The 261609-nt window shown below is 40.6% G+C and overlaps 1 protein-coding gene across 1 annotated transcript; it reads left to right on the top strand.

Moving 5' to 3' along the window:
- The first annotated feature begins 18228 nt into the window (after nt 1-18228).
- LOC122811894 lies at nt 18229-237611 on the top strand. Its single transcript, XM_044084041.1, has 3 exons — nt 18229-18623; nt 176810-176938; nt 233712-237611. The coding sequence occupies exons 1-3, from the start codon at nt 18443-18445 to the stop codon at nt 236384-236386; spliced, it is 2985 nt and encodes a 994-aa protein (XP_043939976.1). The 5' UTR covers nt 18229-18442; the 3' UTR covers nt 236387-237611.
- Nucleotides 237612-261609: the final 23998 nt, after the last annotated feature.

The following is a 261609-nucleotide window of genomic DNA, read 5'->3' as shown; positions in this document are numbered from 1 at the left end:
GTGGCTTGTTTTTTAAGCTTGTCATGCTCTTATTTTTGGGCATGTTCTACTGCCTCTATGCAGTCATATATATGGCTGTACATGGACTTTGTGAATGACACTGCATAGGCAGCGGTGCTCCCTGGGTTTGGATGGGCCTGAATTTTTGCCAGGATATCACTTAAAAGCAGGGTGTTTGCCTTAGAAAAATTCCTAAAACTTCCACTGCTAGGTGATGTCCCAAAATGTATTTTTATTTTGAAGGAGACAGCATAGTGGTCAGATCTGACCAGTAAGAACATTATAGTCTGGCGGTGCAACATTCCCTCATTTTCGTGAAAACCAGGTCAAGGATGCTTGTACCTCTAGTGGATGTATGGACTAGATGGTCCAGGGTGTTCATGTTGATAATGTCCAGGAATATTTGGGCCTGCATGTTTGGAGTTTGTATCTTTCACAGTTTATGGAAGGGTAGTTGAAATCAACCTTAAGTATGGTATCGAGTAGAACTGAAAGTGACATCAGTTCATTTAAAAAAGCTGTGCAAATTTTAATAGTCATAGCAGGGGTCCTGTAGCTCGCAAGAATATGATATAGTACTTTGTTATTACTGAGTCACATGTGATGAAGCTCAGAGGCATCATAGTGATTGACCAACCTTGAGGTGCGATTGATTTTGATATAAATCGAGACTCCTGTACCTTTTGTCCCACTTTGTGTTGTAGAAGGTCTAAGTGTGTAGAAGACATTACAGCACTGTACTTCCATGGTGCTCTTTGCTGCTTTAAACCATGTGTCATTAAATGTTCTGACATCTACATTCTCCAGGGTGAGGAGAACTTGCAAAACATACTGTATGTATCCATATGTTATAGTTATCTGTTTTTCTGTCATTTTAAGTTAGTATAATGTTTCCTACTGACTTCAACAGGATATGGTAACCACCTAAGTGTCTACTGAACAGGTCCTATGGTGGATTATGTTTGCAAGGTTGACATGTTTTTTTATATCTTTGAACTCTAGTTCTTAGATGAACTGTAACTTTTTGAGATGACAGTTAATTTATTTGATGTATTTTAATAGTTTAGAGAGAGTTGTATTAGTATGTGTTAGCTTTGTTGTTTAGCTATACTTTATTTTAGTTTTAGACTGTTTAAATAGATAAGAGGGTCCTTTTTGCTGGTAATGCTATCTTCCAATTGGCTGGTTGTGGCTTTTGTTTTATTTAATTTTTTTAATTATTATATTTTTTAGTCAAACAATAATGGTGTCAGTTTCCATGATACTGATTTAGGTATGCAGTGCAGTTTTTAGAGGGCTGTCTGCGCTTTGGTTAATGGCATGATCCACATTTATGATATGTACTACATACAGATAAATATCTGACTGAACTAATTGTCCTCCTGAATATGTGATATAGAATATAGGCTTTTTAACAAATGAGGCAAAACATATACTGGAAATGATGTAGTGCTGTCACCAGTACAACATACCATGCTTTTTCTCATCACAGGTTCGCCTACCAAATGTCACAGTGATAACTGGTGTTTTAAAAAAAATGTTAGATTCCTTCTGAATGCTCCCAGAAGCCACCATCACTGACTTACATTAAATGAAGCCAGACTGATCCCTATCTTACTAAGATTAACACATATAGTGTGGTGTATGACAAGTGCTTGCATGATAGAAGCTCAAAATATACTTGTTAACTGCAACTTGTTGTTAATAGCAAGTACCTCAACTCCCACTATCCTGATCCCACATAGTTACTTAGCCCTCCCCACTACTCAACTCTACTGAATTGCATAACCTTAGCAGACCCCTATCCGTAACCAATAATCTTCCACTTGGCCCCTAACTGTAGCCTAAATCCTCAGTCTGTAATCCTAAACACAATTTTCCACTCCATCTTCCCAACCTTAATTGCTCCCTAAAAAACCTAAATCACTGCACCTCCCTAACCCTAAGGTCCCTTATTGCTCTCTAAACTTAAAATGCCACTACCCCATCCTTAAACCTAAAATCCTCATTCACTTTTTAAACCTGAAAGTTCACAGCCATTCCCTGACTCTAAACTCTCTCCTGTTCCCTAACCTTAAAACTACCCCTCTGTTCCTTAAGTCTAAATTTCTTTCCTGATTACTGTCTGAAATGCTGAGCCACACCCCACCTCCTCACACTTCCCTCCCACAGTTGCTTCACTTACCATGCTCAAATTTGGTTATGTGTTTGGCAGCTTCACTCTCTCCGCATGGTTGCTACACCTTACCCAAATATGCAGTTGAGTTTGAGAGAGACCTGTACAAGCTACTAGACTCCTGAGTCCCTGGCTCACAGACATAGTCTTCTTGCACCTGGGACTCTGGTGCTTGCAGTAGACCCCATAAAATACCATAATAAGTAATTAAACTGCTAAATATAAAACACTGTTGCATGACAGTTTTCCTGTTAAAGCTGAATTCCTTTATGCAAACTTTTTGCACATTCACATCCCCCTACACACACATACACACACACACACACACACACACACACACACACACACACACACACACACACACACACACACACACACACCATACCTTAGTAACCTCCTTGTAATGCAGAACTCTGGCTTTTTCTGTCCCAAAGTTTACTGTGCAAATGAACTTCTCTGTAGATGCTTCTGTATCCAAGATTAAGGAGGTAGATTAGGTACTAACTCAGTTACATAAATCATGTCTATGAAGATAATTTTCTGTCAGCCATGGCAAATGTTCCTTATAAGACTAATATCATTGTCATTCCTAAGTGTGTGTTCATATTTGTATTAATGTACATGTAAGAAATAATGCAGCTAATGGTGTAGAAAACTTGTCATAATTATAGAAATACATACATACTTGACATGTATGCTGCCTTTTTGAATGCCCAGACCATATTCTTCATATGCATGTTTACCTGAAGTATCTGAGATACATGTAGTAGCGGCACTTTATGGTTAAAGAAATAAGTTCTAGTGGAGTAACATGTCAGTGGCACATAAACTTTTTTAAGCACAATGCATTTTTACTTCATGTGCGCCTAACTTTATGAGCATGTGTACGCTATACATTAACTTTATGCACACTTTATTAGTGCTTAGATGTGCAATATGGAAACAAATGTGCATGATTCCAAAACAAGCATTTAGGTGCAGTTTTGTACACTGTTAGCAGGTGCATATCAAGAGGTGCACAGTAATGAATCATTATGGAGCTTTAGTTTATGGGTTTAGTGACTCAGCAGTAGTTAAACATTATCCAATTGAAAAAAGAACAGTAGTTTGGTGACTTGAAATATGCTTTTTAGGCATGTAAATCTAGCATTCAAGGATGTAAGCTGAGATTTGAAAAAGTCAGATGAAGAAAAAACATGAGTACAGAGTAAAGATGAAGGTAGCAACATCTGTGGCTTATTTGAGTCATTATTTATTTATATCTCTGTCTTGTTTATTTTGTATTCAACCACACTTGTTTTTGTTCATGTACTAATGGTTAACCACCGTTTTTATATGTGGCCTTTTATGTTTCAACTTGCACAGTTATATCCCTGTCCTTGACTAAAAACATTCCTCTTTACTGTGGTTCTGAGTGCAGTTGCAAAGCAGTTAATTGAAAGCATTGGTCAAGGGTACTTTCAGTGACTTGACCCTTTTACCCTGTGAACATGTACATCCTACTTGGGCTAAATTATGTGATGTCTCCAGCAAGTATACCAAAAATTTAAATAAATCATAACAGTAACGTAATTATCCATAAATAAGACACAAAACAAGTGTAGGTAGATCAGAAGCCAGTAGTGATGCCGTCAGTGACTGCTGAGTTTTTTCACTGAGTGGTGCTACACTAGAAGCCATGCTGCTGTGGACTTTTCAGTGACATTTTGTACATGGCAGTGCTTACACTGTTACAGGTTGAAATTTGGAGTCCTAAGCTCATGCTATGTGCTCTAAAGTTTCCCAGAGCACTGCACTGACATTGAGAAGTATGCTAATTACAAAGAAAAAGCTGCAGGATAGTGAATGGGACCTATTAAAGCTCCCACTGAGGTCACCAGGCTTCTATAAAGCTCTATGTAAGCCACCCACAATTGAGTGCAGAGCAAATAAAGTCAGAAATATGCATAGAAATTTATGTTACTTATACTATATCATGAACAAATAAGATGCGCTAAAAACTCATGATGTATTCTTCCTCTTGTATAACACAGTCACATAGACAAAAATAGGATATTTACTTTGTTATGGAGTCTACTCTGGGAAAAACATAATAACAGTGGCGCAGGGAACTAATGGCTCTGCTGGACAGTGGCACAGGGAACTGATGGCTCTGCTGGACAGAGGCACAGGGAACTAATCTAAGGGGGTGGCGAAAGCCAACACATTCTGGCTAGGCTTATAAATGCCCTTGGGCAGATAGCCTAGTACTTACCTATGAACCTAAGAAATCACAGACTACTACATATATCATTAAATGGCTTCAAACACCTGCATTAGTTTAGCAGACATACATGGTATTTTACATATTTTCTCTCAATCATCATAGCAATAGAGTGATCTGATATTAACACATAATGCAATGAGAGCTAAATTCCTTTTTTATGCACTCACTGTTGGAGTTGGTAGACTTTGTCAAACACGTAAGTGTTTTCATAGTTAAAGGTATCAGACTGAGAACAACTAGATGAATGAGCTGGGTTTCTGAAGGTATCACTTTTAGTAAGGCTGCATTCCCATCTAATATTGCGATTGTGTAGCAGAACAAGGGATATTAGAAGTACTGTTTTTGAACAAGCCAAAAGGACTCAGTGCCCTTTCTCTATATGATGGATCAAAACATTGATGGATGTATGGATAGATGGATGGCTGAATGTTGCTGCCTTTTAGATGTTCACTGCAGCCCTTGCTTTAACTAAAATGCATGGTTTGTTAGAGATTAGATTATTATTTTTCCAGCAAACAACTTTACTTGATATAAATATTAATTTAAGTACCCACAGTAGGTCTTCCATGTACTTTCTGTCATGCTACTGGCTTAAGTTATTACACCAGTAGGAAACACTGTATTACAGTGACCTACAAAAAATGCAGGGGTATAATAACAAAAAATTTCAGACTTGTTCACCAAACTTCCATGTTCCGTTCCAACACAGTACGACTGCCCTTTGTTCTGTGATGCATACTCAATATGTAATTATTTAATGATGTTGTACTAAATTCCCTCCACCATAAGCCTTTAACTGGACAGTGAGTAATATAACAAGCATATAAATTGTTAGATGTGGCTATCTCTTTACTAGGCCACTTGCATACTTTTTGTTTAATTTAAGTGTTTGAAGGTCAAGTGCTACTGAAAATGAGCTAAGTAATCACTGCCTGTCAAAGATGAATTTATAAACTATGATTTACATGGCATATTCCTGCCTACATGTCCGTTGTGAACAAAAGACATTACAATAGTTTAATTTTGTATGCAATACCATGTTATTTCAAAGGAGGAATAAGTCACCATGCTATATGAGAATCATACTGATATTATTACAGCAAACAAAGACTAATCTTAAATTTAAAATACTGTGATTTCAGTTATTGTTTTTTTTCTTCTTGGGTACAGAGATGGCATGTTCTGTTTCATTACTCTATCCATTATCCCATGGATTTACATCATTAATTTTCAGATTATTACTGTTGGTCTCACATTCACTGTATCAGGTGTAAACATGTACTCATTCACTATTATGAGAGAAAAATTGTTTCATTTCAACACTGAATTTCAACACTTTTTTTGACTTTGCTGTAAAAGTAAGTCATAGTTCATAGTTCTGTTTCCCCTTTGATCTTCTGAATTAAAGTAAAAGGAAACTTTTTTTGTCATACAGATCAACACAGAGGAAAAAGTATCACTGCACAAAATTTCGATACTCAGGCTTGTACCAAAAGAATTAGTTTGCCATACCTGTCAACACCTTAGTGCAAGGAATCTGGACAAAGCCTGACATAATGGGGGGATAAATGTCCAAAAATAGGGACACATTTTAAATATTGCTCTTATAAACTTAAGACAGTTTCTAGAAAAGCAGGACTTGTGTTAGCATGCATTTTCTGAATGATATGAAGTCTGAAACTCAAATGCATGTCATTATTTAGTGACTTTAATCCTTAGATCATCTCAGTGATTTGTCAAAAAAACACAATTTTCATGAGGAACAAACTACAAATATGAGGCAAAAATCTAGACATTCTGCGGAAATCTGTACAGTTGAAAGGTATGCTTTACAGAAGGAAGATAGATCAAATGAATAATAATTTAAAAAATACTAAAAATAGAAATCAAAATGAGATACTAAAAGCAAATACAGTAAAAAAACTGAAAGCGTTTTACAACAGAAACAAAAACAAATACAACAACAACAGGAACAGACTTAGGAGAAATATAAGGATATATAACAAACAGTACTATAAATAAATAAAAAGTCACACATGTAAAAAACTTACCCACCACCAATATATGCCATAAAGTTAGTTTACAGTTTTCATAGTGCAGATAGAGATGTGTAAAGTGATCTATGTAGAGAGTTATGTAAATAACAGTGACATATTGCATATAAATAAGCATGTGGGAAGAAGCTGTTATGGAATCTGAATGTCCTGCATCTAATGCTTCTATAGCGCTTCCTTGTTGGCAGGAGTTTGAACAGTCCATAAGCCAGATGGTGTAAGACTCTACCATAGCATCTGTTTGAATATATGTCCTGTAGGGATTGAAGCTTAGAGCCAATGATCTTTATGGCCCGTTTAATGATCTTATCCAGTGTCTTCTGATCAGCTTGAGAGTAATTTCCATACCACACAATGATGTTTGTCAGTACGCTCTCAATTGTGGCTCTGTATAAGTAGGACTTGTGGGGGGAGGTTAGCTCTAAGAAGTCTCCTAAGGAAGTGGAGACGTTTTTGGGCTCTCTGTAAGGTAGGAAGTGTTTGTGGCCCAACTTAGCTCTTGTGAGATATGTACCCCTAGCAATTTGGTGCTATTTACACTCTCCACTGCAACACCATTGATGATCATAGGGGTGTTGGCTTATTTTCCCTCCTATAACTGATGAGTTCCTTGATTTTCCCAACATTTAGTACTAAGTTGTTGTCAGTGCACCAATGAACAAGTTGGTTCACCTCCTCCCTGTAGGCTCCCTCATCATCCTTTTTGATAAGGCCAATTACTGTCGTGTCATCTGCAAGCTTAATGATTCTGTTTGACTGATGTGTAGCTGTGCAGTCATGTGCTAGAATTGTGAAAAGAAGTGCACTGAGTATGCAACCTTGTGGGACCCCAGTGCTTAGGGTGATGCTGTTTGAGCAATGTTTTCCAGCTCACGCTATTTGTGGCCTTTCACTCAGGAAGTTGAGGATCCAGTTGCATATTTTGTTTTCTATGCCTAGATTACTCACCTTAGACAGTAGTTGCTGTGGAATTACCATACTGAAGGCAGAGCTGAAGTCTATGAACAGCATGCGTACATAACCATCATTATTTTCCAGGTGGTCTAAGGTGTGATGAAGTGTTAAGGCATCCACAGTAGAACAATTTGGCCTGTATGCAACTTATAAAGGATCAAATATAGCAGGTAGGCAGGATGTTATGTGATCCCTGACCATTTTTTTCAAAACACTTCATCACTATTGAGCTAACTGCAACTGGCTGGTAATCATTTAATGATGATGGAGATGGTTTCTTGGGCAGAGGGATGATGTTGGTGGTCTTGAAGCATTTTGGCACTTTTTCCTGGCTGAGAGATATATTGAAAATGTCTGTGAAGACTGGTGTCAGCTGATTAGCACAGTTTTTAAGTAGCCTCCCTGGGATCATATCCGGACCAGCTGCTTTGCCCGGGTGAACCCTATGCAGGTTCCTGCGTACCTCTTCCAAGTTGAGGCATAGTTATGTAGCATCTGCATTGGTAGGTAGTCTCTTTTTGAGGTTCTATTTGATTCCTTAAATCTGCTGAAGTAGATGTTTAGCTTATTTAAAAAGTCTGGGTTATCATCACAATGCTTGGATAATGGCTTATAGTCTGTGATGTTTTGGATCCCTCTCTGCAGCTCTCTGGGATCTTTCTGGTTAGTGAAGTGTCTCTGTATTTTCAGACTGTAGGGCCGTTTTGCTACTCTCACACCTTTGTTCAAGTTGGCCTTGGCCTTTTTCAAAGCATGTTTCCTTGTGCTCAGCACTTGTTCAAAACTTTTTGCAAACACTAAGTAATCTACAAATTACTGCAGCACTCAACTTTCCTCATTTGTTAGGAGGAAAACAGTTTTTAGTACTTAAATTAATAAGCACCTATCCAGTCATGTCTAAGGGTCAGCTCCCGGTATTTTCCCCTGTCCACCTGATGAATCTGGGCATCGTGGGGCAACATATCAATTGCCTCATGTACACTGACAACCCTGTCCTCCTATCATCCAACACTACAACCTGTGAAAGATGCACTTACATATTCTAACTGGAAGCCAAGCTCTCTCCAGCCAAGACTGTACTAGACAGTCAAGAGGAGAAGGTAAACACCTGCACCACACCACACTCAACATATAGTCCATCAAAACCTACACCACCTAAATCCACACATAGTAACACAAAACACACACCTACATTTGCAGAGGCTCTCAATAAAAATATGCCCAAAAAACAGAGATCTCCAAAGCTGAAACGCAAGCAACCACCACCCCCCAACACTACCGAAATGACACATAGCCCACAAAATCAGTGTGCCACTCAACCTCAGCCCATAAGGGAAAATAACGTACTCAACACACTAGTCATAGGCGACTCTATAGTCAGGCACACTGATGTCCCACTCACCAGGCTAAACAAGGAGAAAGTTGCTGTCAGCTGCCTGTTGGGTGCCAGGATCTGCCACATAATGCAAGCACTCAGATCACTCCACAACAAGTACAAATATGACCCAGTCATTGTCATGTTGGAGTGAATGACCTGAGATGTACCTCCCTGGACTACATGAAAAGAGACATGGAGGAGCTCTTGGCTCATGTAGCCCAGGCAGGTATGACCCTAGCCCTAAGTAGCATCCTGCCATCGCCCAAAATGATACCGCAATACAAGGACAAAATGATTGACTTCAACAATTGGCTAAGCTTCTGGTGTCATTGTAAGGGGATCCAGTGTCTGTCTGCCTGGGACGACATGATCGACAGACCATGATGCTTTGCCAGAGATGGCCTACACCTGTCGCCCCTGGGATTCCGGCTACTGGCTAAGGCTCTTGCCATCCCTATAGTGCCTTTTTTAGGCAAGGTTCAAACAACAAACTCACCACTGTACCAGGTATAAGCAAGCAAAATCTGAGGGTAATGCTACTCAATGCTAGAAGTCTAAACCTCAAAATGCACTCACTCGAGGCACTCCTTAAAATGGAGAATATCGACATCTGTGCAGTGATGGAGACCTGGTTTAAGGCTCCAGAGAGCACCCCTGCATTGCCAGGCTATAACTCATACCAAACATTTTGGCTACCTAACCTGGACCTAAACACTAAAGAAAGAGGCACGTCCATACTCATTAAGAATATCCACATCTCCAGGCTACTTGCTCAACATAATGCATCCGAAATTATCCAAGTGCAACTAACACTGGGTAAGACTGCAATCCAGGTTGTAGCTTGTTACAGATCCCGCACCATGCCCCAGGATGCCCACTCCACATTTCTTGATATACTGGTTAATATTAAGGTACAACCCGATACCCTAATACTTGGCGATTTCAACTACCCCACCATCATCTGGGAAAACTACTCATGTACTAACTCATTTGCTCAATGCTTTCTGGAATTCATAAATTCCAATGCCCTGGATCAGCTTGTCCATACCCCTACCAGGGGCAGTAATATCCTGGACCTGGTCATTTCCAATATGGGCAACCAATGTTTCATGCCAGAGGTTAAATCCTCACTGGTCAGATTTGACCACAAGCTAATCACCCTAGACATCAATATCCCGTCCCCACCCACCATTAAGGAAACTACCATAAAAAACTTCTACAAAGCCAACTTTATGCTTCTTAAGACAGAAGTGGCAAGCTTCACGACACCCATACAGACAGAAAATAGAGGTACAACTGCTGAATCTTATACAAATGCACTGTATAAGCACATAGACAAGGCATGGATCATGCCATCCCCAACAGAACCAAGACACTATCCTCCAAAAAAAGAAGCCAATCTGGTGGTCCCCTGCCATAAACAAACTCTATAACAGAAGGAAGAAGCTGTTGCAAAAAAGAGTAAAAATCCCCTGATTGCAGGAACTCCCTGGTCAGCCTCAGAAAGAAGATGAGATCCCTCATAAAATCCTCCAAAGCTAGTTATGAAAATAAAATCATCACTGATTCTAAAGACAACCACAAAGCATTCTACAGCTATGTCAAGAATCTCAATGGTGACAGTCAGATCTGCTCTGAGCTACAGCACAATGGCACTAGATATACAGAACCAACTGATATTGCCAACATCCTGGCAGATAGGTTCAGTGCTAACTTTATCCCCCTCTCATCCCCTAAAGGAAGAAGGTAAAGTTCCTGTAATCACGGCTGCACAGGTAAAAAACACACTCTCCAAAGCCAAGAACACAGCATCCATGGGATCTGACAACATCCCAGGCTGCGTTCTGCATGGACTACAGAACAAATTGGCACCCCACCTAAGTGCCATGTTCAGTCATAGCCTCACTTCAGGCTTTGTGCCTACTGAATGGCGCACAATGACAGTTATCCCACTCCACAAAGGAAGCGCCACCACGAACCCCAGGAGCTACTGCCCCATTAGCCTGACAAGCCTGGTCCGCAAGGCCATGGAACATATCATCTTGAAGCTTATAAACAAGGACATAGATAACCGCCAAACTCTGGACCTCACTCAGTTTGGGTTTGTAAAAGGTAGGTCATGTCTCCTAAACCTGACTGACTTCTTTGAAGCAGTCACCAGAGCCATGGACAAGGGTAAGGTGATGCACACAGCCTATCTTGACCTCGCCAAGGCTTCTGACACCATCCCCCACTCTGGAATTATAGATAAACTCACTAAAATGGTATAAATCCCTATGTCACAAGATGGATGGCCAAATAGCTCACTGACAGAACCCACACAGTGAAAATAGCCGACTTCAAATCCAACTTCAGACCTGTGACAAGTGGAGTACCACAGGGCTCTGTCCTGAGTCCTCTCCTGTTTGGCATCTACTTCTCAGAAGTCCAGGCTAATACAGCAGGCCTTTGGCTAATGAAGTTCGCAGACAACTGCAAACTAGGTGCCATAATGGAATCACCTAATGATGTGGACATTGTACAAAGGGGCCTCACTGAGACTGATGCTTGGTGTCAAAGTCATGGCCTCAAGCTCAATGCCAAGAAGTGCATTGTCATCCCCTTTGGGAAAAACACTGTACCCATGAACTACCACATAGGTGGTAGCCTACTCTTCTTCTTCTTTCGGCTTTTTCCCAGTCAGGGGTCGCCACAGCGGATCACCTTGTGAATGGCAGGAGTTTTACGGTGTTCGAGCTGCCAGCCCGGCCCCACCTTTCACAGAAAGGCACACACCACACGCTAGCCCAAATTTAGACGGTGTCGAGTTGCCAGCCCGGCCACCAACCTTCCAGAAGGCACACACACACACACACCTAGGGCCAATTTATATCCAATCCACCTGCAGCATGTCTTTGGGAGAGAACCTCTTGCTGTGAGGCGGCAATGCTAACCACTGCACCACCGTGGCCGCCCCACATAGGTGGTAGCCTACTAAACACAGAAAATGTGATAAGAGACCTTGGGACACAGGTGGACAGTAGTCAGAAAATCCTTCTATGTAGCACACCTCATCACAAAGTGGTTCACTCCAGAAAAAAGGAGGTCATTGTTCCTCTATACTCATCATTCATCAGACCCATTAGAGAGTACAATGCCCCATTTGCCATGTACCTCGCAAGACATCTACAAAAACTAGAAAGGCCACAGAAATACCTCACTAAGATGATTACCGGCCTTAAACAGATGCCATACGCAGACCATCTCAAAAAACTCCAGCTCTACTCTATCGCTTATCGCCTACTCAGAGGCGACCTCTGCCTAACATACAGAGCCATGTCAAGCCCAGATCTGTTGGAAATGCTACACTTAAAGAAACCCCAATCCCTCCGAGCCATGTGCTCCAGGGACCTAATATTGCTACCACAATAAACAGAACATGCTGGAGGGATACATTCCTGTCCCAGAGACTTCCCATGCTCTGGAACGGGTTCCTATCAGATGACCGAAGACGCATTCTTTTGAATGCGTCTTGGTCAAACTTGAAAAGACGAAAAGACAAAATGATGAAGTGGCATATAAGTGAATTCTTTCCCTGCAAAGAAATCGCTTGGCCGTGTCAGTTACTTTGCCATTTTTTCCACTGTAGTGTGATCTTGGAGTTGGTATATTTAAGTAGGGGTGTGTGGGGGTCACAACCCCCCACTTTATGTTATGTTTTAAGTGGTTTTTTTTTTTTTGGAATAGCGATTTTTTTCCCTTGGAAAAAAATTGCTGTTCTAAGCGTTCGAGTTTGTAAGCTTTCGCTTACATGGGGTCGATAAATCATTGTTTGCTTTTCTAAGTGTTTGATGATTTAATATAGACCCTCTGGAACAGACTACCCATTCATGTCAAGCAAAGCTCCTCATTAGCCCTCTTTAAGAAAAATATCAACAATTGGATAGGAAATAGGAAATTCACCCCGGGGATCACTTCTTTGGCTCTGCTAGACAGGGGCGCAGGAAAATAGCTTTCTTGGGTGGCGAAAGCCAGGGAACTTTTTTGGCTAGGCTTATACAGGCCCCAGGGCTGATAGCCTAGTACCTACCTATGAACCTATGCACCTGTCTCTGTCTCCAGCCTTAAAGGCAGAATTACACACTCTCAGTAATTTGTATACCTCACTGCTGAGCCAGGGTTTTTGGTTGGCTCTGATGGTTACATCTTTCAGGCTGGTAACATCTTCAACACATTTTGTGATGTATCCCACAACCGTTTCAGTATACTCATCCAAGTTAATACATTGATTTGTAGTGGCAGGCTCTTTCAATAGATCTAGTCAGTGCACTGAAAGCAGTCTTTCAGAGCTGAGACAGCTGTTTCAGTTGGTCTACCTCACTTTATCGAATATTGAAAATGTCGAACGGCAATAATATCGCAAATGCCATACATCAAACGTGTTGTTGCGGGATCGTGGTACAGTGAGGATCAGGAAATTTGCCCTTTCCTCACTGTAGTGCGATCTCGGTGTTGGTATATATAATTAGCAGGGGGTGTGGGGGGCACAGCCCCCCACAAGAACAATTTCGATGTCTGGCATTTACAATCATATTGCCGTTCGACATTTTAGTCTTTTGACAAGATGATATAGACGCATTTCAGGCTAGATCCTTGCTTGCTTCTTGAAAGGTTTTTCCCTTGCTAGCACTGGTTTGTAGGTGGGGATAAGCAGGATGGAAATGTGATCTAAGCTATCAAGATGGGGGTGGGGGACTGCTTTGAATGCCTGTTTGATATCTGAGTACACATGATCAATTGTGTTACCACCTCTTGTAGAGTTTCCACAGCTGCAAGTTTTATCCATTTGTCAGGTCAAACCTTAAGGAATACTTCCAGCTTTAATATCTCCAAACAATTAGTGGTTTAATGGCATGGTAAGAATACACCCTCAACTCCATTGTCTGGGCATAATTAATAGTCATATTTTTTTTCTGCTACAGTCTTTGAGGTTTACCAACACTGTACTGTTTAATACCCACAAGATACTTAAATGAATATTTTAACAGGGATAACAAAATGGAAGTGGGATCTTTAGAAAAGGGAAGGCACAAATTACATAGATATAAAGGGGAATTGTGGGAATAATACATGCAGAATAATGTTTTTTAGGGGGTGTGAGGTTTATGGGAAGCCAGGAATTAATCAATTTATGTAATGTTGGACTGACAACAGTTATTAAAAGAAATAAATATGATATATGATATATGTAAATGGAAAACATTAATATGGTTTGTTTTCTTTCATATTAATGTATGTGTATCTGTCTTATGCAATAATTTAATAAAGGTATTATAAAATAGCATCCTTCTGTAATTTGCATGAGATTACCTGAACTGACGCTATATTAAAGGCTACATAGGTTTTCTTAATACATTAAGATCACTTCACATGAGCTCAGTCAAAATTCAGAAATGACAACTTGAACTGCCATATGCTTGTAGTAATACACATACTAGAGTTGGTCACATCAAGAGCTAATGCAACACAGAAACAAATCTTTTTTTTCTTTTTGACTGGAAGCAACACCCATCCAATGTGGCAGACTTTGCACTACTTTATTTACTGATTTAGTCACTTGCTTATTAATTTGTTCATTCATTTACTTGCTTATTAATTTGTTATTGCTGCTCTCTCTGTCTCTGCTTTATTTACTTATTTACTTGCTTGCTTATTAATTGATGTGTTATTGGCTTACTTATTAAATTGCTGTTGCTTCTCTCTCTGTCTCCACCTCCCACCCCAAAAATGGATGGTCTGTCATTCCCATCTCTTCCCAGCAAACTTCTACAGTGCCAGTACAGCTACTTGATCTAGGGCCATCTGTGGTTTGTTCCCCTACACCACACAGCATGCATATTTAGCTTATTTTTGCTTTTTCACAATATTAATTGTGAACAATTAGTTTGTTTTATGTTAGCTCTAAGGTACTGTCCATCATACCTGTCAGCCTGCAGATACTGAAAATATGTACAAAGGCTCCTGAAAAATAGGTCTGATTTGCCAAAAATCTGGGCCCTTACTTAGCATAAAAGTTGAATATCAAATACCACACTAGTCTTCCCACTTCCATTGGAATTGTGGAATACTACTCAGAAGCATCTATTGAACAAAATGAAAGTGACGCAAATGACGCAAAAATGAAAGCATATTATCAAAGACTGAAAAATCTAGAGTCTAATGAAAGATATTGCAAAAATCTGCTTCACAAAGTCAATTATTTTTGTTTCGGGAAAAAAGGAAATGCAACATGTGGACCCTCTTTCTATAAGTTATTGGTGCTGCCAGTATACTAGACAATTAATCTGGGGTCATGTGTAACAAACAACTCCAAACTGATTTGTGATAGCTGGGGAAATTAAAACCATGTGACGCTATTAAGCAAACATGAAAATAGGCATATGGGTACATCATGTGAAAGGGAAACTCAAGTCTGAAAATAGGTATGTATGTTAGAGTTGAGAAGTCTGCTAAGCAGTTAAGTATTGCTGAATTACTGGCCTGGGTGCTGAAGGAGCCTGCAGGACAGAAGGAGAATGATGAGTGGTGGATTATAATAGGGGAGAAATGGATGGCTGCCTAGGGGCCCACAACTATGGGGGGGCATAGTCAGCTAAGAAGCTAACAGTTTTTCATTTGTACCTACAGTGTGATAAAAATGGATTTGCAGAAAATGAGCTGTACAACCACGAATGTAGAGGAAGTGTGACTAAAACTGCACAGTTCACTTGCAGTGCTTTTTTATTTACTGAATGGAGAAATTGGCTGGGTCTGGTGGACAATCCAGTGTGTGTGTGTGTGTGTGTGTGTGTGTGTGTGTGTTTGCGTGTAATCTAGATGGTAAAGTTTTAATGTCAGTAGATGTTAAAACCACCAATAAAGAACATGTAATTTATTTCTTTAAAACAATAAGGGGTCAATACAGTCAAAAACGTGACTATAAATCTAGTGGGATGGTGCTTTCTGTGGATGAAAGTACCTTATCCTCATCATCATTTTTAAATGGTCTTTAAATTGGCTTTGAAGGGACTAGTGTGCTTTTATGTGAGTGAGTTAAGTTGGAATGCTTTCTTACTGCTGCTGTGTGTTTGTATGAAACAAATTTAATTTATTTTTTTTGGTCATTATTACTTTTATTAATATTTGACAAAGACATATGGGAAGGCTGCAGCAACAAAGTATAACTGCTGGGTTTGAGGAATGTTTCTGGATAAAAATGACTGACCCTGTTGAGTTGATAAAGGTAAAAAGAAGCTAATCTCTCTCTAAAGGACGTGTGCATTTTTGTAAAGCAAACTGGAATACTTTACTGTGGTTATTTTTATCACAATCAGAGATATAATGTGCACACATTCAATAAAGTGGCTGTGAATGATAAGCATGGATAATAGTAGAGTATAGTGATAGCTGTTTGAGTGGCCTTTAATGGCTGAAATGTTTTGAAATGAGCACTTTTATCATTATTGGTTATTACATTATGTTTCACTGCATGCTGGGCAAATGTTCAAAACTGCAAATTTAAAGCATACTCTAAATGTTGCTGTATTACACAAAAATATAATTTAAAAAAATCAGGAAGGTAGATCTAAATGAACACATGTATTTATGCATGGCCCTAAAAATGTGTGCAGGTGCCAATGGTTTGAAAATAGCCAGGGGCCCAAGGTACACTAAATTTGCCATTGCCCCAGAGGAATGGGGATGGAGCAGATGTGAGGGAGTAAATTATTAGCTGTACCTCACACCAGGGCCGAATAAGTGTATTTGGTTACAGGGAAACCTCTCTGCTGAGACTTACATCACTCAGAAAGGCAGTGAAAGCCCTCACATTAGTCAGTGGCACCACTAATGCTTTTGACTTTGAAGAGATGATGCATGATCCCCCCATGTGGATACTGGGATTATGGCTGCATTACAACTATGGTGGCAGTCCATACAACAGGCAAAATAGACCAAAAAAAAATCTTTATTTAATATTGATGTGAAGTCTTCATTTGGAGGGCCATGTCCACTGTATTGCTTGCTGTTACAATGCATATTTCAGCTGAAAAACTTTGCACTATCCTGCATATCACCCCAGCATGAGAATCACAGACTGTAGGCAGGACAGGCACAACAATGCTGTTAAGGTGTTAATTTTTGTATGGTAACTGTATTCCATACTATAAAATATTGTTTCCTAATAGAAATACTTTTGTAGTGAACAAAAGCAGCACCCTAATGTGTAAATATATGTTTGTAAGTTATGAGATACTCCATTAATTCACTTGACCATTTTTTTTGCTTCCCTTATTTGTTTTCCAGCACATAAAAGTAGTTTTAGTTAGTTAGTTATTTGGGTAATACTTGGTCAATCAGGAAGGCATCTCAAATGTGGATACACAGTACACACACATATTCTGTATCTAAAATTTACTGCTCTGATCATGCATCCTCAACCCCTTTTCTCATTTTTACACATGGGGTCGGGGTGTCACTTGAACAGTGACAATCATCTTGAGTCAAGGTTTACACCGCCAGGTGGCTAGCCCTGCCGCAGGCATGTCTTCCTTTAATCTAGGAACTGTAGAGCAGGTGCCCTCTTTCCATTTTCTAGTGCTGGTGCACATGTGAGAGGGCGCAAGCAGGACATCTAGTGAGCGTACATAAAGTCATACTTCTCAACCTTGTAGTACAAGAAATTTGGATAAAGCCAACATTAATGGGGGGACAAAAGCCCTAAACTTGGGACAATTTTTAAATATTGCTTGTCTAATCTTAGAAAGTTGCTAGAATAAAATGTTTTCTGTTACCATGCATTTTCTGAAGGATGTGAAGACTGAAACTTAAATAGCTGCCATTATTTAGTGAAGTCAGTCCTCACCGATTTGCCAGAAAGCCACTAGTTTTATGAGGAACAGACCTAAAATCTGGACGGTTGAGAGCTATGCATGAAGTATATATGTATATATATATATATATATATATATGTGTGTGTGTGTGTGTGTGTGTGTGTGTGTGTGTGTGTGTAGCAGGGGTGCACCTCTCAACTAATATGGTCAGATATGTCAGAGTAATATCCGATCACAAACTGGTACCAGTCAGATACTTCTTGTGAGAAAAACAGTTGATGGGTTATACTGACTGCTGGCAGTCATTCTTGGAGCAAAACTTTTACCTAGGGCAGTTCGAATACGTGTTCAACTGAAAAATAGCTTGTCTAATTTCTGGATCACATATGATTTTACAGTTCTACATCATTTCACAGTCTTTGTAATTAATTTTTGACACATATCGTTTTTCTATAACATTATTTTTATGTAATAAAATGCAAACAAAAAATAACCGATTTGCAAGACGCCTTCCTTTTTTAACTCCTGCAACGATCCTCTTAGCTATACTCAGCCCCCATGTCACTGAGATGAAACAGGACTGCTAGTTGCACACTTGGGTTTCCTCTTAAACTTCCTCAAAACGGGTCTGAGTAATGAAATACTATCAACAAGGGACAGTAACCTAGCAGCGAAATCAGTTGTTCTGTGTTGGTCTGCTTCCTGCACTGCCCTCAAAGGCCCGCTCAGCGTGCAGCAAGTGGGGACGGCATTTCACTCCCTACTATGGATCACGACAGGTTCCCCTTCCTTAACTCCACTAATGCCACCGAGGAGCTGCCGGGCCACCTCTACCGGATGTCTCCTGTGGAATTTGGGGAGACGGGCCTGCGAGACAACGGATCTCATACACAGGACCAAATAGCAACCCAAGGCAATGAACTGGACACAAACGAATGGCGGTTAGGTAAGACAATCTACCGTTTTCTTTTTTCCTCTGTCTGTTAACGGTCCACATAGATGAGTACGTTACAAGCGTTCTTCTAAAGTGAAACAAACGGGACATCTGCAAGCTCAAGAGGTAACTTCTCGTAATAAGCGGACGGCTGATGAATATACAGATTTAGTGTTTACGAATTCTTTCTTTCTTTCGTCTGCTTTAACTGTGGAGTCACTTCCCTACACCTTTTACTGTGCGTTCCCTTTATATACACATGGAGTGCTGCAAGAATGCTTAGAAATAAAAAGAAAAAATAGCATTAGAAGTAGGCAGCACCAAGCCTTAAGCCCTTTGCACCCTTGCTGTAGCTGTAAATTGGGCTTGATTTTTCAGAGTGTCTAATTTTGCCCTGTCCCTCATAAAAAAGTTCAATTTTCTAGAAAGTCACTGAGGAGTACAGCCAGCCAGTATCTCTCATTGATTATAAAATACATTTTAATGCAAAACTTGTTCTCTCTACTTTTGCAGTGAAATAAATTGTCCCTAATATTGGGCTTTTGTCCTTCATTACAATTATTTTTAATATCAATTTGGTCTTCTTTGGGACATCATTTAACCAGACCAGTGCCCCGTGTCCACACTGCATCAGCCAGCTTATCTCCTATCCCCCCCCCACACTTACTGCATTATTGTTGGGGAAGTGTTTCATATCCTAAAAGCTCAAGTTCTGTGCTTCTATCTGGGGGGGGTTATATGCCCAACTCACTGCCTGCCCCATCTCCCACACATGTCATTGATTGGGTCTACTTATAAAACTCGAATGCCCAGAATACCGAACCTGGAAATATTGAGACAGAAATACCAAAGTCTCAAAATCCTGAAAACCAACAACACCGAATGCCGAAATCTCGAAACCTAAAAACCATAAAGAACCTACAGTTAACATTCAGCAATTTTGCAAGGTGGCTATGCCTCCTGCACCCCCACACCCCCTGCAAATTTAATATACCAATTCTGAGATCGCACTATGTTGAGTACAAAAGAACAATATAGCAATCGCGACACACGATACCAGCATTCCTTAATGCCTGCTTCCTACAGCAAGACTTTTCAGCAAACTGCAAAGTGTACTACTCTACCTTTCCAACATTAAGTATTCTGGCAGTTTTAAAAGTAGACCCCATTGATTATGCCCAAGGGCAACTCCCCTCTTTGGTCTACAACTCCACCAAGGAAGCATCATTAACGAACTCCCTTCTACCTGGACGGGCACTTCCAATATTCTCTACTATTCCATCAGTTGCCCAAGCTCACTAATCAATCCTGGGTTGACTGGGCTGTAGTCAGGGCTGTATCCCCCTATGACACTGGCGTGGCTGTGTTCCTCATTATTGTCTTTGCCCCCCTAACTTTTGAGTAAAGAAGTTGTCAGGCAAGTCCCCAGATTACTGTCTTGTCACCTCACAGCAAGAGGTTCTCTGGTTTGATTCTCGGCTGAGGTGTCCTCTGTGCGGAGTTTGCATGTCCTCCCTGTGTTCGTGTCGGTTTCCTCCAGCTGCTTCAGTTTCCTCTCACATTACAAAGACATGCGTCTGGAGCGTTTCTCCCCGAGCCTCTACTGAAAATTTTTGTGTTCTAAGTGAGACTTTCCCCATAAACAAATGTTAAATAAATAAAACATACTTTGCTCAAGAATAGGCGACAAAGTCAGAAATAATGGTAAAAATCATTGACAGTTTTTAAGTATAACTCTAATTCAAAATGAAAAAACAAGATGATACCTATAATGCACTGGATACCTTTGCTTAAACACAAAAAAGTATAAAACAAGCAAAGCAACATCAAAGGTCTGGCCCCAAATAATCCAACCAGCATGAATATTCAAAGGACATCCAATAATGTTGAGCAGCTCTATTTTATTCAGTACAAGCGCTTTCACAATAGCTTCATCAAGTGCATATAAATGAAAGATGTAAAAGACACCTTATATAGTCATTAATATCACATGACACCAATTAAAATTTAAAACTATTTTTTAAAAATACAGAGTCAATATAGAAACCTTAATATAACATAATACTAAAATAAAAACAGTTATAAACACAACATATATAGACAATTATAATACATCCCTGTTTTATCTACGTAAGGGTCTCTTTTGTAAAATAGGTTTTAGTGGTACATATTCATTGAGACCATGGCCAAAATTGGCTCTAAGTCTAACTATCCACTGTGCCTCTATCTCTTCAGTTCTGGCTCTAATGTCACCACCCCTAATGTTGGTATAATTTCTACCTAACACTGTAAACTTAAAAATGTGGTGTGCATCTGTATTACTAACATGTTTTGCTAAAGCATTCGTGATACTAGATTTCTTTATATTATAAAGATAGTCTCTTATCCTTTCTCTAAGGTTGTGATCCGTTTTGCCTACATAGAATTTACTACACACACAGCATGTAGCTAAATAAACCACATGACAAGTATCACAGGAGGCTTGAACCCTAATGTTGAAGGACTCACCAGTGTCCGAATGTTTAAAGATACTGTCACTCCAAATATACCTGCAATATTTGCATTGTCCACATGGTTTTGTGCCGCCTGCTGATTGCAAATTGCTGTCTTGTTTACCAGCGCAGAGTCTATTTTTCAGTGATCTTTTATTTCTAAAAGAAAACTGTGGTCTGTTACCCACTATGTCTCTAATCTGTTTATCTGTTATTAAAATATCCCAGTGGTCATTTATGACGTTCGTGTATAAAGAGACATCTCTAGTGTAACTAAAAGACAGTCTAAGTTCATTATCGCTTCTATGTTTTGTTCTAAACAATGGACTTGAGAAATAGGGTTTAGCTGTGGTATCCCATAGCTGCCTAACCATTATTGAGTTTCTGTTTATCAAATTTGTCTCATAACCTCTTTCTACTAATTCAAGTTCAGTTGTCATCATTTGCCTTTCATAATCTTCACTCTTTACATTCAGCCTAGAAGCCCTAAAAAATTGGTTTCTAGCAACATTTGTAAAAATAAACTCAGGGTGCATACTTTCCCTGTTTAACAACTGGTTAACATGAGACTCCTTTCTAAATAACTTAGTAGAGATATTACCATGTTCATCCTTATCAACATATACATCTAAAAATGTATACCAATCACTGAGACATTCAGGGTAAATTTTAAAAAATCACTAGATCTATTAACATATAATATAAAATCATCCAACTGTGATATTGACCCCTTCCAGAGAAGGAAGAGGTCATCCACAAACCTCCTGTAAAACAAAATAAAATGGCTAAATGGACCTTTTAATAAGTGTTCAGTCTCCCATACTGACATGACCGCATTGGCATAGCTGTTAGAGCAGGAACTACCCATAGCCACCCCATGTTTTTGTCTAAAAATCTTGTTGTCCAACGTAAAGATGTTATTATTAAGGACCAGACTCAATAATGTCATAATTAGACTAACATTTGCTTCCGTAAACTCACCATTATTGCTGAAGAGTTTTATTACATATTCCAAACCTACATCATTAGGAATCACTGTAAATAAGGAGACTACGTCTAACGTGACAAACAGAAATTCTTCACAATAATTGTTAACATTCACGTCACAATGTAAATCACATAAAAATGTTCAGTGTCTCTCAAAATTATTGGAGACATATTTATCAATTTCCTAAGATGTTTCTGTAAATAAATAGAAATAGATTCAGTACTCCAATTGTGACCCGCTACTATGGGTCTTAAAGGAGGTTTGGTGGGGTGCTTATGAATTTTAGGGAGACCTTGAATGATAGATATAGAGGGAAATGGTGTATTAAAATACTTAGACAAATTACTGTTAATAAGACAAGCCATTTATAAATACTTAATGGTTTTAGAGATATAAACAATAGTATCTACTTGAGAACAAGTAATATTCTCATAGAACTTAGTGTCACGTAGCATATCCAACATTGCTTTATTATAATCACTTTTATCCATAACTACTACTTGACCGCCTTTATCCGCTGGTCTGATGACCAACTGATTATTACTTTCAAGTGCTCGTAGGGCATTAAACTCTGCTCTGCTTAAGTTATGCCACTCATTATACCTTCTATAATGTATATCAGCAAAAAAAAAAATCCAGATGTCTGATATACAAATTTGCTCAAAAGCATTGACTAATACATTTTGTCTTGGTATAAATGTGCTGGGTCTTTTAAAGCACATATCCAATGGATTCTGTCCATCAACAAACATCATTTTTAAAGTCAAATTGCGTGTAAACATCTTTACATCAAAAATGGCATCAGTTATAGACATATCAGTAGCAGGTATAAATGTTAGTCCCTTTTCCAGGACCTTACATTCAAATTCTGAAAGACAATAACTGGATAAATTGAAAACTAATGTCTTACTTGTTGTGCATGTTGGAATGCACTTTTGATGTTGTATGAACTGTCCATTTCCTCGTTCATTTTCCGTTTGTTCTGTGTAGTATTCTTGCCCCTTTGTTGAGACTGTGGTTGTCTCCCTCTTTTGTTGCTGATAGATCTTTCCCTCATTGGCAAGGGAAACTGTAGACCCAGTTCGTTTACATCCCTTAAAAAAGGATTGATAGAATGATTAGAGTCAAGGCACGTCGTAATGTCCTGAGACGCTTTATGCACATCACCCGTAACGATAATAGTTTTCTTCCTTGCTCCTAGAATAGTATCACTCCGGTTTATTGGAGTGTTCTGTGTCTCTAGAGACACATCAGATGTTTCAATAGTTGCGACAGTTGGAGACTCCACAATTAAGCCATTGACTTCTGTAGATACAGCATTCACATCTGCTGTTACTTCCGTTCGCTCTCGACGATCGTTAGTTGCAGAGATCACTCGTGTGGGTGGGTCTGATGAAGATATACGTGTGTGGTTTTCAAAATCACGTGGCCAGGTGTAGATATTACCGGCTGTAAAATCTTTACGATCCCTTTGGAGTTTATTAAATTTAATTTAATAAATATAGAAGAATAGAGGCACAGTGGATAGTTAGAGCCAATTTTGGCCATGGTCTCAATGAATATGTACCACTAAAACCTATTTTACAAAAGAGACCCTTACGTAGATAAAACAGGGATGTATTATAATTGTCTATATATGTTGTGTTTATAACTCTTTTTATTTTAGTATTATGTTATATTAAGGTTTCTATATTGACTCTGCATTTTTAAAAAAAGTTTTAAATTTTAATTGGTGTCATGTGATATTAATGACTATATAAGGTGTGTCTTTTACATCTTTCATTTATATGCACCTGATGAAGCTATTGTGAAAGCACTTGTGCTGAATAAAATAGAGCTGCTCAATATTATTGGATGCCCTTTGAATATTCATGCTGGTTGGATTATTTGGGGCCAGACCTTTGCTGTTGTTTTGCTTGTTTTATAACTCTAATTCACTTAAAATGTTAGAAAAACATGCTTTGTATCAACATGCATTTTCTGAACAATTAGAATAGTTTTCCTACTAGTCAGTAAATTGAATAGCTGAGGTACACTGTCCAACATGGTTCAGTCAAGGAAATTATGGTAAACTGAGCTACACAAATAGGAGGAGAAGGTTCCAAATTAAATGAGGAAGGGGGATGTCTTAAGGAGGAGGAGCGGGTGTCATTGAATGGGAGAATGAGAAAAAGAAGTGAAACAAAGAAGAAAAATAGCAGTCTTTGATATGGCACTTCACCACAACAGGAGTTCTGGGAGTTATCCAATCATAGAACAGCTGTGCAAGGTGCTGTATACAGGCACTCCTCAGAACCCAGTGGTAATTAAATGCCTCTCAGGGATAAGATATGTGCCTTAAAACATCACTTCTGGTGGCACAACCTCTTTTAGGGAACTGAGCTGGAACCTGATTTGTCCTGTAGTGAATGTATGCTGCAGACATCACCATTTGCCTGTAACTTGCAGAGTAGATTAACTGGTGAGTCATACGTGGAACCAGTAAGAAGGATGAAACTTTAATATATAGCATTATTGGTTGACTTTAATCCTCAGTGGTTTACTGTAAAGTCAAATGTTTAATTAAGGGCAGGGCAAAAATATGCGACAAAGTTAGGGATGTTCTTCAAAATCAACAATGGTTTATCTGTTTGCCTGTGTGTTTTTTTCTAGGTATTCCAGTTTCCTCCTAAAATTTGCTCATTGACTACTCAAAAATGTCCTGATGTATTGCATTTACTTGCCCTTGTGGGTCCAGTGGTGATTGAAAATGGTCAGGGATAAACTAGTTCATTTAACTGGTTAGCAAAAGCACAAAGTAAAATAGTAAAAAGGGAAAAAAATCTATGTATATGAAGAGATTACATTACAGAAAAAACGTTTGACAGCATCCCACATTCATGGATAAAGGAATGCTTATCTATTTATAACCGAGCCCTTACATTACAGTGACCCTGAAACAGTAGCAAATCACTTTGCAGTTCAGCCATGACAAATGGAAATTATTATTGCAGTGATAAAAATTCAAAGGGGGACATTCCAGAGAGAGTCTTTGTCAAGTCTGCTGTTTTGTCTTGCCCTTAACCTGTAAAGCAGTTTATGTAATGGATTTGATTTTGGTTACAATTTGATTACCAGAAACCAACTTTGTTAAAAAACTTCTGGTCTCCTCTTTGTGAGTGACTTAAAACTGTGCAGTTCATAAGATAATGGATTGAAAGCACAACACAATTGGTTAAAAAACTTCATAAGATGGTATGACATTTAAAACAAAAACAACAGCACCAAGAAAATATCAGGCTCAGATAGGAATGTAATATAAAGGAACTTGAAAAGGAGGGAGTGTAGAAGTATTTGAGAATAGGTGAATAAAAAAGAAACAAATGAGAATAAAACTCAGTAAGGCATACTTCAGAGGATGAAAACAACTGCCTTCATATCTAGGAATAAAGTTGTTTCTCTTGTTCTAGATTACAGTTTTGTGGTGATTCACTTTCCCCAAAAAGTGTTGGATCATTTGAATAATAAAACGAGAAAAATGCTTCACACTTATCAAATAATATATAAAAATAAAGCTTTGCCAAGATTATATATTCCTCACTCTGAAGGAGGTATGGGCGTCCTTGAAAGTGATTACATGTAAAGATCTGTAATTGCGGGACTGCATAAAATGACTGTACCAGATTCAAAGGTAATGAAAGGAACAGGCAATGTTGATTTTACTCGAATACGGCCACCCAAGACTGAATTTAAACATATATAATATGAGGTATTCAAACCGCCATAGGTGAGATGTAATTATCATCCATAAAGTCACAAAAGTTATAATTATGCTGTCGTAACGAACCACACAGTTCCGATAAACATGCCCACTCAATTGTTGTAACAAAACCCCAAAACATCACAAATCCATCAGAAGAAAAAATCTGGATGTAAGGAAGAGTACTCCCAAAGGCACAATGGTAGAGAAACAAGCCGTATCCATCCCAAGTCAACAAAATGTCCGGAACGTGATCCAAAATAAAATTAATAATGTTCCACAACGCTGCACCGATTAATCCAACCCTAAGAGTACCTTGATAACAAAAACAGTTGTTGAATCTATACGTAACAAAAGTTAAGGCACCTATGGGGAGGAAAACCCACCAAAAGCAGGCGTTCTAGCCAAACAAACAGATCCATTCTCAATAAATCCAACCCATGACCGTATCCAGAAACCCAACCGAGCACATTCGAACCAAAGACTGCTGCTAAAGCAACGATCACTGGAACTCCGCTCCATCAGATAAAGGGCCAAAAATGGTGCCCTGAGGCAGCGTTTGATTCAAAATCCTTCAAAATTGGAACCAATAGTAACAAGCACATTAATCACTAAAGATAAAATTCAAAAGGTCATAAAAAAAGACCATATCAGCCACAAAATAATAATTGGATAAAAACAAAGTCCAAAATAATTCAGTAACCATATGCCACAGGCCAACAGCAGAGAAGAGAAGCAATCCACAGTAGAACACAATCTCTGCAGGTACGGCAACTGCAAGGTTTCAAGAAAAATGTATATCAAAGGCCAAATGATGAAACCAGCAGACTGTGGCAGATAAACAATATTTAATATATTTTTTTTTAGCACCACAGGAAAACCTCGTACACTCGAGCGCCAATCAAGTGTTGAACCAGAACAAATATGTCAAAGTCCTTATTCGAAAAACAGGTTTAATGGTTTATTTTAAGTGCGAAACTTCACGTACACTTTTCGTCAGGGCTCCTGCCCCAACTTCCTCAGAAAAAACAATTCTGTTAATCACAAATTGACAATTTATATACAATTAAAATATAATAATTAATTAATCAATTAAAACATTTAAAGAGGCAACGTACTAAAATCACTGAATGTCTCACACAAATAGTGACTAGCTACAGTGTCAAAAATGAATGTAAAACATTAATGTGAAACATTAATAAGAACACTGTACTCGTGTTATTTCTTATAGTGGAGACCTTTAACACTTTTAAAAAATGTAATTCTAACACTTTTTATTTCTTTTTTGAATTTCCTTTTTGAATACTTTTAAAAACTCCTCTAGACCTATTCTACATAAATTACGTTGGGTAAATACAGACCTTTTAAAATATTTAATTAATCTTATTTGATTAATTTTATTTGATGTTTTGTGTATTCCATAAATAAATATGTAATAAATGATAAAATATGGCAAATATATATATATAAACACTATATGTTTTCTATTATGTTTGTATTTATCACGTGGAAAACACTCAAGAACACCCGTCCATGCTAAATATACATTTTATGTGTTTGTATGTCCTTTCCATAAACTCAAATTCTTTCTCCCTCTTTTGAAATTATAAAGTTGTAAGTGTTCTAACACTGCCCTATCTATTCGTTTCCATGGGCCACTCTATCCAACCTTTTACAAGTGTATTTGCGTAAGAATTCACTATGAACTAATTTAAATATGAGCATGTTGATGTAAACCTACCAGTGAAATATGTAAATAACTGTTATCTGTGCATTACCTTCCTAACAGTGTTAACGTCATTCAACTTTTATATTGTAGAATTAAAGTTAAACTTCAATTTAATTACTCGAAGTAAAACACTTATAATACAGTTGTTTACCACAGATAAACTGTTCTGGCAGTCAACGGACTCAAACCATCTAAATATAACCAAGCAGATATGAAACTTCATTGTCTATAAGTAAATGTAATTAATTTCTGGTTTACAATTGGAACTACATTTAGAACTTTAATGCTGAAACTAAAACTAATACCACTTGTTTTAAGTTTATTAAATTATTTTATTAATTATATTCTAGAAACCATATCATCTTTCTAGATTTTTAAGCCTCAAAATACATTTAATTGAGCACATTTCGTTGATACCTGGGGGTCTGCAAGAGTTTGTCCTTAACTGCCATATTAATTCTCTTTTCTCTAATTCAAGACTCTCGTTGCCTCCTCTACCATCAGATATCACTTGGTCAATTACTCTAAACTTAAAATAGTGGTCAGGGTACTCAACAATGTGTCTGGCTAATGCATTCTCCATTCGCTTTGAATTAATATTATAAATGTGTTCGCTAATTCTAGCTACTAACTTCCTATCTGTTTTTCCAATGTAGAATGCTTGACATTGGCCACAATTAGCTAAATAAACCACCTGATTACTATTACAGTTATACTTAGATGTGGAACGATAACTTTTGCTGTTAATCACAAATTGAGTTCCTTCCTCTATGTGTTTACAATACTTGCACATTAGACACTTATACATGCCTATTTTGGTCGTGTAGGGATGTCTTCTACTTTGCAATATTTCTTTTAAATTCTTACCCCTTCTATATGTGATTTTTGGTTTTGTTGGTAGAAGGTCTTTAAATAAATTGTCATTTATTAAATATTCCCAATTTTGTAACTATATTAGTTATTAGTATAGAATCTAAATTATATGTGCAAATGAAGCTACACTCGTAACTCTCATCTGTTACTCCTCTATTATTCGAATTTAAGTCTTTGTTTGTTTCCGTTAAGGCTCTTTGTGTATTCAGTCCTAAAATTGGTATATATGTGCCTTCACTTCTTTTTATTTTGACTTCATTCAAAATGTCATTTAAAAAACTTAATGGATAACCTCTTTGTGTGAAAAAATTCAAAATTATTTCACATTCCCTTTCGAATTCACTCTCTATAGAGGTCATTCGAGCTGCCCTCACAAGTTGCCCTTTAACAACAGATTTTTTCTGGTGTTTCGGGTGGCAACTTGTGAAGTGTAGATACATATTTGAATGTGTCTCTTTCCTATGTATTTTAGACACATAAATTTTCTTTTCATAGTCTTTCCTTAGAGCTACATCAAGGTATTCTATACTATTTACGTCATACTTGAATGTGAAACTAAGGAACTGTGTTGAACTGTTAAACATTTCTAAACAATCTTTTATTTGATCTTCTGACCCCTGGAACAACATAAATATGTCGTCCAAGAATCGTGTGTAAAATACTATATTAGACTTGAACTCATTGTTACTCAATACAAATGACCTTTCCCAAAAGGCCATAACCAAATTGGCTATGGCAGCCCCACATGGTGACCCCATAGCCACGCCGATTTTTTGATGGTAGATGTCCTTGTTAAATTTAAGGTAATTGTATGACAAAACTGTGTCAATTAGTTCTTCAACCAATTTCACTTCATTAGTTGGTGCACTTAATAGTCGCAGCATATCTGCGACCCATTCAATTCCTTCCCTATGAGGAATACAAGAATATAAATCTTTAACATCTACCGTCACAAAAAAGGCTGAAGGAAAGAAATCCAATCTATTAATGGATTTCAAAAAAGACCATGAGTCTTTAGTAATCTGATGTTCTTCTACTATGTATTTCTTCAGAATATTGTCTAACAATTTTGCACAGGTAAATGTAGCACTTTTCCTTCCGTCTACTAAAGGTCTCATTGGGGGATTTTCTAGATTCTTGTGAATCTTTGGTATTCCAAATAAATACGGGTTCTTGGGAATGACTGTTGTAAGTATAAGTAGGTTTCCCTATCTATCCTGGCTTCGATATATAACTCTTCAATGAAAGCTTTAATTTTCATCTGTGCACTATTCATTTCATTAATTGAAGCTCTACAGTATGTTTCGCTATCCAAGATTTTACTCATCCTAAGATCATAATCATCAAGTGACATTACTACCAGTCCCCCTCCTTTATCTGGTTTCATGATCCGTATGGGGGCCTGGCACAAATACTCTAAGGAATCCCTATCTTCTTTAGTTATGTTAAAGTTATGGTTTTTCCTATAAATGTCAGCTTTCTCTAGATTTCTAAGATCCATCTCAATGGCGTTCTCGAACAGAGACACTAATGGGTGTAATGGGGGATTGTACACACTACATACGTACAATTCTGAACTTTCATGATTATTTTTGCCCATTAAAGCTGTTAGGTTAATTTTTCTCACAAACAGTTTTAAGTCCAACAGTAAGTTCGCTAAATCAAAGGGTCGGGACGGGACGAATGTGTAACCTTTAGATAACAAGTCCACTATTTCGGGACTAATGTCAATGTCTGAATAGTTGTATATTTTAAAGTCACCAGTCGAGTTCATCAATATTTTATATTCAACTTGGTTGTTAGATGTTAAATTTAAATCTTCTAGACTAAGGTCACTTAATGTTGGACTGAAAGTGACTACCATTTCTTCCTCTTGTTCCTCGACCCTTTGTAATTCTGTTTCGCTTGTTGAAATTTCCCATTCGGAAAATTTTGTTGATGTTGACCCCGCCCATTACTTTCTACCATGTCAGGGTTTCTTGTATTATTCCGTATGTCCTTATTTCTTTGATTGAGCCTTTCACTCCGTCTAGGCTCATTCCCAGTACTTGATGTACCTTCATTTGCTTCATTATCATCCATTATGTCTTGTAACACTGGTTGATTCCCCACTCTGATGTCACCTGAGGCTATATCAGCAGTCGCTACAGAAACTGTTAATATTCCTTGAATGAGTGGTGGTTTAGGGTAGGCCTTTCCCTCCCTATAATCTTTAGTGTCCCGAGCTATTTTCTTAGCTTTAGTACTTTTAATTTTCAGCATATGGTTGTCAATACTCGAAAAACACCGGTCATAATCAAACCGGTATCTTACAAAATTCACATCATTCTTTATAGTTTGATTTAATTCCTCTAGCTCCAACAAAAGACTGTCCACTAGAATTTGATAATGAATGCACAATAAGTCTAATAGCTCTAGCCCGTGTTTATCAAATAAATTTGTTAAGGCTTCGTAGAACGGAGTCCCTTCTTTTAAACCAGAAGGGAACTGCCAATGCCTCAGGCCCTTAGGAACCAGCTTGAGGTTAATGCATTCGCGAAAATACGCGATTTCGAGCTGTAATTTACGTACTTTAAATAATTTAGCATCGAACTCATTTAGTTTTGATGATAAGTCAATGCTTACCTCATGTTGTGAAACGTTCGAAGTACTTTGGGAGCCGTTTTCAAAAAAGAAAAAGGGTCTATTAATCCAGTCACTGAAATTTGCCGGTGCTGTTTGGCTTGGCAATGCCTCAATACGATTCCCGTTGTTGATATTGTTTCCGGTAATATTGGGCGTTTCATCCGTTTGATTTGGACCAGTTTGGTTCGCCACACACTCTCCACCTTGTGTGCTTTGTTGTCCTTGTCTCATGTTCGAATCAAACGCCCCATTTTCAGTGTCGCTTGTAGCGTTGTTTGTTAGGAAATTGCCTCTCACGTTACTGGTGTGCTGCAGTCGCGTCTGAGAACTAGCAACTGCTTCCACTTTCTGAGATAGTGCCTCGACCTTCTGGGTCAGTAGATTTATCAATACAGTCAGATTCCCGTCATTAGTGGACCGTTCCAAAGACGGAGTTGGACTACTCGATAGTACAGGTTCCATCACACACAACGAACAAACTTAGAAGATGAACGAAAACTTCTTTAGCACCACAGGAAAACCTCGTACACTCGAGCGCCAATCAAGTGTTGAACCAGAACAAATATGTCAAAGTCCTTATTCGAAAAACAGGTTTAATGGTTTATTTTAAGTGCGAAACTTCACGTACACTTTTCGTCAGGGCTCCTGCCCCAACTTCCTCAGAAAAAACAATTCTGTTAATCACAAATTGACAATTTATATACAATTAAAATATAATTAATTAATCAATTAAAACATTTAAAGAGGCAACGTACTAAAATCACTGAATGTCTCACACAAATAGTGACTAGCTACAGTGTCAAAAATGAATGTAAAACATTAATGTGAAACATTAATAAGAACACTGTACTCGTGTTATTTCTTATAGTGGAGACCTTTAACACTTTTAAAAAATGTAATTCTAACACTTTTTATTTCTTTTTTGAATTTCCTTTTTGAATACTTTTAAAAACTCCTCTAGACCTATTCTACATAAATTACGTTGGGTAAATACAGACCTTTTAAAATATTTAATTAATATTATTTGATTAATATTATTTGATGTTTTGTGTATTCCATAAATAAATATGTAATATTTGATAAAATATGGCAAATGTATATATATAAACACTCTATAACTGTATGTTTTCTGTTATGTTTGTATTTGTCACGTGAAAGACACTCAAGAACACCCGTCCACGCTGAATATGCATTTTATGTGTTTATATGTCCTTTCCATACAACTCAAATTCTTTCTCCCTCTTTTTGAAATTATAAAGTTGTAAGTGTTCTAACACTGCCCTGTCTATTCGTTTCCATGGCCCACTCTATCCAACCTTTTACAAGTGTATTTGCGTAAGAATTCACTATGAACTAATTTAAATATGAGCATGTTGATGTAAACCTACCAGTGAAATATGTAACTGTTATCTGTGCATTACCTTCCTAACAGTGTTAACGTCATTCAACTTTTATATTGTAGAATTAAAGTTAAACTTCAATTTAATTACTCGAAGTAAAACACTTATAATACAGTTGTTTACCACAGATAAACTGTTCTGGCAGACAACGGACTCAAACCATCTAAATATAACTAAGCAGATATGAAACTTCATTGTCTATAAGTAAATGTAATTAATTTGTGGTTTACAATTGGAACTACATTTAGAACTTTAATGCTGAAACTAAAACTAATACCACTTGTTTTAAGTTTATTAAATTATTTTATTAATTATATTCTAGAAACCATATCATCTTTCTAGATTTTTAAGCCTCAAAATACATTTAATTGATAGATAGGGAAACCTACTTATACTTACAACAGTCATTCCCAAGAACCCCGTATTTATTTGGAATACCAAAGATTCACAAGAATCTAGAAAATCCCCCAATGAGACCTTTAGTAGACGGAAGGAAAAGTGCTACATTTACCTGTGCAAAATTGTTAGACAATATTCTGAAGAAATACATAGTAGAAGAACATCAGATTACTAAAGACTCATGGTCTTTTTTGAAATCCATTAATAGATTGGATTTCTTTCCTTCAGCCTTTTTTGTGACGGTAGATGTTAAAGATTTATATTCTTGTATTCCTCATAGGGAAGGAATTGAATGGGTCGCAGATATGCTGCGACTATTAAGTGCACCAACTAATGAAGTGAAATTGGTTGAAGAACTAATTGACACAGTTTTGTCATACAATTACCTTAAATTTAACAAGGACATCTACCATCAAAAAATCGGCGTGGCTATGGGGTCACCATGTGGGGCCGCCATAGCCAACTTGGTTATGGCCTTTTGGGAAAGGTCATTTGTATTGAGTAACAATGAGTTCAAGTCTAATATAGTATTTTACACACGATTCTTAGACGACATATTTATGTTGTTCCAGGGGTCAGAAGATCAAATAAAAGATTGTTTAGAAATGTTTAACAGTTCAACACAGTTCCTTAGTTTTACATTCGAGTATGACGTAAATAGTATAGAATACCTTGATGTAGCTCTAAGGAAAGACTATGAAAAGAAAATTTATGTGAAAAATACATAGGAAAGAGACACATTCAAATATGTATCTACACTTCACAAGTTGCCACCCGAAACACCAGAAAAAATCTGTTGTTAAAGGGCAACTTGTGAGGGCAGCTCGAATGACCTCTATAGAGAGTGAATTCGAAAGGGAATGTGAAATAATTTTGAATTTTTTCACACAAAGAGGTTATCCATTAAGTTTTTTAAATGACATTTTGAATGAAGTCAAAATAAAAAGAAGTGAAGGCACATATACACCAATTTTAGGACTGAACACACAAAGAGCCTTAATGGAAACAAACAATGACTTAAATTCGAATAATAGAGGAGTAACAGATGAGAGTTACGAGTGTAGCTTCATTTGCACATATAATTTAGATTCTACACTAATAACTAATATAGTTACAAAAAATTGGGAATACTTATCAAATGACAATTTATTTAAAGACCTTCTCCCAAAAAAACCAAAAATCACATATAGAAGGGGTAAGAATTTAAAAGAAATATTGCAAAGTAGAAGACATCCCTACACAACCAAAATAGGCATGTATAAGTGTCTAATGTGCAAGTATTGTAAACACATAGAGGAAGGAACTCAATTTGTGATTAACAGCAAAAGTTATCGTTCCACATCTAAGTATAACTGTAATAGTAATCAGGTGGTTTATTTAGCTAATTGTGGCCAATGTCAAGCATTCTACATTGGAAAAACAGATAGGAAGTTAGTAGCTAGAATTAGCGAACACATTTATAATATTAATTCAAAGTGAATGGAGAATGCATTAGCCAGACACATTGTTGAGTACCCTGACCACTATTTTAAGTTTAGAGTAATTGACCAAGTGATATCTGATGGTAGAGGAGGCAACGAGAGTCTTGAATTAGAGAAAAGAGAATTAATATGGCAGTTAAGGACAAACTCTTGCAGACCCCCAGGTATCAATGAAATGTGCTCAATTAAATGTATTTTGAGGCTTAAAAATTTAGAAAGATGAAATGGTTTCTAGAATATAATTACTAAAATAATTTAATAAACTTAAAATAAGTGGTATTAGTTTTAGTTTCAGCATTAAAGTTCTAAATGTAGTTCCAATTGTAAACCACAAATTAATTACATTTACTTATAGACAATGAAGTTTCATATCTACTTAGTTATATTTAGATGGTTTGAGTCCGTAGTCTGCCAGAACAGTTTATCTGTGGTAAATAACTGTATTATAAGTGTTTTACTTCGAGAAATATAAAAGTTGAATGATGTTAACACTGTTAGGAAGGTAATGCACAGAAAACAGGTATTTACATATTTTACTGGTAGGTTTACATTAACATGCTCATATTTTAATTCTAGTTCATAGTGAATTCTTACGCAAATATATTTGTAAAAGGTTGGATAGAGTGGCCCATGGAAACGAATAGATAGGGCAGTGTTAGAACACTTACAATTTTATAATTTTTAAAAAGAGGGAGAAAGAAGTTGAGTTTATGGAAAGGACACATAAAATGTATATTTAGCATGGACGGGTGTTCTTGAGTGTTTTCCACGTGATAAATACAAACATAATAGAAAACATATAGTGTTTATATATATATATTTGCCATATTTTATCAATTATTACACATTTATTTATGGAATACACAAAACATCAAATAAAATTAATCAAATAAGATTAATTAAATATTTTAAAAGGTCTGTATTTATCCAACGAAATTCATGTAGAATAGGTCTAGAGGAGTTTTTTAAAAGTATTCAAAAAGGAAATACAAAAAAGAAATAAAAAGTGTTAGAATTACATTTTTTTAAAAAGTGTTAAAGGTCTCCACTATAAGAAAAAACACGAGCACAGTGTTCTTATTAATGTTTTACATTAATGTTTTACATTCATTTTTGACACTGTAGCTAGTTACTATTTGTGTGAGACATTCAGTGGTTTTAGTATGTTGCCTCTTTAAATGTTTTAATTGATTAATTAATTATTATATTTTAATTGTATATAAATGGTTAATTTGTGATTAACAGAATTGTATTTTCTGAGGAAGTTGGGGCAGGAGCCCTGACGAAAAGTGTACGTGAAGTTTCGCACTTAAAGTATATCATTAAACCTGTTTTTCGAATAAGGACTTTGACATATTTGTTCTGGTTCAACACTTGATTGGCGCTCGAGTGTACGAGGTTTTCCTGTGGTGCTAAAGAAGTTTTCGTTCATCTTCTGAGTTTGTTCGTTGTGTGTGATGGAACCTGTACTATCGAGTAGTCCAACGCCGTCTTTGGAACGGTCCACTAATGACGGGAATCTGACTGTATTGATAAATCTACTGACCCAGAAGGTCGAGGCACTATCCCAGAAAGTGGAAGCAGTTGCTAGTTCTCAGACGCGACTGCAGCACAGCAGTAACGTGAGAGGCAATTTCCTAACAAACAACCCTACAAGCGACACTGAAAATGGGGCGTTTGATTCGAACATGAGACAAGGACAACAAAGCACACAAGGTGGAGAGTGTGTGGTGAACCAAACTGGTCCAAATCAAACGGATGAAACGCCAAATATTACCGGAAACAACATCAATAACGGGAATCATATTGAGGCATTGCCAAGCCAAACAGCACCGGCAAATTTCAGTGACTGGATTAATAGACCCTTTTTCTTTTTTGAAAACGGCTCCCAAAGTACTCCGAACGTTTCACAACATGAGGTAAGCATTGACTTATCATCAAAACTAAATGAGTTCGATGCTAAATTATTTAAAGTACGTAAATTACAGCTCGAAATCGCGTATTTTCGCGAATGCATTAACCTTAAGCTGGTTCCTAAGGGCCTGAGGCATTGGCAGTTCCCTTCTGGTTTAAAAGAAGGGACTCCGTTCTACGAAGCCTTAACAAATTTATTTGATAAACACGGGCTAGAGCTATTAGACTTATTGTGCATTCATTATCAAATTCTAGTGGACAGTCTTTTGTTGGAGCTAGAGGAATTAAATCAAACTATAAAGAATGACGTGAATTTTGTAAGATACCGGTTTGATTATGACCGGTGTTTTTCGAGTATTGACAACCATATGCTGAAAATCAAAAGTACTAAAGCTAAGAAAATAGCCCGGGACACTAAAGATTATAGGGAGGGGAAGGCCTACCCTAAGCCACCACCGATTCAAGGAATATTAACAGTTTCTGTAGTAACCACTGACATAGCCTCAGGCGACATGAGAATGGGGAATCAACCAGTGTCGCAAGACATAGTGGATGATAACGAAGTAAATGAAGGTACATCAAGTTTTGGGAATGAGCCTAGACGGAGTGAAAGGCTCAATCAAAGAAATAAGGACATACGGAATAATACAAGAAATCCTGACATGGTAGAAAATAATGGGGGGGGTCAATACCAACAAAATTTTCCGAATGGGAAATCCCAACAAGTCAAACAGAATTACAAGGGGTCGAGGAACAAGAGGAAGAAATGGTAGTTCCTACCAGTTCAACATCAAGTGACCTTAGTCTAGAAGATTTAAATTTAACATCTAACAACCAAGTTGAATATAAAATATTGATGAACTCGACTGGTGACTTTAAAATATACAACTATTCAGACATTGACATTAGTCCCGAAATAGTGGACTTGTTATCTAAAGGTTACACATTCGTCCCGTCCCGACCCTTTGATTTAGCGAACTTACTGTTGGACTTAAAACTGTTTGTGAGAAAAATTAACCTAACAGCTTTAATGGGCAAAAATAATCATGAAAGTTCAGAATTGTACGTATGTAGTGTGTACAATCCCCCATTACACCCATTAGTGTCTCTGTTCGAGAACGCCATTGAGATGGATCTTAGAAATCTAGAGAAAGCTGACATTTATAGGAAAAACCATAACTTTAACATAACTAAAGAAGATAGGGATTCCTTAGAGTATTTGTGCCAGGCCCCCATACGGATCATGAAACCAGATAAAGGAGGGGGACTGGTAGTAATGTCACTTGATGATTATGATCTTAGGATGAGTAAAATCTTGGATAGCGAAACATACTGTAGAGCTTCAATTAATGAAATGAATAGTGCACAGATGAAAATTAAAGCTTTCATTGAAGAGTTATATATCGAAGCCAGGATAGATAGGGAAACCTACTTATACTTACAACAGTCATTCCCAAGAACCCCGTATTTATTTGGAATACCAAAGATTCACAAGAATCTAGAAAATCCCCCAATGAGACCTTTAGTAGACGGAAGGAAAAGTGCTACATTTACCTGTGCAAAATTGTTAGACAATATTCTGAAGAAATACATAGTAGAAGAACATCAGATTACTAAAGACTCATGGTCTTTTTTGAAATCCATTAATAGATTGGATTTCTTTCCTTCAGCCTTTTTTGTGACAGTAGATGTTAAAGATTTATATTCTTGTATTCCTCATAGGGAAGGAATTGAATGGGTCGCAGATATGCTGCGACTATTAAGTGCACCAACTAATGAAGTGAAATTGGTTGAAGAACTAATTGACACAGTTTTGTCATACAATTACCTTAAATTTAACAAGGACTTCTACCATCAAAAAATCGGCGTGGCTATGGGGTCACCATGTGGGGCGCCATAGCCAACTTGGTTATGGCCTTTTGGGAAAGGTCATTTGTATTGAGTAACAATGAGTTCAAGTCTAATATAGTATTTTACACACGATTCTTAGACGACATATTTATGTTGTTCCAGGGGTCAGAAGATCAAATAAAAGATTGTTTAGAAATGTTTAACAGTTCAACACAGTTCCTTAGTTTTACATTTGAGTATGACGTAAATAGTATAGAATACCTTGATGTAGCTCTAAGGAAAGACTATGAAAAGAAAATTTATGTGTCTAAAATACATAGGAAAGAGACACATTCAAATATGTATCTACACTTCACAAGTTACACCAAACACCAGAAAAAATCTGTTGTTAAAGGGCAACTTGTGAGGGCAGCTCGAATGACCTCTATAGAGAGTGAATTCGAAAGGGAATGTGAAATAATTTTGAATTTTTTCACACAAAGAGGTTATCCATTAAGTTTTTTAAATGACATTTTGAATGAAGTCAAAATAAAAAGAAGTGAAGGCACATATACACCAATTTTAGGACTGAACACACAAAGAGCCTTAATGGAAACAAACAATGACTTAAATTCGAATAATAGAGGAGTAACAGATGAGAGTTACGAGTGTAGCTTCATTTGCACATATAATTTAGATTCTACACTAATAACTAATATAGTTACAAAAAATTGGGAATACTTATCAAATGACAATTTATTTAAAGACCTTCTCCCAAAAAAAACAAAAATCACATATAGAAGGGGTAAGAATTTAAAAGAAATATTGCAAAGTAGAAGACATCCCTACACGACCAAAATAGGCATGTATAAGTGTCTAATGTGCAAGTATTGTAAACACATAGAGGAAGGAACTCAATTTGTGATTAACAGCAAAAGTTATCGTTCCACATCTAAGTATAACTGTAATAGTAATCAGGTGGTTTATTTAGCTAATTGTGGCCAATGTCAAGCATTCTACATTGGAAAAACAGATAGGAAGTTAGTAGCTAGAATTAGCGAACACATTTATAATATTAATTCAAAGCGAATGGAGAATGCATTAGCCAGACACATTGTTGAGTACCCTGACCACTATTTGAAGTTTAGAGTAATTGACCAAGTGATATCTGATGGTAGAGGAGGCAACGAGAGTCTTGAATTAGAGAAAAGAGAATTAATATGGCAGTTAAGGACAAACTCTTGCAGACCCCCAGGTATCAACGAAATGTGCTCAATTAAATGTATTTTGCGGCTTAAAAATCTAGAAAGATGATATGGTTTCTAGAATATAATTAATAAAATAATTTAATAAACTTAAAACAAGTGGTATTAGTTTTAGTTTCAGCATTAAAGTTCTAAATGTAGTTCCAATTGTAAACCACAAATTAATTACATTTACTTATAGACAATGAAGTTTCATATCTGCTTAGTTATATTTAGATGGTTTGAGTCCATAGTCTGCCAGAACAGTTTATCTGTGGTAAATAACTGTATTATAAGTGTTTTACTTCGAGAAATATATAAAAGTTGAATGATGTTAACACTGTTAGGAAGGTAGAGCACAGAAAACAGTTATTTACATAATTTACTGGTAGGTTTACATTAACATGCTAATACTTTAATTCTAGTTCATAGTGAATTCTTACGCAAATATATTTGTAAAAGGTTGGATAGAGGGGCCCATGGAAACGAATAGATAGGGCAGTGTTAGAACATTTACAACTTTATAATTTTTTTAAAAAAGAGGGAGAAAGAATTTGAGTTTATGGAAAGGACATACAAACACATAAAATGTACATTTAGCGTGGACAGGTGTTCTCGAGTGTTTTCCATGTGACTAATACAAACAGAATAGAAAACATATATTGTTTATATATACTATATATTTTATCAAATATTACACATTTATTTATGGAATACACAAAACATCAAATAAAATTAATCAAATAAGATTAATTAAATATTTTAAAAGGTCTGTATTTACCCAACGAAATTCATGTAGAATAGGTCTAGAGGAGTTTTTAAAAGCATTCAAAAAGGAAACACAAAAAAGAAATAAAAAGTGTTAGAATTACATTTTTTAAAAAGTGTTAAAGGTCTCCACTATAAGAAATAACACGAGCACAGGGTTCTTATTAATGTTTTACATTAATGTTTTACATTCAGCTTTGACACTGTAGCTAGTTACTATTCGTGTGAGACATTCAGTGGTTTTAGTTTGTTGCCTCTTTAAATGTTTTAATTGATTAATTAATTATTATATTTTAATTGTATATAAATGGTTAATTTTTGATTAACAGAATTGTATTTTCTGAGGAAGTTGGGGCAGGAGCCCTGACGAAAAGTGTACGTGAAGTTTCGCACTTAAAGTAAATCATTAAACCTGCTTTTCGAATAAGGACTTTGACATATTTGTTCTGGTTCAACACTTGATTGGCGCTCGAGTGTACGAGGTTTTCCTGTGGTGGTAAAGAAGTTTTTGTTCATCTTCTAAATATTTAATATATATTGCTTAAAAGCATATATTGATACAGAATCAGTTGGCCTGATGTGATGTCATTCCTTAGCCAGCACCAAACTTGTATTTAGATGGTAGTGAGAGATGTGACAGTGACACTCAGCACTCTGTTTTTGGGAACCCAACAACAAAAACACTCATTCACTTCATCTTGCCTTGCTTTAGTAAGTAACCAGGGAATAGTAATTCTTCAGTCAGAAAAATATAGTGACATTAGTTAAATATTGTTTTTCTGTATCTGAGTCTTCCCTTCTGTGTTATTTTTTTATATTTCCTGTGAACTGAAACTCTGGTGTTTATTGTAAGTAGATATTCAGTAGTTTCATGTTTTCTATGTTCTTATTTATTATTAAATATATGTATGTATATATATATATATATATATATATATATATATATATATATATATTTTTTTTTTTTTTTTTTTTCATTGTGGCTGGTCTTTTAGAAAATATTTTAACCCTTGATAGTAATTGCATTTATTTGGAGGCACTGTGGCTTCATACTCATAAATATCTTGCAGCTTGGCTACTATTATTATTTGTATAAGTATTCATTTTACTGGGAGTAATTGGGTACCCTGGTAAGCGCCTTAAAGTAGCTGGCCGGTGGCAGTGAATCTACCTTATAATTTGGGTAGAGGTGGCATAGTGAGTAAAACTGTGCCAGCCTTTCCCAGGTATGTGTGTATGCGTGTCTGTGTGTATGCGTGTGGGAGGGGGGCACACTCCCTGTATCCTCTTAAGGGAAGCTGTGCTTGGTGCAGAGAGCTGCATCTGAAAATGCTGTGTATATCCATTTTTGTTCTAAATGAAAATTTCTCACTGGTGTTAGTGGTGAGGATTGAGGTTACTTGATTACTGGCCCAGAGGAGGGACGTCAGACCCACTGTATCTATTTAGTTAACTATATTAACAACACAGTCACATTGCTTCCTTGTTATTAAACACTAAATGCTGTTTCCCTTCTGAAAAAATGCATAGCAATAAGTTTCAGTTCAGCTCAGGTTAAAGTCTGCTTCAGTTGCTAGAAAGTACTTTTATCAATATTTGTGAAAGCAGTGTAAATGACTTTCTTTTTAAGAGCAAAATAGTGTGGGTTGCTTTCTCAGTATAGTTTGTTTTTCACATTCACTGCTGCAGTATTCTTAACTATATGGAAGGTCATAGTACAGTTGCGTAAAATCTTATCATAGCGGTAGATGCCCTTGCCTTCACTGCTGATGTATTCACTCTCTCCCTCCACCCCCCCCCCCAGTTCTTTACCTTCCTGGATGTACACGTTACCTCTTGGGTTCCTTGGACTGGCGTTCCTCCCGGGGTAATCAGTTCTGTTTTTGGTAATCCTGAATGTCACCCTTATGCCCTATGTTACGCAGGGTGAGCATGGTGATGTTTGGCATATGTTTTTAAATTCAGAAGTCTTTGGAAGAGTGGCTGCACATTGGGCTTCCACGGCAGGGAATTCCATATAGTTAAGAATACTGCAGCAGCGAAGGCAAGGGCATCTACCTTTACGGTAAGATTTTACACAACTGTACTTTTTTTAGTTTTGACTCTGCATTTATATATAATATGAACTATAGTGGTTGATGATCACTTCTTCTTAAATGACCATGAGTTTCTGAATATGATACACTCCACATTCATCCCTTTTTCAAGTCTAAAATGTCTTGCTTTTGATTGGTTCCATGGCTAGAGGTATTGCCATTTGCATTTTGAAAAGCATTTAGATTAATCATACATTTGCATGTGATTGCAGTAAATATATTGCAATCTTAGAGTGATTTTTCTATTTCTATTGGGTCTACTTCTAATGGCCGACTGCCACATCACTGACTTTCAAAACCCCGAGACAAAAATCACAAAATGTCAGAAACCCGAACACTGACTGTTTACTATCTTAAGTAAACACTTGGCCAACATGCCCTGTTCTCCACTGTAGTGCAATCCTGGAGTTGGTATGTTTAGTTAGGGGGTGTGGGAGCATAGCCCCCTACCTAGGTAGGTTTTTACTTAACTTACTTAACTCTGCGTGAGTTTCATTGCCAGTTGGCCACGTATTTATTTACCCTGATAAAAATCGCCGTTCGGGTTTCTGAAGTTTCGCAATTTTTTTCTCAGAATTTTGGAAGTCAGTGATGTGGCAGTCAGCCTTTAGAAGTAGACCCTTTCTATTACATCATGGCATTTGATGAATCCAGTGCTGTGGTGCATTTTCTTTATGTATTAGGGGTGTTTTTTTTTAAATAAAAAAAGCTTTATAATCTTTTATTAAACTGCAGCCCCAATACATTTAGTCTTTCCTACCATCACATTACCTTGGAGTAGCACATGGTATCTCCACACACTTTAGTGAGCATCATTGTTCATGTACAGCGGTGCTACCATTGAAGACTGTGGATGCAGCACAAGCTTTTACTGCATTGACACCACTAAGGTTAGTTCTTTGTTTCTCTTTGGCGATGTCAGTGTATGGAAAACATTTTTAAAAGTATTTTTCTCATAGAAAAAGGAACTGAAAGTTTCCCTAATGGGTAGAGGATATGCTGAGCAGTTTATGCACCACATCATGGTGCAGGTGTAAAGTTCAAAGCATCAGAAAGTCACTGTTAACTGCGATTCCATTAATTTCCCCACTTACTAAGCAAGAAGCATATCACATTTGTTCAGACTGTATTACATTTTCAAGTTTAATGATGACCCACACTGTCCAAAGTCCTTTCCTCACAATGTATTACTTGATTCTGTAGCTGCAGACCTTTCCATTTTAGACAGCTTTTCTTCTCAATTTTATTTCATTTCTTTCCCCTTATGTACCATGAAATTGAGTTGGCAGCAGACCTGATTCTTTCTGTACTATGTATTCTGTCTCAGTCTAGTATTAATTATTAGCTTACTCTGAATTTCAGGTGGGAATCATTTTTCTCTGGATAACCTTCTAATGTAGCAAGCCTGCTGTGCCTTGGTTTTGACAGATTCAATTGCCTGCCTAATTTCATACATTAAGAGGCAATGTATTATATATATATATATATATATATATATATATATATATATATATATATATATATATATATATATTGTGTGTGTGTGTGTGTGTGTGTGTATATGTATATATATATATATATATATATATATATATATATATATATATATATATATATATATATATATATGTGTATTTATATATATATATATATATATATATATATATATATATATATATATATATATATATATATATATATATAATGTGTGTGTGCCCTTATCTGGTGAAGGTTAGAACAGTTGTGAAGGAATTAGGAAAGCACACATCTTGCGGAGTATTCAGTCTGTTTTCTAGAGCTTCCCTCTCCTGATAGAGGTGTGTCTGACTTTTTGCCCTGTCATGTGGTTTTCCTGCCAGGAATTAAAATTGTTTCCTTTCCTGCTGATGTTTTGTAATCTCACTTTTGCAAAATTCTGCGCTATGTTTCACATGCATGTTCTAGCTTGTAGTGATTTTTGTTTCAGTTAGAATTTAGCATCATGTAAAATGTGTTAGGTCACCGAAAAGTAACAGTTTTTCATAATGGGAGAATGTGTGATTTTGTTTGTTTGACACAATTGTTTTACCTTTTGCAAAACAAGTCATTAGTAGTTGCTCAGTATGCATATTGTTTATCTTTGCCTTTTTGCTAAGCCTGGTATAGTTGTTTCAGTAATAAACTAAAATTATAAGCAGCTAACATAATGCTTTTATGTAAAAGAATATATATATTACTGCTACTTTTCAAAAATTTATAAAATTACTATAGGGTTAGAAAAACAGTCTTACATCTGCAAAGATTCAGTCTCCCAACACCTAGGAAGTGTAAAGCGGAAACAGTCTTTAGAAATTAGTGCCTGTGCTCCTATGATTACCTATAGGGAAAGCAAATTTTAGAAGTCAGTGTTCACTCTCACAAATCAAGTCTGCAGGGAGTTATCCAGGCTGTATATGAATGTAGATCCACAGTGCAGAAAAAAGGTACAGCTGCGTAAGTAAACTTACCACAACAGAAGATGTTTGAATGATCACTGTTGCAATAGCTTTAGATATGGATTATATTCTGCATAGGATGTAACAGCTGGCCAGCTTCCAAGCCAAAAGGCTCCTTCCACATGCCAAAACGGCTATCAGAGTGGTTAGATCTGAAGAAAACCAACCCTGTTGAGAGTCAATCCCTTCAGAGCTTTCCTGCCAACAGAGAAAGGGAGGCTAGAGCCCTGAAAGAGGTCAAAGCGAGGAAAATAAAAATGTAAGTTCTGACCCTGGACAGCAAAACCATATAAAGATAAGGGGAATTGAGTGAGAAAGAGTGGCTACTGCAGCAACGATAATTTGAACATCTAATGTTATGGAAAGCTGACTTACACAACTGCACTATTTTCAACATTTGATCACTGCTGAAATTACTATAGCCATATGGATAGTCAATCTTAGCTTAAACTGACTTTAAGGAGGAAGGATGAGAGCCCAGGTTTCCTTTGGAGAATTGTTGTAGAAAAGCCTGCTTTAGATCCAGAGAAGTTATCTAGTTTGTAGTGCTTTGTGAAGGAAGGTACAGAGGACCAGGCTGCTGCTTCTAGAATAATTCTGGAATTCACCTTTTTCCAAAAAGTCACAAATCATCCAAGGCCCTGGAATAATGAGGCTTGATGCTGCCTGGAATTGCCGTAATGTTGTGAAGTGCATCATTTTTAATTTAGGCACAATCACAGACAGGTTTAGGAAAGAAAAATCCAGAACTGGCCTCCAAGCATTTTCTTTGTCAGTAAAATCATCACTGAATAAAACCGCTTTTCCACCTGGGAACGGCAAACTGGTTCTGTCACTCTCTAAGAGAACAGGTTATGAAGGACAGGTGGAAACAAAAGAGTCTAGTCTGAAGGATAAGAATTACCCCCAGAAAGAGGGAATTTTTTTCCCATTGCCATCAGTAACCTTAATGGATTATTAGAATCCATTTGTCTGAAACTATATTTTGCCAAAAAGTGGAGATTCAGCGTTCTGGAAGGAAAAAAAAGTATGCCAGAGTTGGGGGAGGAGGGGGGCAAATCTCTTCAATACTCATTCTGACTTATTAGACTGTCCTTGGCTTGGGAAGTTTCCAGAATTCTTCTTGGAACCCCCTTGCCATTTCGTCTTAAATGTCTAACTATTTTGTTGAGACCGTTTATAATTGGATGAGGAGTTTAATGAATCACTTGGAAAAGGAGGGCTGAAAATGTTAGAGATTCCTTATATCAGAATACCCCCTTCATCACATTTTTGATCACTTCTGCAGCATAGGGGCTAAAACAGAGTCTCTGTTCAAATGAGAATTTAAAACATTATTTTTAACACCATCTTGGAGGTTCTGAGAATACAGCCATTCAAACCTCCTCAAAACAGTACCAGTGGCTATAGCCCTTCAAGACGTATCTTCAGAGTCATAAACACTGTAAACAATGAGTAATGATTTGAACAACTGAAGAAATTAAATTATTTAAAGCAGAGTTTTCCTCATAAGAAGAACCTGATGATAAAACAGTCCTCATTCTTTCACAATTAGTCAGAAGAAACCTCATCATATGAACCTGACAATTCAAAATTGTGAAATTCAGAGTTAAATAAGTATTCACTTTTTCCCATAATTATCAATAATCTTCGTATCCTTATCCGAAAGAGTAAGATTGGACTTAACTAAGTATTTAGCAGCAGAATAATTAATTAAAGCTATAGCTCCTAGATCTGGTTTGCGAAGGGTATATAAGAAAAGAGTGACAACATTTACATGTCCTATCTGCAGGGGCAACTGGCTGTCAGAAAGATTGCAAGCAATAATGTATGGAATGGGGTGTGGAGGTTGAAATCTATGGTGAAACACTTGCAAAGTGTTATTTTTGTGGATGATCATAGAGGGACATTTAAAATATGCTAACCAGCTTAAATTGTGTTTCTTTTAAAACGCTTGTGAAAAGGTACAGTGTAACCAGTGTGGGGAGATGGGACATACAGTAAGATAATGTGTGCCCGAATGTAGTTTACATAAAAAAATACTTTTGGATGGATTGTAAAGAACAAACAGTAAATAATGAAAAAGAAGGGGAAAGGGAAGAAAACATATACAAGGAAGGACAACAGGAGGCTGGGGGAGAGGGTGAAGAAGAAACAGTAGAAGAAGAAAAAATGTGGAGGGAAAAATGAGAGAGAGTGCATGCAGGAAGAGGGGACAAGAAAATGGACTGATACTAATATTTTTTTGAAATTCTATCTAGTAAAAAATGTGATTCTGAGGATCAAGGATTATTTGTACATAAACCCAGGAAAAATATTAAGTTGGGGAAAGAGTACAAATACAAAAAAATACAGATAAGGAAAAGCAACAATTTTAAGATTACTTTTGGTAAATGCGAACAGTGTTATTAACACCGGTGTGCTAAATGTGAAGTGAATATTTATTTATTTTTATTTATTTATTTATTTATTTATATTTGTTGACCAGGAGTGTCCGACTGGACGTAGGTCCATTTTCAGCGGAGGCCCAGGGAGAAAAGCTCCACAGTTAAAATAAACAGACAGTAGTTACATTGGATTACATAGCGATTAACAATTTACATAGCAATTACTTACAACATATTTACAGATGAAGAACATAGTACATCAGTAGACAACTAGAATCTTTATCTGTGAAGTACATAACAGACATTAACAAATGTTACAATAAGAAGTTCCTGCTGTATAATAAGTACTAGGCTTATGAGCATCTGAGCTTGCTATAATCAAGGTAGTTAGTGGATTGGAAAGAAAGGTAGTGGTTGGATGGGGTGGGTGATATTAGAGTGGGAGTTGCAAGGGCATAGCCAGCATGTTTTTAGGTGCGCTTTTAGTAAAGTTTTGAAGTGGGTGCATGATGGTACAGAGGTAATTGTGGGTGGGAGGGAGTTCCATAATTTGGCTGTGGTGCACCAGATCATTAAATCCAATAACTCTGCAAGTGATTTTTGTTGCTGGATCTTAGTGGTCTGGTGGTGTGATAGAGTTGGAATAGATTCTGGAGGGAAGGGACATTTAGTGGATGGTTTACTAGTTTGTGGGTGAGTGAGAGTTGATACCATTGAAGGAGGTGAGGGAGTTCAAGCCAGCCCAGTTCAGCAAGTGAGAGACATTGGTGACTACGGTAGGATGCCCCTGTGGTGAATTTGGCGATTTTGTTGTAGCAGGTCTCTAGCTTGTTTAGACCGCAATAGGAAAGGGCATAAAAGGGAATAAAAATAACAAATGAGAAGTTATGGGATGAAATTTGAGAGTGGGAAGCATTGCAGTTATGGAATAATCATATAACCATAAAGGACGTATATAAAAATTGAGTTGAATGATGGACTGAATTTAAAAAAAAAGTATAAAACTTTTTTTTTCCAATGGCAGGATGATGTAAGAAAGGAAGAGAAATTAAAGTATGTGACAATGTACAGAAATGTTGGAGCTTTTAGAGAATAATACAAGAGAGTGTTATGATATGGAAAAAGAAATATGTAAGACAATCAAGAATAAAATAACTCCAGGATTCAATAAAATAATTGCAGGATTCAATAAACTCTGTGCAGGAATAGTGAACCGTGTCCGTTTCCCCTTAGCTTTAACAGCAGCATGCCTTCCATATTCATGAAGGCGCACTACTACTAAGGTGAAGCGGACACAAGCACTACTGAGCTCAGCGGGAGTGTTTAAGTAGTGTATGCACATCTAACACGCCCCCTACACTCTCTTCAAATGCTTTTCAGTGTCCGTGGACACTGAAATGAAATGAAATACTAAGCTTTTCAGTGTCCACGGACACTGAAATGAAATAAAATAGCAAAACAGTGTCCGTGGACACCGAACTAGATAGGGGATCAAGAAAGTAATGCAGGGGGTGTGTGACAGGTTCTGTCCACCCCCCTGCATTGTCAAAGTGCCGTACTGCACTTTGCAAGTGCTTTCAGTGTCCACAGACACTGAAAGCAGATATCCCAGTAGGAAGCAATGACCCCCCTGCATTGCAAAAGAACCGTAGAGCTATACCGCTCAGCTGTACAGGTATTCGCAGAATGCCCAGATACCTGCTTCACATACCTCTCAACCTTCTAGAGCAAGAAATCTGTACAAAGCCATACATAATGGGGGAACAAAGGAACAAGAATAGGGACACTTTTTAAATATTGCACTTACAAACCTGGAAAGTTGATAGAATAGAACAGCAGGTTTGGCATTAGCACGGATTTTCTGAAGGGTATGAAGTCTGAAACTCAAATGTCTGTCAGTATGTTCTGACTCAAACCCTGAGTGATTCGCCGATGATTTGCTAGAAAACCACAGTCATATGAGAAATGGACCACAAATATGAGGCAATAAACTGGACATTCTGCAAATATCTACACAGTTGAATAAATTAAAAATAAATTAGAAAGTGGTTTTATTAATATCCTTTTTTTTCATTCTGAGGTATGTTTAAGTGTGGCTGAGCAAGTTTGTGCTTTATGGCCGTGTGCTCAGCATTGCTTTAACATACCATAGGAGATAAATAAAAATATACAGCTAAAATCCTAACAACGAGATAGCATAATGGTTATTGTCCTGGCTTTGCATGCAGGAGTTCATGGTTCGAGTACCAAGACAGGCACTATATTTTTACATGGGAAAGCATTGTTAAAATTTTTGTTTGTTTAAATTATGTAGCAATTGATATTTGTTAACCAGGGTAGTGTAGCTGGCTCAAAATATAAGTGTGAGTGAACTACCATGTGAAATCATCCATGTATACACAAGTGTCCCATACAGTCTAGTCACACCCCAAGGTAATGTAATGAAAGTACATAGAGGGATTTCATGTAAAGTAAATGATATACACTTAATATGTCAGTAATGATAACCAAAGTCATAATTCTGATATGTTTTTAAAATGAAAAGTGGGCAATGGTTAGCAGTGGTCAGCTCTGCTTAGCTGGTTTAAACATTGCTTAGACGTAAATACTAAGTAGCTGTCAACTCGGCTAAGCGAATTTGTGCACTGTTAAGCAGTAATCAGGAATTACACCTTTAAGCACTGTTCAACTCAGCTTAGCAGATTTGCGCACTGCTTAGCTGAGCTTAGCATTTTCAAAATGGTCCAATGACTGGGCTCCTCATATCAAACCATGACGACAGACAGCTGCAGGGCCACTACCAAGGCTCACAGTATAAAGCGGAGGCCTGCGACCGTCTGGCACGTGACCTCACCAGTGCCACTGGTATTCACCAAACTGATGAGCGGGTACGGCATCACTATGCCGACCTAAAGCGGAGGAAGGGGGCTCTCTTGGGCCAATGGATCCAAGATGCTCATGACAGCAGTTTGTAAGTATCACAGATATAGGTGTACCAGAGTATGTGATAGACAGGTATGCATAATGTTTGTTTCTCATCCATACAGCTGCAGCGGAGAGGGCTAGTAACATTGAGGCCCATGCAGACTGACACTGATGTGTCAATAGGCTGGTGAGTACAGATCTAACTTGCTGTGTGCAGTGGCATAAAGTAGAATGAGAACATTGTTTACTACCAATAGGAATATTGTGTACTGGGTCTAATGAATAAATAATATTTGTCACAGTAATATTGATCCACAGGATAGCCATTAATAAAAGTATCATTTCACTGTGATAAAGCTGTATAACAGAAACTGTTGTGTTTACTCTGGTATGTTGTACAAATAGAATGTGTACAGGTTCATCACATCAAATATGGAGTTGACAGCATAAAGTAACTGAGGCTGTTCAGAGAACCAGCTAGTATGCAAAACAGTAAAATGTGGAGCTGTAAACCAAGATGTAAAGGAAATATGAAATACTGTATGTACTAAGTTCTGAGCCCAAATAGTAATGTCTACAGTATTATACTGTGTCCCCTGCAGCATTGCATTCTTGTGTTAACCTTTGCTTTCCAGATCGTATAATTTCAAAGGATTAATGTACAGTACAATAACTATCTGCCATGCATGAATGTCAGGATTACAAGGTCAGACTGTCTAACCCAGAGAATATTAGTCAGAAATCAGTCAGGCGAGATACATCAGATTCCCAGTAGTTCAGTGTGATGGACAGCCCTGTTGTTGATTTTAGCACACTCAGTCATGGTTCGAATCTAGGGAGTAGTATTGAGATGTGTGCATACATACTCTAAAGAAATCCTGAATATTTGTAGAAACAGAAAGTGTTAACAGATATTTTCTCTACAGGTCTTGTAGGTAAAGAAATGTGTGTAGTAGCTGTATGAATGGCATACTACTACACCGTGTACAACTGTTCCACTGTCCAAACGCATATGCCTGCAAATGACAGCAGGACAGGTACATACACCATGCACTCTCTCCAATACATGTTCCTCCAGTGTCACAGTTTAACAGCTAGTGGTCACTGCTGCCAATAATCTTGGACACAGATAGGAATCCAGGGAAGTATTCCAGTAGCAGACTCATGCTACATCAGTGCAGGGTACCCCTTCCCCTTCAACTATGTAACCCTGACATGTACAAGCCCCCTCCAGTAATGTAGCCATTGTCCTCCCAGTTTGCTCTACAACATTACAGATTGACAGTCTTATGGGTATGTATGTGCTACAGAAGCTGTGGGCCATAGGTAGATGTAATGTGAGGGCAGTCCTGTAGAGTATTGAGTAGTACAGTTGTAAAAAAGCCTATATAGTTGTTAATGGACTTTTTTCTCTCCACCCACCCTTCATTTGTATCAATAATTATTATTCATATACCACGGATATGTTGTTCTCAAAACCTGTTGTTGGGACGTGTTCTGTTATTCATATATTTAATTGGTTGCGTATTAATATACCTTGTTCAAATACTACAACTGGCATGCTGTTAAAATGCTTACTGTTGTTCCATTTATGCATGGTTCTGTTTGCTGTGCAACTGTTTCAAATCTGCTGGTTTGGGTTAATTGGAACACCTATGCATACTGTTATAACTAACTTTGAAATAGTTTGCTCATGACTAACCAATATATCTTGGATAACCTCAACACCATAGCACATTTGGGAAGTCAGATCCTGGCGGATCCACTTGTCCCACCCCATCTGGCTGTGGCACCACAGCACGTCTGGGACCCAACCTGGAACTTCCTCATCTGCTGGTCCTGCACCACCTTTGGATAGAACTGCCTCAGAGGACGGGGCTCACCCCCCCAGGCACTGTCACTGAGAGGAGCCTGTCACTTTCCGCAAGTTCCAGGGTATGATGTGCAGTGTCATCTGCTCCAAGTTGGATGGACGTCTGTGCCAGATGTGGGGGGGCACCTGATGCACCTGGAGGGGCAGGCTGCCCTTGTTTTCCAGCCCCCAGCACAGCCACCTTTGGGGGCGTGAAGGTGCAGTGGTGACTGCCCATGGGTGGGGACCTCAGTCCCACTGTATCCAATTGGGGGCTCATGGACCTCCTCCCTGTCCAAGGTGTTTACCCCCCCTTGTGCCACATACCACCCCTGTCTGCTGTCTCGTGTGTCATGTCTGTCAGTGAATGCAACCTATCCTTCCCAACCTACCTCCCCAAATATACCTACAGCCCTTCCCCAAGCTCCCACTCTCACCTTAATAAAAAAAAAGGGCATCTGTCCCACAAAAAAAAATATTGCCCCATACATAGCTCTACATTTCGCCCCATGTACAATGAAATTAATCAGTCTACCCACAAATTAGTCTCCAAATGTCTGTCGCCAACACCCCTCCCTGTGTGGTGTGAGGCTGTTGCTGCAGAAGAAATGTAGAGCTATGGTCCTTTCCTACAGCTGTCTTGTACATCCCTAGCTGATTTACCTAATGTATTACCCCCTGCTTGCCCCAATTTCACCACTTTCCTGTCACCCTTTTTTCTTTTTTTTTAATTAAAATTAGCAGAGGTGTAAGCGGGAGTAAGCACAGATAAGTGAAGCTAACTGGACTTAACCATCTGTTAGTATCGCTTAGCTTCGTGCAAAACCATGCAAACCCGCTTAAAAGTGCTTTAATTACTGTGTCTCCATCAGCCCTTGTTCTACCCAGCAATAAAATAATCAACCCTGCCAAGTGTCAATCCCAGGACCCTGTACACTACACTGTAGTCAGAGCAAAGTACCACTACACCATTTGAGCTGTGGGAATTTCTGATGCTTTTTCATACATATCATGCAGTAGAGTCATTCAAATGTAGGGAAAAACTCTGTGGAATCAGTCAGGTTTTGTAAATATATATGTATATCTATATATATATATATATATATATATATATATATATATATATATATACATATATATATATGTATGTATCTATATATAAATGAAAATACATATATATGAAAACTAGATATCTATATATATATATATATATATATATATATATATATATATATATATATATGTATGTGTGTGTGTGTGTGTGTGTGTGTGTTTTTGTTGTTTGTCTTTCAGCTTTTCCCGGTTAGGGGTCGCCACAGTGGAACTCAGGTCCACTAATGATTGGTAGTAGATTTTCACGAACGCCGAGGTGCCAGCTTGATGTCCAACCTTCAACGAAGGCACGCCCATTTACGCATGTCTTTCGAACGCCCACTCAACCGTGGGGAGGACATGTAGACTCCACACATATGTGTGTGTGTGTGTGTGTGTGTGTGTGTGTGTGTGTGTGTGTGTGTGTGTGCATTTATATATATATATATATATATATATATATATATATATATATATATATATATATATATATATATGGGTCCCCTTGACTTCATCGTCACGCCGAAACACCGATGCTAAGAAGACCGACGAGACAGATGATCGACAATGTGAAATCCCAACAGCCGAAATACCGACATGGGCAACGTGTGAGCGCGAGTTGGTAAGTGTGCGATAGTGAGGGATTTAGCATTAGGGAGCGGACAGGTAAGTGTGCGATAGTGAGGGATTTAGCATTAGGGAGCGGACAGGTAAGTGTGAGATAGTGTGGGATTTAGGGTTAGGGTATGGGAAAGGTGAGTGTGCGGTAGTGACGGACTTTAGGTGTAGTGGCAGGTTAAGTGAGTTAGGGTTGCGGGCTAAGTGAGTTAGGGTTAGGGTGCGGGTAGGGTAAGTGTGCGATAGTGACAGAATGTAGGTTTAGTGGCGGGTTAAGTGAGTTAGGGTTAGGGTGCGGGTAGGGTAAGTGTGCGGTAGTGTCGGGCCTTATGGTTAGGGTTTGGGTTAGTGCATGTATAGTTGTGTGTAATGTGTAGTTTACGTTTTGTGTGTCGGTGTTTTGGGTGTCGGTGTTATGGTGTTGGGTTTTGTGAGTTGTCGGTTTTGTGCGTTTTCGGTGTTTTGGTGTTGTTGTTTTGAGTGTCGGGTTTGTGGCGTGTCGGTGTTGTGATAGGGATCTATATATATATATATATATATATATATATATATATATATATATATATATATCTATATATATAAACATGTAGTGCAGTCATACCTCAGAATCATACCTCTCAACCTCTTAGTGCAAGAAATCTGGACAAAGGCTGTCAAAATGGGGGGGACAATGGGCCAAAAATAGGGACATATTTTAAATCTCGCCCTTATAAATTTAGAAAGTTGCTAGAGTAACAGGGTTTGTTGCAGCATACATTTTCCGAAAGATATGAGGTCTGAAACTGAAATGTATGTCATTATTTACTGACATAAATCCTCAGATCATCACAGGGATTTAACAGAAAAATACAAATAATAATTTGTGGAACGAACAAATATATGAGCCAAAAACTGGACATTCTGCGACAATCCGGGCATGTGAGAGGTATGCTCAGAACCCCTTAGTGCACCAAATCTGGAAAAAGCCTGACAAAGTGGGGAGACAAAGGCTTGAAAATAAGGCCATATCTGTAATACTTGAGTAGATAACATGAGAAAGTTGCTGCAGGAACACCATCTGTATTATATATTGCCTGAAATATCACAAGTCCGGGACTCAGTTGCTTCTCATTAGTTAGTGAATTCACTCTGCACATCATCACACTGATTTCTCAGAAATAAACAACAGTTACGGGGACCAGACCAAAGATATGAGCTAGACAACTGGACATCCTCTGAATATCTGAACATAACATAACATTAGGGAAACTATGCTGATTTGTCAGAAATAAACAACAGTTATGGGGACCAGACCAAAGATATGAGCCAGACAACTGGACATCCTATGAATATCTGGACATAACATAACATTAGGGAAACTATGCTGTGCTGCCAAGCATGTCACCAAGCCCTGTCCAAACTTCTGTCAGACTGGCACAACACTACCCCAAATCAGCTATGGGGAATTACACATGCATTTGCAAATATATCAGGCACTACAGGGATGTAACAGTAGCGAAAAACAGACACTGGTGTTAAAGTGCATACCCACACCAACGGTACCACAGTCACAGCAACATACCAGTAAGCCAACTGAACACTAGAGTATAACAACTGTGTAAACAAATATATCCTGTTTGCCAACTCACACACTATCCCTACTTATACTGCTCCAAGTCACAGTTTAGTAGGAATCCTGAGGTAGTACGTGACATGCCTCAGTCTGCCCCTACAAACATATACAGCTGATAGACCACCATAAATTAGAGAAGCATGCACAGTCAGATAAAAGAGGACCCATGGCATTCACATCTACCCCCTCCCTACACAGCCCAAGTAACATTTACACACTACACTGCTACACAATCCTGACAGTCTGTTAACAATGGCTAAACATATACAGACCTCTCAACTGTACAGATTCACACAGAATGTCCAGGCCTTGGCCTCATATATATGGTCTCTTCCTCATAACATGTCTGGCATTCTGCTACATCACTGGGATGATATCAGGAATGAAGGCACTAAATAATGATGTACCATACCTATCATCCTCTTAGTGCATGACATCTGGACAAAGTCTGACATAATTGGGGGACAGAGGCCCAAAAACAGGGGCATATTTGAAATGTTGCTGTTACAGAGAAAGTTGCTGGTGTTACAGGGTTTCTTGTAGCATATCTTATCTGAGGAATATGTAGTCAGAAATACAAATGGATGTTAGCATTTACTGACTGCAATCCCCACAGTATCCTACTGATTTGTCAAGGACAAAAACTGTCTGAGGAATAGACCAAACATAAGAATCAAACCTCTTGCCATTCTGAGGATAACCTTACAGTTGAGAGTTATGTCATTCACGTAACACTGTCAGATTTGAAATCATGCAGAAGATGCATGTCCAGACAAACCCTGTTAATGTAGCATTATTCCAGCTGTATAACAGCAATACTTGCATTCTGTCCCTAAGTCTGGAACATTCTCCCCCATTTTGTTGGGCTGTCTCCATATATCTTGTTGTAAGAGGTATTTCCACCTACCCTCTCTGGTGCTGTAGTTCACACATCTCCGTGATGTCCTCCTCACAGGCAAGGAAAAGGGGCAACACCCACATGAAGTACTCAATTATAGGAGCGTGTTGGCTATTGGAATAACAACACAGCTGTTCTGCATCTAAATAGCAAGCACGGGACACCAGTTGGTGCACAGGCCATCACCTGCTCATGAGCATTACCTACTAAAGGCAAGCTGCTGCCTATGCAAAACAGGTCTTTCTCTCTACATGTGTAGACAGAGAGAGAGAGAGAGAGAAACAAAATACAAGAATATTTGGGAAAAAGATATGCTAAACGTGTAAGCATGTAATGGAATGCAGTAGGGGGTATGCAATAATGGGAAATAGGAAGTTAAACAAATATGTCTCAGCAAGACTTGCTATTGATATATTGCTGAACAACACCTATGGCCATAGCATTTGGCTGTGTCTGCAGTGACATACATCACAGCTCAGGCCCCTGAGTCACCCCAAAAACGGAAGGCTCATATATGACTACTGCTGGAGTGTCTGTTGAAAAATACTGAATGTGACACTGTTAGGCCAGCTATTGGGCTGCTGTAAATAGCCATATGTTACTTGTGAATACAACTATGATACACATTTGTCTTTCAAATCTAAGAGACCTATACAGGGTATGTGCATAATAAACTACTGTCGCAGAAGTGTGTGTTGAACTGCATGTGATATACTGAGCTCATCCTATTCAATTGTCCAGTGTTCTGCACACTGACCACATGTGTGCCTCATATTTGTAGTCATTTCCTCATAGAGTTGTCTTATGTTTGGCAAATCATTGGGCAATCTGTGAAGACTGACATCCGAACATGATAGCATACATATGAATGTTGGACATCCTCCAGGGTATTTTTGTGAATGCAAAGCCTACTGTGCTATCACCTGACTTAAATGTGTTATAGCAATATTAATAAGGTGTCACTAATTTTGGGCCATTGCCCCCCATTTCTGTGTGCTGTTGTCCAGATGTCCTGCTCTAACAGGTTGAGAGGTATGACTGAGCAGCAAGTGTGTAAATACAGTGTGCCATACTGACATAGAACAGAAATGTATATCAGGTATTACCTGTGCACATGTATGTATGAGTAGGTGTAGCTGGAAGCCTCAAAACAACAGACATGAGATGCAAAACATCAGGTAAATAAGCTGTACATGTTGTACACATGTGTAATCACAGTTTCAGTGCATTCAGCAGACATAAATGTCTACAGCTACTGGTTGTTGCATTGTCCTGACACAGAAATGGGTATTAGAATAAGTATGATTATCAGGTTGAAATTGGAGGAGTGTCCAACTGTGTTATGACAGGTATATGTGCACCTACATAGCTGTGTGGACTCAGCAATACCTGACTCATACAACCTGTCTCCTCCAAGGTAGAGTAATCCCCTTTAGTGGACAGCAGCAATACACAAACCACATGATAGGTCACTATATTGGCTGTACAGGGCCAAGTAGGAGCAGGTACCAACAACTATGAGTACAAATTGGACACATCCACCAAGGCCTATCACAAGGCCATCTTCACATATGTCTTCAGTCTTAGAGGCAACTACCCAACCCACCCTGTACTAATGGGCAATCACACCACATACACATGCGCCATAGCTATAGCCAACCCACTGCAGACAGGTTAAGTGAAAACATCCCCCTCCCCCCATCAGTATAGGTAGGTATGCACAGCACCTACACCCCTCCCCTTATTAGGGAGCAGGTCCATAATGCCCTCTCAAAGGCAACAAAATTAAGTGTCCATGGGACCTGATAACATCCCTGTCTGCATTCTACATGAACTAGGGCATGTGCTCCCAGCTCCATTACACACTGTAGTCAAACAAACCCTGAGCACCATCGACATCCCATCTGCATGAAAGTAAATGATGAATGGAAGAGTATGCAATTTACTGGCCCTCGCTGGGTGGAGCATGACACATCAAGACCAGGAGTGCAATGCAAGCTCATACTGTGCTGATAGATGATAGGGGTATGATGTGGTCGTAAGTGGTGGCTAGTGCTAGTCAGTGTTGATGTGCAGGTTCTGTAAATAAAATTGACCAATGTATGAGGTCCTGTAATGCATTTCCCTGTTTATGTCTTCCAGGTGAAATGCAGTGTGCAAGACAGCCGTTATACATGGATGCTGAGACATTCACAATCATTGACACCATAGTCCAGCACCATGGGGTGATGTTTGGCTGTAGCCAACAGCATCTGCAAGAGCAGACCGCCCTGTGGGACTACCTTGTCCACAGGGTAAATGATGGTCAGCACGCACGAACATGCGAATAATTCAGTCATTGTGTGACTGACCTCATCAGCCATACCTGGCGAAGGGCTGCTGCCATGGCCAGGGACCGCACAGGGTCCTGCTATGCATGCCCCACTTACACCTGTGGAGGAGCTCCTTGCCAGCCTTGGGGTACTCACCACACAATAACAGCAAAGTCAAGACACCCACATTGTGGAGGTGGGTGGCACCCAGACAACAAGTGAGGAACTTGCAGATAAGGACCCAGTGGACATCACTCTAGTACTGTAGCAGCCATACTAGCATCTGTAGAGTATCTAGATGCATATGTCAGGTCAAAACGCAGTTGTGGATGGGGTTTTGTAATGCACAGAAGTGCATATCTGTGGTGAAGGACAACAAATTGTGTAGTATCGGAGCTTGTACTGTACATATGCAAGCAGCATCCATCTTGTACCAATGCCACATGTGAGTTTGCTGACAATACCTCTCTCCCACATCTACATAGGTCCCTCTGGTATTGATGTGGGATAGCAGCCTGAAGCCGGTGAGCATGGAATTGTCCTGTTGTGGCTCACCAATACCCCAGACATGTTAAGGGCATGCATTTTACCATGCACACAACTATCACTCTTAGCCATATTGAGATATGTGCATGTTCACTTGTGGTAGTGTTAACTGCATTGCATCACAGTGGTCATCACAGCGGCTTATTTGCAGTAGATGTAACATATCTGTAGCATACCTCACAACCTGTCAGTGAAAGAAATCTGGACGCTCATTTCCTCTCTGCTTTCACTGGCTTGTGTGAGTAAGCACAAAATTATCATTTTATGAAGTCACTCCCCTTCAACTATTTAAATTTTTTGGCCATTCTACTGTATTCCATAGTACCGGAATACAAAAGTGATCAACCCCTTTCAATCTATCTTGCTGTTTTAAATAGTGACTCTGCACTAAAACTTAACTTTTTAGACAGGTAAAACTTAAGTTACCTACTTTCACATCTAACTTCTGTAGTGCACACTGCAGTGTTTAGGATAAACCATTTTTTTTTCATCTTACCTTTAAGCATCCCTGTGACTAGCACTTGCTCTAGTACTGGAAAGCACTAGGAAGCCTTAAACTGATACAAGCACTCAATTCTCCTTATTAATAAGGAGAAATTAATCATAGGCACTAAACAGCCTATAATTGCAAAATACCTTGCTGAGGTAAGGGAAAACAGCTCCTGTACTTAAAAAAAAAAAAAAAAAAGCACTAAACCAGGCTAGTCCAATGGTCAGCTTCCATTGATTTCTCCTGTCCACCTGGTGAATCTGGGCATACTGGGGCAATGCAGCAGTTACCTCATGTACACAGACAACCATCTCCTCCTACCACCCAACACTACAACCTGTGAGAGATGCAGTTACATAGCCAAACTGGAAGCAAAGCTCTCTCCACCCAAGATTGTGCTAGACAGTCAAGAGGAGAAGGTTAACACCCGCCCTACACCTCAAGAAACACATAGCCCTTCTAAACTCACACAACCAACACCCACACATAGCAACACTAAATCCACATATGTGGAGACCCTTAACTGTAACCTGCCCAAGCAACAAGGACCTTCGAAGTTGAAATGCAAACAAACACCAATTACAACCCGCACTATACCTCAAGCAACACATAGCCCTTCTAAATTCACACCACCAACACCCACACATAGCAACACTAAATCCACATATGCGGAGGACATTAACTATAGCCTGCCCAAGCAACAAGGACCTCTTAAGCTGAAATGCAAACAAACACCAATCACAACCAAAGTGTCACATAGCTCATGACGCCAGTGTGCCACCCAGCAACAGCCCCTAAGGCAAAACAACATACCTAACACTTTAGTCATAGGTGATTCTATAGTCAGGCACACTGTTGTCCCACTCACCAGGCTGAACAAGGAGAAAATTACAGTGAGCTGCCTAGGTGCCAGGACCTGCCACATAACTCCTGCACTCAAGTCACTCCACAACAAGTACAACTATGACTCTGTCATTGTCCATGTTGGAGTGATTGATTTGAGACGTATCTCCCTGGACTACATGAAAAGAGACATGGAAGAGCTCTTGGATCATGTTGCCCAAGCAGGTATGACCCTAGCCCTGAGTAGCATCCTGCCTTCGCCCAGAATGATACCACAGTATAAGGACAAAATGATTGACTTCAACAATTGGCTAAGCTTCTGGTGTCATTCAAAGGGGATTCAGTATCTGTTTGCCTGGGATGACATGATCGACAGACCACGATGCTTTGCCAGAGATGGTCTGCACCTGTCGCCCCTGGGAATTCAGGTTACTGGCTAAGGCTCTTGCAACCCCTATAATGCCTTTTTTAGGCAAAGTTCAAAGGATAAAACCACCACCGTAACAGGTACAAACATGCAAAATCTGAAGGTAATGCTACTCAGTGCTAGAAGTCTAAACTTCAAAATGCATTCTCTCGAGGCACTCCTAAAAATGGAGAATATCGATATCTGTGCAGTAACCAAGACCTGGTTCAAGGCTCCAGAGAGTACCCCTGCAATACCAGGCTACAACTCTTACCACACTTTTTGGCCACCAAACCAGGATCGAAACACTAAAGGTGGAGGAGTGTCCATATTCACCAAGGGTATTCACACCACCAGGTTAGTTGCCCAACACAATGCGTCTGAAATTCTCCGGGTGCAATTAACACTGGGTAAGACTGCAATCCAAATTGTAGCGTACTACAGATCCCCCAACATGCCCCAAGATTCTCACTACACCTTTGTAAACATCCTGGAAAATAATAATATACAACCAAACACCCTAATACCTGGTGATTTCAGCTACCCTGCCATTAACTGGTAAAACTACTCATGTACCAACACCTTTGCCCAACAGTTCTTGGAATTCGTAAATTCCAATGCCCTGGATCAACTAATCCATAGTCCCACCAGGGGTTCCAATATCCTAGACCTGGTCATTACGAACATGGGAAATCGATGTCCACACCTTTGGTCACCCCCTCGTTGGTCAGGTCAGACCATAAGCTAATCACCCTTAACATCCACATCCCAACCCCACCCCCCAGTAAGGAAACCTCCATAAAAAACTTCTCCAAAGCCAACGTCATGCTACTCAAGTCAGAAGTTGCAAACTTCATGACATCCATGCAGATGGGAACTGAAAGTTTGACTGGTGAGACCTACACTAAGGCATTGTATGAGCACATCCACTCATGCATGAATCGTGCCATCCCAAATAGAACCAAGATGCTCTCCTCTAAAAAAAGGAAGCCAATCTGGTGGTCCCCTGCCATAAACAAACTTTACAACAAAAGGAAGAAACTGTTGTAGAAAAGAGGAAAATCCCAGGATGCAAAATACTCCCTTACCAGCCTCAGTAAGAAGCTGAGATCCCGCATAAAATCCTCCAAAGCTAGTTACGAAAATAAAATTGCCAAAGATTACAAAGATATCCACAAGGCATTCTATAACTATGTCAAGAATCTGAATGGCAATGCTCAGTTCTGCTCTGAGCTACAACAGAATGGCATTAAATATATTGATCCCAAGGATATTGCCAATATCCTGGCAGATGGATTCAGTGCCAACTTCACCCCCCTCTCACCCCCTAAATGGCCCATCTCAATACCGGAAGATTGTCAAATTCCGGTAATAACGGTCACACAGGTAAAAAACACACTCTCCAAAGCTAAGAATACAGCATCCACGGGACCAGATGACATCCCGGGCTGTGTACTACATGAACTACAAAATGAAACCTCACCTAAGTGTCATGTTTAATCATACTCTCACCTCAGTCTTTGTGCCCACTGAATGGCGCACAGCTACAGTTATCCCACTCCACAAAGGGGGATCCTCCTTGGATCCCGGGAACTACAGCCCTGTCAGTCTGATGAGCCTGATCTGCAAGGCCATGGAACCTATTATCATGGAACTTATAAACAAAGACATTGGCAACCTTAAAACACTGGACTCCACCCAGTTTGGGTTTGTGAAGGGCCGATCTTGTCTCCTGAACCTGACTGACTTCTTCGAATCAGTCTCCAGAGCCGTGGACGAGGGTAAGGAAGTCCACACAGCCTATCTGGACCTCGCCAAGGGCTTTGACACCATCCCCCACTCTGGAATCATAGATAAGCTTACTAAGTTGGGCATTAATCCTTACATCACTCAATGGATTGCCAACTGGCATACTGACAGAACCCACACTGTTAAAGTAGCTGATTCCAAATCCATCTCTAGACAAGCGACAAGTGGAGTACCTCAGGGTTCAGTCCTAGGACCGCTCTTGTTTGGCATCTACTTCTCTGAGGTACAGGCCAACACTAATGGACTCTGGCTAGCAAAGTTCGCAGATGACTGCAAACTGGGAGCCATTATTGAATCCCCAAATGATGTGGATACTCTACAAAAGGGCCTTACAGAAACAGATGCTTGGTGCCAGAGCCATCAGCTCAAGCTCAATGCCAAGAACTGTATAGTTATCCCCTATGGGAAAAAAACATGTACCCGTGAATTACCACATAGGTGGCAGTACACTAAATACTTTTGATAAGAGACTTGGGGACACAGGTGGACAGTGGTCTCACCTTCAATAACCACATTGCCACAACAGTCAGGAAATCCTTCTATGTAGCACACCTCATCACTAAGGGCTTTTCATCAAGAAAAAAGGAGGTCATTGTCCCACTGTACTCATCCCTCATTAGACCCATTATAGAATCCAACGTCCTATTTGGTATGTACCTCTCAAGACATCTGCAACAACTGGAAAGGCCACAGAAATTCCTCACTAAATGAATCACAGGCCTAAAGCAGATGCCTTATGCTGACCTCTTTAAAAAGCTCCAGCTATACTCTGTCACATATTGTCTACTCAGAGGCAATCTCTGCTTAACATACATGGCCTTGTCAAACCCAGAGCTGTTGGACATGCTACACTTAAAGAAATCCCAATCCCTCAGAGCCACACACTCCAGGGATCTAAACCTTGTCATCACAATAAACAAAATATGCTGGAGGGATAGTTTCCTGACCCAGAGACTCTCCAGACTCTGGAATAAACTACCCATACATGTCAAGCAGAGAGCCTCTTTGGCCCTCTTCAAAAGGAACCTTGATGATTGGATGGGAGAAAGGAAATTCACCCCTGGGATCATGTCAGGTGCCCTGCTAGACAGGGGTCCAGAAAAGTAAATAGTGTGGGAAGAAATAACCAGGGAATTGTTATGGCTAGGCTTGTATAGGCCCTAGGGCCAATAGCCTAATACCAACCTATGAACCTATGAACAAAGCGATAAAATGGGTAGACAAAGGCCCAAAACTAGGGACATATTTTAAATATTACTGTTAATACAATGGGTAGAAAAGGTGTACACACCCCTGTTAAAATGGCAGGTTTTTGTGATATACAAAAATGGGAACACAATAAATCATTTCAAAACTCTTCCCACCTTTAACTCATTCACTCCAGTGGAGCTCAGGAAGTTTGCAGTGTAACTTCCAGTGGGTGGTGCCTAAGCCTTTTGGCAGAATCAAATTATATCTTCACATTTCAAACACATGTTCATATTTCTGGAACCATAGAGGTTATGAAAGAAGTATAAATGACAAACCCTTCTGCACAAACTATTTTTATAGTGGTAGTATTCTTTAGATTCTAGGTCTTAAACTGAATTTTATAAGTTACAGTAAATACTAACTATTACTTTTGTAATGTTTTGTAAACCGTTTGCAATATCGCAGCAATGACTCCTGTTGCACATATACTATCCGCAGCATTTTATTTCTCTAGCTGACAGCTTTCATATGAGACTAAGGAGTTCTATCTGTTACTTGGTTGTTGAGATATTTAGAAAAATGTGAAAAGTGTATCTATATAAATTAATATCATAAAAATAACAGTTAATATTACGTTTCTTGCAGTAGACAGAGGTGAGATATTAATGCACTTGAATTTGCCATTGTGTAAATTTTAAGAAAGAATCTTTTAAAGCCTTGTACATAGCATTGTTTTGGAATTATTGATGTAAATATGGACAAGCATTATTTGATGCCTAGAGGCATCAGTGGGAGATAACTGCAGATTCACCTGGAGGTGTCACTCAGATGTAATGGGTTAATGTGACCAATAACCTGTACAATTCAATTGAAAAACAAACAAATCTGTTAGGGGAACAAATATGAAAAATAAAAAAAACATACAATAAGCTAGATGCGTAAGTGTGCATAGCCTTAAAGTAATACTTTGTTGAAGCACCTTTTAATCTAATTACAACATTCAGTCTTCTTTGGTACACCCCCGCCATCAATTAAAGATACCCTGATTAACACTAAATAACAGTCAGCTGTCCTAGTATGATTTCCCTGACATTTACTCAGTTGCCTGTTGCAGCAAAAACCATGGTTAGCAGAGAGCTTGCAAAGCATCAAAGGGATCTTATTGTTCAAAGGTATCAGCCAGGAGAAGGATACAAAAACATTCCCACAGCATTGCATATACCATGGAACACAGTGAAGACAGTCATCAGAAAGGGGAGAAAATATGGGACAACAGTGACGTTGTGAAGAACTGGACGTCCCTCCAAATCTGATGAAAAGACAAGACAAAAACTGGTCAGGGAGTCTGCCAGGGGACCTACAGCAACACTGCAGGAGCTGCAGGAATCTCTGGCAAGCACTGGTTGTGTACGACATGTGACAACATTCTCCCGTATTCTTCATATGTCAGGCCTGTGGTGTAGGGTTGGAAGATGGAAGCCTTTGCTCACACAGAACAACATCCAGGTGTGGCAAAAATGTGAAAACAATACGTCAAGTCCCCCAAAAGCATGTGGGAAAATGTGTTATGGTCTAATGAGACCAAGGCTGAACTTTTTGGCCACAGTTCTAAAAGGTACGTTTGGCGCAAAAACAACACTTCTCATCACCAAAAGAACACCATCCCCACAGTGAAGCATGGTGGTTGCAGTGTCCTGCTTTGGGGTTGCAGTTCATAACCTGGAACTTGGGCTTTAGTCAAGGTGGAGGGAATTATGAACAGTTCCAAATACCAGTGACTTCTGGCCCAAAATCTTCAGGCTTCTACTAGAAAGCTGAAGATGATGACGACCTTCACCTGCCAACACGACAATGACCCGAAGCATACATCCAAATCAACAAATGAGTTGCTTCACCAGAAGACAATCAAACTTTTGGAATGACCCAGCCAGAGCTCAGACCTAAATCCAATAGGAAATCTGTGGGGTGACCTAAAGAGGGCTGTGCACAAGAGATGCTCTTGCAATCTGACAGAGTTGGAAGGCTTTAGCAGGGAAGAGTGGGCAAATATTGCCAAGTCAAGATTTGCCATGCTGATAGACTCCTTTCCATGAAGACTGAATGCTGTAATTAAATCAAAAAGGTGCTTCAACAAAGTATTAGTTTAAGGGTGTGCACACTTAGGCAACCAGCCTATTGTACATATTTCATTTTCTGTATTTTACCCCTAAAAGATTTGCTTATTTTTCAATTGGATTGCACAGGCTACAGGTCACATTAAAGGTGGGAAAGGTTTTGAAATGATTTATTGTGGTCTCATTTTATATGTCACAAAAACCTGGCATGTTAACAGTAGTGTGTATACTTATTATTTCCAAAGTAGACTTAGAAAGTTGTTAGAGTAACCAGATTTGTTTTAACATACATTTACTGTAGGCTTTGAAGTCTGGAACTCAGATGTATGTCATTAATTAGTGATGTCAGTCCTCACATCATCCCAGTAATGTGTCAGACAAACACAGGATGTATGAGGAACAGACCACAAATATGAGCAAGACAGCTAAACATTCTATGAAAGTCTGTACAGTTGAGAGGTATGTTCTGTAGGAGTTGCCACTGTGCTATACAGGTGAACAGCAATAATGTGTACATGGGTGCAGTGTGTGCTAGGTGGAGGCCCATCACCTACTAATACTACTCAAGTATCCCAGAGGTGTGTATGAGTAGTAACATTAAGTGGAAATGGCTGCACTGCATGATGTTGAGGGCCTGTCTAGAGTGTGTATGTTGTGGTCTGTGTGTCGTGCAGGTCACCATTTGGATATTGCGAGGTCTATGTAATGCCTTTGTGCTACATCACCTGTGTGTGTGTGTGTGTGTGTGTGTGTGTGTGTGTGTGTGTGTGTGTGTGTGTGTGTGTCTGTGTGTGTACCAAAAACCCATATAGTGCAGGTATTATTTTACATATGTTGTCTTCCCCTCACAGGTGGACATGGGGGTTGTGGTCCCTCCCGCTCAGAACCTAATGTCAGTGTCTTTGTGGACTCTGATGATGATTGTAGTCATAGTGAGGCACAGGTGGGGTTGACAGGGGCTGAATCTATGCCATCAGTTGACATCCCACTGTCGTCCACAGCGTCTCTGCACACAGTCACAGTGCCCACACATACCCCATCCCTAGCAGCCACAGATAATGTACAGTTAGCGGGTGGTGGCATGGAACAGGCTAGTGTGGTAACTATGGCAAGTGTGAATGTAGACACTAGCCATAGCCAGATTCAGGCGAGATCCCACACAGGCGGATGGATAGGGGTGATCGAAGAATGACTGCTGCCCGTCAAGCCCCTGTCACAGGTGCCACAGCAGGTGCCACCAGACACATGTTTCGGGCCATCATGGAGGCACAGGCACATACTGAACGCAACACCAGACAAATATGCAGGGTCTTGGATGCAGCCCTTCCTACATTACCTTGTGGAGGCCACATGTCACAATACTGAGTGAGGTCATGAATAGACGGTGGGGTGAGACCTTGGCAATCCTCGACTGTGGAAAGTTTGTGCTGGAGCATGTGGTGGGAGATGGACATCAGTCATGTGGATGTAGGTCAGCACCAAGATCAGGGCCATGCACCTTCACACTCCCGTAGTGGCAGTACCATCAGCACTACCGAAGGGGGAGTGCTGTCCACACCACATCAGAGCAGGCCATGGGCACATGGTTCTGGCCTGTCCCTTCAGGAACATGGATCCAGCAGACAGGAGTCACCATCGGGGAGTAGTACTGCATCTGGCCTTGAGCCTGGTGGTGCCAGTGATACCCCTGGCAGGACCAGTTCCCATATCCATGGTCAGAGACAGTGAAATTTACACCCTATCATGTACAGTCCACAGCTCTCCAACATACCCCTGTGTAGGGCAACTACTTGGTGTGACTTTGTGCTTACAAACACACACACACACACACACACACACACACACACACACACACACACAGACACACATATCTGTATCACATGCAGGTCACCTCCAGACACACATACAGCATCTCTGCAGAGCCCATTTCTAAAACACTCTTCCAGACACACACACATGATGTCAACCGTATGGCCCAGCCTAGGCCTCTGGCAAACCCACACCACACCCTGTGCATATGATGATACCTGTGCCACATCCCTGTCATCCATACCATCGATGCAGGGACATGCTAATATGGGTTTGATGCACCGGATGAATATAGTACAGTGTAGGTATGTAATGCTGTTTAAGGTGCTGTCTGTTTGCATTTGTTATGGGTACACATCAAAGTGTATGTACTTTATTAGCCATGATGCCTTATTGGTGTTAGTACCACTGACTGAATGTAGTCTGATATGCTGTATTCTGTTTGTGTTCCAGGTGTCTGTTTGTCTGCAGGCTATGACCCTGCAGACATTACCAACATGGAGTATGACAGAATGGAAACACATTGACCATTTCATAGCCAAGGTACAGCTGTATATGTACATGTTTACCAGGTGTGTTTACATGCAACAGTGTGTGAGGGGCCATTGTGGCAGACAGTGCGACCTTGCATGCATACTCTTGACACAGCCACCTAGCCTTCATGCATGTCACCTGGGTGTTCTGTAGGACCACAGGCTCACACATACAGAGAAGGTTACTTGAGTACTGGCACTAGGTCCCTCACAAGCTTAGCCATTACTTTAACTGCAACAGATTCAGCTATCAGCACCTTTTGCCCCTGCCATTTTTGTCCCATCCACTCACAAGTCATGCAGTTGATGAGGGTATGCCTGGTACTGTGTATGACAGGCTTGGGGTATGTATTCCTGACACAGGTCAGCCTGTGTTAGTCTAACCTGACAATCACCAGCATGTGTGTCTGCTGTCCCATATGCATGTCTGGCCTCTTATTCTGGTAGTGCACACAGAGTCATAGTCCTGTACATGAGGCAGCTGATGAAGAGCTGAGCACAGCCCCTACCTGCACAGTCTTACGAATTATAGCGCTAGATACACAACACAAATAACACAGGGGTACTGTAGTGTGGCAGTGTCTGCCACTACTATTAAAGTGGGTGACAATTGCAGGGGCTGTTAGGATTGCCGGTGGTGGGTTCAGTGGCCCTTAACATGTTAGAGCCATCTGACATGCACACTCATGCACACCTCTGCATGGGGACATGCATTGAAACACACGTGCACATGGAGGTGACACTTATCAGAGTAGATGACCTACCCATCTGTTAATGTACAGTACACAGTGATACGACCATTGCATGCACCACAGTGGCTTGGTGTTAGAAACTATGTAACTGTGCTTGTATGGTGGAAGACATCTGTATGGGCTGATACTAGGTTGGTAATGGGGAAGTTCACAGGGTGGGAAAGGCACACAAAATGGTATAGCCATCACATGCACACACTAAAGATAGCCACAGGTGCTGTGCATACTTAAACACATACTCAGGTGCCAGTAGACATATTAGTAACCCTACGTATCCACTTGTGTGTGCTATAGTGCTGCATACACATGACATGCTCCACATAGATTATATGCCTGGGACGTAACATGCAACCTCTTACAACAGGTAATCTTGCGAATGCCTTCAAGGATGGTGGGATAACCCACCAGACAGAATGATTGGTCTCATCTACTGCTCCTATAAACCTGCACAAGTGATACAGTGACAGACTTTGTATCAGCATGATGTGTCAGCCAGGTACGATGTCTGATGCTGGCATGTGTGTCACTACAGTAACTGTGACATATTTGGCAATGATATTACAGGAATGCTCATTGTTAGGGGACAAAGACCACATATGGGGTTTCAAATATGTGTATATTCCATGTACATCTCTACAGATGACTGGTATGGGCTGTATAGTGTTACTTGGTGCATGTGAGACAGATGCCATTAATAGGCTCTTTAAAGTAATGTCATGGGTAGGGGGTCAACATGCCTTAAAATGGTATAACTTACACACACAACAACCACAGGGGATATGCTTCACATACACTACTAGTCAGTATTGAGATATGAACCTCTACCTATCTAATTATTTCCACTATAGTATTATGCTGTTATTGCACATGGCAGAGAGCTTAGAGGGCTGAGAAATGCATACAGGTACATCTAAGGTGAATGACACCAGAAAGCATTGTAAAGTAGGGCAATGGGATGTTTACTGGGATTTACACACCTCAGAATCGTATAACCCACACTCCAGAGGATATGATTCTCACACTCTCTCTCTCTCTCACACACACACACACACACACACACACACACACACACACACACTTGCCACAACTGAGTGTAGAACCCCTGCCAATCTAGTTATCTGTATGTACTATACTGTTACTTAGTTATTACATGTGCAGTGGAGCTTATAGGGTTAACTGCTGTCCAAAGGTACTTCTGAGGGCAGTGACAGCAGGACTGCTAAAGTAGTGCACTGAGAAGTGTTGTGGGTGGGAAGGTCCTCAAAATACTTCATCCTACAAACATTCACACAAACTCTTGCACATACACTTGCACACACACATGTGCCCGACTTGAGAATAGAACCCCTGCCTATCTAGGTATTTGTACTATACTGTTGCATAGTTATTACATGCACCACTGAGCTTATATGGCTGAGGCTGTCCAAAGGGGGTCTATATTACAAGATCGAAGCTGTAGTTAATCGAATAACTAAAGCTTGATCTTGTAATATCGAAACTGTAAAATGTCGAACGTCCGAGTCAACCCAGGGAAGTGCTTCCCTTGGCTATGTGGATTATGCCCTTTTCTCCAATTTGGATTGATCTCAGAGTTGGTATATTTAGTTAGGGGGGGGTGTAGGGGGCACAGATCCCCCACTTGATTTTGGGTCTAAAGTTTTTTTTTTTTGAAGCAGCCAAGGGAAGTGTTTCCCTGGGTTGAAACGGACTTCTACATTTTCCGGTTTCGATATTACAAGATCAAGCTTTAATTATTAGATTAACTAAAACTTCGATGTTGTAATATAGATGCATCCAAAGGTACTTCTGAGGGGAATGACATCAGCAGGACTGCTAAAGTAGGGCACTAAGGAGTGTAGTGGCTGGGAATGGACTAAAACTGTTTCACGTATGAAGACACACACACACACATTTGCCAGGACTGGGATTAGAACCCCTACCTATCTAGTTATTTGTACTATAGTGTTATACAGTTATTGCACGCACTACAGACCTTATAAGGATGACAAGTGCCCAAAAGTGCTTCTAAGGTAAATGACAGTAGGACTGCTAGTGTGGGGCACTGGGATGTGTACTGGGTGGGAATATCCTCAGAATCCTTCATCCTACAAACATACACACTTGCACACAGTTGTGTATATACACACACACACACACACACACACACACACACACACACACACACACACACACACACACACATATATTTGCCAGAACTGGGAATAATACCCCTGCCTATCTAGCTATTTGTACTGTAGTGTTACACAGCTATCGCATGCACTACAGAGCTTATATGGCTAACAAATTTACAGAGGTACTTCTAAGGGGAATGACATCAGCAGGACTGCTAAAGTAGGGCACTGGGGTGTTATGGGGGTGGGTAAGTCCTCAAAATACTTCAGTCTACAAACATACAAACACACACACACACACACACACACACACACACACACACACACATTTGCCAGAATGGGGAATAGAACCCCCTGCCTATCTAGTTATTTGTACTATATTGTTACATAGTTATTGCACGCGCTACAGAGCTTATAGGGCTGGGGCTGTGCAAAGGTACTTCTAAGGGGAATGACATCAGCTCCATCTGCTAAAGTAGGGCACTGGGAAGTGTTGTGGGTGACAATGTCCTCAAAATACTTCATCCTATAAACATATACACACACACACACACACACACACACACACACACACACACACACACACACATACATACACACACACACACACACACACACACACACACACACACACACACATGCAGGTGATGTGATATTATAACCCCCACCTTAGTACTATTACACAGTGGAGCTTGCCTTCATGCTGGCACGTGCAACTGTTTACGACCAGTATGCCACTGTCCGTAGCAGGATATCACTTTCTGCCATTCAGGTTATCCGTGTGTATGACTCACTCTCTGTGTGTCCCCTGTGTGTGTGTCTCTCTCTCTATCACTGTCTCTCTCTTCCCCATGTCTGTGTGTGTGTGTGTGTGTGTGTGTGTGTGTGTGTGTGTGTGTGTGTGTATGCTTGACCTATTGTTATTTGTTGCCCATATATATGTCTGTGTATTACATGCAGCAGATGCAGATATATCACATATGTGCAACCTGGAGCTAGCTGAGGGCAATCCTGTCTGATGGGTGTGTGTAGGGACAGTTAAGGTGTATGTAGCTTTCTGTATGCAAAGATATATGCATAATACTGTTATATAGTCCAATGTGAGTTACAACACGGCTTGTGAGTCTCTAAGTGTAGGAGCATGCCCAGTATGACCTTCTATAGTGAGAGTGGGACTCCATTACAGAGATAGTTGTACTCCTGTCTGGAGTTTTGTGTGCTACAGCCATACCTCTCAAAAGTAAACAGGACTTTCCTAGAGCTACTGGGTTTGTTTTAGCATATATTTTCTGACATATCTGAAGTCTGACACTGCAATGTATTGTGTCATTACCTAGTGACTAACATCCTCAGATCATCACAGTGCTTTTCCAGAGGAATACTAGATGTATGATGCACAGACAAATGTTATGAGCCCGACTATATACATTCTTGCCCAAAAAGGCCAGTTGTGAGGTGTGGCTACAGTCGGCTTACTGCTGAAGCTGTGTAAACAGTCCAGCAACTTGGTGATATACCGGCTGGGGATCTCCTGCTTGTGTGGCATTCTTCTTACCTGCAAAGTCATATCCTGGTGTAGCCATACCTCTCAACTGTACATTTTTTGGCAGATTTTCCAGGTGTTTGTCTAGAAGTTTCATCCAGTGTACGTAAACTTGTGTTTTTATGGCAAGTTAGTTGCATATAATTTAAGACTGACATTACAAAATAATGACAGACATTAGTGTTTCAGACTTCATAACCTCCAGACAATTCTTGCTAATGCAAAACGCGTTATTCTACCAACTTTCTCAGTATGTAAGGGCAGTATTTACAACACGTGCCTATCATTGTGCCTTTGTCCCACTTTTATTTATGACCTTGTCTGGATGTCTTGCTGTCAGAGGTTGGAAGGTATGACTGTGGATACAGAGTGCATTCTACTGTGCAGAAATGTCCATTATATGTGTAGTATATTCCACATAGCACTGTGACTTCCAGGTATGTCAGTGGCAGAGCAGTACAGTGTAATGTGGTGAACCACTGACAGACAGTTGTGTGTAGTTTGATAGGTTGCTATGACTTTAGTAGGGTATTGGCCCCAATGCCCTTATAACCCATGCAGACAAGAGTGTAGCCCATGTTACAACATGCCAGCACACAGAGCCCCTGTCCAGTAGGTTCACAGGTGGGATCACAGGACTGTATTTTGTGTTTCCTGTGCACTTATACAGGGAGCGCATCACTAGGTGTATTGAGGCACTTGGCTAGCTGTTGATAGGGAGTGTATTCCACAGATGGGGGAGGGGTACACGTATCTGTCACACCAACAAGCTGTATTGCTATCACACCCCAGGTTGATGCTGCACCTACAGGTTGATGGAGTGGGCCTTGAGTTCCAGATGTGCAACAGTCCCATCAAGGCAGGGTCTGTTTTGCTTTGTATGCCAGACAGGGGTTACCTCAGCAGAGTCTGTATGGAACAGGGTAGAGGGACAGTGCTGTTAGTCTATCTGTGTAGAGTAGGTGTTTGGGTTAAGGTCTTAGTGTTTGCAAGACCCTGATGTGTGGAGTCTGCATGGTCTGTGGTGTGTTGGTTTGTGGAGTTCTCATGTGATTTTGCCTCTGAGGTGTCCATTGTTTGGGTTTTGTTTTGTTGCGGACCTCCACTTACATGGGTGTGTGTTGTATATTTGCAGGCCATGTTTACTGACTCTTTATACTGCATGGCACCTATGTTACTGCACAATCTGTTCTGGTGTACACATTCTCCATTTGTATGGCCTAGTGGTTCCCCTTCCCCTTATGTGTGTCTCTTTGTCCTTCTGTAGACCAGTCATATGTTTTGACCACAGTGACTGCTGTTATGTATTTGTAATGCTGATGTGGTTGGAGTACATGTCATTACATCACACACAATGTTGTGGACTTTACACCTCTGAATGTAGCTATTTAGCAGGTTGTCCATCACTGTACCACTCCATTTGCTGCGGTTCTTAGATGGTTTGTGTTGCTATATGTTGTTATGAGGCTGTATGTGGGCCTAGCTGTCATATTATCACAGACTGACATCTGGACAAGCCCAGATATGACAGTCAGACAAAGGCTCACACATGGGGACAGGGTGTTAATAATGTTCTGCCAAACAGAGACAGTTGGTAGACCAGTTTGGTAATTGCTTGTTTGCTCTTATGGGTATGACATCTGCATCCCCACTGTCTGCCATTGCTGTTTTGACATGAACCTTTCTTGTTTTGCAAATAATTGACAGGCAAATGCAATGTTGGGACAAGCAGAACAGATATACAAGGCATACTTGTGCTCCTTCTGTGACAACCTGTGTCATTCCAGGGGTGTGGCTGCTGGCCAGTGACATGTCATTGCTGACACAGAAAGGTGGTAGCCTTTTGTACACTAGCAGTGTCCTACTAGGCACCATACATCTTGATGTCTGTGAGCCAGACATCTGGACACAGCCATAAGTAATTGGGGGACAGAGGCCTAAATACAGTTACCATTTTTAAGTATTGGCCTTGCAAACCTAGAAAGGTGATTCAATAACAGGTTTTGCATTAGCATGCCTATTTCTATAGGGTATGAAGTCTGACTGTACAGTCTGTCATTATTTTCTGACCTTTGTCTTACGAGATTTGCTAAAGAATTTCCAGAAAGTCACTATTTCATGATATACAGACCACAAATATGATGCAAACCTCTAGACATTCTGTAACAGGTCTATACAGTTAAGAGGTATGGTAGGCACTGTGTAGTTTACTCCAAGCTGTGTACTGTCCATATGTGTGGCCCCCTGTCCATGACCTGTATAGCTTTCCTGCATTAACCAATATTGATATCAGGACAGTGTGTACAACTTCTACCATAGGTGTAGCCGACATGCAGAATAGTTGGCACTGCAGTTCTCGGAACATGACCCTGGGTCAACCACAGTACGGTACCTAGGCCAGTACAACACAACAGCTGAGAGTAAGTGCTGGCCACATCCTGACAGTGTTAATCACACATATACATAGCTCATTGACTCCTGCATATTGTGGACATGCAACAAGTTCTCATGTGATTGGGATAGCCCTGGCAATGTGTGCTCTGCTGCTATTTCCCTATAAACATACATGTTACTACATTTCTATGGGAATATGGGTGTCGGGGGACACCTGTCAACAGTACACATTTGCACAGACTGTGCTATTTGCTTTACATTTTGGTTCCATTAGCATAGTATTGTGCCCTGTCTTGGAGACTAGTGGCATATCACTTAAGACCACAGGTCAGATTGTTATGGTATACATTTGAGTTTCAGACTTGTTACCCTTCAGAGCCTTACTGCAACTACATGACCTGCTGTGCTATCCCTGTGTTAGTCTGTAGGGGATATTTCATCATTGTCAGCATTTGTGGGCCTTTGCCAGACATTTCTTTATGGTTTTCTATGGCTGACTTGCTGGGTGAGGCTGACAGGTGAGTATGGGAACCCCACACTGATATCATTGCCTGTGACCTAAGACCCCCCCCCCCATTTAATTGGCCCCCACATATCTGCAGTGGGATTTGTCACCTTGGATACTACTACATAGTGTGAGGAAGCCTGTATTAGGCAAACATTTCCTTGTGTCCCACGTAGCTGTCACTTGTCTGCTGCTATCCCAGTAGGCCACACCATTCCCTTGCATGCTTGCAGCGATACCAGAGATATGCTTCCAAAACATACAACTCCATTCATTTATTGTTAAGAAGACTGACTTACTTTGTACCTACAGCAGTTATGAGGATGGTGCTTAGGGCTGCCTATGTCAGATGCACGCATCTCACTGCCTATACATGGTAAGGTAGTATGATGTGTGTGGCATCCATTTTACTGTGTGTCTGAGTCGGAGAGAGGTGTCAGTTTCTGGGTCCCTACAGTGTCAGTGCATGTACTATGCGTTGCCTCTTTGCCAAGGCCAGGGCATAGTGGGCATGCCTTCATCTGCCTACAGGAGCTGGCTCATGGTTTTCCTCCTCTGAGTCCCTCTGTGGCTGTGGGGACCTTGGCAATGGTAGGTGGCTGTGTGGTCCTTCCCCGTGCTGTTCCTTTAGCAGCTGTTTCCACGGGATCATATTGTGTAACATGGCACATACTATGAACATGTGTGCATATGTGGCTGGAGAGTATTACAGGGCTCCACCAGATATTTCAAGGCAGTGGAACCATGACTTGAGCATCCCAAACGCATGCTCTGTAATGATCCTGGTTTGTGAGTATGCCTCATTATGGCGTTCTTGAGTGGGTGTGCATTTCTGATGGGTGTCATCATCCACAGCTCCATTGCATAGGCAGCATCCCTCACCAGATGGCCTTATGGGATATTCCCCCTGGCAAATCCCCTGGTGCAGCTGTGAGGAATGCCAGATGTGGGAATCGTAATAGCTTCCAGGGTGCCAGCACACACATTAATGATAATGCCCTGGGCATTGCACATGACCTGGCAGTTGATGGAGTGAAAGCCTTTGTGGTTTACGTAGACCCTACCCTGTTCACCAGATGGTGCTTCAGTGTGGATGTGCGTGCAGTCTATGGCACCCAGTACCTTCGGGTAGTCTGCTGTATGGTGGAAGAGGAACATATTGCTGGTCCTCTCCTCGCGGGTGCTGGGAAAGTAATTGTGCTCACTGGCATGTGGTAGCATGGCTTTTAGGAACTGGTGGAGTACCCTGGTTGCAGGTGCCTGTGAGACCCCCATGATGTCCCGAGTAGGTCTTTGGAATGTATCTGTAGCCTATATTCTTAAGGCTACACATACCTTGGTATCCACTGGGATGGGTTTCCCCTCTGTTGGCTCTGGGTCTGAGTTGAGGCCGGCACAGCTTGATGCTTGATGGGTTGCTGAAGTATGTCCCTGTCCACCCTGTAACGCTCTAGTATCTTCAGATCATGTAGCCCCTGGTAGGTTACTCTGGATCTGAACACTCTTCTCCTCCTCCTCAGTCAGGGGATGTTGTCAGCATTATCCTCCTCACTGCCCTCAGCCTCTAGCACATACTGACGTGTCAAAGCAACAGCAGCCCCTAACATTTTGTTGGTTAAAATTCCCCCGAGTGTGTACACAAGTGATGCAGAGTTTGTGGGAAAAAAACAGACTGAAAGGTGTTTGTGCAGTTTATACTGTTGTGCTGCAGATGTTGCCTGTATGGCTGACTATGATACATTCCACTTGCCAGCTATATTATTTGTTCTTGACTGCTTTTATTCTGCTATTTCCTGTTTTTTTCCCCTTCCCATTTCTGCCCCTTTTAAGCCCTGTGGCACACAGCACAAACCCGCTGCCCAAACGTAAACAATTCTGCTATTTCCGTTTTTTTTTTTTTTTTTTTGTTTAAGAGTTGGTGCATGCTGCGCAAACCTGTTTAGCTAAAGTAAACACTTTTAAGCAGAAATGGCCCTCCCCTGGACATGAACATGTTCCCCATTTCATGGAGTAAGTACATACAGCCTCAGACATACCCTCTTGCTTAGTTGTGCTTAGCTAAGCTCAAGTGGAAGCCGTGGAGCTCCAATGTGCTTACACCAAGCATGACACACCCCCTTTTCATGTCTGCTGCTGCTCTTGCTTACACCACTGCTTTATAGCTCCTACATGGTTAGGTGCATCCAGACAGTGTTCTCCCATGTTAGTATTCATTAAAATTGGCTTATTTGCATACCCCACCACCTTAGTCTCTTGTTACACCACTACATGAGAGCCTTTCTCTTTAGCAACCAGTGTTACCTGTTATTGTTTTGATTCTGCATGCTATACACTGTAATGGCAAAATGCAGATTTCACTTAAAATTGTCTTTTTACAATTTTTTTTTATTTTCTCATTTCTGCACCACTGTGCTATGCTTAAGTGGCTGAAATCGCCCAAAAATCAACTTTGATTTTTATAACTCTTTTCTATGCCAATGGCCATATTTTTGGCCATTGACATGCATAATGATCATAATACATGTTTTTCTTTGAGCTGTCATGCCCCTGTTCTGATTTTTGCAGAAATATGCACGGTCAGTAACCAAATACATTTCTGCAGCTGACACTGTTCTGGCATGGATGCCTGTCTGCTTACTGAATCGCTAATTCACCTCATTTGCATGGTTTTCACCAGCAAATGAGGTAATTAGCATTATTCAGTGGTGTCCATGCCAGAATAGTGCTGGCAGGCTTGTGCACGTCCCCAGCCTTGTTTACTGAATCACTCGGTGGCCATATTCCATGCAGAAGCTGCTGCACTATTTTGGCACAGAAGAAACGCTTTATTAAATCCCAGGGAAAGGCATTACTGTTTAGGCAGAGATATTTACAAGGGAGATGAGAGGCAGTATCTGCATATTTGAGTAAAATAGTAAAGGTGTAATGAGGGAATTGAAAAATGTTAGTGTAATGAGGAACTGAAAAATGTAAAAGGAGAGGTTAAAAGAACACGAGCAACTTGTAAGCTGTGTAGTACACCATATGGAAAATATGTGTAAGAGTAAAAACAAGGAAATTAAAAAAGAATAGAAAGCAAAAAATCCAGAATGAGTTAAAGAAGAATTTGAAAAAGGAACTACTATTAATGAATTGGATGAAGTACTTAGAAAATTAAGCGTTGATTCAGTATCAGATCCAGATGGTATAGGGTATGGATTGTAAAAATTAATAGCTTGGCAAAGAATACTTTGTAAATGTATTAAATGAATGGGTGACAGAGGGATTTGTTTATGAAGAGTTAATGTAGTAAGATATTAAAATATATATGGAAGAAAGATGAGAAGAAATACATAAACAATTGGAAATCTGTCACATTAACTAGCAAAGATTATAACAATTTTATAACAATAATTCAGAGAAGAATAAAAGAAAAGAAGAAGAAATTATGGAAGAAAGTATTTATGGTATAATAGGGAAGGAATATCAAGAATTGTTAATGGGTGTGAGAGAAACTGTAGATTTTATTATAGATAAACAAGAGGATGTGAAACTTATGGTAGGTGACATTAGCAAGGCATTTGATAAATTAGGACATGATGCTTTGTAGGATGTTATGGAGAAGTATGGAATAGGTAATAGAATTAGGAGTGTGTGTATGTCAGCATATCAAAATAATAGGATGAGAGTGTTAGTAAATGGGTGGCTGAGTAAAGAAATATGCATGAAGTGTTGTATAAGTCAGGGATGCCCCAAGAGTAGAATATTGTTTGCATTGGTAATAAATGGAATAGTGAGTGAAGTAGCTTACAAAATAAATATGTTAGATGTGATTCAAAAGGAAATATTAATTCTAGTAGTTTTGACATACGCAGGCAATATAGCTATAGTTGCTAAGAACAAAATATAGATGAGAGGTGTTGCTTTGTCTGAATGGGTGTTTAAAGGAAATGGGAATGACTGTGAATTAAGATAAAAAGAAGGGGTTGGGTGATGTGAAAACTGCGGTTGTATATTTTACAATGAATGAAGTGTGTATTTGCTAGTGATAAAGTTTGTGAAAAATGATATCGTTATGATGCGATGGGAGGGTTTGATAAAATAGTGAATCGAATGTGCGTTCTGTTAAAAATGTATATATTAACATTTGTGAAAAAGAAAAATAGCATATATAACAAATATTTTATGTTCCCATAAAATATGGAAAGAAAATTAAGCAGTTGGTGTTCCCTTTCATATGGGGTGCAAGATTATACCCAGTGAAAGAGGTGTGTTGTATATGTGTGAAGATGAAGGGGGACTGGGTTTACTAAATTCAGTTCTCCTTTTTTAAACTAGTGTAGAGTATTAAAGTTAGTGAAGGAAGATAATGAGGAATTAATAGTGAGCATGTTTAAACATAAGTATAAAATATTCGGAGAGATATTGAGAGGAAGGAAAAATATATAGATGAAGAAATTAAAAATTATATAGAGAAAACTATTAACACCTAAAATAAAAGAATGATGATATTAAGAAAGATAGAATGATAAGATATAATGTGTTAAAACAATATTATTATGTATCTACATGGGACATTTTACCAGAAGAAGTAATTAAAGCCATTAAAGTAAGGAAAAAGTAGTGTACCAACAGAGAAAAGTGTCAGGATTTCTTGTAGACACTGGTGATAGATAAATACATTAACTGTAAAGGTAATATACCATATAAAAGAACGTTGAAAGAGTGTGTTTATTTCCTGGGGAGGAAGAGACAACAGAGCATGTTTTTTACATAAAAAAAAAAGTGGTGAAACTCTGGAAAAAGTTGTGTGAGGATTTTTTTGAGAATATTAATGACATAAAAAATATAGATATGAATATGATTATGTATGGATATTATAAGAACAAGAAAAAAGGATATGTGAGAAGGGTGGCTAAGAATATTTTATGTAATATGGGTTATTTGGAATAAAAGATTGAATTAAATTTTGTCAATGTGAAATGGATTTTGCCAGATATATTGGAACAAAAATTTGATTATGGTTGTGCAAGAAGGAGTCGGGGTCAGGTGTGAAAGAATAACATTGAGGATGTTATATATGTGCCTCTAAATATGGGCACATTATAATGTTTTTGTGTTGTGTTAAATTAGGAATCCCTCTTTTTGATAGGTGCCATGGGATCTTTTACATCCACCTGAGCTGCCTCTTACCCATGCAGATGGGATGTCAGTTTAGTGTCTCATCTGAAGGAGACACACTTAGAGTGCAGCATCCCCCTAATGCTTCACTGCACTATCAGCAATCCATTTACTTAGTGTAGGAATAGAACCGCCAGCCTTCTGCACCAAAGGCGAGAGTGCTATCTGTTACATCACTGACAGTGTTTAGTTAGTTTACTCTCTGTCTTCAACCAGACAATCTTGAAATACACAATCATGGGACCATAAATTCAAAGATCAAAATGCTAAAGATCACAGTGATAAACAATCTTGAATACCAAATATTCCCAATGTAAACTTGGGAATGAGTGTTAACATGGATTCTTCACAGGGGTGTACCCAAGAACACATACTGACATGGGTCCTGCAAGGGTCTTGATGCAGGGGAAAGTTCAGAAGTTAAATATTGTGGTCTTCAGCATTATGATCATTGATACTATCGTCCCAGGGTTGTACATTTCAAAATTGTATGGTTTAAGGTTGTGATAGTAAACATGTTGGTCAGTATCAGGCATTATCAGGCACAGAGGTTAAGTGCATCATTTTTGACAAATACCTCCCCATAAACAGCATACAGTAGACAATAGTTCTACCTATAATCCTGCAGCACTTGTTGCTGTATTCCAGTCTCCAAGACCAATGAAAAGACAAAAAACTGGTACAAGTAGTAGAAAGAAGAGCACCAAATGCACAGCTATGCATTTGGGTCTCTTCTTTCTACAACTTGTTCCAGTTTGCTGTATTCCAGTGTCTCGTATATGGAGTAGTTTCCTCCTGAAAGCAGTCACTCTTTCTTAAGTCATCTAGAATAGCCCCATTTTAGTAGCTATGAAACCTGATGGGACTTTCAGTTTCTTAACGTCATTGCAAAATCTTAGTGTGCCTAAATTTGATTACTTACAAGTGCCTAAAGTAGATGAACTAGTTGAAAAACAGGTGGAAATCTTGGCTTCTGCCCAGTTGAAAAGCAGGTGAAAAGGTTGGCTTCTGCCCACTCCTGACTTGACCAAGGGTTGCTGGCAAGTCCCATTAACTTTAGAGGCCAAGGAGAAAACAGCATTTTTGATACTGGGTGGACTTTTTCAAATAAGGTCATGCCATTTGGCCTTCATGCAGCCCAAGCAATTTTTTAACAGGATTATGGACTGGACACAGAAGCTTCAAACAAGTTAGGGTATGGCTTGCCTTGTTAATGCAATTTTTTTTTCCAAAGGACTTATTAAGGTTCACGGTATTATAGACAGTTTATATCAAGCAGGATTAGCAGTCAAATCAGCTAAATAAATGCAAGATAGGTGTGGCCAAAGTCTGTTACTTAGGCTATATGATAGGAAGAGAGAGATAAAATCACAAGCAGAGAAGGTAGAGGCCACATGAAAATGGCCCATACACATTAACAAAAAAAAAAAATTAGGGTGACTAATTACTACTACAAGTTCATCACTTTGCTATGATAATGTCCCCTCTGATGGACTTGACTAAGGGGAAGACCCCATTAAACTTCAGATGGACAGGGATGACAAATGTGGCATTCTGGAAGTTGAAATTCATGCTGTGCCCATCTTACTAGCTCCTGATTTATCTAACCAGGTTATGATTTCTATAAATATCTCTGACGTAGGCATTGGCACACAAAAACATAGGAGGAAACCAAACAATCTATATGCTTTTTAAGCATAAACCCAAGTAATGTTAAATGAAAGTACTCAGTGATTGAAATGGAATGTTTAACCATTCATTGAGATTGTTCACTTTTATTATCAGCTAAGAAAAGAGTTCTTGATACATCTTCAGTGGCTGTATATGCAAAGAGATCATAATAATTCCAAGCTAGCCAGATGTGCCTTATTCCAACAGCTCTTTAATTTCAAAATTTTGTACTATCAAGGTCACTACTGTATGAATGTAGATGGGTTGTTACTGACCTAAACCACATCTGAGGTCACAGGAAATGAGCTCTATGCTAGGGTAGTCATATAATGTATTGACTGTTAAGCTGGTGCTAAAAACTAGGAGGAATATGGGAGAAGAAAGGCATACCACTGCTGATCCTAGAGTGTCCAGTAGGGGGAAATGTGACATAAGGCAGATGCAGAAATTTTCGACAGGAATCAGGGACTGAAGCTAATGATGGGCAGCTATTCCAGTCTGTATGTTAGGGTTATTCTAGACTAATGGAATGAAATTTGCTTGCCTCTAATCCTAGAGGAAATACTGAGTCTGAAGGACTCTGTGTAGGTGGAGATGACAGTCTCAGAGTGTGGAAGAAAAACTTGTTCTATTGAAGAAGAAACTGTAGCCTGAATAAAATTGAGTTAGTATACCTACAATATGGCTAAAGGAATACTGCAGATCTTTTGCTGTATGTTCTTCATTGCCTTCTGTATCTCAGCTTCCCCAAAATCCCTTCTACATATACCAGTACTACTATATTTATTTTTTTTATTTTATATTCCTTTGTGTTAGCTGGGTTAGTTCCACTAGGCTAGTGACTTCTATTCAAGGAGACCTGAGGAGGTATTTATACTACCAGTATAATTTGATTAGGGCTTCAGAGAACTTTCCATGTACTTTTCCTTGGGAGGACTAAGAAATGAGGTAGTTGAGGCTATAAAGAAAAGAAGGTTAAGATTTTGGTGTGCTAAGATTTGGCAGGACTTCTTTATGGAGACCATCAGATAAATTACTTGTAAAAGAAACAATGAAATATAAGAGAATATATGGTAGGCTGTGTATAAACTGTAATCAAACAGAAACATCAGAACTTTTTTTTAGGATGTGTAAGGATAAAAATGTCTGGGACTTGATATGTAAAGAAAATATTCTTATAAGCATAAAGTAGCAGACATTGTGTACATGAACACGATTTTGTATGTGTATTATGGGAAAGAATATGATGGCATGAGGGAAAGAATTGATAAAAGTGTTTTTGATGACATGAGAAGTCTGGAATGAAAGATTAAACAAAGATTTGTTTAATAAAAATGGAGTCATGCAGAAATTTTAGACAGGTAAGATTTTGGCTGTGGAATTCGGGTGAGAGGGTAATGATGAATTAAATTTTGTATTTTGGTGCATTGAGAAGCGGTTATATAATTGTACATATATATTGTACATATTCAAAATATTATAAATATTGTAAATATTATACATGTCATATGCAAATATTTAAATTGTAAAATAGTGTAAAGTTATATAAATAGTATCGGTGGTTTATACAAATAAAAAATATACTGCTTTTGATAGATACTGTGGGATCTTTAACATCCACCTGAGCTATCACCAACTCTGCCAGATGGGCCACTGGTTTAACATCTCATCCAAAGGAAGGTATACTCAGGAGTGCAGCACCCCCTTGATGCTGCATTGTAGTGATAACACTGGAAATGGTCCAATGAACCTGGAATGGGAATGCAACCCACAGTCTTCTAATCTTGCAGCACCAAAGACACGTGCTACTTGTTGTGCCATTGGCTAATATTTGATATCTCTACTTATCCCCATCCTCCTCCTACAATCAAACATTTTCTTATATAATTTAAAGACCATCTCTTTCCATTTCATAATATTTTAATTATTCTTGGAGACTCTATTTTTAAAAACATTTTTATTAATTTAACATATTTACAATAGATACACAGAAAGGAAGAAATTCAACTTCACATGTTATTATGCATTGATAAGCTGCAATTGACACCTTAAGAATATTGGTGTTTCAATAGCAACATTTCAAGGTTATCCCAACCACTAAAGGTTTTACTTTGCTGTATAGATCTTATTCTGGTCACTTTTTATGTTTTACATAGTATTTTGTTAAATTTAAAAATCATTTGAATGTAGGAGCCAAGTTTGATTTCCATTTTTTTTGTGATATTTTTTCAAGCAACTGCCAACAGAGCCCAAAAGAGTCTTTTCTCTTTGGTTATTACAGATATGGGAAGTGGAACATTCACCAGCATTATTGATCTAGTTAAATAACAATTATCATAACCCCATAAAAATGCACTTATCTCTTCCCAATATACATTTAATGTTTCACACTATATAAGCATGTGCGTCCAGTCAGCTTTTACATCTTTACTACATCTCCAACAAACTGAAGAAGTCATTTTACTAAACTCAGAGATTTTGTATGGAGGAACAAACATTGTGTGTATATATTTCTACATAAAAACTTTCCTGTATAAACTTGAAGACGTCTGACCAACTGACTTAAGTATCAAAGCTTTGTTCTTGCCATCTAATGAGTCACTCAATCCACCACTATCTAGAAAGTTCCAGAATTTTTCATCAAAATTATTATTATTTATAATTAACTTGTATAGCTTGGATAAGCTTCCTTTGTAGGTAAATTGACCTTCAGTAATAGCATTCATATATTCATATAATGGAGTAATAATGTTCTGTTCCTCTTCATTTATATTATCCACAAACTCATTCAATTTCTTACTGATGGTTAATATTAACTGGTTAGCAGAGTCATCCAGCTTTTATCCCCTCATTAAATATTGTGAAGACTTAGCTTTTCCTTTTTCAAAGCAATCACACCATAATTGTAATCCATTCCTTTTTAGTATATTCATTTTTCCATTGTTCTGAGTTTCCTTAAATCTAGAGGTATGTGCAATAGGAAAATACAAACATTTCCATTTTAATATTAATGGAGTTTTATTGATTTCATATATGCAGAGTCTAAAGACTGAAATGAATTTCCTTCTAGATAAATTTTGTTAACCAGATGAAAGGATTAGTACATATTTCTAATTTATCATCTTTAACAAACTTGTAAGAATTTAGTATAATCTGCTCCTGGATGGTTTCCATCGACTAGTGTAGGTTGAGTCGATCTAGATTATATTAGAGTTAAAGCTTGCAGCAATAGAATAAGATTCTACATCTGGAAAGCAAATACCACCATACTCCCATAACCGTATATGATTTCTGTAAGCAATCATTTGATTTTTAGGATACTATAATGAAGTTAACATGTTTACATTTTCTTTTAAAAGTTTTATATTCACATATTAAATCTGTTAACTGCAATATATATATATATATATATATATATATATATATATATATATATATATATATATATTTATATATATATAAAATCTTGAGTAATATAATCATTTTAAGTAGCACTAATATATCCTCAAAAGTAAAAAAAAAATCCATTCCATTGTTTAATAAGAAGTAACGCTTCTTCAATTACTTTTTCAAAGTTATTATTAATAATCTTACTCACATCTGGATAGATTTTTATTCCTAAATATTTTATTTTCATATATATATATATATATATATATATATCTATATATCTATATATATATATATATATATATATCTATAAATTTATCCTTACAAACTTACAATCTACTAATTGATGTAATGCTAAGGTTTCAGTTTTATTGGTATTACATTTCAGCAGTGATACTTCTTGAAACTTGTCAGTTTCTTCATTCGTTTCTTTAAAGAATTTAGATCTCCCACAGTTATTAAAGTGACCTTTAGACACTCTTGCACCTATTCAAGGAATCCAGTAAAATTCACTAATATATAGAGTTTGCCATTATATTTAATTATTACAAATGTATACATTATTTTAGTATCATGAAAGGATTCTATGACCTTAGACATTACAGTGGATTTTCCCCAAGGTACAGCAGTTCTTCTCTTCTTTTTGATAGAAAAAGCAGTTGATAACACGTCATAACCTGTTATTTAAATATTGTATATCTTTATCAAGTGAGTCCCTTACAAGAATATAATGTCTCTTCTATTTAATTTTAGGTATCTTGTTAATGATTTCCTTTTGTTGCCATTATTTAATCCGTTTACATTTGTAGATAATACATTAAAACTATCCATGCTCTGAATTAAAAAAAAATCTTTAAAAAGATAATTTAATTATATGTAAGGCTCTAATGTATTCCTCTGACACTATCTTGCATTCCAGATTTTTTTAATTCTTCCTTTCTACAAACTGAACTACTAAAATTCAAAAATATCAGAAACAATGAGAAGTCTGTAACTATAACTGTATATTAAAATAATAATAAAGCACAACCCACCATGGAAACAAAGTTCCTAGTCTATTGAATAGTCGAACTACTAAACTATCGCTGTCTCTAGCAACAGCTAAAAATGCATATAACAAATATCCAAAGGCTGTTATGACTTTATAAATAATTAATGCAACAGTACATATAAGTGAAAATAACTATTAATATATTTTGCCATTTAAAACGATTCCCCATTACTACATACAAGTGTAATAGTCCTCTTCTGTTAATCATAGACATTAATCTAATAAATAGTATACTATACACATATTTATATATATTCTAAAGTATTCATTCATTCAACATTATTATAAGTAGATCTCTAAATAAATAGGTATAACATAATGGGACCCAAAGAGATGAAGACATCTGTAAACTTATAGTAAACAAGTAATCTTATCATACTAAACTATAATACAAACGAGAGAACAATGTACATGTATATTTATCATGTCAAGACACACATGCATCTTATAGCTATAACAAAAAGCTCTGAATTCATTTTTAAAGTACAAGTGCCTATCTTTCAAATTTCTGCAATACTCAACACATCAAATATCATAATATTTAAAAAAAATTAGCTTATTAAACTACTTCATAAAATATGGACATTACTGGGGTCAAATAGAATGTCTTACTATTTTTATGGAGTAAAAAAAAGGATTGCAGTCTATACTGTATTAAAAAGTTACAAAGTGTTCAATTTACACCCCATTCCCCCTTCCTGAATTCAAACATATTGAAAATTTTGCTTTACTTGATCAAAATTAATGTACTGATTCAGCAATAAATCACCCATGTTTCAACTTTGACTTATGAAATTAGTTATTTCAGGTAATATTAATGAATCTAATAACATTTGGTATGTAAAAAGCTTGAAAGTTTACATGACCAAGCTTCAAATTTCAGCTTTCATATTATTTTGAAGTATTTTATGAGTTTCTGTGTAAAGTATATGAGACCTTGTACAGTCACATTTCTGTCATATGCAGGTATATGCAATAGACATCTTTCTTAAAAAGCAGTTTGTTATTTAATTATATCTTTATCTTATTTTCCCACCAGTATTCTACCTTATTCTATATATCTTGTATTTCTGAAATCTCCCGTCAAACAGCTATTTGATCAATGGTTCTTAATTTAAATATTATAGTATGTGTACATATTCTTAATTTACTGATACTGCTTTTTTATTAATCTTACTTAGTAAATATTGCATTCCTTATGTATATGCATATTCATAAGATGCTTATGCTTACTAATTCCAATATTATAAGCAATCTTGGATATATATATAAAATAATTCCTGCTTATTTAATTTGAATGCATTGGTTTGGCCATTGTGAACTGCTCTTCTGATCTATGCTTTACATGCTGATATCAGAATCTGGGTACAGCATGTGGAAATGACAACTCATAGCAATCAGAAGCTGCTGATTTCCACTTTACTTCCTTCAGTTAATATGTACAGTTAATATGCAAGCAATAATGCCCTCCAGGCTGTTTGTTAATGTGTAATTAACTCCCGACCATGGGGTGTTATGAGGCCTCACCCCTAGAAGGGCGTTAATTACACATTAACACACACTCTGGAGGGCATTATTGGGGTTAAACAATGGGCTCACTGTAAAATTGTTGTGTTTTACTTGCTTATTTATTTTTTAAGTACTATTATTATTTTTTAATATATTTTTAATGTAAAATAGTGCCCTCCTACTGTTTCAAACTTGCTGTAGTATATGTTAATGGTGTTGGAGGAAGCATTTTACATCAAATATATATAAAAATAATGTAGTGCTAAAAAAATAAGGAAGTGAAACACAACAATTTTACATACAGCCTATTCTCTCTCCCATGCACACATATGCAGTCTCTTCTCCTTCAACATGCATACATATACACACAGAGTCTCCTCTGCTTTCATACACACATTCACTCTCACAAGATCTGTCTCACCCGCTTTCACAATCTCTCAGTCTCCAGCTGCTTTCATACACACATTCAGTCTCATCAATCTCTCTGACAAGCAGTTTTTTCTGCTTACATGCATGCATTCATTCACACATCACTCTCACTTTCTCTCTCTCACTCTCTCTATCCATCTCTCTCTCTCTCTCTCTCACATGACCAGATACACACAGTCTCTCTGCTTTCATGCACCCATTAACATCACACATGCAGACAGAAGCACATACACAATCGCTCTCTCTCTCTCTCTCTTTCACTTACATACATGCATACACTCTCACTCAGGGTCCCTGTTATATACTCGGAGTTATTTCATCGTACCCCTCTTCATCGACCATTAAATAACGGAAACACAAAACAGCGAATGGCCATATAAGCAATTTCTTTCCCTGAGAAAGAAATCTCTTGGCCACCTCTGTTACTTTGCCGTTTTCCCCACAGTAGTGTGATGTCGGAGTTAGTATATTTAGTTAGGAGGGTGTGGGGAGCACAGCCCTCCACGTTGGGGGGTGTGGGGGTGAAGCCCCCCACTTTGTATTGTTCGTAGTGATGTGTTTTTTGTTTAGGGTAAGTGATTTATTTCCCAATGAAAGAAATCGCATATATGGACATTCACTGTTTTGTGTTTTCTTGGTTTACGAGTTGATGAAGAGGCGTTCAATGAAATGCCTCTTCGAGTATCTAATGTAGACCCTCTCACACACACGCTGCATTTTCTTTTTGTATATGTGTGTGTGTGTGTGTGTGTGTGTGTGTGTGTGTGTGTGTTTTGAGTGTGTAGATATACATTTCTTGGTTTACTGAAATTAGTCAAAACACCCAAGTATCGATATTCACAGTATCAGCCAGAAACTGTTGATATTGCAAATATTGACATGCTACTAGTCATGCTTAGAGCAACATCCTCAGCACATGTAAAAATAATGTAAAACAAACAAAATTAAAACATCGTTCAGCATCATTGAAGCATAGTTGTTGGGCAGTACATATAACATATCTGGACCTGTCCAAGGATTTGCTTCTGTTCCCCTGGTAGATGCTAACAGATATATAAGTCTGAATATAAATGTGTTTAGTGTGCAGTAGATAGCTAACTGGTTGGATGATGGAACAGGTACCAATTCTTAAAGCAAAATATATATATGTATGTGTGTGTGTATATATATATATATATATATATATATATATATATATCTATGTTACATATATATATATATATATATATATATATATGTTTGTGTGTGAGTGTTGTGTGTGTGTGTGTGTGTGTGTGTGTGTGTGTGTGTGTGTGTGTGTGTGTGTGTGTGTTGTGTACATACATTGGTTTACTGAAAAAATTAGTAGTCAAAAAGTCAAAGTCACAGTATCACAGTATCACACAGATGTTATATGTATGTGTGTGTATGTATATATATATATATATATATATATATATATATATATATATATATATATATATATGTTTGTGTGTGAGTGTGTGTGTGTGTGTGTGTGTGTGTGTGTGTGTGTGTGTGTGTGTGTGTGTGTGTAAGTGTTGTATCACAGAGCTCACCTTGGGGCCCTCTCCTCTTTAGGATTTATTTCTTATATCTTCAAGCCAACATTTCCAGTTATGATTATCTAAGTTTGTGACTTGGTTGCTTCAACATGGATTAGACATTAACATTTGGTGTAAGGACAATGGTCTCATATTAAATATGAAAAAATATGGTGTAGTTCATTTTGATAATCAAATATTTCCACATCATACCATATAAATGATACACCTCTACAATCAAATACTTTTCTAAGAGGTCTAGGTATTTGTTCTTTCCACCATCATGTTTCCATAGTTGTTCAGAAACCCTTCCTTCTGATTTAAATAATTTTTAAAGGCATTTCCTGTAGATCCAGGGAAGTCTTAACTTCCCTTTACAAATCTCTTAAAAGATCCATTATTGACACTAAGGTCCATTTTGACATGCATTTTTGAAACATACCACACAACCTGAGTGACTTCAGAGATTCTCCAAAGATTGATAACCTCAGGATCGTCAGTTATATGAACAGGCTGGCAGCCCTGTCACATATTTCACCCACTATAGACTCCTCTATGTTGATGTTTGTGTAGCCTTTTAAGATATCAAAGTCCTGACCATCCTTGACCTCCTATTCCTTCACAGAACAAATATTTACCCAAATACTAAGTTAAAGGACCAAAGCTTTCATCAACAGCCAAGTTAGACATGTTATCATGATAGATTCATATCCCATTGTATTCCCTTTCACTGGAACACATTTCCTATACATGTCAAACCAAGAAGCACCCTTGCCACTTTACATAACATAGATAATTGGATGGGCATCCTCAAAACCTCCCTGGGATAACTTATTTTGCCCTCATTTTGGCTGAAGGGGACTTTTAATTGAGGTTTATTGGCTAGGCTTGTAATGGTCTGTAAACTGATTTTGTACTACTTTCCTATGAACTTAAGATCTGATCAGAAGTCTGAAGGCATTAGATACTGTTAGCTGTGATTGTTAACTTGTCTTTTCAATTTTGTGCAAAACTTGGGGAGAGTACCTCTGGACTGGCAAAATGGGATTATAGTCTCTACTTTCAAAAATGGTATACAGGGAGTGCTGCTCCATTTTTACAGGCTTCATACTGTTCAGCCCTCTTGGGAATACTTGCATCAGAGCAATTATTGTCTGAAATGAAATTTTTAGTATTGGATGAAAAATGTAGCTCCCTTTTCACCTTGTAACAGTGATTCACCTATTTGCCTTTGTATGCAAGTGCATTAGAGTTTTCTTGAGAATTTTCCAGTAGTCTTTACCTGCATTTTATGGACTTAAAGAAAGCACACACAATGTGTTGTGGGATCTGTTTCAACAGAATGGACTCCTGTGGCCATTGATTAGTGCCATTTAGTCCCTTTGTTAAAAAATATGATATAACTGGTGTGGTACTCAAAAATTAGCCTTATTTGCAGATGATATTATTTTGTACTTGATAAATCCAGAAAAAGACATTTCAGTATTATGAAACATTTAAAGACAGTACAAGAATTTTCTGGATACAAGACTAATGAAGATAAAATGAAGTATATACTATTTACTCACACATGAATTGGTTCAGCAGTGCCCATATGTATGGGGTTATGATAAGATGAAGTAATTAGGCATATGAATTAAAAGATTTCTATTATGGCAGCTAAGAATATGTAGAAAGAGATTAATGATAATACAAAAACGAAAAAAACTGGCAGGTCTTGATTATCACTATGGATAGCAAAATACAAGCATGAAAATGATTTACTCCATTTAGTTTTATGTACAAGTCAGAAATTATCAATGGCAGTTAATAACGAATTATACAGTTAAAGCTTAAAAACATAACACAAGCAGAAGGTTATATATTAAAGAAGAAGTGGATGATGATGAAATGGTGGAGAGGGGGAGTTCAAGAAATGAGACAGTAAGAGTTTTGCTGCAAGTCCTTAAAGGTAATAACAACCATATGTAACTTTATATTCATAAAGTAGCAGAATGTATTCTAAGATCTAAGGCAACATGTGAATGCAGAAAGGAGAGTTTGCCAGTAGAGATGACTGCATGTCAGAGTACAGAAAATAGGCAATAGGGAAATGGAATTCACTGGAGAAAATTAACCAAGGAACCAAGATATTGGGAGCAAATGACTAGGGAGGGAAATTAACTGAGTGGGATGAGGCCAAGTTTACACTGCAAGTTAAAGACTGCCTAAAACACCAAGGAATTATAAGGTAAGGGATGGAGGAGTGCTAAGTGAAACAGCAGCTGTGGTTGAGTTTTTAGTTGCATGTGAAATTGAAGCAGCCATTAAAAAGGGGGATAATTAGTAGGGTATGTGATGCCCCACCACTGGACCAATAATCAAGGAGCCTTAGTCCTCACCACTGGCACTAGTGGGGGATGTACATTGAGAGGATGACAAGGTGCACACACAGTATTTCCAGATGCATCTCTCTCCATCAAGTGCATTTTCCTTTAAGAGCACACAGAGACTGCATTTAGTCTGGGGCTGATTTCTCCCTCTTTCTCCAAATCCCCAGTAAGACTCCCCACTGGCACAACTATACAGTTGAAATCTCAGCTGAGTGGCCAAGCCAAGACCTCCAGCATCCTCTCTGTCCAGCCAGTGCTTTGTGTCCCTGCCCAAGTAGCTGACACACTGTCTGTTTGAAGTTTGATTTCCACACACACACACACACACACACACACACACACACACACACACACACACACACACCTGGGAAAGGCTGGCTCAGTATTACTAGCTATGCCTTCTTTTGCCCATACTGTAAGATAGTTATCACTGCCACCAGCCAACTCCTTAGCACCTACTTTAAGAACCTTAACAAAAGGTGTCCAATCCTACCGTGTAATGTTACTATTAAAATAACTCGTAGTTTGATCAAGAGCAAGACTATTAGGAGTGGCCCATACAGTATCACCAAATAAATATGCAAGTACTCGCAAAATGTAAATGGCTTTACAAAGATCAACCACAATGAAAGGTATGAAAAATTTATGTATATTTAATAATAAATAATAAAAGAACAAGACAATACTAAATATATATTTGCAGTGACAGAGTTCAAAACCACAGGAAATATTTAAAACGGCACTGCAGGACAGTCTCAAATAAATAAATAAAGAAAAGTATCTAAACAAAGCTTTGTTATATACCTGACAATATCTAAGAGAATTCTATTGTGAATGGATCTTTTAGTTATCAGGTCAAAGACAGAATACAGAATGCTGTGTCTGTCTAAGAGACTTCTCAAATTAATATCTCAAATATTAGTGCTGGGATAGCTTGCAGAATGACATCATTGTTTGTCATCTGATTCCTAGTTCCCAGGCCCAAAACAGCCATTGATGGCAGGTGGTAGCATTTAGCATCTACCTGTGAAAATAGGTTTACTATCATATTTGCGAACATCATTTAGATGAACGCAACGATTTCTGACAAATATTATCGGAAATCGAAACACCAAGCAACCGAAATATCGAACAGAGCATTTCAGCACTGTTGAATATTGACTTTGCTGAAATGCTCACATCTGCCAACAACTAACAGTAACATTTGCAGGGGGGGCAAGTCCCCCTGCACCCCCACACCCTCCTACTTATATATACAAACTCAGAGATCTCACTACATTGAGGGTAAGGGTACATTTCCCGATCCCCACTATAGTGCGATCTGCACCACAATGTTGAAGCTGACAATAGCAGCTGTTCGCTCATGTCAGCTTTGACATTGTGGTGATCAAACTCTCAGTTTGAGAAAATGATTTTCACACATATTCGATCATCTAAATGACAATTGAATATGTGATAGTTAACCGTGAAAATATATAGACCTTAGATCCTAGGCAGATGGTGGAAGTCATAAAACCATTGCATCCCTTCACATTTCAAAACTAGTAATTATTTCACCTTAAAGACAATAGAGAAAGCTCCTTAGTATAGAAATTGTGTCTGTTGCTCCACTGAAACTAAAAGATAACATTTGCCACAAAGTAATTTAATTTATTTTTCTGTATTCCATTTTTCACTGTTAAAATATATACATTTGAACATTTACAATAGTGCATGTACATTTCTGTTCTATTCCAGTAAGGCACGCTGTGGTTACATTTTTAAGCCCAAACACTTTATAAAATATATTTTCAAAACATGTCTGTATAAACCTAGTTTGGCATACACATGATATACAGTTCTAATACATTTGCAACACGAGCATCCTACACAAATGACATATAATTATTTACAGAATTCCAGATAGCTGTGCTGGCAGTATCTCCCTTCATCACATGGTAAAGTATATAAAATATTGCATTACAACTATAATGATAAATCAGAGGCAGTTAAAACAGATTGAGAAGAGAGGCTAGAAGAACAGTTTACTGAGGAAGTATGGAAACACATCTGTATGGCTCACAAGTATGCAACAGAGTTCAGGAGGTTTAGGATTTTTGTTTGAAATTATTTGCATAGTTTTTTCTTATACTCCAAGCAGACTTAAGAACTTTTTCTTAGGTAAATAGCAAAAACTAGATATGTAATGAGAAAGATAATTGTTCTTAAGTAGATAGCAAATACTGGGTATGCAATGAGAAAGAGAGAGGTCATTAGGAACACATGTTTTGGGAATATAATGAAGTAGCAGATTTTATAAATTCCCTATTGAGTGCTAAGTCAGAAATGTTGGGGGAGCAAATTGTATCTAAGGAAATATTTTTTTTTGAGCTGGAACTTAAGTTCTCCATTGCCTAGGCATAGTAACTACTGGCTGTCAAAATGCAATTAATACAGAATGGAAATCAAAATCTAAACCACCCGTAAGTGAAGTACCAAATATTGTAAAGGAGATAAAAGAAAAAGAAGCAGCATCCCAAGAAAAAGAAAAGAGCAGATTACACAGAAGTAAATGGAATCTGTGGGTTCAGTATGTGCAGAATAATATTCAGAAGGAAAAACTAGTTTTTAAGGGAAGGAAAAAACTGAACAGCTTATATAATGTTGAAGTAAATAGTAAATGTCAAATACAAAATATGTGTAGTGCATGAAAAAATGTTATAGCAGTTTATTTTCTTTTATATTAATGTATATGTGTGTCTGTTTATTTATTTTACACTTGTTTACAGGGAAAGTCCGACTAGACACAGGTCCTTTTTCAGTGGAGACCTGAGGAGAAAAGCTCCAGCAGTGTGTCTGTGTCATTGTTTTAGTTGAGACTTAAAATGTTTATAAAAGCTGTAGCTGTGATCTCCAGTGTGCAGTGGAATGAGTGATTGTAAGTGCAAGGCATTTGAAATGAAATCTGCATACTAAATTCATGGGTCATGTCACTCTCTTGCAAAGGATTGGATTAATGATCTCTGCTGTTGACTATGGAACAGCTACCTGAAATTAAGAAGCCTTATTTTCTTCTGGTTTTATTAACAAGTTAAGGCAGAGGAGACAGGGTGACTGACCTGCAGATTTTTGCAGTAGTGGTAGTGGTAGTGTTACATTGTACTGGACTGTGGTGAAGCAAGAAATGAGTCATAGGATGATTTTTTCAACTTATAATCAGTCCTGTGTCCCTTTACTTAGCTGTAGCCATTCATGAGCTTTGGATTGTGACTTAAAGAATGACATTGTGGATACAGGTGGCAGAAATAAGGTTTCTTCACACAGCTGTAGAACACATGCAGCTTAATAGAGGATGGAGCTTGACATTAAGCGTAATTTCAAAGTATAGTCACTGCTCTTTGCTCCTCTGAGATAGGAGTAGCCAGTTACGGCTGTTGTATAGCAGATGATGATGCCCTCAGAGCAACTTCCTTCGTAAGAGTTCCAGGTGTGGCCAATAGGGAAGAGAACATGGAATAGACCCAAAACTGCAGTTGATAGATTATATCTCAGCTTCTCTGAGATATACAGTAATCCCACAGTATGAACTGGGGAATGTTGCTCAGAGCAGGAAAGTCTGTTTTGCTGTGCTGCTTACTGCAACAGTGACATCACTTGCATAAATTGCTTGGGAAATGGATGGCTGGACAAAAAGGTTGATATGATAATGGCTATACCTTTAATGGTTTAGGTAAAATAAATATGAGCCTTGAGATTCACCATAGACTTGAAGGAATGGGTATGTATGTTTTCTTTGTTTTTAAAATAGATTACACATGAAAATAGGTTTCGGGCAGTTCTGTCACCTCCACAATATACATCTTCCACTAAGACCACTTTTTCTTTGTCACATTATCATCTATTCCACACAAGTAATCTCGACATATACTTGAGAAGAGGCTATTACGCATTGCAAGACTGACCAGTTTGCAAATTAATTTTAGAAAAGTATTGAAGTTCTCCTTCTAAAGCTTCTGTACACAGCTGCAAGTCTCCCATGTATTGCACAGTTACCAACTAGCAGGTACTGCATCTCGTATATTTGACAGTTGTATAAAAAGTGTTTCTTTTACATTTACTGAATGGAGAAAAATATATATCAAAACAATCAGCAACTTACTTGTCAGTTTTTACTGTGTAATTACTTAGATAATTAAAAATAAAAGTTAGTATGTCATAATTTTTAATAAAGTCCTATCTGCAACCTTGACAAATGGAAATGCAAGAATTCAAATTCAATTCAATTTGATTCCATTTATTCATACCTGTGGGTAAATTCTTTTTGCAGTCACAAGAATAGCCTTGGTCCAGACACAATATTCAACATTCACATAAATACAATAAAAATAGAAAAAGATAACCAAAAACATTTATTATACATAAAAAAGAAAAATCAGCCTCCAAAACTGTCATAAATGCTACCATTTCCCCCCATCCAATATTGCACCCGATTTAAACCAAAAAGTGCAAAGGTGCTGAAATTGAAGCTATATTGAGTTTAAAACATCTCTTAAGATGTAATATTCTTATTATTAATATGTGCATATGCTGTTGGATCAAAACTAAACTATTCCTATAACCTTTTGTTTTACATCTTGGGAACATATACCTCTTTGCAGTACACCAACGGCAATCAGGATGACAAAACAGCAGATTTATTAAAATAAGCACAACTTTATCAGAAAATATTAGCACCTTTCATCTTACAATTAAGACTTCTTCAGATATATGCAACAGAACAAATAGCTTAAAAAGGCCAGTAAAGTCACATGATATAGACAATACAATGAACTACTAAGAATGAAAGGAGAAGCAAAGCAGTTTAAAGTGACAGGCAGTAATTGCAAAAGAATTACACAGGATACCTGCACAAACCATAGAACTAACACAACGTATAGCAAAACTGAAATAAAAATACTTAAAATAATTCTTGTAAAATTATAAAAAAAAACAAATATTCAAGATTAATCAATAACATTTCAGAATATATTTCTATCTAATGCTCTCCTTTTTAGAGAGCACTTAATGTTAATAATGTCATTCAAACCTGGTGGCACAGATGCATTTAAAAATATCTGCCACCACAGCTCCCTCTCGTCCAACAGTAAAGACAAAGGAACACCCCTGGGGCCTGGTCTCACCTGTTTAAAGAGAAATTTATGCTCTGGAAATAATATATTATGCCTAAAAAGGGCATTCTTTTCCTTAAGTTTCTTGATATCATAAAGATGCTCATAGATGAGTTGTTTTAACTTTCTCTTGGTCTTGCCAACATAAACAGCAGGGCGAGACCCACATCTTGCAATGTAGATCACACCACTTGACTGGCAATGAAATGTCCGTATGATAGATAAAGTTTTATCATTGATCTGAATACAGTCACTGACCAATATGTGACTGCATTGGCTACATGTACCACATTTAAACATATTGCTAGACATAGACTTACACCTGCTGTTATTAGAACACTCAAGATAGTTTTTAAAAGTATGTCCTCTCTTGTAAACAATCTTCAGCCAGGCCCCCAATTTCTCCAACAATTCCTGATACTGTGCATTGTAAGTCCAGTTTTCATGAACAGTAGACTCAATATATTTACTGTCACTGTTGAAACTGGTGACCAAAGGATGACTAAACTTGAACAAATCATCTTTCTCAGGTAAGCCATCCACCAACATGTCCCCACATGGGTAGAGTAGCCTAGAATTGTTTTCAGTGTGGGGGAACCACATACAACATAATAAGGCATCAAAAGGGGGGATATAAAACCCTTGCCATCTCTTGTCCATCTCTTTGGCCATGAGAGAATCAATAAGATCCATGGGGTATCCCCTGTTGACAAACATGTCTTTTAACATTTTACATTCTTCCACAAACTCACTCCATAAGGTGACCATCCTGGCTGCTCTAACCAATTGGCCCTTAACCACTCCACATTTCTGGTGATAGGGGTGGTTGCTGGTAAAATGTAGTATGCTGTTGGAATAGGTACGTTTACGATAAATTTTAGAAGAAATAGAAAGCCCCTCAAGGTCAAAGGTTAAAGAGACGTCAAGTTAATTAATCTTACCAAAACCCACAATGTGAGTAAAAACTAAAAAGGATGTAGTATGGTTAATGTACCTCATAAAAATAATCAATAAGGGGCACAGGATTTGCCCAAACAGTAAAAAGATCGTCAAGGTAGTGGGTGTACATGTATATATGTTGAGTAGAGCAGCATTGCTCAAGAAACTGAGTGTTCCATACTGCCATAACAGTATTTGGAAATAAAGGGGCACATGTTGCACCCATGGCAACCCCCTTTGTCTATTTGAAGTAATGACCTTCAAAATAAAGTTATTTTCCAAAACAGCCTGCATAAGGGTGGACACCATGTTGGTCAACCCTTGATCCATTTTCAGGTGAAAAGTGAGATATTCCTTGAACTAAGCCATGTCAGTCTCATGTGGGATACATGTAAATAAACCCTTGACATTGATGGTAATAAAACTAAGGAAATAGAGCCAAATTATTACACCTTGCCAAAGAATCCCAAGAGTCTTGGCATAGCTGTGGTATACCTGAGACTTAGTCTTTCAGTAAATGGTCAATCAATTTTGCAATAAAATATGTCTTTGAGTGAACAGCATTAACAGTGTGTCTAAGAGATGGCTCCAGGAGGTCATTGTGCACCTTAGGCAGTCCAAAAATACTTTAGGGAAATCAGCACTCATGTACATGTATTGTTCAGGGGAAATTTCACCCTGCATAAGCATATCGTAAAACAAGCTGTCAATCCTCCTGTAAGAAATGTTGATTTCATTCAGTGAAACTTCAGAGTATGAAACATCATATAAAAGATTGAACATTCTTTGTTGGTAGTCCAACTGTTCCATCACCACTCCCCTCCCTTCTCTGGCTGCATCACTCTAAGATTGTCACAACCAGTAATTTCCTTTAACATTACCCACTGATATCTACTCAGGTTAAAAGGTTTACTACCAGTCCTAGCATTTAAATGCTGTTGAATATCCACCTCACAAGCTTTTTCCAACTGTAACAAAAGTGGATGTAAGTTGCATTTCTTCCTTCCTTGTGTCTGGAATCTCCAGTGAGGATTGGGGTAGGAGCTGTAATGATCCACTTGTTTTTTGCGAATTCACTCCGACCGCCGAGGCTCGGTCTGTCCTAAAGGGGGATTGTGACTGTTGAAAGGGGCATCCATTTCACCTGGGCTCTCATTTGATGAATCCTGTTGGTTGCTTGGTCCCTTATCCTGGACTCTTTGTTGGCTCTGTGGTAGTGGGGGTACGCAGTCCCCTTAAGATAATCTCTTTTTATCCCTCTCGAGCTTCCTCAACTTTTGGTGTTTTATGGAGTCACATATTTTTAGTGACATTGACAAGAAGTGACCAGAATGATACCACAGTACAAGGTCAAAATGATTGACTTCAACAATTGGCTAAGCTTCTGGTGTCATTCTAAAGGGATCCAGTATCTGTCTGGTTGGGATAACATGGTTGACAGACCATGATGCTTTGCCAGAGATGGCCTGCACCTGCCACCCCTGGGATTCCGAATACTGGCTAAGGTTCTTGCCACCCCCTATAGTACCTTTTTTAGGCAAGGTTCAAATGACAAATTCACCACCATAACAGGAACAGGCAAGCAAAAACTGAGGGTGATGCTACTCAGTGCTAGAAGTCTAAATCTCAAAATGCACTCACTCGAGGCACTCCTTAAAATGGAGAACATTGATATCTGTGCAGTGACTGAGACCTGGTTTAAGGCTCCAGAGAGTACCCCTGCACTACCAGGCTATAACTCATACCACACTTTTCGGCCATGTAACTTGGACCGGAACACCAGAGACAGAGGTGTGTCCATATTCATTAAGGATATCCACACCTTCAGGCTAGTTGCTCAGCATAATACAGCCGAGGTTATCTAAGTGCAACTAACTCTAGGCAAAACTGCAATCCAAATTGTAGCTTGCTACAGATCACCCACCATGCCCCAGGATTCCCACTCCTCTTTTCTTGATGTACTGGAAAATATTAGGGTTCAACCAAACACCCTAATAATGGGCGATTTCAACTAGCCCACCATTAACTGGGAAAACTACTCATGTACCAACTCCTTCGCTCAACGCTTTCTGGAATTCATTAACTCCAATGCCCTGGATCAACTTATCCACACCCCCACCAGGGGCAACAGTATCCTAAATCTAGTCATTACCAACATGAGTGACCAGTGTTCCACACCTGAAGTCAACGCCTCATTGGTCCGATTGGCCATAAGCTAATTACCCTAGATATCCACATCCTGCCCCCACCCCCCATTAAGGAAACCATGGCAAAAAACTTTCTCCAAAGCCAACTTCATGCTTCTTAAGGCAGAAGTGGTGAACTTCATGACACCCATGCAGATGGACAATACAGTTACGACTACTGAATCCTACACAACTGCACTTTATAAGCACTTATACGAGTGCATGGATTGTGCTATTCCAAACAGAACCAAGACGCTATCCTCCAAAAAAGAAAGTCAATCTAGTAGTCCCCTGCCATAAACAAACTGTACAACAGAAGGAAGAAACTGTTGCAAACGAGAGTAAAATCCCATGAGTGGAGGAGCTCCTTGGTCAGCCTCAGTAAGAAGCTGTGATCCCTGATAAAATCCTCCAAAGCAAGTTATGAAAACAAAATCACCACTAATTCTAAAGACAATCACAAAGCATTCTGTAGCTATGTCAAGAATCTCAATGGCAACACTCAGATCTGCTCTGAGTTACAGCACAATGGCACTAAATATACAGACCCAACTGATATTGCCAACATCCTGGCAGATAGGTTCAGTGCTAACTTTACCTCCTAAAGAGCCCATCTCTATACTGGAAGAATGCAAAGTTCCTATAATCATGGCTGCACAGGTAAAAACTACACTCTCCAAAGCCAAGAACACAGCATCCATGGGACCAGACAACATCCCAGGCTGTGCTCTACACGAATTACAGAACGAACTGGAACTCCACCTAAGTACCATGTTCAATCATAGCCTCACTTCAGGCTTTATGCCCGCTGAATGGCACACAGTGACGGTTATCCCACTCCACAAAGGGGGAGCCACCACGGAGCCCGGGAACTACTGCCCCATTAGTCTGATGAGCCTGGTGTGCAAGGCCATGGAATGTATCATCATGGAGCTTAGAAACAAGACATTGGTAATCTCCAAACTCTGGACCCCACCCAGTTCGGGTTTGTAAAAGGCAGATCATGTATTTTAAACATGATAGACTTCTTTGAAGCAGTCACCAAAGCTGTAGACGAGGGTAAGGTTGTTCACACAGCCTATCTAGATCTTGCCAAGGCTTTTGACACCATCACCCACTCTGGAATTATAGACAAATCACTAAACTAGGTATAAATCCCAATGTCACAAGATGGGTTGCCAACTGGCTCACTAAAAGAACCCACACTGTGAAAGTAGCAGACTTCAAATCCAACTTCAGTCCAGTGACAAGTGGAGTACCACATGGTTCAGTCCTGGGTCCTCTCCTGTTTGGTATCTACTTCTCTGAAGTACAGACTAACACAGAAGGTCTTTGGCTAACAAAGTTCACAGATGACTGCAAACTAGGAGCCATAATCGAAACTCCTAACAATGTGGACATCCTACAAAAGGGCCTCACTGAGACAGATGCCTGGTGTCAAAGCCATGGCCTCAAGCTCAATGCCAAAAAGTGCATTGTTATCCCCTTTGGTAAAAACTCTGTACCCATGAACTACAACATAGGCGGTAGTATACTTAACACCGAAAGTGTGATGAGACCTTGGGACACAGGTGGCTAGTAGTCTCTCCTTTGAAAGAAATACATAAGGTGATTAAGCACTTTTAGGCAGTTTTAAGCGGGTTTGAATGGTGCGCTGCACTGCTTAGCTCCATTTAAACCTGCGCTAATTATAAAAAAAAAAGAAAAAGGGGGTGATGGGAAAGTGGTGAAATGGGGGCAAGTAGGGGGAAAAAACATACTGAAAGGCAGGTAGGAATGTGCAGGACGGGTGTAGGATAGGACCATAGCTCTCCATTCCTTGCATAGCAACAGCTATGCAGGTCGTAGAGAATGTAGAATTTGGAGCGTCACACCCCAAAGAGAGGGGTGAGGGCAAGATAACTGTGTTGATTGTTTCATGCAATAATTGTGTCCAGTAGACACAGGTGCAAAATGGAGAGTTATGTATGGGGCAGTATTTTTTTGTGGACAGGTGCCCTTTTTTTTAGGTGAGAGTGGAATGTTGGGGAAGGGGTATAGGTATGTGTGGAGAGGTAAGTTGGGTAGAAGAGTTTGCATTTGCAGACAGACAATACAAGCAAGATTGCATACAGGTGTGATGTGTGTGACACATGGGGTAAACACCTTGGACGGGGAGGGTTTTGTGGAATCAGAGATCCATGTGCCCCCAGATGGCAGCAGTGTGACTGAGTTCCCTACCCATGGGCAGTCTGCCCTCAATCTGGCGCTGGCTTTTGTCATAGCCATGATGGACTGTCCTGCGCACCATTGCCTGTAGCTGATCCTGGGTGACAGCCACCTCTCACATTTGATCGCACATAGGGGGGACTGGCCCTGTCCCCTGAGGGGGTTCACCCATAGATGGTGCAGGGCCAGCAGAGGAGGCACCACTGGCTTGGGTCCCACAGTGCCACGTCCGGCTGAGGTAGGGTAGGTGGATCGCCAGGAACCGGCCTACCCAGTCGAGCTATGGTGTTGAGGTATTTCAAAGTGTATAGGTTAGTAATCAACATAACATTTAATTATAACTGCATGCCAGAACGTTGCAAATAACCCAGTAACATAACATTGCATAGTATATGAAACACAGCAAGTGAGATAACAGTTAGTATAGTAACAACATGCCAGTAACAGTTACGGTATAAAGGCAACAACATAGGTAATTCAACAAGATGTGTTAGTATTCCACCATTGTAATGCATAACAATAATAAAACACAAGGCCAAACATAACATTTTGAGAATAACATATGTTAATAGTAAACCATAACTGATGTATAACAATGATAAATTATGATGAAGATAAGGGGTGGGGGAGAGGGAAATACAGTCCATTAATACCAGTATAGGCTATATAGTTTGCAACAGTACTCTTATATACTATACAGGTCTGCCCTTCCTTTATGTGTACAAGTGCCATATAGCTTCTGTAGCATGTACATACCTGTCTGCATGGGACAGTATGGGCCAAGCTGTAGCACCTACAGGTACTCAACTACAGAGGACTATTACATTTCAGGGGAACATATATGATTAACAAGGTGCACTGTGGACTGATGTAGTGTGAATGTGCTATTGACATAAATCATGTTGATGACAGAGCTGCGGCAGAGGGATTAGGCAACAGTGATCACAGTCTGTGACAGTATGGCACTTGAGAGACATGTATCGTGCACATTACAGAGAGTTTACGACTATCATGCCGTCCTTGGCAGGCATGGGATTAGACCATCAGCACACATTCACAGACACACCGGACATACAGCCATACCAAGGTTACACTTTTTATTTATTGTATTAAGTTTTATTAGTATTGTACGTGTTGCCTTTATTTTCTGAAGTCTTATCACATTCCTGAGCAATGCTTTTAACACTCTGTTACATCTGAACACACAAATTATTAACCCATACTAAAGGCTTTTGCAGCCATTTACCAGTAATTCCTGTGGGGAGAAGAACGTTAATGCATAACTGATTCAATAATATGTAGTAGTACTTGACACTGGATTCGAACCCTCGTCTGTGTGTGACAAAATGTACATCAGATCTAGCATTTATCAGACTGAGCTACTGAGCCACTGCTGCATATTGATTGACTGATATTTGCCTAGAGCTCACCTTGTAACAAAATATAACCTGGTAATAGAAGTAGAGTGTTATACAAGACTGCAGTGACACATGGACACACATGCATGAGAGTCATGCATGACAGAGATACTAGGTGAACTGTACATTGATACATAGAATGCAAGTGTAGGCAATAAACCCCTAGTTGGTGGAAATGTCTGTGATGTGTACAAACCATACTGGAGTGCTGGGTTGGCTACCTGACCCATATACAGTTGAAGATGGTATATTTGCAGTCTACAGCTTTTACAGTTTCATACTTGCCTGCGGCACTGTACCTCGGAGCAGGAATGCACATAGCTAAAATGCAATGGTTAACACAAGACAATCCTGATATACACAATATACCTTGGGTGTTCCTATTATTGCTTCAGATCTTAGTGAAGAGCAAATATAATGCATATCTCTTGTAGTACAGCTCTAAATTTGCAGTTCAGTAGAACACTCTTTCTTAGTTACCCTTGAGTCACTTAGTGGTATCCTTTGTGTTTTCAGTTCACAGCAGATGTAATACTTGATTTCATGAACAGCAACCCAAAAACACACACACATTGCACAACACAGCTTTATTAGGCATGACTTCATATAGTTATTAGTATATTTTCAAGTCTTTATTGCAGAACAGGTCATATAATGTAAGGGTTGCAATAAGCTGTAATTCCACAATTAATGCAGTAGAAACTTTTGCACTGATGAAATTGCATTCCAGCCAGTTCCAGGCCTCCGACTTGTACTGTGATCCCTGGTACTGGCTGTGCAGCAGCCGGAAGTCATGGTCTTTCACAAGGAGACCAGCCATGACCCTGGACTCCAGAATGTCCCACCACTGCACCCGGAAGCACACCCCTTCTCCAGCACCTGCCATAGTTTCTGCCAAGTTCAAACTCTAACTAGTTCTGCCATATTCCCACCTGTTGCAGTTAAATAAGCCTGTTTTCCTGCCCTTTACCATCATTGGGTAATTTTTATAAATGGGTTGCGTCGCTTAGCACCGTGCAAAGATGTTGAGCTCAGCTTAGCAGTGTGCAGACATGCTCAGCAGAGCTCAATGGAGCTTAAACCTGCACAGCTTAGCAGCGCAAAAGCAAGCTAAGCAGAACTGTGTGGTGCTAAGTAGTGCTAAAACGTCTCTTGTTTAAGTAGTGCTTGGCATGGCTTAGCAGTGCTTAGTGGAGCTTAGCTGAGCACAGCAAAGTACAATTTAAAAATGTTGTTTGTCTTTTCGGCTTTTCCCGGTTAGGGGTCACCACAGCGAAAGTCCGGTCCACTAATGATTGGCAGTAGATTTTTATGGTGCCGAGTTGGCAGCCTGATGCCCAACCTTCGGCGAAGGCACGCCCATTCATGCATGTCTTTTGGAGGCCACTCGATCACGGGGAGGACATGCAGACTACACACAGAAGGCACTCCAGCCGAGTATAGAACAGGAGAACCTCTTGCTGTGAGGCAACAACATTATCACTGCACCACCGCAGATATAAAAGTACAATTTAAAAATAATTAGCCTAATTTTTATTTGCAACATAAAAACTTAATAACCCTTCCCTGTATTCAAACCCTGCACCTCTTACACATGTGGCTGTCACTCTGTTTGGCTATGTGAACATGTACAATGCTGCTGTACTTTTACATTTACATGTTATGTATGTTTAAACACCACTGAGCACCGTGGAGCGCCACACAAGCCTGCTCAGCTATGCTTAAACTTGTCGTTTCCATTCATAGTTAAATGTATCCGGTTTCTATTTTTAGATGTCTGGCACATGTCCATCGCTGCACCCCACATTGTGCAAACACACACACACATACACACACAAAGTAATAAAACTTTATTACGTTTGTATACATTGATATCCGGCACTTTGGTAGTGCAGGGGGTGTGTTACTCATCTCCAAACACAGTAAAACATTCCCTACACTGATTCAATAACTGTATTACATGGCTGTCCCTCAGTAACGCTCCTTCATTAATATGCTTGGTGTGCTACCGAAGGGATACAGCATACACGGACACGCTACCTTCCATGTAGGCTTTACACTATGCCTACATGGATTTTATTACATCCCTAGGATTGTGTATTTTCTACAATCAAGTGTATGGCAAATTTAATGTGTTTTTATTTTAATACAAATTTTTTCAGAATGTGAAGCCAGCTTTTTTAAGTACTTCGTTTCAGTATTATTTATTTATTTACTGATATATTGAAAAGCTAAAATAATGAGACACAAGATACATAAAGACTTTGGTCATCTTCTCCTGCATAGCCTTCTGAATATTTCTGTTGCTGAGTTCTCATGGCAAAGTACCTAAATGTTATTTTTGACCAGTCTTTTTCCGTAAGTATCATACAATTTCGAAAAAAATTGTTTACAAACTAAAGCTCTGTTGCAAAAAAAAAAATACTGACTTGCACATTCCTGATGCAAGAAGGGCTGTAGTAATGAATGTATTTATTCTCAAACTTGAGAATTCCTTTCCTGTCGTTTCATGTATTTGTTTGTTTATTTATGTATATACGTATGTACGTATGTATGTTTTGATTATTGTGATGCTCATCTTTGCTGTATCCTAATTTCAGTGGAGAAAAGCTCCAGAAACAGAACTGTGCAATATAATGAAATAATACCTGTTATACATTAGAGTAACATTATAATAATACATATGTAACAAGAAAACATAGCATAATACAGCAACTTTACATAAATAGGACAACATAAGCAGATATGAGGATAATGCATTTGCAGTGCACATGGTTCATCTTAAAATATAGCTCACTTTCAGAAGGCTGCCAGTTTATTATCCTTGCAGACTTTAGGCTAGTATGTTGTGTGCTGTTCCAGAAGGTAAACTGGCTTTTGATTAATGGTACATCTAGATTCCACACAGCCCTCATCATATTTAAGTTCCTTAAGATGAAATGGCAATACTACCTGTGACCGCCACTCTACCTTGGGCCAATAATCAAGGAGCCTCAATCCTCAGCACTGACAGCAGTGAGAAATGGTCGCTAAAACAGAAATGAATTTTCACGGTATTTTCAGGTGCAGCTCTCTGCATGAAGCACAGTTTCCCCCAAGAGAACACAGAGGACATGCTCCAGACTTGGGACTGGACTTTCTGTCTGTCCAGATCTCAAAGAAGACTCACTTTGGAATACTGTGTCACAGTTCCGAGTAGCTGACAGACTTACACTTGGGTGTTTGATTTTCACATACACACACACACACACACACACACACACACACACACACACACACACACACACACACACACCTGGAAAAGGCTGGTACAGATTTACTTAGCTGTACCCCTTCTGCCCAGACTATAAGGTAACCAAGCTCCCACCAGTCAACTACTCTCAGGCTGTTACCAGCGTATCCAATTATATTGAGTAAAATCAATACCAATATAAATGGTAGAGCGTAACACGTAGCAAGTTTTTGTGGAGTGGCTCCGGCATCACTAGAATAAGCACAAGTACTCTTAAAATGTTAAAAGTATTCTCTAAAAGACCAGCCACAATGAAAGCTATACAATATTTAATAATAAATAAAACAGAAAATATGAGAATACTAAATATCTAAGTACAACAAACACCAGAGTTTAATCACAGGAGAAGTAAAAATAACACAGTTGGGCAGATTCAAACAGATGCGGAAAAACAATACTTAACTAATCTCACTGTATTTCCTGACTGTCTAAAGAATAACTGTTCACTAGGTAACTTAAATAATACAGCAAGGCAAGATTAGATGTTCAACTGCTTACTTCCACCAGACAAGGTGTCATCACACTGCCAGCTAAAATACCTATTATAAAAAAAATTAACTTCTCACTCTGGTCACATGAGCAAGTATCCTTATCCATACTGAGGCCTTATTTTGTGCTTGTAGTGGGTGAAAAGGCATTGCCCTAGATTGCTTCAATATCCTGGAAATATGATACTTGCTGAAATTGCAAATGAGCCAAACATATTAAATTACAAAACGAGCTGAAGGATCATCTAAATGTAATTTAGAAATGTAAATGTTTCAGGGAGAATTGCTAAACTGTTAACAACTTCTGGTCTTTCTACTGCATGCTTCAGATTAACTTACTAAATGGACTTAGCTTGGTTGTTAACCTTTTTTTTTTGCTTACTTACTATCCGTTTTATGTATCCTGTTATTTTCATTGTCATCCCTTCTTATAACAGTAGTTCTTCATTCTGACTTAAGGCAGCAGTGATGTGATTATTTATTATTATTCTGTTTTAGTGATTAAGCTGCATTAATTTGCTGTTGCATATGATTCTGTATTATTCTTCACTGTAATCTTAGCTTGTGTCTCTGTACATCTGAGCCTTTGGCTAAGTTTGTGGCTCAAATGGGTTGAAGGGTCACTTTACTTACCAAGTTAACAAACAAGACAGTCTGAGGGATGTGTAGACAAGATAGCTAACTAGCTAGCAAGCTCAATGGACAGACAAATAGATTATAAAATGTTTACCTGCAAATAGGGTCATGTTTCTGATAAGCATTCAGTGATTTGGAAAATAAATAAATAGATAAATAGATAGGTGGATAGATCAACCAACCAACCAAATAATAGATTAAACTTAACACAGGGATCTTGTTGCTGGAACAGTTAAAAGATGAGCAAGAAGAAATGTTAAAATTGGGGTGTTTTCATATATGCTGTTGACCGTCTTATATATATATATATATAAATATATATGAATAAAAATAAATAAATAAACATGGTTTTGGCATGTAGCATTAGCAAATTATGTATCTGCCAATATGCTAAATCACCTTGACCCAGAAACATTAATCACAGACATCCCCAACACTCAGTATAATTTTTACCTTGCATTTGTAGCTACTTCTTTGCTTTAACTTCCTTGTTTGACTGTCTGATTTTAGTGTATGTGTTGTTTTATGTAAGAGCATGCATAATGCTTAAGAATGTACTACCTACTTATGTGGAACAACAGCTCTTTTAAATTTCCCTCCAAGTTCCAACAGCCAGAGACAGAGCCAGGCAAACAACCATGAATGGCAATGCGGGAAAGGGCATGCAAGCAACTGAGCGAACATGGAAATTAAGTTGCTCAGCCGCAAACGTTCTTTTCTTTTTTAAGCAGAAAATTCAGTTATATTTTCCCTACAGCAAGGCAGGAGGCAAACAGTCATCATAATGCAAAGGTGGGGGCCCCCTCGCCCTACAGTTCTGTTGCTCTTTGTGTAAAAGTTGACAATTAAACTTTTTTCTTTTTTTTTTGTTTTTGAGAAAGTTGCAGGGCTGTATTTCTTACATTTTCATTTTGCTCTTCCGTTCTAGTGCCTGCCAGATGTTAGCCCCCACTACAAATAAACTATACAGAAATGCATACAGTGCATATGCTTCTCAACATCCTTGTTTATCAGCACTGATAATTACCAACATCAAAGAGGTAATGTCATGTCAGATCCCTATGTCAGAAGACCATATGAATGATTACCACCCAGCAGAACAGAGAGCATATGTAGAGGTGACACTGTATCCTTAGAAATGTAATTCAGATATTATTGTCCCAAACCGTATGAGGATTTCACAGTAGAGTATGTGTAAAAATAGTGAGCATCTGACACATGGCCCAGTCTCACTATAATATTTCACACCTAGCTGTTTTTTGAAAGAATCATACCCAAGTTGTCTGCTAGGCAATTTTTGTGCTTTAAGTTGTGCAAATGCAGCTGACAAGATTGTCTGTCATTGTACACAGGCAGGAACTTGTTAGATCTGAACTGGGCACCAGTTCACTGCTATATTTCTAGGTGTCCTTCAGAAGATATGGCAGGTGAAGGTGAGAGTGTTGCTCAGTTTAGAGCCCAAAGGAGGAGTCAAGAGGAGTCCAGGATCTCTGTGGCACTCCTCATAAAGCGATACAGCCATAGACTTCTGCAGGAGGACTGTATTGGGTCTCAGTATAAGTCTGAGACATGGAATGGCTTTTCCAAGGCTGTCTCCAGTGCAAATGGCAATCCCCTCACTAGGGAACAATGTCATCAGCATTACAGTGACATGAAGGGGCACAAGCCACACCTCCTGCACTAATGAAAGGCAGAATTTAGAACTGCTGACACCCTTGAGTTGTGTAAATATAGTGGGCCATCACCAATGAGTAATATAGTATGGATTGGCCAGGCAATTCACTTACTTTTTATGCTTCTGTTTTCTGTTCTGTACAGCTTCTGAGGACATTTCTAAGAACAAGGAGGCACAACAGAAATGACTGGCATGCCTCAAAGAGGCATGGGATATGTACGGCTCAAGTATAAATGCAAATAACATCATGATACGTCTGTAATTTACTTAACCGTACCAAATTTCAGGGCATAAGTCTATATAAGCTACAGGCAGCACAACTTGAGTAGGCATAGTAAACCTACATATCAAGCGTATAACATGCCTTTTCTAATAGCTCATGAGCACTACATTAGGCAATGAATAAAATCAATTTAGCTGTGTGGGGATTCAATTCCAGGCAGCAGTTAACATTTATTATAGGACAGTACATAACAATTATTTACTGTAATGTTAATTAACATTAAACATTTCCTCCATTTTTGTAAATGGACGTATTTACTTGGAATGCATATATCAGATATTCCCTAGTCACGTGTTTCCATATTACTTATATACCAGTGAGACTGATGAATTTTTTATGATACATTATTGTCTTATCATTATCTGGATGTAGCAAAGTTATGGGTCATATTTGCTTAAATATTAATCTAATAATAGCATTGATGTGCTAGCCACAAAGTTTGAGAAATAATTTTATGCTCAACTCCTGAGAGACTTGCTTGGCTACAAACACTGCCATTACAAGCTGAAGCTAAGTGAAACTTGCAGTAGTGAATTTTAGTTTTCTGTTAAGTACAAACTTGCAGTTTTAAAAGTACTGTATTTTCATTTTTTTCTGTTTCTTAATTGTGTTTCTGAACAGTGTGCTGTGTGTCTGTCTGCAGTTAGTTCCCCACCCTCCCTTCCTGTTCCAATGTTGGTATTAGTGTTGGTGGCTCTGTTAATGCCCGCCCCTCCTGTAAGTCTGTATTAGAACACTCCTCCTGGGTCCATCTCATTTTCTCACTTAACCAAGTCCAGTTAGATCATATTCTGAGTCTAGTGTTCACTCTATTTAATACAGAGAAAATATTTGAGAAGGCCAGCCCACTTAGGTTCTTCTTTCCTCTCTTCTTGCACTTAGAAAAAAAATTGCACTTTATTCATTTGCTTTTACTGTATTTGTGCTTCCTCCTACTTTATTTTACTTTTCTTAAAAGTACTCAATTTTATTTATTTTGCTGCATTTATTACTGCTTGGTCAAAGCCTGATTAAATTGTAACTGTTATTCTAAGTCTTTTGGTTTAAGCACTTGGGCTTCATGCAGGCTGTTTTACATTAAGAAGATTTGTGGTCTGCACTGTTGTGGCAGGACAGGTAGCTTACATCCATCTAAGCTGGCAATTGCTGATTGAAGGCCCAGTGTCTGCTATTGTAAAAGTGTATTAGTTCTGGCTTAAGCACTTGGGCTTCAGGCCAGTTATTCTACATTAAGAAGGTTTGTGGTCTGCACTCTTGTGGGAGGAGAGGCTGGATTCTGCCCTTCTGAGCTGAGAATTTCTGGTCACAGGCTTATTGTGACTGATTATTTGAACTGCTTCTTTCTGAAATTGGTGTGCCTTGTTGCTGTAGCATAGACCAGATTCAGGCCTGCTGAATCTAGCTTTGTTTGTATAACTTGAACACTGATCCAAGCTATATTTTTTTTTGGAGAAGGTTCCCCTGCACCCTAGTAAGCAGGGGTGTGCAGTTAGAACTTGTCTGATTGAAGACTGCTGGAACAGGGCTCAGTTTTGAGCTTTTTTCTGGTTAATTGGTTAACTTGTTTAAGTCAGTTTGTTCGTTTTTCTATTGTTTTATATATATGTATATATATATATATATATATATATATATATATATATATATATATTGCACTTTATTCATCTGCTTTCACTGTATTTGTGTCTCTTCCTACTTTATTACTGGGGGCATTGACTACAACTCTGATCTGTTATATATAATGTTAAGTATCCTTTTCTGTGCTTTTAAACTGTTTTTTAAGTGTATCTGCTTGTTTTTTTTTTTCAGAAAATAAACAAAAAAAAAAAAAATATATATATATATATATACTTGCTTCCCGCCTTTCTAAGCTAGTATAGTCCAGTTTTCAGGTTAGTGCTGAATTCAGGGCTGTGTTACAAATCTCTGTGTTTGCCCATACCTTACTTGGATAGAAGGAAGTTTCTCTGTTCACCTGTGAGACAGGGGAGCTTTGAGCAGCCTATCTGTCCCAGTAGGAGTGGTTTGAGCCCAGAAATTAGTAGCTTTTGGCCATTTTGGGCTAATTTTTATCTCTTTCATTTCCCTGCTATAAATACCGTATTTGCCCGGTTTTGCATGCCGGGTAGTGCCGGTTAGCTAGGGTGAAAGTATTCCCGGCTCCACAAAGTCTCCTCTTCAATTTTACCCTTGGAACTAGACAAACTTTCAACTTAAGCACTCAAGCCATTCATTTCTCAACCCGGCACTTGCTCAAAACTTATAGCAAGCACTTATAAACCCTAGCACTAGACCCTCCTGTACTGTACAGAAGGACAAGGCTCTTTATTCGACCTTACCAGCCATCCAATAAAACAGTTCACTGTACCTATCCAGGCATGTCCAAAGGGCAGTTTCAGGTGTACTCTCCAGTCCAACTGGTGAATCTGGGCATTTTGAGGCAATGTTACAACTGCCTCATGTATACAGACAACCGCCTCCTCCTACCACCAAACACTAATACATGCGAGAGATGCAGTTATACAGCCAAACTAGAGGCTAATCTCTCTCTCAACCCAAGACTGGAACAGACAGTCAAGAGGAGAAGGTAAATACTTGCATCACACCACCAGTCTTACACAGACCCGTTAAACCAGCACTGGCAAAAAACACACATAAATACATGAAAACATACTCGGAGGCTGTAAATAAAAATCTGCAAAACCAACAGAGCCCTCCAAAGCAAACATCCAAGCAACCTCTACCCCTCAACACAAACCATGAAACACATACTTCACAAAACCAGTGTGCCATGCAATCACAGCCCTTAAGGCAAAATAACATACCCAACATACTAGTAATAGGTGACTCTATAGTCAGGTACACTGACGTCCCACTCAGTAGGCTGAATAAGGAGAAAGTTACTGTTAGCTGCCTGTCGGGTGCCAGGATCCACCACATAACACAAGCACTCAGGTCACTCCAGAACAAGTACAAATATGACTCTGTCATTGTCCATGTTGGTGTGAATGACCTGAGCTGTACCTCCCTGGACTACATGAAAAGAGACATGGAAGAGCTTTCTGATCACATAGCCCAGGCCAGTATGACCCTGACTAGCATCCTGCCCTCACCAAGAATGATACCACGGTATAAAAAAAATTTCTCGATTTCAACAATTGGCCAAGTTTCTGGTGTCATTCAAGGGGGATCCAGTCTCTGTCTGCCTGGGATGACATGCTCGACAAGCCACGCTGCTTCACTAGAGATGGCTTGCACCTGTCACCATTAGGCTTTCGAATACTGGCCAAGGCTCTTGCCACCCCCATAGTGCCTTTTTTAGGCAAGGCTCAAAAGACAAACCCACCGCCGTAAATAGCACAAGTAACAAAAAACTGAGGGTAATGCTACTCAATGCCAGAAGTCTAAACCTCAAAATACAAGCACTCGAGGCACTCCTAAGTATAGAGAAAATTGATATATGTGCAGTAACAGAAACCTGGTTTAAGGTTCCAGAGAGCACCCCAGCACTACCAGGCTACAACTCATACCATACATTTCGGCCACAGAACCCAAACCGAAATACAAAAGGCGGGGTCGTATCCATATTCATCAAGGATACCCACACCTCTAGGTTAGTGGCACAGCACAATGTTTCAGAGATCATCCACGTGCAACTAACAGTGGGCAAAACTGCAATTCAAATTGTAGCTTGCTACAGATCACCCACCATGTCCCAGGACCCCCATTCCGCATTTCTGGAAACACTGGGAAACATAAAGGTCCTACCAAACACCCTAATATTGGGTGATTTCAATTACCCAAACATTAACTGGGAGAACTACTCAAGTACTAATTCCCTTGCCCAACTTTTCCTAGAATTTATAAACTCAAATGCCCTGGTACAACTGGTCAACACTCCCACCAGAGGTGACAACATATTGGACCGGTGGCAACATATTGGACCTGGTCATCACCAACATGGGCGACCGGTGTTCCACACCAGAGGTCAACCCCTTGCTGGTTAGATCTGACCATAAACAAATCACTTTGGATATCCATATTCCGCCCCCACTCTTGGACAAAAAAACCACCATGAATTTTCAAAAGCAAACTTCACGTTACTTAAGACCGAGGTGGAAAGTTTCAAAGCCCCCATGCTGAAGGATAACACTGTCCAAGCTGAAAAATCCTTTACTAATGCATTCTATGGGCAGCTACAAGAATGCATGGCTTGTGCCATCCCAAGCAAAACCAAGACTCACTCCTCCAAGAAAAGGAAACCAGTCTGGTGGACTCCTGCCATAAACAAGCTATACAATAGAAGGAGGAAACTAGTACAGAAAAGAGTAAAATCCCAAGAAGGGAAGACATCCCTGATCAGTATCAGCAAGAAACTACGATCCCTCATAAAATCCTCCAAGGCTAGCTTTGAAAAAAAAATTGCCAAGGACTCCAAAGATAACCACAAGGCATTCTTTAGCTTTGTCAAGGATCTAAGTGGCAATGTTCGGATCTGCTCGGAGTTAGTGCAGAATGGCACACAATACACTGAACTGACTGATATCACCAACATCCTGGCAGACAGGTTCAGCGCAAACTTCACTCTCCTCTCACCCCCAAAAGGGCCCATAACCATACCAGAAGAATGTAGAGTCCCTGAAATCACAGACACTCAGGTTAAAACAACCCTCTCCAAAGCCAAAAACACAGCATCAATGGGACCGGACGGTGACCCAGGCTGCGTCCTACACGAACTCAAAGATTAACTAACCCCTCACCTAAACACATTTTCAAACTCAGCCTCTCCACAGGCTACATACCCATAGAGTGGAGAACAGCAGTGGTTATTCTGCTGCACAAAGGTGGAGCCACAACAGACACTGGGAACTGTTGCCCTATAAGCCTGACTAGCTTGGTCTGCAAGGCTATGGAGCGCATCATAATGGAACTCATTAAAACAGATATTGGGAACCTCCAAACATTGGACCCTACCCAGTTCGGCTTTGTTAAGGGGAGATCATGCCTCTTAAACCTGGTGGACTTCTTTAAGACAGTTACCAAGGCTATAGACAAGGGAACGGTGGTACACACAGCCTACCTAGACTTCACTAAGGCCTTCAACACCATTTCCCATTCTGGTATTATAGACAAGCTCGCCAACCTGAACATAAACCCCTACGTCACAAGATGGGTTGCCAACTGGCTCACGGACAGAACCCACATGATGAGAGTTGCGGGAGCTAGGTTCGACTATAAACCAGTTACAAGTGGCGTTGCCCAGAGCTTAGTCCTAGGACCCCTCCTGTTCGGCATATATTTCTCAGAGGTACAGGCAAGCATAAGAGGACTATGGCTGACCAAGTTCGCATACGACTGTAAACTAAGTGCTATAATTGACTCTCCGGCTGCCACAGACATCTTCCAAAAGGGTCTCACTGAGACGGATACCTGGTGTCAAAGTCATGGTCTCAAGCTAAATGCCAAAAAGTGCATAGTCATCCCCTTTGGAAAAAACAAAGTAACCACAAACTACCACATAGGTGGTAGTCCTCTAAATACGGAAGACATAATAAGGGATCTGGGGACCCAAGTAGATAGTAATCTCTCCTTTGATAATCACAATTTCAAAGTGGTTAGAAAATCTTTCTACGTGGCCCACCTAATCACAAAAGGGTTCACATCCAGATCAAAAGAGGTCATTGTGCCCCTCTACTCATCACTCATCAGACCCATTATAGAGTACAACGCCCCATTTGGGATGTACCTTGCAAGACACCTGCAACAGCTGGAAAGACCACAGAAGTACCTCACCAAGAGGATCACTGGCCTCAAACAGATGCCCGATGCAGCTCGACTGAAGAAACTCCAGTTGTACTCGGGCACATACCTCCTACTCAGAGGTGATCTCTGCCTGACATACAAGGCCATGTCCAACCCAGAATTGATGGACCTGCTCCACCTAAAGAAAACCTTATCCCCTTGAGCCACACGCCCTGGGGATCTAAACCTCACCACAACAATAAATAGGACATGCTGGAGGGATAGATTCCTATCCCAGAGACTTCCCATGCTTTGGAACAAGATCCCAATCTACATTAGGCAGAGCTCCTCACTAACACTCTTCAGAAGAAACCTTGGCGAGTGGATGGGAAACAGAAAGTTTACCTCGGGGATCACTTCAGTGGCTCTGTTGGACAGAGGCACAGGGAACTAATCTAAGGGGGTGGCGAAAGCCAAAACATTCTGGCTAGGCTTATAAATACCTTCGGGCTGATAGCCTAGTACCAACCTATGAACCTATGTCATATATTTTTCTCTCACCACCCTATATCTCTTTTTTTCCCCATGTGGAAGCATTGTTGCTGCAACACAATTAACCATCACTTGGGAAATGGCCCACCATACCTACACAGGTGGCTGTAGTAGCAACACCACAGGCAGCACAAACACCCAATACATCAGGATCCCAACCTGTCATACTTGTCTCTGCAACTCCTACACCACTTCCCAGGTGTAAGGCAGGAGCAGAGCCAAGAATTAGGTGACATTTGAGGAGTAATTTGAACTGTAAGTGATTTGTTGTGTTAAATATGTTTTGGGAGACTGGGCTCCATGTTCCAGCAATGCAGTGGAAGTAAAGAGAATTGCCAGAAAAGTTGTTAGCTTCTGAGACTTGTAAGAGGAATTTTCAGAAGATTCAAGTAGTCTTTTATTGGATTGGGGTTGAAGTAGGTTGCGGAGTACAGTACACCTGTCTGGGAGGTAAAGTATACCGTGAACCATAGTAAGTTTGGGTGTATGTGAGGTAATTGGGAAGCTCCAGCCAGTTTAGTTGGCATAGGGCAGTACAGTGATAGGATCTATGAGGAGAGTTGGTGGTGAATCTGGAAATTTTGTTGTAGCAGGCATCTAGTTTTGTCAGGTCTGTTTTGTACAGGTTGCTGAAAATGGGTGAGGCAAAAAGAAGAGTAGAGATTAGTTGTGTCCTGTCAATAGATTGTCTTGTGGAGTCAGTGAAGAAGAGTTTGACTCTGTAGTGAGAGCCTAATTTAATCTGAATGTTTTGTAGTTAGGGAATGTGTTTGTCAAATCTCATCTTGTTATTGATTGTAACACCAAGAAGCTTGGTGTGAGAAATGGGTTCTATTTTTGTTATTAGAAGAATGTATCAGGAAGAGGAATTGGTGGTCAGATGGCTTGTTGTGTGACAAAATCATGAGTTTAGTTTTACTGGGATTGAGGATTAACTGAACACCAGAGAGCCAATATTGTACCTCTGTGAAGAATTTTTGAGTTATTTCTTGAAGTTTGGAAAGAGAGGGGTCAGCACATATGAGTGTGAAGTCATCATCATATTGTTTGGTATTGGCCTGATGGGTGGCAGTGTGAAGCTTGTTGGTGAAGATGGAAAATAGGAGAGGAGCTAGAATGGATCCTTGTGTGATGTCTAATGGGACAGGAAGTAGAGAGGAGAGTTCTTGTTGCCATTTTACAGGTTGCTGATGGTCAGATAAGTAATTGTGGAACCATGTAAGGGCAGAGTGGCTTACTTTAAGGAATGAAAGTTTATTGATGAGTTTCTGAGGAGAGATGATATTGAATGCTTTGGACATGTCAAGGAAAATGGAGGAGACTAGATGGCCATTGTTTCTGAAATGATTGATAGAGTTTGTGAAGCTTAAAAGAGCTGTAGTGGTACTGTAGTTGGGTCTAAAGCCATGTTGGGAATTAGCTAGAAGGTTATTGTAAATTAAGGCTTGAGTTGGGAATCTATACATTTCTCTGGGATTTTAGATAGTGCAGATAAGATGGTAATAGGCCTGTAATTGGAGGAGTCTGTAGAGGTACTGTATTTATGTAATGAGCGATGTAGGAAACTTTCCAAATCTTGGGAATGTACTGTTCTGTTATGGAGTAAATATGTTATTAACCTTCCATTATCCTATGTAAGATGACTAGAAATTGCTTATAAGCAATTTTTTTTCTGTCTGTCTGTCCAAATCTCCCAATCTCTCAATCTTTCTTTTGTTTTCTCATTCTTTGTCCCCAGTATTTTTGCGATGTCTGAAACTAAACAGCAACTGTCCCTCACAGTAAATGGGAGTTTATGTCTTACTGAAAAACTATTGAATTTTTGCCTTCAGCTGCATTAATGTGCTGCCTCTCATGCTACTATGCTTATCCTTATTAGATAGCTGCTATATGAAGAGTCAGTTGCAATCCATATGTTGAACAGGCTGCAGAGTACAATGTACACCATATGGTATATTTCATTTGTATATACTGTCATGAATTATGCTACACACAAACTTCATTACTTCATAATCCTTCGACAGTTCCTTAAAATGTCTGTGTTTTAGCACTTGACATTTGCCTTTCTTAATAGTGTGATTAGTTATTGCTCATGTCTATAGATGCTATATGAATTGTCAGGTGTCTAAATCAAGCATAAGCTCTACAGTTATTGAAAATTATAATTTGTCATTAATTGTCAGTATATGGATTCATGCATACATCTGGGATTCCACAAGCATTAACATATGTGTGTCATAATCAGCACACAAATGCTCATATATTCCCAGGAATAAATGCAAGACATTTGGTACAATCAAGGCTGTATGAGTTAACAAGAATAGTCCACTTGCCACTATGCACACATTGTGATAGGATGAATTAATTTGTATTTCAGTGTATTTTCTGAAGATTTTTTAATCATGACACCTACATGTATGTTATCAGGTAGTGAATACAGAATGCAGTACCAGATGTGAGAGATAAGTATATACATGTGTTATCCATGTATTAAGTACTTTACTGTAATTGTCATGACAAATGTCTAAATCATGACACACAAAACTTTAGCATAACACAAATGTATTCTGAACTGGAACTGAATCAGAACTGCTTCTATGTGTATAGTCCTTATTTGCACAAAGGTTGGCATGGAGCAGCATAGCCTACTACAAATTTCCATTCTAATTTCAAAACCTCAAAATATAATCCCATTTTCCATCACTCGCACAAATGAGCTTGTCAATGGTGCACTTCAGGAACTGATTTTTGGCAAAAAGAAAGTAATGTGAGTGGTTTCTATTACCCGTGTATGTTGTAATGGACTGTTGTACTCAGTATATGATGAGTTAGCTGTGATGCTTTCTAAACATTTCATTATGTTAAGTATATGTTTGCACTCTAGAACATTAGACTTGCAAAGAATGTTCAGTGGTGTGGGAGCTTTGCACACATACTTGCTGGATGATAATAGGTAGTGTGCTTTCATATATTTGACCTGTTTGTAATTTACTCTGCATATTGCCCAAGCATAAAGAACTATTTAAATGACACAAGACATTATTAGTACTTACATAGAATTTTCCTGAGCTGAACACCCAAGAATGCTTTGTTATGAATTTATTTCATAATTGTGATTGATAACAATACACCATACTTTAAAACAGCTACGTCACTCACACTACCATAATGTACATGAGTAACAGAATAGATAAGTGATCTTGGCAGTATGCCATTACTTATGGTCAATATGTTGCTGTTATTACTGCTTGTCAATGTGTATTTACTTAAACCCAAACCTGGGATGCATTATCCTATATTTAAAGTTACACTTTTCCTGTACCACTTGCAGTTGACACAATTAACTCAAGATTGTGTGCTTAGGCAGGTGTTTGAATAGAGTAGTGACTGACTATCATGTGTTCATGTGTTTATGTATGTGTCTGTAGTGCTAGGCAGGACTGTCTTCACCCAGGCATCTGATACGTACACTTCCTCTCAGGAAGAAATATTCAAAATGGGAGAAAAGTCCCCATCAGTTTCTTCAAGTTTTAGGCAAAACATCTTCTCTGCAACACACTGATGATGTCATCCTTGCAAATGTGCCCTGCCTTAAAGTTAAAGTCAGACTTTTGTTGTGTCACTTGTGGTTAATACTGTGCTCTATAGATTGTGTACATTAATAGGTAGGAGGATCAAATCCAATAGTGATGAACTAGTGTGTGTCGGTCTGTAGTATCAGGTAGGTATGAATTCAGCAACAGATCTGCTGTGTAAACATCCACTGAAAATAAGTATTTACACTGAGAGGGGGCTCCATCATCAGTTTATTACACCTGACACTAACATTTGTTCTGCTACACACTGATGAGGTCACTATTTCAGTGTTATAATCAGTTAAAAAGACTTCTCTTGTGGTGCTTTTTGTTGATACTGTATACTCTAGATTGTGCAATTAGGTTGTTTTGGCCTCAGAGAAAAAGATCTGTTGTATACATTTCCACTTACATGTATACAAGACACATTTACACTAGGAGAGGGCTCCCCCATCAGTTTCTTCAAATTTTAAGCAAAACATCTTCTCTGAAACACACTAATGAGGTTATCCTTTCAACTGTGCACTATGCCACTGTGCGAATCATACTTCGGCCGTGGTACTTGCAGCTGATACTGAGTACTGCAGATTGTCTAACTCGATTGATAGGTAGGTTGTTCAAATCCAACAGTTTAGAAGTACTATGAGTGTGTGTTTCTGCTGTTAGGTAAGTATGGTTCAACAACAGATCTAATGTATACACTTCTACTCAGAATAAACATTTACACTGGGAGAGGGCTGTCTCATCAATTTCTTTCAGTATTAGGTAAAACATTTCTGGACAACGATGAGGCCATCCTTTTAAATTGGCACCATCTCACTGTTGTAGTCAGACTTTCCTGTGGCACCTACAGTCGATACTGTGTACTCTAGATTGTGTAACTAGGTAGGGTGGTGGTTTGAATCCAACAGTGTAGAACTAGTATGACTTTGTGTGTGTCTCTGCTTTTAGGTAGATATGGTTTCAGCAACATATCCAATGTGTACACTTCCACTCAGGATAAACATTTACACTGGGAGAGGACTCCTCATCAATTTCTTCCAGTCATAGGTAAAACATGTTCTCTGCAATACAGTGATGAGGTAATGAGGTGATTGTTCCAAATGTGCACTACCTCTGTGATGTAATCAGACTCCTGTGGTACTTTTGATTGATACTGTGTATTATAGATAGTGTAATTAGCATGAGTGTGTGTCTCTCTCATGTTAAGCAGTAATGGCTTCAACCACAGATGTCATGTGTAGCTTTACAGTGGCAGTGGGCTTTCCCACCACTTTCAGTCCCTTTCAGTACACACATCACCCTAGCAAACCAATGGTAATGCCATCCTTTCAAATATGTATTGTTATACTTGTAAACAAATATCTTGTGTGGTGTGCTTGTGACTAATGTAATGTCGTCTAGCTTGGTGATCTTAGGTAGTCAGTTTGAACCTAGACACTAATCCATTGACTCAGTTGTGTCAGTGTCTGTCAGTGTGAGTGTGTGTGTGTGTGTGTGTGTGTGTGTGTGTGTGTGTGTGTGTGTGTGTGCGTGTGCGTGTCCGTGTGTGTGTGTGTGTGTGTGTGTGTGTGTGTGTGTGTGTGTGTGTGTGTGTGAGAGAGAGAGAGAAATAATGTCCTTGCAGGTTAAAATGATGTCACTAACATATCTCATATGTAGATGTTTAGGCAGAGAGGGCTGTTTCATTACTTTCTGCCCATTTTACACAGACAAATGCTTTGTTAAACACTGATGGACCTATTTGTTGAAATGTAATTTATGTCAATTCTGTAGTAACCCTTCTCCTCTGGTGTCAGGAAGTAATACAGTGTTCTGTAGCTTATGGGCTTAGTAAGCCTTCAGTTTGAATCCAGCATTATCTATGCATTGTACATGTGGGTGCCTCTGTAGTTACATGGATGACTGCATTATGCAACATGTGTGCTTGGGTATACCTGCCATGATGCAAGATTTTGTGATAGACAGATCACACCACTTTTTCAAACATTTTAAAGGCACACATATGCTTTGCAGTACTATCATGATATAATGCCTTCAAACAGAACCAGTCACACATTTGTAGTAAACCTTCTTTCATAGCATGTGTAGTCAAGACAACATGCTCTAGCTTATGCAGTTAGATAGTTATGTCTTTATAACCTGCAGTGACCGAGTAGTATGAGTATATGTGACTTTTAAACCAAATAACTAACTTGTACCACAATAATGATGTCATAATGCCTTCAAATATATTCTTTCTCAAAGCTGCGGCAATAATTCTCTTGTAGCATGCAGTTAATACACATTTCTGCAGATTATAGACTTGCATAATGTGAGTGTAGTGCTGTCACATACAACACTGCTGAAAATTTTTTTCTGTCTGTAATAAAGACCTTTCATCACACTGAGCATTTCATGCCAGTCAAGTAGGTGTTCTTTGATGCTTGTAATGAGAGCTGTCATGCCATGCATTTAGTTAATTATGAGATGTTAAGTTGTCAATCTCGCCTTCATTCTTGCTGGATGGGTTCGGAGCCGATCCTCGGCTCTGACTCGGCACTTGCTAAGCTCGAGAGCTAATTTTACCAGCTCGAGGCAACCCTATATCCTATGATGCAAGGCGGAGACTACCCAGATCTCGTTTGCCGCTTCGCTAACGAGGTGCCTTTTTTTACCAGCTCCAGGTAAGTTTCTGAATAATAAGACTTTAGTCTCACCCCTTTAATTTTCATAACTATAGTTGTTTTTTGTTAACCTTAACGCTTATTTTAACCCTATTCCCGTTAGTGTTCCCTTTTTCTTTTTTTTTTTCGGGTTATTTATCCCCTTTCCCTAGGTTAGGCCTTAGGCCTTCCCCTTCCTAAATTTTTCCTGTCAGGGATTTTTTGTGTCTGACTGTGTTGTATCCCTGTTTAGTTTAGATTTTTGGATTGGGTGTTTTTTGTGTGTGTGTGTGTGTGTTGGTGTTTTTTTATTGACAACTTGTGTTTCCTCGACACAGCTATGTCGAAGGACACAAAGGTCTCAGGCTTCAAGAAGTGTGACTCGTGCTGTCAGAAGATGTCTCTGACAGACAGTCACACTTGTTGTGTTTACTGCCTGGGACCTCTGCACCTGCAGGACTCTTGTGCTATCTGTCATGCCTTCAGCCCAAGATATTGAGGAGCTTATTAAAGCCTGAGAGCTCCCCGACTAAGTCGGCGCCGGGGAAGCCCTCTAAACCTATCAAGCCTTCGGCTGCAAGTCCCAAGCCGTCGGCTACTGGTTTAACTTCTCCAGTGTCGAGATCGGCTCTGGCCGGAACCGATCCTTCCATCCTAGCAGTCACAGTATCGGCTCCATCCGGCGCCGATACTGCCAAATCTGGACATTCAGTGTCGGCTCCGGCTGGAGCCGGCGTATCCTCGGCTCCTTCGGCTCCATCGATCTCTAAAAAGGGATCTCGATCCCCCTCATTAGAATCGATATGTTCAGCTCCGAGATCACCCTTGCTCTCGGAGCGGAGCCATCGGAGCCGTTCTTCTCGGTCGTCCAGGCTGTCTGATCACGACCTCGAAAGAGTGGTGAGTAGACTATTAAAGTCTCAGGCATTGGCCCAAACGCTCCATAGCCCATCTCAACAGACGGTAGCTATTTCACATCCACCAAACATTCCTCCTTCCACTCTCTTACAGAGCTAGGAGCCGGAGCTCCTTGGAACTGTGACCATTGTAGCTTCGGAGCCGATACCACCCCTTTCGACTCCGTCGTCCTCGGCTCCGTTTTCCTCCTTGAGGCCTTCATTGGAGGGATCCGGGCGTCTGGTCTCTCTCGTCGGCTCCGAGGGGGCGAGTGGCATCGGACCCTTGTAAGACCCCGTTCTCCCTCTCGGGGCTTCGGCGTTGGTGAGCTCAGCCTTGACATCTGCCTCGGAGCCTTCCCTCTCGGTGAGGCCTGGAGTTCCTATCTCTTCGGAGCGGGAACCTTCTGGTCTCTCTGATGGGGGTGCCTTCGAGGTGATGAGGAGTATACTAGCCCCTGGGCTTAGTCAACGGACAGTTCCATCAGCTCCTCCCACTACAGTGCCTGCTGACGTCTCTTCCCACTCTCTTGCTCACGGACCCAGAGATCCAACGCCTCAGGTTTCCCCATTGGGAATATCTTCCTCTTCCGAGGCTTCTCCTGATCCGTCAGGTGAACCTCCGCGTAAGAGGACATGTAAGAGGAAACATCTAGACTCCCCCGAGTCTATTACATCTGATACTGACTTGGATGAGTCGGAGGGATCCCCAAGGTCCTCCTCTGAGGATGTCTCTTTCTCAGACATCCTTGAACTCCTTAAGCAGAGGGGGAACTGGCCCTCCCTTAATCCTTCCGAGGACGAGTCAGTATACCTGGAGGCATTCGGATCTCGACCCTCCACCTCCTGGGTATCTCCGCCTTTCGACCCTCTTATGGATGTAGTGGCTCGGAAGGCGTGGATGGCTCCGGATTCGGTGGAACCTATTCCTAGGAGGCCTTCTAAATTCATTACGGCCCCACCAGATAGACAATATTTGACAAAGGGTGTCCCAGTTGATGCCATGGTGGTGGCTGCTGCCACCAAGAAGGAACTAGCTGATCCTTCAGTACCTGTCCATCCTCCTAACAAGGATTCTAGGACTATGGACAGGTAAGGCAAGCGGATTTTTTCTTCAGCGACTTTTGCCATGAGATCCCTGAACTACTTGTGCCACTTCACCCGCCTTCAAAGAGATGTTCTTAAAGAGTTGGGAGAAGTTTTACAGGATCCGTCAGCTGCTGGGTCTCAGGATAAGATTAGCTCACAGCTAGGAATCCTTAACTCCATTGTTAACTCCTCTATGCGGCTCATTTCTTATGCAGCCGATGGAGCGAGTAGGGCCGCAGGCACAGGAGTGGCTTTAAGACGTCAGTCCTGGATGCAGCTTTGTAATTTTGCAGACCCCTTCAAGGCATCCTTCACAAACTCCCCTTTTGATGGTTCGACCTTGTTCGGACCTCAAGTGAAAGACACTTTGACTAGATGCGAACAAGATGGCAAGACTCTTTCTGCCGTAGGAGTTCGTTTCTCCACCCCTTCAAGACCTTACCCCAAAGGACAGAAGGGAGGGAAAATGTGGTTCCGCAAATCTCAAGGAGTCACGCCTGACGCACGAAGTCAGTTTACCCCCAGAGGCAGAAGGGGTAGCAATAATAGATGCCACCCTAGGGGCAGAGGGGGTCCGCAGAATCAGGGTAGCAGAGAGCCTCTTTCTGACAAACCCTTCCAGCATCCCTGAGATGTTGCCCGATTGTCCACCTTCGGAGACAGTCGGGGGAAGATTATCGCTGTACCCAATAGCCTGGCTTTCCCTTTCTCAAGACAAATGGGTACAGTCGATTATATCCGAGGGTTACAAAATTCCCTTTATTCAAACCCCAATTCAGCAAAAGGGAACCCCTTCCAGACGTTCCACCTGGTCTAAGGGAACTAGCAGTACTAGAAATATCAAAACTGCTAGCAAAAATAGCCATCCAGCCAGTCCCAGCGGACCAAATATGATCCGGAATCTACTCAAAGTTCTTTTTAGTTCCAAAAAAGACAGGGGACTGGAGACCAATATTACATCTCAGCAAACTAAACAAGTTTGTAAAGAAATCAAGATTTCAGATGGTCACGCTTCAGTCCATTCTACCCTTTCTGGGCAAGGACAATTGGATGTGCTCGATAGATCTTCAGGATGTGTACTATCACATAAAAATTCACAGGCGCTCCAGAAGATTTCTCTGCTTTCGGCTGGGGACCAGTCACTTCCAATTCAGGGCCCTGCCCTTTGGACTCACTACAGCCCCCAGAGTGTTCACCAAATGTATGGCAGCGGTTACGGCTCACCTGAGACGTCAAGGATTCCAGGTGTTTCCATATCTAGATGACTGGCTCCTCACTGCCACCACCAGGCATCAACTTCTCCAAGCCAGAGATTACACCATTCACATTTGCAGAGGGCTAGGGATTTCTATAAATTTCGAAAAATCTGCCTTGTCGCCTTGTCAATCTATTACTTTTATAGGCGCAAAATTGGACACCGTACAACTTTCAGCAAAGTTAACAGACCAAAGGATCTTGGACATTCAAAGTCACGTCCAGGTGATTCTTCTCAGCAACAAAATTCAGGCCAGATTTGCTCTGAAAGTATTGGGTCTTATGGCGGCTGCCATAACACTTCTTCCCATTGCCCGCTCTTACATGCGTCTTCTACAATGGATGCTATTCGCCCAATGGTCCTTTCAACAGCTTCCCATGCGTCACAAGATCACAATAACTCCAACTTGCAAAAGGCATCTGACCTGGTGGATATCGTCCCCTCAAGTCCATCAGGGCAGACCCTTTGTTCTTCCTGCCCCGGTCGCCATGGTTACATCGGACACCTCCCTGATCGGGTGGGGGGGGGCATTATCAGGGCAGGATGGTCCATGGCACTTGGCAACCTTTCGAATACCATCTGCACATAAATGTCCTAGAGATGAGAGCAGTGCTTTTAACGTTGCAAGCCCTCAACGACTCTCTTCCCCTGGGAACTATTGCAGTCCTAACGGACAATATGTCCGTAGTGTGGTATATCAATAAACAGGGCGGAACCAAGTCCTATCCACTGTGTCAAGAGGCTCTCAGACTTTGGCAGTGGGCAATCTCTTCTCAGCGGTTTCTGATAGCAACGCATATCCCCGGGAAATCCAACATCATAGCAGACAGATTGAGCAGAGCTATTCTCATGCCTCACGAGTGGTCTCTCAAACAATCAGTGACGGAAGAGATTTTTCAGAAGTGGGGCCTTCCTTGCTGCGACCTTTTCACTACACCTCAAAACAGCAAATGCCCAGACTTCTTCTCTCTCTTCCCCCTTCTAGGCCATCCCCCCAGAGACGCTCTAACCCAAGATTGGCCCCGGGGACTTCTTTATGCCTATCCCCCCTTTCCGCTGATACCTCAACTAATTCAGAAAGCAACCACCTTGAGAGCCAAGTTGATTCTCATTGCCCCTTATTGGCCTCGACAGATATGGTTTCCGTTCCTACATCGTTATCTCTTGGTACAGCCATGGCATCTGGACCCGGTTCCAGATCTTCTGACCTACCAGTCGGGGCAACTGCAGCAATCCATACCTTCTCTCAACCTCACTGCTTGGTTGCTCCACTTCCATCCTTAGCCAGGCTTCCTATGATTTCTAATCCCGTCCGGGATATCATAGTAGCTTCCCTAAAATCTTCTACCAGAAGGATTTACACTAGTAAATGGCGATGTTTCTCCTTCTGGGCAAAAGCTAGGAACATAGACCCCTATACTGCTCCGCTTCATTCGGTCTTGGACTTCCTAGCTGAGATTTTTCATTCAGGATCCTCTTCCTCTGCAGTAAAAGTTCAGCTGGCAGCCATTTTGAATTTTCATATAGGCCTTTTGGACCACAACATTATGTCACATAAACTTTGCAAGGCATTCCTTCGAGGTATCTTTTTACTTAAACCTCCGATTAGGGACCCACCACCACAGTGGGATCTAAATTTAATTTTAACATCCTTAATTCTTCCCCCTTTCGAACCTGTGGCTGCCTGTTCTTTGAAATTTCTTTCTTGGAAGACACTCTTTCTAATCGCCATTACTTCTGCCAGGAGAGTATCTGAGCTTCATGCTCTCTGCATTCGTCCTCCCTACTTAATCTTCCACAAAGACAGGGTATCTCTAAGGACTAATCCGTCTTTCTTACCAAAAGTGGCATTGCAGACGAACTTAAATCAATCCATTGATCTTCCAGTGTTTTTCCCGAATTATTCTGATAGAGCGGAACAAAAATTACATTGTCTTGATGTTCACCGCCAGCTCAGATATTATCTGGACAAAACTAAACTTTTTAGGAAATCTGATCAACTGTTTCTATCCTATGCAGAGAACAGGAAAGGCCTTCCAGTTTCCAAGGTGACTTTATCTAGATGGCTGTCTTCTGTGATTACTTACATTTATCAGCTCAGAGGCAAAGAGTTGATTTCTAAGCCAAAAGCCCATTCTACCAGAGCTCTAGCTACATCGACAGCTTTTCAAGCTAGACTTCCAATAGACACTATTTGTGCAGCAGCCACATGGGCCTCTCCTCATACCTTTGTTTCACATTACAAATTAGACTTGGCCTCCAGAGACAGAGCGAATTTTGGTTCCACCGTTCTCAAGAGTCTGTTCCATTGAGCCACTCAGGATAGAGGTGCTAGGGACGCGGTCCCATCCAGCAAGAATGAAGGCGAGATTGACAACTTAACATTAAGAAGTTATGTACCTACCATAACGTTCCATGTTAGTTGTCTTCTCTCGCCTTCTTTCTTGCGTCCCGCCCTCCATCCCCCTAGCCTGGTCAGACCGAGAAGATTATGCCTCTTCTATTAAGAGATTTTATCCCTTTTCTAGCTAATCAGCTTCTAGTGTCACTAGATTAGGTTGATCCTTTCTACAGGATTATGATGTTTATGATTGTCATTTAGTATTGTTACTTTTTCTTCCTTCTCTACAGTTGGAAGAATATATTCCTAATTTCCTTAGCTACCAAACGAGATCTGGGTAGTCTCCGCCTTGCATCATAGGATATAGGGTTGCCTCGAGCTGGTAAAATTAGCTCTCGAGCTTAGCAAGTGCTGAGTCGGAGCCGAGGATCGGCTCCGAACCCATCCAGCAAGAAAGAAGGCGAGAGAAGACAACTAACATGGAACGTTATGGTAGGTACATAACTTCTTATTCTGTGACGTAAATATCCCAGCACTGCCAAACAATAAATATGTGATGACCCACTACTGGACCAGTAGTCAAGGAGCCTCAGTCCACACCACTGGCACTAGTGGGGCACGTTCATTCAGAGGATAACAGGTACACACACAGTATTTCCAGATGCAGCTCTCTGCATTAAGTGCAGTTTCCATTCAGAGCACACAGAGACCAAAGTCAGTCTGAGGCTGGTTTCTCCCTCTTTGTCCAAATCCCCAGTAAGACTCCCGACTGGCACAGTTATAGAGTTGAGATCTCAGCTGAGTGTCCAAGCCAAGGCCTCCAGCACACTCTGTGGCCAACCAGTGCTTCATGTCCCAGCTCAAGTATCTGAAATACGCACTCTTTCAGATTTGGTTTACACACACACCTGAGAAAGGCTGGCACAGGTTTACTAGCCATGCCCCCTTCTGCCCAGACTATGATGTAGTTATGTTTGCCACCAGACACTCCTGCTAGCTACCTTTAAGGCTGTTCCAAGGGTACCCAATATACTGAGTGAAATTAATATTAATACAAATGGTAGTTTGACCAAGAGCAAGACTTTCAGGAGTGGCCCACACAGTGTCACCAAGTAAATATGCAAGTACTCTCAGAAGTTAAATATCACTACAAAGATCAGCCACAATGAAAGGTTTAAACATATTTAATAATAAATAAAAGAACAAGTAAATACTAAGTATATATTCGTAGTTTCATAGTGACATCAGAGTTAAAAAACACTGGAACTGTTTAAAATAGTGTTGCAGGACAGGCTCAGACAAATAAAAACAATGTCTAAACTAAGCTTCACTATATTCCTGACTGTATTTAAGAGAGTTACTATACCCTAATAACTTACATAACAGAGCAAGGGAGATGCTATGGTGAGTGGTCCTTCTTGCTGTTGTCAGGCCCAAGAGAGAATACAGAACGCTCTGTCTTTCTGAGAGACTTCTTCATAGGTAGGTACTAGGCTATTGGCCTTATGGCATATATAAGACTAGCCAAAAAGGTACCCTGGCTTTCACCACCTAAGAAAATTATTTTCCTGTGCCCCTGTCGAGCAGAACCGCATAACTGATCCCTGGGGTGAATTTCCTATTTTCCATCCAATCATCAAGATTTTTCTTGAAGAGTGCTAATGAGGAGCATTTTTATAGATAGGTAGTTTGTTTCAAAGTAAGGGAAGTCTCTGGGACAGGAATCTATCCCTCCAGCATGTTCTGTTTATTGTGGTAACAAGGTTTAGGTACCTAGAGTGTGTAGCTCTGAGGGATTGGGATTTCTTTAAGTGGAGCATGCCCAACAGCTCTGGGTTTGACATAGCTTTGTATGTTAGGCGGAGATCGCCTCTGAGTAGGTGGTATGCAGGAGTAAAGCTGGAGTTTTTTTAGACGGTCTGCGTAGGGCATCTTTTGAGGGCGGTAATCCTCTTTGTGAGGTATTTCTGCGGCCTTCCCAGTTGTTGTAGATGTCTTGTGAGGTACATACCAAAAGGGGTGTTGTACTCTATAATATGTCTAATGAGTGCCAAGTAGGTGGGGAACAATCACCTCTTTTTTCCTGGATGAGAAACCTTTTGTGATGAGGTGTGCCACATAGAAGGATTTCCTGACTACTGTGGCAATGTGATTATCAAAGGAGAGACTACTGTCCACCTGTGTCCCAAGGTCTCTTATCACACTTTCGGTGTTTAGACTACCGCCTATGTGGTAGTTCATGGGTATAGAGTTTTTACCACAGGGGATGACAATGCACTTTTTGGCATTGAGCCTGAGGCCATGGGTTTGACACTAGGCATCTCTCTCAGTGAGGCCCTTTTGTAGGATTTCCACATCGTTAGGAGTTTTGATTATAGCTCCTAGTTTGCAGTCATCTGCAGACTTCGTTAACCAAAGACCTTCCGTGTTAGCCTATGCATCAGAGAAGTAGATACCAAACAGGAGAGGACCCAGGACTAAACCCTGTGGTACTACACTTGTCACTGGTCTGAAGTCGGATTTGGAGTCTGCTACTTTCACAGTGTGGGTGCTGTCAGTGAGCCAGTTGGCAACCCATCTTGTGATATAGGGATTTATACCTAGTTTAGTGAGTTTATCTATAATTCTAGAGTGGGGATAGTGTCAAAAGCCATGGTGAGATCTAGATAGGCTGTGTGAACCACCTTATCCTTGTCTATGGCTTTGGTGACTGCTTCAAAGAAGTCTATCAGGTTTAGGAGACATGAGCTCCCGTTTACAAACCCGAACTGGGTATGGTCCAGAGTTTGGAGATTACCAGTGTATTTGTTTATAAGTTCCATGATGATACGTTCCATGACCTTGCAAACCAGGCTTGTCAGGCTAATGGGGCGGTAGTTCCCGGGGTCATTGGTGGCTCCCTCTTTGTGGAGTTGGATAACCGTCGCTGTGTGTCATTCAGTGGGCACAAAGCCTGAGGTGAGGCTATGATTGAACATGGTACTTAGGTGGGCTGCCAGTTCGTTCTGCAGTTTGTGTAGAACACAGCCTGGGATGTTGTCATGTCCCATGGATGCTGTGTTCTTGGCCTTGGAGAGTGTGGTTTTTACGTATGCAGCCGTGATTACAGGAACTTTGCATTCTTCTGGCATAGACATGGGCCCTTTAGGGGGTGAGAGGGGGCTAAAGTTAACACTGAACTTATCTGCCAGGATGTTGGCAATATCAGTTGGCTCTGTGTATTTAGTGCCATTGTGCTGTAACTCAGAGCAGATCTGAGTGTTGCCATTGAGATTCTTGACATAGCTATAGAATGCTTTGTGGTTGTCTTTAGAATCAGTGGCAGTTTTGTTTTCGTAACTAGCTTTGGAGGATTTTATGAGGGATCTCAGCTTCTTACTGAGGCTGACCAGGGAGTTCCTCCAATCATAGGATTTTACTGTTTTTTGCAACAGTTTCTTTCTTCTGTTGTAGAGTTTGTTTATGGCAGGGGACTACCAGATTGGCTTCCTTTTTTTGAAGGATAGCATCTTGGTTCTGTTAGGAATAGCACGATCCATGCACTTGTGTAAGTGCTTATAAAGTGCATTTGTGTAGGACTCAGCAGTTGTACCTCTATTGTCCGTCTGCATGGATATCATGAAGTTTGCCACTTCTGTCTTAAAAAGTGTGAAGTTGGCTTTGGAGAAATTTTTTACGGTGGTTTCCCTAATGGGGGGTGGGGGGTGGGGGGGAGGGATGTGAATGTCTAGGGTGATTAGCTTGTGGTCAGATCTAACCAATGAGGAATTGATCTCTGGTGTGGAATACCAGTTGACCACGTTGGTAATGACCAGGTGTAGGATATTGCTGATCCTGGTGAGGGTGTGGATAAGTTGATCCAAGGCATTGGAATTTCTGAATTCCAGAAAACGCTGAGCAAAAGAGTTGGTACGAGTAGTTTTCCCAATTATTGGTGGGGTAGTTGAAATTGCCCATTATTAGGATGTTGGGTTGTACCCTAATATTTTCCAGTGTATCAAGAATTGAGGAGTGGGAATCCTGGGGCATGGTGGGGGATCTGTAGCAAGCTACAATTTGGATTGCGGTCTTGCCCAGAGTTATTTGCACTTGGATAATCACAGATGCATTTTGCTGAGCAGCTAGCCTGGAGGTGTGGATATCCTTAATGTATATGGACACGCCGCCATCTTTAGTCTTTCGGTCCAGGTTAGGTGGCCAAAAGGTGTGTTATGAATTATAGCTTGGTAATGCAGGGGTGCTGTCTGGAGGCTTGAACCAGATCTCTGTCACTGCACAGATGTCGATGTTCTCCATTTTAAGGAGTGCCTTGAGTGATTGCATTTTGAGGTTTAGACTTCTAGCATTGAGTAGCATTACCCTCAGATTTTGCTTGCTTGTACCTGTTACTGTGGTGAATTTGTCATTTGAACCTTTCCTAAAAAAGGCACTATGGGGGTGGCAAGAGCCGTAGCCAGTATCCGGAATCCCAAGTGCGACAGGTGCAGGCATCTCTGGCAAAGCATCATGGTCTGTCGATCATGTCATCCCAGGCAGACAGATACTGGATCCCCTTAGAATGACAACAGAAGCTTAGCCAGTTGTTGAAGTCAATCATTTTGTTCTTGTACTGTGGCATCATTCTGGGTGATGGCAGGATGCTATTCAGGGCTAGGGTCATACCTGCCTGGGCTACAAGATTGGAGAGCTCCTCCATGTCTCTTTTCATGTAGTCCAGAGAGGTATGTCTCAAAATAATATCTGAAATATTACTGCTCAGATAGCTTGCAGAATGACATAATTTCTGGTCATCTGACTTCTAGTTCTGCAAACTAGCAGCTGGCTGTATTTAGCACATACCCTTGAAAATACATACACAAGGGCTTTTGCTCACACCTTCGGCAGGTGCTGTAAGTCGTAAAACAATTGCATACCTCCACACTTCCAGAGTGTAATTAGTTCACCCTAAAGACAATAGAGAAAGCTTCCTAGTACAGACTTTGTGAGGCTGGCTGCATTGAAACCTGTGAGATAGCATATTTATGGCCTAGCCTATAAAGTGATTTAATTTCAGATATTTTTCTAAAGTTTGCTGGACTGGGATTGACCTTCTAGTTTCCTCTGTTAAAACATATACGGTCAGAGTTACAGTAGTGCATGTACATTTCTGTTCTCTATCCGGTAGTGTACACTGTCTCTCCATTTCACACAGAATCACTTTGTAAATACCTTTTCAACACAATTGTCTGTACAAATAAGTTTGATGTACACATCACATACAGTTCTAGTACATTACACCAGCATCTTGTATGAATCAGTCTGATATTCACAAATAACATATAGTTATTTACAAAATTCCAGCTAGCTTTGCTTGCATTACCTCCTTTCGTCACACATTTTACAGCAGGTTTACACAAGTAGTCATTGGTTCAAATCATGGAATGTGTATCTGCAAAACAATATGGATGAACAAAAGTGGCTTATGCAACTAGCAGTGATATGGCTAAATCACATTTGTGTGATCAGTAACATAGATACGTCTTTTTCATCCCTCAGACTATGTTGTATTGGATAAATGAACATCAAAAGCCTTTCTTAATTCACATGTTGAATGTTCTTTGTGACAGTTATCATTGCTATCTCCTGTGGCCACAAAGTTAATACACAACTCTGAAAAGTGTGGAGTATGATGGGCAGGTGTTTGAATCTAGTAAGGTATGCCTGTCAAAAGTTTTGTGATAGACAGGAGTGGCTTAGCCAAAGCCAGGAGATATGGCACAGTAAGGGCCAGCTTTTTTAATACTCAGACTCCATATTCAGGGAGCCATAACCATTCCGATAGGATATTGATGTTAACCCATTCAAATGTGTTATTTGTGACAGATCAGATATGCTTCTTTTTGTGGCATTAATGTTTGATGCACCTCTTGTTGAAGTCTGACCTCTGCCATGTGTTTGAGCCTGGAAGAAGTAACTGCTGAATATGTTAGTGAATGGCCACAGGCATTATTTACTTCCAAAAATAATGATCTGTGTTGCATGATTTAATGCACACATTTACATAAGCATTTTATTGTTTTGTTCACGGTATAGGCTTTTATTTATTTATTTACTTACCATTTGTTCACTAAGTGGACTGGTCTTTTGATCTTTTTCAGGCATGACATGAGCTCAAAGAGTATAGAGTACATCACGGTCATTCTGACAACAACATTATATATTAAATGAGTACATTGCATAATTCAGAACGTAGTATGACTGACTGTAGATAGAGTAACATTAAAAAATCCAGTTAGAGTACATTAAAAAACAAGATATGTACAAAATACAAGCTAAGATGTGCAAAAAACACAGTGCAAACATACATGTAATACATAAACTCCTACATACATGTGAAATATTTGCATATAATATGCCACATTAAGAGGATGATAATTATTTAATTAAATGTATTTTAGCATTAATGATATGGAACGGTAAGTTACCTAACCATTGTCATGGTAGCAGTTGCAGGTAGATTCATTAAAGAGATGCTGTTTAAGTGCATCTTTGAAGCTTTTAATGATTTTCGATGTCTTTAAGCAAGTGATTCTAGATAACAGGTCCCAGCTAAGAGAAGGATCTCTCATCTGTAGCAGTTTTAAATGGAGGGCGTACTAGGGTAAAGCTGTCATCCTGTGTACTTCTGAGCATGTAAAGGTTATTTTGTAATCTTAGTTCACTCTTAAAGGGGAGCAGTGACCGTGTTCTTGTACCTGGTAAAAAGAGTATGTAGAAGAAAACTGGCCATGTGAAGGACTGAAAGTCATTTGGAATTTTTTTAGCAAATTGTTATGGTGTATATAGGATTCTTCTAATAGAACAAATCTACTGGTTTTATTTTCATAAGTTTGTATTTTATGAGTGTTGTGGGCTGAATACATAACAAGAAAAAGAAGACCATATTCAAGCTTGAGTATTAAAATATTTAATATCAGTGGTTCTGCGAGCAACAGGTGAAATGAGGTGACTGATCTTGTAACATAGTTTTAACTGCACAAAGACTTTTTGTGTGTGGTAAAGGAAAGGGTAGGGTCCAGTATTAGGCATAGGTACCTCTATTCAGTGACATTAGCTATTCTGTTCCCATTAAGATCTGTTAAGAGAAACGGGAGGAATAGTGGATAATTTCTTGGCTGAGACAAAGACCATGACATTGGTTTTCTTGGGGTTAATTAGTGGTTTGTTAGTAGTGAACCAGGTGTGTAACTGAGTGAAATTGTCTTGTAATTTGGTTTGCAGGTCAGAGTGTCAATTACTGGATTGTAGGAGCAGCATGTCATCTGCATACATTATTAATTTAAAATTTGGCAATTCTAGGGGACAATCATTAACAAAGAGACAAAAGAAAAGAAGACCCAGCACAGACCCTATTGTTATATCTGTTTTAAGTTTACCACCAGACAAAATGAGACATTGCAATTGATATGGAAGACTCTGTCTTTTTGATTGTTGTGAAACCAACAGATAATGTTATCTTCAAAATTGAGTCTTTTGAGTTTGTTGAAGAGAAGGATATGGTTGGTAATTTCAGAAGCCTTTGTCATGTCAACAAAGAGACCTACAGCAACAAGTCCACAAGTCCCTCATTCGGGTTTCAATAACTGGTATCAGTGGCCATTACCAGGGTAGGAAAAGTAATGAAGGCATTGCAAAAGCCAATTTGTGCATGACAAAAAAAACTGATCTGAAGTAGGTACTTCATTTGTCAGCAACCTTTGGGTCTTGTATCCGATCTCAGATCCGAGCCGGCAACTTATTTCATAGCTTTAAGATCTGAGCTCCTAGCTCCTCCCCTTACCCATAATCCCCTGCCAACCCTGACTGACCTCAGATCTAGTTTGCCGCTCTTAGTGAAAGCTGCTAGATTCAGAGCTCCTAGTTCGGTCAGATAAGTCAGTTTAATTTTCTATAACTTTTGATATATTTCTTGTTAAAAGGTTGAGTGTGGTTAGGTTCCCCTTATTTTAGTCCTAAAATCTTATAGTTTTTAGTGTAATTTCCTCCCCTTCCTTCGCTGGTGTGTAATGTGTGTGTGGGTCGCTGTGTGTTTGGGGCCTAGAGTGAGTGAGTTTGCTTTTTTTTGTGTGTACTGGTATCATGTCAGAGGCCCCAAAACCGATCTTTTCCAAATGCACCGAGTGTGGCTATAAGATTTCACCAGCGGATGGCCACACTCGGTGTGTTCGGTGCCTTGGGGTTGAACACCTCTCCTCTGGGTGTACTATCTGCGCGGCGTTCAACCCCAGGGCACTGAAAGACCGGAGGTCCAAGTTGATCCTGGCAGGACTTTTGCCCCCAGATTCGGCTTCGGCCTCCGATACTCCTGTGGCCCCACCCCAGTCCTCGGTGCGGCCACTCCTGCCCCCCTCCCCCCGGCTGGGACTCAAACTCCCACTGCGGCGCCAGAGGAGAGGGAGGCCAGGAGGGAGAAAAGGAGGGAGAAGCACCACAAGTGGCGGGCCGAGGCCTCCACTTCGGCCCCCCGGCTAAGCGGGCTTCTCCCTGCACGGCTTCCAGGTCCCCTCCTCCTCGGCTCCGATCCCCGTGCTTCTCTCCAGGACCTGAGGAGGAGGAGACCCGATCTCCGTCGAGGTCATCGAGGCGGCACTCCTGGCCCACCTCAGTGGCCTCATCGAGATCCACTTATAGCCTGTCGGATGCGGACTTGGACCAGATGATGCGAAGGTTCATCCAGGCCCAGCTGCAGATGGGAGTGCTCCTGCCCCCCCCCTTTGGGGGGGAACTCAACACCTTTTTTTGCCCTGATAGCTCCTTCTCCAACCCGCTTCCCGGGTTCGGAGCTTTGGAGCCAAGGGTGGGTCGGCACCGACAGTACTTCGGCTCCGACTTTGCCCTCGAGTTTGTTGGGTCCATCCTTCTCAGATCTGAGCTATCGGACCCGTGGGCCGAGCTTCGGATCCGAGGAATTCAGTGTGCCTTCGGCTCCATCCAGGTCAGAGCACACGGGTCCTTTGGATCCGATGGTCTCGGCGCCGGTTCCGATCCCCCCATCGGATCTGAGTGGGAGTCGGCTCTCGGATCTCAGAGAGAGTGACTCTCCCTTGGCCTTCGATGTGGTGGAGATGGCTCTGTTGAGTGCATCCGGACCCCCGGCCCTTGCCTCGGCCCCCATCCTACACTCCCTCTTGGCTGAGTCAGGCTTCCATCACCTGGCCACAGGGTCAGCCTCCTTCGATGTCTCAGGTCGTTCCTCTGAAACAAGACGTTGCTGGTGAGACTTCCTTGGACAGCCCCGCCGAGGATATTCCTCATAAACGGAAGTGTAAGAGGAGGCACGTGGACTCCCCCGAGTCCTTAACAGAAGACACGGACTTGGATGAAGGGGAAGGCTCCCCAAGGTCACCCCCTGAGGATGTCTCCTTCGGAGACATCATGGAAATGCCCAGGATTAGGGGGGGGGTCTGCCCCCAAGGCTTCCTCTGACGAGTCCGTGTTCCTGGAGGCATTCGAAGCAGGCCCATCTACCTCTTGGGTGTCCCCTCCGGCCGACCCCCTGGTGGACCTTATTACCACCAGGGCGTGGAAGGAGCCGGACACTGTGGAGCCAGTTCCCAAGCACCCCGATAGGATTCTGAGCCCCCCTTCAGAGAGATCCCACTGGAGCAAGGGTCCCCCCGTAGATGCCATATTGGTGGCGGCAGCCACCAAGAGGGAATTAGCTCAAGAGTGCCCCTCGGTCCATCCACCGAGCAAAGAGTCCCGCTCGATGGATCGCCTAGGGAAGCGGGTCTTTAGTTCAGCGACCTTCTCAGTAAGGTCCCTAAACTACATGGCACACATTATTAGGATGCAGCGAGACTTTATCAAAGAGTACGCTGCTTCCCTGCTCGATGGATCGCCTAGAGAAGCGGGTCTTTAGTTCAGCGACCTTCTCAGTAAGGTCCCTAAACTACATGGCACACATTATTAGGATGCAGCGAGACTTTATCAAAGAGTACGCTGCTTCCCCCCCCGGAGTCCATGTCGGCGGAGGACAAACAATTGTACTCCACTCGCATGGCCACTCTAAGATCTATATCAAATACCTGTATGCGGCTTTTGTCCCATGCCACAGAGGGAGCCGCTAGAGCCAGCAGAGCAGGCCTAGTCATGAGATGCCAGGCCTGGCTCCGACATTGTGACTTCGCGGAACCCTTCAAGGCGTCATTTGCGAATGCCCCCTTTGATGGTTCTGCCTTATTTGGCAAGACCGTTCGCGAGACTTTAGTCCAGAGCAAAAAGGACGGGAAGACGTTGTCTGCCGTTGGAATCCGCTTCTCTGCTCCCCAGAGATCCTTCTCCAAGAACCAAAAGGGACAGAAGAAGATGTGGTTCTGGAAATCGCAACATTCCCAGCCTGCTCCGGACAACCAGTCCTTCCGTGGAGGACAGGGTGGACGCCGCCCTAGAGGCAGAGGGGGCCCGAAGAATTTTGGGTCCAGAGAAACCTTCTCTGATCAGCCCACGTAGCAACCCTGAGGGGTTGCCCGACTGCTCCACTCTGGAGGCAGTCGGGGGGCATTTCTCGAGGCACCTGGCAGCTTGGGAGTCCATCACATCAGATCGCTGGGTGCTTCGTATCATATCCAGAGGTTACCAAATTCCCCTGTACCATGTCCCCAAAGTCAGAAACCTCCCCGATGTACCACCCGATCAGAGGAAGGTAGCAGCTGCAGAGATTCAGCAGCTACTAGAAAAAAGAGCCATCCAGCCCGTCCCCCCAGACCAGCTCGGATTAGGTTTTTACTCCAGGTTCTTTCTGGTGCCGAAAAAGATGGGGGACTTAAGGCCAATCCTCCACCTCTCCTTTTTGAACCTGTCTGTAACCAAAGAAAAATTCCGGATGGTCACTCTTCAATCCATCCTCCCCCTATTACGGGAGAACGACTGGATGTGCTCAATAGACCTCAAGGATGCGTACTACCACATCCTAATGGACAGATGATCCAGGAGGTTTCTCCGCTTCTGGCTGGGAGCCAGTCACTACCAGTTCAGGGTCCTTCCCTTTGGTCTCACCACAGCCCCCAGGATGTTTACCAAAGTATTAGCAGTGATAGTGGCCCACCTGAGACTCTAGGGAATGCAGGTTTTTCCATACCTGGACGACTGTCTCCTGACCGCCCCGACAAGGCATCTACTCTGCTCAGCCAGGGACTACTTCCTCCGGCTTGCTCCCCAGCTGGGCATCATGATCAACATGGACAAATCCTCTCTTGCTCTGACTCAGGTGATAGAGTTTATAGGGGCCAAGTTAGATACAAGAAAACTTCTAGCATTCCTGACTACGGAACGACTTCAAAACCTGAGGCTTCATGTGCAGGCCATCCTCCAATCAGAAGCTCCACCGGCGGAATTGGTCCTGAGGGCTCTAGGCTGCATGGCGGTGGCAATCACTCATTTGCCATTGGCTCTTCTGAATATGAGGGTCCTGCAATGGAACCTTCAAGTCCAATGGTCCTTTCAACATTACTCCCTAAGCCATCCTGTTTCCATCAGCAGGACATGCAGGAGGGCTCTCTTATGGTGGCTCCAATCTCCGGACCTCCATCCCTTCTCCACGCCTCCTCCCCTCGCCATGGTGACCACGGACACCTCTCGCCTTGGGTGGGGGGTGGGGCATTGCTCAGGCAGGACGGTCCAAGGCACGTGGAATGACACAGAGACCTCTTTGCATATCAATGTCCTGGAGATGAGGGTGGTGCTGTTGGCGTTGCAAGCACTGCAGAACATTCTTCCTGTAGGAACTATTGCGATACAGACGGACAACATGTCAGTTGTCTGGTACATCAACAAACAGGGGGGAACCAGGTCCTATCCTCTCTGTCGAGAGGCCATGAGAGTGTGAGAATGGGCGATCTCTACCAATCGCTTTCTTGTTGCAGCGCACATTCTGGGATGGTCCAACATACTGGCGGACAGACTCAGCCGCACCATCCTTTCTCCTTACGAGTGGTCTCTCAATCCCCAGGTAGCAAAGTGGATTTTTGCCGTATGGGGGCAACCCTGTTGCGATCTCTTCACCTCTCCCTCAAATACGAAATGCAACAGCTACTTTTCTCTAATTCCCCCCTTCGGGGAATCCCCGAGAGATGCTCTGGTGCATGCTTGGCCCCCCAGTCTACTTTCTGCCTACCCTCCTCTACCCCTGATGCTGAAACTCATACAGAAAGCCAGTCGGTTGGGGAGCAGAATGATCCTCATTGCCCCATTCTGGCCTTGTCAAACGTGGTTCCCATACCTGTGGTCTCATCTGGTAAATCCTCCTTGGATTCTGGATCCCCTTCCGGATCTAATATCTCACCCCCTAGGTCTCCCGATCCCTGGACAACCTCAAGCTGACAGCTTGGCTGCTCCAGTTCCACTCCTAGTCAGGACTCCCGGAATCTCTTCCCCAGTTATAGCCATCCTAGTAGCAGCACATAAACCTTCCATTAGAACAGTCTATCGCAGTAAGTGGAAGCGCTTCTCCATCTGGGCAGAACATCATAACTTAGATCCCTTCACAGCTCCGTTGCCGTCTGTGTTGGATTTCCTTACAGGTCTATTTCATCAGGGGGCTAGTTGCTGTATGTTCAAGGTTCAACTGGCAGCTATTTCTCATTACCATGTGGGACGTCAGGCCCTTTGATTACAGCAAAATTGTGTAAAACCTTCCTCAAGGGTACTTTCCTGCTCAGACCTCCTGTCAAGGAAGTTGTACCCCCTTGGGATTTATCACTAGTCCTACAGGCCTTGACAGCTCCCCCTTTTGAACCTGCTGCTTCAGTCGATCTTAAATACCTCTCTTGGAAAACGGCATTCCTTGTTGCTATTACTTCAGTGAAAAGAGTTTCCGAGCTTCAGGCCCTTTGTGTAAAACCCCTGTACTTGGCCTTTCACCAGGATAGAATGTACCTCAGGACCAATCCCTCATTTCTTCCCAAGGTGGCTTCAGAGGCTAATATCAATCAGTCCATTAACTTGCCAGTCTTCTTCCCTAAGTATCAGAACAAAGGAGAATACAAACTGCATTCGTTAGATGTGCATAGACAACTGCGCTTCTACATTCACAGGACTGCTGGTCATAGACAATCTGACCAGTTGTTCATCTCCTTTACCAAATTTAACTTAGGTAAATCTGTCTCTAAGGTCACTTTATCACGATGGATCTCACAGTGTATTCTTTTGGCATATGAAAGTTCTGGGAGGCCCGCACCTCAGGGAGTTCAAGCGCATTCTACTCGCTCTATATCTACCTCTGCTGCCTTTAGGTCTAGAGTGTCTTTAGATGATATTTGTTCCGCTGCCACTTGGGCCTCATCTCATACCTTTATCAACCATTATAAGCTGGACATTATCTCCAGAGGGAGAGCATCCTTTGGCTCCACAATGCTCTGGAACATCCTTCCATGATGGCCACCCAAGATCTAGGTAGCTGGGGACTCTGTCCCAAAGGTTGCTGACAAATGAAGTACCTACTTCAGATTAAGAAGTTATGTACTCACCATAACATTCCATCTGAGTAGGTAACTTCATTTGTCTGCAACCATCCCCCCCTCCTTCCCCCCGGCCTTCAGAATTTTAGTTCCTGTATGTCCTTCTTTTAGTCCCCTTCGGGACACATTTAGCTTTTAGCTGATTGTATAGGGCAAACTTGATCTGAGGTCAGTCAGGGTTGGCAGGGGATTATGGGTAAGGGGAGGAGCTAGGAGCTCGGATCTTAAAGCTATGAAATAAGTTGCCGGCTCGGATCCGAGATCGGATCCAAGACCCAAAGGTTGCAGACAACTGAAGTTACCTAGTCAGATGGAACGTTATGGTGAGTACATAACTTCTTATTAATGTGTATATGCAGTTGCTTGTATAAAAGTTTTTCAGATATTTTGGTAATATAGCATAGGGTGGAAATAGTTCTGTAATCCTTCAGCAAATTAGAAATGACTTTAGGTAGAGGGATAATAAGTAGGTGCTTGAATGCTGGTGGGAAAGTGCCTAAGGTGAAAGAGAGGTTAAAAGTAGGAGTAAGAGGTTTAGCGTTTTTTTTTTTTTTTTTTTCCAGCTGCAAACCTTAGGAAGGTGGGGTGAAGACTGCTGGATTTATATCCTGAATTGCTGAATTTGAAAAGTATGACCTTGGTCTGTTTTACTGAAATTCCAGAGAAGTGAAATGTTGCTGCATAACAGGCTAGAGGTTACAGGTCAGGGGCTGAAGGTTCTTGTCCTTCATTGGTGGAGGAGTAAATTGTTGGAAAGGCTTTAGTTATATCAGTTATGGTGGACTGCAAAAAGTGAGCATAATAATTTGCAAAGGTGGAATGATTCAATGTTAAGGGTTCATTGATGGTGGTTGAAGAGTTATTTAATGCCACTGTTAAGCATTTTGTTTCTTTCCAAAACAGACTGGATCTTGAGCAGTTTGCTTCCTGTTTCTGTCTAAGGTATAGGGCTATTGCAGTATTTGTTACAATTTTTGTTTCTTTCCTTAAACTCAGAAAAAGTTTGGTGCAGCTCAGTGTTGTTGGGGTTCCTTTTCCAGTTCTTCCAAGCTGAATTTCTGGTTTTAATTTTGTTTTCAATAGTGATTGAAAACCATGGGCAACACCGTGTCCTAAGCCTCCTTTTTGTATGGGGGTACAGTGTATCCTGAATTGTTGTCAGTTTTGTGTTGAAAAATTGTAAAGCAGAGGTGGGTTCAGACATATAGTGGGGGGAGGGGTCCACTGTATAACACTGAGTAGGGTGTTGAGATGTGGTAGCGTATTACTAGGTGAAGATCTTCCCTCAGTTATTTGACAAGGTTTTTCCTATGTTCTAAATGACCAAATGGATTTACTGGGTGAGTGGTGACTCAGAGCTTTGGGAGTTACTTCACTGTGAATGCACCTATTTTGTATGTTGGCTATTATTAGGTCAAGTGTGGAGCTAGTGACAGTTCTCGTATTGGTTTGAATAGGAGGCTGTATTATTTTGGCCAGGAAACAATGTTCCAACATGTTGTTGTTCAAAAGTAAAATGTCCTACCCAGTAGCATTGAATCATTGAAATCACCAATAATTATTGTGTTGTTATGTAAGCCTTTAGTGATCATATGTTGAAGAGTTTTATGTAAAAGAGAGAGGGGGGGGTGGAAGTAAACTGCAGCAGTCCATGTTTGAGTATGCCCTCCTAATGTGATGGGAGAGAGTACCCATGTGGGACTCTGGCATGTGTGGTATGAGAATTCATGTAATCCACAACTGAAACTGAGGTATTCCTTTTGATTATAATTGAAGCACCACCACCAAATCTTGGGCCTGGTCTGTTGTCATTATGTATATTGTAGTTGTCCTGTATAAAGGTGGAGAGGTAGCAATCACCCTTTAGCCATGTTTCTCATAGAGCAAGAAAATTGGGATTTTCTGTTACCACCCATGCTTCAAGATTGGTCCATTTATTATTAAGGCAAGTAATTTTAAGGTCTTTATGTCTGATATGATAGGCAATTGGGTTCTGTAATTAAGAGTTGAATTGAAGTGGTCTTGGGTATGAGTGACTATCTCCTGAATGTATAAGTCTGAGTAGGAGAGAGTGCAGTTTTGAGAGAAAATCTGTTATTTTTTTGGATGGGGATTGGTGACCTCTGTGGGAGTATGGACTGCAATAGAAATTGATTCCTAGTAGCATAAATAAGTTTATTGCCAGTGTCAGTCAGCAGATTGTATATTGTTATTTGCCAGTAGTGAGCCTGAGTTTTGGACATGGATAAGAAAAAATGCAAACTATCTGTAATGAATGGAGTGAAGGATAAAGTAACAGACAAAATAGTAAGACAACATAATAAGGAAAGTGTCGAGAGGTTAATAACTGACATTATATGTCTGCAAGATAGTTGGAGTTATAACTTGTGACAACAGAGAGAACATGGATGTGGCTTGGATGAGGAAATGTAAGCAGTGTATTAGATAATATATCAGAATACCTGGAGGATGAGAGGGATGGAAATGAGGCCTTATTCATAATTTCTTGATGTGTGCCATGCTGTAAAATCATCAGAAAGACTAAGTGGACTTAAGTTATGACACTTTTGTGTGGTTTTGTGAAGCTGTAGTCCTCGGTGTACTTCCTTTTGAGCATGCCCAGTAAAGTGCTGTATCAGATATGTGCCATTTAGCACAAAGCATGTAAAGGAAACAATGCTATGAAGGCTGGCTTTGCCATTGTCCATGCAATGGGGTTATTGACCTACATGTTGAGGAATACAACCATTTGTCACAGGATGGTGTATAGCTGGTGTATGTGAAATGTAAGTTATCACCAGGTCACTTAGTAATACATGTTAATATTCCACCTAGGTGTGACTTATGTTACTGTGCCATACAGGTATTATTAATGTGATTAACAAGGATTGCTTTAGGGAAAAATATCAGATACAGCAAGGTGCTGTACCACAGTCATACATTGATAGACTTATTTGAACATGCATGGTGTAGCACTCCAGTAGGAAGGACACGCATTATGTCATTAATTACAGTATCTCAAGTACATCATACTCAGTCATAGCCTGGCATTTGATACATTTCCCCAGAAGCTCATGTCATTACAGCATAATGCTGACATACAATTTTGTCTTGCCTAAGTCTTCCCTGAGCTACTGATCCATTAGTGTTATATACTTATACATCCTCTGCTGAGAATATAGATAAATTACATTCCTGCACACACACAAACCATTTGTCAGGGAACTGAGTACACGAGTTATACTATAATTTATGTGCATTTCTTATCCCTCCTTTTGCACATACATACTTTTCTCATATCTACTATAGTTAGACAACTGTTAGTATTTATATCAGATCATTATTCTGTTGACATCCTGGTCATAGTGACATTTCTGTGCGTGTCATATCCTTCAGGATTTTATTACATACATACACAGCAGATATGAACACTCGCAAGCTTCCTTCCATTCAGAACATGAACATTGTTGCCACAAATGATGTTTTCATGAATTAATACTATTACTGCAATGACTGCACAAGACACAGGTGTGGTTGTTCTCAGTATCTCCATATTGTCACAGGTGTGTACATTGTCATAACAACTTCATTTTTGTTTTCTTCGTACACGTAAGTCACTGAAAGGCTTACAATTCTTTGACTTGTATATATGCTCTAATATCAGTCTTGTGGGTGTAATTTATTACTCTGGATTACTTGGTTAGTGTAAATTACAATGGCAGAGTAGTTCCATATACCTGCAACACAGGTGTCGCTAGGCATTCTCAATATAATCATGTGAGCACAACACTTTTCTGAGCAAGTTTCAGTAAATGGATAGTGGAAAACATACAATATATTTTATAACAAACTATTGTATAATTTACATTAATATACGACACATGGTTTACACAGCTTTACTTTACAATAGCCTTTCCAGTGCCAAAAAATGACAATAACAAGTCCCTTCATGAAGTGCATAGAGCAAATGTTTTAGGGTTTAGTTAAATTGTTTTACATTTCAGGTGGGGATTGCAGCATAATGTGGGTTACAACATATAACTTTATGGATATACAACTGATGTGCATTACATGCAGTATGTGCAATATCTCCTAATGTAACTATTGTCCTTGCTATTATCTCAACTCTGCAATTTAAATTTATTTTACATGTTTCACACCTACTCCTGTTGTTGCACTGTAGCTGTGTCCCTCTAACATCCTTTTGTCAATATTTCCTTTTTATTATGTACATATGTAGACCAAGGAGACCCAAACCGGGAACCGAAATACACAAAGAATCATGAACTACAACTCCAGAAAACTCCTTCACAACCAGAACTGCAAGCCGCTCGCAATATCAGCATAAACACCAGCAATAAAGAATCAAACAGACGTTTGGAACTCAGTAAAGAAGAATGGTACTACAGCTAAAATTAAGCATCTGTTTAATGACAAATTTTAAGCGCTTTTATCCCAATAAATTTTGATGGGACTTCGTCAGAGATTTTATTTCTTTTAATTGAAATCTATACGTTATGGTGCTTAATTTGTTGTATTTATGTGTTTTCTGTTTTTTTTTTCATTTTAAATATTCAGTTGAGAAATGGTTGTTGTGCCACAAATAATATTGAGGTGCATTTGTATTTTCCTGCATATTAAAGTTTATTTTATAATTGAATTATAATTATATGGCAGTGCACTTTAAATGTTTGTAAAGTTCAATGAAGTTCAGCACTTCCTGTCTCAAGTTTATAAACGGAAGTGATGATGTTAAGTTGTCTATCTCACCTTCGTTCTTGCTGGTTGGGATCGGAGCCGAGGGACTCGGTCATCTTCAATAGCTCGAGAGCTGTTTACTGGCTCGAGGCTACCCCTTATCCCATAATGCCCAGCAATAGCTACCCAGATGTCATTTGCCGCTTCAGCTGTGAAGTTTCGTTTTTTTGGCTCAGGCTTGTATAGAGTTTTTTGTGTAACTTTTTCACTAGAATTTAACTTTTCTAGTATCGTATTATTAGTGATAGTTTTGTTTCTGTGATAGATATTTTTTATCTTATAGTATCCCTCCTTTTGTAGAACTCATTTAACTTAGAGAGTTCTCCCCCACCCCTCCCCCCTCCTCTTCTTGTCAGGTTAGCCATTCAAGTTAGAGGCTTTCCTTCTGCCTTTTTTTTTTTTTTTTTTTTATAGGCTAGCCATTTAAAAAAAAAAAAAAAAAAAACTTTAGCTATAGTCTTTCTAGAAGGTGTGTTTTGGTAGACTGTATATTGCTTATTGTTATTGTTGTCATAATTGGTTTTCTTTCTACTGTATAGGATGTCAAAGGAATCCAGGGTTTCTAGGTTCAAGAAGTGTGACTCATGCTGTCAAAAAATGTCTCTGACAGATGTGCACACTTCTTGCGTCTATTGTTTAGGCGCTGTGCACCTGCAGGACTCTTGTTCTATTTGCCATGCCTTTAGTCCAAGAGTCCTGCAGAAGCATAAGAATAAGCTGATTCTTAGGGGTCTTTTAAAACCCCAGGATTCACCAGCAAGAGCTTACAGCCAGTGAAATCCCCTAAGTTCGGAGCTGTCTTCGGTTCAGGATTTACCTTCTATTTCAGTTCAAGACAAGACAATCTCCTGTGACATTACATGGATTACAACCATTTGTCACAGGATGGTGTATAGCTGGTGTATGTGAAATGTAAGTTATCACCAGGTCACTTAGTAATACATGTTAATATTCCACCTAGGTGTGACTTATGTTACTGTGCCATACAGGTATTATTAATGTGATTAACAAGGATTGCTTTAGGGAAAAATATCAGATACAGCAAGGTGCTGTACCACAGTCATACATTGATAGACTTATTTGAACATGCATGGTGTAGCACTCCAGTAGGAAGGACACGCATTATGTCATTAATTACAGTATCTCAAGTACATCATACTCAGTCATAGCCTGGCATTTGATACATTTCCCCAGAAGCTCATGTCATTACAGCATAATGCTGACATAAAATTTTGTCTTGCCTAAGTCTTCCCTGAGCTACTGATCCATTAGTGTTATATACTTATACATCCTCTGCTGAGAATATAGATAAATTACATTCCTGCACACACAAACCATTTGTCAGGGAACTGAGTACACGAGTTATACTATAATTTATGTGCATTTCTTATCCCTCCTTTTGCACATACATACTTTTCTCATATCTACTATAGTTAGACAACTGTTAGTATTTATATCAGATCATTATTCTGTTGACATCCTGGTCATAGTGACATTTCTGTGCGTGTCATATCCTTCAGGATTTTATTACATACATACACAGCAGATATGAACACTCATAAGCTTCCTTCCATTCAGAACATGAACATTGTTGCCACAAATGATGTTTTCATGAATTAATACTATTACTGCAATGACTGCACAAGACACAGGTGTGGTTGTTCTCAGTATCTCCATATTGTCACAGGTGTGTACATTGTCATAACAACTTCATTTTGTTTTCTTCGTACACGTAAGTCACTGAAAGGCTTACAATTCTTTGACTTGTATATATGCTCTAATATCAGTCTTGTGGGTGTAATTTATTACTCTGGATTACTTGGTTAGTGTAAATTACAATGGCAGAGTAGTTCCATATACCTGCAACACAGGTGTCGCTAGGCATTCTCAATATAATCATGTGAGCACAACACTTTTCTGAGCAAGTTTCAGTAAATGGATAGTGGAAAACATACAATATATTTTATAACAAACTATTGTATAATTTACATTAATATCGACACATGGTTTACACAGCTTTACTTTACAATAGCCTTTCCAGTGCCAAAAAATGACAATAACAAGTCCCTTCATGAAGTGCATAGAGCAAATGTTTTAGGGTTTAGTTAAATTGTTTTACATTTCAGGTGGGGATTGCAGCATAATGTGGGTTACAACATATAACTTTATGGATATACAACTGATGTGCATTACATGCAGTATGTGCAATATCTCCTAATGTAACTATTGTCCTTGCTATTATCTCAACTCTGCAATTTAAATTTATTTTACATGTTTCACACCTACTCCTGTTGTTGCACTGTAGCTGTGTCCCTCTAACATCCTTTTGTCAATATTTCCTTTTTATTATGTACATATGTAGACCAAGGAGACCCAAACCGGGAACCGAAATACACAAAGAATCATGAACTACAACTCCAGAAAACTCCTTCACAACCAGAACTGCAAGCCGCTCGCAATATCAGCATAAACACCAGCAATAAAGAATCAAACAGACGTTTGGAACTCAGTAAAGAAGAATGGTACTACAGCTAAAATTAAGCATCTGTTTAATGACAAATTTTAAGCGCTTTTATCCCAATAAATTTTGATGGGACTTCGTCAGAGATTTTATTTCTTTTAATTGAAATCTATACGTTATGGTGCTTAATTTGTTGTATTTATGTGTTTTCTGTTTTTTTTTTCATTTTAAATATTCAGTTGAGAAATGGTTGTTGTGCCACAAATAATATTGAGGTGCATTTGTATTTTCCTGCATATTAAAGTTTATTTTATAATTGAATTATAATTATATGGCAGTGCACTTTAAATGTTTGTAAAGTTCAATGAAGTTCAGCACTTCCTGTCTCAAGTTTATAAACGGAAGTGATGATGTTAAGTTGTCTATCTCACCTTCGTTCTTGCTGGTTGGGATCGGAGCCGAGGGACTCGGTCATCTTCAATAGCTCGAGCTGTTTACTGGCTCGAGGCTACCCCTTATCCCATAATGCCCAGCAATAGCTACCCAGATGTCATTTGCCGCTTCAGCTGTGAAGTTTCGTTTTTTTGGCTCAGGCTTGTATAGAGTTTTTTGTGTAACTTTTTCACTAGAATTTAACTTTTCTAGTATCGTATTATTAGTGATAGTTTTGTTTCTGTGATAGATATTTTTTATCTTATAGTATCCCTCCTTTTGTAGAACTCATTTAACTTAGAGAGTTCTCCCCCACCCCTCCCCCCTCCTCTTCTTGTCAGGTTAGCCATTCAAGTTAGAGGCTTTCCTTCTGCCTTTTTTTTTTTTTTTTTTTATAGGCTAGCCATTTAAAAAAAAAAAAAAAAAAACTTTAGCTATAGTCTTTCTAGAAGGTGTGTTTTGGTAGACTGTATATTGCTTATTGTTATTGTTGTCATAATTGGTTTTCTTTCTACTGTATAGGATGTCAAAGGAATCCAGGGTTTCTAGGTTCAAGAAGTGTGACTCATGCTGTCAAAAAATGTCTCTGACAGATGTGCACACTTCTTGCGTCTATTGTTTAGGCGCTGTGCACCTGCAGGACTCTTGTTCTATTTGCCATGCCTTTAGTCCAAGAGTCCTGCAGAAGCATAAGAATAAGCTGATTCTTAGGGGTCTTTTAAAACCCCAGGATTCACCAGCAAGAGCTTACAGCCAGTGAAATCCCCTAAGTTCGGAGCTGTCTTCGGTTCAGGATTTACCTTCTATTTCAGTTCAAGACAAGACAATCTCCCCATCGGCTCCATCAGAGGCTTCGGAGCCGTCGCGGAGCCAGAAGAGGCTGAGGTCCCCTTTACTAGAGTTGGTGAATTCGGCTCCTCGGTCTCCTTTACTTCAGTGCGAGCGTAGTCACCGATCCTCTCACTCCTCTCGAGCCTCTAGACTGTCGGATCATGATGCGGAGAGAGTGGTCAGTAGGCTGCTAAAGTCGCAGGCGCTAGCTAAATTGTTGTCCAGCCCTCCTCAACAGGTATCGTCTCCGTCCACTTCTCTCGATGTTCCTCCTCCGACTCCAGTGAGTTCAGAGCTGGAGTTCGTTGGGGTTCGAGTAACTCTGTCTCCTTCAGTTCCGATGTCTGCTCCGATTCCCTCGGTGGTACTGTCTATCGATGCATCTGGGCGACGGGGCTCCCTCATCGGCTCAGAGGGGGCGAGTGGCATAGGACCCTTGTCCGACTCCATTCTCCCTCTCGGAGCTTCGGCGCAGGTGAGCTCGGCTCCAACATCGGCCTCGGAGCCGTCCCCCTCGGTGCGGAGAAAGATTCTATTCTTCAGATCCGGAGCTTCCTCTGCATCGTGGAAGGGATGCCTTCGATGTCATGCGGAGTGTGCTGTTCCCTGAGTCAGCTCCACTATCAGCCCCACCGGTTCCATCCCCTGTAGTGCCTGAGCCAACCTCTGCTCCTCCTCCAGACCCTAAGCGTAGGGAACCGATGCTCCAGGACACCCCATTGGGTGTTTCCTCCTCTTCTGAGGCCTCTCATGATCACTCAGAAGAGCCCCCTCTGAAGAAAAAGTGTAAGAGGAAGCACATTGACTCCCCCGAGTCTCTCACTTCTGATACAGACTTAGATGATTCGGAAGGGTCCCCGAGATCCCCCTCTGAAGATGTCTCCTTCTCGGACATCCTAAAAATGCTTAAGCAGAGGGGGAACTGGAATCCCTAGCCCCTTCTGAGGATGAGTCTGTATTTCTGGATGCCTTCGGTTCCCGACCTTCCACCTCATGGGTGTCTCCTCCTTTCGATCCACTTATGACAGTGGTGGCTCGAAAGGCTTGGTCAGCTCCGGATACAGTGGAACCATCTCCGAGGAGACCTAGTAAATTCATTACAGCACCCCAGGATAAGCAGTTCCTTTTGAAAGGTATCCCTGTTGATGCTATGGTGGTAGCAGCAGCCACCAAAAAAGAGTTAGTGTAGCCTCTTCGTCTGTCCATCCCCCTAACAAGGAGAATAGGACGATGGACAGATACGGGAAGCAAATGTTTGCTTCAGCGACCTTCTCTATGATGTCACTGAACTACCTGTGTCATTTTAACCGACTTCAAAGGGATCTCCTTAAAGAGCTCGGAGATACCCTCCAAGATCCAACAGCTGAGGGAGCACAAGTCAAGGTAGCTTCCCAGCTAGTGACGCTTAATTCTGTTGTTAACTCCTCCATGAGGCTCATTTCCTATGCAGCCGATGGGGCGAGTAGAGCCGCAGGTACCGGGGTGGCCCTTAGGAGGCATGCATTGATGCGGCTGTGTAACTTTGCGGAACCCCTTCGAGCGTCCTTCACCAGCACTCCCTTTGATGGTTCCTTTCTTTTTTGACCACAGGTGAAAGACACTTTGACTAGGTGTGAGCAAGAAGGCAAGATTCTCTATGTCCGTTTTTCCACTCCCTCTAGACCTTACCCAAGGGTCAGAAGAGTGGGAAGATGTGGTTCTGTAAATCTCAGGGAGCCTTGCCTGACACATGTAGTGATTTGTCCTCCAGAGGCAGAGGGGGAAACAATAATAATATATGCCGCACTCGTGGCAGAGAGGGTCTGCAGAACCAGGGCAACAGAGAATCCTTCTCTGATAAGCCCTTCCAGCATCCCTGAAGGGTTGCCGGGCTGCTCAATTCTGAAGGCTGTCGGGGGAAGACTTTTGCTGTACCCAAAAGCCTGGCAAAGTTTAACACGAGACGGATGGGTACGGTCCGTCATATCCAGAGGTTACAAGATTCCCTTCCATCAACCGCCTTTACAGTCAAGGAAGACCCTTCCAGATGTTCCACCCAATCTGAAGAAGCAAGCAGTTATAGAAGTTTCAAAACTGCTAGAAAAAAGAGCCATCCAGGAAGTCCCGACAGACCAGCACGGATCCGGAACTTACTCAAGGTTCTTTTTAGTACCAAAAAAGACAGGGGACTGGAGACCTATTCTGGATCTCAGCAAACTAAACAGGTCTGTGCAAAGAACAAAATTTCAGATGGTCATGCTACAGTCTATTCTGTTCCAAAAAAGCCAACAAATTGTTGGAATACACACGGCAAAACAACACTTTAATACAAAATAGTAAAAATATAAAACATGTGAGCGCTTTCACAGAGTCCTCTCTGCGTCCTCAGACATACTACAATAACTGCTGCTCTTGTTTAAATAATGATACATCTAGGTCATATCCAATCAGTTAACAGCATCTTGATTGAATAAATAAAAAGCATACACTATACAAACACTATATAAACAATCATATAAATAGTGAACTAAAAATATATGTAAACAACTGTAAAAACATGCTCTATAAAATTAGATAGTGATAAAACTGTAAAATATATATACAAATATTAGAAGATGTGACCAAACATAATAATCAATGTTTTAAAGCTCTGTTCCTAAGAAAAGGTTTCAGTGAAACCTTGCTATTTAGTCCAGGTGGTCTGTCAGCCTGAAGGCTAATTATCCATTCTTGTTCTGAGGCTTCGGTCTTGTTGTTCATGTTCCCACCTCTTTTATTATCTTGTATGATATGTAACACTAGAGACTTGAAGGTGTGTGTGGCTCCCTCCTTTATAACATGCATCGCTAATGCACTAGTCTCTTTTTTATTTTTAATGTCCCTTACATGTTCTAGGACTCTATCTTTGAGTAGCCGATTAGTTTTGCCTACATAGTAGGCTGGGCATTTTGTACAGAAACCAAAGTACACACCCGACTAGAAAGTTTAGCATTGATACACACTTTTATACAGACTGTTATAGTAAGAATGTTGTGTACTTTGGTTTCTGTACAAAATGCCCAGCCTACTGTGTAGGCAAAACTAATCGGCTACTCAAAGATAGAGTCCTAGAACATGCAAGGGACATTAAAAATAAAAAAGAGACAAGTGCGTTAGCGATGCATGTTATAAAGGAGGGAGCCACACATACCTTCAAGTCTCTAGTGTTACATATCATACAAGATAATAAAAGAGGCGGGAACATGAACAACAAGACCGAAGCCTCACAACAAGAATGGATAATTAGGCTTCAGGCTGACAGACCACCTGAACTAAAATAGGTTTCACTGAAACCTTTTAGGAACAGGGCTTTGAAACATTGATTATTATGTTTGGTCACATCTTCTAATATTTGTACATATATTTTACAGTTTTACCACTATCTAATTTTATAGAGCATGTTTTTACAGTTTTTTACATATATTTTTAGTTCATTATTTATATGATTGATTGTTTATATAGTGTTTGTATAGTGTATGCCTTTTACTTTTATTTATTCAATCAAGATGCTGTTAACTGACTGGATATGACCTAGATGTATCATTATTTAAACAAGAGCAGCAGTTACTGTAGTATGTCTGAGGAAGCAGAGAGGACTCTGTGAAAGCGCTCACATGTTTTATATTTTTACTATTTTGTATTAAAGTGTTGTTTTGCCGTGTGTATTCCAACGAGTTGTTGGCTTTTTTGGAATATTATACTTTTATTGTTGGTTACTTTATCCAGATTCAGGAGATCTGTGTCTGATAGTATAGTCCATTCTACCCTTTCTGGGTCAGGACAATTGGATGTGCAAGATAGATCTTCAGGACGTGTACTACCATATAAAGATGGACAGGCGCTCCAGGAGATATCTTCGCTTCTGGCTGGGGGCCAGTCATTATCAGTTCAGAGCTCTGCCCTTTGGTCTCACCACAGCCTCCAGGGTGTTCACCAAATGTATGGCAGTGGTCACGGCTCACTTGAGGCATCAAGGATTCCAGGTGTTTCCATATCTAGACGACTGGCTCCTTACTGCTACCACCAGGCATCAACTCATACAAGCACGGGACTACACAATCACAATCTGCTCCCAGCTCGGCATCACAATACATTTAGAAAAGTCTGCCTTGTTACCCTGTCAGTCTATCACTTACATAGGAGCAGACTTAGACACAAGGGATATGTTTGCAAGGCTACCACTAGAAAGGGTATCCACAGTCTGTCAGCAGGTACAGGTTCTGATGCAGAGCAAAAGGATCCAATTCAGGTACGTCCTTCAAACTCTGGGTTCCATGGCAGCAGCCATTCTCCTAATTCCACTGGTGCGCTTTCATATGAGAATTCTTCAGAGGCTTCTGTTTACGCAGTGCTCCTTCCAAGAGCTACCCATGACTTACATGATCACGATCACGGATGCATGCAAAAGACATCTTTCTTGGTGGATGGTCTCTCAGTTACTCAGGGCAGACCCCTCATACAACCCCCTCCGGTAGCTACAGTGACGACAGACGCCTCCCTGATAGGCTGGGGGGGTGTTGCAGTCCAAGGCACATGGCAACCTTACGAGTACCATCTGCACATAAATGTCATGGAAATGAGAGCTGTGTTCCTGGCGTTGCAAGCCCTTCAAGACTCTCTTCCTTCTGGGGCCATTGCTATTCAAACGGACAACATGTCAGTGGTGTGATACATAAACAAGCAGGGTGGAACCAGATCCTACCCCCTGTGTCGAGAAGCAATCAGACTTTGGCAGTGAGCGATTTCCTCGTAACGTTTTCTGATTGCAACGTACATCCTGGGAGATCCAATGTCATAGTGGACAGGCTTAGCAGAGTTATCCTCATGCCTCACGAGTGGTCTCTGAATCAGGAAGTTGCGAATCTTGTTTTCCGCAAATGGGCACAGCCTTGCTGCAATCTCTTTGCCACCCCCTTCAACAGCAAATGCAGCAACTACTTCTCCCTTCTTCCGCTTCGGGGTCACATACCCAGAGATGCTCTAGTCCACGATTGGCCCCAGGGACTTCTTTATGCCTTTTCTCCTTTCCCCCTGATACCCAAACTTATACAGAAAGCAATATCGTTGGGTTGCAAAATGATCCTCATTGCTCCCTACTGGCCTCGACAGATATGGTTCCCGTTCCTGCACCGTTACCTTCTCAATCAACCCTGGACTCTGGAACCAATTCCAGACCTCCTGCTTCATCAGTCAGGTGGGTTGCATCAATCCCTCAAAACTCTCCAGTTCACGGCTTGGTTGCTCCACTTCCAACCTTAGCCAGGCTTCCCAGCATTTCCCCAGCAGTCCGTGACATTATCATCTCCTCTCACAAGTCTACAACGAGAAAAGTTTATGCTAGCAAATGGAAATGTTTTTCTTGTTGGGCAAAGGCTAGGAATGTGGATCCCTTTTCAGCCCCAGTTCACGAAATCCTGGAATTCCTGGCACAACTCTTTCACTCCGGGTCCGCTTCTGCTATGATCAGGGTACAAATGGTGGCCATTTTTAACTTTCATATTGGTTTTTCGAACTCTAACATTATGTCTCATAATCAGTATAAAGCTTTTTTGAGAGGGACAACTCTTCTTAGGCTTGCAGTGAGAGATCCCTCTCCTCCTTGGGACCTTAGTTTAGTCCTAACCTCCTTAATTCTGCCCCCTTTTGAACCGGCAGCGTCCTGCTCTATCAAGTTTCTGTCTTGGAAGACACTCTTTCTGGTCACTATTACTTCAGCCAGATGCATCTCCAAACTTCAGGCTCTATGTGTTCGTCCTCCATACTTGGTTTTTCATAAGGACAGGGTTGCTCTGAGGACTAATCCTTCGTTTCTCCCTAAAGTCTACTCAGAAAATAATTTAAATCAATCTATAGATCATCCTCTGTTTTTCCCTAATCTTACCAACAAGGCAGAGTACAAACTACACCAATTGGATGTTCATAGGCAATTGCGTTTTTACCTGCACAGAACTAAAGAAGTAAGGAAGTTGGACCAACTATTCTTTTCTTATGCCTTGGGCAAACAAGTTTTCCCAGTTTCCAAGGTAACCTTGCCAGATGGTTGTCACACACTATTTCTTTCATTTATCAGTTAAGGAACAAAGAGTTACCTATTAAACCGAAAGGTCATTCTACTAGGGCTTTGGCCACCTCTGTAGCCTTCCAGTCTAGGTTGCCTATCGATTCCATCTGTGCAGCTGCCACGTGGGCAAACTCTCATACCTTTATTCCTCATTACAAGTTGGATATGTTCTCCAGGAACAGAGCTGACTTTGGTTCCACTGTTCTGAAGAGTCTGTTCCACTGAGCCACCCAGGATTTTAGGTGCTAGGGACGCTGTCCCAACAAGCAAGAACGAAGGCGAGATAGACAACTTAACATAAAGAAGTTATGTACCTACCAATAACATTCCATGTTAGCTGTCTTCATCTTGCCTTCCTTCTTGCGTCCCACCCTCCGTCCCCCTGTCCTAGTGGACCAAGAGGAGTTTTTCTGTTTCACTGGCCATGTGTTCTCTTGCTTCCTCTATTGACTTAGAGAATATGGCAAGTATAGTCAACTGATTTTTTGACTGGTTTATTCTTTTATGTCTGGCGTTAGCTATTTCAAACGAGATCTGGGTAACTATTGCTAGGCATTATGGGATCAGGGGTAGCCTCGAGACAGTAAACAGCTCTCGAGCTGTTGAAGATGGCCGAGTCGGAGCCAAGGATCAGCTCCGATCCCAACCAGCAAGAAGGAAGGTGAGATGAAGACAACTAACATGGAACGTTATGGTAGGTACATAACTTCTTTTTTTATCCATTTTTTTTATTTCTGATGACGTCATGTCAAAATTTATTGGGATGAAAGCACTTAGAATTTTTCATTAAACAGTTGTTTGATTTTAGTTGTACCATTTTTCTTTTCTGAGTTCCAGGTGTCTGTTTTATGGTGTGTATGCTGATATTGCAAGCGGCTTGCAGTCCTGGTTGCAAGGCATTTTTCTGGAGTTGTGATTATGTACATGTGCCTCTAAGTGGACATAATTGCTTGTATAGTTTAAAAACTAATTTAGTTACTGTTGTTTGCAGACTAATCTACTGATATCTACTCTTTCCTTGTAAATATTCCCGTCTCTTATTTATGTAATTCAAGTTGCTCTTGCCTTGTATTATGCTTCCTGTGTGTGCTCAATTACCAGGGTTGCCTGTATATCAAATCTGATGTTTATATTGTGTGCTTCAGCCTCTGTGAACCTATTCATAGCTACTAGCAGGTGGTCTGGCCATGAGTAAGTGCTTCTCATCATGTAGCCATGCTTAGCAGCTTGCATATTTAGTGAACACTGTTGCTTATAGTGCTAACTTGAATGAAGCATGTAGACTTAGTGCGACGTGTACACACACATATTAATGAAACCCCAGACAGCCATATAGTCCACACTCTGAAGGGTTATGTTGTGTGTATAACAAGGAAAACATGATTGGGCATGTCTTCATAGAATGAGAAAGAATACAACATTTGGACAGGAATTAGAGATGACTGGAATATTGAAAAAATGAATATGCAAAAGACTGTATGGGCTAAGGAGTTGAAAAAAGATAAATATGATACAATGGATAAAGAGTTGTTTGCATATATTGGCATATTTGGCTGGATGAAATGACATTGTATAATAAAAAAAAGGATGAAAATGAAATAAGAAGCAAGGCAAAAACATAGTTATGGATGAAAGGAAGGGAGGATAAGGAAACAAAGATATTACTGAGTTTGTATTTGATATTACATGTGTTTACAAGTATTAAGGAAAATGGAAAAGGAACATTGAAAATGTTTATTTTAAATTGGGGACTTTTTGTTTTGGTTGATGTCACTATGAGTGTTTAAATAAAGAACCCGTACTCTATGGTAAGTGCTGTAGGATCTTTTGCATACACCTGTGTTACCACCAATCCAGGTAGATGGGGCCTCAGTTTAACATCTCATTTGAAAGCTAATACATCCAGGAGTTCAGCAGCATCATCATCTCTTACGCTGCACTGTAGTATCTGTGTTGGAAATTTAATCCAAGCAGCAGGGGTGGGAATAGAGCACACAGCCTTCTGATCTTATTTTATTAGATTAAAACTTTTATTGTCCAGCCTTAGTCATGACTATTAGTACGAGTTTGTTTCATAGCATTTGACAGAGAGTAGCAGTAAGAAGGGCTTAATCACTGCAGAATTAATTTTGGAATTCTTTCATCTCTGTCTGATAATTAGCCTGGATTCAGAAAGTCTTATCTAGATTACACAGGCAATATATTTTTAATGAAATGGCAGTGCGGAATCTTATATAGAGCTTTATCAATTGTATACTGAATCTACATAGTTATCCAAGAGCATCAGTAAAATTAGTCCTTTTATTAGGATTGTTTTCGATTGTTTGGGGCACAAATTAAACATTTACACTGACACATTGCGATAGCGTTGTCGCCTCACAGTAAGACGTCCCGTTCGATTCTCAGCTAGAGCGTCTTCTGTGTGGAGATACGGGTGAATGGGCATACCTTCGTTGAAGGTTGTGCGTCAGAGCTGGCAACTCGGCACATAAAAATCTGCTGCCAATCATTAGCGGACCAGAGTTCCACTGTGGCGACCCCTAACTGGGAAAAGCCGAAAGACACAACAGCAAGAACAACACTGACACATACATACTCTGTATTTACACAAGAATCTCTTAGCCAGATGAACACAATATAGAATAACCTTCAAAGATTTTTGCATCTACAGAGCCATCAGCAAGGCTGTTCTGCACATGCAGGACCATCAACAAGGCTACTAACTGAAGATATTTTACTCTAAGATTTCTAGAAGAGTTTTTTTTTTGAGATTGAAACAGTATTTTGTCTTTTTCAGTTTTAAGTCTCAAACTCTCAAGACTTGGTAATCAGTTTTAAAATATATTAATGCATTTGCAGTGCAGGGAACACCAAGATTACTCTCTGATATTGGGAAAACTAAACATGGTATGAGCCCTTGTAGTGTAAGACTCTTTGGGGAGTGCTTAACAAAAGTTTAAGCACCCCCTAAGCATTACTTATGCTAGGGACATTTGGACCCACAAAGAACAGTGGAAGAAAGTAAAACGGCTTTCAAAAAAAGCTGTTAGAACTTCACAGCCTTTAAAGCTCTTTGTGTTTTATAGGGACACAATTTCTGCCTACTGACTATTTGCCAAAGTATTTTTATCTTCCTGACATGGATGCCAAGATTCATCTGAGCTTTAATGCCAACGTGAATTGTTTGTCATCCATATTTTGAGCACATAGTACACTAGTTATGATTGAGACCTGTTCATAATCCTCTATATAATGTCGGCAAGCATAATTGGGATGTCTGAACTGTAATGTATTGGAGAGTGCATTTCATGGAGTATAAGCAACTCAGCACATAGCAGTTAGGGGATTATAACTAATCAAATTTCCTGGTCATTAATCCACATGAATTCATTGTTTACTCCATTCTGGTGGAGTCTGTCAATAATTAAAATGACCATTATTTCCAAATTCCTTACGCTGTTTTTGTATCTGCTATAGAGACATCTATCCTCTGCAAGCCTACTAAGAAAATATCTTCCAAATGGTAACATATAAGCAGTCATTTTGCACAAATATTAGGATATCTGAAGGGTATACAAATCATTATGATCTTATTACATGCACAACCTAGAAGCATGAATTTGTTATACAGCTTAATTTTAAAGTTGTAACTTTCTGATATCCAGTACCTTTTGTTCAAAGATTTGCTTTTAACAGTAATGGATCGGGAGTGCATTTGGGGTAAAACTTCTCTTAAATGTGCACATTTACTCATAGGACACTGTAAATTTTATTTTGTTTATGATGTCTTCTCCAATATGGTCCTACGAAATATGGAATTATGGCATTGTTTAATTATGTAACTGTTGACTAGAAAGGTAACAGAAGGCTTGAATAGTTTTCTGAATTATTTGAATAATATTCTAGCTGATATAGACAGTGATATGCAGCTAAGTTTACCATGACTCTCAGTTTTGTATATGAAAGCAATTAAAACATAAAGATTATTCTTTGAATACTTGACCTGTTTTGCAAGCCTACTAAGAAAATATCTTCATAATGGGTAACCATCTACTCAGAAATCTGTCCGAGCAAACAGTGGTTGCAAGGCTAAAAACAAACTGGAACTGCACAAGTTATCATTTGAACTTTTTTCAAATTATTGTGGGCTTCCAAACTGGGTTGGGGTCCTGGGCAGCTGCCTAGTTTGTACTCCATATTTCTGGTCTTGACCTTTTTTTTTGCAACTGAATTACAGTGGATAACCTATAAAAATTGCTGTGAATTACTGATGTGGAGGTTTGTTATAGGGAATAAGAGGGTACAATATTTTTTAAAAAGAAGCTGCTATGTTAAAAGGGACTACAACCACCATTCATTATCAGACAAATGAGATAAACATAGGTGCTGCAGACCCCAATTAGTTCTTTATGCAACATGTATTAAGGAAGCAGAGAAAATTAGTGTAGTACTTAAAAAAGGGTCTTTATCACTTTTAAACGTTTGAACATCATATGGTCGACACCATATGATCAACTTTTAAAAAGTTTAAATGTTTCAATGGTATCTCTGTACAGTGCGGAATAGGAATATTTCCCTTCCTGCACTGTAGTGTGATCACGGAGTTGATATATTTAAAGAGCAGGGGGTGTGGGGGGGGGTGCAGCGAGACTTGCCCCCCTGCTTAAACTGTTCAGGTAGGTTTTTTCTTTGGTTTATTTTTTATTACATTTTCAAACTTTTAAAAGTTTGATCATATGGTGTCGACTGTATGATCTTTGAACTTTTAAAAGTTTGATTATGTAATATAGACGCCTTAAAGAATCACAGCTTCATATTAAAATACAGATTTTGTGAAATATTTAGAACAGGCTATATGTGCATTAACTGTAGTAAAATTTGATGGAACTGGTATTTTTTTAGGATATCCTCAACTATTAACCACATGGCTTCTTCATAACAGTTATCATATCTTGAGTGGGTGATCTTTTTTTGCACTGCTGACTGGGGGAGATGTCAAATTTTTTTTTTAAATTAGATGAGCTAAGTTTATCAACAGATGATTTTACATGGCCTGTCTAAGAATTACTTGAATGAGTACTCCTAAAGTAATGTTTATGCCCAGCTGTTATCTTTTGAACCATCATCTGCACCTGCTGTATTTTAGCGGATGATGGAGTAAGGTTGTTATAAGTTATTTCAGATGTCTTTATTTGTCATAACTTATAAGTCCGTTATAAGTCATTTCATATGTTTTAATTTGTCTGGATGATATCCTTGTTGCTGGGATCTTATTAAAAAGAACAATTACGGAATTTAAAGGAAGTACACAGAAGATCTGAAGGGTGGCACAGCGGATAACGTTTTTGTCTCATAGCAAAAGTTTCCCCTGTTCAGTTGTTGGCTGAGGTGCTGTCTGTTTGGAGTCTGCCTGTCCTCCCTGTGTTTGTGTGGGGTTCCTCCAGGTCCACTGGTTTCCTCCCACATTCTAGAGACATGTAGTAGGTGGACTGGACACTCTAAATTGGCTATACATGTGAGTGCGAGTATGTGGTGTGGAATAGCTACCTCAGCAGGACTAGCCACCTCGTAGTGTAAAACTAGGGTTACCATCTGTCCCACTTTGCAAGGGACAGTCCCTCTTTGGGCAGTTGTATCCTGCAAAAAATTGTAAAAATGGAAAATGTCCTGAGATTTTAGGGCAACATTATTTCCTATATTTTAGGTAATAGTTGCATAAAACAGTTATTCTATATCTGAAACAACTAAATGTTATAAGAAACAGAATAATCAACTAAAATGTTACAAGAATAAGCTTTTATTTAGGCAAACAAGTGAAGTTCTGTCCTTTGTACTGGCCATGGGTATGTTTTGGCCTGCAAAATATGACATTTGTACCAAAAATGTCCCACTTTGGACATTTGAAAAGGTGGCAACCCTATGTAAAACTTGGCTCTAGATGATTGTCACTGTTGAATGACACCCTGACCTCATTAGCAGAAATAGGAAAAATGAGTTGTGGATGGATGAATGGAATAAAAAGATCTATAATTGTGATTTTTATCTTAAAAGAAAAAAAATATGCATGTTTTGTAACAGACCTTTTATCACATCAATATGCTTACTCTTGTCTCCTAAAGATGTTACTGACAAGAAACCATATTTGAGTTTACTTAATTCTAAAGTAGGAACTATGGGGACGATCTTTTATTTAATGTAAAAAAAAAAAAGGAAATTGTGGGGAGAGCCATTTGTCACTTCTGAATGATAATATTTTCTCTGTTTCAAATACCCATTTGAGTGCTGTGTTCAGTTAATGTCACTCCTGCATACAGCACACACAGTTTTGCAGAAGTTGTCCCTCTCTTTACTATTTCCTCTATTGTGGTGGTTTAAGGGGCTTCCCCATAGAAATCCTGATAACTTTTAGGAAGTAATGGCAAGGTCATTTGGAACCAGTAACCTGCTTCTGGACTGGAACGTTCTCTGTGGCTGCGAGCAGGTTTATAATTGTACTAATGCTGTATTTATGAAATAGTCTTATATTGTAGCCCAGCCATTTCTGCCAAATTCATGAATTTACCTTTGCTTGTTAGGAATAAGCTTACACAGTCCCTACAGTCTGTTTAAAAGTATTGATTTTATGTTTTCCCAGTTTAGCTAGTTCTCATTTCTAGTATTTATTATAATAAAAGACATGGTTTCAAATGCCTTTTGTAGCATGCTTTTAGATTCTTCACTGTTTATGTTTTTTTTCTCACATTTTTGGGTACTTTTCTGTTAACGGGGCAACAGTTACTTTGGCCTCGTTAACGGTTTTCTCATAAGGAAACTTGTCGTTAGTTCTCAATATTTACATATGTATGCAATATCAAAAATATCCAAATAAGTGAAATCTCCCTCTTCTGAAAGGGAATTATGAATCAAAGTGCTGGAATTCATCGTGCCTCTTTTCTTGTGTTTAATATGTGTAAAGGAGTGCATTGTAAGGAGATGACTCCACCGGCAAGGAATTTAATTGCTACTTTTAAAAGCAGTGAGTTGTGTTTAACTCTGTTTCTATGATGATCATGAGTCTGCATTGATTTTCCCTCTGTAGCAATGTATAACTAACCAAGCAGACATTGCCCGATGACTTCAAGGAGAAGTCCTTAAAATAACGATTTCCGTTTTGTTTTGCTTCACATATATCGATCTTAAAACAGACCAGGCACTTTCATGGTTGTATAAGTATTCACTGCAGCTTCTTTTCATTTGTGTCATTAGTACTATCATTTACTATTACTCAAAACAAAGTCGTAAAGAAACATACGCAAGTACTAACAGTAAAATGAGGCCAAAAAAGTGTTGCCCTGTAAACGGAGTAGTACATGCCACACATCTGGAAGTGTCTGGTCTGTTTTATACTCCATATTCAGCCTCACACATGAAGTAAATACAACCAGGTTGATCAGCTGCATGACAAGGGAAACCTTAAAACATGGCCAGAAGAGCTGTTGCCCCATTAATGGAAAAGTACCCATTTTTGTAATCACATTCTCTGAAAGCAACTATTTGTACTTGAACACTTTTATACAATTGTCTTAAGCTGTTTTTCTTGGTAGAGAGTTCCATTATTTTACTTAAGACTGTATTGTGCAATGTTTATATGATAATGTTATTGTGTTAATGTTCATTTGAGTGCCACATATGTAGGCCCCTAATCCCTACTAAGCACAGAGTATAAAATACAGTCAGCTCCTCTTTAAGATATTTGGTGCTTGAAAAACATGACAGTTATTTGATTTTAACTAGCTCATTAGGTCGTTTTGAGGATATTAATATGGGAAATTATACTACTTATTGTAATAACTGCGGTGGTGGTGCTGCGGTAGCTTTGTCCCCTCACAGTAAGTCGTTGTCCTCTGTTCAATTCTCAGCTAGAGCGTCTTCTGTGTAGAGACATGCATGAATGGGCGTACCTTCATTGAAGCTTGTGCGTCAGGGCTGGCAACTCGGCACGTAAAAATCCACTGCAAATCATTAGCGGTCCGGAGTTCCGCTGTGGCGACCCCTAACCGGGAAAAGCCGAAAGACACAACAACATACTACTTATTGCAATGACATCTGTATGGAGAGTGTCTGAGTTATAAGCTTTTATAGGTTCATAGGTTCATAGGTTTATACTAGGCTATCTGCCCTAAGGCATTTATAAGCCTAGCCCAAATTTTTGTGGCTTACGCCACCCCTTATATGAAAAAATACTGTGCCCATTAGTTTGTTGTGCCTCTGTCCAGCAGTAACACAGAGATGATTCCCGGGGTAAACCTACGATCTCCCATCCACAGGTCTAGATTTCTCTTGAACAGAGTCAGCGAGGTGCTCTGCCTCACATGGACCGGGATTTTATTCCACAGCATAGGGAGTCTCTGAGTGATAAATCTATCCCTCCAGCACGTCCTATTTATATCCGTGCTAAGGTTTAAGTCACTTGCTCTAGTGGTTTTGGTGGATTTGGATATTTTGAGGTGGAGCATGTCCATTAATTCCGGGTTGGACATGGCCTTGTATGTCAGGCACATGTCACCTCTGAGCAGACGGTATGCGACTGAATAGAGCTGGAGTTTCTTCAATCTGGCAGCATATGACAGATTTTGGAGTCCTTTATCCTTTTGGTGAGGAACTTTGGGGTCTCTCCAATTGCTGCAGATGTCTGGTGAGATACATCCCGAATGGGGCATTGTACTCGATCATTGGTCTGATAAGTGAAGAGTACAGGGAACAATGACCTCACTAGATCTGGATGTGAATCCCTTCATGATCAGGTGAGCAATGTAGAAGGTCTTTCTAACCACTTTAGCAACGTGAGTGTCAAAAGAAAGGCCACTGTCAACCTGGGTCCCCAGGTCCCTGATAACCTCTTCTGTGCTTAGTGGATTGCCACCTATATGGTAGCTTGGGGTTACCTTGTTTTTCCCAAGGGTATGACTATACATTTTTTGGCGTTTAACTTCAGGCCATGGCTCTGGCACCAGCTATCTGTTTCCGTGAGTCCCTTCTGAAGGATATCCGTGTCCGATGCACTTTCCACTATGGCAGTTTGCAGTCGCCTGCAAACTTTGTCAGCCAAAGTCCTCCCATGTTGGCCTGTACTTCTGAGAAGTAGATGCCAAACAATAGGGGGCCAAGGACCGAGCCCTGTGGGACACCACTTGTGACCGGCTTGGAGTCTGACACAGTGCCAGCAACTCTAACCCTGTGGATTCTGTCCTTAAGCCAGTTAGCAACCCATCTTGTGACATATGGGTTTACATTTAAGCTGGTAAGTTTTTCTACAATACCCGAGTGGGGTATTGTGTCGAAAGCCTTTGCAAGGTCAAGGTAGGCTGTATGGACTGCCTTTCCCTCATCAATGGCCTTGGTGACTGTTTCGAAGAAGTCGACCAAGTTCAAAAGGCATGATCTTCCCTTGACAAAGCCAAACTGGGTCGGGTCCAATGTCTGCAAGTCCCCTATATCTTTGTTTATGAGCTCCATTATGATCCTCTCCATAGCTTTGCAGACTAGACTTGTTAAGCTTATGGGGCGGTAATTACCAGGGTCCGTAGAGGCCTCCAAAGCAGACACCCAAACAACTGCTACCTCAAGACACCCCACAAGCAACACATAAACCACAAAAGCAGTGTGCAAAGCAGTCACAGCCCTTAAGGCCAAATACAACACCAAACATTCTTGTCATAGGTGACTCCATAGTCAGACACACTGACATCCCACTCACCAGGCTGAACAAGGAGAGGGTCACAGTAAGCTGCCTATCGGGCGCTAGAATCCGCCACATAACACAAGCACTCGGGTCACTCCACGGCAAGTACAAATATGACACAGTCATTGTCCATGCTGGTGTGAACGACCTGAGACGCCTCCCTGGACTACATGAAAAGAGACATAGAGGAGCTCTCTGATTATGTAGCCCAGGCAGGTATGACCCTAACCCTGAGCAGTATCCTTCCTTCACCAAGAATGATGCCACAATATAGAGACAAGATGATCAGCTTTAACAATTGGCTTAATGTCTGGTGTCATTCAAAGGGATCCAGTGTCTGTCTGCCTGGGATGACATGCTTGACAAGCCACGCTGCTTCAAGGGACGGCTTGCACCTGTCACCCTGGGATTCCGGATATTGGCTAAGGCTCTTGCCACCCCATAGTGCCTTTTTAGGCAAGGCTCAAATTCTAAACCTACCACCCTAGAAAACAAAATGGGAAGAAACTGAGGGTAATGCTGCTCAATGCCAGAAGTCTAAATCTCAAAATGCACGCACTGAGGCCCTTCTCAGTATGGAGAACATCGATGTCTGTGCTGTAATTGAAACCTGGTTCAAGGCTCCTGAGAGCACCCGCACTATTAGGTTTTACCTCATATCATGCCCGCCCCAAAACCCGGACCACACCACAAAAGGAGGGTGTATCCATATTCATAAAGGATACCCACACCTCCAGGTTGGTGGCAATGCACAAGCTCGAAACCATCCAGGTGCAACTAACCATAGGCAAAACTGCTCTACAAATTGTAGCATGCTACAGGCCACCCTCTCAAACTCAGGAACCCCACACAGCCTTCCTGAAGACACTGGAGGGTATAAATGTATCTCCAAACACCATCATATTGGGTGACTTCAACTACCCGAATATAGACTGGGAACATTACTCAAGCCCTAACTTTCTAGCCCAACGGTTCCTGGAGTTCATAAATTCAAATGCCATGGAACAGCTAGTCACTGTTCCCACGAGAGGAGAAAATATACTAGATCTCATTGTCACAAACATGGGGACAAAATGCTCCACACCGAAGTATATCCCTCATTGGTGAGATCTGATCATAAACTAATCTCACTGGAAATCCACATCCCGCACCCCAAACAAAAGACCATAGTGAAGAACTTCTCTAAAGCAAACTTCACACTACTCAAGACTGGTGTGGTATCCTTCAAGGCCCCTGAGCCAGAGGAAACCACAACCCAAGCTGGAAGCCCTTACAAATGCCTTCTATGAACACCTCCAGGACTGCATGGATCAGGCAATCCCAAATAAAACCAAGACTCTTTCCACAAAGGGCAAACGTCCAGTCTGGTGGACCCCAGCCATTAACAAACTTTACAATAAGAGGAGAAAGCTATTACATGATAGAACAAAATCCATAAAAGGGAAGTCACCCCTGATCATTATTAGTAAAAAAATACGAGCACTTGTAAAATCAACTAAGGCCAATTTTGAGAGAAAAATTGCCATGGATTCAAAGGACAATCATAAGGCCTTTTTCAGCTATGTTAGGAACCTGGGTGGAAACTCCCAGATATGCTCAGAATTAGTCCATAATGATACAAAAATCACTGAACCCACAGACATTGCCAACATACTGGCAGACAGGTTCAGTGCAAACTTCACCCCCCTCTCCCCCCCTAAAGGAGAGATAACTATCCCAGCCGAGTGTAGCCTCCCGGACATCTCAAATGCGCAGGTGAGTCAGTCATAGGTTCAATAAGGACAGAGTTTCTTTGAGAGCCAATTATTCCTCTGTGCCCAGTGGTTTCAGAGTATTAATCTCACTATACTCTTCCCAGTAACTAAACTAAAAGGAGAAAGAATTCTTCTTACTCTGGATGTCTACTTGGATAGAACTCTGTGCATCAAGAAAGCCGGCCTGCTGTTTGCCTTCTAGGAATGCAAGAAAAAGGAATAACCTGTGTCAAAGCAGACTATTCCAGATGGTTTTCTCATGACTTTTCTTTATGGTGTGCTCACCACATCAAGCCCCAGGCAGATTAAGGCCCATCCTGCCAGGGCTTTGGCTTCTTGTTTTCTACTGCCTGTAGAATACACCATAAATATTCTAGAGACAATAAGTTGGTCCTCACTGCATACTTTCACAAAGCATTACAAACTAGATTCTTTTCCAGGTCAAGTACAGACTTTGCTAGAACCTTTCTACATGATATCCTGGATGTCTGAATTCCTTCCTCCTCCTCATATGTTGATAAGCTATGTTAATTTACCTATGTAGCTTAGGCTACTGCAACAGTGATCTAAATGTAAAACATATTACAATTATGTAAATGAACTTGCCATAACAGTAGATGCTCTAATTGATCATTTTTGCAGTAACTGTTCTCTTTCCAGCCCCGTTTTGTTTTTTTGTACATACTACCAGGATAAGGATGTATATACCTCTCTGTATATATTTACATTGGATACTGTTTCCTAGTATTTATTCCTTTCAGTGCTGCACCCTCATTTCTTGGGGCAAGAAATATCTGAAGTTTTTCACTCTCCAGCTGACTTTTATATGGAGGTTTGCTCAAGCTCCAGGCAGTAAAGGCAAGTGGAATGTTCTGTTATGCTTTGAAAAGCTGGCCAGTTAGTGACATCCTTGGAAGGCTATAACCCATATGTATTAGTCTACTGCAGACTTGATCAATTAGAATTTATATAACTGTACTTTCCTTTTATTATTGTAGTTTTGCCTTAAAAGGATGATAGTAACTGTCTGAAGTACATTTTATAGCAACAGTCTGAACAAGTGATGTTAAGTTGTCAATCTCGCCTTCATTCTTGCTGGATGGGTTCGGAGCCGATCCTCGGCTCCGACTCGGCCAATACTAAAGCTCGAGAGCTAATTCCACCGGCTCGAGGCTCCCCTATATCCCACAATGCTAGGCGGTAACTACTCAGATCTCGTTTGCCGCTATAGCTGACGAGGTGCTTTTTTACCGGCTCAGGCAGGTGAGTTAGACTTTTACCTTATTAGGTACTTCTTAAACCCCCTTTTTTGTTGTGATTCCATAACTTTTTAGTTTAATTAAATATTTACATAAATCGACCCCTGTTTGTCGACTCTTTTTTCCCTTTCTATCCCTTATCTTGTAGGCCTTCGGCCCCTACCCTTCCCCCAGTCCATTAGTGACTAAACTAGTTCTTTTCTGTTAAGGGCTTGTGTGTGTGTGTTTGTGGCTTGCTTTAGCCTTAATAATTTAATTTAATAATTTTTTCTGTAAAGGGTGTGTCTGTAGTGTGTTTGTGTGTGTCAGGCACTCCTTTTTTTGCAATGTCAAAAGACAAGGTCTCAGGCTTCAAGAAGTGTGACTCGTGCTGTCAGAAAATGTCTCTGACAGACGGTCACACTTCTTGTGTGTATTGCCTGGGGCCTTTGCACCTGCAGGACTCTTGTGCTGTTTGTCATGGGTTTAGCCCTAGAGTCCTGCAGGAACGCAAGAATAAACTGATCTTGTGGGGCTTATTAAAGCCTGAAGGCCCCCCGACTCAGTCTGTGTCGGGGAAGCCTTCCAAAACTTCCAAACAGTCGGCTCCGGTTCCAGAGTCGACTGCTGGAAAGACTAAGTCGGCTTCGACATCGGCTCCGGCTGGAGCCGATGTTTCTAAGCCTCATACTGTTACCTCGGTTCCGGCTGGAGCCGAGGCTGATAAAACTCCATTGGCTCCGATACTTTTATTGGAGCCACAATCTAGGAAGAGGTCCAGATCCCCCTCTATCGGCTCCGTGCAGTCGGTGCCAGGATCCCCTCTTCTTTCGGAACGAAGCCACAAAACTCATTCCTCACGGTCTTCCAGGTTATCTGACCATGATTTGCAAAGGGTAGTGAGTAGACTTCTCAAGTCCGAGGCACTGGTCCAAATGCTGCATAGCCCGACTCACCAGTCAGTGGCTATTTCCGTTCCCCCAATACATTCCTCCTCCGACTCCTTTGAGTTTGGAGCCAGGGCTTGTCGGAGCCATGACTGTCAGTGCGTCAGATCCGATACCTTCCATTTCGACTCCGTCGTCTGCTCCGATCTCCTCCTTGGAGGGATCTCGGCGCCGGGCTTCCCTCATCGGCTCCGAGGGGGCGAGTGGCATCGGACCCTTGTCCGACCCCGCTCTCCCTCTCGGGGCTTCGACGTTGGTGAGTTTGGCTCCGACATCGGCTTCGGAGCCGTCCCTGTCGGTGCCGGGGGAAGTCCTTGTCTCTTCGGAGCGGGGGCCTCTGGCCTTGCTTGACAGGGGTGCCTTCGAGGTCATGCGGAGCGTGCTAGAACCAGGTTCTGCCCCACAGTCAGCTCCTTCAGCCCCTCCATCTACAGTGCTTGCGGTGATTTCTACTCACCCCCTTGTCTTAGACTGCAGAGAGCCAACTCCTCAAGTTTCCCCATTGGGAATTTCCTCCTCTTCCGAGGCCTCTCCTGACCCTGCAGGAGATCCCCCAAGGAAGAGGCAGTGCAAGAGGAAGCACATTGACTCCCCTGAGTCTATCACCTCTGACACTGACTTAGACGAATCCGAAGGTTCCCCTCGATCCCCCTCTGAGGATGTCTCCTTTGCTGACATCCTTGAGATCCTGAAACAGAGGGGGAACTATTAACCCTTTGGAGGATGAGTCAGTGTATCTTGAGGCGTTTGGCTCTCGCCCTTCTACCTCCTGGGTGTCCCCTCCCTTTGACCCCCTTATGGAAATGGTGGCAAGGAAGGCTTGGACGGCTCCTGACTCAGTGGAACCCACCCCGAGGAGACCATCTAAATTTATTACTGCCCCAGAGATAAAGATTTTTTATCCAAAGGTGTCCCTGTTGATGCCATGGTGGTGGCTGCGGCCACTAAGAAGGAGTTAGCTGATCCTTCGGTTCCTGTACATCCTCCTAATAAGGAATCTAGGACCATAGACAGGTACGGCAAGCGGATGTTCTCATCAGCGACCTTTTCAATGCGGTCGCTGAACTACTTATGCCACTTCACTCGTCTCCAGAGAGATTTACTCAAGGATATGGGTGAACTGATAAAGGATCCTACAGCTGAGGGGTTCAAAGACACAATGAACTCCCAGTTGGCAACCCTGAATTCCATCGTTAACTCCTCCATGCGGCTGGTTTCATATGCAGCAGATGGAGCGAGTAGAGCCGCAGGCACAGGTGTTGCCTTACGACGTCATGCCTGGATGCGGCTATGCAACTTTGCGGACCCTTTCAAGGCGCCCTTCACCAATTCTCCCTTTGATGGATCTTCCTTGTTTGGTCCACAGGTGAAGGATACATTGACCAGGTGCGAGGTAGAAGGTAAGACTCTCTCTGCTGTAGGAGTCTGTTTTTCTACCACTTCTAGACCCTATCCCAAAGGTCAAAGGGGAGGAAAGATGTGGTTCCAAACAATCCCAGGAGTCTCATCTGACGCACAAGGCCGATTCCCTCTAGAGGCAGAGGGGGGAATAATAATAGATGCCGCCCTAGAGGCAGAGGAGGTCCGCAAAACCAGGGTAGCAGAGAAATGTTCTCTGACAAACCCTTTCAGCATCCCTGAGGGGCTGCCCGGCTGTCCACCTTCGGAGGCAGTCGGGGTAAGGTTATCCCTGTACCCAAAAGCCTGGCTTTCCCTTACTCAAGACAAATGGGTACAGTCGATCATATCCGAGGGTTACAAAATTCCCTTTATTCAAATCCCAACCCAACCAAAAAGATCCCTTCCAGATGTTCCACCCGGTCTAAGGGAACAAGCAGCATTAGAAATTTCAAAGCTGCTATCAAAAAGAGCTATCCAATCAGTCCCGGCAGACCAGCAAGGATCTGGAATCTACTCCAAATTCTTTTTGGTACCAAAGAAAACAGGGGACTGGAGACCCATACTGGATCTCAGCTACTTAGACAAGTATGTCAGGAAAACAAAATTCCGGATGGTCACGCTACAGTCCATTCTACCCTTCTTGGGTCAGGACAATTGGATGTGCTCGATAAATCTTCAGGACGCGTACTACCACATCAAAATGAACAGACGCTCCAGGAGCTATCTCCGCTTCAGGCTGGGAGCCAGTCACTACCAGTTCAGGGCCCTGCCCTTTGGTCTCACTACAGCCCCCCGTGTGTTCACCAAATGCATGGCAGTGGTCGCGGCTCACTTGAGACGTCAAGGATTCCAGGTGTTTCCATATTTGGACGACTGGCTCCTTACCGCCACCACCAGACATCAGCTTCTTCTATCCAGGGACTTCATCATCCAATCTTGCCAAGCTCTAGGCATTTCGAAAAATCTTCCTTGTCGCCTTGTCAATCTATTATCTTTATAGGCGCCACCTTAGACACACTCAATCTTTCAGCCAGACTTACAGAGCAGAGAGTGTCAGACATTCGGAACCAAGTTTCCCTTCTCTTACAATGCAACAAAGTCAAAGCCAGACTAGTTTTGAAGGTACTAGGACTCATGGCAGAAGCTATTCCCCTTCTCCCCTTAACTCGCTTTCACATGAGGATCCTCCAATGGATGCTGTTTACTCACTGGTCCTTTCAACAGCTCCCGATGTCCCATACCATATTGATAACTCAATCATGCAAGAATCAGCTGTCTTGGTGGATCACATCACCTCAACTTCTCCGAGGAAGACCCTTCACTCTTCCCCCCCCAGTCGCCACGTTGACAACAGACGTCTCCCTGATTGGGTGGGGGGAGGCATTATCAGGGCAGGACAGTCCAGGGCACGTGGCAACCTGTCGAGTGCCACTTGCACATAAACGTCTTAGAGATGAGAGCAGTGCTTTTAGCGTTGCAAGCCCTTCACGACTCTCTTCCCACTGGGACTATTGCAATTCAAACGGACAACATGTCCGTAGTGTGGTACATCAACAAACAAGGCGGAACCAGATCATACCCTTTACGTCGAGAGGCACTCAGACTTTGGCAATGGGCGATCTCTTCTCAGCGTTTTCTGATAGCAACGCATTCCGGAAATCCAACGTTATTGCAGACAAATTGAGCAGAGCAATTCTCATGCCCCACGAGTGGTCTCTAAAGAAATCAGTTCTAGAAGAAGTATTCCTAAGATGGGGCCAGCGTTGCTGCGATCTTTTGCTACTCCCCAAAACAGCAAGTGTCACGACTTCTTCACTCTCTTCCCGTTACCAGGCCATCCCACCAGAGGCGGCTCTAGTCCACGATTGGCCCCGGGACTTCTATATGCCTTTCCCCTTTCCACTGATATCTCAACTAATTCAGAAAGCCATCGCTTGAGAGTGACAATGATCCTCATTGCCCCTTACTGGCCTCGACAGATATGGTTTCCCTTTCTTCATCGTTACCTTTTGGAGCAGCCTTGGCATCTGGACCCAGTACCAGATCTGATAACCCACCAATCGGGTCAGCTGCACCAATCTCTGCCTTCTCTAAACCTCACAGCGTGGTTTCTCCGATTCCAACCTTAGCCAGGCTTCCCTCAATATCTCGCTCGGTCCGAGATATCTTGATAGCCTCTCATAAATCTTCTACCCGGAAGATTTATAGTAGCAAATGGAAACGCTTTTCTTTTTGGGCAACATCAAAAAACAGATCCCTTTACTGCACCTATCCAGTCTATTCTGGACTTTCTAGCAGAACTCTTTCATTTAGGATCTTCTGCATCAACCATTAGAGTTCAATTGGCTGCCATATCAAATTTTCATGTTGGTGTTTCAGAATCTAGCATCATGGCTCACAAACTCTGTAAAGCCTTTTTAAGGGGTGTATTTTTTCTCAAACCTCCAATCAAAGATCCCCCGCCTCAATGGGATTTGAACTTGGTTCTGGCATCTTTAATTCTTCCCCCCTTCGAGCCGGCGGCTTCATGTTCTCTGAAGTTGCTTTCTTGGAAGACACTTTTTCTGGTAGCTATAACTTCAGCGAGAAGGGTATCTGAACTCCATGCTCTGTGCAGTCGTCCTCCTTAGTTAGTGTTTCACAAAGACAGGGTATCCCTCCGTACTAATCCATCCTTTTTGCCTAAAGTTTCCTCTCAAATAAACCTAAACCAAATTATTGATCTACCGTCTTTTACCCTAACTATTCAAACAGGTCGGAACAAAAGCTACATTTTTTGGATGTTCCTCGCCAACTTAGATATTACTTAGACAGGACTAAACAATTCAGGAAATCTAATCAATTGTTTCTGTCATATGCGGAAGGGAAATTGGGCCTTCCAGTTTCTAAAGTATCCCTCTCTAGATGGCTCACCTCTACAATTACCTTCATCTATGAGATCAGACATCAAAAACTACCCTCAAGACCTAGAGCTCATTCAACTAGGGCATTAGCTACATCCATAGCTTTTCAGGATAGGCTGCCAATAGATTCCATTTGTGCAGCAGCCACCTGGGCTTCTCCTCATACATTCATTTCACATTACAAATTGGACTTGGTTTCCAGAAGCCGTGCCAGTTTTGGTTCCACTGTTCTCAAGAGTCTGTTCCGATAGGCCAACCGGGATAAGGTGCTAGGGACGCGGTCCCATCCAGCAAGAATGAAGGCGAGATTGACAACTTAACATTAAGAAGTTATGTACCTACCATAACGTTCCATGTTAGTTGTCTTCTTCTCGACTTCTTTCTTGCGTCCCACCCTCCTTCCCCCAAGCCTGGACAGACCGACAGGAATTCAGTTTGTGTTCTTCTTCTGGAAGTTGTCATTCCCACACGTTCTTCCACCTCTTTTATCCTTACTGAGGTCTGCCATACTTTTACGCAGATTGTTTTGAGGTGGGTTTCCCTACTCCATTCTATGGAGACTAGGATTGCTTGGTATAGCTATCAAACGAGATCTGAGTAGTTACCGCCTAGCATTGTGGGATATAGGGGAGCCTCGAGCCGGTGGAATTAGCTCTCGAGCTTTAGTATTGGCCGAGTCGGAGCCGAGGATCGGCTCTGAACCCATCCAGCAAGAAAGAAGGCGAGAAGAAGACAACTAACATGGAACGTTATGGTAGGTAAATAACTTCTTATTTTCTAACAAGTGTGCTCATTACACAATAAAACAATTACTCAGATGTGATGTTTTCTTTCACTGTATTGTGGTTTTCCTTATATGCAATTTAGCTATATATATATCTATCCATGTGTATGTGTGTGTGTGTGTGTGTGTGTGTATATATATATATATATATATATATATATATATATATATATATATATATATATGTATGTGTGTGTCTACACATACACATATTTATATTAAATCAGTGAATGCTTAAAATAGCAAACTCAGATTTATTGACTCTTTAAGAGCGAAAGCTGACAATCCCAAGGACACGGAACAGCGATTTTTTTCCCAGTTGGTATATTTAGGTGTGGGGGGCACATATATATATATATATATATATATATATATATATATATATATATATATATATGAAATGCTCCAGCATTTTCTAATGCTTTAAACTTTAATTTTTGCATGGGGGGGCAAGTCCCCCACATCCTATGAACTTATATATACCAACTTCAAGATTGTCATACTTTAATATTCCTGGAAATGTCCATCTATATTGCATATTAGTATATATAAGTCCGTTTTTCAGCTATTCAGTCTCAGTGTTTCAGGACTCACTCTAGCAGATCCTGAAAGTTTAAATGATTGTGTGTGTGTGTGTGTGTGTGTGTGTGTGTGTGTGTGTGTGTGTGTGTGTGTGTGTGTGTGTGTGTGTGTGTGTGTGTGTATGTGTCTGTGTGTGCTGACCATCTCCATTTTCTTAGGCTTGGTACAATCAACTATAAGCCCTTAGTTATGATGGCCAAACAACATACCATTAAAGCTTATCAGTATAATTTTACGTACAGTACAATGCATTGTGTTTTTCTTGCTGTACTTCATTTCTGGCACTAGTGACTTGGAATTTGTAGTTACAGAAACAGAATCTTAGTTCTTCAGAGAGTCAAACAAAATCAGCTCTGCATCAGTGAACAAAGTTTTTACTACAGTGAGTCTGATTAAATAAATTATAGAGCTATCTCCTATAACTCATGCCTGACACTAGTACTAGAATGCTTACCTTTTAAATACTGCCTGAGAATAATTACTTCTTTCACTGGTCTCCCTTACAGGACCTGAACAATGTATCAGTTCTGACCCAGACACTGAAGGTCTTCGGCTGACTGACATATTATGGGACAGTGAGGAAGAGCTGGAAATATATTCAGAAGATGAGGAAGAGAATAAGCAAATTGGTGAAGGTAAGGATGAGATGCATCAGTGAAGGATTAACAGGAACATGCTAACAGCTTCTGTAAGTGTGACTTTGTGTATGAAAGAAGTCAGTGAATATCAGTAGTGTGCAGAAACTGTATCAAACTAAAACACGTGAACTGCAGACTGTAACCCTGTAGTTTTCTTGTTTTTATTTTTATACTGTATACACAGTGCTTTTGACTATGGTCTATGTTTGCATATGAAGGGAGGAATTACCCAGTGACGTGCACAGCTTTGTTTTACATGTAGTTTGGATCAATGTAGATATGTGACTACTAGAGTAATAATTCATAGTCTTACTTTCTATGAAAGTGTCACTGGATTTTCTGAGACCAAGGATATTAGAGCAGCTGTGTGCATTTGCAAACAGTACATGGATTTCAGGGATACAGAATGACAGATGTATTATTAAGCAACTGCAGGCCGCAATAAATATTTCTTATATATTTATTTTTTGAATCATTTGTTGACCACCTGTACCTGGAACATTACATGCTGACCAGTTTTATCCAGTGATGCATTGCCTAAGCATTGACACTCTTGCTGGTTCCTTGTTAGACCTCAGTTTGCATTATTCCCGAAGGAAATAATCAAGGGTCTTAAACGTACTGACTCACCCTGTACTGGCCACAGGTGTATGAATGGATGGATGTAACTTTTAAAGCAAGGCCAGTATTGTTTCAAGAAATGACATTCCTGAAGAGTTAACAGGATGCTAACCTTTCCTCCTTTTTTGATGAACATTTATATGTCCTTACCTCTGCACTGAGTTGAATCATCTGCGTATTGTATCAGTGAGGATCCAGGACAGGAAGAGTAGAGAAGGTTGGTAAAGATGTTAAAAAGAAGTGGTTCATGGATGGAGCCTTGTGGAACACCCATTTTAATGGGAAGAAGAGGGGAGAAGGCTGAGAGCCATTTGACTGACTGGAGTCTGTCAGAGAGATAGCTGATAAACCAAGATATGGTGGATGGAGAAAAGTGTAAGTTTGCTAGTTTAAGGAGAAGAAGTTTATGAGAGACTGTATCAAAGGCTTTAGAGAGGTCAATGAAGAGAGAAATTAAGTTTGTTACTGTCTCTAGCTAGTGATACAGAGTTTAGGAAAGACAGGAGAGCTGTAGTAGTGCTGTGCATGGGACGAAAGCCATGCTGGGTGGGTGTGAGTAGATTTTCTTGAAGAAGGTAGTGTAAGACTTGATTGTGTATACATTTTTCCAGAATTTTGGAGAGTGGTGAGAGTATGGCTATGGGTCTAAAATTAGTTATATCTGTGGAGTTTCCTCCTTTGTGTATTGGGAGGGTGTAAAATTGCTTCCAGATGGAAGGGACTGTGGATTCCATAATAGAGCGGTTTATTAGAATAGAAACTGGGAAAGCAAGAACATCAGCAGCAGCCTGAAAGAATGCGGATGGAATGTTGTCTGTGGATGTGGAGCAAGGTTTTAATTTAGATAGTATAGTTTTAATATAGTTAATGGAGACAGGTTTGAGGGAGAAGGTAGTGGTAGGGTTACTATTGATGGAAGAGTTTGAGCCGTTAGGTCTATTATTGTTGGTGGGATGGTTTGTGTCTTGATTTAGTCATTTGGATATTGAGTCTGTAAAGTAGTTTTTAAATATGGAGGCAGTTTCCTCGTGTTTTGTCAGGATGACGGTTAGGAGAGGCTTGCATACCTGGGTGTAGTATTTGATTTACAGAGTGGCAGAACTTTTTAGGGTTGGATTTAAAGGTAGAAGATGGATTATTATATAAGTTTTTCTTATCTTTATTTATGTGACTTTTGGCAAGATTTCTAAGTTCTTTATATTTCTGGAGGTCTGGTTGATGTTTAGTTTTAGTCCAAATTTTCCATGCTCTGTCTTTTTTTTTTTTAATAGTGCACATGTGTTTACGGTCAGCCATGGGGATATGTTAGATTTTATGCAGACTGTTCTAAGGGGTGCCAGAGAATTTAAAATACTAAGGAAAGTGGAGTTGAAAAAGTGGACAGCTTCATCCAAGGAGAGTAGTTTTAAGGGATTCCAGTTCACTTTTGATAGTAAAGATTTGAGAGTTTCAGGATTAAAATTTGTTAGTTGTCGGTGTTTGATAAACCTTTGAGGTGTAGCTTGATGGGATGTGTATCTTAGTATTTTTACTGGACAGTGATCACTTAGGGAATTTGGTAGCGTTTCAGGGTTATGGTATTTGGAAGGGTGAGAGACAAGAATCCAGTCAAGGAGAGTTGAGGCTGTATGGGAGTTATTGAAATACGTGGGATCAGAGATGAGTTGAGTAAGGCTGTAGAGATTAAGGTGTTGTGAGGAGTTTTGAGAGGAGAGAGATAGCCAGTTAATGCTGACATCCCCAAGAATGATAGTTTTATGTGGGATGCGTTGGGAGATATGAGCAAGCATATTTTCCAGTAAGGGGATATTATCACCTGGTGGAATGTAAATTGCTACAATGGTGATAGTGGAATGACTATTAATATTTAGGTTTACAGATAAAATCTTGGCTGGGGAGAAGGCTTGGGATGTAAAAGTAGAGTTAGAAATGGTAAGGTGGCTACTGTGTAGGATAGCAACGCTTCCACCTTTCCTTTTTGGTTGATCTAGATGGTGTATGCTATAGCCAGAGGGCAAGATCTCTATGTCTTGGTGTTGGGATTTCAACCAGAACAAGGATATCAGGAGTATGGTGGGAGATCCAAGCATGTAGTTCACTTACTTTGTTCAGAATATTCCTAGTGTTTATTGAATAGATAGAAAGATGTTTGTTTGGGAGATTATTGACTTTGGGGTTAGGAGGGCTAGCAGTGGAGTGTATTGGACCAGGGTTGGGATGGATGTCTTCAGCTAAGAGAATGTTTTTGTGGAGGTAGATGAGTTTGAGCATATTAGCAGTGGGGGTGTAGTATTTGGTTTTGTGTTTGGTAGGGGTGAGTTGGGTGTTAGGTAAGTGTATTTTTGGTAAGGGAGTATTTAATGAGAAGATAGATGGAAAAATGGCGAAGGTTTGGTGATTATTTGTGTACCTACAGCAATTTCGGTTTGTAGGGGAGATATGTTTGGGGTGTAAGTGGATGTTAAGTGATGTGAGTATAAGAAGGAGGAGTAGGTGAGGCAGTGATAGGATGGATTTAGTTAGAAATGCACAGATTTCACACTTGAAGGAGTACACATAGTAGGTTGTTTTTAGTTAATAAAATGCACAGAAGTATAGTTTTTTGGTCTATTAGATAGTGGACAATAGTGTATACCAGCTAGTACCAGTAGGGGGGGTGGTGAAGTTAGAATATTTTGTTGTAGCAACAAGAGGGTTGAGGTATAGTCTGTTATGGAGTGAAAGACAGAAGGGGGTGGGTGTATATTGTGGGAGGTGCAAAGTAGCTAGCTATAAGGGAAATGATATGGGGGGTGGGAGGAGAGCAAAGTGAGCTCGAGTGAAGCGAGAGCGAACTGAGCAGGTTGAGCCAAGCCCAGAATCAAGCACAGCCCAGAAACAATCACTAAAAACTCTAACAGAAAAAGGCTGTGTACTGTTCTTAGTAAGAAAAAGAGGTTTTGTTGTGTAGTACTACCAGGTAAGAGCTAACTTAAAACAGGCTGGGTAAGAAATATCTTAACACAGGCTAATCAGTCCAGCATGTAATAGACATAAGTTTGTTGAAACTAACAGTCAGTCTATTACGAAAGGGGGGGGGGTTCCTTTCTGCCAAGCTCCTTTACAGCATACCAACTTGCTAGAGAGTGTAGTAGATAGTGCCTTAAATAAATATATTGTAAAATGTAAAAACTAAACCAACATACTTTGCAGATAAGGAGACACTGCAAGGTAAGAGAACAGAGCAGTGTGATGAGCGAGTTTCGTTGCAACCGTTTAATGCAGCATGCAGGACTTTTAACAGTACGCTGTCAGTATGGAGAGGAAAAAGACAAACTTGGCTGATAGCTGAGGAGAGATAAACATAATAATAAAAATTGTTAACCAAATATGGTGTTTAGCACACAAAAGATAGATGGGGGTATTTTAGAAAGGACAGAAAGAGAAACTCAAACAATATAAACACAAACTGTTAAGACTACCACATCTTCATTCACTCTAGCACAGTAGTACAATGCAGTGTTACACAGAATTTAGCTTTAAAATGCTTCTACAGTTAATAAATATACTTAGAAAAAACAGTTAATACAGATGTGTAATCAGGGTGAAAAAGTGATACATTCCTCTGAACATAGCAGAACACACAGTCACAGCTAGACAGCAGGCTGGACATTCTGAAAAAATCTGTACAGTTGAGAGGTATGGCTATACAAATAGCTGTCATTCTGTTAGTGTAACACATCTACACAGAGGCCAACGTAATGAGAGCACAAATAACCATTAATGACATATCTGACATAGATGTCACATGGGAATGACTTCAAATGTAACACTCTCAACCTCTTAATGTAACACTCTCAACCTCTTAGAGCAAGAAATGTCGACAAAGCCTTAAAAATGGGGGGGGGGACAAAGCACCAGAAACAGGGATAGATTGTCAATATTCCACGTCCAGACTTATGAAGTTGATAGAAGATATAGGTTGTACATTAGCATGAACTCTCTGAAGTGCATGAAGTTTGAAACTCAAATGTCAGTCATTAGTTACTGACTGCAATCTGCAATGACATGCCATTGATTTGCCAGGAAAACAACATGTTATAAGGGAAAAGATCACAAATATGAGATAAAAACCAGACATTCTGCACAAATCAGGACATGTGAGAGGTATGCACCCAAATGTCTGTAATATTGAGTCACAGCAGCCCAAATGTCATCCCAGCGATGTGGCTTTCTGGCATATATTTCATAAGGAAAACATCTGGAAATCCTGGGAATATCTGGACAGTTGAGAGGTATGAATGTGAAGTATATGTTCCAAACACAGTATAGGACATTGTATCTACAGTGCCGAGTATTGTGATATCACATTCCTTCCATTGTACTGAAGCTGTATTAATGATCTGTAACAAGACATGGGACTGCCATGTAAAATGATCACTCAGAGGAAGTGTGTATATTGAATAAGGACACACAGATGAACTGCAGGAATGAACACAGGGAAAGAGTGCAGGTGAAAATTCTGCATGCACCACAGAGGAGGGCATGTCAATGGAAGATGGTTGTAGCAGCAACACCAAGCACATATCTATATGGTACAGTATAGACTGTACAGTCAAAATGTGTTGTCTGTGGCTGTCACACAAGGTGACATAAGAACAAGGAGTATGTGTGTGTGAGATAAGCATCCTTACATGAATAATGCAGAGGACAGCTGTCATGAATCTGACATACAATTGAGGTAGGGTGCATATTGGGAAGCTGTGCAAACTGATATACCTTATTATGAGTGTACTCTCAGCAGAGGTCTCCTGCTTGGTGTCCACAGAGAAAGTATTAAAATATTACAAGAACCAACCACAATCATGGACACTATCTGAATAATACCACCACTAATCCCATGCCTCTGACATAACATATGTGATGTGGAGTGATAACAGATGCCTGGTGTCAGAGGCATGGCCTCAAGCTCAATGCCAAAAAGTGCATTGTCATCCCCTTTGGTAAAAACTCTGTACCCATGAACTACCACATAAACGGCAGTCTTCTTAATGCCGAATGTGTGATAAGAGACCTTGGGACCCAGGTGGGCAGTAGTCTCTCCTTTGATAATCACATCACCACAGTAGTCAGGAAATTCTTCTATCTGGCACACCTCATCACAAAAGAGTTCTCATCCAGGAAAAAAGAGGTAATTGTTCCCCTCTACTCGGCGCTCATTAGAGTAATTATAGAGTACAACACCCCTTTTGGAATGTACCTCACAAGACATCTGCAGCAGCTGGAAAGGCCACAGAAGTACCTCACAAAGTGGATTACTGGCCTCAAACAGATGCCCTACACTGACCGTCTCAAAAAACTCCAGCTTTACTCTGTAGCATATCGCCTACTCTGAGGAGATCTCTGCCTAACATATAACGCTTTGTTAAACCCAGAGCTGTTGGACACGCTACACCTAAAGAAATCCCAATCCCTCCGAGCTACATGCTCTAGGGATCTAAACCTTGTCACCACAATAAACAGGACATGCTGGAGGGATAGATTCCTGTCCCAGAGACTCCCTATACTCTGGAACAAGCTACTCATCTATGTCAAGCAAAGTTCTTCATTAACACTCTTCAAGAAAATCTTGATGAGGATGGGAAATAGGAAACACACCCTGGGATCAACCGGGGCACAGGAAATTAATTTTCTTGGGTGGCGTAAGCCAGGGAACCTTGTTGGCTAGGCTACTTAGGCCCTTGGGCCGATAGCCTAGTACCTACCTATGAACCTATGAGCCTGCACACACACTGGACAACTAGTATGATGCATCCACACTCTGTGAGGGTAACCATACACACTGTCCTGGCACTGTAATATCTGCAGGAGGTGTTAGGAGGTACACTGCTATATATGTGACAGTATGGACACTACAGGCTAGTTGCCTTTGGTGCATGGCATATATCAGTGGCACAATTCACACTATCACAAATGATATACATGCCGTTAATGTTGTCAAACACCTATGTGTGCAGTGTGTGCATAAGGTGACAGGTAGCATTGATTGGTGTTCCGCAGTGTCAGACAGTCATGTATATTCTACAGAAAGAATACCTAAGTATGGACAATAAGCTGTGTGACAGTCCACTGTGGCAAAGGTGGCACACTTCATTTACACATCACGGGAACATGTGTAAGGAGGTACATGGAGAAGGGTGCATTGTACTCAGTTATTGGTTTGATGAAGGCTGGGAACCATGACATTAGTATGCCCTCTGATGTGCATGTATTTCACATATCCAGTACTTGTGTTACAGTCAAGGGAGTAGTCAGCACTGTGGCCACATGCTGCTGGTGGACGTACCATTTACCCTCTACCTTACCTTAGGACACAGGTCACATACCTGTTGGTCTGATTACAGGGTGTGATGCCCACATTATACTTGGGTGTTGTGTTTGTTTCCTGATGCAACACATCCCTCCACATGTCTCGTCAATGCAGGTATTGTCATAGTTGTGGCAGTAGTCTCTGGTATGTGTTGATACTGTGTGTGTTATACTAATATCTCAGTTGTAGTCAATGATTACCCACATGCTGTAGTCCATCAGGCAGCTGTTTGGACATAGCATGTGTATGTCATCTGTGATGTCCATCACTTAACTAAGGGGCATGCAAGGGCCTAGCAGACACCCCTGATGTACTAACCTGATCACTGGACCTGAGCTATATGTCACGTCATGCATTTCAACATAGAGAGATGCCACATATGTCGTACGCTGGTCAATCCATTTAGTGATATAGCTGTCTATGGCCACAAGTGACAGTGTTGATTGAGTAGCACCATATAACCTATGGTCAAATGCCTTCACCTGTTCAAATTACTGTTGTCACCATGCTTGCCCTTGATTCCCTCTTTGAGGACAGCTATCAGATATAATAGACCTGATGTACCAGCAACACCTCACACAGGTCTATTGCATACACCTGGAATATTACTAGTGTACATGATGACATGTTGGTGTACCTCACAGTCAAGGAGAGTCAAGATGTTTCTGTAAATGCATGCATCAGGTACTGCCCCCCAACACAGGTGGATGCACATTGATGTACAACGTTGTACGGGAACATAGGCCATGTAGAGGGTGTGTCCACCGTATCAGGAAGGTGTATGTGCTGGGTCAAGCCATCGGTGGTCTGTGATGTTGTCAGAGCACATTGATTCTGTATGATAGGCCTGGAGTAAGGTAAGGCAGTGCATAATGCCTCTTGTGACCTGCCCTAGGGTTTGACATATCACACATGCAGGTATCATTGACAACCCCCCCCCCAAGCTGGGGATTAAACCTTACATCACTTGATGGGTAGACAGTTGGCTCACTGACAGAACACATCATGTGACAGTTGGTGAATCAACCTATACCAGTAGAGCTGTCACTACTGGCAACCCCCAGGGATCTGTGCTTGGCCCTTCACTGTTTGAACTGTATTTCTCAACAGTTCAGGCTAAAATATATGGTCTTTGGCTTACAAGGTTTGCTGATTCTTACATATTGTGTGCAGTCAGAGTCCACCAATGGTGATAACATAGTACAAGAAGAGCTAACACACTCAACTGAATGGTGACAAAGGCACACGATCTATGTATAAATGCAGAAATGTGTGCTTGTAATGTTGTCCATCTGAAAAGTGGAGTCCCTTGTTAATCACATTATTGACAACAGTCCTGCTATGCAGAAGCCCAGTGATGCAAGCACTGGGAACATATTTAGATAGCAATCTGAACTTTGACCGCCAAGTGACCTAGGTTGTGCACATCATAAGTCTCAACATCATATTGACATCTTAAGATTATATGACAGCACTATAGTCAACCTGCATTACAGCACTAATGGAGTATAATACCCTTTTTCACATGTACCTCACCAGACACATGTAGCAGCTGGAGACCACTGGGCTTTCTCAGCAAGATAACACAGGGCCTGCAAACCATGTCATGATGTATGTGGATAGATTAAAAGCCATGTCACTGTCAACTTTATTGTATAGGATGACATGACCTCTGCCTGGCCCCAGGCCAGTCTCTTACCCTGCCCTAGTGGGAGTACTGCGTATCCAAAAATGTAATATAGCTGATGACATCAGCAGTGCCTGTTGAGGACAAGATAGCAGTGCCCCACATGCTGGTGTAAAATGCTGTCTAAAATGTCAAGCAACATCTCACACATTCCTCCCCACAAGTTGAATGTAACAAGAATAGAACCCCTACCTGTCTAAGTACACAGACTACAGAACACAGTACTTAATGCACCACTGCTCAAGTCTGACTTGGAGTGTGTCAAACAGCACTTTATAGCTGATGACATCAGCAGTATTTGGGGAGGAGAATATGGCAATAACAGTGTTTCACATGCTGGTGCAAAAAGCTCTTTATAATGTCAAGCAACAGCTCTCACCCAAATTCCCCCCAGTGGACTGCAGTGAGAACAGAACCCCTACCTATCTAAACACACAGAGTACAGAACACAGTACATAATGCATGTGCCATGGCACAAGTTTGATTTATACATGACTGCAGGTGATCTGCAGTGGGAGACGAGGTTGGGAGACCTACAAGAAATGGAGTACAGAACACAGTACATAATACATGTGCCATGGCACAAGTTTGATTTATACATGACTGCAGGTGAACTGCAGTGGGAGACAAGGTTGGGACACTTGCAAGAAATGGATGTATAGGCATTTACAAGTATCAAAATACTGGCAGTCCATGCCCTTGGAGAAGTAACTAGATGATACCATGTCTTCTCTGCTGACTAGACACACACAAACACAGTTGACTGCAATGGGAATAGAATCTCCCTTACCTAAGTACACAGACTACAGAACACAGTACTTAATGCAAGCGCCATGGCATATGCCTGACTTTTACAGGAATACAGGTGAACTTATAGTAGATGACATCAGCAGGCCATGTGGGAGACAAGAAGTTGGGAAGACTTTATGAAATGGAAGTGTAGGTTTGTGCAAGTATCAAAATACTGGCATTCAATGCCCTTGGAAGAGTAACTGTTAGATACCATGTCTGCTCTTCTATCTGTAGAGACGCACACACACACACACACACACACACACACACACACACACACACACACAGTTTATCTAAGTACACAGACTACAGAACACAGTACATAACCAAGCACCACAACACAAGTGCGATTTATACAAGAGTGCAGGTGAAGTTACAGTAGATGACATCAGCAGGCCATGTGGGGGCAATAGGTTGTGAAGCCTGCATAGGCATATAGCTTCACAGATTCATATGAGGCTACAAGCCCAATAACACTAGAGTGTGTAGAACTCCAGCTGTCTAAAAACACAAGTACTCTTATTAAGCATAATTGGATGGTTGTTTTTAGCAGAGCGTGTTTGTGAAGAGCTCCAGCTGAACCTGTCCATGAGGGATGTAGGTGTCAACCCAGAGGCGACTGTACAATCATTCAACCAGTTGTCAAGGTTGCAGTTGATGAGGGTCATTGAGGAGCACTGCTTCACACACAGTGACAGCCTATTTCAGTCTCTGGGGTGGCATCTATGTCCCTCATAGACAGGCCTGGTTGTTGCTGCTCACAAAATCACTGTACTAACAACAACCATCTTAATATACTTAATAAGGGGAATTGTGTTTTTACACAGCTAGAATTCTATTGCCTCATGTATAGCGATAGCCATGTACTCCTAAAACTTACCAGTACAATTTGTGAGAGATGCAAGTATACAGAGAATGTAGACTAAATGTCCAAACGACAAAGGCCAGTAATATAGCCTTTAATAAAAGCACAAAACCTCTCTAGTGCCTAGGCATAATTTATTGATGATTTGATTTTTTTATGTAAAGGGGGTAACTCATTAATACAAGATTTTGTTAATATACTAAATTCTAACCAGCTAGGTTTAAGGTTTGAAGGTTTACAAAGGGGTAGTTCTGTTATTTTTCTGGATCTGATCCTAAAAGGCAATATTAGAGATGGAAAAACCATTACTAGTATACAAAGAAAATTTGGTGATGATGGCCATTTTCTGGATGGACGTAGATGCCATCCAGCTCGTATTTTGGGCTCCCTACCCTATGAAGAGTTATTAAGAGTCAGTAGGTTATGTAGTGAATCTGATATTTTAGAAAAAGAGATTTTTAATTCCTGTTAGATGTTTAAAAATAGGTATATGCTCTGGAAGTCATCAAAAAGGCTTTAGAGAAGTTATGTTTTCCAGAGATAGATAAAAGAAATAGTAGGGAACATAACAATAATGCACTGCAGAGAATAATAAATGAAGAAGGTAGGAAAATTTATTTTGTTACCTCTTATAATATACTATCTGATGAGATTATAGCTATTATAAAATATTATTGGCCTTTTTTGATGGAGGGAAGACATAAATTAAAAAATGTATGGCATGTACCCTTGATTTCTTTTAAAAGAGGCCGCAATTTAAAAGATATGTTAGTACATGCAACTTTTTCCTTACCTGATGTAAATGTGGGAAGTGAGGTTGGTAGGTTGGGCACCTGGGCATGTGGAAATTGTTCAGTTTGTTCATATGTTACTAGATTTTTTGATAAAATTAATGGTTTGAAATTTAGACCGGTAGCAGAGTTTACTTGTAATGCTGTAGGTATCATTTATGCACTTAAGTGTCCCTGCAATCTTTTCTATATAGATGAGAGTAAGAGGTCATTTAAGGTTAGATTGCAGGAACACATTCATGATATTAAAAATAACAAGATTGAAAGTCCTATTGCTTCCCATTTTAATTCTGTACATGGGGGAGCTTATTTAGAATTGAGAGGTTGCATTCTTGAACAAATTAAAGCAACAAATGTAACGTTTAAAGAATAAGCTACTATTCAAAGAAGTAGTTCTTATTTTAAAGTATAACACTTTTAACACCTGGTGGATTAAATCAGGAATGCAATTGGAAATACTTATTGTAAAGAATTAACTGTATTAGATTGTTTAATTGTTTTAATTGTTTGTTTTTTCTAATTGATGCACCTTTATAAGAGGTGTTCTTTTTTACTATTGTTATCTTCTGGAAGGCTTTATGCCGAGGCGCTAGAGAGGTTTTGTGCTTTTATTAAAGGATGTATTACTGGCCTTTATCGTTTGGACATTTTTCTGTTCTGCATTTGGTGGTTTTGGAATGTACACTAAATGGTCTGTCTCTGTGTGTCTCTCTCTCTCTGTCAGGTAACAACAAACCAGATATCAAAGAGCTTGTCAGCACACACACTTCAGCTCCTCACCAAACCAAGCACATAACACATAAACCCACATACGCAGAGTTACTCATTAGCTTACCGAAAGAACAGAGACCTTGCAAATGCAAACCTTCTCTACACATGACAGTCCCAACGGAACACACTATACATAAAAACAAACATATCAGTGTCTTACCCATTAAGCCATCAAGGCAAAACACCTCACTGCCAAAGTCTTGGTCATTGGTCAGCAGGTTGTACAAGGGGAAAGTCACAGTCAGCTGCCTGTCAGGTACCAGGATCTGCAAAGTCATGCATGCACTCATGTCTCTCAACAATAGCCAAAGTTACACCTCTGTTACTCCACATTGGAGTAAATGACTTGAGACGTACCACATTGGACTATATGACGAGAGATATGACTGACCTCTCAGATTATGTGTCCTGGACAGGTATGTCTGTAGCCCTAAGCAGCATTGTACCTTTACCCTGGACGATGCCTCAATACAAACAAAAGATTTATCAACTTCAACAATACAGTTGGCTTAGCTACTGTTGTCACTACAGGGAGATCCAGTAGTTGTCAAGCTGGGATGATTTGGTCGACAGACCGTAGTGCTTTGCCAGCGATGTTCTTATCTGTCACCTCTTGCCTTTTGGTTACTGGTCAAACTACTTGCCTCCCCTACAGTGACTTTTTAGGCAATGTCTTAAGAACAAACTTCCTGATGTAAACATATCCTCAAAAGGCAAACTCAGGGTTATGCTGCTTAATGCTAGGAGTCTACATCAGAAACTACACTCAATGGAGGCACTTCTTACTTGGGAAGATTTTGATGTTTATGCAGTCACAGAGACTGGGTTTAAGGCCACAGAGGGTACTCCAGCCATGAAAGGCTATAATGCCTTGCACACATTCAGGCTGCAAAATGAACATGAAAGAACCAAAGGAGGAGGTGTATCCATCTTCATAAAAGACAAGTACACTTTATAGGTTCATAGTTTCATAGGAGGTTACTAGGCTAATGGCCCAAGGGCCTTTACAAGCCTAGCCATGTAAAACCCCATCTACCCTAATTGACCATAGTTAGATGGTATTTGTTAGCAGAGTGATTCTGTGATCAGCACCAACTACCCTGTCCATGAGGAACATAGGTGCCGCCACCCCCAGGGTGAATTTATGGTCAGCCATCCAGTTGTCAAGGTTGCGATTAAATAAGGTCAGTGAGGAGTTCTGCTTCACATGAAGTGAGGGCTTATTCCAGAGGAGTGGCAATCTCTGGGAGATGTATCTGCCTCTCCAACCTGTTCTGTTAATGTTACAGGCTAGGTTGAGATCCCTGGAGCGAGTGACTCTTGTCCCATTTGAGTTGTGGATGTGCAGCATTTCCATTATGGCAGAATCAGAGAATGCTCTGTAAGCCAGGCACAAGTCACCTCTCAGCAGCCTGTATTATGCAGAGTACAGTGACAAGGCTTTCAGTCTGTTCATCTAAGTTACATTTTTGAACCCCTGCATTCTCTTGGTTAGAAACTTCTGTGGTCTCTATAGTTGTTGCAGGTGTCTGGTGAGATACATACAGAAGGGAGCATTGTACTTAATTAGTGGCTTGATAAGGGTAGAGTACAGCAGAGTCATAAACTCCTTAGTCTTGCTTGTGATGCCTTTATTTGTGAGATGCGTGATGTAGAAGGCTTTCTTTAACACTATGGACACATGGTGATTGATGTTTAGAGTGCTATCTACCTGTGTTTCCAAGTCTCACATCACTGGGTTTTAGCTTAGAGGGATGATATCTATATCATAAGTAGCAGGGGCTAATTCTTTGCCAAAGGGGATAATGAGAAGTATTTTTTCATGTAGTTTTAGTTTGTGACTTTGACACCACTCGTTTGTGTGAGTCAGCCCCTTCTGTAATATGTTTACATCGTTTGGGGGGGGCTCAGTGATTGCGTCCAGTTTGCAATCGTCTACAAACTTGGTAAGCCACAGGCCATCTACTTCCACCTGGACCTCAGAGAAACAGATTAATAGGTTCATAGGTTTGTAGAAGGTTACTAGGCTATTGACCCGAGGGTCATTCTAAGCCTAGTTTATTACATCCATTATATTTCAAGAGAAAAAAAGTTGAGTCAGTGGCCAAGATTATTATTAGTAATGACTGCCATGTGCGAAAGGGGTGTGGGAGCTATTCCTGGCAGGAGTTTGCAGTTTCCCATCCATTCATCCAGACTTCTTTTGAACAATCATAGAGGTGCTCTGCTTAACATGAGTTGGTAACCTATTCCAAAGAAGTGGCAACCTCTGTGAGATGAATTCATCTTTCCAGCATGTCCTATTTAAATCTCAGGCCAGCTTTAGGTTGCTGGAGCAGGTAATTCTAGTCCCATTTGACCTACGGATGTGCAGTGATTTCATCAGGTTTGGGTCAGAGATTGCTGTTTAAGCCAGGCACACATTTCCCCTAAGCAGCCTGTATGCTGCCAAGTACAGTAAAAAAGACTTCAGTCTGTGTAAGACATGTGCTGAAGACCCTGGATCTTTCTAGTTAAAAATCTATGGGGTCTCCCCAGTTGCTGCAGGTGCCTGGTACAGGACATACCAAAGGGGGCATTATAGTCAATTATGGGCCTGTTAAGGGATGAGTACAGGGGGGTTATAACCTCTTTTGCTCTTGAGGCTATGCTTTTGCTAATCAAGTGGGTGACATAGAATGCCTTTCTTGCTACAGTGGACACATGGTGGTCATAGTTTAGGTCACGGTCTACTTGTGTGCCCAAATCCCTCACTGTAGTGTTTGTACTTAAGGTATTGTTGTTTATTTGATACTTAGTAGGGCCATTACTTTTACTGAAGGGGATGATGATGCATTTGTTTGCATTTAGTTTGAGTCCATGGCTTTGGCACCAAGTGTTGGTCTGTGTAAGCCCCTCTTGGAGTACACTGACATTGTTTGGGGAGTCAGTGATCACTCCAGGCTTGCAGCCATCAGCAGACTTGGTCAGCTACAGCCCCTTTATTTTGTCCTGAACTTCCAAAAATAAATACCAAACAAAAGGGGGCCCAGTACTGACCCTTGTAGAACCCCACTTGTGACCGGTCTGCTGGTTGAGGTGGAGTCACCCACTTTGATAGCATGTGTATAGTTAGTGAGCCAGTTTGAGACCCACCTAACAACAAAGGGGTTGACATTTAGATTGGGGAGTTTGTTAATAATGCCTGAATGGAGATTGTGTCAAAGGCCTTCACCAAGTCCAGATATGCTGTATGGATGGATTTGCACTCATCTGTGGCCCTGATCACATTTTCAAAGAAGTCTGCTAGGTTTAACAGGCATGATAGATCCTTTACAAAGCCGATTGGGGTTGGATCAAGGGTTTGGAGGTCACCTATTTCCTTATTTATGAGGTCCATAGTGATACATTCCATGGACTTGTAGATAAGACTGGTCAGGCTTATGGGTCTATAATTCCTCAGATCTGTTACTAATCCACCATTGTGAAGGTAGATAACAGTCATGGTTTTCCATTCAGCCTGGACAAATCCTGTATTCAGGCTGTTGTTAAATAGGGTGCCTATGGGGTTACTAATTCCTGTTTTAGTTTGTTAAGAACACAGGCTGGGATGCCATCAGGACCCATAGAGGCTGTGTTTTTTTGTCTTAGACAGAGCTTTGATGACCTGTTCTTTAGATTTATAGGGCGGGGTTCTGTTGAAAGTATGGTTTCTGATATGTTTGGAGGGGATAAAGGGGAGAAATTTTCACCAAACCTGTCCATTGTAGGCTAGCAATTTCTTTTTTTTTTCAAAACAAGTTTATTGTTTTAACATATAAGAGAAATATCATAACAATTTTATACAAATAATTAAAAATAGGTATTATTATAATATTCAACAAAACAACTAAAGTATTTACAAAGACATCCACTACAATCAGATCAATTAATTAAACTAAAATACTGTGCTATTGAAATTAGATTTTTTTTTAACACATTTTGTAAATTATCCCATACAATAAAATGTGATGTTTTTCTAGTTGTTCTCATTCTAATTGTGCTTATTTCCATATGACACATTATATTCATAACATTTTTAAATTCATTGAACGAAGGAGGTGTATCTGAAATCCAATTTCTAGTTATTATTTTCCTAGCCACTGCTAGGATAGACCATAACAAGGGAAGCTTAATCTTTTTAACACATTGAGGTACAGGTGTGTTGAATAATATAAGAGACTTAGAAATAATGAAATTATCTGTAGGCTAGCAATTTCTGAAGGATATGTGTGTGATATCATATGTCACTAGTTCAGCACATGTCTGGGTCCTACATTTTTAGGCAAGAGATGTAGCTGAAGAAAATCTTATGGTTATCCTTAGCTGCATTTGCTAAATATTCTTGAAATTGCCCTTAGAGGATTTTATAAGTTGTCGTATTTGTTTATTTAGGCTTAGGAGGGTGCTTTTCCAGTGCTGAGACCTCCCTTTGGTATTTGTAGACAACAGCTTCTCACACTTGTATAGTTTATTTATGTGAGATGTCCATCAGAGTGGCTTGTTTTTTCCTTGAGGCTCTTACTTTGGTCCTATTCAGCACAGCCGAGTCTATACATTTGCATAAGTGTTGGTACAGGGCATCAGAATATATTTTAGTTGCTAAGACCATCTGTGGGGACTGAGGCTTGGAAATTGTTTATGCTAACCCCTAGGAGCATATAGTTGGCTTTGGTGAAGTTTTTTTTAATTTGACTTCACTTCTGATGGGTTCTGGAGTTATTTGTACTTCATATGTGACTGACTTGATCAGATTTTACTAATGAGGATCCAACATTTAGGGTAGTGCAACAGTCTCTCATGTTGATGAGAACCACATCAAGTATATTTGAGGTCCTTGTAGGATTTTATACAATTTGTTCCAAGACATTTGAGTTAACAAAGTCAATGAACTTTTATGCAAGTAAGTTAGGGCTCGTACAGATTTCCCAGTTGATAGGATAGTTAAAATACCCCATGACAAGAGTGTTAGGTTGTATTTTGATTAACTCAAGTAAAGCCAAATAAGCCACATGAGCATTTTGGTTCATGGAGAGGGACCTGTAACTTGCAATGACTTGAAGGGAGCCTTACACGCGGTAATCTGAACATGGAGTAATCCCATAGAGGTGTCTTGTCTAACCAGTCTGGTGGTGTATGTATCTTTGATATAGATAGGTACTCCTCCACCTTTCGTTCTCACACTTTCACTTTGCAGTCTGAAGGTGTGGAAGGCATTGTAGCCTTACAAGGCCGGGGTACTCTTTGTGGCCTTGAACCAGGTTTCTGTGACTGCACAAACATCTACATCATCCAAGGAAAGGAGTGCTTCTAGAGAGTGTAGCTTTTGGTTTAAACTCCTAGTGTTCAGCAGTATAACCCTTATTTTGTTTGTGCTGGATATTTTCATGTCCAAAGTTTTGTTTTGGAGAACTTGCCTAAAAAAGGCACTATAGGGGAGGCAAGAGCCTTAGCCAGCAGCTGGAAGCCCAGAGGTGCCAGGTGCAGACCATCTCTGGCAAAGCAGCGAGGTCTATCAACCATGTCAACCCAGGCTGACAGAAACTCGATCCCCCTTGAGTGACACCAAAAACTAAGTCAATTATTAAAGTCAGTCATTTTTTGTTTATATTGTGACATCATCCTAGGTGAGGGCAAACAGTTGAGGGCCCAGCACAGATCCTTGTGTTACCTCACTGGTAAATGGTCTGCTGGTAGAGGTGGACTCCCCAAGTTTGACAGTGTGCTTTCTGTCATTGAGCCAGTTGGCTACCCATCTAGTAATGTTTGTGTTAATCCCCAGCTGGGAGAGTTTCTCAATGATGCCTGAGTGGGAGAGTGTGTCAAAAGCTTTGGTTAAATCAAGATAGGTGGTATGTACTGTTTTGCCCTTATCCAGGGCTTTGGTGGCATTCTCAAAACAGTCCACCAGGTTTAATAAGCAAGATCTACCCTTGATGAAACCAGACTGGGTCAGATCAAGAGTTTAAAGGTCACCTATGTCCTCGTTGATAAAGTCCATGATGATTCTTTCCATGGCCTTGCAGATAAGGCTTGTTAGGTTTATAGATCAATAGTTTCCTTGTCAGCTGATGGACCCCCTTGGTGCAAGTGGATTATTGTTGCTATTCTCCACTCTGCCAGAAAAAAGTAAATGCTCAGGCTATGGTTAAAGAGAGTGCCAAGTAGTTCACTAGGTCTTGTTTTAGATTGTTTAGTAAGCAACCTGGGATGTTATCTGCCATAGAGGCTGCGTTTTTGGCCTTGGAGAGTGCTTATATGACCTGTTCGTTGGAGATATTCAGTAGTGGACTAGTGTCAGGAATGATTTGGGGTAGGGCAAGTGGAGATGGGGGGTGAAGTTATTGTCAGTTCTCTCAGCTAGCAGGTTGGCATTTTCCTCAAGTTAAGTGTGAGTGGTACCATCCACTGTAAGTTTGGCACACAGCTAGGCATTCCCTTTTAGGTTTGAGACGTAGCTAAAGAATGCCTTATGATTATCTTTAGCTAGGGATGCTATTTTAATCTCGTAACGAGCCTTAGAGGACTTTACAAGATATCTTATTTGCTTGTTCAAGCTGTGGAGGGTATTATTCCTCTGTTGAGTAAGTTCCATCTTGCTCTTAGACATCAGATTCTTTCTTTCTTTTGTTATATAAGTTATTTATACTTACAGTCCTTACTTTTGCTTTTTCAGGGGGACCTGGTTTTAGTCCTGTCAGGTACAGCTGAGTCAGTACATTTGTTTAAGTGGCTATATAGGGCGTTTCTGTACTGTTCTGCATAGGAGTCACTGTTGGCTGTGTTAGCAGGGGCTTTGAAACATTTTATACCATCGTTTAGTAGGCTATAGTTTGCTTTGGAGAAATGTTTTGTTTTTTTGCTCGTGTCAGGACTGATCTTTACTTCAGTGAGACTGATTTATGGTCTGACCTTACCAGGGAAGGCAACACACAGGGGGTAGTGCAGTGAGCCCCTTATGCTGGTGAGCGCTAGATATAAGACTCTTGAACTCCTTGTAGGGGGTGCAGACCAACTGTTCCAGTGCATTTGAATTAACAAAATCCAGGAATCTCAGAGCAATTATGTTTGTGCTCATATAAGTTGCCCAGTCGGTGGAAGGATAGTTGAAATCTCCCATGACCAAAGCGTTTGGCTGTATACTGAGCAACCCTAGCATGTCCAGGTAGGCGGGGTGCTTCCCCTGGTTCATGGTGGGGGACCTGCAGCTAGTGATAATGTGGTAGGGCATTTGGCCTGTAGTTATTTGGACATGGAGTAGCTCATGAGATATGTAGTGTTTTACCAGTATTGTATTTGGATTTTATAAAATAGATAGACCTCCACCTTTGATTCATTTATGCATTTTTTTGAGGTCTGAACATTTGAAATGCATTGTACGGCTGGCTTGCTGTGTATGACCTTGAACTATGTCTCAGTAACTGCACAGATGTCAGTACCTTCCAAGGGGAGGAGTGATTCCATGCAATGCAGTTTTCTGTTTAGGCTCCTAACATTAAGCAACATGACCTTGGTTTGTCTCCGGTGAATTCTGGTTCAGCAGTAGAACTCCATAGAGTTACTAAAAGTCCAACTAACTGTAGAAGAAACCCTCTCCATGTCCTTGTTGGCAAACACCATCTACCCTTAAACAGTGAACTGGCATATAAGCGAACAGCCACATCAACAAATTTTGTCCAAGAGAAAAAAAAAAATCACTTGTCCTACCAAAATCGGCACATCACTATAAACATTACAAAGTGGGAGGCTTTGCCCCCCCACACCCCCTAACTAAATATACCAACTCCAAGATCGCACTTCTTCTTCTTCTTTCAGCTTTTCCCGGTTAGGGGTCGCCACAGCGGATCACCTTGTCCGCACATTGAATGGCAGTGGAGTTTTACGGTGTCGAGTTGCCAGCCCGGCGCCCAACCTTCCACAGAAGGCACACTCACACGCACACCTAGGGCCAATTTAGAGTGTCCAATCCACCTGCAGCATGTCTTTGGGATGTGGGAGGAAACCGGAGCACCCGGAGGAAACCCACGCGACCACAGGGAGGACATGCAGACTCCGCACAGAAGGCACCCCAGCCGAGGATTGAACCGGAGAACCTCTTGCTGTGAGGCGGCAATGCTAACCACTGCACCACCGTGGCCGCCCCAACTCCAAGATCGCACTACAGTCGGGAAAAGAACAAATTTTTGTACTCACCTATGAACCTATACTTCAACAGCCATGCTCGATAGGGACACAGGAAGCTAACGTCCGGCAACAGGACAACTGAGAATATTCTTGGAGTAGGCTTGTTTTGGCTCTAGGGCCATTAGCCTAGTACTCACCTATGAACCTAAATTCACAAGGATGGCCAAACGTTTTTTTTCTCTGGGAAAAAAATCGCTGGTGTGGCCATTCGCTTAATTGGCAGTTAGCTGTTTAAGGGTCGATGAAAAGGCGTTCGCTGTACAGCCTTTTCGATAACATAATATAGACTAGACCCAAAAACCACACAGTGCCTTCCATGACCTACTTGAATCACTCGGAATACAGCCAAACACCCTAGACATGGGTAACTTTAACTATCCTTCCATTGATTGGGATAAATATATGAGCTCAAACACACTCACCCTACAGTTCCTACACTTTGCAAACACGAATGCCCTGGAACAGTTAGTCTGCACTCCCACAAGGGGCATGAATGTCCTTGACCTAGTACTCATCAACATGGGAGATTACTGCACCACCCCATGTGTGAGACCCTCCCAGGTAAGGTCTGACCATAAATCAGTCACATTCAATGTAACAGTCATACCTACCCCCCGCCCCCCCAAGGATCTAAAAGGTGGAAAAGTCTCTGCAAAGCAAACTATAGCCTCCTAAGCAATGGTATATATTGTTTCAAACCTACTAACATCGACAGTAAATACTCCTATATGGAGGTGTACACATGTCATCCATGTGATCCTTTATAAATGTATAGATTTAGCTATACCAGAACAGATCAGAACTTGCTCATGGAAAAAAAAAAACACCCTGGTGGACATCTAGCATAACTAGATTATACAACAAGAAAAATAAATTGATGTCCAAGAATAAGAGGGAACAGTCTCAGCAGAAGAACACCCTCCATAGCTTGAACAAACAAGTTATACAACCTGTAGAGTCCTGTAAAGCTAATTATGAAACTAAATTAGCATCCATAGCTAAAGATGATCACAAGGCATTCTTTAGCTATGTCTTTAATGTAAAAGGGAAGGGTTGGCTTTGCACCAAATTCAGAGTGGACGATACCACTCATACTGAACTTGAGGACATAGCCAAAGTGTTAGCAGACAGGTTTGGCAAGAGTTTCACACCCCTGTCTCCACCGATCATCCCCTACATGCATACCTGTCAACAGTTGTCTACATATTATCTCTAAATAACTGGCCTTAGCCGCACTTGTCAGTGCCAAAAACACACCCTATATGGGAGCGGATACCATACTGGGCTGCTTACTAAACAGTCTAAATTAAGAGTTAGCAGAAACACTGGGTGCTCTCTTCAACCACAGTCTAAATACTGGCTTTGTCCCAACAGAGGAGAACACAGCAAATATAAAAACCTTGCACAGCGGGGGTCCCTCAACCAATCCTGGAAACCATACACCCATAAGCCTGACCAGCCTTGGCTGTAAGGCCATGGAGAAAATCATCTTGGACCTTATCAAAAAGAACATCAGTGGCCTTCAAACTCTTCACTCAGCAAAGTTTGGCTTTGTCAAGGGCAGAGCATGCCTGTTAAATCTAGAAGTGTTATTTGAGAGTGTCACCAAAGCCCTGGATGAAAGCAAATCAGTACATACTGCCTAGCTTGACTTGCCCAAGGAATTTAACACAATCTCCACTGAGACATCATTGCTGAACTCACCTACCTAGGATCAATCCATATGTCATTAGATGGGTAACCAATTGGCTCACCAAGAGAATGCATACAGTCATATGTAGGGAATCCATCTCTACCAGCAGACCTGTTATCAGTGGTGTCCCATGAGGGTTTGTGCTGGGTCCCCTACTCTTTGAAATGTATTTCTCAGAAAATTAGGTGAAAAAAGATGGCCTGTGGCTCAACAAGTTCGCTGATGACTGCAAACTGGGCACAATCATTGAATCCCCAAACAATGTTAACATACTACAAAATGTGCTTACATACATAAATGATTGTTGCCAAAGCCACAGACTTAAAGTTAAATCAAAATAATGCACTATTACCCCTTTTGGCATAGGAGAAGTTATACTATTAATAATACGTCCTATGTTCTAACACAATGGCAAGATATTTGGGAATGCAGGTTGTTGGCAACTTCACCTTTGATCATCATGTGTCCACAGTGGTAATGAAGGCCCTTTTGGCTGCACACCTCATAAGTGAGGGCATAACATCCAAGACTAAGGATGTTGTAACGCCACTGTACTCATCCCTTATCAGACCAGTAATAGAATGCAATGCTCCCTTTTGCATGTACATCACAAGACACCTGCAGCAGCTGGAGACACCTCAGAGGTTTCTCACTAAGAAAATCCAGGGACTTCCAACAGATCACCTACATGGACAGACTGAAAGCCCTGTCACTGTACTCTGTATCAAATAGACTACTGAAAGGTGACTTGTGGCTAGCCTACAGAGCAGTCTTCAACCCTTCCTTAATGGAAATGCTGCACCTCTGCAAATCACATGGGACAAGGCTCACTCACTCTAGAGACCTTAACCTAGCCTACAACATCAACATGAAATACTGGAGAGACAGATGTGTCTCCCAGAGATTGCCACTGCTATGGAATAAACTCCCAGTTCTCATGAAACTGAGTTCCTCAATGACCCTATTTAACCGTAACTGGGACAGTTGGATGGGAAATCGTAGATTTACCCCGGAGATTTCACCTATGTCACTCTTAGACAGGGTCAACCAGTGCATTCACAAATAAGGACTACATATCTTGGTCTGTAAAGGAACAGTGGTACAACTTGGGTTGGCCTGACAAGGCCATAGAGAAATTAGCCTAGTAACCTACTATGAACATATGTGTTAAGGGCCATTATGGTAGTAGCCTTGTATGAACCTATGAAGCTGTGAACCTATGCAAGCTTGCCAATGTCTTGTCACAGACATGGGCTGTTGATGTCATGTACTTTAATTTCAGGTGCAGTCTTGCAAGAGTCAGACTTGTACCATGGTGCTCATGTTACGTATTGTGTTCTGTAGTCTGTGTAATTAGATAGGTAGAGGTTCTATTCTCACTGCAAATGTGCACCATACATTTGTCCTAGAAGGTTATTAAAGAGAGAAGTTAGAAAGTAATGCTACACATTGCAGTTTCTGACATCAACACCCTTACGAGAGCATTCGCTATAATGTTGTGAAAGTTTGAAGCTATCAACTGTGTAACTTTCAAAGGCCAATATAAGTCAAAGGTGCAATGTCCACTTCAACAACACAAATGCAGCTATACTAAGCACTAAATTAGCTATGCACCCTGAGCATCAGACACAGCTTTTGTATCCCTAAATCCAAAAGATTGAAAACAGTGATATGGCACAGTTATCATCACTTGCACAGGGTGTTTTGTGTGTGGGAGGAGCGGGGCAGGAAGCCTAGGCTGATACAGAAGCTTGGTGAGTATGTGTTTGAGTAGGAAAGAGAGGAAGGTAGACATTGGAATAAAACCATAAATGGCCAGTGAGACAAACTGAGAAACTGTTTTGTGTGTGTGTGTGTGTGTGTGTGTGTGTGTGTGTGTGTGTGTGTGTGTGTGTGTGTGTGTGTGTGTGTGTGTGTGTGTGTGTGTGTGTGTGTGTGTGTTTGTGTGTGTGTGTGTCTGTAGGGGTCCTCCAGGTGAAATTGGTGTGTGAGTGTGTGCATGGATAAACACAGCTAAGCTCTGTGCTAGCTGTATGTCTTGGTCTGTGGGACAGGTGTGAGTCGTGCATAGTAGGGGTTGCAGTTCTTCGTTGTCATCCCTGCAACCATGAGAACTGGCTCTGCTAGGAGTTGCACTGGTGCATCCATGCCCACAGTCAGATGCACTGCTGCTACCTGAATGTGACTGATGTCTGCAGGATGATCTCCCTACACAGGGACACCCAGGACCACAACCCAATGGCATGCCATGTCTGGGTGTGGCAGCAGACTCATTGCCACTATGAGATCATGATTAGTCACTGACACATTGGCTGACAGCAGCTGATGTGGCTGACCTATGCCAGCGAGGAGGCCATTCCACTCCCAGCAGACATTCCTTCACAGACACTGCTCATTCCATGACAGACACCCCTAGGTCCATCACAGACAACTGTCATTCCAATTTGTCATTCATGTGATTCATTGAATCGGCAACATGGTGAAGACAGTAATGCATGTCAGACTGTGCCACATCCATAACCCTGAAAACTTGTCTGGAGCACCTTTGGGACCGTGCCTGTGCCTCCATGACAGCCCTAAACATACGTTGAATGGCACAGGAGGTGAAACCTGCACCAGGTGGAGGGGAGGGCAGCAGGCCCCCTAAGGGCACTCTTATCAATCCTCATGTTTGTACCTCACACACATTTTGGCTATGGACAGACTAAACAGGCACTGAAGCCGCAGTAGCCATGCTTCCTTGGTCAGTGTGCTTGCCCTCCACCTGTCCAATACCTGTGGGCTCAGTGGACTGGGTAGATACAGGCCTACTGGCTTTGTCCGATGGAAATGCAGAGGACAGCTGTATGTCAACCTGTGTGTCACATTCAACCTGTGCACTCCTGACTATGTTTCAGTTTGGCCACCATCATCATCAGAGTCTGCGGATCCACTGACATCAGGTGGCACAGGGCCCACACTCCCACTCTTGTGATCACCTGTGATAAAAAGCATGAGACATAGGAATACATTAATATTTGCACCACTATAGTGCAATATATGCTAACAAAGTAACAGTGCTGCCATTGTTACAGACAGTGCAGCAATACACACAACAGGCCTGAGATCAAAATCACAAACTGCAATATCTCTTTAAATTGCTCAGCACTGCTGACATAAAAATATTTGGCTTACCATCTGCAGAAGACATACTGTGCTGTACTACAGACGGTCCGAGAAGAAGTTAAGCAAGAGGTAAGGCAGTATCATCACAATTACCAGTAACACAGGGGGTAATACATTTACTCCTGTATACATGCATTCATGGTAGTATGAACAAGAATGTGGCTGACAACTCCAAAATAAGCTTATAGCTGTAGCTAATTTTAATCCCCCCAAAAACAAGACATGTTGATACAGAATTAACTTATTCATTCCAGTTGTTTTACTATATAACACTATTCAGTTGTTGAGATGTCAAAGCTTACCTAGCAGTTCCTCCTGGGAAGTGCTTCCTGTCTCAGAAGGTGTTGCGCCCACATCCAGGACATGCTGTACTGCACTGTCCTGGGAGCTGCCTCGATCTCTCAGATTTGCCACAAATTGTTCATTGGGCTTAGTAGTGGTTCCCTAACAGGCCCTTTTCCGGTAGCCATTTGGTCAAGGACCAGTTCAGCTGCTTGCCTTCTTGCAGATGTTATAATGTTAGTGTCCCTATGGCACACCTGTTCTTATATTTTGCTGTGGCCACCCATGGCATTGACATCATGAACAATCTGCTGCCATATTTGCATTCTAAGTACCATATTTCCCCCTCCCCTTTCCAGGGGAAAAGCACGATATTGCCTCAACTCATCAACTGTCAATTGATTTTCAGCCTCAATGAAGGGGGGGGGGGTCTCACTGAATTGACACACCTGAGTGACACACTTGTATGTATCCTAGAAGGCGACAGAAGTATAGTACACATAAGTATCACATAACTACAAAATAACAGGTAAAAGAGAAAGGTTAGCCAGTCAGTATTACCGACCAGAGAAACATAAAACAGGTAAAGAAGTGAAGCACTAACAACAGGCAGGATGCAAAACAAGGAACATAACAAGAGCAGCATATCTTTTAAGCCATAACAGTAAGTTACCTAGCTAGTGCGCTCACCTAACTTCTGAAAAGATCACACAGTAAAGGAGAATCTCATTTGAAGAAGAAGAACCAAGAATCACCATGTCATTCTTTTGACTGTACAGGAGAATCTTTTGCAGCATTTTGAAAAATAAAAATCACTTAATATCTATGTTAAGCTCAGAGCTCGAACTGCTGGTTCGATCAGCTTAAATCTATTTGGATGCACTCATACCCTTCAGAAAATTCATGCTAATGCAAAACATATTATTTTGTCCACTTTTTAAGTTTGTAAGAGCAATATTTAAAAATTGTCCCTATTTTTGGGCTTTTGTCCCACTTTTGTTTATTACTTTGGCCAGATTTCTTGGTCTAAGAGGTCGAGAGGTATGCGTACCTCTGAAATGGCTTGACAATCAGACCCATGCCATCAGTACACTTTTAATGCATACAGATACAAGTTTGAAAGCCTTTGCTTCACACTATTCTGAAATACATTCCAGCATATGCAGTATGTAGGTGACGAAATGGGAGCATACCTGCTGAAGTTCATTAATCCTCTGTACAAATATATCCTGAAGAAAAAGCATTTTTGCGGTCTTCCAAACACATACAACTCTCCTTACCATCAGTTTGGCTAGATACAGGTTTACCTTTTTGTAATGGTGTAGCTTATTAATGTATTGCATCTGTCTGTCTGTGTTTCATAGATGCAAATGACGGCATAAGCAGCTGGACTGCATGCTAATCAGCCAATCCCACACTGTGGAGCTATTCAACAAGTTGTAAAGCATCCATGTAGCATCCATTCTGTTTTTTTCTGAATACTTCAATATCATTGGTGTAGGGAGAAGGAAATTTTAAAGAGACACAATGCTAGGGGCTGCTGCAGCTTTGCTCCATATGTATGTGCTACGGGCTGAAGCCAGTGCTGCTGGTGTTGGTGACAATAGAACTAGGCCAAGAAGGAGAAGAGTGTTCATGCCCAGGGTAACCGTTCAGATGCTGCATGACCTGGAGACTTTAGACCACTACAGGGTGGACAGGGACACATTACAAGAACTCTGTGAGCTCTGCCACCCTCAACTTAGAGCCAGAGCCAACCGAGGGGAGCCCATCTCTTTGGAAACTAAGGTATGTGTAGCCCTTAGAATATTAGCTACATTTAGCTTTAAAAGGACAACTGGGGACATGATGGGTGTGTCAGAGGCATTAGCATCCAGGATCCTCCACCAGTTCCTGGATGCTATGCTCATACATGCCAGTGAGCAGATATCTTTTTCCAATAGTTCTGAGGAGAGTGAGCAGGGTAGAATCTACATGAACTGCATAGGATACCACTCCATCAATGGCCAAGTCATGTGTAATGCTCAGGAAATTATCTTGAACGTATATGCTGCAACCTTGGCAGTTATCATGACTCCCATATCTGGCACACATCACAGCTATAAAAGGTGTTTGCTAGGGGGGACATCCCACTGGGCCATTTACTGAGGATGCTGGCTATGCACTGGAACAGTGGCTCATGACACCCATCAGGAGTGCACACCCACCTATGGAAGAATGCTATTATGAGGCACACACACAAACCAGAAACTTCATAGTGTGTGTGTTTGGGTTATTGAAGTCACAGTTCCGTTGCCTATATACATCTGGTAGAGCCCTGTAGTATAATCCATGCACTTGTGCACAAATGTTACAATGTAAAAAAAATGGAAGGACCAAACTGGGTCTATATCAGAAGCTCAAACGGTTAAAAGAGCAAACGCTCTATGATCGAGCTATAATTATCTAATGCACTAAATAGCAAAGATACAGAACAGCGATTTTTTTCCCAGGGAAAAAAAATCACTGTGCCGTTTTTGAGAGTTTGCAATTTCCTCCACTGTGATGCGATTTTGGAGTTGATATATTTAAGTAGGGGGGTGGGGGCACAGCCCCCCCACACATCGGGGGGGGGGTGAAGCCACCCAGTTTATGTTGTGCTTGCATTTGTCTGTTTTTTTTTTTGTTTTGTTTTATTTTACAGAGCAGCGATTTTTTTTCCCTGGGAAAAAAATTACTGTTCAGTGTCTTCACTATTTAGTACGTTCAGTATTTTCAGCTCGATGAAAGAGTATTCGCTCTTTTCAGCTTTCGAGCTGCTAATATAGACCCGACCAAACCACAGCCAAGAATAAAATAAAAAAGCAGTTTTAATGGTGAGCGCTTTTGCGGCATATCATGTCGCTTCAGCAGACAAAATCCCATACACTTGAGCCTTCATTTTAAAATATATCACAACCAATAAAATCATTATAACAATTAGTTATGCAAATATCAAAAAATAAAAGCAAATAAAATGAAGTCATCTGTAAATGTTTTATACACATACTCAGAAGTTACCTAGCCAAATCCCTAGTCTGTATTACTGGTTTCATAAAAATCTTGTCATTAATACAACTCCCCATAGTGGTTCTCATTCTAATTATCCATTTCAGCTCTGACGTTTCAGTTTTACTTTTGATCCTGGTAGTCAGATGTCAATAAGTAAATAAATAAACAATGGGAATGCAATAGCACTGTGCTCTATTAATTTCTTGAATTCCATTGTTCACAGAGGTTGACTGTTCTCAGTGTTTCCAGCATATATGTTTTCACTATACAGCAGTAGTCTCTAGAAACATTTTGTATGAAATCTGTATCATATGTTGAAGTCCTTTTGTTGCGTTTAAATAGCCCTTTCTCATCTGTGTTGCAGAAGCCCTCTTCCGTTTTATCATAGCAATATGTGTGACAGGAAAAGGGAGGGACTTGTACACCTTTTTTTTTTTTTTTCTATTGTCAACTAACTTTAGCTACTGTCAGAAGATATGCAAATATCTTATCTGCGACAGTTTATTACTGTGAGAGTCTTAAAATGTTTTAAAAACAAATATCCTATCCTTTTTAGGATTATAATTTAATGTCTGAAAGTCAAATATTTTATTTGCGTTTTTATCTACCACGTTGTGCTGATATGGTATCCTGAGTAGGGTTACCATTTTATGTCCACTAAACAATTTCAAACACCTTACTCCATTAAGGTGAAGATGAGGGCATACACAAAAGCAGAAACTTAAACAAAAGACACCAAAGTCCTTGGAATTGCTATGTAAGAACTATATTTAAATGACACAAAATCAAAAACTAAAATGAATGACCTCCATTAAGGTTTTGCAGTTCTTATCTGAGAACTGTATATTTTCAATGAGGAATGAACTGAGCAGGAGGATGAAATCCTGACTGCGACCTAGATGGCCTGGGTTCGGATAACATCTTCAGTTAGAGGGAAGGAGGAAGAGAAGTGAAAGGGCCGAGTCCTCTTGCTTCTCCTAGGGGGAGGGAGAGGAGAGTTGCGCATGCACAGGCGAATGCTGGCATGATGCAATGTCTCTGGATTAGCCTAGGGAATATGCCTTCGGTGTTTTGAAGTTGGTGGGTAGAGTTGTATGTTGGTGACATTCACTTGCAGAAGTGAGGTAATGTCCAGCATGGATAGTCCACTGCAGGCCCCCCTCCCATGTGTAACTGAACTTGTGCAGGGTGTAGAGCATAAATAAGAAAATCTATAACCATTGGGGATTGCTGCCTAAAAGTTGGACTTTCTCATCAATATTTTGCCCTTAGTGTTGAAGCAATGAGTGGGTTGACTGGCTGAGAGCAAACAATTCTGTACATTTAATGCATTTAAGTAATTAACAATTAAAGCTATTTATGGGAGATTTTTTCATATTACAAGACAAAGTATATAAGAGAATTAGGAAGCATTAAAGAGAAAGAGAATAGCAAGGCTTGAAAGAAAAATGCAGTCTTGAAATTAACAATATTACTATTAAAAATAGTACTAATAGTACTTTATGATTTACTTCATCATCATAACTGCCTGAATTGGTGCATTTTTTTTTTTGCTAAGACCCCGACATAATGCTATCTATCAAATTATCTTAAAGTTGGCTTGCAATGAGATAAAAAAGAAAAAAAAAATCATAATCATCCAGGTTAAGATATGTGGAATGCCTTTCAGGGTGCAGAAGGCTTTGATTGGGGCAAAGCCCTTTGTAAAGACTCTTTGGACAATAGAGAGAAAAAAAGTAAATAAGCAAACTGAAAATCCAGCCCCAAGGCAAAGAATCTCAAAAAAACATCCCTGGATTTTGTGAATTGGGATGTGTACATAGGAATATCTGAAATCTAGACTAATTAAGAAAGTACTGAATGACAGGAGTAGAAGTGGACTTATAAGGCTAGCATTCTGAATTTTGTGACAAGAAGAAAGGTGCTCAGTTTGGAAAGCTCTAAAATGAGTTTCCAAGTTCTTTCTTTTCTGAGAGTCAAAAAAACTCTGGAATAGAAGCCTTTTCTTTTCTTTATTTTTTTAAGAGGATCTGGTACTATTACCCTATGAACCAGACGCTCTACAATGAATTTGATTACTTGGAGAGGAATTCCAGACTGGATGGGGTATGCCAATTTAAGCCAGTAACTGTATTATATGATATTTAGCACCCTAGAGTCTGACAGTATTAGTTTCCAAACTGGAAAAGACGGGGACATATTGCATTGCAACTGTGGAAGGAAGGCTGGAGTGCTGGAGGGTTGTGATAGACAGGAATGGCCATATGCTTTTCTTTTGAAAAAAATGGTCCTTGAGATTCATCTCCTTTCTCTTTGGTATCACCTTGCCATTGTTTATGCTGTTGTTTGGAAGATTTTTGCTGGTTAGACTTTAAGGGTGTTTTGAAAGAAAGACCCTGGGTTGGATGGATAACTTTTTTGTTACTTGGTAATAGGAGACAAAAACAATTTCTTGACCCCTTGTATTATTTTGCCTCTCTGTTTTAGCTTCTTAAGCAGCTCAACTGAAGAATTATGAAACGACAGCCCTTTTTTTCAAGAGTGGCATTTAAAATCTGAGCCTTTACCTTCTCTGGGAGATTCTGTAGCTTAATCCAGTCATACCTACCCATGACAGTTCCAGTAACAGCATCATAAGCATACTTTAGAGTTTCTAATGACTTAGAAAGCACAGTTAATCATTTCCAAAGCATTGAATTTAACCTCAGAGTTAGGGAGGTTAACCAAAGATAGTTGCATCTTTGCAAAAACTGACAAGATATGTAGAATTATGTGACTGATAATTGATTGCCCTAAAGAACAACATGACAGTAGCATAAACCTTTTTTTTGACAAAGGCAGTACTATCCCTGTTATTTGTGAAAGGACTGGTGGAAAATAAGGTTTTAGTACTTCTTTCTCCATCTAAAGAAATAATGGTAACGTCTATAACAGGGCTATTATAAATAAACTTCTGGTACTCTTATATCGGGTCTACTTCACCTTGTCGAAGGCCGACAATATCGAAGCTGATATTGTCGTCACCAAAATGTCGAAAGCGAAAGTCATCGTGCGTGTAAACGGAAATCTCTGTAAGGGGAGATTTCCGTTTACTGCAATGTAGTGCGATCTTGGAGTTGGTATATTTAGGTAGCAGGTGGTGTGGGGGTTGCAGAGGGGCTTGCCCCCCTGCATAGAGCAATTTGTGTTGTGTTTGGGTGTTTTTTTTTTTTTGTGTGTGTGTTCGATGCTTGGGGGTTTTGACATTTTCGTGTCGATTATTACGCTGTCAACAGTTGGAGTTTTCAACAGTGTAATATAAACACCTTATATCGAACCTAGGCTGCAGTGAGGGCATCCTCTAAAACACCTAGGAGTGGGGCACTGGTCACAGACTTAGGTGAGTCCATGCTGAGGAGCTCATAATGTATTTTTTTTTTGCAAGTTCAGCATCTCTTTATCTTCCCATTTAAAAAAAAAACTTTCACTTTGGAAGTAGTATCTCCAGAGATTTCCTCATTTTGGGGAATCTGAGGAGAGTATCCTCAGATTCTGATTCACAAGCAGTGAAGTAGAAGTTTGTAAGTCATAGTCCATTCTTTCTAGATCAGATTCAGAATAAATTTCCTCTTCGAAGGAAGGAGCTCTCTTCCTCTTAACTGGAGTGGAGGAAGAAGAGATTAGAAGGGATGGTTGAAGAGACTGTATGCTTGTAAAGAAGCCCTGTGCAAAATTATAACAATCCTCCAGTGACCCATTATGATAAGATGGAGGAGGAGACAGATCATTTTTCTTCTGGGTGATGCTTTGGAGTCTTGAGGTGTATTGCTTTTGGTAAAAAATTCACAGTCCAGACTTCCATGAGTGATCCACCAACATCTTCCCTCACCAGTACTTGGGGTGTGCCTCCCTTTTCCTCTGACAAGACAAGGCAATGCATGGTTCTTACTTCCTGGATTATTCTACTAGATGAACAGTCTGAAAGAACATTCAAGGATCCCAGGCCATAGTGGCCTCTGAAGGAGATGTACTAGAGAGCCCAGAAGAAGCAAGCTGATGGCCTGGGGAATGCATAACTGCCTCAGAGGGGACATCATTTTCAGACCGTGCAAGGTGGATATCAAAGTTTCATCACTCACTCCTCTTGTCAACTTCTTTTTCTTTTCACGTTGAGAGGAAAGGTCCTCTGCTGGAAATCAGAAGGCAAGATCACTGACAACAAATCTCTCAGATGTTTATTTTCAGCTAAAATTCTGAGGGAGTTAAACCTACTTCTGTTTTATGGGTAAAGGACACAGACATCTGACATGACCTGATGTTATATTCCCCATGTAGGCAAAAAAAAACACAACTGGAATTTGTGTTTTTAAAGGGTACTTGTCTTCATAAGAACAGCTGCCCTTTTAACAGACTTTTTTTTTTTTAAAAACTCTCTAATAAGAAAGGGGTCATCCATGGGGTACTTTTCTGCATGATGTATGTGTGGCTGAAGACAACCACTGATACTAGGAGATGCTAATCTGAGAGTCTGCATGAGTTTTGGTGCACCCATATGTCTGTCTTCTATCAATATGTACTCTCGTGCTAAAGGCAGACTTTCAGTGTTTGAGGATGGAGTCTGCAGACTAGGTTTATATATGGTATCCTTGGCAGGATTTGTCCCCTATATTGTAAAAGCTATTACAGCAGTGATGTAATTAAAACATTAATGGATCTAAAGAAAGAATAAAAACCTATGGTGAAACGGGGAACTTCTGCTTCATGCCAGTTAACATTTTAATTGGAAACAAATGCAAATTTCACCTATTAGGCATTTCTAAGCTAATTTCTATAAAGATTTAATGGCTTTTAACTTGTTAGGAAATGAAAAATTTCCAAGTGTTGCAAAGAAGAATGGATCACCAACTTGATCAAATGCTTTACTAACATTACAATCAAAGACTATGTGGTAATCAACAAATTTGTCATTTTGAAAAAGAAAACTCCAGTTTTAATTTATTACCTTGAACTTCTGTGGTTTCCACAAAAACATACTGGAATTGGACAATAACCAAATCTGCAACTAGATAACACTTTTGGCTAAACAGAAGCACAACATTTATACATAATTTAATAAAGCAAATAGAGTTATTTTTTAATAAGTCAATAATTAGAGTTTGGCTTGAGAATGAAAATAGGTTTGGATCGCTTGAGATATTTATCTGCAGTACAGTGCATTTTTTATAGTTATATAACTTGAGGGGAATAGGCCTAGTGGGAATTTAAATCTTTATAGAAAAAAGCATTAAAGCCATGAGAACACAGAGCTTTTCCTTGTTTTAAATTTGAGATAGTTTATATTATTTCTTCATGGGTCATATTTTCATTAAGTAGGTAAGACTCTTTCTCTTCAATCTGGATCAAGCTAAATTTGTTGAGATAGTAACTATTACTTATTTTACTTATTTTACTTCAGTTTGTTGACCTGTTAAATTAGCTGGTTAAATGACCCTTCTCAGTAACAACTCAGGCATCAAAGCAAAACAAGTAAATAAAATGTACACCTGACCTTAGCTAAATTATTAAGAAATTACTATAAGGAGATGAATATAGTATATATAAACAGTTTACATAGAAAAAAATATGAACTAACTAATCTTACATGAATACCATACAAAAAGCAATATAAACCTTAATTTTAATCTACCAAGAAAACATATGTTACATCCACATATAGTTAAGGAGGTATCATAGTGGCCATTGGTAAATAAGATTTATGTTCTTGAGTGGTAGGGAGGTAAAGTTTAACAGTGCAGACTTAGATCTGTAGATGGTTACCCAGTGTTAATGAAGTATTGCACTTAAGACTGTCTTTTAGGGTATTCACTGAGTTTGTGAAATGGGAAATTATCAAGTTTTCATATTGCAGGTATTAAATCATTTCCGGGTTGCAGCTGCGTTTTGGAATAGGCTTTATCCCTATTAGAAATTGATAATTGGGTCTAACTTGTTGTAATGAGTCCTACCTTCTGAGAAGTTTGTGAAATGAATTGATAAAATGGATCTGAGAGGAGAGCAGTATGATTCATGGAGGATTGTACATGTGAGGGAAAAGAGTAGGGAAGTTGATTTTTGGATGCTTGGTAACTGATTTATTTTCTGAACTGTACAGATATGCTATTCCTAATATGGAGGTAGATGTATACACCAAAGTAATCTGTTTTCAGTTTTTAAGAGTATTTATGGCGTGAACTGAATGGATAGCTATTATTATCATGGCATTTGGACCTATGTGTGGATTATGAGAAGTATAAATATCAGCATTTGTATTATAAAACACTGATAATATATCTTGTTATTGCTTAATAATGTACTTTTTTCTTTACAGATGAAATGCATCAGAGTCATAGCTCAAATTCAACAAACCAGACATCTTTTATGGAATGGTTACCCATCCTGCAAATGTATCCTGAATTTTGGCTTACAGTGATAACTGCTGCAATGCATGCAGCAACAGCAGTTCACAGGATCGTAGGTGTACTAGGCTAATGACCACTAGGGGGCTTTTTAGCCTAGCCATGCATCCCAAACTTCTGACAAGCTCTGATACCCTTGATAAGTGTAAGTAGGGGCTTGAGAGATGAAACATTTACAAGCAGGGGCATGAGAGAAGATCCATTTACAGGCTGCCAGTGTCCATTAGAGACATAGGTGCTAAACCAGGGAAGAATTTCCTGTTCCCCATCCAGTTGTCCAAGTTACACTTGAATTGGGTTAGGAAGGAACCCTGCTTCACATGCATGGGGAGCCTGTTCTAGAGAATGGGAAGTCTCTAAGAGTATATACCTATCTGTCAATCAGGTCCTTTTTATATCACAGGCAAGGTTTTAGTCTTTATAACAGGTAGTCTGGTGCTCTTTGTTTTCAGGATATGCTGAAGGACCATCAGGGTGGGGTTCAACAATGCCTTGTTTAGTTCTCCCCTCAACAGCTTGTAGGAGACAGAATACAGAGATAAAGCTTTAAGGAGGTTCTCCATAGGACATGATGCTTATGCATTGTGTTCTTTTAGTGAGGAACCTCTGTGGAGGTTCCAACTCTTGGATGTGCCTGGTTAGTTACATAACAAATGGGGCATTGTACTTAGCAATAGGACTGATGAATGCTGAATACAGTGGAACAATGATCTCCTTGGATCTAAATGCCATACTTTTGTTTATAAGTTGCACAGCATAGAATGCTTTCCTGAGTACTATAGACACATGATGATCAAAGGCTAGATTACTGTCTGTGTGTGTCCCCAAGTTCCTGACTACTGGGTCATCTCCTAGGGGTATGTTGCCAATATGATAGTTACCAGGGGTGGATGACTTCCCAAAGGATACTTCTATGCATTTCTTGGCATTTAGTTGTCAGTCCATGGCTCTGACACAAGTTATTTGTCTGTGTCAGCCCTTCCTGGAAAATATTTGTGATTCAATTACAACTGCTAATTTGCAGTCATCTGGAGATTTAATCAGTCAGAGGCCATTGGCATTGGCCTTGACTTCAGAGAAGTAAATGACAAAAAGGAGCAGTCCCATGACCAATCCCTGAGGAACTCCACTTATGACTGTCCTCTTTGTAGTGGTTAACTTTCTGGGTTATGCCTGTGAGCCAGCTGGCTATCCACTGTGTAACATAGGGGTTTATTCCTAACCTGTTGAGCTTGTCAACAATGCCTGAGTGAGGTATTATGTCAAATGCCTTGGCCAGGTCAAAGTTGGAAGTGTGAACAGCTCTGTCCTCATCCATTGCTTTGGTGACCTTCTGAAAGAAATCCATTAGGTTGAGTAGTTATGACCTACCCAAACCAAACTGGGTTGGGTCCAGGCTGTGGAGGGGTCCTATGTTGTTGCTAATCATTTCTATGATAATTCATTCCAGTCCTTTGCATAAGAGTCTAGTGAGACTTATGGGTTTGTAGTTTCCAAATTCTGTAGAGAGCCATCCTTTGTGCAGAGGGATGACTGCTGCTGTTCTTCATTTAGAGGCATGGAGCATGTTTGGAGGCTATGGTTAAATAGCAATTCTGAGGGCCTGATAGGTCATGTTTCATGCTATTTAGAAGGCATCCTGGGATGTTGTCTGGGTCCATCAATGCAGTGTTCTTATCCTTAGAGAGAGCATTCCTAGTTATAGTAGGGGGAGTTGCATTTGATGGTATTTCCTGAGGAAAGGTTGAGGGGGGAGATGGGTAAATTTAGAGCTGAATTTGTCAGCTAGTAGGTTTGCTATATCTTTTGGTTCGGTATAGGTGGCTCCATTAACAATGAGCTCTGCACACAACTGTGTATTGCCTTTGAGGTTGCGGAAATAGTTAAAGATTGCCTTTTGGTTGTCCTTGACCTGGGAGGCCAAGTTTACCTCAAATTTGGATTTTTTAGTCTTTTTTATTCTCTCAGTTTTTGTTTAGTTTGATGAGAGTGCTTTTATTCTGCTTGACTGATATAGCAGTGCAATTTTTTTTTTTTTGTTCAAAACATTTCCTAATATCTTTTGTCTCATGAAGAGATTTGCTTTTCCAGATATAAAAATTTTCCTGGATTGTTTCTTCAGGTATGAAGCTTTCCTAATGAGATGCCTGTCACCAGAGAATTAAATACAGCCCATCTAACATCCAATGGTATAATATTGCCATGTTGATCTGAAAAGTGAAATTGAACAGAGGGATTTTGGTTTCTGTCATCTTGTTCTTTTAAAAGCTGTATATTGAGTATGTAGCATAAATTAGGACCAGACTTTGAAATGTGGTATACTAATGGATGATCAGTGAAAGCTGCAGGTTGTTAGTTGTATTCAGGGTTAAAGTTATGAAAAGAAACAGAATTTGATATTAAGAAGAAGTTAATTCTCAACAAAAATCTGTGTGATGCTGACAAAATGTGAACTTGTGCCACTTAGGAAAAAAGTGCCCAGTAAGCATCACATGCATTGATAATGTCTTACAACAGTTGAGAACATTGTTTAAATGCATTGCACATCACATTCATGCATAGCTTTTATTCATAGTTTCATAGGTATATACTAGACTAACGACCACCAGAGCCTTTAGAAGTCTAGCTGTCTAATCCGACCCAATTGTGTCCCTGCGTATCATGGGTGTTTATTAGGAGGGGAGTATATTAGGAAGTTTCTAGATGTTATTTGGGATTATGTTAGTTTGGGCATTACTGTCTGCTCTTTCAGTCAGAGACATGGGGACCAGACCCAATCTGATCATCCATTAGTATCTCCTAATTTAAGCTACAGACTTAATATCCATGTTTTAAAAGAACAAGATGACAGAAACCAGACTCTCAATGTTCACCTTCACTTTTCTGATTAACATGGCAGAATTTCTGATTTCCCATCCATTGTTCAAGGTTAGGCTTAAATATGGTAAGGGATGGACTCTGCTTCACATGAATGGGGAGTCTTTTTCCAGAGCATGGGGATCCTCCAAGACACATTTCTTTCTCACCAGCATGTCATATTTATATCTCAACCAAAATTTAAATCTTTAGATCTTTGGATCTTGTGGTTCTGATGCTGTTCATTTTGCATATGTGCAAAAGGTCCATCAGAGCTGGATCCAAGGATGTCTTGTATGTCAAGCATTGACAGCCTCTCAGTAACCTGTAGAAGATAGAGACAAGGCTTTAAGGCAATTTATATATACCCTGGATGCTTCTGGTAAAGTACCTATGTGGGCATTCCAACTGTTGCATATGTCTGGTCAGTTAAATGAAGACTGAATAAAGTGGCACTATGAGTTCCTTGGACCTGGATGCCATGCTCTTACTTATAAGTTGGGCAATATAGGATGATATTCTTACTAGAACCAGCAAGAAAGGCCCACATAGTCCAGAGCTCCCAACTAGTAATTCCAGTAAACATGAAAAGTTAAAAAAAAAAAAACATTATTGCTTAAAAGAACATTATGTGCTTTATCCATTCACTTACATAATAATTAACCTCCGTAAATCAAGTTCATTAAGATGTAACAAAATTAAAAAATAAATAAACTCAGTACATCCAGTGACGGGAATAAGTACCACGGTTAAAAACATAATTGCCCATAATTGGCAATTTTGTAAACTGAGGAGGAACTGTACAAACATTTGGGGTTGTTTTTGGCATTTTAGAAATTGTTCCATTGAATACCATAGGAGGAGCCTGGGAAAATAGATTGGAATACAGGGAACTCCTCTGGCAACTTAGACTGGATAATCCAAAAGGGATAATCAAATGGCAAACCAAGTCTGAGAAAACAGAAACAATGCAAGAAGAAAACCTCCTCACTTTGAACGTCAAATAAGTTCATCTTGAATTTTATTAAAACAGTAAAATGCACAGTAAAACGCAGCACTTTCAGGTAAAAGAACCCTTCCTCAGTGCTTAGAAAAACATTTCAGCAAGTTAAGTTATATACATTCAACTAAGAGAAACACATGACACTGTCAACCAACCAGAATGAAAATCAAATAAAGTCAATTAAGCCTCACTATAAGGAAAACGGGGATATGAAAAGTCAGAGGAGTTGCATTTGTTTTTAACTAAAATAAGTTATATTGAAACAGTACTATTTATACCAGGTTTGCAATCAGCCTGTAGCCTTAAAATCCAGCTATACCCACTATTTTCCAATGCATTATTAATATCTCCCCCAGTAGATTTATATTTAACATCAACTACTCTAAACTTAAATTGATGTTCATGTCCAGCTTCTGTAGTGTGTCTAGCCAAAGCATTTGTTTGTTTATTTCTTCACGTCAGACTTATGCTTAGTAATTCTATCCTTTAGTCTACGACTACATTTTCCTACATAAAAAGAAGGACATTTCTTACATGTACTCAAGTAAACCCCATTCATAGTGTTACATGTTGCATAGCATTTGAATTTATAGCTTTTACCAGTTATCAGATGTATAAAACAGTTGTCAGTTAAGCTATCCATACAGTAGCGACAATTATAGCAGGGAAATGTTCCAATTTTGTTGGAAATTGGTTCCCAACATCTGTTCTAAAATGTTTATAGCATCATCTGTTCTAAAATATTTGTAGCATAACCTCCTTTTTAAATGCTTGGAGTTCCTATATGGGAATCTAGGTCTGCTGTCTAACAGTACTTATAATTCCAGCATGGCTGTGAAAAAAACTTCCATTTTTTATATTTGCTTCACACCTTCAGTTCTTGAAATAAATGTAGTTACATATCTAATAACAGTATTTTCATCCCTAGTTACACTTTGTTTTTTATTCATAGTGTGTTTATAAGTACAATTCCACCATCTTTATCTGCCTCCTTAGTAAGGATTTCATTATTATGTTCCATTGCTTGCAGTGCCTGATATTCTTCAAAGATCAAATTACGCATTTTATTTTTATTCTTTTGATCATACAATGCCCTTAGCTCTTGCTCACAACCATTATGAAACGCTGAAATTACAGGACAACTACTAGGTATAAAGGTACTTGATCTCTTACAGAGGTTCTTATCCATTACATTACCATTGCATCTTTAAAAAATTACTTAAGGTTCAGTCTTCTAGTAAAAAGCTTAAGGTCTGTAAGAGCTTCATTTAAAATATCAGTGCCACTCCGAATAAATTGAAGCCCTTTATTTCAGAGCTTTATGTCTGCTATAGTTAAAGTATATGTGGAAAGATTTACTATACCTCCTAGAGACTGTTCTGTTATTTGTAGCTGTTTGTAGCAGGTAGACTTGCTGTTTACCTGAGAATCACTGTATTTTCTTTTTGCTCCTCTTTCCACCCCTCTTTAGAGTGAATGGCCTCTTGATTAGAGTACTTGCTCACAGGTGTACCTTTTCCAGTAGGTTTGGACAGATAGAGTTCGTAACCTGTAAAAAAGGCTCCATTCTATGAGCATTCTCATCCATTCTAATTGGTCTTTCTACTACATGGTCAACCAATGACTGTGTGGATATTTTCTCTCTTCCATTGGTCTGATGTAGGCTGGTAGAATTTTGATTGGATGTACTGTCTATTGGTCATATTTCCGTAGCGTACTCGTCATTGGAGGAGGAAAATTCAGCAAGGACTACAGTGTATTAGCACTATATTTCTGTTGATTGGTTGAGATCATAGGACAAATTTGTTGATTGGTTACACAAGCATTTGTTGCTGTAATCAGCAGTAAACGTATCAAATTCGTACATAGCTCCTTTAGATGTATTTTGAGTTTTATTTGATTTTATTTTTATGTCTCTCGGCCAAGAGAAAATATTTCCAGATTTAAAATCATTAATGTCTCTGATTAATTTGCAAAGTACAACCCCAAGCTCCAAATAAGCTATAAAGCTTACCCTTTGCTTTTGGAGATTTTTATAGGTTTGTGCCTTCTTTTCAAGATGGTTAATGCACTTTTCAGAATTATCAGTCCGTTGGGCAATGGCTCCCTTGTCTTCAGTATCATGAGGCAGTAAATGCTTTAATAATGGGTTATCCGGCTTAGTCAAAAGTTCATGAAAAGACGGCTTACCAGTGGGACAATTGCTCTTTCCCTCAGTTCATTTGTAGACTGTGTCATGTTTAAAAGAGTATGATACACAGTGTCCACATATTATCCCAAAGTAACAAAACAATGTACAATCCAAAAGGGATAATCAAATGATAAACCAAGTCAGAGAAAACAGAAACAATACAAGAAGAAAAACTCTGCACTCGGAGCACCAAATAACTCTTGACTTTTATTAAAACAATAAAATGCACAATAAAATGCAGAGCTTTTAGGTAAAAGAACCCTTCCTCAGTGCTTATAAAAAACATTTCAACAAGTTAATTTATATACATTCAACTAAGAGAAACACAACACAGTCAACCAACCAGAGTGAAAGAAAAGAAGTGCATTTGAATAAATATAAACATAAGAGTATTCATGTACCTCATGTATTTTATGGAATTGTTAAAGCACAGTTAACAAGAGTTAGTAGACTTAATAGTGATGAGAAAAAATGTAGAGTAAAACTAAAAGAACTAGCACTGGAATTCCACGAGAGGGGATATGGTAATGCAATGGTAGAAGCAGCTAAAATGAAGTTATTAATAGCAGAGAAAATAAAACTAGACCATTTTTAAACAGTGTGAATAAAGAACAAAGTGTAACTAGGGATGGAAATAATGTAACTACATCTAATACAAGAACTGAAGGTGTGAAGCAAATACAAAAAAAAATGGAATATTTTAAGAGCCATACCGGAATTAAAAGCACTATTAGATAGTAGACCTAGATTCTCATATAGGAACTACAGGAATTTAAAAAGGAGGTTGTGCTATAAAGATTTTAGAATAGATGTTGAAGAATGAATTTCCAATAAAATTGGAACATTTCCCTGCTATAATTTCAGCTGCTGTAAGAATATCATAACTGACAACTGTTTTCTACATCCGATAACAGGTAAGAGCTATAAATTCAAATGTTATACAACATGTAACACTGTGAATGTGGTTTACTTGAGTACTTGTACGAAATGTCCTTCTTTTTATGTAGGAAAATAGTCATAGACTGAAGGATAGAGTTATTGAGCATAAGTCTGATATGCAAAGAAATATCCAAACAAATACCTTAGCTAGACACAGTACAGAAGCTGGTCATGAAAGAGTAGTTGATGTTAAATATAAATCTTTTGGGGGGATTAATAATGTTGAAAAATTAATTTACGAAGGTGCTACATGCTGTGCTTGCTGTACTGCATTGGAACCAAAGTCTTCTTAAGACACAAAGTCTTGTTGGATGTTTACTGTTGAAATCAAAGTCTGGTTATAACACAGAGTCTTGCAGGCTGCACTCTGATGAGAAAATATACTTTGTAGCCCAATACTATTTTACTGTAAGCACAGTTACTAATAAATAACTTATTCTTATAACAAATGACATGTACTACTATAGTTTACAGTTTTAATGTGCAAAGTTTTCTTCACGACCAGTATAGATTATAACTTTCCATTCTCCATTTATCTCGGAACCTAAATTCCTACAAATACCTCTAACACAGTTTAGTTTACAGTTTTTTTGTACTCTTTTAGTCAGGCGCTTTAGATCCTGTTTTTCTTCTTTTGTAAGGAACTTCTGTGGGAAAGCACGTAATGTCTGTTTTTAGACTTTCCTGTTATCCTTCTGTGAAATCATTTAATATCTACTTCTAAGTAATTCTGCTGATGTGAGAATGCACTCAATATTTGCCTTTCAGAATTGTTTTTCTGCTGATGCTATAAAAAGCCATTTCCATTCATCTGTCAACGTCTTTGCTTTTGTTTTTGAGGAAACAGCTTGTAAGAGAGCATGTACTGCTAATTTTATAAAAAGCATGTCCATTCATCTGTCAGACTTCCTTGCTGATCCATTAACAGAAGTTTTTTTTTTTTTCACTTACTTTAGCCAGAGCTACATCATATAGTATGGATGCCAGTTTTACATTGCTAAACTGTATTTCTACATTTAAGCAAACGTTTTATTCTGTGCTTTATCTTTCAGAATTGATTTTGACCTTTTATTCACTATTCAACACACACTAACAATGTATTGGAAAAGAGAGTATAGATGGATTTTAAGGCTACTGGCTGATTGCAAACCCGGTATAAATAGTACTGTTTCAAACAGTAAGAAACAAATGCAGCTCCACTGACTTTCCCTATACTCGCTTTCCTTATAATTGATTTTTTGAGACTTAATTGACTTTATTTGATTTTAATTTTGGTTGGTTGACTGTGTCATGTGTTTCTCTTAGTTGAATGTATATAAATTAACTTCTTGAAATAAGGAATTTTCCTTTTACTCAAAAGCTCTGCATTTTATTGTTTTAATAAAAGTCAAGTTGAAGTTATTTGGCTTTCCAAGTGCAGAGTTTTTCTTCTTAACTTACTTTGGATGCCACACTTAAACCAGGTCTTAATCACCATTTCTCACTGCATCCAGTATTAAGAGAGCAGTAAAATTATAAGCCTTTTACAAAACGGATATAAGCACTGTTTATTTTTCACTTTTTAATTTGCTCTAACTACTATATTTGAATAGGAAAGGGATTTTTATGAGGAATTTAAATGTTTCCTTGCTCACTTATTTTATGTACTTATTCCTGCCACTTGATGTACTGAGTTTATTTCTTTAAATTTTGTTACATCTTAATGAACTTGATTTACTGAAGTTAATTACTACATAATTAGTAGACTACAAAATGAATGGAGTGTGATTGTTTTAAATGTTCTGATGAAGTCCAAGTGAATGGACGAAAGCACTTAATGTTCTTTTAAGCAGTAATACATTTTTTTAATGTCTCAGTGTTTATTAAAATTACTAGTTAGGAGCTCTGGACTACTTGGTCCTTTTTGATGGTTCTAGGTCGAGGTTCCACAGGTACACCCCTTGTTTTTTTTATGATTTTCTTTCTACCTTGGCCATATGTTGGCCAAAGACCAGATTACTTCTACATAGGTTTTCTGATCCCTGACTACAAGGTCATCTCCTAAGAGTGTGTTATCGATGGGGGTAATTGGCTTTGGTGGCAGTTTTCCCAAAAGACAATATAATGCAGTTCTTGGCATTGAATTTTAGTCTGTGACTTTGGCACCAGTCATTCATGTTAAACCTTCTTTTAAGATATTTGTGTCTTGGAGGAATCTATTATAGCTCCCAATTTGCAGTCATCTGCCACCTTGGTCATCCAAAGGCCCTCGATATTAGCCTTTACCTCTCAGAAGTAGATGCCAAATAGAAGCAGTCCCAGTACAGAGCCCAGAGGTACACTGCTAGTGACTGGTCTATTAGTGGAGGTGGTACAAAACTCCTGACTTCCTGAATCTTGTCTGTGAGCCTGCTGGCAAAGCTGTTTAGGGGTTTATGGCCAGTTAGTTGAGTTTATCAACTGTACCCGAGGGAGTCCTGTATCAAACACCTTAGCCAGGTCCAAGTAGGCAGTATGCACCATTTTCCTGCTCATCCATTGCCTTGTTGACCTTCTCAAAGTGGTGTACCAGGTTTGCAAGCATGACTTTCCCCTGAGAAAGCTGAACTGGGTTGGCTCCAGTGTCTGAAGTTTGCCAATATCTTTGTTGATCATTTCCATATTAATTCATCCCGTGGCTTAGCATATCAGACAAGTCAGAATAGTAGGTCTGTAGTTTCTAGGGTTGATTGATAGTGCACTCTTATGAAGTGGAATAAGTATTGCAATCCTAAGTTTTCATGGCACAAAGCTTGTTTTGAGACTATAGTAGAAAAATGACTCAAATGGTCCTGATAGGCTGTTTCAAACTATTCAGAAGGCATCATTGGATATTGTTGAGGTCCACTTAAAATGTGTTTTGGCCTTAATGTGTGCAGCCAAGACCTGCACTCTGTTAACAGATGGAGGGTTATGCTAGTAGGTAGGTATTTCATGGAGAGGCAGGGAAAGTGAGGGGAGAAGTTTGAGCAGAGTTGAATTTGTCATCCAACAATTCACTATGTTCTCCTCATCGAATGTGGCACCATTCACCACTAGTTCAGCACACTGATATGTGCTGCCTTTGAGGTTTTAGACATAGCTGTTGAAGGCCACGTGGTTGTCTTTAGCCTGTGAGACTATTTTGACCTCATAATTGTCTTTGTTGGACTTAATTAGTCCTTTTAGTTGCCTGTTTAGTTTAATTAGAGAGCTCCTACCATTATGGGCGTCCATGGTGGTGCAGTGGTTAGCGTTGCTGCCTCACAGCAAGAGGTTCTCCGGTTCTCGGCTGGGTTGCCTTCTGTGTGGAGTCTGCATGTCCTCCCTGTGGTCGCGTGGGTTTCCTCCGGGTGCTCTGTTTTCCTCCCACATCCCAAAGACATGCAGTAGGTGGATTGGATAGTCTAAATTAGCCCTAGGTGTGAGTGTGTGCACATATATGCTGACCTCACAGGACCCAAACATTATGAAAGTTTTGAAACATGAGGAGAGTAAATGTAAGATAACTTCCCTTCTTAGGCTAGCTAAATCATATTAGTGTCGAGCAGGAATAGAAATCAAACCACAAGTAGATAAATCCAGGCAGCAACTGAATGTGCCAAAAAAAAAACAAAACAAAGAATATAAAGTGAAGGACCAGATGAGAAGGCAAGAAATGTGGAAAATGCATAAATATAGTTGCAAGTGTAGAAAACCTTTGGAAAAAACCTCATGTTGATCAGGAATGAACACAGACAGGAAATGGTTAAGGAGAGGCAAATTCAAACCAAGAGATGAAAGGTTAATATTGGCGGCAAAAGATAGTGGGCTACGTACACATTGATTTACAAAGTCCGTTGAACATGTGGGAGAAACTGACAAATGTAGGTTTTGTAAAACAGAACTGGAAACAGTTGCACATCTCGCTGCTGGTTGCAACCTACTAATGGCAGAAGGACTGTGTACTGAAAGGCATAATAATGTGGCAAGACTGCTACATTGGGGATTATGGCATTCAAGTGGCTGAAAAGCACTGGAAACATGAACCACAAAGCATTATAGAAAATGATGAAGTATACATCACATGGGATCATCCATTGCCAACAGTTCAAAAGGAAGATGCTAGAAAAACAGATATAGTGGTCCAAGAAAAGAAGACAAAAGTAGCATTGATCATTGAAATTGCCACACCCAATGACTACAGTGTCCTGCGTACAGAAAGACACAAAGTCATAAAATGTCAGGATTTGCAAGCAGAAACTAGACCAATGTGAAAGAAAGCTACCCAGATAGTTCCAATAGTAGTAGGAGCAACGGGTCTTATAAAAAAAGTCTACAGTCATATTTAGATATGCTACCAGTACATGTAACTCCGTACGAATCGCAGAAGGAGTCATTACTGAGTACATTGTGAGTGCTGCGAAGAGCACTTCTGGCTGACATCAAAGAGTGAAACAATACTAATTTCATGAACTTTAATCGTACTTTGACTTAGAAATGGGGTCCATTCCCATCATGGTATTAGAAACCCAAAACATTTAGAGAAATTAAAAAAAAAGGGAGAAACTCACCCACAGACTCAAAAAACATTTATTTCATCATGGTTTGGTGTTTCCTACATTTCAACACTACTCTGGGACTATTTACAGTTTTTTAAATATTTTTATTTCTGAGTCTGACCACATGGGGTCTGACATCTTGAAGTAATTATTTTTGTTTAGTCTGCCTCTAGGTATCCCAAAATGCAGTGCTTATCTATAAAACATTACACCACACAGGCCTGTTTCCTCCTAAAGCTCCTGTCACTACACTGATTTTACATGCATACAGTGCTGTCTTTCAGTCAATTAATTTTAAGTAACATTTCATGCTGTTCAATGACTACTTAAAATGCAAACAGTGCAAATGCCACAGAGCAGTCTTTCAAAGTGCTTTTTACTGCTGCTTCTTTTTAGAATAGCTAAACTGCAGTCTTTTATGAAGCCTGAATTGTACTGCTTTGACTCATCTCCCATCTCCCTTCACACCTAACTTTCCTAGCTGTCAAAGAGCTAAGGGCAATTTGAGCTGTTACCTGCTGTGATTGACAGCCCACATAAGGAGATGTAACTCATACTGTTTCCATGTTCTAGCCTTTACTTTCTGTATGAGTAGTGGAAGGACCAGGGAGCTGTGACATCACAGCATTGATGGGTTTTTAAGACAGCCATGGTGATGTCAGTTTGGGGAGGGAATTGTCCAGAAATTACCTGCATTCAGTGGCCTTGATGACATCAGTGAATTGAAGACTGCAGCGAATTTTTCCAGGGCGGGATAAAAGTTTTTTGAAAGTGAAACCACTGCAGTACAGTAAGATACTGTTCTAGTGGAGAGAAACATTCAATCTGAAGTAGTTAACTTCATTTGATCAGCAACCTGTAGGTATCAGATCCGACCCGGATCTGAGCCAGCAGCTTTCCAAGCTAGAGATCCGAGCTCCTAGCTCCTCCCCCTTACCCATAATGCCCTGCTACCTCCTTCCAGTCCTCAGATCTCGTTTGCCGCAGCTTATTGAAGCATGAGTGACGAGCTCCTGGTGATAATTGTGAGTGTTTTCATAGGGTTTTTCTCCCTTTTCTCTCAAATTCTGTGTGTGTATTAGTCTACCCCTAGTCTATTAGTTTAAAATAGTTTTCTTCGTAGTCGGTTAATCTTAACTTTTCCCTTCCCCTTATCTGTGTGTGAGGGCGTGTGTGTGGGTATTATCATGGCCGAAGGCCCTAAGGCCGTATTTTCTAAATGCTCTGAGTGTGGTCACAAGCTTGTCCCCAGCCGATGGCCACACTCAGTGTATTTGCCTGGGGGTTGCTCATTTATCTTCAGACTGCCTGATTTGTGCCGCCTTCAACCCCCGGGCTTTGAGGGACAGGAGGACTAAGTTAATCCTTGCAGGCCTTTTGCCCTCGGATCCTGCTTCTTCCTCCTCTCCCTCAGTGGCACCAGCCACGGCTGCGGCTGTTCACTCTTCCGTTCCTGCTCCCCTGGCCGGGACTCAACCTCCCTCAGTGTCCCAGGGAGAGAAGGACGTCAGGAAAAAAGATAAACGCAGAGAAAAAGAAAGAGACAGGGAGAGGCATAGGAGCCATAAGCGGCGGGCCGTTTCTGATCCCTCGGCCCCACCAGCTAAGCTGCTCCTTTCTCCTTCAAAGGTCTCCAGATCTTCCCCCTCTTGGCTCCGTTCTCCTCGTTTCTCTCCGGAGCCGGAGGAGGAGACCCGGTCACCTTCTAGGTCATCAAGACGGCCTTCCTGGCCAGCCTTGGCAGCCTCTTCTAGGTCAACAAGGAGCCTTTCGGATGCGGACATGGACCGGAAGATATGTCACTTCCTCCAGGCCCAGATGCAGATGGGAGTGCTCTTCCCTCCCCCCCTTCCGGGGGGAAGCTCGGCCCCTTTCTTTGCCCCCATTGCTCCTTCTCCAATCTATTATCGGGTTTCGGAGCCGTCGGATCCGGGTAGCGTTGGAGCAGGGGAGTCGGTGCAGGTAGTCATCGCTACTTCGATGCCGGCTGTACCCTCGAGTTTGTTGGGTCCTTTTTCAGATCCGAGCTCTTAGGGCCGTGAGCCGAGCCTCAGATCCGGAGGGGTGAGTGTGTCTTCGGCTCCGACGCGGTCGGAGCACACCTCTCTTTCGGGTCCGATTGCTTCGGCTCCGGTGCCGATCCACACGTCGGATCCGAGGGGGCTGCTCTCGGATCCTAGGGAGAGCGGTTCACCTTCGGTCTTCGACGTTGTGGAGAGGGTCCTCTCAAGGGATTCGAGGCCCCTGGCTCATGCTACGGATCCACCCGCCATTCCCTCGCAGACAGGCTTGACTTCCATCATCCGGCCCCAGGGACAGCCTGCGCCTACGTCCCAGATGGTTCCCCTAGAGGAACAGGACCTGGTTGGTGAGTCCTCCTCGGACAGTCCCTCCGAGGAGGTTCCTCACAAACGAAAGTGTAAAAGGAGGCACTTGGACTCCCCCGAGTCCCTCACAGAAGACACTGACTTGGAGGAAGGGGAAGGTTCCCCCAGGTCACTCCCCGAAGATGTCTCCTTTGGAGACATCATAGAGATGCTGGGCAGAAGAGGGAGGTGGTCAGCTCAAAAACCTTCCTCGGATGAGTCTGTGCTTCTGGTGGCATTTGACGCAGGCCCATCTACCTCTTGGGTGTCCCCTCCGGCCAACCCCCTGGTAGATCTCATAACTACCAGGGCGTGGAAGGAGCCAGACACTGTAGAGCCAATCCCCAGAAGACCTTATAAAATACTTAGTCCCCCGGCAGACAGGACGGCGTGGAGCAAAGTTTCCCCAGTAGATACCATGGTGGTGGCGGCTGCCACCAAAAAGGAACTGGCTCAGGAAAGTTCCTCAGTGCATCTTCCTGACAAGGAGTCTAGGACGATAGACCGCATTGGAAAGCGGATGTTCGCTTCAGCCACCTTCTCCTTAAGGGAGCTGAACTACTTGGCATACGTGATTCGACTTCAGCAGGACCTAATCAAAGAGTATGCTGGGTCACCCCTGGAGTCCATGTCGGCCAAGGACAAAAGAACCTTCTCGACATGAATGGCCATGCTAAAGTCAATTTCCAACACTTCTATGCGGCTTCTCTCCCATGCCACGGAGGGGACGGATAGAGCCAGCGGAGCAGGCATCGCCTTGCGGCGCCATGCCTGGCTCCGTCTTTGCGATTTTGCGGAACCCTTCAAGGTGTCCATCGCGAACGCTCCCTTTGACAGTTCTACCTTGTTTGGTAAGACTATCCGCGACATGCTACTCCAGGGCGAAAAAGACGGGAAGACGTCTGCCGTCGGAATCCGCTTCTCATCTCCTCAAAGGTCCTTTTCCAGGAACCAGAGAGGACAAAAGAAGATGTGGTTCCAGAAATCTCAACAATCCCGTTTCGCTCCGGACACTTTGTCCTTCAGAGGCAGGGGAGGACAAGGTGGACGCCGGCCCAGAGGCAGAGGGGGGCCGAAGAATTTCGGGTCGAGGGAATCCTTTTCCAATCGACCCGCGCAGCAACCCTGAGGGGTTGCCTGACTGCTCCTCTCTGGAGGCAGTCGGGGGGCGTTTTTTGGAACACCTAGCACATTGGGAGTCCATTACGACAGATCGCTGGGTGCTCTGAATAATATCCAGATGTTATTCTATTCCCTTCGCGAATCCTCCCCCTCAGTTGGGACGCCTCCCCGATGTCCCAACCAATCAGAGGGAGGCTGCAGCTTTAGAGATAAAAGAGCTGCTAAGAAAAAGAGCCATCCAGCACGTCCCCCCAGACCAGTCCAGATTAAGCATTTACTCCAGGTTCTTTTTGGTGCCAAAAAAGATGGGGGACTTGAGGCCAATTCTCGACCTGTCTGCATTGAACCTATCCATTGCCAATGAAAAATTCCGGATGGTCACCATTCAGTCTATTCTCCCTCTCCTACAGGAGAACGACTGGATGTGCTCCATAGACCTCAAGGATGCGTACTGTCACATTCTGATGAACAGGCGATACAGGAGGTTTCTCCGCTTTCGGTTAGGGGCCAGTCATTATCAGTTCAGGGTCCTCCCTTTTGGCCTCACCACAGCCCCCAGGGTGTTCAACAAGGTCATGGCAGTTGTAGCGGCCCACCTGAGGCTTCAGGGAATACAGGTATTTCCTTACCTGGACGACTGGCTCCTCGCCGCTCCCACCAGGCATCTAGTATGCTGGGCCAGGGATTATTTCATGCGTCTGGCCCATCAGTTGGGGATCACCATAAATTACAAAAAATCTTCCCTTCAACCTGCTCAGGTCCTAGACTTCATAGGGGCCAGAATAGACAAGCTGCAGTCCAAGGCCTTCCTGACATCGGACAGACTCCGCAATCTAACTCTCCATGTCTTAGCCCTTCTTCAGTCTCCGGCCCCTCCAGCAGAATTAGCCCTGAGGGCTCTAGGGTCTATGGCAGCTATCAACCTTTTGCCCCTAGCCCGCCTGAATATGAGGGTTTTTCAATGGACTTTACCCAGTGGTCCATGCTTCGACATCCATTGTACTCCCCGATTCCCCTCAGCAGGGTTTGCAGGGAATCTATACTTTGGTGGCTTCATTCCCGAGAGCTTCGGGAGGGACGGCCTTTTTTGTTGCCTCTACCCCAAGCCACTGTGACCATGAATGCTTCTTGCCTAGGGTGGGGGGGCATTGCATGGGCAGAATCGTCCAAGGCACGTGGACTCCAACAGAGACCGTTCTGCATATCAATGTTCTGGAGATGAGGGTGGTGCTTCTAGCTTTGCAAGCTCTCCATGCCCTCCTTCCTCTAGGGACTATTGCAATTCAGACGGGCAACATGTCAGTCGTCTGGTACATCAACAAACAGGGGGGAACCAGGTCTTATCCCCTTTGCCGAGAGGCCATGAGAGTTTGGGAGTGGGCGATTTCCACCAACCATTTTCTGCTAGCAACGCACATTCCGGGTCAGTCCAACATTCTAGCGGACAAGCTGAGTCTATGGACTATCCTCTCACTTTACGAGTGGCCTCTGAACCCCTTAGTTGTGAAACAGATCTTCCTCAAATGGGGTCAACCTTGCTGCGATCTGTTCGCATCACCTTAGAACGCAAAGTGCAGTGAGTTTTTCGGCCTAATCCCCCCTCCGGGGGAGACCCCAGAGACGCTCTAGTTCATGCTTGGCCATCCTGTCTTCTTTATGCTTATCCTCCTCTTCCGTTAATGATGAAATTCTTGCAGAAAGCTCAGGGGTTGGGGAGCAAAGTTATCCTCATAGCCCCATTCTGGCCTCGTCAAACCTGGTTCCCATACGTACAGTCTCACCTCATGGCTCCTCCTTGGATCTTAGATCCCATTCTGGATCTGACTTCTCATCCTTCGGGATTGAAAACTCTGAACCTGGACGACCTCAAGCTTTCCGCTTGGTTTATCCAGTTCCATTAGTGGCTAGGACTCCCGGCGTCTCGTCCACAGTGAAATCCATCCTGGTGGTGGCACATAAACCTTCTACCAGGAAAGTTTACAACAGTAAATGGAAACGTTTTTGTATCTGGGCCAGGCAAAGGAATCTGGACCCCTTTACGGCTCCTATTCCAACAGTACTTGAGTTCTTAACCCACATCTTTCATCAGGGGGCCAGTTCGTCAACTGTGAAGGTTCAAATGGCAGCCATCTCCCACTTTCACATAGGAGACAACCTTGGTCCTTTAGCTTCCTTCTAAGATCTGTAAGACCTTCTTGAAGGATAACCTTCTTTTTAAGACCTCCAGTCAAGAATGTGGTTCCCCCGTGGGATCTAACCTTAGTCCTCCAGGCTCTTACTGGCCCCCCTTTGAGCCTCCAGCTTCGGTTGACTTAAAGTATTTGTCTTGGAAAACTACCTTCTTGATTGCTATTACCTCAGCTAGAAGGGTGTCGGAGCTTCAGGCTCTTTGTACTAAACCCCCGTATCTTATCTTCCATAAGGACAGAGTATCCCTCAAGACTAATTCCTCCTTTTTACCCAAAGTGGCTTCCGAGGCTAACATCAACCAATCCATTAATCTACCTGTTTTCTTTCCTAACTACCAAAACAAAGGAGAGTACAGACTACATTCATTAGATGTGCATAGACAATTGTGTTTTTATTTGCACAGAACTGCTGCCTCACGTACGTCGGAGCAGCTCTTTGTCTCCTTTGCTAAGCCATCTCTGGGCAAATCTGTAACGAAGGTGACCCTAGCTAGGTAGATATCCCAATGCATTTTACTTCCGTACAAAATTTCTGGTCGGCCTGAGCCCATAGGGGTTCATGCTCATTCTACCCATTCTATGGCTACTTCTGCCGCTTTTTGGTCAAGGGTACCCTTGGATGACATTTGTTCGGCCGCTACTTGGGCTTCCTCTCATACCTTTATTTCTCATTATAAATTAGATCTGATATCCAGAGGTAGGGCAGCCTTTGGCTCTGCAGTGCTCCGGAATATTCTTCCTTGAGGACCTCCCAAGTTTTTGGTAGCTGGGAACTCTGTCCCACAGGTTGGTGATCAAATGAAGTTAACTACTTCAGATAAAGAAGTTATGTACTCACCATAACGTTCCATCTGAGTAGGTAACTTCATTTGTCAGCAACCGACCCCCCCCCCCTGTCCCCCTAACCTGTAGTTCATTCCACAGATGATTAAGTCATCCACTCTTCTCAGATATCAGGTTAGGAGGTTCAGATTTGTGTTTGTGTTAGTGTTGGCTGATATTTGGGCAATCTCGATCTGAGGACTGGAAGGAGGTAGCTGGGTATTATGGGTAAGGGGGAGGAGCTAGGAGCTCAGATCTCTAGCTCGGAAAGCTGCCGGCTTGGATCCGGGTCGGATCCGATAACCACATGTTGCTGACAAATGAAGTTACCTACTCAGATGGAACGTTATGGTGAGTACATAACTTCTTTATTTACAATATTTTAAATGCTATTTTTTTTATTCATAGCAGGGACAGTAAATGGGGAGAAAAAGGACTGAGAAGTTGAGCAGTTAATAATAGAATCCTGTTGTTGTCCTTTAAAAGCTGCAAGTAGGGACTCGTCATATTTGTCATAGTTGGTAAAAGAGATGGGGATGCTTTCAGTTTAACAGATGGAAATGCTCCTAATTCTGAATAGTTTCCCAATGAATGTCTTGAATAAATGTTATGGAACAGAGTTCTGAAAAGACATGTATAGGCAGTCTACAGAAGTTGCTGAGAATAGAATAGTTTTGGAATACAACGCAAACAGGCTGTTGAAACCTTAAAACTGGATACTGAGCAATGTTACCAAACTAAGTAGCATGAATCTCAAACCCATTAACCCCTCTATGACAAACTTAATTTCCGTGTCTCCCACTAAACCACATGCTACAAGACTACACTAAAAATTATGTTGTTCCCTATTTCTGAAGAAAAAAAAAAACAGCAGATGTTACTATGAATGTTACATTTTTTAATTTTATGTTCATTATTCTTACAGACTGTTCAGTTAAACAGAAAGTGCCCCTAGCCTTAAGGTTAGCTATCAGGCTACTATTTATTCCTAGCACAAGCCCAGTTTTATCATTTTTGATGCAAAGCTGGTCTTAATAGAACCTCCTGTGGTAGAGATGTGTCCAGCAGAGACATCATTTCAACAGGGAACACATGAAACAGCAGGAAAGTCCACAATAATCATGGAAATAGTATCTTATGTATTGTCTCTTGACACACTGAGCTATTCTATATCATGGCTGAAGATGCTGAAAACCTTACCTGGAGAAATATACTGCACCCTAACCAGCTGACAGAGTTAACACTACTATTTCCATTGACTGGAGTTTTCTTTCACTGTCAGGGCAAAGTGAAACTAAGATGATGGCAAGAGAATCAGGTGGAAAGTTCTCTTGACAAAACCAAACTGCTGAGCGTCAAGCCCAATAAGAGTTTTGATATCACATTTTATGAGGTTAGTGGTAATATGTCCTATGGCTTTACAAGCGAATCTTATCAGGTAGATGGAGCTGTAATTTCTGTGCTAAGTGGAAATGCCACCCTTGTATAGTGGAATCCCCACTGCAATGCACCAAACTTCAAACCAAAACCTTCAGCAAAGCTAGGTTGAGCAGTTTGAAGAGTAGCTGTGAGAGGGCCCATTTAGTATTATTTCCTAAACACCTAGGAATATTGTTAAACCAAAAGAAAGAAGTGTTTTTGGACTTAGCACCTTCAGTACATGCTCCTTTGTGATACTAGTGGTTGTAAGGGATTCTGGGATTTGTGGGCTTCGAATAGAAGTCTTGGAGGTAAAGTTTAGTACGGAATTTGTTTGTTGCATATTGGCAATATCTAGTGAGTCCTAATGGGGGATGCTATTTTGAAGTAGTTCAAAGCAATGTTGGGTGTTGCTTCTTTGTTTTCTAATGTAACTAAAGATGGATTTATAATTGTTCTTAGCATCAGATGGCAAATGCTAACCTAAGTTTATGTGTTGCTTCAGTAGACTTAACAGTATTTTTCAACTTCTTAGTACTATTTTTGATACTAGCCTTGATATTAAGTGTTTTGGATCTGTGGTATAATTTAAGGATTTTTTTTTCTGTAAAGTTTATGTTACCACCAGTGTGGTTTGTTTTTGAATTTCCCATTCCTTCTTGCTCTGGTGATGACTGTCAACTTTATGCAACTCTCTAAGTGGGCATATAACTCCTTTTAGGGCTGATGATAGCATTAATGAATTTTGAAACCTTATAGAATTGGAAAAGGCAGGTATGCTCAAAGTCCTTGAATTCAGAGATATCTGCTACAAGGGCTTTAGGGATTTCAGAGGTGAATATCACAAGTTTATGGTCCAACTTAACAGGTGAAAGAGATACCAGGGTTAATACTGCATGGTGTGGCTGCATTTATAAGCATCAGATCAAAAACATTATTTCTTCTAGTGAGTTTAACTACCTGTTGCAAGGAGTTTCTGTTTATTAAGAACTGCTGGGCATAATCTGCATTGGAGATATAGGTGCTCTAGTTTATTGAAGGATAGTTAGAATCACCCAGTAAATTAAGATTCTTGTTAATATGGAGTTCAAGTACATTTGGAATCTTAAATGATCAAGTGACATGGAAAGTCCCCTGTAACAGGCTGGAAGTTGATACTTAGTTTTGAATAAGGTGATCTGGAGTTCTACAAGTTCTGTCTGTAGGTTTGTCAGTGTGCTTGGACATGATATGGTCCTTGGACATGCCATCAGTTCTGAAGGCATAGCAGGCTCAAAACCCAGGTACAAGAGGAGTGCTGTCTTTACATTTAAACCAAGTCTCAGTAATTACACAAAGATGGATGCATTCCAAATGCAGAATAATCTCAAAATTGACCAATTTTTTCTTGAGATTTCTGCCATTAAGAGACAATTTAATGAGATTCGGTTTCAAGTTTGACATGTGTGTTATATTGGTATGTCCATTAGCTGGCCTCCGCCTAAAAAGGCACTATAGTGTCAGCAAAGGCCTTAGTATGCATGAGCCTTGCAATGATAGGTGAAGGTCATCCTTTGTGACGCATCTCATTCCATGCTGACACATAACCGGATCTCCCAGAAATCACACCAATTAATTAATCAGTTGTTGAGGAAGATCATTTTTTCATACCTAGGCACCATTCTTGGAGAAGGGAGGATTCCACTTAGGACAAATGTCTTGCTTGTATTTTTCACATACATGGAAAGATCCAACATATTTTTCTGCATGCCCTCAGATTTTTGCACCTTAAGTCATTCTTTCCGATATGGACCACCCCAGTGTCATAGTCATATTTATTTGTCAGTTGAAAGTATCTTTACAGCCTTGGCAGTGTCAGAGATGCTGACACCTGAAAGACATCTCACCATTACCCTGTCTTTGTCCATCTTTTTGAGTGGAAAATATGTGTACCTAACTGTAGAGTCACCTATCAATAAGACGTTGTTAGTTCAGTGGTTGTAATTCCAGGAGGCTTTGATAAAGATTTTTTACAGCTTCAGCATAAGACACTTCAGTGTAATTAATGATTTGATTGTGGTGGAGGTGTATGCTACTCACGTATGTTTTTTGATGAGAGGAAAGCATCCATATTAAATAAATATGAGCACATCACAAATGGAATTATTTGTGTTGAGTATTAGTTAATATTTATAAGCATAAGGCAGTTTCTATACTGCCTAAGGATACCCAGAGCCAAGAGGCTGGCTATGGAAGGGAAACAAGCAGGCTTACTTTCTATTTTTGTCCAGTTGTTTTGAAAGGTTTGTAGAGAATCACATAGAATAAATTGTATGTAATTGTGAGTGTGTGTGTGTGTGTGTGTGTGTGTGTGTGTGTGTGTGTGTGTGTGTGTGTGTGTGTGTGTGTGTATGCTTGTAAATCGGCAATGTTTACAAAAATGACTACAGAAAATTTGAAAGAAGGAGAAACTATGCAGAAAGGAATAATAAGGAGAGACAGCTAACCACTGAAAGGCTCATTGCTTATGAGTAGATGAAGCAAAAGTATGTGTTAGCAAGATAAACTGCCTTTTGCAGTTTGCTATGCATGTAACTTTTAGACAGACAGATTCACAGATCCCTCTCTTCCTAATGCATTTGTTTTATCTGTTTCTTTTCACAGATGCAGAACTTCTGGAGCATGCCATGAACATACTTGGTGTTCCATTCCCTGTTATAGCTCTACGGAAGGCCATACTGACTGGATTATCAGAGATTCCAGAAGGAGTCACTGACCACATTATACAATACCCTTGTTATACTACAGATTGTGGCCTTGGATTTCCAGCACTCTGTCTGGCTTCCTTACTTGGAAATTTTGCAGTAGTGGAGAATTTGTTGCACCTGGACATAAATATCAACCACACAGTAGCAGATGAACATGGATCAGACACTGGCATCACAGCCCTCCATTGTGCTGCTGCTGGGGGCTACATCACTATTGCAGATCTCCTGCTTACAGAGGGTGCAGATGTGAATATTTGTACCACAGCAGGAGTGTCACCACTATATATTGCTGCTGAAGAGCAGGAGACTGATATGGTGAAGTTCTTGTTGGAACACGGAGCATCTCCAAAATGTAGCTCCATTAAGCTTACTAGCAGGTTTCAAAATGACCTACCACAGAAGACTTTGCGTTCACAGGATGGGGAAGTCGATCTCAGTTACAGCTTTCTAAACCGCTGTAGATTTGCAGGGCAAAGTGCAAGTATTGATTCTTCAGATTTTACTGTGTGTGATGACTGGACACCACTGCATCATGCAGCTGAACTCAACCATTCAGAGATATTATCACTTCTTCTGGATGCAGGGGCATGTATTGATGCAGGGACAGCACTTGGAGACACCCCACTGAGCATAGCCTCAGCTGCATCTGCTGCAAATGCAGTGGAACTTTTACTGAGTCGGGGAGCAAATGTCAATTGTCAGGTAGATATGCATGCTCTGCACATGGCTGCAGCTTATGCAGATCCTGAGGTTATGTGTATGTTGATACAGTATGGTGCACACCTCAATGTACAGACGAAGGATGGGCGCACACCACTACATTATGCTATAGATAAATGGAACCTCTGTTCTGTGCCAAAACTGCTCAGCGCTGGAGCAGATCCGAACATTCAGGATTCCCTGGGGCGCTCACCCCTCCACTGTATTTTCATGTTCAGCTTTCTAGAGTCCAATGAGAGACAGCCATTCCCATCAGACATTTTGATGGAACTCATTAAACATGATGCACATGTCAATCTTTGTGACATTTTGGGAAGGACACCATTGCATTTTGCAGTGGCTATTGGTCAAGACAACCTTGTTGGACTTCTTTTGCAGAATGGAGCTTCACTAGTCAAAGATGTTAGTGGAAACTCTCCACGGGATGTAGCAGAGATGCATGGATACATTCAGATTATTCAGATGTTGCAAGAGCCATTCCAGCATCTAGTGAAGGTAGAAATGAGTTCACACAGTGTTATGGAACCAACAGATCATTCAAAGGAAAATACTGCAAATATCAGTACTTCTGTCTCTCCTTTCAATAGTGGTAGTTCAGAACCACTTCTTTCCCTCTTGCCCCTCAGCCATTCACTTGCAATCCCTTATTTAGTCCCTTATGATGTCTGTGACAAGCAATCAAATGTTCACTCAGAATCTGACTTTAAAAAAAAGATAAGGCAAAGCAAGTTTAAGGATGATGTCCTGGAAGCACTTCATGAAGAATATTCAGCTGGGGAATTTCATTTTGACACAGACTGCCAAGAAGAAAAATGCCAGCTGGTGAAACAAGTAATGCAATTTGTCCAAGAGCTGTCTGCACAGATGGCTGAGCTAGACTCCAGGTTCAGTGGTTCACTTATTCCTTCAGGGTCTGTCTTTGAAGGGACCAAGATTGGTCACCCTGATGAACTGGACTTCCTGTACATTCTGGAGAGGCTTGAGGAAACAAACATTGAGACAGTGGAAAGGCACAAAAATCTGAGTGATCCATATACATACTTGAAATTCAAGCAAGGTACAGGAAAAGAGTGGGAGTCTTTTGCCACATCAGAAGGATTTCTGTCCCCTCTTCAGCTGAAGAAACATATATCACTGCTGTTAATGGTAGCTGCACAAAAGGTAAGGAAGCCAAAACATCTGGAATTTCAGGTTCTTTGTTACTGCCCTGCATGGAAAAAATGTACAGCATGTTGCCCACTCATTCAAAGCAGTGGTGTTGGAGTTTGCTTTACAATGGAATGGAAGGGAGAGGAATTCCCAAATCTGCACATAGATGTGGACTTTGTTCCTGCTGTCCGCCTGCAAGGGTGGCCAAAACGTGCATCTGTCATACCAAAACTGGTTTCAGAACACCAGGAACTTTATTACTGTCTTGTTCCAAAAGATCCACACATCCAGAACCCAATGCATTCCCTGGATTGGAGGTACTCTTTCTCCCACATTGAAACTAGACTTTTTCAGAAAATACCTCAGAGATTACTGAAGTGTTTCCGGCTTCTCAAAATCCTTAAAGAGCTGTATGTGAAAAACAAGGCTGCTGAATCCCTAAACACATACCTCTTAAAAACACTGTTCTTTCACTATGTTAATAACTTCACAGACTATAGCTTCCTGGAGGGGAAGTCACTGACCTACATCATCCTTAAAGTTCTGCAGAATATGGCTGCCATGGGGCCTGTAAGAAGTGACTTGTATTCAATAACTGTCTCAGGGTTTTTCGTTGAGCACTGTAATCTGGAACTACAGATAAGGGATGAAACAGGCAAAAGTGCTGCTTTTCAGATCATCAAGGACTTGCATTTTCAATGAATCCTGTGAATAGCAGGACATGACTTTTGCATGACATCTCACATGCTAACTCAGCAGTCTTGGTATAACATTTAAATAGCTAAATGTAATGTGTTATGTTACTCAAAAACTGTAGCAGTGAGTAAGTTAAGACAATGCACACTGTTTGATCATTCTAATGAATAATGCCAGTGAAGTGGTGTGTTAACATGCCAGTGATGTTCATTGTCAGTGTACACTGTAAGATCGTCTGAAATGTAAAACATTCTCTTAACATTTTCTGATTTGGCAATGTTAGACTATATAAATATAATGAAGAATATTTTCTTCTAAAATGTATAATAGCCATAAGAAGTAGCAATACAATCCAGTAAAGTACTTGTGCTTCTAAAGTGGGACTGGATTATGTTTTATAAACTTGTATGTAATATGTATAAGTAATATGTAACATAATATAGTATTATTAATTCCAAGTCTTGTATAAAATGAGTATGTGCATATTAGTGAACCACATTTGCTGACTTCTGTACTTGGAAGTGTATCACTTGGAGACACTATTGGCACATTGTTATTGTGTGAAAACATTTCAGTAAGTAATGCAGCTCCATTAATAACAGCACATGGAATGTATTCTCAGTGTGTTGACCATTGTGAACTGCCTCTTTCAATTTATTCATCTAATATTCTGCTGTCTGTTCTCAAAAGTCTGCTGTTTTCATGACATTTACACATAATATCAAAACTCCTTCTGCATTACCTAGGTGGCTGTTGAACCCCTGTTCTGCTGTTTTCTCTTTCTGTATTTTTGCTGTTGTCATATGACAATATAAATTGTCAGTATATTCAGCTGTTTGCATTTATGGCCAATTTCTACCAACAACAACTTAGAAGTGACTTCATGTGCTACATTACATAATTAACCATGTTGTTGTCAGTCTTTCTTTCACACTGACTCCTTTTTTGTGCCCACATTTTGTGTTGCACCTTTTCTGTCTCTTATTTTTGTGTACTTCACATTTCTTTTTTTTACCCCTCTCTCTCTCTTTCCTTCATGGATATTTTTTAACTAAACTGTAAAATGATACAGTAGTGAGAAGATAAAACAGTACAGAACCTTAAGTGAGTTACTGATATGTGCTGTTTTGCAAATAGTGATAGATAACTGGAGAAACCTTCACCTTCTTCTTGGCTGTTATCTCATCAGTGACATAACTGTATATTAAAATTGCACTGTCATAAAGAAGCAGCCCAGTTGTCTTGTAACTTTACTGACCTTCTCCATAATAACAATTGAATAGGTCAGAATAGTACCTTTGCGTTATATGTGAACAGAGATGGCATAGATGCCAGATCAGTTGTTTCTAAATACATTATTTTTCCCTGCCCACATGCTGCCAGAATACTTTTTCTACCTCTAAAGTGTACTTCATCTGCTAGGCTGATGTGCTCTTCCCTCATTGTATGCATTAATGTGGGTCACACTGCTGCCAGAATTGTACATGTTACTGTCAGCAAAGACAGCAGCAGCAATTCAGACTGTCTGCACCTCATAAATACATCATAATTGTGTCAGGACACTGTGTGCTAATGTAAGATGATACCACACCTGTCAGAACAACTGTATTTTCCTCAGTCAGTGACAGAACTGTAGGTTACGTTGGTTCCTTGTCAATGCACACTGTCACCTTGGATCATCAAAAATATAATGGAGATGCCATGGCACACTGCATTTGTATCCCTTCATGTCAGAATAGTGATAAGCCCACGAAGTATCACCAGTGAAGCTCAGCTTCTCAAGCAGTGGTGCCATCACTGGTAACAATGGTGACAAAGCACTGCACTGCACATAGGCTGGAAACACAGGTATGCAGCTGATTCTCTATCCACTCATTGTTGGCTCTACCATGAATTAGAATTGTTAGGGCATTTTTTCATCTTGCTTGCTAATAGCAGAGTTGTCATAGAGTCAGTCACTTTACTGCCATAAGGCAGAGTAGTACCAAATTATAGCATATAACCCACAGATTGTAGTACATTTGCATTGTAGATGACCTGCCCTTCTTCATTGTTAGTGCCATGCACTTGAATTATGTCGGATGACTACATGTAATCATCAGGGAACTGTATATCTATCACAAGCAGTAGACCATATCAGCAGCATTGTCACTTAGCAGAATACCAGCCAGGCTTGTATCAGTTGGACACTGCTCAATACTACAAATGTGAACAAGATAATAACTGACATTGACCTTTTTGTAACCTTTGAGCACAGGCACATCTGTGTAGTTACGGAAACTCATTTCCATTGTTGCAATAATACATACTCTTCTTTGCCTGGGTTTAGAGCCTACCACTCATTTAGACCCTCTGATTTGGGCCATATCTATATTCTTTTGTAATGCCATTACTCCATGGCAAATTCAGTATAAAATGACTTGGAACTTCTGGATGTCTTATTGTTAAGTCTAATTACTATATCACTGCTAACTATAGAACCTCTTTTTATGTTTCCTACTGCCCAAGGCACATACTAAACCAATTAAGAGTCCTTAACTCTTGAACCCAATGCAGTCATCCTAAGCAAATTCCACTACTTTTTCATCAGCTGGCATACATGTGCCACAAACAATATGCACATTACAGAAATCATACAGAGCTCAAGGCTGTTGAGTCTTGTGACCATTACACCATGCCAGTCACCTCCCTAGACTGTACTTCCCTTCTGAAGGAACACTATGTCAGTTATGTCCATGGTGAGTTTATGAACACCCATTCAATTATCCAGGTCCCATTTCAAGGACGATGGTGTATCACACTGCTTTTTCTGCAAGGGGGTCTATTCTAGAGGTGAGGGATGCCTTGAGTAATGAATCCGTTTCTCTACCTTGTTTATTCGATTTCCTGAAGCAGGTTTAGACCTCTTGCTCTGGTATATGTGGGACTGATTTGTTAAGATACAAGAGACCCTGGACTACTGGATCTCTGATTGCTTGGAAAGTGAGACATAGGTTTCCTCTGAATATCCTGAAAGAACTAGAAAAGAGGGACAGTGTTTCTAGTCTATTCTTCAATTGTTAGGATTGTAAGCCTCTGATCCTCTTTGTTAAGAACTTCTGTGTTTTTTTCCAACGTTTCATATGTCTGATGAGGTACATCCCAGAAAGGACATTATATTCTATAATTGGCCGGATCAGTTTTGAATACAAGAGGCAATAACCTCTTTAGGTCTGGATGTTATTCCACTTAGATTTATAAGATTCATAGATTGTTACTGGGCTAATGACCCCAGGGGGGCTTTCTAAGCCTGGACAGGTTTTCCCAAAAGAATAATGACATCCTTGTTTGTCAGCTATGCCAAAAGAAAGATTTTCTGACAACTGCTGTTACATGATGATTAAAGGAGAGAGAATTATTAACCCAGGGTCACAGGTAGGTAACTCCATTTTGATTCTGATTTAGGGTATTGTCAGTGCTATATGCTTGGGAGATGGTTTGACTGCCAAATATGACAGTGTTGAAATTTTTAGTATTTAGTTTTAGTCCATTTTCAGTACAAAAGGCATTTATAAGTGTAAGTTCCTGCTGAAGGGCTTCTGTATCAGAAGGGGACTTGGCAGTGACTCACAGTTTGTAGTCATCTTCAAACTTCTTTAGGCATAGCCTTAAATTTTAGTTTTTAGGTAAGAGAAGTAAACAAAAATAATCCCAGCACTGAGCCCTGCAGGACATCACTGTTCACCTTCATGTTCTCTGACACTACTCCTGCTAACTGCACCATCTAAGTTCTGCTAGCTAATTTTTTATCCAGCTTACCACATATGGATCTATTTGTAAAGAATTTAACTTATGAATTATGCTAACATAATGGTGTCAGATGCCTTGGCCAGCTCCACCTAAGCTGTGTATACAATGTGATCAGTCAACAGCTTATGTTACCTTCTCAAAGAAGTTAACCAGGTTCATTAGATAGGATCTTCCTTTTATAAAACCAAATTGCTGCAGATCTTGCCTGATAAGGTTTTTAATGTCAATGTTAATCAAGTTTGTCATAATGTGTTCCTTGGCCATAAAAATGAGACTTATCAGGTTGATGGGTCTGAGGTATCCAGGGATGGTAGTAGAGCCATTATTATGGAGTGACATCACCAGGACAGGTTCAGGTTCAACAGGTTATTTAGAGGTTCTACCATGGTGTGTTTGGTACTATTTGTCAAACATATGGGTATGTTTTCTTGTTCCATGTAAGAAGTGTTCTTAATCTTGGACAGCACTTTCAGTACATGTTGTTTAGTGATGGTGGAGTTTGAGAACTATGGGGATTGTAGGGTTTTAGACAGTCATCTCAGGAGTGAAATTAATTTGCTAGAATATTGATAATGTCCACAGGGTCTGAGTAGGTTCTGTCAATTAAAATGAGTTGAATGTTGTTTCTTAGTTTCCTAACTTAACTAAAGAAAGATTTGTAATCATCTTTATCTTTGGATGCCAACCTGAGTCCATGGGATAGCTTCATAAATCTAATACTCTTTTTAATATTCTTAATCAGATTCCTATTTCCTTTGAACAGGCAGTTTTTAGATCCATTGTATACTTTAATCCAAAATAAAACACAATTGTAAAAGCTAAGTAGTAGAAACAGCCAGTATATTATTTAGTGCTTTCATCTAAATGGTGAAAATAGAGATCATCTCAATACAGATCACACTTCCTTTAAGGAAAAATTTGTGCAGTAACAGAAACCTGGTTCAAGGCTCCCGAGAGCACACCAGCACTACCAGGTTATACCTCATACCATGCTTTTCGGCCCCAAAACTGGGACCAAACCACAAAAGGAGGGGGAGTCTCAATATTCGTCAAAGATACCCACACCTCCAGGTTGGTGCACAGCACGAAGCATCAGAGACTATCCATGTGCAACTAACAGTGGGTAAAACTGCCTTCCAGTTTATAGCCTGCTACAGACCACCCTCCCAAACCCAGGAACACCACTCGGCCTTCCTGAGAACACTGGAAAATATGAAGGTCTCTCCAAACACCATTATATTGGGTGACTTCAACTACCGAAACATAGACTGGGAGCATTACCCACAGTTAGGACAGCTGTTTAATCTTAGTCTCACCTCCGGATACGTATCCAGGGAGTGGCGCACAGCGACTGTGGTCCCACTCCACAAAGGCGGTGCCTCCACCGACCCTGGAAATTACCGTCCCATTAGCTTGACAAGCCTTATCTGCAAAGCCATGGAGAGGATCATAATGGATCTCATAAATAAAGACATAGGGAACTTGCAGACTTTGGATCCAACCCAGTTTGGCGTTGTCAAAGGCAGATCATGCCTTTTAACTTGGTTGACTTTTTCGAAACAGTCACCAAGGCCATTGACGAGGGAAAGGCAGTCCATACAGCCTACCTAGACCTGGCGAAGGCTTTTGATACAATACCTCACTCGGGTATCATTGAAAAACTCATCAACTTAAATGTAAACCCATACATTACAAGATGGGTTGCAAACTGGCTGAGTGACAGAACCCACAGGGTCAGAGTTGCTGGCGCCATGTCAGACTCAAAGCCTGTCACAAGTGGTGTCCCACAGGGCTCAGTCCTGGGCCCACTCTTGTTTGGCAACTACTTTTCTGAAGTACAAGCAAACACAGGAGGGTTATGGCTGACAAAGTTTGCAGATGACTGCAAACTGGGCGCCGTAGTTGAAAACACATCCAACACAGATATCCTTCAGAAGGGTCTCACAGAAATGGATAACTGGTGCCAGAGCCATGGCCTAAAGTTAAATGCCAAGAAATGCATAGTCATACCCTTCAGGAAAAATAAGGTTACCCCTAGCTACCATATAGGTGGAAATCCCCTGAACACAGAAGAAGTTATTAGGGACCTGGGAACCCAGGTTGACAGTAACCTTTCATTCGACACTCATATTGCTAAAGTAGTTAGGAAGACCTTCTACATTGCCCACCTTATCATGAAGGGATTCACATCTAGATCAAGGGAAGTCATAGTCTCCCTATACTCATCACTCATCAGACCAATGATCGAGTACAGTGCCCCATTCGGAATGTATCTGACCCGACACTTGCAGCAGCTGGAGAGGCCACAAAAGTTCCTCATCAAAAGGATAAAGGGTCTCAAAAATCTGTCTTATGCTGCCCGACTGAAAGAACTCCAGTTATATTCAGTTGCTTACCGCTTGCTCAGAGGTGACCTATGCCTGACATACAAGGCCATGTCAAACCCAGATTTGATGAACATGCTTCATCTCAAAAAATCTAGATCCCTCAGAGCCACAAGGGCGGGAGACTTAAACCTCGACAATGTTATTAATAGGACGTGCTGGAGGGATAGATTCATCACCCAAAGACTCCCTATGCTGTGGAACAAAATCCCGGTTTATGTGAGGCAGAGCACCTCGCTGGCCTTGTTCAAGAGGAATCTTGACCAATGGATGGGAGATCGCAGATACACCCCAGGGGTTACCTCAGTGTCACTGCTCGACAGAGGCAAAGCAAAATAATGGGCATAGTTTCTCCAAACTAAAGGGGTGGCGTAAGCCACAAAACTATGGGCTAGGCTTATAAATGCCCTTGGGCAGATAGCCTAGTATGAACCTATGAACCTATGAACCTATGTCACTAGATGGGTTGCAAACTGGCTCAAGGACAGAACCCACATGGTTAGAATTGCTGGAGCCATGTCAGACTCCAAACCAGTTACAAGTGGCATCCCACAGGCCTCAGTCCTGGGACCTCTCTTGTTCGGTATATATTTCTCGGAGGTACAGGCCGACACGGAAGGACTGTGGCTGACCAAGTTCACAGATGGCTGCAAACTAGGCGCCATAATCAACTCTCCAGCCGACACAAGCATCCTACAAAAGAGCCTCATAGAAACAGACAACTGGTGCCAGAGCCATGGCCTCAAGCTAAATGCCAAAATGTGTATAGTCATCCCCTTTGGCAAAAACAAAGTGCCCACAAATTACCACATAGGTGGTAATCCATTAAGTACGGAAGAAGTAATTAGGGACCTGGAGACCCAAGTTGATAGCAATCTCTCATTTGAAAACCACGTAGCCAATGTGGTTAGAAAAACATTTTATGTAGCCCACCTAATCATGAAGGGATTCACATCTAGATCAGGGGAGGTCATCGTGCCTCTTTACTCATCCCTCATCAGGCCCATAATTGAGTACAATGCCCCTTTTGGGATGTACCTTACCAGACACCTGCAGCAACTGGAAAGACCCCAAAAGTACCTCACCAAGAGGATCAAAGGGCTCAAACAGATGCCATATGCTGCCCGGTTAAAGAAACTCCAGCTCTACTCAGTGGCATACCGCCTACTCAGAGGCGATCTGTGCCTGACGTATAAAGCCATGTCCAACCCGGAATTAATGGACATGCTGCACCTCAGAAAATCCAAATCCCATCGAGCTATGCGCTCGAGAAACTTGAACCTCAGCACTGAAATAAAGGCACAGTATACTAACCTCGAAAAAGGGCATAGCAAAATTCATTTAAAATGAGTGGCGAAAGCCAAACTCACTCTGGCTAGGCTTATAAATGCCCTAGGGCAGATAGCCTAGTATGAACCTATAACCTATAATCATGCTGATCAGGGGAAGCCAAGCTACCCCTTCCAAAAGAAAAAAAGAGATCTGTCCCATGTAGTTTTGTCTGAACAGGAGTCCGATGACTTTGATGTATCTGAGTATGAAGACATGCAAGCCCTCTCTGCTTATTAGTATTCTGATGCAGAGGATTCCATTCTTTCAGCCTCTCCCCCAGAGGATTTTTCCTTTGGGGAAACCCTTCACACCTTAAGGGAGCATTTCCAATGGGAAAGTCAGGACTACCCTGAGTCTAAAAAGAGACTCGGGGAATTCCTAGATCTTCCACAGAACAGACCCTTTGCCACCCCTTGTCCTGGATGGTGTGGAGGATGTTTTCCTGGAATCCAGCTTGACTCCTGACATCCTCCCTCTTGCACCCAGAAAACCAGATAGGTATTACAGAGTCCCTGACTCACACACATTTCTTTTTAAAAATCTTACTGCTGACCCTGAGGTAATTTCTCAAGGGCCTAAAGGAATTAAAGCAACTTCTGCTAAGAATCCCACCCCCTCAGATAGGGATTCCCGAGCACTAGACAGATGGGGTAAAAAAGTATACACCTCAGATACTCTTGCTATCAGAGCACTAAATTGTCAGTTCCATATGCTAAAATTTCAGCAGCATACCCTGGAACTTCTCAAACAAAAAATATCTTCCTTTCCTGCTAGTGCAGACTCTAAAGAGTTACAAGAGTTAATGCATTCTGTAAGTCAAGTAACTAAACACACCTTGCACTGTGGTTTTGATGCCCTAGAAACTTCTTGCAGAGCAGCAGTCACTGGTTCTGTCCTTAGAAGGCATGCATGGCTTAAGGAACAGCCCTTGCCAGACCATGTTAAATCTAAATTGTTGGATGCCCCCTTGCACAAAGACAACTTATTTGGCACTAAGGCAGAAGAGGTCTTAAAAAAGATGGAAAAAAAAGAAAAATCTATGCAGACAGTTAAGGATTTCTTACAGGTTCAGCCACCCAGGTTCAGCAGGCATTGCCCCTCCAAGCACTGGTCCTTTCCTGCTCCCACCAGGTCAGTTCAGCCCAGACTCTGGGTAACCAGACCCCACAGATTGCAGCCACAGGGAATGCAGAGATCTAAGCAGTGGGCTACCTCTACTTCAAAACCTGGGCGTTCTAAGCCACCCCCTAATGGTAAGAACTCACAATGTCTCCCCCCACCCCTCCCTCTGCCCACCTTCACTTACCCCTAGGAGGAAAACTCTCCTTTCTTGCAAACACCTGGGCCACCATTACCAACAACCGCTGGGTTCACAACATAGTGATCCAGGGATACAAAATTTCTTTCCGTACCCTTCCAACTTCAAAAGGGTTCCCAGATATACCTCCAAACCAGTGGGCAGAGGCACAAAAGCAAATCCTTTCACTGATCTCCAAGAGGGCAGTAGAGCATGTTCCTGCAGAACAGAAAGGTCAAGGTTTCTACTCCAGACTTTTTTTGGTACCCAGGAAAGAGGGCACCTGGCACCCCATCCTCAATTTATCCATTCTAAACACCTTCCTGGTGATCCCAAAATTCAAAATAAATGCTCACCCTCCAGCAGCTGCTACCCGTGCTGTCCAAGGATACTTGGCTAGCCACCCTAGACCTAAAGGAGGCCTACCTTCACATCCCTATCAGGGAATCATGCAGGAAACATCTCCGCTTCAGGACAGGATTTCAGCACTTTCAGTTCTCTGTGCTTCCCTTCAGCTTATCTACTGCTCCCAGAGTTTTCACAGAATGTCTGGCTCTGGCCATTGCCTTTTGCAGACAAAGATATATTCAGATTTACCCATACTTGGACAACTACCTAATTCAGGCAGACAGCCAGGAAAAGCTGCTCAAGCACCTGGCCTTTGTAAAGTCCTTACTAAACTCCCTAGGCTACACAATCAATGAAAAGAAGTCCAGAGGTACCCACCCAAAGGATTATATTCCTGGGAGCAAGCCTGGAAACAGCATCCCAGATAGCATTCCTTACACCAGAAAAGCAAACCTTCCTGACAGCCTACGTTTCTCAACTAACCAGACCCCAACTATCTGCAAGGAAAATCCTGCAAGCTCTGGGGTTCATGGCATCTTGCATTCTATTCCTTCCATATGCCAGAGTGCATATGAGGAAACTTCAATGGTACCTAAAAAGCTTTTGGTGTCAACATTCTCAAGACCTCGAGACTCGTATACCTATATTACCTTGCCTCAGAAAAGATTTTCTTTGGTGGGGAACAGCATGCTCCCTCAATAAAGGACTACCTTTCCCACCACCCCACACCAAACAGACCCTCACCACAAATGCATCAGATTATGCCTGGGGTGCACACCTGGATGGCAGTTGCATACAGGGCTAATGGATCCCACAGCAAATCCATCTGCACATCAACCAAAAAGAGATGATAGCTGTCCAGCACACCTTGATAGCTTTCAAGCCCCTTCTCTCCTCATGGGCTCTCCTGATCAAAACAGACAACGCAACTGTGATTTGGTATATCAACAAGCAGGGAGGGACTCAGTCCTACCCCCTGTGCAGGCTGGACATGACCCTTTGGCACACAGCCTCTGCCATGCATCTCCACCTGTTAGCAGAATTCATGATGGGTTCTCCCAACTCTCTGGTGGACCACTTAAGCAGAAATCTTTTGGACCCTCATGAGTGGCAGCTCAGCAGAAGAACTTTCTCCCTAATAACTCAGAAATGGGGCACCCTTAAAGTCGACCTCTTTGCCTCCCACACCAACCATCAGCTCAGCAAGTTCTGCACCAGGGAGCATCAGTGCATGGCTTGGAAAGTGGATGCCCTGTCCTTCCCCTGGGTCAAACTATTGTTCTATGCCTTTCTTTCACTACCTCTCATCCCCAGGGTACTGCTCAAAATAAAGGAGAAAAAAACAAGGACAATTCTTATAGCTCTAGACTGGCCTCGCCAGCACTGGCATCCCTTGCTGCGTAGCCTGTCCCCTCTGCCACCTTGGCATCTCCCTCAAATTCCAAACCTCCTGACCCAGAGGGAAGGGGAATTCATGCATCCCCAATTGCAGACACTCAGTTTGGCAGCTTGGCTTATTCCCTAACCCCCCATCAATCTGCCAGCCTCAGCAAACAGCTTCTAGATGCTGACAAATGGAAAAGGATCTGCACCTGGATTCAGCTTAAGGAAGCCAATATGGCACAGCCCTCCCTCCCTCTCATCCTGGATTACTTAGCTGACCTGCTACACAGTGGACTCTCCTTTTCCTATATTAAAATTCATGCCTCTGCTATCTCTGCTCATTTTTCCACTGAATAGTCCCTTTTCTCACACCCTCTGATCAAACAGTTCCTAAGAGGGGCTAGCAACTTGAGGCCACCCAAAAGAGCTCCAACCCCAGCTTGGAACCTTAACTTTGTGTTGGAAACGTTCGCCCTCTCGCCTTTTGAACCCGCCTCTTCAGCAGACCTAAACTTTCAATTCTGGAAGACAGCTTTCCTTCTGGCCATCACTTCAGCCAAAAGGGTCACCGAGCTGCAAGCAGTCATGATGTGGAACCCTTCATCATCTTCCATGCTGACAGGGTATCCCTCAGGACTAACCCATCCTTCATGCCCAAGGCGGTGTCCACTGTGGCCCTCAACCAATCCATTCATTTGCCCATCTTTTTCCCTAACCCACAGAACAAGGGAGAAAGGATCCTGCACTATGTAGATGTGCACAGACAGATCAGATTCTATCTAGACCGGACTAAATCTTTCAGAAATTCTGATCAATTGCTGGTTAGCTTTGCTGCAGGGGCAGATGGCAAAGCCATCTCCTAACAAACCATCTCCAAATGGATAGCACACTGCATCTACTTCTGCTACAAACAACACAGAAAGCCTCCCCCCAAGGGGGTCAGTACTCACTGCGCCAGAGCAGTCTCCACCTTTGCAGCTTTCCTCAGAGGAATCCCCACCAGGGACATCCTGGAGGCTGCCACCTGGACATCTGTTCACACCTTCACCAAACATTACCACCTGCCTGTCTTCTCTAAATCCAGGGCAGGGTTTGCCACTGTAGTCTTGCAGGGCATCCTAGCCAGCCCCTAGTTTCCTTGACTGCATCCACCCTTTTCCTCAGCTTTGGGAATCAACCCAAATATGATGACTGCAACAGTGAAACACGAAGAACATAATAAAGTTGTGTATACTTACCAAAAATGTAGATGTTCTAGTGTATTCACTGTTGCAGTCCTGGTTTCCCTCCCTCCATCCGCCTCTTCTTTCTTCTCTTTCCTTACAAGGGACATATTGGTATTTACTTTCTACTGGTGGGGTTCTTCCATCAGAACCTGGCTCCCACTTGGGGGCTCCTGACAGGTTAGGGTAAGAAAAACTGATGTAATGGTGTCGGCTGCCTTACTTTATACCACTGACGACATCAGTCCTGAAGTGACAGCAACCGATGCAGAAATACTAAGCCTCAGGTATTCGGGCTGGCTGAGGGCTACCCTGGCAGGGATAACCCAAATGTGATGACTGCAACAGTGAATACACTCGAACATCTACATTTATAGTAAGTGTACACAACTGTACTTTTGAATAGTAACTGCTGCAGTAGTCTCTCCATCCTCCTTAGTTTTCAGTATGTTGTTTTGCCATGGTGTGGACATTTATATATATTTTTACCCCTAGCTATGTTTTCCTCAGAGCTCAGTCTCCCTCTCTCAGTTGGCATAAAACCTCTGAAAGGCTTGGCCCTCAAACCTGCCTTTTTAGACAGATGAGAGATTGAGTTGCCTAATTGGTTTAGGATGTGGAATGTGCCCTGAAGCTTTGGAAGCTGGCCAACTGTTAAAACCTTGACAGGCTATAATCCATATAACTTAGGCTACTGCAGTAGTCATCATTCGAACATCTACGTTTATGGTAAGTTTATTTATGTAAGTGTACTTTCTTGTACTGAGTTTTAGCTAGGTCTTGGTGGTGCTTACTATTGTTGGTATTACAGATGGAACCATGCAGTAAAATAGGATGAAATCTGCCCTCTTTAGTGGCTTTTGTTGTAATCATACCAATGGTGGATAGTCATGTTTATAAAACATGTTCTGCAAAGTTAAAAGCCCTTGTTGGAATCTTGGGTCATTGGGCATCATCCAACAAATCTTTACCATTTGTCCTTTCACCATTTTTTCTGGTTTAAGTGGTGGTGGCTCTGGAAATCAGAGTACAAATTAGAAAAGTTTGGTTTTCATACATGACAGACTCAAACCCTTTTTCTAAAATGTTCTTATATATATATAGTGACATCCAGGTAATTCACCGAGTCGTGTGAAAAACTCTGTAGTGGAGTTGGTCCACATTCCCTTTCCAGAGGATACAAATGTCATCAGTGAAATGCAAGTACATCTACACATTTATAAAAAAAACATTCAGACTCAAACACAAATTTTATTTCCCACATATACATAACCATATTGGCATACATTGGGACACACCCCACCCCCATTGCTACACCCTATTAACAGCTATTCATTTTTTTGCAGAATTATTATCCAAAACCAGTTGCATAAAATTAGACAATAACTAAACATCACAGTCACTATGATTAGAGTTCACTGTGCTTCACTGACCCACTATTAGCCAACTAAGTGAGGAATGCATGTAAATAAATCTATGGCATTGATGGTAAGAAAAAAATAACATCATGGTAAAAATCAGTCTTTTAATATGCTTAAAAATGCCAAGAGTCTTTTAGAATATGTTGATTGCTGATTAAAAAAGTTTCAGTGTGTAATTAATGAAAGAAGCAAATAACAGCAAAACAACCAACAAATCAGCCACCAAACTCAAAACTTGAAGAATGCGCTTAATACCAAAGATAGGTCAAAAACATTCACATTTTAGCCCTTTCATCTGTAACACTAAGACATCATCAGAACTATGAATGTACTGGTTATGGAAGCCTTTTTAATGAAAGAAGCAAAAGGTTCTGTTTTGGATTTTTCGTTGGCAACCTTAGGCCTTAGGGATGGGGCCTGTACACATTTGTGAACATTTGGAATGCAGCAAATTGCTGGGATCATTGGATTTCTTACTTGTAAAAATTTGAACAGTTTAGGACTGACATGCCCTTCCATTTTTGATTCATCATGATGGCATCAATGTGCCTGTATGCAATATGAACTTAATTTCTGGACACTAGTTCATATTTACTACTGCGTCCTTCAATATAGTAAATATTTTACAAACACAGTCATTTTGGAACAAAAATACCATACCTCCACCCTTATCAGGCTTTATGACTCTGATAGTTCTGTCTTGGCAAAATGTTTTGAATAAATAATTATCTTATTTTGCTAAATTAGAAAACTATTTTTTTTAATTTACCATTTGACAGTGATCTAAGTTCTTCCTCACAGAGTTGCTCAAAAATTTTGGGTTCAGCCAAATTTGAGTTCAAAGGAGGGTCAAAAGCATTCTTGTTTGAGGGGATTGTTCTGGTACAGGTAGGGACTGGAAGATGACCTTCCCATGTCATTAAGAAAGTTTTTCAACCTCAGAAAAAACTTTAATTCCTGCATGAGATCCACAACATTGTTCTATAGCCGAGACAAAAGTAAAATGTTGACCAAAAAAAAAAAAAAAATGGAAAAAAGTAGGTGATACTAGAAGCTTATTCTTTCGGCTTTTCCTGGTTAGGGGTCGCCACAGTGGATCACCTGTTTGCTCATGATTGGGAGTGGAGTTTTAAAGTGTCGAGTTGCCAGCTCGGCGCCCAACTTTCCACAGAAGACACACACATGCATGCACTCACACCTAGGGCCAATTTAGAGTGTCCAATCCACCTCAGCATGTCTTTGGGATGTGGGAGGAAACCAGAGCACCCAGAGGAAACCCACGCGACTACAGGGAGGACATGCAGACTCCGCACAGAAGACACCCCAGCCAAGGATTGAACTGGAAAACCTCTTGCTGTGAGGTGGCAACGCTAACTGCTGCACCATCATGGCCACCCTGATACTAGAAGCTTAATGTAGTAAATTTTGAAACTATTTTAATGTCTGCCCATATCACTATTGCAGTACTCTTTACATAAGGGATCTCCTGCCAAAGATAACCCATTGACCAGCCAGTATACCAAAGCCTTTAAATTCTATAGGAGGCATACGTTACATGTATGTACCCTGCATAAGCCATAGGGAATAAAGGTGATGTCAGACACAAACACTCATAACTTCTTTGCCACCAGTCCAAACACCATTGTCTCTAATTACCTTTTTCCAGTCTATCCTTCTGTCATGCCTTACGGCCAGGGAATTTTTCAGGATTCTGGGGTTTATGGCCTCCACTATTCCCATGCCTCCTCTTGCCAGGCTCTGTATGAGGAAGCTACAATGGTATCACAAATCATTGTGACTTCAGCACTGCCACCATCTGGAGTCCCCTGTTTCCTTTCCTCCTTGTCTCAAACTCGAGCTTCAATGGTGGATTCAACAACTCTCTCTCTCAATCCAGAGCTTCCCTTTCACACTCCAATTCCATCTCAAGAACTGTTCACAGATGCCTAAGGGTTGGGGTGTGAGGCCTGTTCTGGCCTTCTAAAGGTCCAGGGTTTCTGGCCTCCTCATTAGAGGTCAGAACATTTCAACATAAAAGAGATGAGAGTTCTGATTCTGGCTCTGCTCTGCAAGCTTTTCATCCTCTTTTTCACCACGGCCCCTCAAAGTCTTAACAGCCAATACTACTGTGATGTGGTATGTCAACAAACAGGGGACACCAGGTCCTATCTCCTTTGTGGATTAGCTGTTCAAGTATGGGATCTCACTATCAAGTATCAAATAACTCTTCAGGTAGTTTACATTTATTTAGGGAACAGTCTAGTAGCAGAGTCATTCAGCAGGTCCAGAACATAGGCTCATGAATGGATGCTTCACAGAGATATGTTTCTGGATATAGTTGATTGGTGGGGTATTCCTCAGGTAGATCTTTTTGCCTCCCTTCTGAATGTACAACTTACTCTGTTCTGTAAAAGAGTACATAGTCATATGATTGGACAGTGGATGCTCTGTCTTTCCTTGGAAGGGAATATTTCTTCATGCTTTTCCCTCCTTTCCTCTGTTGCCAAGAGTTCTACACAAAATCAGGCAGAACTGTCCCAAAAAATTGCTGGTAATGCCCTTTTGGCCCTGAAAGTATTAGTTTCCCCTTCTTTATCACTTGGTCAGGGGCAATCACCAAAATTACCTCACCAAGTGGATCTTCTCAAATAAGACAAGGGATCTCTTATCCATCCTCACCTGTCATCTCTTCAAATGACAACTATGGGTGATAGGGTTTTGTTTCCTTTCGGGCACCTCATTTTTGAGTACATGCTCTGGGTTCTGCAGAAGACCAACAAACCCGTTTTGAGAAAATCATACACATCCAAATGGAAGATTTTCTATCTGGTGCCTCTCTCGTTACCAGGATCCCCTATTGGTGGGGTTCCTCTAGTTCTCTCTTCTTTTGTGGGATCTGGTCCATACTGGGTTGGTATATTCTTCACCTTTCAGCAATTTCTGCTTCAGTGCCCTTGAATCCTCCTTTGGCCTCTTGGTTTTAGGTCAATCAATTCTTTAAAGGCATCCTTCAGATCAGGCCTGCCAGAAAGTCCAGTCTGCCTTCTTGGGACCTCAATTTTGTACTTGAAAATTTGACTCGGGCTCCTTTTGAATCTGATAGTTCAACTTACTTGCAGCACAGTACCTAGAAGGCTGTTCTTCTGTTGGCTTTTACTTTAGCCAAATGAGTGTCATAACTTCAGGTTATCATGGCTATTCCAGCTTTTGTAGTTTTTCACAGAGACAGGATGCCTCTTTAAAATATTTATTTTTTATTCCCAAGGTAGTTAATGAGTTGTTCTTTAATCAGTCTGTTCGCCTTCCTTCTTTATGCCCTTCTCCACAGACTGACAGAAACTCTTCACACCTTGGATCTGCACAGACAGCTCTGGTGTTATTTGGCTAAGACAAAGGCAATTCATAAATCTGAGCAACTTTTTGTTTCTTTTCATCCCAGGACATTGGATATGGCTGTTTCCAAGCACACCATCCCATCCTGGATTTCCAAGGCCATTTCTTTTTGTTATTCCTTTCATGGCAAATGTCTTTCTTCATGTATAAAGGCACATTCTACTGTAGTGGTTGCCTTCTCTGATGCCTTTTTCAATGGTCTGGACATAAGTTTCACCTTTGAAGCTGCTACTTTGTCCTGTCATATTTTCACTAACCATAATAAACTGGGTGTTTCTGGGGCCAGGGCAGATTTTGTCACGGTATTTTGCATAGGTTTGTTGAGGGATCTTCTGTACCTTCCTCCTCCCAGCCTTCTCCTTAGCTGTTGTACTCTAAGAATACTGCAACAGTGATATGAAAGGACATAGTACAGGTGTGTAAAATTTAACCATAACAGAAGATGCCCTTCTGCAGTATTTAGGCCCTTACTCCTTCACCCTCTTTCCTATTGTGTGTCTGCTACTGGTCCAGGTTGGATCTGTTGACAGCTATTGTTTCTAACGTCCTCAAAGGAGGCTTGTGCCTGGGTTAGCTTTACCTCTTCTCCATCCCCATGATATGTATATAGCTTTTCCTAGTGTATAAATTATATGTAGTCTGCCTTTTTTATTTTTTTTCTAGGGAAGTAGCTTTCCTTATTTTTGTGGGCCTCCCTATTGAAATGTTGGTACTCAAAATACCAAGTGCTAAAAAACTGGGGAAAAAAAGACCAAAAACAAGAGTGAATCTCAAAAATCGCTCTTCTCCTTAAAACTTCTTTTTGCAGAAGGAGGAAGCCCCCTACATCCCTCATGTGGAGGGCAAGCTCTCCACATACCCCCTAACTTATATATACCAACTCTGAGATCGCCATATCTCAGGGAAAATGGAATATTTTCAGAAATGGCATCATAGACTTAGTATATACAAGTCTGATCTTTCAACTAGTCAGTCTCCGTGTTTTGGGACTGACTGTAGTGGGTTCCAACATTTCAAGTGCTTACCTTTTTGTGACCTAGAAAGTCATGAAGGATTTCAGCAACCAGAATGCAGTTTTTTCCAAATGGGAGCTTGAGACACAGCAGCCTGTATTCATGTGTGTGTGTATGTGGGGGGGGGGGGGGCATTTGAAAGACTGTCTGGCTATTGTATCCTTAACAGGATATAACCTATATCACTACAGCTACTGCAGCACTGATTTAATCAAATATCTATTGTTATGGTAAGTGCAACTTACATAACTGAACTTTCTTCTGAAGATCCAGAATGACTCCATAAAAATAATGGTGATGGCTTCTTTTTGGTCCAGGCAACAGTTGTTCTCCCTTTTTTTCAATCTGACTATGGGCAATTATTACAGGCTCCCCCACAGACCGAATTTAATCACACAGTGCAAAGGTTGTTTGATGCACCCCACCCTAAAAACTTTTCAACTAACTGCTTTGATGATAGAATCCTGATGCTTTTTAGGCTACCTTTTTTCTGAGAAAATGAGCAGGTACTACAGAAGGCAATCAGACTGCTATACAAAATCATACATTTGCAAATGGAAAAGATTTTCTAGTCATGCCAGTCCAAAGACCAAGACTGTCTTCAAGCCCAGCTGCCTCAAGTCCTTGATTATTTGCATGCATTACTATCATCTGGCCTTTCTCTTTCCCATATCAAGTTTAATTTGTCAGCCACTTCTGTGCCCTTAGAACCTCTTTTTCTAACTATCCTCAGGTTAAAGGGGTACTCTATATCTTTTCACGTAGAACAGGTGATTCTTCTTTGGGATCTTAACTCTGTGCTTGAAGAGCTTACTTTTTTGTTTTCTATTTGAACCAGCTCACCTGGCTGACCACTTGATTTCCCACAGACATCCTCCTGTATCGTTCTAGTACTGTGTCTTCTAACTCACACTTATCACTGGCTCAAGATATATCAGACACACAAGATAAAATGCATAAAAATATATTCTCAGTGCCACTTACAATTATTTTTATTCTGCATACCTCGTAGTTTTTCTTGAAACTGTCTGGGTCTGTCTTCCACGTTAGCACCAACATTAAGGATTCTGTGTGAGCCCTCAGCCAAGCAATCTGGATCTCTGACAGTGGACACGAACTCCTGTTTCAGTCAGTGGTGGTTCTGTAACTGGACCACGCCCCATATTTACGTGTTCACAAGCAACTCCAACCATTCTATGGTGAGCAGAAATTAGCATATCTTTTGACCTGTGTCAAATCTGGGATTAAGTATTACCATGTTGTCCAACAGCACTGATACCAACCATCTGGTGCCATATCCTGTCTTGGGCAGATTTGTCACCTCTACCTCTCCCCAGAGAAAATCTTCAGAAGGACTAAAGCCCTGGATAATCTCATTTCCTGCCTCAGTGAATGGTAGCTTGTGGTTTACAGATGTCTTGGATGGCATATCCTTTTATGAGATGAAACAGAAAACAGACACAAAATTCCATTTATAATAAAGAAACTGGATGGCTGTCAGCTCAATTATGTATAAATGTTTGCATCTATCATGCACACAGCAATTAAAAAGGTGATGCCCTCTATGCCTACATACAAGTTACTACAGACCCCAACCACAATATTCATAAAAATAAAAACTACAACAGTTCTATAATGGGGACAAAAGTTGTGCAATTGTATAATACATTGCATTGAATGGTGTCGTGGTACACCGGTAGCATTGTCACCTGATAGCAAGAGGTTCTCCGGTTCGATTCTCGGCTGTGGTGCCTTCTGTGCAGAGTCTGCATGTCCTCCCTGCATTTGTATGGGTTTCCTCCAGGTACTCCGGTTTTCTCCCACATTACAAAGACATGCATCTGGAGTGCTTCTCCTTGGGCCTCTACTGAAAATTGACTTTGTTCCAAGTTGGACTTTCCCGGTAAACAAATGTTAAATAAAATTGCAGCATTCATTCTAAATATACCATGAACATGTTTTTCCTTCACTTCATATTGCAATTCCTGTTTGTATTAGACTAACTTACCTTTAATTTCTCTACAAACTGTCTAAAAGTTCTCTAAATATTAAATGATTATCATATAACTTGTATATATTATTTACCAATGGTCTTATATTATGTTTAATTTATTATAATTATTTAAACTGCAGATGTTTTTGTTTTATTTTTGAAGATTGTAAAATTATTGTTCTTAAATTTTTTTGTAATAATTTGGAGGTTTTCTCCTTGGGCCTCTGCTAAAAATTAGCTTTGACCCAGTCAAACTTTCCTAGTAATCAAATGTCTATAAATAAATAAATTAACTAATTAAGAATATTAATTCACAATGTACAAGTAGAAATGGAGAAAAGTATTATGTCGTCTCCACTGGTATGGAGGGCAGCCAGGTAGATATCAAAAACGTAACACATTCTTTGGGCTATAAATGTAAACATACTTGACCCTCCAAAGAAGTTATACTATACTCTTCTGCAATAACTGTTCCAATTCCTGGAAAATAAAGCCTATAAAATTATCAGTTAGCATTCTTTACCAAATTTTGTAACACAAACAACAGATATATGTACATGCTATGCCAAAGTAAAAGATAAAGTGCAGACAGATAAAAAAGATTGCACTGGACACTTCGGTCCACCCTTAACATTAAACTAAAAGCATTCTGCAAAAAAATAGCAACATACCTTGACAAGAAAGCAGTTAAGAACATAGATAAAACTTGTCAAAGTGTATACTTAGCAGTATCAAGCTCTCTTGATCCAACCAATCTCTACACTATGATAAAAGTTCATTAGCTATGCAATCACTTTTATATAGTGCAGATGCAGCCCTCTAAGCACTGTGAGTATGCAAATGAGGTGTTAAATAATTACCATTCCTGAATACCATAATCTGCAATAGGTGCAGTGAAGGTAAATATGGTGTAAGGAGCTAAGCAATTGCATGCACATGTCCTTGCATTGCAGGGATGAACATTGAGAAGTGTTATCTGCTAGTAGCTTGCAGATGTCTATGATTAGTCTGACTGCAGGAACAATCAGTGTTGCTCTTTGATTAATACTTTGAGGGTGTGTCAGGGAGAAGAGAATTACCAAAAAATCTGAAAGTACATTGTCTGAGTTAGGAGAGCAACATTCCTACAGTTCAAATGCTGTTTTAATGACCACAGTTACTGTCACTTACTAGGAAATGTGCGTAAAGGGAGTACATTGATACAGATATATGTAATAAAAATAAAATAGCACTGTTCTTATGAAAGCACATCTAAAGGAATGAGGCACCACAAGGATAAAAAGGAATACATCTGCAGTGTTTCCAGTCTTTGATATTGTGTGAGTACATGTGTATCCCAACTGTTCCTGATATCCCAGTCAACCAGACATTTACTGGCAAATGACAAAGGACAATGTTCATAACTTCATTCTGTTGTTCTTTCAGTGTGACTTGATAAAATGTCAAACTTTGAGTATATCTAAACACTTTTTCTCTTTGCTAATATATTTATTTATTTATTTATTTGACATTTGTTACCATTTTCAGTGGAGACACAAGGAGAAAAGCTCCAGTATACAAATTAATGAATTACATACTAGAAAATATATAAACGAGGAATACAAATGATGACATGCACTGTAGAAAAGAAAGCAAATAGAGAAATAACAAAGTACACAAACTATATATCCAGTGGTGAAAAAACATAGCTGAGAGAAAAAAAGTACAAAAACATGGTAAAGTAATGAACTAAAGGTTACAACTTATAAAAATATATTGTACATATGTGAGGAAACAGAGTCATAGAAATATCTGCAGATTGGGTGTTTTTTAGGTTGCCATGTACAGAGGGTAGATGTTCAGGGATGAGATGGTGAGTTTTGCATATGCTAGAATGGAGACAATATAAGCTGCATATTCTGAAAGGTAGAAGGGCAGAAGTAAATTAGAGTGGAAATGGAAATTAAGGAGGATTATGGAAAGAGCAGGATCTTTAGTTCAGGAAGTAGTTTATGACTTCAGTTTTGAAGCAGCTGGTACTATTAATGCTACGGATGTCAGGAGGAAGCCTATTCCAAGCTTGGAACACTGAGTTTTTGTAGAGGAGTTTGCAATATTTTTGTTTGGTTTATAGATGTCTAGAAGGGTGTGGTCAGAGCTACAAAGTGAATGAGCTGGGATATAAGGAGATACTATGGAGGAAAGAAAGGGACAGGGTAAGGGTTTATTTAGTAGGGAGTGTGTGAGCTGCAACTGGGAAAGAAGCAGGAGCTGGGGGAATTCAAGCCATTGAAGTTGTTTCAAGGCAAGGCAATGATATGATTTATATGGCTGGTTACAGGCGAATCTGGCAATATTGTTATAGGTTTGTTTGAGTTTGGTTAGTAGGAATGACTGGAGATGGGTAAGGATAAGAGAGAAGTAGAGAAGGCATGGAAGGAGGAAGGCTTTAGCTTGAGTGGGTCTGGAGTTGGAAGCTATGATTTTTTTTTATTTTTGTAGAGAAGACACAATTTCTGGTTAGTTTTTTTTAATACAGTGTTATATATGGATGTTGAATTTTAGCTGGTCATTGATTATAGTACCAAGTAGCTTGGTATGTGGTTCTGCTTAAATAAGGGTGTTATCAAGAGAATAAACATTAAAGGTGAATTTATGGTGGGAGAGAGATTTGGGAAGGAATAGGAAGAGCTTAGTCTTTTTGGGGTTAAGTATAAGTTAGTGGTCTGTTAGCCATAATATGGCATTGACTGTGGTAAATATGGGAAATAATCTTAAAATATTGTTCTTAATACCCTGGTTTGATGTGTCAAACCCATGCAGATTCTTATTGCAAGATAAAGCTGAGGAAACATCAGAAATGTATATTTAAAGTACTTTTATCAAATCTTTCCTTGATCATCTGTGTGCTTTAGCACAATTGAAATTGGCATTGGTGCACTTTCCTCAGCACTCTGGACAGTACTGGATAAAGAAAAGCAAGCTCTCACACAGCTATCTCTGTGGTATGAGGTGTAAATGTATTGAGATTAGAGAAACAGTAAAGGGGATGCAGGGTTCAAAACTTATTCACAAATCATTTTACTGATGGAGGTCATAATAAATATTGACACTCATTTTGGTGTATGTGTTAAGGTGGGAAAAATAAAATAATGTCAGTATTGAGTAAACCTGACTGATATGTCCTTTGAAATGGCACTATTGATTGTGTGTTGTGTGAAAAATGAAAGCATTTCTGCTGCTCCTTGTTTCCTTTTCCATTCCCATGGCATTACCTAATGTCCTGACACTATGAGACATAAATGATGGTAGTGATGTAGCAAGGAGATGTGAGAGGGCTGAATGCTGTGCTCATTGCTAGATGTACACTTTGATTCATGTCATGTTTCTTTAAATTGTTATCCAAAAAATTTTTTTTTGTAAATGTGACTAAATATTGCCTTCTGCACTTGGGTGTCGTTTGGCAGTGAGTATTCAAGTTTCACAGCTTAAGTCAAAGGTGAAAATTTTATTTTGGCTAGCTCTCACTAGAGCAAATAAGCCTGGTGTCTGTGTACAGCTGTCAGCACCCTGGATAGAAATGACTGCAGAGAATGTGTATGACAGATGTCTAACTTTGTGGGGAAAAGGTGTACATTAAGTGAATTGATAGAAATAAGACAGATGATGCAGTGTTAAAATCCTGCTTACAGATCATATTTCAATTATTCATAATTTGTTTTTGCTTTTAATTAGTAATCTGCAGTTGCATGCTGCTCCGCAGTATGTAAGCAGGGTTCAGTACCAAAGGAAAAAATGTGAAAAAATTTAGCGTATGCTGCCTTATGTAGTGCAAACATGCCTGACAATGGTAGTCAGACATCAGCAGTCTGGATAGTATGAACTGACTAAATTCCACAGCTAAGATAATTATCCATGTGGCACAATTTGTAACTGAATTGAATTGAGAGAAGCAAGACAGATGATTCAGGTTTCAAATACATCTAATTATTAATTCTACAGAGGGGCTAATAATACATATTGACACATTTATTTTTTATCACTGTGTTGTGTAAAACTCTATTCTCAGTATTGCTAACAACGTATAATCTGTTCTATGTTCACTTTCACATTACTTGTCATTATCTAGAACTCTGATAATATGTTACCCAAAGTACATTTCTGATTTTGTAAGGAGATGTGTCACTTGATGCAATTTTCCCATTGATTTATTTATTTCACTGTCAGCTTTATTCTCTCTCATATATTTATTTCTAATCCCTTTTGCATTTTCTGTCTGCATGGCGGTGCACAAACATTGTTAATTCCCCAAGGAAAAAAATTGAAAAATTTAGCTTAGGCTGCCTTATGTACCATCACCCAGAAAGGTACCACAGTAGAAGCAGAAAATGATTGATTTCAACAATTGGCTAAGTTTCTGGTGTCATTCTAAGGGGATCCAGTATCTGTCTGTCTGGGATGACATGATTGACAGACCTCGATGCTTTGCTAGAGATGGCCTGCATCTGTCACCCCTGGGCTTCTGGATACTGGCCAAGGCTCTTGCCACCCCTATAATGCTTTTTTAAGGCAGTGTTCCAAAGACCAAATTACCACCATAACAGCTACAAACAAATGCAAGCTGAGTGCCATGCTGATCAATGCTAGAAGTCTAAATCTCAAAATGCACTTACTCGAAGCACTCCTCAAAATGAAAAACATTGACATTTGTGCTGTAACAGAGACCTGGTTTAAAGCAGCAGAAAGCACCCCTGCACTACCAGGCTATAACTCATTCCACACCTTTCAGCCCCAGAACTTGAACCGAAGCTCCAAAGGCGATGGTGTTTCCATATTCATAAAGGATGCAGACTCCTCCAGACTGGTAGCCCAACATAATGCATCAGAGATACTTCAGGTGCAGCTGACATTGGGTAAGATAACGATTCAGGTCATAGCCTGCTATAGGTTCCCTACCATGTCCCAAGATTCACACTCCACATTCCGAAGCACCATGGAGAATATTAGGGTCCAACCTAACACTCTCGTACTGGGGCGACTTCAACTACCCCTACATTAACTTGGAAAACTACTCATGTACCAATACACATGCCCAACATTTCCTGGAATTCATTAATTCCAATGCCCTGGACCACTTGTTATTACCCCCACTAGAGGAAGCAACATCCTTGACCTGGTCATTACTAACATGGGTGACTGTTGTTCTACACCAATAGTCAACTCCTCCCTGGTTAGATCCAACCACAAACTAATCACCTTGGAAATACACATCCCACCCCCCCACCCCATAAAGGTAACCACCATGAAAAACTTCTCCAAAGCTAACTTTGGGCTCCTAAAAAATGAGGTGGCTAACTTCATTGCACCCATGCAAATGGAGAGTAGTTGCATGACCACCAAATCATACACCAATACACTGTACAAACACATACACAAATGCATGGATCTCACCATACCCAATAGAACCAAGATGCTGTCCTCCAAAAAAGGAAGCCAATCTGGTGGTTCCCTGCCATCCATAAACAAACTCTACAACAGAAGGAGAAAACTGATGCAGAATAAGGTGAAGTTCCAAGACTGGAAAAACTCCCTTATCAGCTTTAACAAAAAGTTGAGATCTCTCATCAAATCCTCTAAAGCTAGCTATAAAAACAGGATTGCAGCAGATAGTGAA

The sequence above is a fragment of the Protopterus annectens genome, chromosome 9.part0, assembly GCF_019279795.1.
Source record: "Protopterus annectens isolate FY-2018-M chromosome 9.part0, PAN1.0, whole genome shotgun sequence".
In the NCBI taxonomy this organism is placed as follows: Eukaryota; Metazoa; Chordata; order Ceratodontiformes; family Protopteridae; genus Protopterus; species Protopterus annectens.
Note: the sequence above shows the minus strand (reverse complement) of the source record. Positions and strands in the feature narration are given on the sequence as shown.

Coding starts and splice junctions, on each gene's coding strand:
- LOC122811894 (XM_044084041.1), top strand. CDS start 18,443: ATGGATCACGACAGGTTCCCCTTCCTTAACTCCACTAATGCCACCGAG. Junction 18,624..176,809: donor CACAAACGAATGGCGGTTAG/GTAAGACAATCT, acceptor TCTCCCTTACAG/GACCTGAACAATGTATCAGT. Junction 176,939..233,711: donor GAATAAGCAAATTGGTGAAG/GTAAGGATGAGA, acceptor TTCTTTTCACAG/ATGCAGAACTTCTGGAGCAT.